We start from the raw sequence: 288,358 nt of genomic DNA on the forward strand, positions 1-288,358 counted from the left end.
CACCTTACACTCACACACACCAAACCCCATCAGCATTCAACATATCATTGCTCTGCGTCACTAAAGGTCAATATGTTCCTCTCAAAGTGGTGACTAAGTCAAGCCTCATCACTTACTTCTTTCACACATACATTCTCTCATCCCTTCCATTCCCTCCCCTGCTCTCTTTCTCTCCAACACTCTCTCCATCATCACAAGCACCCCCCTTCTCCTCTCTGACTCTCTCTGCTGCAGTGTGGAAATTTCCAAGCAGAGCGCTGCAGTGTCTGGGCAGGGAACGAGGGAGGGAGGGAGAGGAGGAGAGTGAGAGAGAGAGAGTGGGTGAAGGATGAGGCTGCTACCTGACACAGAGCATGGCTAACCTATGCTTCTCTAGTGAAGGACGTAGTCACGCAGCCAATGTCTCAGCTTCTCTAGCACAACTATATACAAATACAGACACAGAGAGAAAGAGAAAGGGTACAGAAAGTCACCCTGTAGTAAACACACACACACACACACACACACACACACGCCAGACATGTCCTCAGAACTCGATAACCACCATTTCTATAAACAGACCTAAACAGATATAACATGCGCACACAGTGAAATGATACAATCTGAATTTACAACCAGAAATTAAAATGGTAGCCTGAACTGAGCCACTAGAACAGGGGGTTCTCAATCGTGTAAATACCAAGGTCAAGTATTCTAGGCTATCGTTCCCATTCACGTCCTTTACATTCTCTGACCCCTTATAATGCTTTGATAAGCCTGTGTAATAAAAACTTTTCCCTATACAGATGTAGGATCTTAATTTGAGCCAATTTGCTACAGCAGGGAAATAATCCTGCAAGAACAGTAAATGTGAATTATTATGTGGATTATATATAATTAGACATTTTTGAAGGGGTTGATAGAGTTTTTGTTAAGGCAAATCAAGTCTGCCTTTTCAAAGTGAAAATTACAAACTTTAGAAGCCTTTTTACAACTAAAATATACTACAAGTTTGCTGTGCATGAAAATTCTCAGCAACAAAAGAATGATTAAATGAAGATCCTACATCTGTATTGACACACTGAGTGAGGGACTTGTCTCTAGAAATTCCTGGGAGCCAGAATAGAATGGAGAATAATTTCTGCCCACATAACAGGGCTCTCCTCCCAACCCACAGCCCCAGCCTCAGTCCCAAGCTCAGCCCCATGCCTAGCCTTACCCTCAGCCCCATGCCTAGCCTTACCCTCAGCCCCAGGCTCAGACCCAGCCTTCAGATCAATAACATTACAACATAGGAGGGTGACTGGCTGGTTTTGCTGCACCCCGTAAGGACAGAGCAGTAGTTGTATAAGGACATATAAGGAAGTGTGTGTGAGGGAGAGAGCTGTGGTTCGATGGCCTGAGTCAGTAGTGGAGTAGGACACTGCAGAGGCTCCTGTGGCGCAGGACGAGTCTGACACACACTCCCTCCGCTGGAAACGTCACACGCTCATCATGCACACTCACGCACGCACACACGCATGCGCACACACAAGCCGTTTGATGACACTCAAACTCTCATACAGTTGCCCACACACAGTGTGACATTAGAATATAATCTACAGAGTTAGGATCTTAATACGATCACTCTTTTGCTGCTGAGAGTTTTCCTGCACAGCAGGAAATGCAAACTTGTAGTGTATTCATTGTTAAAAAAAGGCTTCTAAAATTTGTAATATCCACTTAAAAAATATCAACTCCTACAGAATGTCCATTCATTATAGTCCACATAGCAAACAGACTTATATTAAGATCATACAGTACAATCCCATATGCATTCCCTGGTCTCTTGTTAGGGTCTTGTACAAAAACGGTTGAGCAACACGTGCAAACACCATTGTGTGTGTGTGTGTGTGTGTGTGTGTGTGTGTGTGTGTGTGTGTGTGTGGCGAGGGAGAAGGAGCGAGGGAGAGAGAGAAGTAGCAAGGGAGAGAGAATGAGTGTTAGAGAGAAGGAGTGAGACAGAGATAGGGTAAGACAGGGGTAAACACTCGTCCTTGACCACACCTGATCGATATTGTGTACCTGTCACTATCAACACATTTCTATTTCCTGCAACAGTCTGGGTGTGTTTGTATGTGTGTGTATCTGGGCTCTCTTTCTCCTTGACCTGGGCTAACGCACTCACGTTCCTCTCTCTCTCTCTGTGTATTTTTGTGTGTGTGTGACTGTCTGTCTTCCTCTGCCCACCAATGTCTGTTATGTAAGGGTGACCATTGAGTCCCCACCAGACCATATAGGCTGAGAACTAGTCAAACACAAGGCCTATTTGAATAAACTACTCCGTCTCTGCATACCCTCTATAGCTTTAGCCTGTCTGACTCTAAATGGCTGTTGGATTATGGCCAGGTTACATAACTGTGACCTCTTAGGCTTTGCCCGCCACCACCACTACCATCACAGCTTAATCCCTCAGATTAAGAGAGGGAGCGAACAAAAGGAGGACAGAGAGAAAAATAGAGATAGATGTGTAGGGAGAGGTTGTTTGGCTGCCAAGGAGTAGCAGGCATTTGGCCCAGTCACTCTCTCAGAGAACGCAGACTGGCTGAGAACAAAAGAGGACAGCAGATTGGGGGCATGCCAACCACAGAGGAGAGAGAAGGGTTTAGCTTCTTAACACATGCACATCTTTCTCAATGAGTGTTAAACTACAGAGTTTGGCTCAGACAGTGCAACTGTGCAATGCCATAACGGTGGTGATGAGTCAAGTATTCAACTAACAAGTAGCTTTTGCAACAAAGTGAGATAAAACGCTCTGCCATCCTCCACACTGGGCCTCTCCACATCCCCATACGTACACTCTGGAGGGACCTAGACAGCACAAGAACTGGAACAGCCCTCTACAGACACAGGGGAAAGGAACTGAGGAACTATTAATGAGAATAGAAAGGAGCAACCCTGAAACTTTGAGAGTCTTGAGAGCCGGAGGGAAGGAGGGAGGGAAGGAAGGAAGGAGGGAGGGGGGGGACTGTAACCTTCAGTTGGAGTGCTAAAAGCAGCTTGAGTGTTTAATAGGAGAGAAAGAGAGGTAAATTAGAGGCAGTGCTAGATAATGAGAGGACATGCTGACTTGGAGAGGGTGGCTGAAATATAGCAGAGGGAGAGAGAGAGGGAGTGGGAAAGGAGAGCACAGACTTACTGCTGAAAGAGTAAATATCATTATTTTAGTGTCTGTATGTCATCCTCTGAACATCATCAGTGACAACCTCTCCTCCTTTCCAGTTACCACTCTCCAACAACAACATCTTCTGGCCAGCCAACTTTCCCCTCCATCTCTCTCTGTATAGATGTCAAATCAAATCAAATGTATTTATTTAAAGAGGACATCAGCTGATATATCAAAGTGCTGTACAGAAACCCAGCCTAAAACCCCAAACAGCAAGCAATGCAGGTGTAGAAGCACGGTGGCTAGGAAAAAAACCCTAGAAAGGCAATAACCTAAGAAGAAACCTAGAGAGGAACCAGGCTATGAGGGGTGGCCAGTCCTCTTCTGGCTGTGCCGGGTGGAGATTATAACAGAACATGGCCAAGATGTTCAAATGTTCATAAATGACCAGCATGGTCAAATAATAGTAATCACAGTGAACAGGTCAGGGTTCCTTAGCCGCTGGCAGAACAGTTGAAACTGGAGCAGCAGCACGGCCAGGTGGACTGGGGACAACAAGGAGTCATCATGCCAGGTAGTCCTGAGGCATGGTCCTAGGACTCAGGTCCTCTGAGAGAGAGAAAGAAAGAGAGAATTAGAGAGAGCATGCATATATTTACATAGGACACCGGATAAGACAGGATAAATACTCCAGATATAACAGACTGATCCTAGGAGGCTGAGACAGGAGGGGTCGGGAGACACTGTGGCCCCATCCGACAATACCCCCGGACAGGGCCAAACAGGCAGGATATAACCCCACCCACTTTGCCAAAGTACAGCCCCAACACCACTAGAGGGATATCTTCAACCACCAACTTACCATCTTGAGACAAGGCCTAGTATAGCCCACAAAGATCTCTGCCACGGCACAACCCAAGGGGGAAGGGCGCCAACCCAGACAGGAAGACCACGTCAGTGACTCAACCCACTCAAGTGACACACCCCTCCTAGGGATGGCATGGAAGAGCACCAGTAAGCCAGTGACTCAGAGGCAAAGAATCCCAGTGGAGAGAGGGGAACCGGCCAGGCAGACACAGCAATGGTGGTCTGTTGCTCGAGTGCCTTTCCGTTCACCTTCACACTCCTGGGCCAGACTACACTCAATCATAGGACCTACTGAAGAGATGAGTCTTCAATAAAGACTTAAAGGTTGAGACCGAGTCTACATCTCTCACATGGGTAGGCAGACCATTCCATAAAAATGGAGCTCTATAGGAGAAAGCCCTGCCTCCAGCTGTTTGCTTAGAAAATCTAGGGACAATTAGGAGGCCTGCATCTTGTGACCGTGGCGTATGTGTAGGTATGTGTGGCAGGACCAAATCGGAAAAGATAGGTAGGAGAAAGCCCATGTAATGCTTTGTAGGTTAGCAGTAAAACCTTAATCAGCACTTGCCTTAACAGAAAGCCAGTGTAGGGAGGCTAACACTGGAGTAATATGATCAAATGTTTTGGTTCTAGTCAGGATTCTAGCAGCCGTATTTAGCACTAACTGAAGTTTATTTAGTGCTTTATCCGGGTAGCCGGAAAGTAGAGCATTGCAGTAGTCTAACCTAGAAGTAACAAAAGCATGGATTCATTTCTCTGCATCATTTTTGGACAGAAAATGTCAGATTTTTGCAATGTTACTTAAATGGAAAAATGCTGTCCTTGAAACAGACTTGATATGTTCGTCAAAAGAGAGATCAAGGTCCAGAGTAACGCAGAGGTCCTTCACAGTTTTATTTGAGACAACTGTACAGCCATCAATATTAATTGTCAGATTCAACAGAAGATCTCTTTGTTTCTTGGGACCTAGAACAAGCATCCCTGTTTTGTCTGAGTTTAAAAGTAGAAAGTTTGCAGCCATCCACTTCCTTATGTCTGAAACACAGGCTTCCAGCGAGGGCAATTTTGGGGCTTCACCCTGTTTCATTGAAATGTACAGCTGTGTGTCATCCGCATAGCAGTGAAAGTTAACATTATGTTTTTTCGAATTACATCCCCCAAGAGGTAAAATATTTTGTGAAAACAATAGTGGTCCTAAAGCGGAACCTTGAGGAACACCGAAATTTACAGTTGATTTGTCAGACAAAACAGACAAAACATTTACAGGGACAAACTGATATCTTTCCGACAGATAAGATCTAAACCAGGCCATAACTTGTCCATGTAGACCAATTTGGGTTTCCAATCTCTCCAAAAGAATGTGGTGATCGATGGTATCAAAAGCAACGCTAAGGTCTAGGAGCACGAGGACAGATGCAGAGCCTCGGTCAAGACAGGCTTTATTACTGCCAATTTTTGTGAGTTTGGTATCCGGTGGATAGAGAGACGTTTATTATGTTCAACATAGGAGGGCGAAGCACAGGAAGCAGCTCTTTCAGTAGTTTAGTTGGAATAGGGTCCAGTATGCAGCTTGAAGGTTTAGAGGCCATGATTATTTTCATAATTGTGTCAAGAGATATAGTACTAAAACACTTGCGTGTCACCCTTGATCCTACGTCCTGGCAGAGTTGTGCAGACTCCGGACAACTGAGCTTTGGAGGAATACTCCGATTTAAAGAGGAGCCATCCTCTCTTGGGGAATGTTGCTTTTTAGTTAGCTTTGCGACAGTATCAAAAAGACATTTCAGATTGTTCTTATTTTCCTCAATTAAGTTGGAAAAATAGGATGATCGAGCAGCAGTGAGAGCTCTTCGATACTGCACGGTACTGTCTTTCCAAGATAGTCGGAAGACTTCCAGTTTGGTGTGGCGCCATTTCCGTTCCAATTTTCTGGAAGCTTGCTTCAGAGCTCAGGTATTTTCTGTATACCAGGAAGCTAGTTTCTTATGACAAATGTTTTTAGTTTTTAGGGGTGCAACTGCATCTAGGGTATTGCGCAAGGTTAAATTGAGTTCCTTAGTTAGGTGGTTAAGAATTTGTCTGAGAATTTATAGCACCTTGGTTGGGGTCTGAGCAGATTATTTGTTGCGATTGCAAACGTAATAAAATGGTGGTCCGATAGTCCAGGATTATGAGGAAAAACATTAAGATCCACAACATTTATTCCATGAGACAAAACTATGTCCAGAGTATGACTGTGGCAGTGAGTAGGTCCGGAGTCATGTTGGACAAAACCCACTGAGTCGATGATGGCTCCGAAAGCCTTTTGGAGTGGGTCTGTGGACTTTTCCATGTGAATATTAAAGTCACCAAAAATGTGAATATTATCTGCTATGACTACAAGGTCCGATAGGAATTCAGGGAACTCAGTGAGGAACGCTGTATATGGCCCAGGAGGTCTGTAAACAGTAGCTATAAAAGTGATTGAGTAGGCTGCATAGATTTCATGACTAGAAGCTCAAAAGATGAAAACGTTTTTTGTTTTTTTTGTAAATTGAAATTTGCTATCGTAAATGTTAGCAAGACCTCCGCCTTTGCGGGATGTGCGGGGGATATGGTCACTAGTGTATCCATGTGGTGAGGCCTCAACACAGTAAATTCATCAGGCTTAACCTCTAGCGTCGAGCAATCCCATATCCGGGAGCGTAATCACAGCCTCAAGCTCATTACCATAACGCAACGTTAACCATTCATGAAAAACGCAAATGAAATGAAAGAAATATATTCACTCACAAGCTTAGCCTTTTGTTAACAACACTGTAATCTCAGATTTTCAAAATATGCTTTTCAACCATAGCTACACAAGCATTGTGTAAGAGTATTGATAGCCTAGCATAGCATTAAGCCTAGCATTCAGCAGGCAACATTTTCACAAAAACAAGAAAAGCATTCAAATAAATTCATTCACCTTTGAAGAACTTCGGATGTTTTCAATGAGGAGACTCTCAGTTAGATAGCAAATGTTCATTTTTTCCAAAATATTATTTGTGTAGGAGAAATCGCTCCGTTTTGTTCATCACGTTTGGCTAAGAAAAAACCCAGAAAATTCAGTCACTACAACGCCAAACTTTTTTCCAAATTAACTCCATAATATCGACAGAAACATGGCAAACGTTGTTTAGAATCAATCCTCAAGGTGTTTTTCACATATCTATTCAATGAAAAATCATTCGTGGCAGTTGGGTTTCTCCTCAGTAGCAAACTGAAAAGTACTGCAGCTGGAGATTACGCAATAATTGCGACGGAGGACACCAAGCGACCACCTGGTAAATGTAGTGTCTTTATGGTCAATCTTCCAATGATATGCCTACAAATACGTCACAATGCTGCAGACACCTTGGGGAAACGACAGAAAGTCTAAGCTCATTCGTGGCCCATTCACAGCCATATTAGGAGTCATTGGAACACAGCGCCTTCAAAATCTGGGGCACTTCCTGTTTGAAATTTCATCTTGGTTTCGCCTGTAGCATCAGTTCTGTGGCACTCACAGACAATGTTTTTGCAGTTTTGGAAACGTCAGAGTGTTTTCTTTCCAAAGCTGTCAATTATATGCATAGTCGAGCATCTTTTCGTGACAAAATATCTTGTTTAAAACGGGAACGTTTTTCATCCAAAAATTAAAATAGCGCCCCCTATATCCAAGAAGCGGTAGCCCTGCCCCCTGGTAAACAGTGTATGATCGCTGGATGTTTCGTTGTAAGTCTAATACCGCAGGTAATGGAGTGGCCAATGACTAGGGTTTTCAATTTGTCATAGCTAATGGTCGGAGGCTTCGGCGTCTCAGACCCCGTAACGTGAGGAGTAGAGACCAGAGAAGGCTCGGCCTCTGACTCTGACTCGCTGCTTAATGGGGAGAACCAGTTAAAAGTTTGTCGGCTGAATGAGCGACACCGATTGAACATTCCTACAGCATTTCCCTCCAGAAGCCATGAGAAAGTTGTCCGGCTGCGGGGACCGTGCGAGGGGATTTACACTAACGTTACTATCTGTACTTATTGGTGGCACAGACGCTGTTTCATCCTTTCCTACACTGAAATGACCCTTGCCTAACGATTGCGTCTGAAACTGGGCTTGCAGCACAGCTATCCTCGCCGTAAGGTGATCGTTCTACTGTATATTATGAGTACAGCGACTGCAATTCGAAGGCATCATGTTAATGTTACTACTTAGCTTCGGTTGTTGGAGGTCCTGACGAACCATGTCTGGAGTGAAAAAGTTGAATGAAAAAAAGTTGAGTGAGGAAAAAACTAAAATATAAACGTAATTAAAAATTTAAAAAGTAAATTTGTCAGGTAGCAAAGTAAGGTTAGCAACAAAACGCACAGCAGCACGTAAACACGTCTGCAAGTTCTCCCCCTCTTCTCTCAACTAATAATAGTCTGGACAGCATAAATGAGTCATGGCAGTGAGATTTCTCTAATCCTCTCTTTTTTCCCCTATGCTGCTCATCTAGTTCCCTCTCAGTTCCCGCTCCCTCTATCACCCTCCACCTACAGCCTATGTACAGTTGTGGTGGCACCACTAGGAATGTGTGTGTTTGTGTGTGTTTGTGTGTGTCTATGTCTGTTTACAGGACGAAGGTAAAGATAGGAGTGACAGACAAGTCTAAGTAAGGTCTCCTGACACAGTATCGAATAGAGATGAAGAGGGATCAACAAGCCATGGGCTGGCTCACTGAAAAGCTCAGATCTGATGTAACTGGCTGGACACATGACTCTCTCCCCTTCTCCTCCCTCTTTCCCTCGTTCTCGTGCTCTCTAATGGCCATGCTTGGAGCTCCTGAGGCTCTGGTTGCTAGATTCCCTTAACCCTCTCTTGCATAAAATGGAAGCGAGACTCAAGTGAGACATCTCACGTTCTGTCATCACCCCCGAGATTCGTTAACACACATCGATGAACACATCACACTCAGGAATTGATACATTAACTACACACAAACAATGATATAAACAGCTGTAGGTAAACATGCACACATTGGATGGGTGTGGGTGTAGAGTGAATGTGTGCAGTATGTGTCTCTGTGTCTGTAGTGTGTGTATCAGAGTGTTTGTGTGATGGACATTAGTCTCCCTCTCTGGGCCGGTGTGTCAGCGGATCAGGTGGGTGACCCGGGACCCTGTGGAGTCTTGGGCAGGGCCCCAAATGACACCTTATTCCCTATGTAGTGCACTATTTTTGATCAGGGCCCAAAGGCCTCTGGTCAGCCCTGGTCAAAATGAGAGCACTATAAAGTGTGACATTTGGGACACAGCCTCATCACGGTGAGGAGCAAACATCAGCACAACTCCTCTCACTCAGGGTCACAGTACTATGGTTCCCTCTTCCCATTTATAGTAATAGTAGATAGTGGCCTGACTGGCCCAGCCTATCATAAGAGCCAGGGGAAAGATATCTGTTTGAGCTATACTGAGCAAAAATATAAACGGAACATGTTGGTCCCATGTTTCATGAGCTGAAATAAAAGATCACAGAAATGTTCCATATGCACAAAAAGCTTCTTTCTCTCAAACTGTGAGCACAAATTTGTTTACATCCCTATTAGTGAACATTTCTCCTTTACCATTATAATCCATCCACCTGACATTTGTAGTATATCAAGAAGCTGATTAAGCAGCATGATTCAACAGGTGCACCTTGTGCCAGAAACAATAAAACACCACTCTAAAATGTGCAATTTTGTCACACAACACAATGTCACTGATGTCTCAAGTTTTGAGGGAGCGTGCAATTGGCATGCTGCCTGCAGGAATGTCCACCAGAGCTGTTGCCAGAGGATTTAATGTACACTTCTCTACCCTAAGCCACCTCCAATGTCGTTTTAGCGAATTTGGCAGTATGTCTAACCGGCCTCACAACCTCAGACCACATGTAACCACGCCAGCCCAGGACCTCCACATCTGGATTCTTAACCTGCGGGATGGTCTGAGATGAGCCACCCGGACAGCAGATGAAACTGTGGGTGTCTGCACACCCGAAAAAGGGTCTTTACCTGACTGAAGTTTGGCATCATAACCGACTTCACTGGGAAAATGCTCACCTTCAATGGCCACTGGCATGCTGGAGAAGTGTGCTCTTCACTGTTTCAACTGTACTGGGGAGATGGCAGACAGCATGTATTCCGTCATGTGGATCAGCTGTTTGCTGATGTCAACGTTGTGAAAAGAGTGCCCCATGGTGGTGGTGGGGTTATTGTATGGGCAGGCATAAGCTACGGAAAACAAACACAATTGCACTTTAAGGATGGTAATTTGAATGTACAGAGATACAGTGGCGAGATTGCCATTCACCTGCTGCCATCACCTCATTTTTCAGCATGATAATGCACGGCCCCATGTCGCAAGGGTCTGTACACAATTCCTGGAAGCTGAAAATGTTCTTCCATGGCCTGCATACTCACCAGACATGTCACCCATTGAGCATGTTTGGAATGCTCTGGATCGACATGTACGGCAGGGTGTTCCAGTTCCAGCCAATATCCAGCAACTTCCCACAGCCATTGAAGAGGAATGGAACAACATTCCACAGGCCACAATCAACAGCCTGATCAACTATATGTGAAGGAGATGTGTCATGCTGCAAGAGGCAAATGATGATCACACCAGATACTGACTGGTTTTCTGATCCACTCCTCTACTTTTTTTTAGATCCATTCCTCCATACCATGCATGGTTATTATGGATAGGGCCAGGAAGTGTTCCTGACCAGTGAGCTCTAGCTATATACTAGCCTACACCTCACATAGACTAGGCGATACCTCCTATAGACTAGCCGATACCTCCCATATCCAACCTAAACTCTTAGAAAAAAAGTCCCAAATGGGTTCTTCAGCTGTCCACATAGGAGAACCCCATTTGGTTACAGGTAGAACCCTTTTGAGTTCCATGTAGAACCCTCTGTGGAAGGTTATTCAAAGGGTTCTCCTATGGTGACAGCCAAAGAACCCTTTAATGTTCTAGATAGCACCTTTTTTTCTGAGCGTTTGTGAGGGATGCCATGGAATGGTATAAGCGATTGTGTGTGCTCTATTCATTCTATCTTCTACATGCAGTTACAGATACAGCCCTACCATTAGTTGATACAGTAGCAGCCAATCCAATGGAAAAAACAGTTACTTTCCACATAGCATAGTTAAAACTATATTTATCCCAGGTCTGCAACACAGACTAGCAATAACTGATAGCAGAAAACTGAGAGGGTCGACCCAACCTTAACATGAGGCACAGAGAGGGGGGTCTGAATCCCTCCGTCCTCTCTCAGGGTGACACTGTCTGTCTACGCCACAGCTGAGTGTGTCAGAGCTCTCCCTATCCCCTTCCTCAGCCCTATCCAACACACCATCCAATGGCATGGGTCATTGGTATCATGATACTGCCTTATGGTCACTCTATACCTACTGGTGAATCTAGACCCACAGCAGAGTGAATGTCCATTAGTGTCATATATATATATATATATATATACAGTGGGGCAAAAAAGTATTTAGTCAGCCACCAATTGTGCAAGTTCTCCCACTTAAAAAGATGAGAAAGGCCTGTAATTTTCATCATAGGTACACTTCAACTATGACAGACAAAATGAGAAAAAAAATCCAGAAAATCACATTGTAGGATTTTAATGAATTTATTTGCAAATTATGGTGGAAAATAAGTATTTGGTCACCTACAAACAAGCAAGATCTCTGGCTCTCACAGACTTGTAACTTCTTCTTTAAGAGGCTCCTCTGTCCTCCACTCGTTACCTGTATTAATGGCACCTGTTTGAACTTGTTATCAGTAAAAAAGACACCTGTCCACAACCTCAAACAGTCACACTCCAAACTCCACTATGGCCAAGACCAAAGAGCTGTCAAAAGACACCAGAAACAAAATTGTAGACCTGCACCAGGCTGGGAAGACTGAATCTGCAATAGGTAAGCAGCTTGGTTTGAAGAAATCAAATGTGGGAGCAATTATTAGGAAATGGAAGACATACAAGACCACTGATAATCTCCCTCGATCTGGGGCTCCACGCAAGATCGGGGGGACCTAGTGAATGACCTGCAGAGAGCTGGGACCAAAGTAACAAAGCCTACCATCAGTAACACACTACGCCGCCAGGGACTCAAATCCTGCAGTGCCAGACGTGTCCCCCTGCTTAAGCCAGTACATGTCCAGGCCCGTCTGAAGTTTGCTAGAGAGCATTTGGATGATCCAGAAGAAGATTGGGAGAATGTCATATGGTCAGATGAAACCAAAATCTAACTTTTTGGTAAAAACTCAACTCGTCGTGTTTGGAGGACAAAGAATGCTGAGTTGCATCCAAAGAACACCATACCCACTGTGAAGCATGGGGGGGGTGGAAACATCATGCTTTGGGGCTGTTTTTCTGTAAAGGGACCAGGACGACTGATCTGTGTAACGGAAAGAATGAATGGGGCCATGTATCGTGAGATTTTGAGTGAAAACCTCCTTCCATCAGCAAGGGCATTGAAGATGAAACATGGCTGGGTCTTTCAGCATGACAATGATCCCAAACACACCGCCGGGCAATGAAGGAGTGGCTTCGTAAGAAGCATTTCAAGGTCCTGGAGTGGCCTAGCCAGTCTCCAGATCTCAACCCCATAGAAAATCTTTGGAGGGAGTTGAAAGTCCGTGTTGCCCAGCAACAACTCCAAAACATCACTGCTCTAGAGGAGATCTGCATGGAGGAATGGGCCAAAATACCAGCAACAGTGTGTGAAAACCTTGTGAAGACTTACAGAAAACGTTTGACCTCTGTCATTGCCAACAAAGGGTATATAACAAAGTATTGAGATAAACTTTTGTTATTGACCAAATACTTATTTTCCACCATAATTTGCAAATAAATTCATTAAAAATCCTACAATGTGATTTTCTGGATTTTCTTTTCTCATTTTGTCTGTCATAGTTGAAGTGTACCTATGATGAACATTACAGGCCTCTCTCATCTTTTTAAGTGGGAGAACTTTCACAATTGGTGACTGACTAAATACTTTTTCCCCCACTGTATGTGAGTATTATTAGCTACAGTTGAACTTCAAATGTGAACTTTTTCTAGACTCCATCTACAGAGGAAAGTCCAAAACTATCCAAAACTATCTAGTGTGTTGAGTTGGCTAATTTGGGCAAGACAGCAGCACGAGCTTTGGCCTTTGTATGGGAAATGCTGTGGTTAAATTGTAACAGTAATTTGTTTACAAATATTACATTAGACAGCTTGCTACATTTGATACAGATAATGTTATGATTCACATACCGCTTTTTATGCCGAACATCTCCCATGTATGTGTCATGGGGAGAAACCAATTTATATATCAGTGGCGGTTTTTCATAAGCATGGCCTTGTTTCTATTACAGCATATTGAATCACTGTCATTCATATTCCATTCATCCAGTTCAATGTAACAGCGATACGTTTAGGCCACTACATGATAGTCAGATTTTCCATATACCCGTAATGAGGTTGCTACAACCTAGCCTATTAATTACATTTTCCAATGTAGGTGCACACAGTTCGAGAGACACATTTGAGGTGACAGACAGTGACACATGGACAGACTGTGACATTCAATACTGCCTTGCACACTCTTGCCTGCATCTAGCTGATATAGGTTGTAAAATTAGTTGCAAACGAAAGTTTCTATTGGACAAATTCAAGTATGTTTATCCCTGTTTTGTTCCGTTTGCTTCCGTTAAGAAATGTTTTTCAACAGAATCAGGGAATGAATACTCCCCTGATCACGCGTAAACACAGTTCACTTTCATAGCAGCCACGTTGTATTCCTTCTCGCATCTATGCACTCTCCTCTTTTCACCTCTTGGGTGCACAACACGTCAGCTGTATGTGACCAGGTGAAAAAATCTTTCCAAGTGAAACCACTACACACAGCCTACATCGTTATCACCATATTAGCTAAAGTAACATAGCTAAAATAACTAATGCATTAGTAAACCTGCTACAATCATGCAGTAACGTTACAGTGTACAGTCAGTAAGCAGTTACACCCACAGGGCCCGGGGGCAATAAATGAGTAAAACCAAAAGCTTACCTTGACTTGGAAGACTTCCAGTGTTCTGTTGGATAGTCATAGCCAGCTTGCTAACCTAGCATCCCTCTGTTTGAGCAGGGTATTTCAGTAGGCTAAACTAGGTAGCCTCATGTGCTATTTAAATCAGTGAAGCTGAAAGTAAAACAAAAATGACACTCCCTCTCTATTTCTCTCTTGCTTTTCCTTCATTTTGGAAGAAATTGATTTGTTCAAAATTGTAAACTAGTCAACTACTCACTACATTTCATGCACTGCAGTGCTAGTAAGCTGTAGATTATGCTTTCAGTACTAGATTAATTATCTGATCCTTTGATTGGGTGTACAACATGTCAGTTCATGCTGATAGGTTGGAGGACATCCTCCGGAATTTGTCATAATTACTGTGTAAGTCTATGGAAGGGAGTGAGAACCATGAGCCTCAGGTTTTGTATTGAAGTCAATGTACCCCGAGGAAGACGGAAGCTAGCTGTCCTCCGGTTATACCATGGTGCTACCCTACAGAGTGCTGTTGAGGCTACTGTTGGCCTTCTTTGCAAAATAGTGTGTTTTAATCAGTTATTTGGTGACATGTGATTATATTTATTATAGTGTTATGTAAAAAGGATAACTTTTTAAATGTAAACAAAAAAAATCTAATGAAATTCTGAGGAGCCTGCACTGTTATATATGCATATATGGGAGTAACCAATGGCCTTCCCAGTCGAAACAGTTTGCGCATATGTTAAGACATTTTTTTTACATTTTTGTTTGTTATGGTGTTCGTGCACAAAAAATGTTTTCTTTAGGCAGGTCGAAGTTCGGTAGCAGAAGCCTATGCCCCTTCGTTGGTGATTGGTCAAAAGTACTACTCCTAGTAGGACTGGAAACTATGGGTGAGATTCTTCAATTAAGTGTTTGTTGTCATTCAACGAGAGCCGATTCGTTTTCATGTACATTTTTCCACTTGAGAAAAACTGCACCAAACATACTAGTTAATTGTGAAATTGCAATACTAAGACACCCTTGGCAAATCAGTTGTGTTTTGACAAGGCAGGGGTGGTATGCAGAAGCTAGGCCTATTTGGTAAAAGACCAAGTCCAAATTATGGCAAGAACAGCTAAAATAAGCAAAGAGAAACGACAGTCCATTACTTTAAGACAAGAAGGTCAGACAATACGGAAAATTTCAAGAACTTCGAAAGTTTCTTCAAGTGCAGTTGCAAAAACCATCAGGCGCTATGATGAAACTGGCTCTCATGAGGACCGCCACAGGAAAGGAAGACCCTGCTGCAGAGCATAAGTTTATTAGTGTTACCAGCCTCAGAAATCGAGAATGTAACAATGGATCCTGATAATTAGGACAGCAGCACTGGTAATTAGTGCCTTTAGCAGAGGACTCATCTGTCCGAGGGCTATCATCGTGGTCCAATGCCACCAGCACGACACACATGGATCCACAAACCACCCACACAGCACACAGTCTCACACGCCCTCTCTCCCTCTCCCTTTCTTTTTCCCTGTTCATATTTCTGTTTCTCCTTCCCTGTCTCCTGTGTGTTCCTGGCGGAAGGAGTTGCTGTCTCTGTGTAAACACAGCCCTGAGCCACTGAGTACACAGCATTAGGCCTACATAAACACCCCATGGGACCAGGACAATGAGCAGGTCTCACCAGTCCTGGTTGCCTAGCTCACCTCAACTGCTATTTACCAAACCTCTCATCTGTAGCCGATAGACGCACTATCACACACGCACTAAATGTCACCTCACAAAGTCACTGTGACACATTCACACACTCTAATCCTTCCGGCCTTCTCAAAAATGGCACCTCATCCTTGTGTCTGTGAGGTGTGGTGTGGTTGACGGTGGGATAGTTGTTTAAAAATGGTCTAGCTGCCGTATTCTCTATATTCTCTACCTCATTTACTGTCTGGCCTTGACATACCAGTTATTATCTGTCATCAGAGGGCTTACTGGAGTGGTCACTATGGTCATATGTCCTCCTCACAGACCTTTAGGGGGAGGGGGGTAATAAGAGTTAGGGTTTCTGCTGATGTACACATACATACACACACACACACACACACATGCGCACGCACGCACACACACAAACACATACACACACACTCATGTATGAATGAACATACTTCACACACTTCCCTCTCCACGCCCTGTTCTGTGCCGTCTTCATTTCCCTGCCGACCAGGACACAGCTGCAGGAGGAATGATATAAACCAGAGGTCACAGCAACACTAACAACAGACAACATCCAGGAATAGCCTCTTGTGCCTGTGCACACTGAAGATTCCTTCTGGCCATGTTGGAAAAACATGCAGGTTCCAACACAAGAGCCAATGGACAGACATACCACATTCTTGGCCTGACCATTGGTATTGGAAGTCCCTCTGAAGGAAAATTACAACCACCAAGTCATGCCACATAGCATCTCACATTACATCTCCCTACATCAACATCGCAAAGCCCTTATAACATTAAAAGGAAGGTGATAAAGCAATCAGTGTCAGATTTATGTGAGAAAAAAAGGCCAATCAAAATAACCCTGCTTGGGTAGCTAAAACAGATGTGTGATAGGGGTTTTGGCATTTTCCTAAATATCTCTAAAACCATATAAATTGCCACATCAAAATATTATCAAATCAGACTATGCTGTGGTGATGGGGGTCATTTAGGAATTCTTTGAACCTTTCAATATGTATACCCTCTCCCCTGTTTTGGAACAAAACAATGATAACAGCGACTTTCTCTGAACATTGCACTAACTTCCAGCCATTGCAATGAGCAGGTCCTCCTATAGCTCCTCCCAGCAGCCTCCTCTGGTCCATGTTTCAAATGTGTGCCAGACAGGTTTGGGCACTTCAATGCTGATTTAATGCAGAATACAAAACTGTATGGAAAACAGGATTGAAATGAGTTGCACATCACTGATACGCCACTGATGATGAGTGGATGGATTACAAAATGAAACAATGCACCTCTGTTGCCCGCTGGGAGTGTGTGGGAGTGTGTGTGGGTCAGATATGTTTCTCACGGAGCAGATCCATTACACAATGGGATGATTTTTCTCAGTTGAAGATAAATAAGACATAACTCACATTCTGTTCTTTCTGCTGGTGGAAGGTTGTCTTGGTGCAGGGTGTGGAGGGACAAAGCACATGGATCTCCATGGCACTGTCTAAAGGTACAGATTAACACACTGATTAACTGAAGAAAGGTTGACTCCAAGTTCAATGCACTGACTGATACACAGCAAACAGCACAAAACAGAATATGCCGTCACTCTACGTTGGGCTAGTAACCGAAAGGTTTCTGGTTCGAATCCCAAAAATCTGTCAATGTGCCCTTGAGCGAGAAACTTAACCTTAATAACTCCTGCATGTTGCTATGGATAAAGTGTCTGCTAAAAATGTAAGTGAAATGATGATGATGGAGGTGATCTCAGATTTACATGTACTGGTGAACTGAATTAACACTCCTTGTGCCACAGGCTTGCCCAGAGACACTGAATTAATGAAACCAACAGGCAACAATTCTCTACTTCTCTTTAAGATCATACTGTTTCAGTGCTAAAGCTAAATTCACTATTGAATACACATTTGATCTATAGATGTAGGATCTTAATTTGTTCACCCATTTTTTGCTGAAAATGTTCCTGGACAGCAGGAAATGCTAACTTGTTGTGTATTCAAGGTTTAAATAGGCTTCAAAAGTAAATAATTTACACTTTAAAATGTCAGACTTGATTTGCCCTAACAAAAAATGTATCAACCCCATTTTTTTCCAAATAATTATAATAATTGACATTTCCTGTTGCTGCAGGAGTATTTTCCTGCTGTAGTAAACTGGCTCAAATTAAGATGTTACATCTGTATGTTGCATTACAAAGTCAATTTCCATTGAGCGTGAAGTCTCAAAGATGTCAGTGTTGGAATATTTGGCTTGGTACCATTTTACCCTCCAACCCCCCCTCTCTTTATCTCTCTCCCTCAACCCACCCCTGCCAAAACAACATATCGAGAGAACTTCCAGGAATCTATTATTTTGGTCGCTCTGTAAAAGAACATGTTGTACATCTGGCGTGTGATTGGCTAGGGACAGTTCAACTTTCACAGAGTTCACAGTCAGTGCACATACCTGTGTTTGGGTGAGGGGAATTTATGTTGTGGCTAGAAAACTTAACCCAATCATTGCTTGATGTAAACTAAGTTAATTGTTTACTGACTAGCTCTGCAGCATGTTGACATAAACCTCCATTAGATTTGGTTGTTGTGTATGTTTGTGTATTATGTGTTTTGTTATGGTACCAGAAAATGTCACCTCTGTAGTTCCTGGAAGCAAAGTCAGTCTGTTGTGGTGTGGGTGTCTAGACCTGGTTCTGAGCAGCAGTCCTGGTGTCACCAGGGAGCCTTTGTGTGTTTGTCATCAGGGAGTCAGTGAACAAATGATGTTTATACGCTGCTGAGTGCTCTTGCTGCCAGCTCAGGGAAAAAAACATTTGTGGTGTATGTGCATGTTAGCATGCACTTTTGCATGTCTGTGCATGTGAGTGGGTGTGTGCGCATATGTGGGTGTGTTTTTATGTGTGGGCTGTTGTATGAGAGTATTACCCCCTGGGCACGCCACGTAATTTCAACATGGACAATTGGGTAAAATTTGGTTGAGACATTGAGCAATGAGATTACAACCTATATTCACCCACTTAAAATGACAGCCAAAAGTTTGTAGAATTCCCAACATGTTATCACCATGCTTTCAACCATCTAAAAACCCCACAACATTTAATTGGAAAAACATTGCTTGATTTTTGGTTTAGTTCTTACCTAAATGTGTTATCATGGCTAAATGTGCTTATTTATACAACTTTATTATTTTAATTTTTATTGAATATCCAAAACATACAGTATACTTGAAGTGAAGCCGCTCAACAACTACATCATACCAGTCATCCAACAGATTCCCATTCAGAGTGACACATAGAAGCATCCAGGGTCAATGCCCTGCTCAAGGGCACATTGACAGATCTACCACCAGGCTAAAAATGTGAACCCGAACCCTTCGATATCCCCCCCACAGTTCCCCAATAGCTGTCTCTCAACCATTCGAGACCCCTCCCACAGTCCCCCCCAAGAAGAAAAATGAAAATAAAAAGTACAATTAATTCCATTCCCCACCCCCCAAGAACCTCCCCAATGCACCAACAACCAAGAGAATGAACTAAAGAGAAAAAAGAGAAAGACAGAAGAAAACAGCAAACAATGCTAAAAAATATATATTAAAAAATAATTCTAAAAAAATTTATAGAATGTATTTATAAATAAAAAAACGAAGGACATTAAGGACAATTAAAATCATAACAGCAATGCCAGCTGTATGTTTGTGTGCATGTCTGGCACTATTACATGTATGTGTGTGTTCTTGTATGCGTTTACTTGAATGAGAGTGTGTGTATATGCATGTGTACAAACACCTGCACGGCATCAGCCTCAGGCAAACCGGCATTAGTTGTAAAAACACTGCCCCTCAGTGTCATTCAAACATATTTTTTCTAATGTTTATGTAGCCTTTAAAAAAAAACGTTTACCTTTGACCATCATTCTATCTACCGCACAACAACTCCACAATTCCACATGCTGTGATGTTTAACACACATTTTTAATCTATCTAATCAAATAGTTTCCACAGATTGCGAGTTGAAGATAAATACTTTTACTAAGAGTATATTAGTAATTGACTGACCCGGTCTCTCCAGATATCCTAACAGTACTATTTCTAGGGTCAATTTTAGATCAATGCTCGGCATTTTCAGACATTGCTAAACCTGAGTCCAGAAACAGGCTACCTGAGGGCAATACCAAAATAAATGGTTTATTGATTCTGTATCACCACAACAAAATCTGCAGAGCTTCGATGATTTTTTATGCCCCCAAATATTCAACATTTTGTTGGTGGCAAGAATTCTATATAATAATTTTAGCTGAAAAGCACGAAGTCTTGAATCTTGCGTTGTTTTATATATCAACTCAGACACCCTGTACCATGGAATCGGTACATCAAAAATCTCTTCCCAACTATTTTGCAATCTGTATGGCACAGTTGTCAACATCCTGGTCCTCAAATTAAACTGGTATACTTTCCTATTTTTATTTCATAGCCAGTTTTAATCCTTTATATTGGGCAGACAGACCAGTTTCCTACCTCCTCCCACTGTCACCTGCCTCCTCCATTTTTGGGGTAATGCTGTAATCAATTGGTTGAACTCTTGGATTGAGCAGACCTTCCCGTACAATTCTGATGACTCCATGAAGGACATAACTCTACCATTCCAATATAATTTAAGAAGAAAACACCCTTTTTAAACATGTTTACCTCTCCATGGTTGCATGAAAGGTTAAGGTAAAAAACCTGTCTGATCAGGATGAACAACACCTGGTAAAACTCTTGTAATTCTGAGTGCTATGCATTTCGCTAACACATTTGCATCACAACATTGAAGTGTAAGGGGCCTTTTTTTATATAGACTGGGACTTTATCTTTGCCATCTGGGTCTTGTTTTAAAAATTGAGAAATCAGACCTCCCAGCTGAGTACCTGACAGACTACCAATTCTATAGGAGTAGTTAAAATAATCTAACAATGGAGCTTTTAGAATGCAAAAAAAGCCTTGATATACAGTTGAAGTCGGAAGTTGACATACACTTAGGTTGGAGTCATTAAAACTCATTTTTCAACCACTTCACAAATTTCTTGTTAACAAACTATAGTTTTGGCAAGTCAGTTAAGACATCTACTTTGTGCATGACACAATACATTTTTCCAACAATTGTTTACAGACAGATTATTTCACTGTATCACAATTCCAGTGGGTCAGAAGTGTACATACACTAAGTTGACTGTGCCTTTAACTTCTTTGGGGTAGGGGGCAGTATTTTCACGTCCGGATGAAAAGCGTGCCCAGAGTAAACTGCCGGCTACTCAGGCCCAGATCCTAGGATATGCATATTATTAGTAGATTTGGATAGAAAACAAGTTTCTAACTCTGAAGTTTCTAAAACTGTTTGAATGATGTCTGTGAGTAGAACAGAACTCATATGGCAGGCAAAAACCTGAGAAAAAATCAGTAAATCTGAGGTTTGTAGGTTTTCAAATCTTATCCTTGCTTATCCAAGATACTGTGGAAATGGGGTCATGTTGCACTTCCTAAGGCTTCCACTAGATGTCAACAGTCTTTAGAACCTTGTTTCAGAAGTCTGCCAGCAGCCACGAGTCTCGCACGTTCACGTGAAAGTTACCTCGCGTTCCATTGCTTTTCTACAGACAAAAGAATTCTCCGGTTAGAACATTATTGAAGATTTATGTTAAAAACATCCTAAAGATTGATTCTATACATCGTTTGACATGTTTCTACTGACTGTAACGGAACTTTTTGGACTTTTCGTCCGTACTTTCCGCTGGACTTGCGCGCCCCGTGAGTTTAGATTGTGTACTGAACATGCGAACAACAAGGAGGAATTTTGACATAAATGATGGACGTTATCGAACAAAACAAACATTTATTGTGGAACTGGGATTCCTGGTAGTGCATTCTGATGAAGATCATCAAAGGTAAGTGAATATTTATAATGCTTTTTCTGACTTCTGTTGACTCAAACATGGCGGATATCTCTTTGGGTTGATTTGTCGTCTGAGCGCCGTACTCAGATTATTGCATGGTTTGCTTTTTCCGTAAAGTTATTTTGAAATCTGACACAGGGGTTGCAGTAAGGAGAAGTGGATCTAAAATCCCATGTATAACACTTGTATTTTCATCAACATTTATGATGAGTATTTTTGGAAATTGATATGGCTCTCTGCAAAATCACCGGATGTTTTGGAACTACTGAACATAACACACCAATGTAATCTCAGATTTTTGGATTTAAATATGAACTTTACCGAACAAAACATAGATACTGTATTGTGTAACATGAAGTCCTATGACTGTCATCTGATGAAGATCATCAACGGTTAGTGATTAATTTTATCTCTATTTCTGCTTTTTGTGACTCCTCTATTTGGCTGGATAAATGGCTGTGTTTTTCTGTGACTTGGCTCTGACCTAACATAATCGTTTGGTTTGCTTTCGTCATAAAGCCTTTTTGAAATCGGACACTGTGGCTCGATTTACAACAAGTGTATCTTTAAAATGGTGTAAAATACATGTATGTTTGAGGAATTTTAATTATGGGATTTCTGTTGTTTTGAATTTGGCGCCCTGCAGTTTCACTGGCTGTTGTCGAGGTGTGACGCTACCGTCCCACATACCCTAGAGAGGTTAAACAGCTTGGAAAATTCCAGAAAATGATGTCATGGCTTTAGAAGCTTCTGATAGGCTAATTGACATAATTTGAGTCAATTGGAGTTGTACCTGTGGATGTATTTCAAGGCCTACCTTCAAACTCAGTGCCTCTTTGCGTGACATCATGGGAAAATCAAAGGAAATCAGCCAAGACCTTGTAGACCTCCACAAGTCCTGTTCCTTCTTGGGAACAATTTCCAAACGTCTGAAGGTACCACATTCATCTCTACAAGCAATAGTACGCAAGTATAAACACCATTGGACAACGCAGCCGTCATACAAGTCAGGAAGGAGACGCGTTCTGTCTCCTAGAGATGAACGTACTTTGGTGCGAAAAGTGCAAATCAATCCCAGAACAACAACAAAGGGCCTTGTGAAGATGCTGGAGGAAACAGGTACAAAATTATCTATAACCACAGTAAAACGAGTCCTATATCGACATAACCTGAAAAGCTGCTCAGCAAGGATGAAGACAATGCTCCAAAACCGCCATAAAAAAGCCAGACTACGGTTTGCAACTGCACATGGGGACAAAGATTGTACTTTTTGGAGAAATGTCCTCTGGTCTGATGAAACAAAAATATAACTGTTTGGCCATAATCACTGTCGTTATGTTTGGAGGAAAAAAAGGGAGGCTTGCAAGCCGAAGAACACCATCCCAACCGTGAAGCACAGGGGTGGCAGCACCATGTTGTGGGGCTGCTTTGCTGCAGGAGGGACGGGTGCACTTCACAAAATAGATGGCATCATAAGGAAAGAAAAGTATGTGGATATAATGAAGCAACATCTAAAGACATCAGTTAAAGCTTGGTCGCAAATGAGTCTTCCACATGGACAATGACCCCAAGCATACTTTCAAAGTTGTTACAAAAAGGCTTAAGGACAACAAAGTCACGGTATTGGAGTGGCCATCACAAAGCCCTGACCTCAATCCTACAGAAAATTTGTGGGCAGAACTGAAAAAGCGTGTGTGAGCAAGGAGGCCTACAAACCTGACTCAGTTACGCCAGCTCTGTCAGGAGGAATGGGCCAAAATGTACGCAACAACTGTGGGAAGCTTGTGGAAGGCTACCAGAAACATTTGACCAAAGTTAAACAATTTAAGGCAATGCTACCAAATACTAATTCAGTTCAAATTCTGATCCACTGGGAATGTGATGAAAGAAATAAAAGCTGAAATAAATCATTCTCTCTACTATTATTCGGACATTTCACATTCATAAAATAAAGTGGTGATCTTAACTGACCTAAGACAGGGAGTTTTTACTAGGATTAAATGTCAGGAATAGTGAAAAACTGAGTTTAAATGTATTTGGCTAAGGTGTATGTAAACTTCCGACTTCAACTCTACCTCTACCGGTATGCCATCAAGCCCTGGGTTTTTTCCAGACGGGAAGGATGTAATAGCCTCAAAGTTCTTCTTCTGTAATTTGGCCCTCGCAATGATCTTTCTGTACACTTGTTAATTTTCCATTTTTTATATTATTTGGAAAGAATTCCTCACCGTAATCTTCATTCGGGAGAGGATGAGACGGAAAAGAAAACATCTGCCTAAAATAATTAGCTTCCTCTTTTAAAATATCATTCGGAGAATCATAGATGACACCGTCTTCAGTAACGAGTTTCTGCAAATTATTTTAGTTAGTGTTCCTGTATTGGAGATTCAGGAAGGATTGTGCATTTTTCTCCACATTCCATCCAGTTTGCTTTATTTTTTGTAATATATTACATTAGTTTGTTCTTGAATAATTTCCTCGTTATTTTTGTTTTTCCTCCAACTTATTTTGTATCTCTGTAGTATTGTTTTTATTGCTATCTACCTGTACTATTAGTTCATGAATTTCCCTTGTTAGTCTTGTCTCTTTAGCCAGAAACTGCTTTTTTTTTTATTATTGATGAATATTGAATTGAAGGACCTCTGAAGGTATATTTTAAAAGGTATCCCAAACAATAATGGGATTTGCTGAACCTATATTATACTGGAAAAATTCAGTTATAAATTATTTTGTACTAGTTAAATTTCCAATATCCCCGTCCACGTGAAAAATGTATAAGAGTTATGTGATTGCCAGTTAGATTGTTATGGTGAGTGAATGAGGACCCAAAAGCGAACTAACTTAAACAGAGCTTCTTTAATAACCAAACATAGGTAGGCTCAGATAGACCGGCAGATTCCGACAGGACAGGACAAGGTTACAGCAAACATGACGATAGTCTGGCTCAGGCATGGAACACAACAAACAAGAATCCGACAAGGACAGGAACAGAAACAGAGAGAGATATAGGGACCTAATCAGAGGGAAAAAGGGAACAGGTGGGAAACGGGGTGAATGGGTAGTTAGAGGAGACAAGGAACAGCTGGGGGAAAGCGGGGGAGAAAAGGTAACCTAACAACGACCAGCAGAGGGAGACAGGGTGAAGGGAAAGGACAGAGACAAGACACAACATGACAGTACATGACAGTACCCCCCCACTCACCGAGCGCCTCCTGGCGCACTCGAGGAGGAAACCTGGCGGCAACGGAGGAAATCCTCGATCAGCGCACGGTCCAGCACGTCCCGAGAGGGAACCCAACTCCTCTCCTCAGGACCGTACCCCTCCCAATCTACGAGGTACTGGTGACCACGGCCCCGAGGACGCATGTCCAAAATTCTACGGACCCTGTAGATGGGTGCGCCCTCGACAAGGATGGGGGGGGGGGGGGGGGAAGACGAGCGGGGGCGCGAAGGACGGGCTTGATGCAGGAGACATGGAAGACCGGGTGGACGCGACGAAGGTATCGCGGAAGAAGAAGTCGAACTGCGACAGGATTAATGACCCGAGAAATACGGAACGGACCAATGAACCGCGGGGTCAACTTGCGAGAAGCCGTCTTAAGGGGAAGGTTCTGAGTGGAGAGCCAAACTCTCTGACCGCGACAATATCTAGGACTCTTAGTTCTACGCTTATTAGCAGCCCTCACAGTCTGCGTCCTATAACGGCAAAGTGCAGACCTGACCCTCTTCCAGGTGCGCTCGCAACGTTGGACAAAAGCCTGAGCGGAGGGGACGCTGGACTCGGCGAACTGAGATGAGAACAGCGGAGGCTGGTACCCGAGGCTACTCTGAAAAGGAGATAGCCCGGTCGCAGACGAAGGAAGCGAGTTGTGGGCGTATTCTGCCCAGGGGAGCTGTTCTGACCAAGACGCAGGGTTACGAAAAGAAAGACTGCGTAAGATGCGACCAATAGTCTGATTGGCCCGTTCTGCTTGACCGTTAGACTGGGGGTGAAAGCCGGAAGAGAGACTGACGGAAGCCCCAATCAAACGGCAAAACTCCCTCCAAAATTGAGACGTGAATTGCGGACCTCTGTCCGAAACGACGTCTGACGGAAGGCCATGAATTCTGAAAACATTCTCGATGATGATTTGTGCCGTCTCTTTAGCAGAAGGAAGCTTAGCAAGGGGAATGAAATGAGCCGCCTTAGAGAACCTATCGACAACCGTAAGAATAACAGTCTTCCCCGCTGACGAAGGCAGTCCGGTGACAAAATCTAAGGCGATGTGAGACCACGGTCGAGAGGGAATAGGAAGCGGCCTGAGACGGCCGGCAGGAGGAGAGTTACCGGACTTAGTCTGCGCGCAGACCGAACAAGCAGCCACGAAACGACGCGTGTCATGCTCCCGGGTGGGCCACCAAAAACGCTGGCGAATGGAAGCAAGCGTACCCCGAACGCCAGGGTGGCCGGCTAACTTGGCAGAGTGAGCCCACTGAAGAACGGCCAGACGAGTAGGAACGGGAACGAAAAGAAGGTTCCTAGGACAAGCGCGCGGCGACGGAGTGTGAGTGAGCGCTTGTTTTACCTGCCTCTCAATTCCCCAGACAGTCAACCCGACAACACGCCCCTCAGGGAGAATCCCCTCGGGGTCAGTGGAGGCTACTGAAGAACTGAAGAGACGAGACAAAGCATCAGGCTTGGTGTTCTTAGAGGCCGGACGATAAGAAATCACGAACTCGAAACGAGCGAAAAACAGCGCCCAACGCGCCTGACGCGCATTAAGTCGTTTGGCAGAACGGATGTACTCAAGGTTCCTATGGTCAGTCCAAACGACAAAAGGAACGGTCGCCCCCTCCAACCACTGTCGCCATTCGCCTAGGGCTAACCGGATGGCGAGCAGTTCGCGGTTACCCACATCATAGTTACGTTCCGACGGCGACAGGCGATGAGAAAAATACGCGCATGGGTGGACCTTGTCGTCAGAGAGGGAGCGCTGAGAAAGGATGGCTCCCACGCCCACCTCTGACGCGTCAACCTCGACAACGAACTGTCTAGAGACGTCAGGTGTAACAAGGATAGGAGCGGATGTAAAACGATTCTTGAGGAGATCAAAAGCTCCCTGGGCGGAAACGGACCACTTAAAGCACGTCTTGACAGAAGTAAGGGCTGTGAGAGGAGCTGCCACCTGACCGAAATTACGGATGAAACGACGATAGAAGTTCGCGAAGCCGAGAAAGCGCTGCAGCTCGACGCGTGACTTAGGGACGGGCCAATCAATGACAGCTTGGACCTTAGCGGGATCCATCTTAATGCCTTCAGCGGAAATAACAGAACCGAGAAATGTGACAGAGGAGGCATGAAAAGTGCACTTCTCAGCCTTCACAAAAAGACAATTCTCTAAAAGGCGCTGGAGGACACGTCGAACGTGCTGAACATGAATCTGGAGTGACGGTGAAAAAATCAGGATATCGTCAAGGTAAACGAAAACAAAGATGTTCAGCATGTCTCTCAGGACATCATTGACTAATGCCTGAAAGACAGCTGGAGCGTTAGCGAGGCCGAAAGGAAGAACCCGGTATTCAAAGTGCCCTAACGGAGTGTTAAACGCCGTCTTCCACTCGTCCCCCTCCCTGATGCGCACGAGATGGTAAGCGTTACGAAGGTCCAACTTAGTGAAAAACCTGGCTCCCTGCAGGATCTCGAAGGCTGAAGACATAAGAGGAAGCGGATAACGATTCTTCACTGTTATGTCATTCAGCCCTCGATAATCTATGCAGGGGCGCAGAGACCCGTCCTTCTTCTTGACAAAAAAAAACCCCGCTCCGGCGGGAGAGGAGGAGGGGACTATGGTACCGGCGTCAAGAGCTACAGACAAATAATCTTCGAGAGCCTTACGTTCGGGAGCCGACAGAGAGTATAGTCTACCCCGGGGGGGGGTGGTTCCCGGAAGGAGATCAATACTACAATCATACGACCGGTGTGGAGGAAGAGAGGTGGCCCTGGACCGACTGAACACCGTGCGCAGATCGTGATATTCCTCCGGCACCCCTGTCAAATCACCAGGCTCCTCCTGTGAAGAAGAGACAGAGGAAACAGGAGGGATAGCAGACATTAAACATTTCACATGACAAGAGACGTTCCAGGAGAGGATAGAATTACTAGACCAATTAATGGAAGGATTATGACAAACTAGCCAGGGATGGCCCAAAACAACAGGTGTAAAAGGTGAACGAAAAATTAAAAAAGAAATGGTTTCACTATGATTACCAGAAACAGTGAGGGTTAAAGGTAGCGTCTCACGCTGAATCCTGGGGAGAGGACTACCATCCAGAGCGAACAAGGCCGTGGGCTCCTTTAACTGTCTGAGAGGAATGTCATGTTCCCGAGCCCAGGTCTCGTCCATAAAACAGCCCTCCGCCCCAGAGTCTATTAAGGCACTGCAGGAAGCTGACGAACCGGTCCAGCGTAGATGGACCGACAAGGTAGTGCAGGATCTTGAAGGAGAGACAGGAGTAGTAGCGCTCACCAGTAGCCCTCCGCTTACTGACGAGCTCTGGCCTTTTACTGGACATGAAGTGACAAAATGACCAGCGGAACCGCAATAGAGACAGAGGCGGTTGGTGATTCTCCGTTCCCTCTCCTTAGTCGAGATGCGGATACCTCCCAGCTGCATGGGCTCAGCACCCGAGCCGGCAGAGGAAGATGGTAGTGATGCGGAGAGGGAGGCGACGGAGAGCGCGAGCTCCTTTCCACGAGCTCGGTGACGAAGATCAACCCGTCGCTCAATGCGAATAGCGAGTTCAATCAAGGAATCCACGCTGGAAGGAACCTCCCGGGAGAGAATCTCATCCTTTACCTCTGCGCGGAAACCCTCCAGAAGACGAGCGAGCAAGGCCGGCTCGTTCCAGCCACTGGAGACAGCAAGAGTGCGAAACTCAATAGAGTAGTCTGTTATGGATCGATTGCCTTGACATAGGGAAGACAGGGCCCTGGAAGCCTCCTCCCCAAAAACAGATCGATCAAAAACCCGTATCATCTCCTCCTTAAAGTCTTGATACTGGTTAGTACACTCAGCCCTTGCCTCCCAGATTGCCGTGCCCCACTCACGAGCCCGTCCAATAAGGAGAGATATGACGTAGGCGACACGAGCAGTGCTCCTGGAGTAAGTGTTGGGCTGGAGAGAAAACACAATATCACACTGGGTGAGGAACGAGCGGCATTCAGTGGGCTCCCCAGAGTAACACGGCGGGTTATTGATTCTGGGCTCCGGAGATTCGAAAGCCCTGGAAGTGGCCGGTGGATCGAGGCGGAGATGGTGAACCTGTTCTGTGAGGTTGGAGACTTGGGTGGCCAGGGTCTCAACGGCATGTCGAGCAGCAGACACTTCCTGCTCGTGTCTGCCTAGCATCGCTCCCTGGATCCCGACGGCTGAGTGGAGAGGATCCGAAGTCGCTGGGTCCATTCTTGGTCGGATTCTTCTGTTATGGTGAGTGAATGAGGACCCAAAAGCGAACTAACTTAAACAGAGCTTCTTTAATAACCAAACATAGGTAGGCTCAGATAGACCGGCAGATTCCGACAGGACAGGACAAGGTTACAGCAAACATGACGATAGTCTGGCTCAGGCATGGAACACAACAAACAAGAATCCGACAAGGACAGGAACAGAAACAGAGAGAGATATAGGGACCTAATCAGAGGGAAAAAGGGAACAGGTGGGAAACGGGGTGAATGGGTAGTTAGAGGAGACAAGGAACAGCTGGGGGAAAGCGGGGGAGAAAAGGTAACCTAACAACGACCAGCAGAGGGAGACAGGGTGAAGGGAAAGGACAGAGACAAGACACAACATGACAGTACATGACATAGATTATGATCCGATCGCATTCTGCAACTTTTTTAACCTTTGATGCAAGAGAGAAAGAGACAAGTAGTCAAGACGACTAGCTTGATTAAGTCTCCTCCATGTATATCTCACTAGGTTGTTTTTTTTAGTGTCCAAATATCCACTATTTCTAATGTGTCCATAATATTTGTGATTTCCTTAAGGGCACGGTGATGATAGTTTGTAGAGTGATTACCTTTACGGTCCATTGAGGGACTTAACACTGTGTTATAGTCTCCTACCACAATGATTTGATCATTTGTTGACTGTAAGTTCAATAAATTGGTATAAATGTTTTCAAAGAAGTATGGATCACCCTGATTTGGACCATATAGATTAACGAGACAAATCTTTTTTTCGTCCACTTTCATATTCAAAAAGATCCACCTTCCTTGCGATTCATTCCTGACCATTTGCACATTCAGATCGACATTTTTATTAATTAATATCATCACACATTTTGAGTTACTTTGTCCATGACATAAAATTATTTCACCACCCCATTCCTTTATCCACACAACTTATAATTTTTTTATTTCAACTTTTTTTATTTCAACTTTATTTAACAAGGTAGGCCTGTTGAAAACAAGTTCTCATTTACAACTGCGACTTGGCCAAGATAAAGCAAAGCAGTGCAACAGAAACAACACAGAGTTACACATGGAATAAACAAACGTACGGTCAATAACACAATAGAAAAAAGTCTATATACAGTGTGTGCAAATGGCGTGAGGAGGTAAGGCAATAAATAGGCCATAGTAGCGAAGTAATTACAATTTAGCAAATTAACACTGGAGTGATAGATGTGCAGATGATGATGCGCAAGTAGAAATACTGGTGTGCAAAATAGCAAAAAAGTAAATTAAAACAATATGGGGATGAGGTCGGTAGATGGGCTATTTACAGATGGGCTGTGTACAGCTGCAGAGATTTGTAAGCTGCTCAGATAGTTGATGTTTAAAGTTATTGAGGGAGGGAGATATAAAGTCTCCAACTTCGGCGATTTTTGCAATTCGTTCCAGTCATAGGCAGGTCTGTATGTGTAGGCCCATATTGCTTCATGATTGCAAGGTGTCCCAAAATCTTCCCAACTGTCCCGATATCTGTTCTATCTGTCCCGTTATCTGGTTTTATACCATGGAATTGTTGATGACTTTTTGCAAATCCAGTGTATTTTACACATAGATTCCACATTACAATACCTTGGCAAATTGCATTGAAAACGTTAATTCAACCAGTTTGTGCCCTTTGGGTAGGCTCTAGTTTGAAAGTAAAGAGGTGGAATGTCTAGAGTACGGGATAGGAGACACATCACAGAGGTTTTGTGTGCATGGCTGTGTGTGCCTATCTCTTCTTCTCTCTCCTGTCTAGGAACCATTTGACCTCCAGAAACCACTCCAACAGCGAACCATTTGTTGCCTCAAACCCTTTTAGGCGACAGCCATCCTGTTTTCTCTCCTACTCAAGTACAAGGGTGATTTACAGCACGTGGCTTGTTTAGCCTCGCTAGTAGAATAGGGTCTACGCAAGTTCATTCTACCAGATCTATGGTAGAGTAAGTGTATTAAGATATAGAGGGGGTTTATGAGGAAGTGGGCCTATTTGGGGCTTCTGCTGAAGGAAATGAGAGGTTCATCCGGTCCCCCAACCCGCTTCGCTGGCTCAGCCACTCAGACCATTGTGTGACATTTAAATCTACTAGACTAGACATCTCTAGACTGACATTTAACAAATGGGTCTGTGGGCATACAAATACAGGGAGATTCTGAGAGTACATGATTCAACAGAAGACAGTATCTCTGATCAATCCTCCACGTAGCAATACAAAGTGTATACAGTAAGGGCAGGTCAGGCCAGCTGTGTGTGAGCTATTATCCTTGCTTATCAGGCTTATTTTAAGACCCACAGGACAGACTAGAAAAGCCATTTCTACTGTTAGTGCTGAGTGACTGTGGATAAGTGTAAATGTACGCACTGCTTCAGTGACACCAAATTTACATCTGTGCTGATGAGGCCTCATCTACCCCTTCTATCTCAGACATTTCACATTCAAAGCATCATAGCATTAGTGTATCCCCTCCCCCTGCCCACAGCAGGCTGCTGGCATTACTAGTTGTTCTGATGATGGTGGTAGGAGTTAACTTCTTGGCGCACCCATCCCGTTAGCGGGATCATTTTCGTCAACATCATCTGAATTGCAGAGCGCCAAATTCAAATTAAATTACTAGAAATATTTAATTTTCATGAAATCACAAGTGCAATATAGCAAAACACAGCTTAGCTTGTTAAAATCCACCTGGTATGTCAGATTTCAAAAAATCTTTACAGCAAAAGCAAACCAAGCGTTTGTGAGGACATCTGTCTCAGTAGACAAAACATTACAAACAGCTGGCAGCAAAGTAGATTGGTCACGAAAGTCAGAAAAGCAATAAAAGGAATCGCTTACCTTTGATGATCTTCAGATGTTTGCACTCACGAGACTCCCAGTTACACATTAAATGTCCCTTTTGTTCGATAAAGATTATTTTTATATCCAAAAACCTCCATTTGGTTGGCGCGTTTTGTTCAGAAATCCACAGGCTCGTGCAGGTCATGACGGGCAGATGAAAATTCCAAATAATATCCATAAAGTTCGTAGAAACATGTCAAACGTTTTTTATAATCAATTCTCAGGTTGTTTTTACAATAAAAAAATTATAATATTTCAACCGGACCGTAGCTTTTTCAATAGGAGAGAGAGAGAAAATGTCTGCTCCAAGCTGTTGCGCATGCAAAACTCAGGGGGGACACAGCCATCCACTGACGTGATGTGATCGTTCTCGCTAATTTTTCAGAATAAAAGGCTGAAACTATATCTAAAGACTGTTCACACCATGTGGAAGCCATATGGAAAGGAATCTGGTTGATATCCCTTTAAATGAAGGGAAGGCATGCAATGGAACAGGGAGCTTTCAAAATAAGAGGCAGTTCCTGGTTGGATTTTCCTCAGGTTTTCGCCTGCAATATCAGTTTTGTTATACTCACAGACAATATTTTGACCGTTTTGGAAACTCTAGAGTGTTTTCTATCCTAATCTGACAATTTATGCATATTCTAGCTTCTGGGCCTGAGATATAGACCGTTTCATTTGGGTACGTTTTTCATCCAAACATCAAAATACTGCCCCCTACACTCAACAGGTGTAGGGGGCACTGGAGTTGTACAGTACAGTCTAGCTATTCTAAACACCACCTCTATAGGAGGAGTTATTGGCCAAACAAATGTTACATGAAGTGCTTTGGGAATTAAAAAACCTGTAGATAAAGGACCCCCAGCTGAGTTATCATGCTACTGTACCTCTCCTAGAACTGAATGCTAACAGGTCTCCACATCATCAACTGGGCCCTTCAATAGTACAGTATAATACATAGGGCATGTACACTAACAATCGATTCAAGAGAAAGTCTGTGCGTGAGAAACAGAAGACCAATACTTTATCCTTCCAGCACAAACAAACCCTACCCAAATCAAATTGTATTAGTCACATACACATGGTTATGTGTAAGTGACCAAACCCTACCCTGCAATAAAGATTAAACGGACAGATATTTGTGTTTGTGCCTTGGGAAATCACTCAATAACCAGGAGGGATGCAGGATCTGGTCTTAAATGCCCAGTGCAGTCAACATTATGTTTTACCTGTGTTTTATTTCATATTGTTGTTTCTATGTCAAACAGTTTTATTATATTTCAGTCTTCTGTGATGTATATAAAGTGTAATATTAGGATGAAATATAAAAATGTAATATATCTGACATGGTACAGGTGTCTTCTTTTTTTAAAGCCCATAGCCATGTGTGTGAGATGTATACTTTTGTTTCAAAGTAGATTTGTTTAAGACTACCAATAATCACTCTGTGTGACCCTGATTTAGCCCACTGCAGTAAAAGGTTCAAAAATGTGATCAGTGTTATTTCCTGATAGTGTTTGCATGCGCTATGAGAAACCGCCAACCTACAATCGTAAATTATTCATAAGTTAACCTGTTGTAAGTAGACGTAATGTGAGTGTCTTTAAACGTGTGCATAATATAAAGTCAGTTTGCTGTATTTGATGGGGTGCATATGGTACACGGTACACTCAAGAGTTGAATCTCAGGGGAGAGGTCTGTGGAAGATATTGCAACTGGGCTGGGTTGTCCATTCATAAACTATTATAAATATTTTTTTGTCACTGGAATGTTCCTGCCCATGTTACAATGGTGCTTCAAATGGCCATGCAAATAAAACCCATATTAAATTGTCATCATCTGGGTTTAGTAATAAGAACCCAAGAGAAAAGGGGTCAAGCTACTTTACTTTGTTCTGCTTTTTCCAAGCTGCTGTAATCTGTTTAACTTCAACCTCCTTGGATCTATTTTATAGTAAAAAAACAATATTTTACTGTATTTGTGAGTACCGTCCGCTCTGTTGTATTGTAAAGCATGAATATAAGACAGCTGAACCCTCGTGTGAGTAAGGAGATGGAATAGTCTGGTATTGCACAGGCCAAAGAGCAGCCATGAGCGGAAACTAAGAGTACAGTAAATTAATAGGTCAACATCGCCCCCTGCTGAAATTATTTAACATCATTATTGAGGCTGCTTTATTTGACAGTAGCCTACAGAAATTACAAGCGTATTTTTGCTGGATTCAATACATGATAGAACGGCAACGTTATTACATCATGGATTCAGGTACTAGGGTTGATCGAAAGTCCTACTGTCGCGGTTTCCGAGTAATAAAAAAATGTAAGAAAGCAAGGCAAAAAAGGAAACTCCCACCTGCTGCCGAAACCCGGGATCGAACCAGGGACATTTAGATCTTCAGTCTAACGCTCTCCCAACTGAGCTATTTCGGCGCTTAGAGTTTGAAGTCCATTGTACATATTTGACTATACAATATGTTTAACGGAGGATGTCGTGGTATAGACGTTGGGTGTTGCTCAAACTCCAACAAAAACATGGTTGTTCAGGGCAAGGAAGGACACTAGTATATAATACAACTGCTATCGGCTTGGCAACGGTGAATCTAGGACATTTCTGCCGTGCGCTAAAAAGACGCTAACAAGATTTGCCATTCCCAGCCAACCAGAGACGGCACCGGTAGCAAGCAACGACCACCAAGAAGTGTCCAATGACAGCAGAGCTGTGGAATTGGCCAATGGAGATAGAGCGAAGGCGGGACCGGTAGCAAGCAACGACCACCAAGAAGTGTCCAATGACAGCAGAGCTGTGGAATTGGCCAATGGAGATAGAGCGAAGGCGGGACCTAGAAGAGGTCTCTCTTAGGTAATTCGTCACTCATCTCTCTCACCCATGAAAAATAATTAATCAGGAAAGTTTTAAAACGAAAGTATTTTTAGCACACTGTTGTAGGTGTCTTGCAGGTCGTTGCACTCATGTTTGTAGTGTAAAGAAGAGAGAAACAAATCAACACGGTAAAATCCTGCAGAATGATCAACATTTACATTTTAGTCATTTAGCAGACACTTATCCAGAACACCTTACAGTTAGTGCATTCATCTTAAGACCATCATAAGATAGCTAGGTGGGATAACCACATATCACAGTACATTGTAAGTACATTGTTTCCTCATGAAAGTTGCTATCCGCAAAGTCAGAGCTAGTAAGGGAGTAAAAATCTAGTCTTTTATAATGGAAGAAATAATCTGCAGATGCTCACAGCTCCACACATCCATGTGTGCGTGATGTCAGTCAAGATGAAGTGAAGGCCCAACCAGCGCCATGTATTTAGAGAGTTGGGCCAACACGGTTTCTGCATTATGATGCAGTTAAATGACATTTTAAAATTCTATGGCTGCACTGTTACCTCCCCATTAACATTACATGGGGAATATAAAAACAATATTATAAAACTGAATTTTTACAGTGAGCATGATGATGCATTTACATGACACTACGTAAGGGATAATCAATGAGGTGCTATGCATTCTATGGAAAATAATGAACAACATGGAGGGTTCCATGACACGCTAGAGGAGTGGAACAGACCTTCCATGGAGTTGCATTATTTTCCAGAGAACACGCAGAGCCACTAGAAACGTGTTCATTTTTGGGTAGAAATGTGTTCAACATCCACTGAAGTAGCTAGCAAGTTTACTAGATAGTAGTTGCCTTGGTAATCAAACAAACAGACTTGCTAGTTTAGCTAACCAAATCTTCAGTCCTAGCTTGCTATTATGTAAATCGAATTCAACAATACCAATACTGTTTTCAATTTGACTTTTGCGTTCAAAAGTAGCTCAAACAAAACATGCAAAAATTCTACCATGCAAATATTCCATGCATTATAGGCTAATAATGCACGCTCTAGAATGTATTATTTGTATTATAAAATGAATTATAAACTGGGTGATTCGAGCCCTGAATGCTGACTGGCTGACAGCCATGGTATATCAGACTGTATACCATGGGTATGACAAAACATGTATTTTCACTGCTCTAATTAAGTTGGTAACCAGTTTATAATACCAATAAGACACTTCAGGGGTTTGTGATGTATGGTCACATACACGTGTTTAGCAGATGTTATTGCGGTTGTAGCGAAATGCTTGTGCTTCTACCTCCGACAGTACAGTAATATCTAACAAGTAATATCTAGCAATTTCACAACGTATACCCAATACACACAAATCTAAGTAGGAATGGAATTAAGAATATATACATACTATATATGGACGTGCGATGTCAGAGCGGCATGGACTAAGATACAGTAGAATAATATAGAATCAAGTATATATATATGAGATGAGTAACGCAAGATGTGTAAACATGATTAAAGTGACTAAGATACAGTAGAATAGTATAGAATACAGTATATACATACAGTTGAAGTTGGAAGTTTACATACACCTTAGCCAAATACATTTAAACTAAGTTTTTCACAATTCCTGACATTTAGTCCTAGTAAAAATTCCCTGTCAAATCAAATCAAATCAAATCAAATGTATTTATATAGCCCTTCGTACATCAGCTGATATCTCAAAGTGCTGTACAGAAACCCAGCCTAAAACCCCAAACAGCAAGCAATGCAGGTGTAGAAGCACGGTGGCTAGGAAAAACTCCCTAGAAAGGCCAAAACCTAGGAAGAAACCTAGAGAGGAACCAGGCTATGTGGGGTGGCCAGTCCTCTTCTGGCTGTGCCGGGTGGAGATTATAACAGAACATGGCCAAGATGTTCCAATGTTCATAAATGACCAGCATGGTCGAATAATAATAAGGCAGAACAGTTTAAACTGGAGCAGCAGCACGGTCTTCCTGGGGCATGGTCCTAGGGCTCAGGTCCTCCGAGAGAGAGAAAGAAAGAGAGAATTAGAGAGAGCATATGTGGGGTGGCCAGTCCTCTTCTGGCTGTGCCGGGTGGAGACTTTATTTTAAGAAAGTGAAATGTCAGAATAATAGTAGAGAGAATGATTTATTTCAGCTTTTATTTCTTTCATCACATTCCCAGTGGGTCAGAAGTTTACCTACACTCAATTAATATTTGGTAACATTGCCTTTCAATTGTTTAACTTTGGTCAAATGTTTCGGGTAGCCTTCCACAAGCTTCCCACAATAAGTTGGGTGAATTTTGGCTCATTCCTCCTGACAGAGCTGGTGTAACTGAGTCAGGTTTGTAGGCCTCCTTGCTCGCACACACTTTTTCAGTTCTGCCCACACATTTTCTATTGTTTTGAGGTCAGGGCTTTGTGATGGCCACTCCAATACCTTGACTTTGTTGGCCTTTTTGTAACAACTTTGGAAGTATGCTTGGTGTCATTGTCCATTTGGAAGACCCATTTGCGACCAAGCTTTAACTTTCTGACTGATGTCTTGAGATGTTGCTTCAATATATCCACATACTTTTCTTTCATTATGATATCATCTATTTTGTGAAGTGCACCAGTCCCTCCTGCAGCAAAGCAGCCCTGCAACATGATGCTGCCACCCCTCGTGCTTCACGGTTGGGATGGTGTTCTTCGGCTTGCAAACCTCCCCCTTTTCCCTCCAAACCTAACGATGGTCAGTATGGCCAAACAGTTCTATTTTTGTTTCATCAGACCAGAGGACATTTCTCCAAAAAGTACGATCTTTGTCCCCATGTGCAGTTGCAAACCGTTGTCTTGCTTTTTTTATGTGTCACGCCCTGGTTAGGTCAGGGTGTGATTTGGGGTGGGCATTCCATGTTGTCTATTTCTTTGTTTTGGCCGAGTTTGGTTCCCAATCAGAGGCAGCTGTCTATCGTTGTCTCTGATTGGGAATCATACTTAGGCAGCCTTTTTCCCACCTGTGTTTTGTTGGGTAGTTATTTTCTGTTTTGATATTTGTTTACTGACAGAACTGTTCGCTTTCGTTTTGTTACTTTGTTTGAGTGTTTTTTGATAATAAAATAATCATGAACACTTTTCATGCTGCGCTTTGGTCCACTCCTGACGACAGGCGTTACATTACGGCAGTTTTGGAGCAGTGGCTTCTTTCTTGCTGAGCGGCCTTTCAGGTTATGTCGATATAGGACTCGTTTTACTGTGGATATTGGTACTTCTGTACCTTTTTCCTCCAGCATCTTCACAAGGTCCTTTGCTGTTGTTCTGGGATTGATTTTCACTTTTCGCACGAAAGTATGTTCATCTCTAGTAGACAGAACGCGTCTCCTTCCTGAGCGGTATGACGGCTGCGTGGTCCCATGGTGTTAATACTTGCGTACTACTGTTTGTACAGATGAACGTGGTACCTTCAGGTGTTTTGAAATTTCTACCAAGGATGAACCAGACTTGTGGAGGTCTACAATTATTTTGTTCTGAGGTCTTGGCTGATTTCGTTTGATTTTCCCATGATGTCAAGCAAAGAGGCACTGCGTTTGAAGGTAGGCCTTGAAATACATCCACAGGTACACCTCCAATTGACTCAAATTATGTCAATTAGCCTATCAGAAGCTTCTAAAGTCATAACATAATTTTCTGGAATTTTCCAAGCTGGTTAAAGGCACAGTCAGCTTAGTGTATGTAAACTTCTGACCCACTGGAATTGTGATACAGTGAATTATAAGTGCAATAATCTGTCTGTAAACAATTGTTGGAAAAATTACTTGTCAATTACATGCAGTTTCTGCATTATGCTGTATTTACTTAACACTTCAACATTCTATGACAGCCATGCTACTGTAGCTCTCCATTAACATTACATGGGGATTATTTAAAAAATACGGTAAAACTGAATGTCTATGAGCATTGTGATGCATTTACATAACACTGCAACATTTTATGGTAGCCATGTTATGTCCCTATTAACATTAAATGGGGATTATTTCAACAATGCTATGTAAATGTAAAAAAAAATGTTACGTAACTGAACGTCTATACGTTCAAAAAGTTGTCCTAACTCTCTATGGCTTTGATGTTGTTCAGTGCTGTGTCATAATCAGTGTAATTATCAGATACATTCTATTCCATAAAAGGAAAATCCTGTAACCTGGTGATGTCATAAGTGCTCTACAAAACAATTTGAACTATGCACTAATGTATTTATTTTTTCTTTAAAGGTAAGACTCATATTTTCCCAAAATCAACCGGATACTTCATTCGTTAAAATTAGCACTGAACGGAGGGGAAATCTATGAATTGATAGTACAGATTTTTGTTTATATAATTATGGTTAGAATCAATGCACTGTACATCATGATTTCTTAGAAGTAGTTTATGCACTGTTAAAATGGTATCTATACACATCGTTGAAGGCAGTTAGGTCAGGAGCCCACTGTATATGAGCCATGCTGAAGATCTGAGACTGGGGGCTGGAGGTTGGGCGAGGAAAAAATCACCACATCTGTCATTGTGATGGGTTTTTTGCTTTAAAAATATATTTTACTGTCTGATGCAGCCCTCGCATAAATTATGCTCACTCCACTCTCTTTACCTGCACTCTATCACACCTGCCTCCCCACCGCTGGCCCTTTTAGCTGGATTAGAGCAAGGGGACAATGTTGGGCCTGCCCCCCTCAGCCAGCCATGGCGCCTCTGACGCCTCTCACATCAGCATAGATGGGGCATGGGCTGTGGCAGAGGTGGGAGCTGTGGCAAGAGGACCTGAAGAGTCATTGGTTGTCGAGGCCCAACGGACACACACTGCTCTGGAGCAGCTGCAGCAGAAGATCTTGAAGATCACTGAGCAGATTCGCATAGAACAGGAGGCACGAGATGACAACGTGGCTGAGTACTTCAAGCTGGCCCACAATGCCAATAGGCATCAGGCTTTCCGTATCAGACAGGTGTTTGAAAAGAAGAACCAGAAGTCTGCACAGACCATCACCCACCTGCACAAGAAGCTAGAGCATTATCACAAGAAGTTGAAGGAGCTACAGCAGGTGTGTGTGTGTGTGGGTGTGGGTGTGGGTGTGGGTGTGAGAGATGGGTCCTCCATGTCTCAGTGGTCTTCTTTTGAGTTGACACCGTTTCCCCCTTTCACATGACCTCCTTCTCCTTATAGCATGGTCTAGGCCAGCAGCATAAGGATGTGCTGGTGGACATGCAGCAGGGGCTGAAGGATGTAGGGGCCAACATACGAGCAGGGATCAGTGGCTTTGGTGGAGGTGTGGTGGAAGGGGTGTCAGAACTCACCCATACTGCTGTGGTATCTAAGTCAACAGAGTTTGCCAGCTTGATCTGCAACAAATTTGACAGCACAGACACCATAGAGGACGCTGTAGAGGGGCATTCAGACGACGCACCCCTGAGTGGCAGCTTCACCTTGGCCTCCAGCCCCAAGTACGGCAGTGATGACGAGTGCTCCAGTGACGGTAGTGATGACGAGTGCTCCGGGGCTGGGGGACAAGAGGGGATGTTAGGGCTGGGGCCAGCCAGGCTGGATGGGCACCACCGTCACAGTTCCTGGGACGCCCAACTGGTAGACCTGCAGGAGATCAAAGCCAGCCAGGCCCACATGGAGGACGCCATCGAGGACATGAAGAGTCAGCTGCAGAGTGACTACTCCTACATGAACCAGTGCCTGCAGGAGGAGAGATACAGGTATGAGCGACTGGAAGAGCAGCTGAATGACCTGACAGAGCTGCACCAGAAGGAGATGTCCAACCTGAAACATGAGCTGGCCAGCATGGAGGAGAAAGTGGCCTACCAGTCTGATGAGATAACCCGAGACTCTCAGGTAAAGAGGCAGACACGGTGTATAAGCAGCTGTGTAGTGGAGGGGAAACACATGTAAATGCATTTTATTCACCTTTTTTATTTTGAATATTTACCCATCTTTTACATAAAAATGCAATGAAAGTTTAGGGAGCATTACTTTACTCACTGCGAACTACGACCAACCAATTTCTTTTTAACACTACAGCACTGTGTATAAGATGTACTGAAACACACTGACGTACCCACACCCCCGCAGCTCCCGCAAGGAAATATTTTGGAGATTGGGTCCCTCCTGTCCAGATAGCAAATGAACACGTCATCCATTTTTAGAATGACAGGAAATTAGATATAAAACTGCAAAATGTTCTCTCAGCCTCGTGGCAAAATATGTAGAATAGCAGGAAATTAGCTTTAAAATTCAAAATTCTCAGCCTTATTGCAAAATATGTAGAATAGCGTGAGATTAGCTATAAAACTGCTCATCTTTCTCACAGCCTCATGGCAAAATGGGCTCCTCAGCAGAAACATAGCCTATACTGTAGTACCCCTGAAGCTGTTGGAACTTTATGTTTGCTGTGTTTGTATTTGTACATAATGTACATATGTTATATGTGTGTGTTTGTACAGGAAGCGGTGGAGTCGTGCCTGACCCGCATCACTAAGTTGGAGCTCCAGCAGCAGCAGCAGCAGGTGGTGCAGTTGGAGGGCGTGGAGAACGCCAACGCCCGCGCCCTGCTGGGCAAACTCATCAATATCATCCTGGCACTCATGGCCGTAGTGCTGGTGTTCATCTCCACCCCAGCCAACTTCATCACTCCGCTCATAAAGACCCAAGATCGGGGGGCCGCCACCATCCTACTGGCCCTTTCTCTGTTCGTCCTTTGGAAGCACTGGGACTTCCTAGTGCTCTGGCTACTGCCAGGCTGAGCCCTCCACAGGCCAACACCTACACACATTGTTTAAACTTGACCTACCACCTATAAGATATAAATAAATCTTGATACACATGTGGCTGAGAAGATAAGCTTTAAAAAAATACATATTTTTCAACACAAATTGTACCTGAAATTAATCCAAATATTTTTAAACAATATACAGAATATAAAATGTTTTTTTCATCTCATTAAATTGGGAAAATTACTTCCCCAGTAACAAATGTAGGCCAAGGAAAGCCTACACTGCTGCCTGCAACATTGAATCATTCCAGAATGCCTGACTCATTATTCTGATTTTGAAGCCAGCTAATAATTTTTTTGTAATCAATTTAATTCAGCACTTAATCAGATCCACGAGGAGCCTAATGAATAATTCAGTGTCGTCCTCTGAGAACCTCCTGGGGTCAAAGACGAACGCTTTTCTGACAGGCAGCTAGCTAGCTGCGTCACACAACCGCCACACTGCTGCACACCTCAGCAAGAATAGAATCTGAACTTAATAGTTGCCTGCCCTACAATAGCTTGCTTGAATCTGGAGACTGAGCAATTAGACTATAGGCTGCCGCAGTGCAATATACTGTATATGATATCTAGAGGTGGTTGTGGTTTCAACACTATGGTCTAGTGTGGAACACAGTTGTGTAAATATGTTCTTTGATTGTGGGTGTAAGTTGAGTTTAAATAAAAAATCAATAGGCCTACAGAGCAAGCCTAGGTGGAATTGGCCTGTCTGACCTACTTTTCTAGGCTACATGCTCTCCACAGGCAAATTCTGTTGAAAATGGCCTTTTCTGACAGTCTACCTTTCTAGTTTTTCCCACAGCCTGTGATTGGTGCATGCGTAGGAGCATTGCCATGGCTAGGCTATATGCTGTTACAGGCGAGAGCTGCGGTAGCTGTGGGGGTGGTGGTTTAGCTCACAGATGCATCACTATGCATCTACATTCTCATCCAGTGTTGACTCTAACCATAAGTGTTTATTCTATCTCTAAATTCATTAAAGGCCCAGTGCACTCAAAAACGTGATTTTTCTGTGTTTTATATACACCGATGTTGAGTTGCACTCTACAAGGTGTGGAAAGTGTTCCACAGGAATGCTGGCCTATGTTGACTCCAATGCTTCCCACAGTTGTGTCAAATTGCCTGGACGTCCTTTGAGTGGCGGAACATTCTTAATACACACAGGAAACTGTTGAGCGTGAAAACCCCAGCAGCGGTGCACTTCTTAACACAAACCGCCTGGCACCTACTACCATACCCCGTTCAAAGGCACTTACATTTTTTGTCTGGCTCATTCACACTCTGAATGGCGCACATATGCAATCCATATCTCAATTGTCTCAAGGCTTAAAAATCCTTTAACCTGTCTCCCCCTCTTCATCTACACTGATTGAAATGGAATTAACAAGTGACATCAATAAGGGATCATTGCTTCCGCCTGGATTCACCTGGTCAGTCTATGTCATGGAAAGAGTGTTCTTAATGTTTTGTATACTTAGTGTGTTTCCACAGTATGAGTTTGGAATAATACTGTGAAATTGTGAACATTATGATAATGCCCTTTTGGTATAAGAGCGGTCTGAAAATAAATTTCAATCTGTTTAGGTTGGATGGAGTTTTGGCCTGCCTGCTGACATAATCAAGTAGTAAATTAGTTAATAGACCAATAAGAAAGATAGTTCCAGACCTCTGCCAATAACAGCTAGTTTTTCACTTTTACACTCCCCACTCAGACCACTCCCAGACAGTGCCAGCAAAATTATTGGTTGAGAAATTTCTCTTTGCTAAGAAGCTATTTTTGTATATTTTTGACTATTTTAATTGAAAACATTCACAGTAAGGTACTTCATTGTTACCCAGAAATTATTTGATATTGAGATGAAAATGTCTGCATTAGACCTTTAAAGCAGAGACTTGCTTTTCTAATGGAGGGGGCTATGCAGTGCTTTCTCTCTGTTACTCACTGTGTCCTGTTCCTCTCTCTCCCTCTATCCTCCTCTCTTCCTGCCTTTCCCACTAATCCCACTTTCCCCTCCTATTTTCTCTTTCTTCGCATCCGTGCTCCCCACTCCTCCTTCCTTCCTTCCTTCCTTCCTTCCTTCCTTCCTTCCTTCCTTCCTTCCTTCCTTCCTTCCTTCCCTCTCTCTCTCTCTCTCTCTCTCTCTCTCTCTCTCTCTCTCATACTCTCTCCTGCTTCTATTCTTGCCAGTCTTTCTCTATTTTTCTTTCTTTCTCTCTCTCACACTAACACACACACTCTGCTGTTTTTCTCCCTCTCTTTCTACCTCTCGTGTTTCTCTCTCCCCCAAGGTGACTTTCATTCCTATACAGGCACTGCAGAGGTTTTCCCTTTGTTCTGGAAGGCATAAGAGATGAGAGAGATGAGGAACAAAGACTAGGGGGGGAAAGAGAAGGAAAGGGATGAGATGAAGGACAGAGTTAGGTGTAGAGAAGGGAACTAATAGGATCAACAGAGGGGTAAAAATCTGTATTGTTATTTGTCGCGTAACCCTATCAGTATGGTGCACACACATGCACACCCACACACATACAAAACAACAACATACTGGACGTTAACAATCTGGCTTAATAAGGTAAGGAGAGTGTTAAAGAGGTGAGGTGAGTTAGTGTATAGTAGTGGAAGGTGTCAGTAAAGGACAAGTTTACCTGAACACACCAGCATTCATTTTCATTAGCTTCCTATTGTCACAGCATTGTAGAGAGGGAGGAAGGGATAACATATTTTTATTAAAGAAGAGCAGAGTGGCTGCAGTCAGCAGTAAATACTGTAAGAATCTGGGACAGAGATGCTAAATTTAGGGATCAGAGAAAGAAGAGGGAGTGGTGTAGCCGGGGGTGAAGAATGGAGTAGGGCTATTGTAGGATAACCTTTATGCCATCTATATGGATGTATGATCTCTGTGGTAACTTGTTTAGGCACAGGGTGAACTTTAAATTACTCTATGGAAAGGAATTGTATTGTCCTTTCAGGAATTCTGTCTTATTTACATTGGTCTCATCCCCCACACCAGCCATTAGATGCTGTGACACCCTGTGGAGATTGGGCCTGGGTGGTCAGGTTACTGTAAACTTGGTATTGTTTGATTGGTTAATGGTGGTTGGTTTTGGTTTGAAAAAGTTACATTTTCAAGTGTTATAAATATAATGAAATTACACCCTTTGTTCAGTCTCTTAACCTGTAGCCTGTCCATGGATGAAGGTTGTATAATCAATTCTCATTTCCTAGGTTTCTAGGCCTTCTCTTTGTTCAGTCTCTTAACCTGTAGCCTGTCCATGGATGAAGGTTGTATAATCAATTCTCATTTCCTAGGCTTCTAGGTATTCTCTTTGTTCAGTCTCTTAACCTGTAGCCTGTCCATGGATGAAGGTTGTATAATCAATTCTCATTTCCTAGGCTTCTAGGTATTCTCTTTGTTCAGTCTCTTAACCTGTAGCCTGTCCATGGATGAAGTTTGTATAATCAATTCTCATTTCCTAGGCTTCTAGGCCTTCTCTTTGTTCAAGCTTTGTCTTGAAAGTAAACTTTAGGATCTATATGCCTAGAATTATGCTTAGTTAATGTGTCACGAACCGGCTCAAAGCCCGTAACAAAGGGAGACAACGTGGAGATAAGGAGTAACAAAATATATATTTATTAACTAAAGCAACTAAAGAAAATATACAATGGTGTGTGTAATCAGTAATCAGTAGTGTAAGTGAGTGTTTTGCATGCATGAATGTGATAATGCAGGGTGTTGAAAGGTGCCAAAGCAAACAAACAAACAAACAAACAAACAAACAAACAAACAAACAAACAAACAAACAAACAAACAAACGGCCACCAAGAACCACACCACAATCTACAAAGGTGTCTGCATGGAGAGAGTCTCCCCCATGAATGTGGAAGAGGTCTATTTATCCTGGGACACACCTGGCCCAGGTGTTTCCCATGTAGCTGACGACCCTCCCAACTCCGCCCACCGGCCTCCTAATAAGGAAACAAGAACAAAGAGAGAATACGGCAGACAGAGTGGGAGGGTCGTCACAATGTCAGTATTGCGTTGTAACTTAAGTTTTATGTCTTGTATGTATATCCTTTCATTTTACAAAGTTATTAAATAATACTTGCTTTGATATTCACTTCCTTGATATTAATCAGCCATACCCATAATACTTGATTGAACATGGTTTTACTAAGTCAAACTCTCCACAAGGAGGGGATAAACCAACATGTCGACCATTTTACAAGGTTGATTTTGAAGTTAGACAGCAGGACTCCCTCATCACGAGACTGTGAACCTGACTCACGTCCGCTACGTTAGCCTGCACAAAACATTGGTGAAAAACCGAGCAAAACTTGGGGCCTTAATCAGACACATCATTTATACTTTCACAGCACAATCTGATTTGACTACATGTTATGCTGTTTGTTCTCAAATGAAACAAAATAACTTGCTCTTGTTAAAGCTTTTAGAATGGATTTGTTTGTTTGAGCATGTAGAGTGGTGTTACATTGGTAATCAATTAAGTTGTTCTTTGTGTGTCAAACTCATTGCAATATTAATAGAAATTGCATGTCAATAACTTGTTCATGATTACTATTTTTTTGCCCCATGTCGTCAAATTGGAAGAACCACTTTTCACAGAGTGCTGTCATAAATTTGAATCAACTAGATGAAAATTGTAACTGAGATTGGTCTTAAAGGAAATGACATCAACCATCAATTAAATATTTTCAAACTGACTGCCTTTAGGTCCTATAAGAGCTCTTCACACTAACCATCAAACAACACCAATCCTGAATGCTCAGAGCCCCAGTCGACGCTAACTGGGATTCATTTAAGATACTCTTTGAAGAGGTAAGATTTCAGACATTTTCAGAAGATGGGCAGGGACTCTGCTGTCCTAGCTTCAGGGGAAGCTGGTTCCACAATTGGGGTGCCAGGACACAGAAGAGCTTTGACTGGGCTGAGCGGGTTGACACCCCGTAGGGGTGAGATGGCCAAGAGACCAGAAGTGGTCTCGGGTTGAAATGTAGGGTTTGAGCATAGCTTGAAGGTAGGGAGGGGCAGTTCCTCTTGCTGTTCCGTAGATAACCTCCATGGTCTTGTAGTGGGTGCGAGCCTTGACTGGAAGCCAGTGGTGTGCGTATGAGTGGGGTGACATGGGAGGACTTGGGAAGGTTGAACACCAGGTGGGCTGTGGCATTCTGGATAGGTTGCAGGGGTTTGATGGTAGTCTAGACAGGAGATTACAATAGCTGTGCAGAGTTGATTGACAGGAAGACAGGTGCATGATTGGACTGGATGTACTCTCTCTCACACACACACTCAAGCTCCTCCCTCTATCTCTCTGTAAGCTACTCACTATGTAAATGAGAAAGCATGCATGCATGTTGGCATGTGCACGTGGCAGCTCAGGAGCAGTGATGAGTGAGATTGTGTGCTACAGGGACAACCTAATAACTCTTTATCAACCCTTTTTTCTAATAGTGTGCGGTTAAAAATATCAACTGTTCTATCGGATAGGAGACAGTTGTTGAGAGTGTGTGAATATAGTCCAATGTGTATATTTGTAAGGAATATATTCAGGGAATTTAAGTTAGAAAAATTGACTCTTAAACACTTACAAACAAATGATTGGCACAAAAGCATACAGTAAATAGTCAATTTCTTTAATACAGACTTTGTTCTTTTCTAATAAGAAATACAATACAATAACACAATTTAAATTACATACAATACTATCATATTTCTATATACATGACCATGTACAGTACACATATACAGAAACACAATACATTTAGATGTTTGATCTCTTCCACGTGTCTTCTCGCCCTCTCACTTACCACGGCTGATATTATGGCCAACAGATGACTGCTGCAACCCAAAACACTCCAACCACTCAAACCCCTAAGAGCTAGATATTCGAGTATTTACATCCCTGATCATGTACATATATATAAATACACAGGAATCCATTCCTTCCGTCTGGCTCCAAAGTGAAGAAAGAGGGAACAACGGGAGAGAAAAATGACCTATATTATACTACCCAACAAACAAGCCTGAAAAAATTCCTTCACACTTGAGAGCCATACATAGTCTACCCAAACTGTTGATCATATGTAGCCTACCCGCATGGCAATAACTAAGCTAATACCTATCAGAATAAGTTAATGAGGGCTGGTGCAAGGGTGTAACATGATGTTCAACATGCTTCAGAGGGAGATTGATATAAATCCCTGAGGAGGAGGGAGACACAGAGAGAAAACAACCCTCAAGAGCTGCTCCAGGACCTGTTTATCTTTGGGGCCTGGGGTGGTTCACAGCGGTGTTCCACTCTGTTGACTTGTCCCATTGATAAACAGTTGTGAGGGTTACCAAATATTGCCCTTTGATTCCTAAAAGTCCTCTATAAAATTGATGTTTCACTAGTAAATGCACACCATGTTCTAATCACATGGTTACAGTTCTACATGGTTTGGAGGTTATCTTCGCAGGTATCATGTCAGGTGCTCCACCAATATCGCCATGGCAACAGGGTATTGCAGTCAATCAACAGATGAAGTCCTTCCCTCTTCTGTAGTCTAGCCCATGAGAACAAGCATGAGAACAATCTCACAATGCTTTGTTCACATCCTCAGGGAGGTCGAAGATGATCTATTATATTGATAAGATAGTCGAGTAACTGCTCTCACGTGCCAAGATGCCACGTGCATCCACTTATTTCAGTGAATTCTTAACAACCTAACCACTACGAAACTTTAATACGATCAAATAAGCCTCATGTAGCAAATTAGCAATAACATTTTTTGTTGACCAAATTTGACACTCATTGCCCTCAATACAAAAATTCCTCACTTCGTAGTCTTATTTTCGTGAACAGATTTTTCTCGCTTTGCCTTTTCCTCTCTGGGGAGGCTCAGCCACTGTTGAAGCTTTATTGCACATGATCACATGATCACACACACACACCATTCTTGTAAACACAATACACATACAGAAAACATTCAGAACCATGGGAATCAATTAGGAACTGAATTAAGGCATGACTAATCAAATTATAAAATGTCACTGGATATTGACTCTCACTGAGTTCTGTGTGCAGGCAGATATTGTGTGCTTACTTGCTCCGTGAACGACTACAGGTTGATCAATGTGCCTGCATGTATGGATTGTGTGGATTGTTGCTGTTTACCTGTACTGGAATGTATCTAAAGTAACTAAGGTTGTGGCGGAGCAGGTGATGTCACATATTGCTTGGTAGCTTGGTGTTGCCATGGAGACGGAGCAGGCATCTTGCCTGGGGGACTAATGAGGAGCTGCGTATATCAGGTCTGACATTAATTAGAGCTCTGGGCTCACCTGCCATCATCACACCTGGATGGAGGGAGGAGCTAATGATGTCTCCTGACCTTTGTCAACTATCACATGTACGCATACACACAGACACACACACACACACACAAACAGACACACATATAAACACAGACAAACACACACACATACACACAGACACACACCCTATCATTCTCTCACAGCCACTGTCAGACAGTTACTGGTGGCATCACTGCCCTCCAGTCGAGGCTTGCGTCCCTTCCTCTGTCCTCCCCCCTCCACCCAGGAGTTGTGAATAACAGTTCCCCCGCTGGGTGCTGGGTCCACCTGCAGCAGGGACACCACCCTCTTCTTGACACGGGTCTTCAGCGCTTTACGCAGCTTCTGTCTGGTGAAGGCATAGAGCAGCGGGTGGAAGATGGTGGTGCCATATGCCATGGCCAGGAAGCAGAGCCTCACACGTACCAGGCTGTCACTGGGGCCCATGCACAGGATCAACACGTTGACCATGGACAGAGGAGCCCAGCAGCCTAGGAAGGTGGAGATTATGATAAGGGACATCTTGAAGACTCTCCGCTGGCGTTCCCGCCGGTCTCGGTGACGCCTCACGGCCCGCCTCAAGGCGATGATGGCTGACACAGAGGCCTGGACACCTGGGCGGTCTGCCGTCACCGGAGGGGGGGAGGTGGCGTCAGTGGAGGTTGGGGCCTGGGGGGCAGGGGTCGCTGGTGTGGTGGTAATGGGGGTGGTGGCGGCGGTGTTGGTGACCCCCGTGGCCCCGCTGTCAGAGATGACCAGGGGCATAGAGGAGAAGGGTGGGGGGGAGGTGGGGGTGGGGGTGGGAGATGGAATGAGGGGCGGGTGGGTGAGGTGCTGGTTCTGGCTGGAGGAACCTCCCCCCTCTGTGGCCAGACTCAGCCCCTTCCTCCTTCGTCTCCGCCTGCGGATCCTGCAGCCTGAGTCCTTATTGGAGGCCCGTGGGCCCCTCTTGATGTGGGTGCCGATGCGGATGTTGAGGGCCTGCAGGATACGGTAGTATGTGAACAGCATGACAATGACTGCGATGAAGAAGCAGGGCACTTGCAGCAGAAGGTGGTAGTACATGGCCAGCCCCGTGTGGTAGCCCTGCCCCCCTACACACAGCAGTGTCCGGTTCTGCCACACTGGCGGCAGGTGGTGAGTATAGTAGGGAGTAGAGGGGGAGGAGGGGGTGAGGGTCAGCCCAGTAGGGTTTAGCCGAGTGGGGGTCAGCCCAGTAGGGGTCTCAGGGTCAGATTCTGGGCCAGAGGTTAGATCCCCCATGTCCATCTCCCCCCCTCCTTTTCCTCCCTCGCTGTCTTCCACCTCCAATCCCGAGAAGAAGAAATCCCCCTCCAGGAAGGGCAGGAAGAAGACGGCCAATGACATGGCCCAGACAGCAGCCAGGAGGAGTGCAGCTCGCCGCGGGGTCAACAGCCGTGTGGCTGGCCGGACGGAGATGTCGTAGCGGTCCAGGCTGATGACCAGCACATTAATGGCCGTGGCCACACTGGTGAAGGTGACGCAGGCCTCATGGAAGCAGCACAGTGTAGCCAGGCTGCCCCCGCCACTACCGTCTGCTGGGAGCAGGATGACCGCCACAGTCAGCGGCAGACACAGCAAACACACCAGGATGTCCAGCACGTGCAGGCTGACCGTGACCATGTTGCTGACCGAGTCGACCAGGTTGGACTGGGCGCAGTAGAGCACCAGCACGGTCAAGTTGCTGCTGAATCCCAGCACCAACTCCAGCATCAGCACACTGGTGAGGGACACCTGAAAGCCCAGGGGTAAGGGGGGGCTCCAACCCTCCTCAGCCCCCGGCGAGTCTCCACCCTCCAGAAGCCCCGTCCTCTGCCCATCGCCAGTCTCCAGAAGGTTGCTGTAGCCCTTGGTCTCCATGGACACCGCGGCACTCGCTCACGCATAGCAATGGCCACGCCAGCCCATTTCCCGCCCTCTCCCTTTCTCTTGGCTGTGACGGGACCCCGGTGAGGGTGATTGAGTGGTGTGCAGTTCACGGAAATTCTGTGGCGAGAGAGAGAGAGGGAATAGCTCAGTTTAGCTAGTATCACCACATTCAAATATAGCACATCCTAAGTCTCCAACAACAAATGTGTGACAAACGTTATTTTTCATGAAATAGGGTGCAGCTATGAGAAGAAACAGTAACAGTGTGATCAGTTTTCTTGGCAGCTGACTGTATAGACAAGGCTAAAGGTATGATGTGTGTTCAGAGCTGAGACAACAACATGTGTCATTAAGGCAGTGGAAATAGTTCTGGGGGTGGGAGTACTTTCCTCTCTCCGAGGGTGGCACGGAGTTAATAGGTGTGTGTGTGTGTGTGTGTGAGTGTGTGCTGTGCAATGAGAGGTGAACAGATGGAGGTAACACAAACAGCCCACAGCTTTTAAACAAGCCATCAGGGAGATATTGGCCTAAAGAACTCCCTACCTTCTGTATTGTTCTGCCTGGCTGTATCCCTGCACCAGTAAGGAGGCATATCTCACTGCTCACACTCTGAGTGAGTGGGTGGGTGGTTCATCCTTACACAACATACATCCTCCATTAACTAGGTCAGATAACATACATACATTATGAAAAAGCCTGCTTTTAGCAAAGAAATACTCACAAATATATGTCCAGAAACAAGACAAGCACTTTTCCAATGATATCGGTGATGATTAATCTACATATGAGTACAGTCTTTCTCTGTCCACAGATGATTGTGATGCACACCCATGAGAAGGTGAAACACAATTTAAAACTGTGGATAGCTAACGAGAGGAGAGGTTTGCCATGACAATGAGCAGGTTTCAGTGTTCCTCGTTGCTTGGGATAGCTTGTCGACCTAGCCCAGGCCCAACCGAGTGTGGCAGTCAATAGTTTTCAGAGAGACACGTAATGAAGATGAATGATCCACAGACAGTGGCACATAAACAAGGCTAACAGGGATGGAGGACCCAACAGTAGCACTCGCCCATCTCTTCCCTCCATCTCCTTTCGCTCTTCTGTCTGTTTCTTCGGGAGCCTTGCCCTGCCTGCCTCCATCTTATGTTGTCCTAGTTGGCACATATTGACTTTCAAGTTGGATTCACTCACAGACATACAGTTCTGCATTATGCTCAGAACCTTATGCAACCCAGTTGAATTGGTTAAACTAACTCCTTAGCTTGAAATATCCCCACCCACACACACCATCCAATTGCTAGCTTTTAAGTGGCTGCTGTAGCTGGCTAAAGGTGTTTCAAAAAGGCTGTCACATGTTTACGAGACAAAGGACCAGAGATCTAGGGCTCTATTTTCGACTGGCGCTAAGGAGTCGCAAGAATCAAAGCAGGTTAGTTTGCAATTTCGGCATGTAAAAACTGGCACACTGGGATTTCCCACCCCTTACGCCAGGTTCTGCAATTTATCTGTCTAACATCAGCTCGCTTGAGCTGAGGTGGGAGGGGTTGAAATACACTATATATACAAAAGTTTGTGGACACCCCTTCAAATTAGTGGATTCGGCCATTTCAGCCACACCCGTTGCTGACAGCTGTAAAATATCAAGAACACAGCCATGCAATCCCAATAGACAAATATTGGCAGTAGAATGGCCTTACTGAAGAGCTCAGTGACTTTCAACGCGGCACCATCATAGGATGCCGTCTTTCCAACAAGTCAGTTCGTAAAATGTCTGCCCTACTAGAGCTGCCCCGGTCAACTGTAAGTGCTGTTAATGTGAAGTGGAAACGTCTAGGAGCAACAACGGATCAACCACGAAATGGAAGGCCACATAATCTCGTCTGTCCTCGATTGCAACACTCACTACCGACCTCCAAACTGCCTCTGGAAGCACGAAGCGAGGTCAATACAGAAATGGTTTGTCGAGATTGGTGTGGAAGAACTTGCCTGCACAGTGCGCTGACCTCAACCCCATTGAACAGCTTTGGGATGAATTGGAACGGCGACTGCAAGCCAAGCCTAATCGCCCAACATCGGCACCTGCCCTCTCTAATGCTCTTGTGGATAAATGGAAGCAAGTCTCCGCAGCAATGTTCCTAGAAGAGTGGAGGCTGTTACAGCAGCAGTGGAGGCTGTTATAGGACCAACTCTATATTAATGCCCATGATTTTGGAATGAGACGTTCGACGTGTAGTGTATTTGAGGTGTGTCCTTAAAAACATGCACCCATATGACAATTTCAATCAGCTGTCCGGATGGCTGGTCTCAGACGATCTCGCAGGTGAAGAACCAGATGTGGAGGTCCAAGGTGCACCTGGGTAATGATAATGCTGTTTAATCAGCTTCTTGATATGCCACACCAGTTAGGTTGATGGATTATCTTGACAAAGGAGAAATGCTCACTAACAGGGATGTAAACAAATGTATTAATTAAAAACATTTGAGAGAAATACGTTTTTTTTGTGCGTACAGTATGGAACATTTGTGGGATCTTTTATTTCAGCTCATGAAACATGGGACCAACACTTTACATGTTGCATTTACATTTTTGTTTAGTGTACTTAGAACAATGTGGACTGCAAACATGTTCAACATATTTAGAAAATATGGGATAGTCCTAGCTACAATTTGTTATTTTGTTTCTGTAGGCTATTTAACAAACTAGGCTATAACGGACTAGTGCTGCATTCGTAACCAAACCTGTGCCCTCCTCTCCGCTCTCCTCTCCGCTCTCCTCTACTCTCCTCTCCGCTCTCTTCTGCTATCCTCTACTTGCCTCTCCTCTCCTCTCCTCTCTCCTCTCCTCTCCTCTCCGCTCTCTTCTGCTATCCTCTACTTGCCTCTCCTCTCTCCTCTCCTCTCCTCTCTCCTCTCCGCTCTCTTCTGCTATCCTCTACTTGCCTCTCCTCTGCTCTCTTCTCCCATCATGTCTCCAGTTTAAAGCCGCAGCCAGACAAAGTACAAAAAGTCATTATGTTGAACCTTGTTCCTCGTAATCCAGTAATGGGATTCGTGGTGTTTGAGGTGTGGCTGGAACATCAATGTAAGGCATCATCGATCTGCCAATTTAACGGGCCTGAGACAAGAGAGAACACACACACTCACTCCCCAGAACACCTGGAATGAAGTCGCTCTGTTGTGATACATCCTGTCACTGTGTAAGCTCTTTGGGAGGTGATTTGTTGTAACCTTTAAAAGTTGCCTGCAACTTGGGCTTAGTATTTATGTAGACACATTCTCTTTGAAAAGTTGTGACCATGGAACAAGGGAAGGGAGATGTAATAAAAAAGAAGATACGTTTTGTATGGATGGTAAGATGATGAAAATGTATGATGTTTGAAAAGGACTTTGACATTCATAATAGACACATACTGTATATTCTGAGTCCTAAATGGCACCCTATTCCCAATATGCACTACACTCTTCCAAAAGGGTTCTTTGTTTGTCCCCTTTTTGGTTCCAAGTTGAACTCTTTTTGGTTTCAGGTAGAACCCTTTTGGGTTCCATCTCCCTTTGTTCTAGATAGCAAAAGAATGTCTAAGAGTGTATGTAGGTAATATGGTGCCATTTGGGACACACACAGAGGCTGTAACAGTATAGTATGCTAACGATGATGACACATATTGCTTTAACGTTTTTAAAGGTTGGCCTATAGTACAGTGCTGAATGGATGGCCAGTGTTTCCCAACTCCAGTTCTTGATTATCCCCAACAGCACACATTTCTGTTGGAGCCCTGACAAACTCACCTGATTCAACTCATTGAGGGCTTGATGATTAGTTGACCATTTGAATCAGGTGTGCTTGTTGGGGCACTCGAGGACTAGAGTTGGGAAACACTGGGTTAGACCACTATGTGAGCGGATGAGATATTGATTTGGTCGCAGAGGGACAATAAAAACATGACAAGAACAATTGTTTTCACACCCTATCACAGAGACAAAGATATCTCAACGGTGGTTAAACACAACAACATTTACCATGAAGTCCTTCAAACTTCAATATCAATACTCTGTCTCACCTCAAAGAATAACCGAAAACTACATTGGTCAATTATCTCAGAAACTATTTTCTTCAGAGATAGTTAAGGTGATATGGAAAAATACATTTTGTTGATAAACAAAATCCAATGACAAAAATAGATGTCAGTTGTGATACTAAAAAATAGCCTAAAATATATTTTAATCCTTATCCTTTCAAGTGACATTTAAATTACTTTTAACAATCCTCACATTAAGCTAATCAATACACAAATCTGTCTGACGCATAACGTTACGGACAAAGGTCAAGAATGAAATGTTCCATGATCCAAGGGGAGGTATAAAGGGTCAAGGGTCATGTGTGAAATATCATAAAGGTTGTAGATATATAATATGGCCTCCATTGGAAACTTAGATACGATATAGATGCATTGAAGGCAATCAACAAATCATGTTAAATTAGGCTGGGGATGGACATAAGCATGTTGATCAATAATTGAAAGATTGATAACACAGAAATGGATTATACATACAAGAAGCACACTTTTTACTATGCCATTTATTGAACAGGCTTCTTGCGAAAGCTCTGTAGTGAGAGACACACTAAGTATTAAAGTTTTTTCCAATGTTCTTCAATCCTGGTCCTTGGGAACCACAGTGTGTGCAGGCTTTTGTTCTAGCCATGTACTAACACACCTGATTCAACTATTCAAGGGCTTGATGATTAGTAAATTCGTTGAATCATGTGTTAGTAGTAGTAGTACTGGGCTAGAACAAAATGTCCCCAGGACCAGGAATGAACAATGCTGTTTTTGACTATCTAATGTAAACAATGAAGGCAGAAAGACACTGAATGTTTAGGAATAGAATGAGTGTGTCATGCTGACATGTATTAACTGCAGTTACTACACTACAACAAAGCTAATAGCCTGAGGGGAGCATACACGAGTGAACTGACAGCAAGGTCAAACATTCTAATTGAAACAATTGAGTGCATCGACAGGCTAATGTTCAGACAAAGTGATGAGTCAATGATTGTTGATCAGAATCACCTTTATTCACCGAGTACATTTACGCATAGTCAGAATTTTACTTGGTGATATGGTGCTGCTTGTGACAGACAACATTTAGAGACAGAATACAGACAAAGTTTAAACAAAGTTTACATACATTATTTACAACTAGGTAGAGTTAGCATAAAGTTATAAGGGAATGAGCAGATATACAAATATACAGTGGGTTTACGGTTTATATACAGTGGATGTACACATTTACAGTATCAGTATGAATATATCTAAATGCAGAGAGACAAACAGAGTGTAAATGCTGTATAGTGCAGTTATTTTGTGTGTAGTTCAGAGATGGCTTGATACAGTGTGCAGCATAGAGTGCATAATTTTTTTGTCTCTATGGGCCAGATGGCTGGTTGATGAGGGCCACAGCATAATTCTTTAGTCTCTATGGGCCAGATGGCTGGTTGATGAGGGCCACAGCATAATTATTTAGTCTCTATGGGCCAGATGGCTGGTTGATGAGGGCCACAGCATAATTCTTTAGTCTCTATGGGCCAGATGGCTGGTTGATGAGGGCCACAGCATAATTATTTAGTCTCTATGGGCCAGATGGCTGGTTGATGAGGGCCACAGCATAATTATTTAGTCTCTATGGGCCAGATGGCTGGTTGATGAGGGCCACAGCATATTTTTTTAGTCTCTATGAGCCAGATGGCTGGTTGATGAGGGCCACAGCATAATTCTTTAGTCTCTATGGGCCAGATGGCTGGTTGATGAGGGCCACAGCATAATTCTTTAGTCTCTATGGGCCAGATGGCTGGTTGATGAGGGCCACAGCATAATTCTTTAGTCTCTATGGGCCAGATGGCTGGTTGATGAGGGCCACAGCCCGGGGGAAGAAACTTTTCAGGTGGTGGGAGGTTTTGGTCATAAGTGACCTGAACCGCCTGGCAGAAGGGAATTTTTGTAGGTGGTGGTGACCGGGGTGGGTGATGACCTTTCCTGCAGGCGCAGACCCAAACCAGGTGGTGATGGACTCAAAAATTGATGCATAAAACTGAACCAGGATTGACTGGGAGATTTGAGTTTTTTCAGCTGCAGGAATTAGTACATGCACTGGTGTACTTTCTTGGTGACCACTGTGATGTTGTCCTCCCACTTGAGGTTGTGGGCGATGATGGTCCCAAGGAATTTGAAAGAGTTTTCTGAAGTCAACCAACATCTCCTTGTTTTTTTCTGTGTTGAATTCCAGGTTTATTGTGACTGCACCAGGCCACCTGCCGGTCGACCTCTCCATGGTACATGGACTTGCTGTCGGTGATGAGACCAACCAGTCTGACTCAAGAGACTCGAGTCTGACTCAAGTCACAAATTTGATGACTTGAGACTCGGTTTGGTAGATAATAAAATAACTTGAGACTTGACTTGGACTTGGATCCTCAAGACTCGGGACTCAACTTTGACTTGAGACTGATGACCTGAAATTATCTGGCCAGGTTTTGTAATGTTTTGTCGCTCATTTTGAGACACTGTCTCCATGGATTACTCTCCACGCAGTCAGTAGCCGTAGCATCGACCTTGCAACAACAAAAACTGCAACAGATTAGCTAGTGAAATGCACACTCAACTCTTTAATTGGATCAGCAAACTGTCAATCAACACTGGTCAGCAGTTTGCTGATTTACTGTACAGTTATAGGATCAGGTGCAGCGCAAACGTCAAATTGTAGGGAGAGATAATTGACATAATAAATAAATATGCAGCTCCAAAAAATGTTTGGCAAATCAAGAATATTAAGTGTTTACTTTGCAAGCTTACAAGCAATTGGGCATCAATCAACAATTGCTAGCATAGGCCTACTAGCATGTCATCATTCCTTCCCAGTACTGTTTATTGCAACACTTGTTTAATGTGTGATAAGATACATTTTAATTTAGCCTACTATTTCTTACCCTCTGAGTGGGCGCAATGTTTATTGTGCACTTCGATGCTTGCAAGACTCATGAGGTAGAAGTTCTGTTTATTAAATTCAATGTATGGTATCCTTTGTTCATATTTTCAGGGCTATGTCAGAGTTCTTTGTGTTTGTGTCCTATGTCTCAGTCACTCTGTTTGTACAGTGGTTTGTGAAAGTATTCACCTCCCTTGGCATTTTTCCTATTTTGTTACCTTACAACCTGGAATTAAAATAGATTTTGGTGGGGTTTGTATCATTTGATTTACACAACATGCCTACTACTTTGAAGATACAAAATATTTTTTATTGTGAAACAGACAAGAAATAACACAAAAAAACAGAAAATTTAGCATGCATAACTATTCACTCCCCAAAGTCAATACTTTGTAGAGCCACCTTTTGCAAGGCTCTTGGGGTATGTCTCTATAAGCTTGGCACATCTAGCCACTGGGATTTTTAGCCATTCTTCAACTGCTCCAGCTCCTTCAAGTCGGATGTGTTCCGGTGGTGTACAGCAATCCTTAAGTCATACCACAGATTCTCAATTGGATTGAGGTCTGGGCTTTGACTAGGCCAATTCCAAGACATTCAAATGTTTCCCCTGAAACCACTCGGGTGTTGCTTTAGCAGTATGCTTAGGATCATTGTCCTGCTGGAAGGTGAACCTCCGTCCCAGTCTCCATTCTCTGAAAGACAAACAGGTTTCCCTCAAGAATTTCCCTGTATTTAGCACCATCCATCATTGCTTCAATTCTGACCAGTTTCCCAGTCCCTGCCAATGAAAAACATCCCCAGGGTGACGAGAGGTGTTGGGTTTGTGCCACACATAGCGTTTTCCTCGATGTCCAAAAAACTCAATTTTAGTCTCATCTGACCAGAGTACCTTCTTCCATATGTTTGGGGAGTCTCCCACATGCCTTTTGGCAAACATCAAATGTGTTTGCTTATTTGTTTCTTTAAGCAATGGCCTTTAACTGGCCACTCTTCCGTAAAGCCCAGCTCTGTGGAGTGTATGGGTTAAAGTGGTCCTGTGGACAGATACTCCAATCTCCGCTGTGGATTTGCAGCTCCTTCAGGGTTATCTTTGGTCTCTTTGTTGCCTCTCTGATTAATGCCCTCCTTGCCTGGTCCGTGAGTATTGGTGGGCGGCCATCTCTTGGCAGGTTTGTTCTTGTGCCATATTGTTTCCATTTTTTAATAATGGATTTAATGCTGCTCAGTGGGATGTTCAAAGTTTCTGATATTTTTTTATAACCCAACCCTGATCTGTATTTCTCCACAAATGTGTCCCTGACCTGTTTGGAGAGCTCCTTGGTCTTCATGGTTCCACTTGCTTGGTGGTGCTACTTGCTTAGTGGTGTTGCAGACTCTGGGGACTTTCAGAACAGGTGTATATATACTGAGATCATGTGACACGTAAATAAAGTCCACCTGTGTGCAATCTAAATAATTATGTGACTTCTGAAGATAATTGGTTGCACCAGATCTTATTTAGGAGCTTCATAGCAAAGGGGGTAGATACATATGCACGCACCACTTTTCCGCATTTATTTTTTTCAGAATTTTTGAAACAAGTTATTTTTTTCCATTTCACATCACCAATTTGGACTATTTTGTGTATGTCCATCACATGAAATACAAATAAAAATCTATTTAAATTACAGATTGTAATGCAAAAAAAATAGGAAAAACGCCAAGGGGGGTGAATACTTTTGCAAGGCACTGTATGTAATAGGAGGGCGCAAGCTACGTAGCCTGCGCGCCACGCAGGAGTCAGTACGTTGAATAAGAGAAATGTATTGCCTAAATATTATTAAGTCTGATTAAGACGTATATACCAATGTAACAATGGTTGTGAAAATTGCCTTTTTTCATTGTAGAACCAGTTTATTGTTTAATTGCCAATTGGGTAATTGTATGGTCCTGGGAGGGGCCAAGTACTAGTATATTTTGGCTAATACATTATGATTATGTATTTGTAAAATATGGACTTTATAGCAGTCAGGGTATGACATCAGCAGAAGGCGAGGCAGATTGAAGTGCTCATTTATTTACAGGTCTTGGTGATCCAATTTTGAATGCGCCATATATTACAAATTATTGTTGGAAAAATTACTTGTCATGCACAAAGTAGATGTCCTAACCGACTTGCCAAAACTATAGTTTGTTAACAAGGAATTTGTGGAGTGGTTGAAAAACGAGTTTTAATGACTCCAACCTAAGTGTATGTAAACTTCCGACTTCAACTGTATATACAGTGGGGAGAACAAGTATTTGATACGCTGCCGATTTTGCAGGTTCTCCTACTTACAAAGCATGTAAGTCTGTAATTTTTTATCATATGTACACTTCAACAAAAATCCAGAAAAATCCAGAAAATCACATTGTATGATTTTTAAGTAATTAATTTTATTGCATGACATACAGTAAGTATTTGATCACCTACCAACCAGTAAGAATTACGGCTCTCACAGACCTGTTAGTTTTTCTTTAAGAAGCCCTCCTGTTCTCCACTCATTACCTGTATTAACTGCACCCGTTTGAACTCGTTACCTGTATAAAAAGACACCTGTTGTCACGTTCTGACCTCTATTTCCTTTGTTTTGTATGTAGTTAGTATGGTCAGGGCGTGAGTTGGGTGGGCAGTCTATGTTTGTTTTTCTATGATTTGGGTATTTCGGCCTAGTATGGTTCTCAATCAGAGGCAGGTGTCATTAGTTGTCTCTGATTGAGAATCATACTTAGGTAGCCTGGGTTTCACTGTGTGTTTGTGGGTGATTGTTCCTGTCACTGTGTTTGTTGTCACAGGATAGGACTGTTTTGCGTTTTCACATTTCTTGTTTTTGTTAGTTTGTTCATGTGAAGTTATTTATTAAAACATGAATCAAAACAACCACGCTGCGCTTTGGTCCGCCTCTCGTACAGACGAACGTCATTACAGAATCACCCACCCCAACAGGACCAAGCGGCGTGGTAACGGGCAACGGCAAGAGGAGCAGCAGGAGAAGCAACAGAGGCAGCAGCAACAGGAGCAGCAGCAGCAGTGGGAGAGGCGGCACTATTTGGAGAAATGGACATGGGAGGTGGATTTGGATGGTAAAGGACCTTGGGCTCAGCCAGGAGAATATCACCGCCCCAAGGAAGAACGGGAGGCGGCGAAAGCGGAGAGGCGCTGGTATGAGGAGGCAGCGCGGCGTCGTGGATGGAAGCCTGAGAGTCAACCCCAAAAATGTCTTGGGGGGGGGGCTAACAGGGAGTATGGCTACGCCAGGTAGGAGACCTGAGCCAACTTCCTGTGGTTACCGGGGGGCTAGAGAGACCGGGCAGGCACCGTGTTGTGCTGTGGAGCGCACGGTGTCCCCAGTGCGGGTGCACAGCCCGGTGCGGTACATTCCAGCTCCGCGTATCGGCCGGGCTAGAGTGGGCATCGAGCCAAGTGCCATGAAGCCGGCTCTACGCATCTGGTCTCCAGTGCGTCTCCTTGGGCCGGCTTACATGGCACCAGCCTTGCGCACGGTGTCCCCGGTTCGCCTGCATAGCCCAGTGCGGGCTATTCCACCTCGCCGCACTGGCAGGGCGACCGGGACCATTCAACCGGGTAAGGTTGGGCAGGCTCGGTGCTCAAGAGCTCCAGTGCGCCTGCACGGCCCGGTCTATCCGTCACCACCTCCACGCACCAGCCCTCCGGTGGCAGCCCCCTGTACCAGGCTGTCTCTCCGGCCCATCCTTACAGGGGCTCCCTCCTCTCCAGCGCTGCCGGAGTCTCCCGCCTCTCCGGCGCTACCAGAGCCTTCCTCCTGTCCAGCTCTGCCGGAGCCTCCCGCCTGTCCAGGGGGCCTCTGCCGGAGCCTCCCGCCTGTCCGGCGCCTCTGCCGGAGCCTCCCGCCTGTCCGGCGCCGCTGCCGGAGCCTCCCGCCTGTCCGGCGCCGCTGCCGGAGCCTCCCGCCTGTCCGGCGCCGCTGCCGGAGCCTCCCGCCTGTCCGGCGCCGCTGCCGGAGCCTCCCGCCTGTCCGGCGCCGCTGCCGGAGCCCCTCTGCCCCGAGCAGCTGCCCCTCTGTTCCGAGCAGCTGCCCCTCTGTTCCGAGCAGCTGCCCCTCTGCCCCGAGCAGCTGCCCCTCTGCCCCGAGCAGCTGCCTCTCTGTTCCGAGCAGCTGCCCCTCTGTTTCGAGCAGCTGCCCCTCTGTCCCGAGCAGCTGCCCCTCTGTCCCGAGCAGCTGCCCCTCTGTCCCGAGCAGCTGTCCCTCTGTCCCGAGCAGCTGCCCCACCTCTGTCCCGAGCTGCCCCTCTGTCCCAGACAGCCCCTCTGTCCAGTGGGGTCATTGAGAAGGGTGGCCATGGTGAGAAAGCCACGGAGGCGGACAATAAGGCGGACTAAGACAATGGTGAAGTGGGGTCCGCGTCCCGCGCCAGAGCCGCCACCGCGGACAGACGCCCACCCAGACCCTTCCCTATAGGTCAAGGTTTTGCGGCCGGAGTCCGCACCTTTGGGGGGGGGTACTGTCACGTTCTGACCTCTATTTCCTTTGTTTTGTATGTAGTTAGTATGGTCAGGGCGTGAGTTGGGTGGGCAGTCTGTTTGTTTTTCTATGATTTGGGTATTTCTATGTTTCGGCCTAGTATGGTTCTCAATCAGAGGCAGGTGTCATTAGTTGTCTCTGATTGAGAATCATACTTAGGTAGCCTGGGTTTCACTGTGTGTTTGTGGGTGATTGTTCCTGTCACTGTGTTTGTTGTCACAGGATAGGACTGTTTTGCGTTTTCACATTTCTTGTTTTTGTTAGTTTGTTCATGTGAAGTTATTTATTAAAACATGAATCAAAACAACCACGCTGCGCTTTGGTCCGCCTCTCGTACAGACGAACGTCATTACACCTGTCCACACACTCAATCAAACAGACTCCAACCTTTCCGCAATGGCCAATACCAGAGAGCTGTGTAAGGACATCAGGGATAAAATTGTAGACCTGCACAAGGCTGGGATGGGCTACAGGACAATAGGCAAGTGGCTTGGTGAGAAGGCAACAACTGTTGGTGCAATTATTAGAAAATGGAAGAAGTTCAAGATGACGGTCAATCACCCTCGGTCTGGGGCTCCATGCAAGATCTCTCCTCGTGGGGCATCAATGACCATGAGGAAGGTGAGGGATCAGCCCAGAACTACATGGCAGGACCTGGTCAATGACCTGAAGAGAGCTGGGACCACAGTCTCGAAGAAAACCATTAGTAACACACTACGCCGTCATGAATTAAAATCCTGCAGCGCACGCAAGGTCCCCCTGCTCAAGCCAGCGCACGCCCAGGCCCGTCTGAAGTTTGCCAATGACCATCTGGATGATCCAGAGGAGGAATGGGAGAAGGTCATGTGGTCTGATGAGACAAAAATAGAGCTTTATGGTCTAAACTCCACTTGCCGTGTTTGGAGGAAGAAGAAGGATGAGTACAACCCCAAGAACACCATCCCAACCGTGAAGCATGGAGGTGGAAAAATCATTCTTTGGGGATGCTTTTCTGCAAAGGGGACAGGACGACTGCACAGTATTGAGGGGAGGATGGGTGAGGCCATGTATCGCGAGATCTTGGCCAACAACCTCCTTCCCTCAGTAAGAGCATTGAAGATGGGTCGTGGCTGGGTCTTCCAGCACGACAACGACCCGGAACACACAGCCAGGGCAACTAAGGAGTGGCTCCGTAAGAAGCATCTCAAGGTCCTGGAGTGGCCTATCCAGTCTCCAGACCTGAACCCAATAGAAAATCTTTGGAGGGAGCTGAAAGTCCGTATTGCCCAGCGACAGCCCCGAAACCTGAAGGATCTGGAGAAGGTCTGTATGGAGGAGTGGGCCACAATCCCTGCCCCAGTGTGTGTAAACCTGGTCAAGAACTACAGGAAACATATGATCTCTGTAATTGCAAACAAAGGTTTCTGTACCAAATATTAAGTTCTGCTTTTCTGATGTATCAAATACTTATGTCATGCAATAAAATGCAAATTAATTACTTAAAATGTTTTGTTTTAGATTCCATATCTCACAGTTGAAGTGTACCTATGATAAAAAATTACAGACGTCTACATGCTTTGTAAGTAGGAAAACCTGCAAAGTGTATCAAATACTTGTTCTCCCCACTGTATATGTATTTTTTACTTGACTTGACAAAAACCTGACTTGACTTGTTCTTAGAATGCATGACATGGACGTGACTGGAGACTCGACCTGTTCTGCTTGTGACTCGACTTGAGACTTATCCTTGTGACTTGAGACTTGGTCCTTGTGACTTGAGACTTGGAATATGTGACTTGAGACTTGTTTGAGACTCGAAAAAAGTGTTATTTGGTCCCACCTCTGATGGTGTCATCTGCAAACTTGGGTAGTTTGACTGATGTATTATTGGAGGTGCAATCATTAGTGTAGTCTAGAGTAGAGGTGAGAGCAAGTACCCTTGCGGCGCTCTGTGCTGAGGGATAAAGAGTTCGAAAGGTGATTTCCCAGCTTCAGGTGTTGCGTCCTGTTGGTCCGGAAGTCAGTGATCCACTGACAGGTGGAGCTGGACACATTCAGCTGGGAGAGTTTGTCTTGTAGAAATTCTGGGATGATGGTATTGAATGCAGAGCTAAAGTCCACACACATTATCCTTGCATATGTCTTTGGGTTATCGAGGTGTTTGAGGATGTCTTGTAGGCCCATGTTGACAGCGTCGTCCACAGACCTGTTAGCTCTGTAGGCAAACTGCAGTGGGTCGAGGGAGGCGTCAGTGATGGTTTTTAGATTGGACAGTACCAGGCACGCAAAGGTTTTCATGATGACTGACTGAGGTGAGCACTACAGGTCTGTAGTCGTGAATATATCATTGAAAACAGGGGAGAGCTGGTCAGCGCAGTGCTTAAAGCTGCAATATGTAACTTTTTGGGCAACCTGACCAAATTCACATAGAAATGTGAGTTATAGATCTGTCAATCTTCATTGAAAGCACGTCTAAGAAGTGGAAGATCTGTTCTATGTGAACTATTTCTATGCTTGCTGTTCTTAAGTTTTGTAATTGGGCTCCTGAGTGGCGCAGCGGTCTAAGGCACTGCTTCTCAGTGCTTGAGGCGTCACTACAGAGACCCTGGTTTGATTATAGGCTGTGATTGGGAGTCCCATAGGGTGGCGCACAAATGGCCCAGTGTCGTCCAGGTTTGGCCGTTGTAGGCTGTCATTGTAAATAAGAATTGGCTGGCAGCGTTCCTGCTGTTCTGTTTCCTAAAGGGGTGGGGGAAGGGGAGGGCAGCCTGGGACAGGATGGCGGGGACCTGGGATGGCAGAGGGGTGGAGTAGAGAGGAGCCTGAAGAGGTATGGGGAAGGGAGGGGTGGGATTGAGTAGATGGGTAGATGGGTGAGAGGCGGAAGTAGCAAGGAGAGGGAGGTGGGGGGGGGTATTGTCCTGGTGATTGAGGAGACATTGTGAGTCAAATCTGCAGTAAAACTGGTTTAGTTTATTCAGTAGTGAGGGGTCATCTTCCGTCAGAGCTTTTGGTTTGTAGTTGGTCATTTGTTTTAGTCCTTTCCAGACAAACAAGCAGTCGTTGCTGGAGAACTATTGCTGTAGCCTGACTTTGTACTGCTGTTTGGCTGCCTTAATTCCTGAGAGTAGCTTTTTCTTGGCCTCTCTGTAGAGGTCCCCGGTCTTTCTCCTGTGGTCTTCCTCTCTGGCAGAGTAGAGAGCCCTGCGGGCTTCCACTTTGGCACTGGAGAGCCCTGAGCTCACCAGTGAACCATGGCTTGTCGCTGCTGTTTGATACAAAAGTGTTTGATGGGATGCAGTTCTCCCCACATACACTGATGTAAGTAAGATGTGACCCTGTCTCTGTAGTCAAGTATGTTGGCATTGTTGTTCTTGAATATGTTCCAATCCGTGAACACGACAAGAATGAGAGATTGGTGTTAACCCTCTATTGATATGGACAACATGATGGACATCAAAGCAGTGACCCGCTCCTGCAGGTTCATGCTCTACAACACCCGGAGAGTAAGATCCTACCTCACGAAAGAAGCGGCGCAGGTCTTAATCCATGCACTTGTCATCTCTTTTCTGTACTACTGCAACTCTCTGTTGGCTTTTGCCATCAAACACCAGCAACTTATCCAGAATTCTGCAGCTCACCTGGTGTTCAACCTTCCCAAGTTTTACCAAGTACCCCCGCTCATACGCACACTCCACTGGCTTCCAGTTGAAGCTCGAATCCACTACAAGATCATGGTACTTGCCTACGGAGCAGCAAGAGGAACTGCCCCTCCATTCCTATGCTCAAACCCTACACCCCAACCGAGCACTCAAAGCACTCCCTCCCCTCCAAAAAAACACTTTTGTAAACGAACACTCGTACTTGACTCTTTTCCCGCTTACTAGCTCTGACTTTGCTGATAGCTACTTTATTGAGGAAAAATGTACTTACTATGACTGTGATATGTGGTTGTTCCACCTAGCTATTTTAAGATTAATGCACTAACTGTAAGAGTGTAACAATGTAAAAATGTAAGGAGAGGTAAACTCAAGTTATTCCTTTTGACAAGAGGCGAGAGGGTGAAGAGAGTACCAAGAGGCAGAGCCAGAGAGAGAGAGAGAGATAGATGGTGTTGAGAAATGGCAGGGAGAAAAAAATGGAAGTAAAAGAGGTTGACAGAGAACAATGGATTAACCTTTTCACTAGTTGCAAAGAAAAAGCCATATCTCAGACCGGCCAATAAAAATAAAATATTAAGATGGGCAAAAGAACACAGACACTGGACAGAAGAACTAGAAGGCCAGCATCCCGGAGTCGCCTCTTCACTGTTGACGTTGAGACTGGTGTTTTGCGGGTACGATTTAATGAAGCTGCCAGTTGAGGACTAATGAAGCGCCTGTTTCTCAAACTAGACACTAATGTACTTGTCCTCTTGCTCAGTTGCGCACCGGGGCCTCCCACTCCTCTTTCTATTCTGGTTAGAGCCAGTTTGCGCTGTTCTGTGAAGGGAGTTGTACACAGCGTTGTACGAGATCTTCAGTTTCTTTGCAATTTCTCGCATGGAATAGCTTTAATTTCTCAGAACAAGAATAGACTGACGAGTTTGAGAAGAACGTTATTTGTTTCTGGCCATTTTGAGCCTGTAATCGAATCCACAAATGTTGATGCTCCAGATACTCAACTAGTCTAAAGGCCAGTTTTATTGCCTCTTTAATCAGAACACTAGTTTTCAGCTGTGCTAACATAATTGCAACAGGGTTTTCTATTTATAAATTAGCCTTTTAAATGATCAACTTGGATTATTGGAATTGGAACACAGGACTGATGGTTGCTGATAATGGGCCTCTCTGTACACCTATGTAGATATTCCATTAAAATCAGCCGTTTCCAGCTACAATTGTCATTTACAACATTAACAACATCTACACTGTATTTCTGATCAATTTGATGTTATTTTAATGAACAAAAAAAATTGGCTTTTCTTTCAAAAACAAGGACATTTCTAAGTGACCCCAAACTTTTGAGTGTATGTAGCCTGAGAAACAAGGTTCATGAAATTGACATCTTACTAACATCAGAAAACATTCATATTCTGACCATCTCTGAAACACACATAAATAATTCCTTTGATGATGCAGTAGCAGCTATACATGGTTATAGCATATACAGAAAAGATAGGAATGCAAATGGAGGAGGTGTATATGCTATACATGTCCAGAGTAATATTCCTGTTAGGCTGAGAGACAATCTCATGCCAGATGATGTGGAAGTAATATAGCTACAGGTTCATCTGCCTTACCTAAAGCCTATTCTCATAGGAAGTTATTATAGACCACCGAGTGCTAAAAGTGTCACACACTGATCTGTTTCACATGTAATTGTGATTGTCTCCACCCCTATCCAGGTGTCACCAATCTTGCCCATTATTCCCAGTGTATTTATTCCTGTGTTCTCTGTTTGTCTGTTGCCAGTTCGTCTTGTCTTGTCAAGCGTACCAGTGTGTTTTTCCGAGCTCCTGGTTTTTCCTAGTCTCCGTTTTTCTAGTCCTCCCGTTTCTGACCTCTTGCCTGCCCTAACACTAAGCCCGCCTGCCTGACCACTCAGCCTGCCCTGATCTCGAGCCTGCCTGCCGCCTTGTACGGTTTGAACTCTGGTTTATGAACTTTTGCCTGTCCTCGACCTGCCTCTTGCCTGCCCCTTGTTGTTTAATACATTTCAGAGACTCAAACCATCTGCGTCCTGTGTCTGCATTTGGGTCTCACCCTGTGCCGTTATAAAAGTCATAATTTGAACTATACAGTATGTGTTAAATGCTCGATAATGTATGTGATATCACCAGAGCGATGTATTATATTTGTTGTGTTTTGTTTCCTTTTTGGACCACAGGAAGAGTAGCCGCTGCCTTGGCAGCAGCTGATTGGGAATCCTAATAAAATACTAATGCACTCGCCTGTGTGTGTTATTTGGCCAGCCAAGTATGCAGTAAACAGTGAACAGTACAGCTGGAAGCAAGGTGACACACCACAGACACAATGCCCAGCAGGCATGTGATTGACAGGCCAGACAGAGATGGAGGGGATAGGGGAAGAGATGAAGACAACCAGCCTCATGTTCTATTTAACAACAACCCAAATAGAGGAGAAACGAGGGGAAAATGCTAGTCCCTGAGGTCATTAAAGTTTGATGGCAGATCCAGCACATCTCCCCAACCAGGAGCAAAAACTCCTAACAAAAAACAAGCAATCAATCAACTGATTTGGCCAAAGTCAAAGGAACCAATAAGATCCCAGGCCTCTCATTACCCATTCAGAAGCTTAATTTGGACTCAGGGGGTGACATGAGAGCCTTGTGTGTTCCTCTGTGCCCTCTTCATTAGTTTGACTCTGTTCAGATTGATTTGTGACTGGAACAAACTTTGCACCAGTCACACATCATTGTTCTCAGAAAGACAGCAAGTTCTACCACCTCACCTAGCAGGCAACCAATAGACCTTGCTTATGGCTATCGAGCTCATGACGTTCAATTTGATCGAACTACTAGCCTCAACCAGCAGATAGAAACATTGTTTTAGAACTTATAATATAATTAAGTGCACACTGTCTTGTTGACAGATTTAACAAATAAACACAAAACACAGTATTTATTGGTCCTAAGTAGAGGTGTGTCACTAACCAGAGCGAGAACTCTGCTCCATCTACTACAGTTATGGGGCTCTGTTGCTATGGTATAGGTGAGAGTTGACTGACAGCTAGTCAAGCTCCTATAGTTCCACTGTCACAGGAGGCAAATCTATAAACAGATCCGGCTGTCAATGTGACAGGTTCTCATTAAGACACACACACACAGAGAAATGGCCTTGGGAGACAAAATGGTGTGACATCTGCAAAAGGACAGAGACCACCACTAAATCGAGAGTGAAAATATAGTGATAAAGTGTATTGATAGATGGGTACTGACAGACAGAGGGAGCAAGGGGGAGGGACAGAGAAAGAGAGAGGGGGGTTGGAGAAAGAGAGAGAGTGATAGCGAGAGAGAGAGAAAGAGAATAAGAGGGCTAGAGAGAGAGAGATGGGAAGAGAGTGAAGAGACTGCTGACTCATGGCTGTCTTAGGCGTTTCTAATGTCCGCAGTGAGACAATCGATCAAAGGCTTAATTTTCCCACTCAATTCATCCCGCAGTGCTAACCGCTAGCAGCCACCAGCTGGGCCAGCAGCCTCCCTGGAAGCCAACCAACACCTAGCAGAAAAAGCAGCCTGTCCAAGCCCAACACAGAGCATGCTACTGCCAGCTCAATGCAAAGAAGCCAAATGAGAAAAGAAATGTAGCTGCCTAGTTCACTCTATTTTCTCTGGACAGTCATCAATAGTAAATAGAAATATTCATACTACGGCTAGCGCTACTGGGATATGCTATTTAAATCTGACAGTAAAATAATAGAATACGCTCCACCTGTCATTTTCACTTCTGCTCAGTTCGCTTAATGCACACCCCCACCACCCAACCATACACTGATATACACACTCACATGTACACACACTGCCTACTGCGTCCCGCCTCAGAGATGGCTACGTCACACACGAGCACACACACGCCATATTGTGCCACCAATACACACAGCCTATCCCACCATCCACTGCTCCAAACCCCCCACACAGGAACATATCCTCTATCCCACATCACCACCAACAAACCACACAAACCTACTCCCCTTTGAAGATTGATAACCATTTGTGGTAACTTACATCTTGTGTGTTTAAAAGACTGCTGGATCCCATCCACCTGTTTGAGAGTGAGAGTGAGACAGAAAGAGAGAAAAAGAAAGGGGGGTTGTAGGGAAGGAGTGATGAATGGGAGGGAGGTATAGAGTTGCAGATGGATGTTTAGTCGTGTAATCACTTGAGGGGAATGTTTGAGCCCTATTCACTCCCTCTATCCAGCTCTCATTTGACCACTCCCAAACCCTCCTCCTCTTCTCTCCTCTTTCCCATCCATCATGCCTCCACCTTCTCTTGCTCGTTTTCTCTCTCCATATTGTCAGTATCTCCTCAATGTATTGAGATCTTTAAAGATCTTTCTGTATCAGCTATAATATCAATTAAAAACAGATTTCCAATGGAAATCTCTGTAATCACAATTCTACTAATTTCTATCACCAACATTTTGTATTTCCTTATAAATACTAATACTTGCTTTTTAAAAGAGCCTTTGATTCCCACTATCTCTCTCTGCCTTACTCACACAAACGGACACAGATGGCCTAACACCTACACAAAACAGCCCACAACTCACCCACCCAGCAACACATCCACATGCCTGAGGTGAACCCAAATCCTGTCCAAAATGGCCCTGGTACAGTAAGGCAGAGGAACCCCTAAGGATAGCTATAGATGAAGAGGACCTTGATCTCTAGGTAACCCTTGGGTCCTGGGGAAGTGTCATCATTATCATGTGTCGGCTTATCAGATTGTTGTCAATGGAAGTTGCTTTAGCATCCGTTATAAAACCTTCTCACATAACTATCCCCAGCCCGAGAGACCAAGTCTGTCATTTTGCCATTACAAGTACCAGCCCATCAATAAGGCCAATCAAGACCGCAATGCAATCAAGCCTCTTTAAAAAAGAGAATGAATCCAAATCAGGCGCCACTGAGTCACTGTATAATCAAGCTATGACGGAGAGGGTTTAAGCATAGCAGGCCGCATGGAGAGAAATTATGATGCTGGTAGGTTGTGTATTCTAGCACAATGTGATATGTAGTGCTGTTGAACAATAACTTAGTGGATTATAATTACATTCATTAGGATACATTTTTTTCCCCATAATTACTCCCACATTACTTGAGGGGTTTTAAGTGCTAAGCGGTGCTAAGCAACGGTGGCGTCACAAACCTTTCTGTCATGAGGCGTGAATGAGTTCCGTCTGGGGCACAAACGGCCATTTTAGGTGAAAAAAACATGACAATCTCATAAATTGTGAGGACCAGCTTCACAGAAATTGCACTGTTTTACAAGAAAAGCATTCAAATCCTGTGTATTTTTCTGACCTGGCCCGGGTTTCAAATACTTAAAAAATGTATTCAAATACTTTGAGCTTTGCTTGAGTCTACCTGGCGTGCCAGATGGGCAGGTTTGCAATTTTAGTAGGCAACTTTTCTGTTGGTTTATTAAACCAGACAGGCTCAAACAAGTATTTGAATCAAATTCACAAGTATTTGAAACTCAGGTGTGGTATTTTCCCCATTGTCATTCCATTCCCCCCCCCCCCCCCCACACACACACACACAGACAGTTTGCCACTTTTAGGAAGTGTTTATGTATGAATTCGTCCCAGATAAGCAGGCTGCTGGTGTTGGGAAGGAGGTGTAGTTTTGTTTTTGTTTCACCATACGCCAGAGTCCCATTGTAACATTACAGTTCAACATCTGCCTGAACAAGCCAAGGGAGAGAGAGAGGGGGGAGAGGGAGAGGGAGAAGGAGAGAAAAACAGGAACAGAGAGATGGGTAGATCAAGAGAGGTTACATTTTTAGAGCAAAGGGAAAGAAAGAGAAAAGGACAGAGGATAGACACAGACATGACAGATATGAGAGGCCTAAGTAGGGTTAAAGTGATGAAGTTAAATCTCTCCAGAAGGCAATTAGAGCTCAATGAATCCCATCTATCTCCTGCAGACAGGGCGTCATTTGGGCAGGAGGGGAGGGCCACTACTGTCATCTCCCTCACTCCCCCCGCTAGGCTATCACACTGCAGTGACAGACCTCAACAACAGAAGGAAAGGGAAACCAGCACCATACCGTCCTGCACGTGGCCTTGTCATACTACACATTTACACACGCATACAGGCACACATACTCTCACACCCATGAACGGATGCACACGGGCACACATAACATGGACACACCCACGTGCACACGTTCACACACATGTGGACACACACAGCAAGCGCACACACGTATGCACTCACACAGACACATGAACGGATAAAAAAAGCACACACATTTGTGTTTTATCTCCCCACTTTCACAGCGATCTCCCCCTCCTTGATGGCATATCTCTCCTTAGTGTCTCCCTCAACCTCACTGGCGATTTATCTTTCCATCTATCCATTTTGTCTGCTTTTCATGTGTCCCTCCTGTGTCCCTCCCTCCCACCCCCTCTCCTTACTTTTATCCTATCTAGCTTTGGATCACACACATCTCTCTCACTTTCTCGATGTATTTATTGTGCGGTGGAGAAATCTCTTCTCGTCACTCATTATCTTGGATCAGTGAATTAATTGCAATGTGCTTCTAATTTCACATAGCCACCTCACTGCTTTACACAGGGGAAAAGTCTGCACAGTAGAACTGTGTAAAACTGAACCCTCTTCATATTAATTTGTATTCATCCAACCCTGTTCAAACCTTCTGAGTCAGAGAGAGAAAAGATTAGAGATGGTTTTGGATGACTTTAAATATCCGGCCATGAAGAATAAGCCGAGGCCGCGGATCCGTACGTAACCGTCCCGCCCCCCTGGATTTTTTTTCCCCAGAGCTGAAGGTCCGATTCAAGTTCTGCACGTGTTATTTTATGCACTATTTTGTTTTTACGTTTCTGCTGCTCTACCTCCCCTTCACGTTTCTCTCTTTATTCACCTTCTTCTGAAACCTCAACCAATTTGATCGACATGATGATGTAGCCTATGTCTCGGCCTTATATTACTAAGGGTAATTTAGGACGAAGGCTGCCACTTTCTCCGTCTGTTGTAACCAAGGATATTGCAGCAGCATAAGCAGGGCGCAGTCTACACATTGCATTGGGGAAAAACAATCTGCTTTTTAAACACACACATACATTTGCGATGATGTAATCTTTATAGTTATGCTGCCGTATTGTATCCTGAAAAAGAACACTATTACTTTGACTGCTTTTCTGCTCCCTACCATGCCAATGTTGCAATGATGATGAAAAAATGTAATTAAATCATTATTTAGACTGCATGTCTGTGTCTTGCTTGTGTTTGATATGCTGCCTAAATAGCTGCATGTACTCCCTTCTGAAAAAAGAACATGACATTGCTAATTAGACTGCCTGTTTGTGTCATGCTTATGTTTGCAATAGCCTAGCCTACTGTTCCAACAGACAAAGAAGTTTGTTAAACAACATATCGATCATGTGCAACATGTCGAAGTTGGTAGACTACAACAGGACAAGACGTCCGATCATTGAAGCGACAGCAGAGTGAGCAGCAGCTATGCAAAAATATATATATACGTACTGTAGAGACCTCTCGGACCTTTAGTTGGCAGGAAGAAAGGTCCAGGAAAAGTTGGATCTGCAACCTCTCTGTTAAGAATAATAGTCTCCAGCAGTCTTAGGAAATAGCTGGAACCAGTGAGTCTGTGTACTGTAGGCCCTCAGATTCACAACACAAAAGCCCATCAGATATACCAACACAGATGAAAACATACTCAATGAACACATTCAAAACCACAAATGACTTAACCGTAGACAACTGCCTTAAACAACAACCTTTCTTAGCCTTCCTTATTTCTGATGTCCCTAGACTACCAGGCAAATTGTGACTCTCATGATGTTGTGAAATCTTAGGATAGTGAGTGTATTAACCTCTACATCAGAACATTCAGTGCATTACAGAACAACTGTAGGAGAGAGCAAATATTTGACTCATTGTACAGAAATCAAATATGACAGCTTCGCTCAATTACTGCAGCAGCTAGCTGTAGTGACACATTTGTAAAAATATATTCCCCCACCACATCCACCATCAAATCCTCCATGAATACACACACGTGCACCACATCATGCACAAAAAGACAAACACCAAACAAACACTCTAGTGTGCAAAATTGTAAATTGTATGCACACACACGTTCTTTCTCTCGCTCGCACTCTCTCTCACACGCACACACACAGGGCCGGCTCCAGGCATAAGAGTCATAAGTGTTTTTTAAATGTATTTTTATAAAGTCAGCGGGGGTCTCAACTTACTTTTGAGAGTTAGAATAGTAGAAGACTCAAGGTGCAAGTTCGAAATTTGGGTGTGCATCAGTAGTTCTCTTGTTTTGTCAGTAACTGACAGTCACTCAATTAGCCATGTCAGCTAACAATTTTTACATTGGTAAGTTAGTCTAGATAGTTATCTAAACTTTTAGTAATCATGGCTGAAAACCAACCAGGCACACAGGGCACGTGCCCAGGGGCCCTAACCTCCAGGGGGCCCCCATTGATTTTGCTAGTCACTCCCACTCAGATATCATTCCATGACATAAGTCATGACAAAATGTGTAGAATAGCGGGAAATTAGCTTTAAAACATTATCTCTGCCCCATGGAAAACTGTGTAGAACTGCAGAAAACCTGCAAAATATTATCTATGCCTGCCCCATGGCTAAACGTGTAGAATTGCAGAAAATTAACATTAAAACTCACGTTTTTCTCTCTGCCGTCAAGAGGGGGGAGCCACACAAAAAATGTGAGTGGAATGGGAATTGTTTTTTTGAGACAATCCCTTTGGGTTTCACAACAGGGACTCCCCAAGCAACAATAGGAATGAGGAGAAAAGCAGCTCCTATAACACACAACTGATTGCATACAAATACACAGGCAATGTAAAATACTGTGTGACTACACAGCCTCTTTGATAACAGTAGGCCTATCGGTTATAGAGATACTTTAATCTAGTAATCCATAGGCTAGTTCTGAAACAAAACACTCAGATGCTATAGAAGTTTATATAGTAGCTTAGGCCTATATAAACACATACATACAGTGCTAGTCCAAAGTTTGGACACACCTACTCCTTCAAGAGGTTTTCTTTATTTTGACTATTTTCTACATTGCAGCTTAATAGTGACGACATCAAAACTATGAAATAACACATATGGAATCATGTAGTAACCAAAAAAGTATTAAACAAATCAAAATATATTTTAGATTTTAAAAGTATGCACCCTTTGCTTTGAGGACAGCTTTGCACACTCCCAGCATTCTCTCAACCAGCTTCGCCTGGAATGCTTTTCCAACAGTTGAAATAGTTCCCACATATGCTGAACACTTGTTGGCTGCTTGTCCTTCACTCTGCCGGCCAATTTATCCCAAACAATCTCAATTGGGTTGATGTTGGGTGATTGTGGAAGCCCAGTCATCTGATGCAGCACTCCATCACCCTCCTTGGTCAAATAGCCCTTACACAGCCTGGAGGTTTGTTGAGTAATTTTTCTGTTGAAAAACAAATGATAGTCCCACTAAGCGCAAACCAGATGGGATGGCTAGCCATGCTGGTTAATTGTGCCTTGAATTCTAAATAAATCACAGACAGTGTCACCAGCAAAGCACCCCCACACCATCACACCTCCTCCTCCTCCATGCTTCACAGTGGGAACCACACATGCTGAGATCATCCGTTCACCTACTCTGCGTCTCACAAAGACATGGCAGTTGGAACCAAAAATCTCATATTTGGACTCACCAGATTAAAGTACATATTTCCACGGTCCAGTCCATTGCTCGTGTTTTTTGGCCCAAGCAAGTCTCTTCTTCTTATTGGTGTATTTAATAGCGGTTTCTTTGCAGCAATTAGACCATGAAGGACTGATTCACGCAGTCCCCTCTGATCAGTTGATGTTGAGATATGTCTGTTACTTGAACTCTGTGAAGCATTTATTTGGGCTGCATTCTGAGGTGCAGTTAATTAACTTATCCTCTGCAACAGAGGTAACTCTGGGTCTTCCTTTCCTGTGGAGGTCCTCATGAGAGCCAGTTTCATCATAGCGCTTGATGGCTTTTGCGACTGCACTTGAAGAAACTTTCAAGTTCTTGACATTTTCCAGATTGACTGACCTTCATGTCTTAAAGTAACGATGGACTTTTATTTCTCTTTGCTTATTTGAGCTGTTCTTGCCATAATATGGACTTGGTCTTTTACCAAATAGGGCTATCTTCTGTATAACACCCTTAATTTGTCACAACACAACTGATTGGCTCAAACGCATTAAGAAGGAAAGAAATTCCACAAATTAACTTTGAACAAGGCACACCTGTTAACTTCTTGGCGCACCCATCCCGTTAGCGGGATCATTTTCGTCAACATCCTCTGAATTGCAGAGCGCCAAATTAAAATTAAATTACTAAAAATATTTAATTTTCATGAAATCAGAAGTGCAATATAGCAAAACACAGCTTAGCTTGTTGTTAATCCACCTTGTGTGTCAGATTTAAAAAAAAGCTTTACAGCAAAAGCTATCCAAGCATTTATGTTAGGACATCGCTCTCAGCAGACAAAACATCACAAACAGCTAGCAGCAAAGTAGATTGGTCACGAAAGTCAGAAAGGCAATAAAATGAATCGCTTACCTTTGATGATCTTTGGATGTTTGCACTCATGAGACTCCCAGTTACACAATAAATGTTCCTTTTGTTCCATAAAGATTATTTTTATATCCAAAATACCTCCATTTGGTTGGCGCATTTTGTTCAGAAATCCACAGGCTCGAGCGGTCACGACGGGGCAGACGAAAATTCCAAATAGTATCCGTAAACTTCGTAGAAACATGTCAAACGTTTTTTATAATCAATCCTCAGGTTGTTTTCACAATAAATTATCAATAATATTTCAACCGGACCGTAGCTTTTTCATTAGGAGAGAGAGAGAAATTGTCTGCTCCAAACTGTTGCGCATGCAAAACTCTGCTGGCACCCAGCAATCCACTGACGTGATGTGACCGTTCTCGCTCATTTTTCAGAATAAAAGCCTGAAACTATGTCTAAAGACTGTTCATACCATATGGAAGCCATAGAGAAAGGAATCTGGTTGATATCCCTTTAAATGGAGGGAAGGCATGCAATGGAACAGGGATATTTGTTTCTCTTAGGCACTTCCTGGTTGGATTACCCTCAGGTTTTCGCCTGCAATATCAGTTCTGTTATACTCACAGACAATATTTTGACAGTTTTGGAAAGTTGAGTGTTTTTTATCCTAATCTGACAATTTATGCATATTCTAGATTCTGGGCCTGAGAAATAGGCAGTTTCATCTGGGTACGTTTTTCATCCAGACATCAAAATACTGCCCCCTACACTCAACAGGTTAATTTAAATGCATTCCAGGTGACTATCTCATGAAGCTGGTTGAGAGAATGCCAAGAGTGTGCAAAGCTGTCATCATGCAAAGGGTGGCTACTTTGAAGACTTGAAGATATATTTTGATTTGTTTAACACTTTCTGTTTTCCACATGATTCCATGTGTTATGTGTTATGTATTCACTATTATTCAAGAATTTTGAAAAAATAAAAATACCCCCCCCCCCCCCCCCCTGGAATGTGTAGGTGTGTCTAAACTTTTGATTAGGGCTGTATAGTAGGCAGCCTATAGGGCAGGGATATAATATGGACGTGTGATTGTCTGATAGTACTCTATACATTTAGGTGATAAATGGATGCAGACCTAAAGGACTCTTTAGACTGAGTGCTACTAGTCCATCTAGTCTATGCTGTAACATAGACTGTTCTGTAACTGTTCTCTCATCTTCCTTAATTTTGCCTTTCTGGGACAAACTTAAACAAAATGCATTCATGGAATGAATTACAATTATTATTTTTTTAATACCCCTGCTATGTGACAGTCGGTGGTGTTTGCAATGACAATATGCCTCAATAGTAGTCTAACATTTAGCCTACTTGCCACAATGAAGCATACAAAAAAACTAGACCATGTACTATTACAGCATACACTGTAACAACTATGCACTTGGCGACTTATGTTTATTTGTGTTCCAAAGCATCCATAAAAACAACCATTCGACAGAGACACTCCTCGGCAGGACAGGCTTTGGTAAGCATCCCATTACTGCCATGGCTACGTTAGGTTACTGAGCTGGTAATGACGCTCTATGGACGTCTCTTCCCGACCCTCTGGGCTGATCGCACACTTCTAACGACTCTGCGTCCTTGCCATGTGGCCTGAACTGCAACATGTGTGTTAATGTTGCATAATTCAACATTTTTCAATTCAACAATTTCTTCCAACTTCTCTTGTATCAATGTCTAAAACAAACAAATTATCCTTCAATAGATAAATGAACTCTCAAGATGCAGTATATACATATATGTAGAGGATAACATGGCGGAAGGCTAACGGAAGTCTATAACCTATATAGAATTATAAACATAATGTAAATGGTTTAGTACTTTTTTTAACTTACCTCCTTGCGCCGGTTTAGGAGGGGAATTCCCGCTACATTCTACTGCAGGTGTCCGCGCGCTGCGCTATCTCTCGCGTGCACAGAGCACCAAAGCTCCAGGACAGCCCGCTTTCAGCGCGCGACGTGACCGGAATAATTTCGCGCCTTTAGCGCGGGATTGGTACGAAATCCTCCATGGGACAAGAAAGAGAGGTTAGTACCGACCTTTTTCTGTTCATAAATCAATTAATTCCTCAACCTTTTAGCGTTTTCCCTCTCTAGACGAAATCAGCTCATTGTCTCTACACAGAATGAAGCATCCCACACATGGATCAATCAAACGAAACGCATAGATTACACATGCACTGCAGCTGGTTGACGCTCATAGAAGCGCAGCCAATCCAACCCTTCTCCAATATGGTCACTATCTGCAGGCATAAAGGAAGGCATGTAGGAAAAGGAGGCGGGTGGAGAAGGGGGGATTGAGCGCTATAGTTGGAGGGGGAATGGAATATGAGGGAGGGGGTGTGATGGGTATTGTTACAAGGACAACCTGAGATTCCTCAAGGGTGAATGCTCCCTAATAGTGATTCCTGAAACATTTCTGCTCCCTCTCACACACAGTACAACACTATATCACACCACCTCCACCTTCTCTATCTCTCAGGGTGGGTTTGTGAGGACAAGATGAAAGAATGGCAGGTCCGCTTGAGAAAAAATGGCCACTGTTTGCCTCTCTATTCACCAGATATTGTATTCAGACAATGTTCCGTTTCATTTGGTTATTTTCCTCTATTTCCCCCTGTATTTTCTAGAGGTGAGAGCTCCCCACAAGCAATCACACTGCCTTGAATATGAACGGGTGTCAGTGACGAGTGCAAAACTGAATTTCTTTACACATTGTCTGATGTCAGACCCTGGCACAAAAACGTCAGTCATTGTCCATCCATATCAGACGTTTCAATCTCAATCTGTGAGAGGGTGAGAAGTTAAACCAAATAAATGATAAGATGACTCTGTCAACATGTCAGAGGGATGAATAGGATGAAGAATAAAATAGGTGGCATATAAAATGGAGAAAGCTGGAGGTTAGGTTTTTATGTGAACCTGTCAAAAATATGAATTTACGTCCAGTAAATTGTCACACTGACTTCATGATGAGATGCCATATAAGTGAAGCTCAATGTTTATAATTCAAACACTTCTTCCCTGTAAAACAAGGTAGTGTTTAGTGGATAATATCCAGTGGCGACCCATCATTCAGAGCAGAGCCCACATTTTTTCAATTTTTTTGGGGGGGGGGGCTTGCCTGTTTTGCATGTTATTTTGGCATTAATATGTGTCACATATAAGTTTTGCAAACAATGTAAAAAAATATATAGATATGTCATTGAGTTAAAAAAGTTGCATACAAACATGGTCTCGTCTTGGTTTTCTCGGGTAAGGCAGCTCCAAAATGCAGGTGTTTCAGCCTAGCTCAGTACTTTCCGTGGTGGTGGGGCAAGCCAGTAGAAAATACGGAGCATTGAGCAGTGTTCTGTCATTCATGGGGACACTACTTCACCACCAAGTCCAAGGATAGAGCTCTAAAATTTCTGCCCCTTGTGTGCTGCTATAGAGTTACATTAGTAGTGCCCATCCAAGAAGGCTCAAGGTGATTGGCCACAGATAAAATTACGTCAAATCACGTTATATCTACAGTAGCTTTGATTGGACGTGTCAACATCATACTTTCATACTTTCTTAGCTAGCAGTCATCATCATGAATCAAGCTGACAATCTACTGGCAAATCCTTTTTAATCCTTGTCATATGAAGAGAATTAATGAAGAGAAATTATAGATCAAACGTATCGGTGCACATCGGCCATTGGACATAAACATTACACAGCAAGTTGGAAATCGCAAATTCAACAATGAGTGGTTTGGAAGGAATCAGTGGCTAACTGCAAACATTACAAAGCAATCATTGGCCTGCTATTCAGTGGAGTGGCTGTGTGGTCCCAAGTCTAAGATTAAGGGTCTCTTTTCCTAGTTTAAAATTATAAATATTCAACATTGTCCATGTTGTCAATGAAGCATGATTTGTGCCGCGCTCAAAACAACTGTTAATTCAGAACGGCAAAATATGACTTTAGTGAGTTCAAGACAACTGGCAACTCTGGAAAAACGAGCTACGACTGAGAAAATACACTTTAAACTTTCATCCAACTCGTAATTGTAAATTTGGAACTCGGGCATCTTTCTAAAGCTACGACCTGAAGATCGCTGACGTCATCATGATTCAACCCTTTTTTTCCAGAGTTCCCAGTTGTCTTGAAAGCACCATAAATTCAGAGAATGCCAGACTTTGATGACAAAGTCTGATGACAAAATTTGCCCATGAAAGGACCACCGTGCCTCCTTCCTGTTCAAGTCAGCACAGCACAACAAGGTGAGAGTAAAAATGTATTGTAATCTGCTGCATAAATGATGTAATATGCCAGGGAGATATGTATACTGCAGCTAAGAAAGTAATAGTAAGTGTATGTTGTGTTAGTTGCCTATGTGCCTCACCCTAATCATTTGGTCTATTTTCACCTCTTAATTTTGCCTACTGTTCTGACTTGGTGGTGCACATGTAGCCTATAACCTGTTTTTGAGAAATGTAATCATTGAATATTGTAAGAGATGTCATTGTCTGCTTAAATGTGTCACGCATCCTCCTGCTCTCTCTCTCTCTCTCTCTCTCTCTCTCTCTCTCTGGCGCTCGAGGGCGCCAGGCTGCTCATCATTACACACACCTGTCACCATCATTGGGCGCAGCTGCGCAATATTGTACTCACCTGGACTCCATTATTTTGTTGATTACCCCCCTATATCTGTCTGCTCCCTGTGTCAGCATTGATGTGGTTATTTTTCCCCTGTCCCGACGCTGTTCCTGTTCTATTTCATGTCTGTTGTTTATTAAATGTTCATTCCATATACTTGCTTCTCGTCTCCAACGTCGATCCAACTTTGATCCTCACAGAATGCTGACACCACGAAAGGAAGCATCAGAGACTTTTTGTTTTTTGTTTTGGTTGGTGACGTTGGGTCCGGGTGCCGTCGCCGATGGAAACGGGGGTGCCTCAGGTAGCTCATCGGTCTTCCACGCCTTAGCTGGCTCAAGAGGTCTTCTTGCCTCGGGTGGCTCGGCAGGCGCCCACCCCACATCATGTTTCAGCCGGCCCGTCAGGCTCCCATGCCTCAGCGGGATCGTCAGGCTCTCACGCCTCAGCTGGATCGTCAGGCTCCCACGTCTCAGCTGGCTCGTCAGGTGTCTACGCCTCAGCCAGCTTGTCCAGTGCCCATGCCTCAGCAGTCCCACTCCCCCTCTCTGGCGCTCGAAGGTGCCAGGCTGCCCTTCATTACGCACACCTGTCACCATCATTACGTGTTACCTGTCACTATCATTTCCCCCTTTATTTTTCCCTACGGTTCTGACTTGAACACTGTAAAAATGGCCCATGTTCTGAATTCTGTTGCTGTACATTTCAAAAGAACTGATCAAATAGTTATATTGAGTACGTCTGTCCTAGCTCGCTCATTAATGTCTTAATAGAAATTACGGATTGCCTCTTATCCGCTTGTCGTCCCCATATGCCATATTTTGTACATCTCAATTGTCAGTAGAAACCACATTTGTTTAAGCAAGTCAGCAATATCAGCTATGTTTTTTTAAAAGGCAGAAAATGAGGCTGAATGATCTGTTTCGCTGCCAGACAAGGCTCTGCTGATAGCCATTTGTAGTATAGTGCAAATAATGTATTGTTTAGTGTTGTGTAGTGTCTTTGCTGGCATGCATCCCACATTTAATTTTTTTGCCCCACCAAGATTTACATGCTAAAACTGATAATATCACAGGGAGAAATTAAATATCTATGTGGATAGGGGGCCATATCTACCAGAGATAGTAGTCTGTGTCCTATGGGGTACTTTCACTCTCTCTCTCTCTCTCATGGACACACACGTGTTTATGTTTTAGTATTCAAAGACGTTCTCTACCTGTCTGACGATCAAACCCTTGCCATCGCCAAACGTGCACTAAACTTCACACAGCAAGGGAAAACGCAGCAGTGTATTCAGGGAACAGCGGGAAATACAGACCAAGGGAAATGAGGGCAGATAAACAGAGGCCGGAGGGTGCTGCTGGGGAAAATTATGGAGTGAGTTCGGAGGCTCATGTTAGATTAGAAAACAGCGATTTGACTGACATCTCTCTCTCTCTCTTTCTTTCTGCCTCTTTCTAAAACCCACAATCTGGCCTTGTTACCCATCAGTATTGCTGATGACCTCAGTTGTATTAAAATGCAGAATGAGCCAGCGATCATGAGGGCCAGCCAAACGCCCATATACCAGACGCTACACTTGTGTCCTTGAGCCAGGGTGCAAAGACACACATGTATACATGCATACACACACGCGGGTGCGCGCACACACACACTTGTATAATTGTATCAACCACTTACCTGACCAGGTAAAACTCTGAGCCCTTGCTCTGGGCTAGGGACATCTTTTAGAGGGCATCTTTTTTTCCTGGTCATATTACACTGTCAGGAAAACTCTTGACCCTGTATATAGTGTCACATCATTAAGACCTACTAGTGTCCTGTCTGACAGCAGGCCTGACTGCGCCCACATACTAGGTTCAGTTTGCTTGTAGCAGAACTCGGCTAAGCGAAGCAAACATCTGTGCCTTGCATACTCCCTTAAAATATATTTAGTTGAAAAACGAGAAAAAAGCATCAATATTACTGTTTGTCCCTTTTGAGACACCATAGCAACAAGATATACATGATATACACTTCCTCAAAATAGTCCCAATTAATCAAAGATAAATCAAGATATTTTGTAATACATTTTGACGTTTTTGCAGATGAGGTTAGTTGCAAAAGTTGAAAAAATCTAACTTAGATGTTTGCAAAAAATTTGGCATCTAACAAAAAATTTGCATGAAAACTACGTAATGTTCCAAAATGCATACTTGTGTTCTATCTAGAGCATATTATAGCGAGTATGTACCGGAAGTTCTATAAGCATACTTGGGAGGTCTGGAAAACAAAGCGTGCATGGGTGCATACTTTTTCATCCTCTTCACCGGGGAGGCTATCCCATAACAAATTGCGACACAGAGAAAATTCCCACTTCAGAGAAAATGTTCCAGAGGATTAAGAAATAACTTTGTAAAATGTAAGTATTATGTTTATTTATTCACCAAATTATGTTAAAATGTTCAACTCATTTCTTTCATATGAATTCAAATGTTGAGTCATTGCTCTTTACCCGGACAGTTCCTTAATCTTGAATTGGTAAACTTGTTCGCCAGCTAATGATGATTGTAGCAAATCTTTTTTTTCTATTTGTTTTCAGGGGCAGATGGCAACTGATGCCTTCATTTCACTCTATGGCATTGGCTTGGCAGGACAAAATAGTAATTCCTAACTGGTTTAGAGGTAAGTCATTTTAACAACATCTGATAAAAAATGTAGAAAAGGCAGCTAGCTGTGTTCTGTTTAATCTAGGTGTGCTAGCAAGCCAAGTTACTTGTGTATTCTTACATGATCAGTCAATAAATGCATGCATTGTCTATTTACCTAACGTTAGCTAACATCTGTCACTTCCCCTCCCCTCGTGTTTCACCATCACATATAAAGAAAACATTTTGAATAATGAAATGATCAATTCAATGTAAATCGGTGACAACTTGATCAAGCCTATGAATATGCAAAGCTGTTTGCACATTAACAAAAACATTTTTGTTGTTGCAGTGAAGTAAATGTCTCCTCCCTTGGCGTTAGGTTTCTTCTCTGTTCTCCTCAGGTTTAAGCACATCCTACCCCATCACCCAGACAAAATGTTGGATCCTCCCGCCCACAAGGTAAATCACCCTATCCCAGGAGTTTATTCAGCAGTGTGCAACATCACTGTGTTAGAAGTAGATCCACACATTATTCTCTATCATGCAGAATTGTCAGCTCATTGTAACATATGAAGCTCATTCTAAAATACAGACGTGGGCATTTTCTGCCCCAGGGAACTGCACTGTGCATGTTTTTATTCCTGCTCAGCAAAGACCACAATTAGTTGAATGAGGCGTTAGTGAAAGACTGGAAAAAAACCTGCAAACTCCTGTGTATAAACAACCCATGGCTGTCGTGACAAAATTTGCCCTCATATACTGAACAAGATATTGAATGTTAATGTCCTCGATGTCGCTCACTTGGGGATGCTAAAAGGTGTATTCTACAGAGCCATTTACTTTATGCTCGTATTCTTATCTTTTATTATTTCTTATTTTTGTTGCATTGTCGAGAAGGAACCTGCAAGTAAGCATTTCGTTGGACCATGGGTATCCGGTACATACAACTAATAAAACTTGAAACTTCTAAGGATTCATCCATAGATACAGGAAAGCTTACATTAGGATGAAGTAGTCTAGGCCTTCTAATCTAATTGTATTGCATCATATCACTTATCAATTATCTATCAATGCGTAACGTGAATATAAAACCAAACTATCTTGAACATCAGTGTAATTTAATAATATGCATGGATGTAATACACTATATATCCAAAAGTATGTGGACACCCCTTCAAATTAGTGGATTCGGCTATTTCAGCCACACCCGTTGCTGACTGGTGTGTAAAATCGAGCACACAGCAATCTCCAGTGAAGAGCTCACACAAGCTCACAGAATGGGACTGCCGAGTGCTGAAGCACATAGCTTTTTTGATGCTGGCTACGTGATGATGCAGGCTACGTGATGATGCAGTTTCCTGTTAATGTTAGAGGTCATGTCAAAGTATTTAGGTGCTCTGCGGTCTCCCATACTAGACGGTTTTCTCTCTCAGGAGTTCTTGGAAGATCGCCCTTGAAGAACGGGAGAACACAAGTGCGCATTTTGGAACACAGCTTTCTCAAATCAAATCAAAGTTTATTTGTCACGTGCGCCGAATACAACAGGTGTAGACCTTACAGTAAAATTCTTACTTACAGGCCCCTACCAATAGTGCAAAAAAGGTATTAGGTGAACAATAGGTATGTAAAGAAATAAAACAACAGTAAAAAGACTGGCGATATACAGTAGCGAGGTTCTCTAATTGAATGACAACACTTCATTGAAGAATCCCATCCATAGTTCCCAGTCCTACTAGGAGTAGTACTGTTGACCAATCACAGATGAAGGGGCGTAGACTTTGGCTACTGAACTTCGACTTGCCTCAAGAAAAAAATGTGTATGCACGAACAGCCAGAAAAAAACCTGCCGAACACCAAGACGAACGAAAGCGTAAACAAATGTCATCATAATATGTGTGGCAACCTTTTCAACTGGGAAGCATGCAAAAGGCTTTAGGAGATGTGGGCCTCCACCTGCCCAAGCAGCGGAGCATCAAAGAGCCCCAGCACCCCCACTTGTGACCCTGGCACAGTATCAACACAGGAACCCTCACATGGCTCGAGCTCTGGCAACACCTCAGTCAAGAGGACAAGCCAGCACCACAGTCACTAGTGGGCGCGCACACACACACACACACACACACACACACACACACACAGAAACACATAGGCCTATATAAACAGGGATGTACAGACAAGCACGTACATATCCACGCACACACTTACTCACTCAAACACACAAACATACGCAAGCATGCACAAAAACACACTTGTGTAACACCCCCATGCACGTTCTAGACAGGCTCTTGATCTTTGAAACAGCTGTGACCAAAGACCTCAGCAGCTGAGCATCTGTTAGGGACGTGCTGGAATGCACACACACACACTTGACTTGACAAATAAAAGGAGCTAAATGAGTTATCCCACAAAGACAATAGCAAATCATTATTGTCATGATACTTTTAAAACAATCTACTCAAATGAATTACATTCAGGAGGAGTAGTAGTGTTTTTGAAGACAACTGATCTTTCTTTACTTTATTGACTTTTTCACAAAGAACTTAAAGATGAATCCCAGGCACCTGGTCAATAACGGAATTGAGAATTAAATTAGGATGTGCTTTAAGCTGATTTACATTCAGACACAGCTTGCATCGCCTTTGAAGGCCGAGACGCAGTGACAGGAACCTCACGGCTGACCTTATTAGAGCCTCTGAGTGAAGACCAGCTGGAGTGGATAACGAAACTGAGACTGTGCAGTTTAAAATGTCACAACGCTGCTACAGGTGTCAGATCTTAACTTGATGATTATTTCTTCACAAATAATTTTCCTGCTGCATTAGGAAACTGAAATGAGCCTCGAGATTCTTAGAAAATGAGCAGTTCTCTTTCTCTCCATGAGGGTGCAGTCGAGTCATTGAGATCAGGCCTGCTATCAAAATAATATTCTCTCTCGCTCGCTCATAACGCTAGGCCAAGGTCCTATTACTGCAACATTCAAATGTGCGAAAATGTATCTGAAATGCAGGCATACACATCAACAACCGCCGTTTTATATACACTGATCAAAAATATAAATGTAAAGTGTTGGTCACATATTTCATGAGCGTGTATGGCGAGTGGTTTGCTGATGTCAGCGTTGTGAACAGAGTGCCCCATGGTGGAGTTGGGTTATGGTATGGGAAGGCATAAGCTACAGACATTGAACACAATTGCATTTTTATCGATGGCAATTTGAATGCACAGACATACCGTGACGAGATATTGAGGCACATTGTCGTGCCATTCATCCACCGCTATCACCTCATGGTTCAGCATGACAATTCACAGCCCCATGTCGCAAGGATCTGTACACAATTCCTGGAAGATGAAAATGTCCCAGTTCTTCCATGGCCTGAATACTCAGCAGACATGTCACCCATTGAGCATGTATGGGATGCTCTGGATCGAATTGTACGACAGCATCAGTGGTGGTCAGTGCTTTTTAAGAGCATGGCCTAATTTCTATTACAGCATATTGGATGACTCTCATTCATATTCCATTAACCCAGGACAATGTAACAGCATTAGGTTTAGGCTACTACATGTTGCTAAAGTTTTTTTTTATCCTAAAAAACTCTCCAGTCCCTAATGATTACAAGCATAACCACTATGCTTGAAAATATAAAAAGTGGTACTCAGTAATGTGTTGTATTGGATTTTCCCAATACATAACAGTTTTTATTCAGGGGAAAAGTTCATTGCTTGCCACATTTAATTGCAGTATTATTTTAGTGTCTTGTTGCATTCAGGATGCATGTTTTGGAATAATTGTATTCTGTACAGGCTTCCTTCTTTTCACTCTGTCAATTAAGTTAGTATTTTGGAGTAACTACAATGTTGTTGATCCATCCTCAGTTTTGTCCTATCACAGGCATTAAAATGCAATGCTCAACTGAGGGATCTTACAAATAACTGTATGTGTGGCATACAGAGATGAGCTAGTCATTCAAAAAAATCATGTTAAACACTACTATTGCACACAGAGTGAATCCATGCAACTTATTATGTGACTTGTTAAGCACATTTTTACTCCTGAACTTATTTAGGCTTGCCATGGTAAAGGGGTTGAATATTTATTGACTCAAGACATTTCAACTTTAATGTTGTATTAATTTGTAAACAATTTCGAAAATCACAATTACATTTGGCATACAGAGATGAGCTAGTCATTCAAAAAAATCATGTTAAACACTACTATTGCACACAGAGTGAATCCATGCAACTTATTATGTGACTTGTTAAGCACATTTTTACTCCTGAACTTATTTAGGCTTGCCATGGTAAAGGGGTTGAATATTTATTGACTCAAGACATTTCAACTTTAATGTTGTATTAATTTGTAAACAATTTCGAAAATCACAATTACATTTGACATTATGGGGTATTGTGTGAAAGCCAGTGACAAAACATCTCAGTTTAACCTGGTGTCCTAGTTTCAGGCTGTAACACAACAAAATATGGAACAAGTCAAGGGGTGTGAATACTGTAATTTTCTCTTGTCACTCTCCCTTCCCCTATTGTGTTTCACCATTGGGTTTGGTGTTACTAGTTCAAATTAGTGGCTAAATTATTCTACTCTTACTGTAAACAACTGGACCAATACAAAAAATATGCAAAACAGTTAAAAAAATGATTGCACATTAATAAAGGTAGCTAGCTTATTCTAAAATACAGATGTGATTTCTGTACCAGGGGATTGTACTGTGTGCAAGCCTTCAATGTAGACCACAATTTGTTGAATGAGGTGTTAGTGAATGGCTGGAACAAAAACCTTAAAACAGGTCTATAAAAAAAAACTATGGCTGTCATGACTAAATTTGCCCTCATGTACTGAACAAGCTTATGAATGTTGGAGGTTAATCTCCTTGATGTGCCTCACTTCGGAGTTACTTTTTTTGTACAATGGGCTGTGTTTTAAGGACCCATGCACAGACACAAGAAAATCAATAAATGTTAACATTTATTCAAAATGACAACTGTTGATGTCTCCACATGTTTCTGGTTTTGAGGCTTGGGCATCTGGTGACCCCTGCAAGGAGAGAGAAAGGCATCAATAATATTACAATGTTGTATTAAGGCTCCCGAGTGGCGCAGTGGTCTAAGGCAATTCATCTCAGTGCAAGAGACGTCACTGCAGTCCCTGGTTTGAATCCAGGCTGCATCACATCTGGCTGTGATTGGGAGTCCTATAGGGCGGCGCACAATTGGCCCAGTTAAAAAAGAACATGAGTGAAAAAACACAGGAATCGCCCCATCAACATTTGTGGCCCTGAAGAGAGATAGAGATTAAGATAAAAGAGAGAGACATTTGAGTGAACAGAAGAGGAGAATGAAACGTGTGTCATTGAGCCTATGATCCCTTTGAGGCTCTGACCTTGAGTTACTGTCTGGGGTTAGTCAACAAAAGGACCACGACAGACAGCGAGGATTATGCAACAGGTCGATTGGTGGAGTGGATAAGACGGACATTAAAAGAGAGGAAGAGTTAGAGAGCAAGACAGAGAGAGAGGAATGTGTGATGGAAGGGAAGAAGTGAAGCAGCTGTTTGATCAGAGCTAATTAGGACATTGAATCATTGATGAGACCTACATTTACCTTACGAACATTAAAAGGATAGAAAATTAGGGACAGAGAGGAAGCTCTTTAAATACCACCCCTGAAGTGTGTTTATAACATACTTTTTCATCATCTTATTACCAAACCCAACTAGCACATTTGGTTCCTTAGAAGTTGTGGGAACTAATGTTTTTGGTTTCACATTGGTTGTGGGAATGAAGCTTCCTAAGTTTCCTGACCGATAAAACAGAAATACAAATGTCACCTGTTCTGGGAATTTTAGGTTGCAGGGAGGTTCTGAGAACATTTTACTCTGGTTCATTTAAACTTTTCCTGGTAGGTTTTATTTACGCTCTGAGGAAGTAAATTCTAGATTATTTAGAGTTTTTTTTTTATAACTTCCTTAAAACTTTCACTGAATGTTTCAATAAGACCTTTAATAAGACTGCTAGCTTATTTTGGGTAAACTTTTTTTTTACTCCAAGCACAGATAGGACAAATGACAAATCATTTCCTTAGCCATTAATCATGCATACTCATGTATTTTTTCTTGTGACACGGCATCAGTGCAATTCAAACCTATTATTTTGTGTTCTCTATCCATGGAATTAGTCCATTGTGCCACCATGACTGAGGTAGAATGCCATGTTTTTTACACATACAAAGCTGTTCATTTTAGTTTATTGAAACAGACCTAATTTCAAAGGAAACAAGCATTCATTAAGATGAGGTGTGACCAATTAGCGAGCACGGCCAACACACATGAACAGGTAGAGGATAGAGAGAGTTTCTGTAACGACGTTCGTCTGTAGGAGGAGAAGCGGACCAAAAAGCAGCGTGGTGGTTATTCATGTTCTTTAATGGAAAACTGAACGATACATGAAATAACTCAAATCTACAAAACAACAAACGGAACGTGAAAACCTATACAGCCTATCCTGTGACAACAAACACAGTGACAGGAACAATCACCCACAAACACACAGTGAAACCCAGGCTACCTAAGTATGATTCTCAATCAGAGACAACTAATGACACCTGCCTCTGATTGAGAACCATACTAGGCCGAAAACATAGAAATGCCCCAAAACATAGAAAAACAAACATAGACTGCCCACCCAACTCACGCCCTGACCATACTAAATAAATACAAAACAACGGAAATAGAGGTCAGAACGTGACAGTTTCGTTGATACTGAGAACAGAATGTGTTGGTCCCATGTTTTCTGAGCTGAAATAAAAGATCCCAGAAATGTTCCATACACACAAAAAGCTTAATTCTCTCAATTATTGTGCACAAATTTGTTTACATCCTTGTTAGTGAAAATTTCTCCTTTACCAAGATAATCTATCCACCTGTGTGGCATATCAAGAAGCTGGTTAAAAAGCATGGTCATTACACAGGTGCACTTTGTGCTGGGGAAAAAAAGGCCACTAAAATGTACAGTTTTGTCACACAACACACTGCCACAGATGTCTCAAGTTTTGAGGGAGCGTGCAATTGGCATGCTGACTGCAGGAATGTCCACCAGAGCGGTTGCCAGATAATTTAATGTTTATTTCTCTAGCATAAGCCACCTCCTATGTCATTTTAGAGAATTTTTCAGTAGTTCCAACCATTCTCACAACCACAGACCATGTGTATGGCGTTATGTGAGCATGCAGTTTGGGCAAATGTTGTGAACAGTGTCCCATGGTAGTGGTGGGGTTATGGTGTATGGGCAGGCATAAGCTATGGACAATGAACACAATTGCATTTTATCGATGGCAATTTGAATGCATAGAGATACCGTGACGAGATCCTGAGGCCCATTGTCGTGCCATTCATCCGCTGCCATCCCCTCATGTTTCAGCATGATAATGTACAACCCCATGTTGGAAGGATCTGTACACAATTCCTGGAAGTATCATGGCTCGGAATAAGACCCAGATGTAGACACAGGAGGAGGACAGTTCGAATCTCATATATTTATTATAAAACAGGGGGCAGGCAAACGGCAGGTCAAGGGCAGGCAGAGGTCAGTAATCCAAGGCAGAGTCAATTAGGGACCGAACAGCAGGCAGAGTCAGGGCAGGCAGAATGGTCAGACCCGGGAAGACTAGAAAACAAAACTTGAGAAACAGGAAACGCTGGAACAACCTGACAAGACAAGACGAACTGGCACAAAACGCAGGTATAAATATAGAGGAGATAATGGTGACAAATTGGAGACACCTGGTGGGGGTTGGAGACATGCACAAGACAGGTGAATCATATCAGGGTGTAACAGTCCCCCCCCTTCCCCCCACTAGGGGCACCACCTGGCGTCCTACACGGCACATGCCCGGCGGCAGAACTTAGCACTGAGGGCTGGGTCCAGGATGTTTCTAGCAGGGACCCAGCACCTCTCTTCCGGGCCATAACCCTCCCAGTCAACCAGGTACTAGAATCCTCTGCCCTGAGGTTGAACATTCAGGATTCAGGAGATGTCTCACCGTGTACGCCAGATGGCCGTCGATAAGATGGGAGAGAGGAGTGGACCTTAAAACAGAAGACAAAGGGCTATGAGACAGAGGTTTAATCCTAGACACATGAAAAGTGGGTTGTATACGGAGGGTGCGGGGCAACAGAAGATGAACAGCAGAGGGGCTAAGGATTTTAGAGATGGGGAAAGGGCTGATAAAATGGGGGGAAAGTTTATGGGACTCCACCCAGAGGGGCAGATCCCGAGTAGAAAGCCATACACTCTGTCCAAGACGTAGCGTGGACCAGGGGTCCGGTGGCGGTTCACCTGCCGCCGATATCTGGAGGTGGTCTTGAGAAGAGCGGACCAGGCTCTCTTCCAGTCACGACAACAGCAGGGGACGAACATCTGGGCAGAGGGTATGCTGACTTCTTCCTCTTGCTCAGGGAAGAGCGGGAGATGATATGCCAAGGAACACTCAAAGGGCGAGAGACCAGTGGCCGAGCAGGGAAGGGTGTTGCAGGCGTATTCCACCCACACAAGTTGCTGGCTCCAGGTGGTGGGATTGGCAGAGACGAGGCAACGAAGAGCCGTCTCCAGGTCCTGATTGGCTCGCTCCGACTGTCCATTAGACTGGGGATGAAACCCAGAGGACAGGCTGGCCGACGACCCAATTAGGGTGCAGAACGCCTTCCAGAACCGGGATGAAAACTGAGGACCGCGATCGGAGACCATGTCGACTGGAAGTCCATGGATCAGGAAGACGTGCTGCACCATGAGCTGGGCTGTCTCCTTGGCTGAGGGCAACTTAGGAAGGGGGATAAAATGGGCAGCTTTGGAAAACCTATCCACCACCATTAGACATCTGGTGGGGGGTGGAGACAAGCATCAGACAGGTGAAACAGATCAGGGTGTGACAGGAGGAGTGGGACAACATTCCACATGCTACAATCAATAGCCTGATCAACTCTATGCAAATGAGATGAATCGCGCTTCATGAGGCAAATGGTGGTCACACCAGATACGGACTGGTTTTCTGATCCACTCCCCTACCTTTTTTTTAAGGTATCTGTGACCAACAGATGCATATTTGTATTCCCAGTCGTGTGAAATCCATAGATTAGGGCCTGATTAATGTATTTCCTTATATGAACTCAGTAAAATCTTTTAAATTGTTACATGTTGCGTTTATATTTTTGTTCATTATACAGTACCAGTCAAAAGTTGGAACACACCTACTCATTCATTAGTTTTTCTTAATTTTTTAATTTTCTACATTGTAGAATAATAGTGAAGACATCAAAGCTATGAAATAACACACATGGAATCATGTAGTCACCAAAAAAGTGTTAAACAAATCTAAATATGTTTTATATTTGAGATTCTTCAAAGTAGCCACCCTTTGTCTTGACGACAGCTTTGCACACTCTGAACAATTTGAGAACATGCATTTAAATAGAACCACGAAACGCTTTGATGAAGTACTGCATTTCTGACAGAAGAACAATGTTTCTTAATGTTCTCAGAACTATTGAGAACATTCCCAATGTCAAACAATTTGCAGAACGTTCCTAGAAAACTACCAAAGATGTCATTAAATGTACCTATGTTTTGAACTTTTAGGAAACTTTATGCTAAAGTAATGAAATACCAAGAAAAGAACATATTTGTGTCAAGTTCCTTAAGTGTGTTGAGCAATGTTACTGTCACGTTATCCCGATTATCCCGCACACCTGTCACCATCATCTCGCGCACCTGCGCCTCATGACACTCACCTTGACTCCATCACCTCCTTGATTATCTTCCCTATATCTGTCACTTCTTTCCTCAGGTGTTATTGACTCTGTTTTCATGTCGGTGCATTGTTTGTGTTTTGTTGTCATTGTTTATTTTATTTATTAAAACACTCACTCCCTGAACTTGCTTCCTGACTCTCAGCGTACTCATTACAGTTCCAAAGCCAAGCAACTCTTCTGCACCATTCCCAGAATGCTGAGAGAAGGTTGTATGCAACATAACCATAGGACAACCATACTCTTAGAAACATAAGATTGTCAGAACGGTATGTGTTAGCTGGGCACTGTACTGTACACCAGTAATACATGAAGATTTAGGATGGAATTGAATCAAACATACTATAGCATGTTTACACAGTGTCTTTGTTTGAGCCCTTACTAATGCCCAAAGTGGACGCATCTACAGGCACCTGTGCAGGAAGTATATCTGGTAATAGGTTTTTAGTAGACCTAAAAAACATTCTATACTTTTATTTGACCATAAGAAAAGGGGCTACTGTGTAGTAAATTCTGCCCAAATAGAGCGTTTAATCTATACATCATTTTCACAATGTTTGAGCATATGGGTTTATAGTGTTTGTTGGTTATCATGCACCAGGCAGCTATTATGTCTCTGTGTGTTTGTTTACATTGTTGGTCCCTTTCAGTCAGCCAACTTCGGTACAACATATTAGGTGGAAAAAGTAGTACATTCTCATAGTTGAGTAAAAGTAAAGATACCTTAATAGAAAATGACTTAAATTAAGTAAAAGTGAAAGTCATCCAGTAAAATACTAGAGTAAAAGTACTTAAGTATCAAAAGTAAGAATCATTTAAAATTCCTTATATTAAGCAAACAAGATGGCGCAATTTTATTTTTATTTGTGGATCGTCATGGTCACACTCCAGCACTCAGATTTAATTGAAAAACAAAGCGTTTGTCTTTAGTGAGTCTGCCAGATCAGAGGCAATAGGAATGACCAGAGATGTTTTCTTAATAAGTGTGTGAATTGGACCATTTTCTGTCCTGCTAAGCATTCAAAATATACTTTTGGGTGTCTGGGAAAATGTATGGAGTAAAAAGTACATCATTTTATTAAAGAATGTAGTTAAGTAAATTTAAAAGTTGCCAAAAATATAAATAGTAAAGTACAGATACCCCCCAAAAACGACTTAAGTATTTTTACTTTAGTACTTTACACCACTGATGGGGAGTCACACTCTGAAGACTTCGGTTGAAGGATCTACAATCAAGCCTGACAGGCAAATGAAATTCTAGGCTCAGATTCATTCCTTCAATTATTCCGCTCTTCAACTTGGTGTGAACAGGAACGATTCATACTACTAAAACAAATCATTGGAACACGAGAACATGTCTTACCGTGCCGCATGCGGTCAGAGGCTAGCTAGCATAGTTTAGGCTAAAGAGCCTCCTGGCTAAGGTCGGCTAGCATGCATATCTTCCGGTGAATGAAGCTTACTAGCATTCCCCCGGCACTATGGCAACCCCATTCCTATTTTAAATTCCTGGAGATTGGATGGAGTAAGCAGAGTGGGCTTTCACTCTCCTCCAATGAGGAAGTAGTCCTGAGCAGCTGCGCCACTCCGCAAAAAAATTGCTGTGATGCCAGTGCTCCTACATTTTGTTACGGCAAACGGGGACCTACGTCAGCCATTGCTGGAGCCATCTGTGACCATAAGGGGGCCGGGCTTTATGCAGGCTATACAATCTCACGGAAGCACAACGTGTGTTGAAAGCTTGTCCAAGTTTAATCCCCTCTGGTACCTTGCGTTACATGGTGTTAACAGGGTTCAAGGGGTATATTAATCTCCCCAGGGCAGGGAGTAATAAATTGGGAGATTCACTCTCTGTCCGCAAATTTCTGCCTGTAGCTCACTAGTCCCTATGAGGTGTCATGTGATACAGGTTATGGGCCCTGTAGGTGATTGGTGGTTGGTAGCGGAGTCGAGGGAACAAGCAAGGTTGGACACGACCATGCTATTATCCCACACAGTCTCTGTGGTTCATATGCATGCCGGAATGAACTGTCTTACTCCAGCTCAGCACTTTTCATTCCTGGGAATTAGATTTGATTACCAATCGCCCCTGTCTGTTACCACAGAAGGCGCCAGTTTTTCTGTCTGTCTGTCCCAGCTGGGTTACAAGGCGCTTTGTCGCCAGTAACTATAGCTGGTTGGGAGGTTAACCTCCATGATAAAGTGTTTTATGTGTGCGGTGCAGATATATGTTTTATTGTCACATACACCAGATTGGTGCAGTAAAATGTGTTGTTTTACAGGGTCAGCCATGGTAGTACGGTGCCCTTGGAGAAAATTAGGGTTAAGTGCCTTGTTCAAGGACACCTGTCGCCAGATGGCACTGCCAATCGTGGTACGTCACGGATTGCAGGAGACTTTTATGCAAAACTTGGGACATGCCACAGTGTTCACAGGTGCCAAAAGTGTTGTCTCCCGCATGTTAGTTAGATGAAAAGCGTCCCTTCTCCAGTGGTGGAAAAAGGACCCAACCGTCATACTTGAGTAAAAGTCAAGATACCTTAATAGAAAATGGCTCAAGTAAAAATGTAAGTAGGTATAAAAAGTAAATGTAATTGCTAAAATATACTTAAGGATCTTAAGGATCAATCAGGGGTCTGGCAGCGTTTTAGGCGTTGTTTAAACTGTTGACTGTAGGAAATATTTGTGCTGCAGCGATTTGGCCATCACCACACACTTTTGTGAGGTTTTATCACTTGGATGTCACTGCTCCCAGTGTAGCCCACAGGGTGCTTATGGCTGGGACAGGGGAAATCACTAGGCAGCACGCCGTGTGCACAATACCTAGACTGACACATCTGGCAGGTTCAGGTCTGGGTGGTTTGCCATGGGCCGTTTTCATTTAGTATCCGTTGGAGTCGGCTTGGGGCGTGATTATATTTCCCCATATTATGTTGTACCAAAGTTGACTGACTGAAATGTAACGTAACATTATGACTATAACTAATATTCCCAGAAGGAGGGAAAAGAGGTCCAACATGAGGTACAGCCTGTTACTGGGCTGGGTGAAGAGCAGTATTAAATTTAAGGAATTAATCCGAGCCTCACGCTTATCATCTGTGGAAGGTGGGGCTTCCAGCGCGGCGCGGATTTCATTGGTCTTGTCAGGTGTGATTGTAGATCCTTCAACCAAAGTTGCGAGAGTGCAACTCCCCAAAGTACCTTGTATCTTGTATCGCTCCTTCAGGGAACAGTCGTTAATAGGCATAGCGTTACATTTTCACATTTCACAGATGAGACATTTGAAATTAGTCTCATCTGTGAAGACAGTGATGCTTAGAAACCAACTCTGGGTCTAAGGCAACCCAGACCAAATGATGGAAGCATCAACTGAAAGATATAACCACTGGCCAAACCATTTCACAGAGGTATGATCATCTATTCCATTATTGTTGGCCTAACTACAGAATCGGTTCAAATGTGTGTGTCAGTGTATATAATATAAGCGTCTATACAATGGTGCCTAAATGTACACATTGTGTACATGTGCCTGTGTGTGTGTACGTGTCTGTGTGTGTGTGTGTATAAGGGAGGCTTCCTGTCCAGTCTAGAAATCTTTCAATCCACAGCATCCAGTGACAGATAGAGGATGAGAAGCGCATTGACCTGTCACTGCAACCCCGAACACCCTTTCTCCTCATCCCCCTTTTCCTCCACCTCCACTCTCTCCAGTCTGTTCTCCCAGGATGCCAGTGACCCATGTACCTATTCGTCAGCTCACCCCCTCTCCCCCTCACCACCTTCTGTCAACCCCTCCTACCCTCTCCTCTCCCTCATTCCCTGCCATCTGTTCTCTAAATAACCTCAGCATCCCATCTTTAATAAATCTTCACCATATTCCACCTGTATGGCTGATGGCGTCACAACGGTTCACAATGGCATAAGCCTCCACTCTAGAGAGCCTCCTTCACCTTCACAAGATGACCAGTGAAGACTGGCTCCAATTGGGACCCCAGCTAAAGCTGCCTGAGACGAGAGCAGAGGAGAGCTGCGTCCAATGAAAGAGAAGCAAGTCTGGAGTCCAGTAATCTAAGATGACACATCATTATAGAGTGCAGCTCTACTCGTGATGCAGAACGCCAATAACAATACACACAAATCTGTCTGCATTGAATGACCCCAGTCAATGGCAGATCTAATACCTAACCTGCTAATATATCCATCTCTTCCTCTGGAGAGCTGACAGCTGTGTGTGTGTGTGTGTACTCAAGGTAAACCTTGTTAAGTGTTTTCAAAATAAAACTTTGAACGCACTGAATCAATAATTAATTACCTAAAGGAGTCATTTGACTGGCCCAGATGTAGTTAACAATTGCACAGGAAAACAGAGGAGCTAATCCCAGTAATGATCCCATGGTTCTGGAGTCTAGACAGAGTGTGGTTCATGGAGATCATTGTGGAATTGACTGTTGGTTGACTGGTGCAACTGGGTGGTCCACGCAGGCCATTTTGTGCCAAAAAACTCTAACTCTAGCTAGACTATCAGTTATCACTGAGAAATTAAGAATCATTTAAGCCACATTTGTCAAACCAGAGAGGAAATGGAAGAGATAGGCCCAACTCAGCTAGAAATCTGTCTCCATCCAGCAGGTGGTGTTTTTTTTGTCGTTTCCCTACCAAGCAAGGATTCTTTGTATGGAGGTCAATGAGAGTGTCGAATTATGTAAAAACAGGTTTTATTTGCTACGTGAGATTTATTTTATCTAATAAAAGTTTTGTAGTGCTTAAGTTGTTAGAAGTTTACTGATATAAGTAGGACGTGACATCCTGGCAACCTTGAGAAAAAAACACTTTAAATCAGAGTTCTCTCGAGATGGCTGTATATATTAATGGAATAGCATCTCTCTCCATTAAATACAGGCGGTTGACATCAACAACCCTCATTGAATATTCAAAAAAGGATTAGAATAATGAGATGTATCCACCAATCCAAAGAAAGGATAGTCTTCAGTTAGACAACCCGCTGTGCAGCTTTGTGTACAAGGACTCCCATTGTTAGTGCGGAGAGAGACATGTATCGTGTCAGTATACCCATAATCATTGGTCAAACTCATTCCACAGAGGGCCGAGTGTCTGCGGGTTGTTAGCGCCTCTGTCACGACTTCTACCGAAGTCGAAGCCTCTCCTTGTTCGGGCGGTGCTCGGCGGTCGACATCACCGGTCTTCTCGCCATCATTGATCCATTTTTAATTTTCCATTGGTTTTGTCTTGTCTTCCTACACACCTTGTTTCAATCCCATTCATTACCTGTTGTGTATTTAACCCTCTGTTCCCCTCATGTCTTTGTCAGAGATTGTTAATTGTTTTGTTTTGTTTGTATTGGGTCCTCGTACCCATTTTGTTGTGTTATTATTCATAGTTTTGGAGTTATGTTTTATTTACAATCATTAAACAACTCCATTTCATTAAGTTTGATTCTCCTGCGCCTGACTTCCCTGCCACCTATACACACGACTCTGACAGCCTCCCTTGTACTTGATTGATTAATTAAGGTAACTGATTAGTAAGGAACACCCCTCACCTGATTGTCTAGGTCTTACTTGAAAGGAAAAAACTAAAACCAGTAGACAATAGGCCATCCATGGAATGAGTTTGACACCACTGGTTTAGGTGATTAAAATGAGCATCACCTGATTCAACTACTCAAGGGCTTGATGATTTGATGAATCAAGTGTGTTAGTGTAGGCATGGAAGAAGAATGGAAGAAGAAAAAAAATGTGTCAGCTGAGGAGGACCCAGGACTGGAATAGAACCTCCCCTGGATTAAATCCCCAAAAGATCAAGAGGGTCAATTAACTTGATAGAAAAGGCAGGGTGACATTGTCCAGGGGTGGGGGTGGGGGTGGAGGTAAAAGCAGGGCAGGGGGAACTCATCTGGCCTCAAGTGGCCAGATAGTTCGTTCTCTCTCTCAATGACGGCTCATTTCCACCACTTTCCACTTCCTGCTCAGCTGCACAATTATCCTAATTTCAGCCGAGAGATAAAGATAGGAGGAGAGAGGGAGGAGGAAGAGATGCTCTTCCAGATTCTCTCATGTTGGTAAAGCCAAAGTATACTTGAGAACAGTCCAGCACTGCACTGGCCAGGGGAGAAGGTAAGTTGAGCCACCTCTCAAAGTCAATGGCAGTTCTCTGTCCTGATAGAGTTGAGAGGGAGCCAGACGTGTAGAGCGAGAGAGAGAGAGTGTGTATGTGCATTGTGTAAGTGTGCATTGTTTTATGTGCACACGTGTGTGTGTGTGTGTATGTGTGTGTGTGTGTGAGGAGTGGGGGAGAGCAATGCAACAAAAACAACCTAATAAAGACTGGGGGCATCAATAGTTTTAGCATAAATTGGAATGGGGAATGAAATAGTGAATGACAGCTGGCGGGAATGAGGAATGGCATATGTTAATGTGGGTTTATGAGCCTGAGACGGCCCCAGAGACTTTTAATAACGCTCAGCTACTCTGGCACAGCCATTCAGGTGGCCCATAATCTGCACTGTCATAATGAAGAAAATATGCTAATGTGAAACCCATCAAACGAAACAACTTGTTTGTGCGTGTTCATGTGTGTGAGAGAGAGAGAGAGAGAGTGAGGGAAAAGGGGATAGAAAAGGAGAAAGGTTATTGCTTTTCATACTGTGACTCTGCACACACTGTCACTCCAGAACTTCTCAACTATGTCATAAATATTGCAAGTATGATGTTCTCAATTTTGCACTTTTCTCTTCAATTTGTGCTTTTTAAATACCTTCATAAGCATTTAATCATATCCCTGAATATACAGTACCAGTCAGTTTTGACACACCTACTCATTCAAGGGTTTTTCTTTATTTGTACTATTTTCTACATGGTAGAATAATAGGTAAGACATCAAAACTATGAAATAACACATGGAATCATGTAGTAACCAAAACAAATGTTATATTTTAGATTCTTCAAAGTAACCACCCTTTGCACAATCTCTCAACCAGCTTCACCTGGAATGCTTTTCCAACAGTCTTGAAGGAGTTCTCACATATGCTGAGCACTTGTTGGTTGCTTGTCCTTCACTCTGCGGTCCAACTCATCCCAAACCATCTCAATATGGTTGAGGTCGGGTGATTGTGGAGGCCATGTCATCTGATGCAGCACCCAATCACTCTCCTATCCCAAATGGCCCTTACATAGCCTGGAAGTGTGTTTTGGGTCATTGTCCTGTTGAAAAACAGATGATAGTCCCACTAAGCGCAGACCAGATGGGATAGCGTATCACTGAAGATGCTGTGGTAGCCATGCTGGTTAAGTGTGCCTTGAATTCTATATAAATCACAGACAGTATCAGCAGCAAAGCATCTCCTCCTCCTTGCTTCACGGTGGGAACCACACATGCGGAGATCATCCATTCATTCACCAAATCTGCGTATCATAAAGACACGTTGGTTGGAACTAAAAATCTCAAATTTGGACTCATCAGATCGAAGGACAGATTTCCACCGGTCTAATGTCCATTGCTCGTGTTTCTTGACCCAAGCAAGTCTCTTCTTATTGGTGTCCTTTAGTAGTGGTTTCTTTGCAGCAATTAGATTATGAAGGTCTGATTCACGCAGTCTCCTCTGAACAGCTGATGTTTAGATGTGTCTGTTACTTGAACTCTGTGAAGCATTTATTTGGGCTGCAACTTCTGAGGCTGGTAACTCTAATGAACTTATCCTCTGCAGCAGAGGTGACTCTGGGTCTTCCTTTCCTGTGGCGGAGCCAGTTTCATCATAGTGCTTGATGGTTTTTGCGACTGCATTTGAAGAAACTTTTAAAGTTCTTAATGTTCCAGATTGACTGACCTTCATGTCTTAAAGTATTGGACTGTCATTTCTCTTTGCCTATTTGAGCTGTTCTTGCCATAATATGGACTTGGTCTTTTACCAAATAGGGCTATCTTCTGTATACCACCCCTACCTTGTCACAACACAACTGATTGTCTCAAACAAATTAAGAAGGAAAGAAATTCCACAAATTAACTTTAAGGCAGACTTGTTTACTAAAATGCTTTCCAGGTGACTACCTCATGAAGCTGGTTGAGAGAATGCCAAGAGTGTGCAAAGCTGTCATCAAGGCAAAGGTGGCTACTTTGAAAAATCTCAAATATATTTTGATTTGTTTAACACTTTTTTTTTGGTTACTACATGATTCCATATGTGTTATTTCTTACTGTTGATGTCTTCACTATTATTCTACAACGTAGAAAATAGTAAAAATAAAGAAAAACCCTGGAATGAGTAGGTGTGTCCAAACTTTTGACTGGTACTGTATATCTGCCATGCATTATAGTCCTTCCGCTAATAGTTATTGAGAGGGGTAGATAGGGAATGTATAAAGAGGCAGATAATATGTATAATATCAATTTGTAATTCTAATTCGTTTCCAGTAAAACTGCTTACTGGCAAAAGAGAGAGCAGCCAAAAGTCCTGCAGGGCGCAACCAAGGTTCGGATCAATAGGCCAAATAAATGCTTACAGTGGCACTACTCTGATTTAAAGTCTTACAGAACAGGGAACTTTGAGTGCCCTCACTAACACGCTCCTTGGATGAAAGATAAGACCTGAGGTCAAAGCCTGAATGAAGCTGATGGGTAAAATTGGACACAGATAAGGGGACACACACACACACACACACAGATGCAAACACACACACAGCGCATGGTTGGTCATCACCACACAGATGTACTGTATGTGCTTAAGATAAGATATACTATTGTTACCTGAGGATTGCACAATAGTGTCAAAGTTATAAGGTAAACGGCAATGGAAGCAAAACATACATGGCAGTAGATTTTTATTTCTGTGACAACAGCCCTCAGAGTACTTGGATAGGGAATATGTCAGGAGACAGTGATAGGGAGTGAGGGGAGGAGAGAATGAGAGAGGGAGAAAGGGTGACTTCTTGGCATGCGCCATCCATCCTCTTAGCTTATTCCTACTACTCTAGCACTGCCAACCACAGACCCTGCAGACAAGGTCACTCGAGGACTTCAGAACGTGCCTCTGCATCCTTCTAACTGAAAGGTGTTAGATGGATGATAACTACTTCATTGAGGTAAAGTGTACTTGCTATGACTGTGATGTTTTTTTCCACCTTGGATATCTTAAGGTGAATGCACAAATTGTGAGTCGCTCTGGATAAGAACGTCTGCTAAATGACAAACGTAAAATAAAAAAGTTAGGGTGCAGTACTCACACAGACAGACGGAGCCCCCTCTGCACTGATACACAGGACTGTGATTCAAGATTCACTGGGGAATTGAAGTGACCTTGAAGGGATCACTCACCACAATCACCCATTAAAAGCTTCAGGTATATATCATCTTATATGTGTATGCCATAAACAAAGATCAGCAGGTTAGAGTGGTAAGCAGGTTAGAGTGGCACTCAATTTAAATAATGTAATTACAATGCAAACATTGTACATGTGCACAAACAATCCTTGGCCCATGAAGGGCAAACCACATGCAACATAATTACTAACATTCATGGAAAATGGGAAAAACACAGAGTACAAATGTGCTCCAACACGCACGCGCACACACACACACACACAGGGGTCTGGCATGAACCACCTGGGGTGTCTGAATCTCAATTAAGTTAGTGGATTAAATCAGAAATGTGATCAAACTCAGAGGTACCACAGCCCCCCTCTCATCTCTCAGAGGTACCACAGCTCCCCTCTCCTCTGAGGTACCACAGCCCCCCTCTCCCCTCTGAGGTGTCACAGCCCCCCTCTCCGAGGTACCATAGCCCCCCTCTGAGGTGTCACAGCCCCCCTCTGAGGTACCACAGCCCCCCACTCCTCTGTCAGTAGGTACAGTACCAAAGAGGAAAGCAGGAAAGAAGTCTCCCAGGCAGAGGCTCATGGGAAGGATAACTCCCCCTCCTCTCGTGTCCCTCTCTAGAGCTACGGTTTTGATCGGTGACATGTTGCTTTATGTACCACTGACTGGTAAAAGCTGTATGACTCAATGACAGATGTTCTTGATCAGATATAAGGAGGGGAAAATATATTACTCTAACATGCATTCCAGATGACTACCTCATGAAGCTGGTTGAGAGAATGCTAAGAGTGTGCAAAGCTGTCATCAAGGCAAAGGGTGGCTACTTTGAAGAATCTCAAATATATAGTGCCTTGCGAAAGTATTCGGCCCCCTTGAACTTTGCGACATTTTGCCACATTTCAGGCTTCAAACATAAAGATATAAAGCTATATTTTTTTGTGAAGAATCAACAACAAGTGGGACACAATCATGAAGTGGAACGACATTTATTGGATATTTCAAACTTTTTTAACAAATCAAAAACTGAAAAATTGGGCGTGCAAAATTATTCAGCCCCCTTAAGTTAATACTTTGTAGCGGCACCTTTTGCTGCGATTACAGCTGTAAGTCGCTTGGGGTATGTCTCTATCAGTTTTGCACATCGAGAGACTGACATTTTTTCCCATTCCTCCTTGCAAAACAGCTCGAGCTCAGTGAGGTTGGATGGAGAGCATTTGTGAACAGCAGTTTTCAGTTCTTTCCACAGATTCTCGATTGGATTCAGGTCTGGACTTTGACTTGGCCATTCTAACACCTGGATATGTTTATTTTTGAACCATTCCATTGTAGATTTTGCTTTATGTTTTGGATCATTGTCTTGTTGGAAGACAAATCTCCGTTCCAGTCTCAGGTCTTTTGCAGACTCCATCAGGTTTTCTTCCAGAATGGTCCTGTATTTGGCTCCATCCATCTTCCCATCAATTTTAACCATCTTCCCTGTCCATGCTGAAGAAAAGCAGGCCCAAACCATGATGCTGCCACCAACATGTTTGACAGTGGGGATGGTGTGTTCAGGGTGATGAGCTGTGTTGCTTTTACGCCAAACATAACATTTTGCATTGTTGCCAAAAAGTTCAATTTTGGTTTCATCTGAGCAGAGCACCTTCTTCCACATGTTTGGTGTGTCTCCCAGGTGGCTTGTGGCAAACTTTAAACAACACTTTTTATGGATATCTTTAAGAAATGGCTTTCTTCTTGCCACTCTTCCATAAAGGCCAGATTTGTGCAATATACGACTGATTTTTGTCCTATGGACAGAGTCTCCCACCTCAGCTGTAGATCTCTGCAGTTCATCCAGAGTGATCATGGGCCTCTTGGCTGCATCTCTGATCAGTCTTCTCCTTGTATGAGCTGAAAGTTTAGAGGGACGGCCAGGTCTTGGTAGATTTGCAGTGGTCTGATACTCCTTCCATTTCAATATTATCGCTTGCACAGTGCTCCTTGGGATGTTTAAAGCTTGGGAAATCTTTTTGTATCCAAATCCGGCTTTAAACTTCTTCACAACAGTATCTCGGACCTGCTTGGTGTGTTCCTTGTTCTTCATGATGCTCTCTGCGCTTTTAACAGACCTCTGAGACTATCACAGTGCAGGTGCATTTATACGGCGACTTGATTACACACAGGTGGATTGTATTTATCATCATTAGTCATTTAGGTCAACATTGGATCATTCAGAGATCCTCACTGAACTTCTGGAGAGAGTTTGCTGAGCTGAAAGTAAAGGGGCTGAATAATTTTGCACGCCCAATTTTTCAGTTTTTGATTTGTTAAAAAAGTTTGAAATATCCAATAAATGTCGTTCCACTTCATGATTGTGTCCCACTTGTTGTTGATTCTTCACAAAAAAATACAGTTTTATATCTTTATGTTTGAAGCCTGAAATGTGGCAAAATGTCGCAAAGTTCAAGGGGGCCGAATACTTTCGCAAGGCACTGTAACTTGCATTTTTATTTGTTTAACACTTTTTTGGTTACTACATTATTCCATGTGTTTTCTTCATAGTTTTGATGTCTTCACTATTATTCTACAATGTTGAAAATAGTAAAAATAAATAAAAACCCTGGAATGAGTAGGTGTCCAAACATTTGACTGGTACTACAGTACATACATACATAACAAAAATATAAAACACCATTATTTTTTTTTTTTTACTGAGATACAGTTCATAAAAGGAAATCCATCAATTGAAATAAATTAATTAGGCCCGAATCTATGAATTTCACAAAGTAGGGATGTGGATCAGAAAACCAGTCAGTATCTGATGTGACCACCATTTGCCTCATGCTGCTATGACACATCTCCTTCGCATAGAGTTGATCAGGCTGTTAATAGTGGCCTGTGGAATGTTGTCCCACTCCTATTCAATAGCTGTGTGAAGTTGCTGGATATGAACGGGAACTGAAACACGCTGTCGTACATGTCGATCCAGAGCTTCTCAAACATGCTCAATTGTTGACATGTCTGATGAGAATGCTGGCCATGGAAGAACTGTGACATTTTCAGTTTCCAGGAATTTGTACAGATACTTGTGACATGGAGCCATGCATTAACATGCTGAAACATGAGGTGATGGCGGCGGATGAATGGCACGACAATTGGCCACAGGATCTTGTCATGGTATCTCTGTGCATTCATATTGCCATCGATAAAATGCAATTGTGTACGTTGGCTGTAGCTTATGCCTGCCCATACACCATAACCCCACCGCTACCATGGGACACTCTGTTCACAACGTTGACATCAGCAAACCGCTCTCCCACACAACGCTATACACGTGGCCTGCAGTTGTGAGGCTGGTTGGACATACTGCAAAATTGTCAAAAACGTTAGAGGCGGCTTATGGTAGAGAAATTAAAATTAAATTATCTGGCAACAGCTCTGGTGGACATTCCCTGCAGTCAGCATGTCAATTGCACGGTCTCTCAAAACTTGAGACATCTGTGGCATTGTGTTGGGTGACAAAACTGCACATTTTAGAGTGGCCTTTTATTGTCTCCAGCACAAGGTGCACCTTTGTAATGATCATGCTGTTTAATAAGCTTCTTGATATGCCACACCTGTCAGGTGGATGGATTTTCTTGACAATGGAGATATGCTCACTAACAGGGATGTTAACAAATTTGTGCGCAAAATTTGAGCGAAATAAGCTTTATGTGCCTATAGAGCATTTCTGGGATCATTTATTTCAGCTCATGAAACCAGCAGTTGACATGTTGCATTTATATTTTTTGTTCAGTGTATATATATATATATATATATATGAAAGAGGGGGGTGGGGGGGACCAGGGGAGGATGAGTCATACCCAACAGGCAGAGCATCCTCTCATTAATAAAACATTGTACAGCTGAATTAGAACATTCACCAATATGAACACACACACGCAGGAGTCGTGTGAAGCAAGGGAGTGTAAACAGATCAAAGTATCACCCTCAACCATGTGACTTGACCAGTAAACACCCATGGCCCTACTACAGTGGCTTGCGAAAGTATTCATATCCTTGGCATTTTTCCTATTTTGTTGCCTTACAACCTGGAATTAAAATATATTTTTGGGGGAGGTTGTATCATTTGATTTACACAACATACCTACCACTTTGATGTTGCAAAATATTTTATTGTGAAACAAACAAGACAAAAAAACGGAACTTGAGTGTGCATAACTATTCCCCTCCCCAAAGTCAATACTTTGTAGAGACACCTTTTGCAGCAACTACAGCTGCAAGTCTCTTGGGGTATGTCTCTATAAGCTTGGCACATCTAGCCACTGGGATTTTTGCCATTCTTCAAGGAAAAACTGCTCGAGCTCCTTCAAGTTGGATGGTGTTCTCAGGGTGATGAGAGGTGTTGTGTTTGTGCCAGACATTGCGTATTCCTTGATGACCAAACATTTCAATTTCAGTCTCATCTGACCAGAGTACCTTCTTGCATATGTTTGGGGAGTCTCCCACATGTCTTTTGGGGAACACCAAACATGTTTGCTTATTTTTTTCTGGCCACTCTTCTGTAAAGCCCAGCTCTGTGGAGTGCACGGCTTAAAGTGGTCCTGTGGACAGATACTCCAATCTCTGCTGTGGCGCTTTGCAGCTCCTTCAGGGTTATCTTTGGTCTCTTTGTTGCCTCTCTGATTAATGCCTTCTTTGCCTGGTCCGTGAGTTTTGGTGGGCGGCCCTCTCTTGTCAGGTTTGTTGTGGTGCCCTATTCTTTCCATTTTTTAATAATGGATTTAATGGTGCTCCATGGGATGTTCAAAGTTTCTGATATTTTTTTATAGCCCAACCCTGATCTGTACTTCTACACAACTGTGTCCCTGACCTGTTTGGAGAGCTCCTTGGTCTTCATAGTGCTGCTTGCTTAGTGGTGTTGCAGACTCTGGCCTTGCAGAACAGGTGTATATATACACAGATCATGTGACACTTAGATTACACAGAGGTGGACTTTATTTGACTTATTATGTGACTTCTGAAGGTAATTGGTTGCACCAGATCTTATTTATGGGCTTCACCACTTTTCCGTTTGAATTTTTATTTAGAAGTTTTTGAAACAAGTTATTTTTTTCATTTCACTTCAGCAATTTGGACTATTTTGTGTATGTCCATTACATGAAATCCAAATAAAAATCCATTTAAATTACAGGTTGTAATGCAACAAAATCCGAAAAATGCCAAGGTGGTTGAATACTTTCGCACGGCACTGTATACACCTCTAAAATTGTTTTATATATAAAAAAACATTAGTAGAAAGTAGAAATACTATTATTCATTCTCTGGTTTATTCACATATTTCATAAAACAATGAGTAGTGTTTCCGAGCCATCATGAATGAGTGTGCTTTTTGCAATTTGAACATCAAACATGGCGAAAATACAAACAAATGAAATGTGCAATTTATATGTGCAATATAAAAATATATTTTAAAATAGCACCTTTTCTCTGTCAGGTTAAAACATGCAGAGTTTAACATGAATCATTAGGACACACAAAACACTATTTCCCAGGTAATACAAATATACATTTATATGTACATTACATTGGCAAAATATGATAACATGTATTGTGAGTGCCTCTTTATACATACAGAACAACTATTTAGTGGACAGATTTGGAACTTATTACCTGTACATCCAACAAAGACAGATTCTGCATTCTGTGGTATGGTTGCATCAATGTTTGGACAACATTGTCTTCCTGTAATACGGTGCTGCTGTAATCACTAGACGAAATTCTGAGGGGGATTTAAAAGTTTGGCTGCAGAGTTAACGTAATATAAATGTACTTGAAATAAATAATAAAATAATCAACCATGAGAAAAGATCCATCAATGGTGTATGTACTGTATACTCAAAACCTTGCCAATGTTTTATAGCTTTAAATATTAATTAAACAACCATTTGTTGCCATTCTTTAGGGTGGAGAGGAGGTAGTCATGACATGCCCTTCATCATCGCCCCTTTTTCAAAGGAACAGCATCTGCAACAAAACAAGAATCTGTTTTGGGGATACATTTTCTTGTGTGTACATGTGTGAATGTGCAGCATGAATGTGTGTGTATTCAGCATGATATACACTACCGTTCCAAAGTTTGGGGTCACTTAGAAATGTCATTTTTAAAGGAACACATTTTTTGTCCATTAAAACATCAAATTGATCAGAAATACAGTGTAGACATTGTTAATGTTGTAAATTACTATTGTAACTGGAAATGGCTGATTTTAATGGAATATCTACATTGGCGTACAGAGGCCCATTATCAGCAACTATCACTCCTGTGTTCCAATGGCACATTGTGTTAGCTAATCCAAATTTATCATTTTAAAAGGCTAATTGATCATTAGAAAACCCTTTTGTAATTATGTTAGCACTACTGAAAACTGTTGCTCTGATTAAAGCAATAAAACTGACCATCTTTAGACTGGTTGAGTATCTGGAACGTCAGCATTTGTGGGTTTGATTACAGGCTCAAAGTATCCGGAAACAAATACCTTTCTTCTGAAACTCGTCAGGCTATTCTTGTTCTGAGAAATGAAGGCTATTCCATGCGAGAAATTGCCAAGAAACTGAAGATCTCGTACAACGCTGTGTACAACTCCCTTCACAGAGCAGAACAATCTGGCTCTGAGCAGAACAATCTGGCTCTAACCAGAATAGAAAGAGGAGTGGGAGGCCCCGGTGCACAACTGAGCAAGAAGACAAGTACATTAGACTGTCTAGTTTGAGAAACAGACGCATCACAAGTCCTCAACTGGCAGCTTCATTAAATTGTACCCGCAAACCACCAGTCTCAGCATCAACAGTGAAGAGGCGACTCTGGGATGCTGACCTTCTAGGCAGAGTTCCTCTGTCTAATGTGTGTTCTTTTGCCCATCTTAATCTTTTCTTTTTATTGGCCCATCTGAGATATGGCTTTTACTTTGCAACTCAGCCTAGAAGGCCAGCATCCTGGAGTCGCCTCTTCACTGTTGACGTTGAGACTGGTGTTTTGTGGGTACTATTTAATGAAACTGCAAGTTGAGGACTTGTGATGCGTCTGTTTCTCAAACTAGTCACTCTAATGTACTTGTCCTCTTGCTCAGTTGTGCACCGGGGCCTCCCACTTCTCTTTTTATTTTGGTAAGAACCAGTTTGCGCTGTGAAACACAGGAGTGATGGTTGCTGATAATGGGCCTCTGTACGCCTAGATATTAGATATTCCATAAAAAATCTGCCGTTTCCAGCTACAATAGTCATTTACAACATTAACAATGTCTACACTGTATTTCTCATCAATTTGATTATATTTTACTGGACAAAAAATATGCTTTTCTTTCAAAAACAAGGACATTTCTAAGTGACCCCAAACCTTTGAAGGGTAGTGTATGTCCAAGTTTTAAGCCTCCTATTGTGGGTCTCAGCCAACACCCACACACCTCCGCACATGGACACACACAGAGAACTTTAATAAACATGATTAAACCTGTAATAACCACGTAATGAGACACGAGGTGTCTCCCCAGGGGAAATCAAGATTAGACTACTGCAATACTCTGCTCTCGGGCTACCCGGATAAAGCACTAAGTACATTTCAGCTAGTGTTAAATACAGCCGCTAGAATCTTGACTAGATCCAAAAAATGTGATCATATTACACCAGTGCTAGCCAGTGCTATACCGGCGTCCTGTTAAGGCTAAGGTGGATGTCAAGGTTTTACTGCCAACCTACAAAACCTATCTCGCTGATTTGAGCCTGCCGTACATACCTACACGTATGCTACGGTCACTAGACACAGGCCTCCTTATTGTTCCTAGAATGTCTAAACAAACAGCTGGAGGCTTCCTCCTATAGAGCTTCATTTTTATGGAATGATCTGGTGATCCATGTGAAACACACAGACTCGGTCTCAACCTTTAAGTCCTTACTGAATACTCATCTCTTCAGTAGGTCTTATGATTGAGTGTAGTCTGGCCCAGGGGTGTGAAGGTGAACGGCAAGGCACTGGAGTGACAAACCACCCTTGCAGTCTTTGTCTGGCCAGCTATCCTCTCTCCACTGGGATTCTCTGACGCTGACCTTATTACGGGGGCTGAGTCACCGGTTTGCTCGCACTCTCCCATGCCATCTCTAAGAGGGGTGCATCACATCTTGCCAGGCTTTTTTCGCTATACTTGACTTGAGTGGGTTGAGTCACTGGCATGATCTTCCTGTCCGGTTTTGTGCCCCCTCGGAGCTTGGTTCTTCTCTAAGTTTATTCATTGGTTCCTGCCTTTCTTTTCCTAGCCACCACGCTTCTACATCTGCATTGCTTGCTCTTTGGGGTTTTAGGCTGGGTTTTATAAATATATTTGATTGATTGATATGTATGTGTGCACAGTAAGCTACTATGTGTGCTTGCTTGTGTGTGTATGTGTATGTGTGTGTGTGTACCTGTGTCCTCCGGGAGGCAGCGCTCCTCACAGGTCTCCTGATGGAGGAAGCGGTTGGCGTTGCCCTCACAGCCGCTGTAGATGAAGGGTCTACAGGCCTGCACCTGGCTGTTAAAGTACCAGCGCAGAGTAAACCTCCCACAGCTGCCCTCCTCCAGGGGCAACACACAAAGGTCCACTGGAGCTTGAATACATCACACATACACACAGTGAGGAAAATCACAGTGAGAGAGACAGAGAGCTCCAACAGTAAGCTAGATGAATGTGATGTTAGTATTAATGTTAATGAACAGTAACTTAAAATTCTGTGATGAACATTAAATAAGTGACCATACAATTAACACAGTCTTTAAGGGATAGAAAATCTAAATTATGTCTGGGATAAAAGCTGAAGATGGCTTGTAAGGTCAAATCCATTCAGGTTTTATAAAAAAAAAAATGTTTCAGTACAATTCTTCGTATATTATCTATAGTAACTTTTGTCAATTTGCCACACAAAAACAATTCAGTGCCCAAATTCAGATATGCTTGGGTGTTTTGATTAGTTATCAACAGCAATCAAAGAAAATAAAACCATCATGCTAGAGAGGCCAGAGGCATGCAGAGATGGAGGCGGAGTTAACCCTTAACACCCCAGCAGTGGAGGAGAAAGTGGGCGGGGTTTACCTTCCCCTTTGACCTCTCTCCTGGACCTTTTTGCTTTCAGAGGGTCAACAGTGACTGTCTCACCTGTCGACATGCAATCATTCAACAAACATCAACATCTATCAACAGACACCCTGTAATAAGCAAACTAACACAAAACAAACACACTGAATCGACAACACAATAAAACGCACAAATACAGTCCTAACTTGATAAACATGCACATAATTTAACGTTTCACGTATTGTTGGAAATTAGAGATTTGCAAGACTGCTATATATATACCCATATATCTTAAGTTAAGAACAGACCACTGTAAAACAACACATACAAAAACACTATCAACACAATAAAGACACACAGGAAGCTGTTGATGTTGATGGCAGTGTGTGAAGGGGATCCAGGGTTGGTTTGTGTGTTAGACTGGGTTCAGTGTGTGAGGATGGATTAAGGGTTAAATGGATACTTCAGGATTTTGGCAATGAAACCCTTTATCTACTTCCTCAGAGTCAGATGAACTCGTGGATGCCATTTTTAAGTTTCTAACTAGTGTTAGCGCAATTGCTTACTACCGTAAGCACAATGACTGGAAGTCTATGGGAGCCGTTCCTGTAGACTTCCATTCATTGGGCTAATGCTGATTTGCGTTGGCTCGAAAACTACCTCTAACCTCCTACATACTGGATGCAGAAACAAACAAATGGTATCCACTAGTTTATCTGACTCTGGGGAAGTGTATTGCTATCCCTTTAAGGGTGTGCGTTTGTGTGTGAGAAGTACCGTCGTTATGATTCGTAGCGGGGGTTAGGTGGATGCTCTGCTCCATAGCCATGGAATCATCGTAACTCTCCATAGAGTAGATATCTTCGTAGTCAGGGTCATTGGTGTTCACCACCACACGCAGCTCACGCCCTGCAACACAGCACAGGGCAGGGGGCGCCACAGCGGTCACAACCCTAACCCCAACCACCCCACGGCCAGAGGGGAGACACCCCCCAACTCCTACAGCACAACACTGGACTTTCACCAAGGGCTCAGTCCACCCGTGAATGGGCCTTAATTCAGCTGGAATACCCCACTTACAAACCCTCTAACTTTAAAAAGCAGACAAAACAGAGTTAGAGAGTGAGTAAAACTGATGGACAGACAGAGATATCCTTTATAATGTTCAGAGAATACTGATGAGAAAACGGGGCCCATTGTTTAGAACCAGACACAGCATCACTCTGGGCTGTTTGTTAAGACATACTGATGGACAGACAGACAGGTAGTGATGAAGGACAGTTGGACAGACACACTCACCATCCTTACCATCCTTGCCCTGCCGGGCCAGCTGTTGCTCTGGAACAGGACGCGCCCTGGGGCGGGACAGGGTTTCTGTCACAACAACACCTGAGAGCAGGCCAGGATGGGGGACAGGGGGGAAGGAAGAGGGGCCAGGAACATAAAAACAACAACAGGACATCCACACTGGTCAGTAACACACATAGACGTAGCCACCAGACACCACCGAAACCCAACATATACACCCATGAGAACATACAGTAGAACCAGTGGTTGAAGTGGACTGAAATAGATACCAGTACTCATTTTGGGTGCCAGTACTCATCATATTTTAGAGCCAATATTCTAAGCAGGTCAGCACTGGCCCTCTTTAAGCACTGAGTAGAACAGATAACCAACTACATGGACCACACCACATAACAGAACCAAAACTACATAGTACAGACACACGTCAGAACCAAAAACACAGTGACTACATAAACTAATAATAAAGCTAAAAAGTTCATGCCAAAGCTAGCTACTGGCCTCATCCCATCGGGTCCAGGTGTCAGACTGATACCCACTCACCTCCACAAGCTGAAAGACAAAGAGAAAAGGGAGGAGAGGAAAAGAGAATGTTACTTTCTCTTTCATTACAGGGAAAGTCAATAGCAGTGAGAAGTTCTACATGGACAGAGGGTCTGAATCAGACTCTGTGGAGCATTACGTTCAATACAGATGTGTTAGCACCATTACTTGTTTCACTTGACGATGAGGAAGTGCAGTTTAACTGAGGACACCCGCATGTTGGATTGGGACATTGGGGTTTTGGCAGGTGACTAAGACTTACCACAGTGTTGGCTCATTTCTGTGCGGACGAATGTCCGAATCTCATCCTCCTTCACAGAGAGCCAGAGGGGAAGAGGAGGAGTGTAAGAGACAGGCAGAGAGACGTGACAGCATTATAATATGTGTGTGTGTGTGGTTGCATGTGTGTGTATGTGTAGGCAGGTTGGTGGTAGAGTCAGCAGATTTGGGCCCTGAGGCCCAGGTGAAGCACTGACCGTCAAGCCTGGTTCTCCTCTGTCTCCCTTGGCTCCATCTGGACCCAACTCCCCCTGCAGCAGAGACAGGTATTAGAACACACAGCTGACAAATAAACTGTTCTCAGAGTAGTTGAACAAACTAATAGCTCTATGATCCCAAGGTCAGATGTACTAAGTACATATCCACCACGAAGAATCAGAAATATAAACTGGAAAGGAACAACACCTGTGTTTTCAGTAATTAAATGTATTATGTCTGTTCAAAACCCTTTTCTACATTTTCTGTTTAAGTCTCCAAACTTTCCATACAGTGCATACGGTTTAGAAAAAGGTCCCCAGCTTCACTGCTGTGTCTGTGCTGTGGCCAGTTTGAGGGAGTTATTGGGGGACAGTTGCAGTTAGATACTTTATGAGCAGACATACTGCACAGTAGAGAGGAGACACTCACCTCCTTGCCCCGGTCTCCTGGTTTACCTGGGATACCGCGTGGACCTATCATGGCAGGACCAAGAGGCCCCCGCTCCCCCTGACAATGACAACAACCATGTTGAACCATGTTTAATTTACCCCACAACTACATGGCATAAACAACCAAAGCAAGTGAATACCTTCTGTCCTTGGAGGCCTTCGGGGCCCTTAGCTCCAGTTGGTCCCTGAGACCCTGTCAGTCCAGAGGACCCGTCTACTCCTCTGGGGCCTGGGGGGCCGGGGATACCTGAGGGGCCCTGTAGAGAGGAAGAGGGAGATGCCACAGACAGATACCCTTTACAAAAAACTCCTTCCTCTCCTTCCCTGCCTATTAAAGTTGTGTCAGGCACTGGCATCATTGAGAAGAATTAGATAAGTGATGATTTTAATCAGCATTTTATCTCGGCAGGCTTTTTATTTTAAATAAATGGTAGATGAATTGATCCTGGTCTGTCATTCGACTGCTCTTCCCTCTCCCAGCCTCCAGTTGGCTCGATGGAAGATCAGTCGACTTCTAGTGAATATCTTTTTCATTTCAACAACTTTCTACTTGTGATGTGCTAGACACCTTGATTAAGATGAATGTAAAAATCAACTGGGGCTGATTAACATGATCCTTTCTTGCTGCAGCTTTCTGCTACCAATATGTTTTATCAGACGATTATCTTGGGTGCTATCCCCAGTGTTTGGAAGGTGGCCTATGTGCTCCCTCTCCACAAAGGTGGTGACCCCTCCAACCTAAATAATGATCGCAATCTCGAAATTGTCTTGCCTAGATTAAAAATAAATAGAACCAAAAATAAACAGTCATCTTCGATCCTTCCTAGCTACAAGTGTTCACTGGTCTGGTTTCAGGCCAGGTTATAGCACCATCTCTGCTGCAACCTTGGTGTTAAATGATGTTGTAAAGGGTATGGATCGGAGGAAGCACTGTGCTGCTCTCTTTATTGAATTATTGACAGCTTTCGATAGTGTGGACCACTCTTTATTGATTCAAAGATTGTCTGAAATCGATATGGATCAGGAGTCATGTAATTGGTTCAGGACACAATGTGTTTTTTTTCTGATGGTGTTAAATCAGATTTCCTTGATATTACAAAAGGTGTCCCATAGGGATCGGTTTTAGGTCCTGTACTTTTTACTGTCTATATAAATAATGTTGGTCTATCTGCAAAAAATTGTAACAAACACCTGTATGCACTATTGCCTAGAGTTGTGGACTCGAGTCACATGACTCATGTTTCGTTTCTAAATGTCTGCGTAAGAGTGAAGGTTAATGTGATTAGATATTAATTATTTGACTAGGCTACCTGTATTTGATATTTTGTTATTATTACGCTGAACACTAGATGGTTTAATTTTATTTTGGGCAGTGAAACGAGGCTACTCAGGCGAGAAAAAAAACTCACCCAAATGTATAGCCCAGTTGGAAAATATAAATGTACTTTTTGAAAATGTGAATCACATTTTTATTTGGTATACCCCCGACAGAGTTGCCGTACCCCAGTTTGGGAATACCTGTAATAGCCAATTGGGTAATTGTATGGTCCTGGGAGAGGCAAAGTGCTAATGTACAATGCACTTGGAATGTATTCAGACCTCTTGACTGTTTCCACATTTGATTACATTAAAACCAAATTGAATCTGTCTAACAAGGCGCTCAAACAAAATGGGTTAAATTGTTTTGAATACTTTTAGAATGCACAGTATCTGTTTGAGCTCCTGTTAGATTAAATTTGGTTTCTCAATGGGAGGCTCCAACTATGGGTAACTGCATACTTGGAAATGGGCATTGCAAAATAAGTTAGTGAATCAACATCAACATGAGATGAGTGCAACATCAGCGCGTGGATCAACAGCAATTGGTGTAACATCAGTGGGTAGCTCAACAGCGATGGGTGTAACATCAGCTGGTGGATCAACAGCAATGGGTGTAACATCAGCTCGTGGATCAACAGCAATGGGCTTAACATCAGCTGGTGGATCAACAGCGATGGGTGTAACATCAGCGGGTAGATCAACAGCGATGGGGGTAACATCAGCGGGTACTTTTGGTAAATGTATGTGAATATTGATGTGTATATTGATGTGTATAGTGTGTATCGATGTGTATACAGGGCTCATCTGAGCACAGCGGAGGCTGCTAAGGGGAGGACAGCTCATAATAGCTGAAAAGGAGCTAATGGAATGGCATGGAACCCATGCGTTTGATGTATTTGATACCATTCCACTGATTCCACTCCAGCCATTACCACGAGCCTGTCCTCCCAAATTAAGGTGCCACCAACCTCCTGTGTCTCAGCATGACTCCCTGTCAAAATGAAGTTAAATAAAACAAAATCAGTTTTCATCAGACCTTATATACAGTACAGCTACAGTCAGTGGTCAGCTTGCGGTTTTGCTGTGGTCACATTCAGAGTATTAGTGGTGCACTTTATGAGTGGATTCAGTTGTGGTTAAAGACTCACCCTTTCACCCTTCTCTCCCTGAGTTCCTTTGGGCCCCAAGACTCCATCCAAGCCTCGGTCACCCTACAAAACACACAGGCATGTAGTTACACACCGACATACAGTACCCCTGATACATTTTGAAAGATATATATCACACATAATGAAGTGCGCACACACACAAACCATACATAGACTAATACCTTGGGTCCGATCAATCCCTCCTTGCCTGCGGTTCCAGTGGCCCCTGGAGAACCCAATTCTCCCTGAAACACAGATACAACAACACCTGGTAACATGTCCACACTTGGCTGATACAGATTTAATACTAAATTCCAGATATTAGTCTCAATGGTGCACTGTTCAGAGCCCTCTAAACTTGTACTTCATGGGATGATTCTTACCTGCTCACCTTTCCTTCCAGGCAACCCTGACCGCCCATGGATCCCTGAATCTCCCTGATTACAGAAAGAGAAAGAAAGGGTAAAAACATTCAACACCATCAAAAAGTCCAATAGTATTCTGTTCTGTATGTAGTCCACGTCCACTATAGCCAGGTCATTAGAAAGACACACTATGGTGCATCCACACCGTTTTCCCCCTACTGTTAATCTTATACAATTTCCTTATTAACACGTAAAGGGAAAGAGGTCATAGTTACAGTGGCTATGAAACACTTTCATCACAAAACTCACCATGCAACTCCCATAAAGACCCCTCAGGGATAAATCAAGTGAATTAAATTGAACTTCCTGTCATACATTTATTCCCCTCATCCCTCTTCCTCTCTCTCTCTCTCCCTCCCATTGTACCTTTTCTCCTTTTGGTCCGTCCGATCCACACGCCCCCTTTGATCCTCGGTCGCCCTGGAAATGATCAGTTAGTTAGTCAGTTAGAGAGGCAGATGAGGGGCCCTGTCAGTCACAGTGGGACAAACTACTCCAAACTGCCAATTCAGACAGAGAGCTTATACTGTACATACACTGACAGTCCTTTCAGCTGCCAGTCAAACCAAGCCTAACGAAAACAACCCCTCATTTACAAGGTGACTCATCAACAACTGTCACTTACTTCAACGGTTGCCAATACCAACCAGCTAGTCAAAACCGGTTTGTGTTGTGTGAAGGTCAGATTTTTTTTTTTAGGGGGTAGATCAGCTTTAATATTGAGGATAGATTGTAGCTTCCATCAAGGTAATTGTATGCATAATTTCCAATCCCCCAGATATTTTTGGGGTTAATTTGTATTTTATTTTTTAAATTAAATATATACACACACACACACACACAACCGTTCCAAAGTTTGGGGTCATTTAGAAATGTCCTTGTTGTTGAAAGAAAATACAATTTTTTTGTCCATTAAAATAACATCAGATTAAAAATGTCTACACTGTATTTCTGATCAATGTTGTAAATGACTATTGTAATGGAAACGGCTGATTTTTTTTAATGGAATATCTACATAGGCATACAGAGGCCCATTATCAGCAACCATCACTCCTGTGTTCCTATGGCACGTTGTGTTAGCTAATCCAAGTTTATCGTTTTAAAAGGCTAATTGATCATTAGAAAACCCCTTTGCAATTATATTAGCACAGCTGAAAACTGTTGTTCTGATTAAAGAAGAAATAAAACTGGAGCATCAACATTTGTGGGTTCGATTACAGGCTCAAAATGGCCAGAAACAAAGACCTTTCTTCTGAAACTCGTCAGTCTATTCTTGTTCTGAGAAATGAAGGCTATTCCATGTGAGAAATTGCCAAGAAACTGAAGATCTCATACAACGCGGTGTACTACTCCCTTCCCAGAGCAGCGCAAACTGGCTCTAACCAGAATAGAAAGAGAAGTGGGAGGCCTAGAAGGCCAGCATCCTGGAGTCGCATCTTGGGGTCACTTAGAAATGTCTTCATTTTTTAAAGAATAGCACAAAGAAAGAAAAATCACACACAGACCGAGCTGTTTCTCAAACTGGGGCCTCCCACTAGAGCTGTGAGATGTTACCACTCTTCCACCAAGGCACCTGCAAGTTCCCAGACATTTCTGGGGGAATGGCCCTAGCCCTCACCCTCCGATCCAACAGGTCCCAGATGTGCTCAATGTTATTGAGATCCGGACTCTTCGCTGGCCATGGCAGAACACTGACATTCCTGTCTTGCAGGAAATCACGCACAGAACGAGCAGTATGTCTGGTGGCATTGTCATGCTGGAGGGTCATGTCAGGATGAGCCTGCAGGAAGGGTACCACATGAGGGAGGAGGATGTCTTCCCTGTAACGCATAGCGTTCAGATTGCCTGCAATGACAACAAGCTCAGTCCGATGATGCTGTGACACACCGCCCCAGACAATGACGGACCATCCACCTCCGAATCCATCCCGCTCCAGAGTACAGGCCTCGGTGTGATGCTCATTCCTTCGACGATAAACGCAAATCCGACCATCACCCCATGGTCGGACAAAACCGCAACTCGTCAGTGAAGAGCACTTTTTGCCAGTCCCGTCTGGTCCAGCGACGGTGGGTTTGTGCCCATAGCCAACGTTGTTGCCGGTGACATCTGGTGAGGACCTGCCTTACAACAGGCCTACAAGTTCTCAGTCCAGCCCCTCTCAGCCTATTGCGGACACTCTGAGCACTGATGGAGGGATTGGTGCGTTCCTGGTGTAACTCGGACAGTTGTTGTTGCCATCCTATACCTGTCCCGCAGGTGTGATGTTCGGATGTATCGATCCTGTGCAGGTGTTGTTACACGTCTCGTCTCCCTGTAGCGCTGTCTTAGGTGTCTCACAGTACAGACATTGCAATTTATTGCCCTGGCCACATCTGCAGTCCTCATGCCTCCTTGCAGCATGCCCATGTTTGTGCAGATGAGCAGGGACCATGGGCATCTTTCTTTTGGTGTTTTTCAGAGTCAGTAGAACGGCCTCTTTAGTGTCCTAGGTTTTCATAACTGTGACCTACCGTCTGTAGGCTGTTAGTGTCTTAACGACAGTTCCACAGGTGGATGTTCATTAATTGTTTATGGTTCATTGAACAAGCATGGGAAACAGTGCTTAAACTCTTTACAATGAAGATCTGTGAATTGGAGGTAATCCATTCACCTACTCTGTCTCACAAAGACACGGCGGTTGGAACCAGAAATATCAAATTTGAACTCATCAGACCAATGGGCAGATTTCCACCGGTCTAATGTCCATTGCTGGTGTTTCTTGGCCCAAGCAAGTCTCTTCTTATTGGTGTCCTTTAGTAGTGGTTTCTTTGCAGCAATTTGACCATGAAGGCCTGATTCACGCAGTCTCCTCTGAACAGTTGATGTTGAGATGTGTCTGTTACTTGAACTCTGTGAAGCATTTATTTGGGCTGAAATTTCTGAGGCTGGTAACTCTAATGAACTTATGCTATGCAGCAGAAGTAACTCTGGGTCTTCCTTTCATGTGGTGGTCCTCATGAGAGCCAGTTTCATCATAGCGCTTGATGGTTTATATGACTACACTTTCAAAATGTTCCAGATTGACTGACCTTCATGTTTTAAAGAAATGATGGACTGTCATTTCTCTTTGCTTATTTGAGCTGTTCTTGCCATAATATGGGCTTGGTCTTTTACCAAATAGACCTATCTTCTGTATACCTTCCCTACCTTGCCATAACACAACTGATTGGCTCAAATTTATTTTGAAGGAAAGAAATTCCACAAATTCACTTTTAACAATGCACACCTGTTACTTGAAACGCATTCCAGGTGACTACATCATGAAGCTGGTTGAGATAATGCCAAGAGTGTGCAAAGCTATCATCAAGGCAAAGGGTGGCTACTTTGAAGGATGACAAATATGAAATATATTTTGATTTGTTTAACACTGTTTAGGTTACTACATGATTCAATATGTGTTATTTCATAGTGTTGATGTAGTCACTATTATTCTACAATGTAGAAACTAGTAAAAAGTAAAGAAAAAGCCTTGAATGAGTAGGTGTGTCCAAACGTTTGACTGGTACTGTACATATGTATACAAATACACACATCATACATATCTTTTTAAAATATTTTTTCCTTTATTATTTCCCACAAACCCTACCAATTGGAGTAAACAAATTAACAACACTTAGGCTTCTACATACATTTTACAGACACAATCTATTTTACAATAGTTATATTTGGTTTGTTTTTAGTCCTGGCCTTCCTATAACCTCTCCCATCTATTTCTGATGTCCATCCAGTTTGATTTCTATTCGCCATACATTTTTAACTGTGCTATTTCACAATGTTTGAACCTATATACATTTTGGAGATACAAATGTAAAATATAGTATCTTGTTGTTATTAGTCCCACCCTTCAGCTCCATTCAACCCCTGCCATCGATCTTTTTATTTTCCATATATTTTACAATTGTGCTGTGATCGGTACATCGAAAATCTCTACCCAACTATTTTGCAATCTATGGCACAACTTTTTGGTCCTTAAATTAAACTGGTATATATTTATCACAATTTTCTTAAAAACAATGTTGGTATTTAATGCATGGCTGACAGACGAGGTCAGCATGGGCTTGAACAAAAAATGGCTCCTACAGTCACAGTGACCAGCAGAACTGATTTTGACCATGTTTGGCCATGAACAGACCACAGTTCCAGTCTTAGACTTACAGTGCATTCGGAATGTATTCAGACTCCTTGACTTTTTCCACATTTTGTTACATTACAGTCTTATTCTAAAATGGATTAAATACATGTTTATCCTCATCAATATACACAATACCCCATAACAACAAAGCGAAAACAGGTTTTTAGAATGTCTGCAAATTTATGAAAAATAAAAACAGAAAAACCTTATGTAAATAAGTATTCAGACCCTTTGCTATGAGAATCGAAATTGAGCTCAGGTGCATCCTGTTTCCATTGATCATCCTTGAGATGTTTCTATAACTTGATTGGAGTCTACCTGTGGTAAATTCAATTGATTGGATATGATTTGGAAAGGCACACATCTGTCTATATAAGGTCCCACAGTTGACAGTGCATGTCAAAGCAAAAACCAAGCCATGAGGCCGAAGGAATTGTCTGTAGAGCTCAGAGACAGGATTGTGTTGAGGCACAGATCTGGGGAAGAGTACCAAAAATGTATGCAACATTGAAGGTCCCCAAGAACACAGTGGCCTCCATCATTCTTAAATGTAGGAAGTTTGTAAACACCAAGACTCTTCCTAGAGCTGGCCGCCCTGTCACGCTCGTCGTTAGAATCATCGGATAAGGTTTCCACATATTTATTTAGTGAAATGCACAAAAACAATAAAGAAAGAAGGAAACGTGAAGTCAATGAAGTGCTAACAGGCAACTAAACATAAACATAGAAATACTAGACCACTAGGGGGTGGTTAGTGTCGGTGGCAGCTCCGGTGCGGGGCGAAGTGCCCACTCAGCTCGCGGATCCGCCAGCATCGGTGGCCGCTCTGGTACGGGACAAAGAACCCGCTCATCCCGAAGATCCAGCCATGGACCCTGACTGAACACTGTGCCTGGACCTCGGTGCCGAGGAAGGCTCCTGCCATGGAACCGGACTGGACACCGGCCCTGGCTTGGACATTGATGCAAAGGAAGGCTCCTGTCATGGAGCGGGACTGGACACCGGCCCTGGCTTGGACATTGGTGCAGAGGAAGGCTCCTGCCATGGAGCGGGACTGGACACCGGCCCTGGCTTGGACATTGGTGCAGAGGAAGGCTCCTGCCATGGAGCGGGACTGGACGCCGTGTTTGGAAGCTCCGGACCATTGACCCTCGCTGAAGGTTCCGGACCGTGGACCGTCTCAGGATGTTCCGGACTGGGGAGGCGCACTGGAGGCCTGATGTGTGGGGCCGGTACAGGTGGCACCGGACTGGTGACACGTACTTCAGGGCGAGTGTGAGGAGGAGACACAGGACGTACCGGACTGGGGAGGCACACTGAAAGCCAGAAGCGTAGAGCCGGTACAGGTTGCACCAGCCTGCTAACCGGATCCTCTGGTCGGATGTTGAGCAGAACACACTTGCACAACATCTCTCTCATCTCTTTCTCTCCCAACTTCTCCATTGCCTCCTTAACAGTCTTCTGTGGCTGTCCTCCATCCTTAACTTCCATCTGCCGCCAAGGAAGGGTTTCGCATCCTCCCATGACTTCTTCCCATGTCCAAAACTCCTTCACCTGGTGAACACGCTGCTTGGTCCTGGTTAGGTGGGATCTTCTGTCACGCTCGTCGTTAGAATCATCGGACCAAGGAGCCGCGTGATAAGGTTTCCACATATTTATTTAGTGAAACGCACAAAAACAATAAAGGAAGAAGTAAACGTGAAGTCAATGAAGTGCTAACAGGCAACTAAACAAATATATAAAAGAAACTAGAACACAACATAGAAATACTAGATCACCACCTATTCACGCCCTGACCTACTATACCATAGAGAAACAATGGCTCTCTATGGTCAGGGCGTGACACGCCCAGCCAAACTGAGCAATCGGGAGAGAAAGGCCTTGATCAGGGAGGTGACCAAGAACCCAATGGTCATTCTGATAGAGCTCTAGAGTTCCTCTGTGAAGATGGAAGACCCTTCCAGAAGGACAATCATCTCTGCAGCACTGCAGTCTGATGAAACCAAGACTGAACTCTTTGGCCTGAATGTCAAGCCTCACGTCTGGAGGAAACCTAGCACCATCCTTACGGTGAAGCATGGTGGTGGCAGCATCATGCTGTGCGGATGTTTTTCAGCGGCAAGGAATGGGAGACTAGTCAGGATCAAGGGAAAGATGAACAGAGCAAAGTACAGAGAGATCCTTGATGAAGACCTGCTCCAGAGTGCGCAGGACCTCAGACTGGGGGCGAAGGTTCACCTTCCAACAGGACAATGACTCTAAGCACACAGCCAATACAATGCAGGAGTGGCTTTGGGACAAGTCTCTGACTGTCCTTGACTGGCCCAGCCAGAGCCCGGACTTGAACTCGATCGAACATCTCTGGAGAGACCTGAAAGTAGCTGTGCAGCAACATCCAGCCGTGATTGGGAGTCCCATAGGGCACCGCACAATTGGCCCAGCGTCATCCGGGTTTGGCCGGGGTAGGCAGTCATTGTAAATAAGAATTTGTTCTTAACTGACTTGCCTAGTTAAATAAAGGTTTTAAAAAATCAGTTAAAACACTCCCCATCCAACCTGACAGAGCTTGAGAGGATCTGCAGAGAAGAATGGGAGAAACGCCCCAAATACAGGTATGCCAAGCTTGTAGCGTCGTACCTAAGAAGACTCGAGGCTGTAATCGCTGCCAAAGGTTCTTTAACAAAGCACTGAGTAAAGGGTCTGAATATTTATGTAAATGTGTTACTTCAGTATTTAACTTTTTTATAAATGTGCAAAATGTCCCCAATTTTTTTTTTGCTTTGTCATAATGAGGTATTGTGAGTAGATTTATGAGGGGATTTGAAAAAAAAATCTATTTTAGAATAAGGTTGTAAAACAACATGTGGAAAAAGTCAAGGGGTCAGAATACTTTCACGAATGCAATGTAAAGGATGAGTAACTGGGTGATTTGTTGAGCATAATTGCTAGTGACAGATAAGGGGAAGTTGAAGGGGTTCTGATAGCATTGTGAGACTGAATGAGCTGGCTGATATTGTGCCGTCTGGATTAGTCATTTCTAAACCCAGATTATCATGCTGTGATTGTACTGCCGTTAGAGTGGCAAGGTCATGTGAAGGAAACACTGAACACATCTCAAAGTGTCCCTCAGACACATTTTGTCGTCGTTACTTTAGAAGAGGACAGCGATTCACACAGTATACAGTAAGAAGGTTAGGGGGTTCTGATAGCCTATTAGTCTGGCAGAATGCCACAAACACACAAATTATACTTTTAACCGTCATTAAAGGTATTTATAGACCATATGAGAATGAACGCATACTCTATCCTGGGCTATATCCAGCTGAATTTATACTAATCCTCCATTACGTAATGTCAATTTGGAGCCATTGAAGAGTTATGGCTGGCGGCATGATCTGGGAGGCTGGCACTGGAGCTTAGAGGACGTATCAAGTTTGGCACCAAACTTCTTCAAGTGGGGATGAACTCAAAGACTGTTAAAATACAATGACAGACACAAGCACAAGACACGTACACAAACAGATGCTGCACACACACAAGACGTACAAACCTTAATTCCACGCATTCCAGTTATTCCCATGTCTCCCTTCTCTCCTCTAAAGCCTGACATTCCATCTTTTCCTGGTGTACCCTGGGAGAAAAACACAATCAACCAGTCTTTTATCGATCAATAGGAGAGTGAATGGGGAGTTAGTCATAGGACCTGGAGTTTTTCCTGACCATGTGACCTGACCAGGAAGAACTTTAGATCCTAGTGATAGGCTATAATTAGGGCCCAGAGTTTTTCACATGTCAGTTCATGTGGTCAAGAAAAAGTATATATTGTTTTCATAACTGAGGGTGACATGGGAGACTCACAGATTCTCCAGGTACACCAGGCAGGCCCGCCTCTCCCTACAGACACAAAGACAAACCCATTAGAACACTGCATCTGTACAACAGTCCCCTACAGCATCCAGTCTGAGCAATACAGTGTTCCTTTTCACAGAACATATTGTTGGGTGATGATCCATTCTCACATGACGGGTGGGAGAATTGTGCAATGCAACCATTATACACACAAGGACATTCTGATAGTGATTTTGATATTGACTGACTATCGATGATATTGGTTCTGACATATGACACAGTGATGATGAAAGCTTTGATAAAGATCAGGTGATGTCGTCACCTTCTGTCCTCCTGGACCTCTGGCCCCCTGGAACCCTGTAGAGCCCCTGTCTCCTGGCTCACCTCTCAGACCCTGTGGAGACACACAGTTATACTCCTGATATTAATAGTCTGCTCCCAGAGCTGTTAGTGTTTTTGCCAACTCCATGAATTGTTCATTGTCAAGCCCAACCTCACCTGCTCCCCAGCTGGGCCGTCACTGCCTTTCAAGCCTTTCTCCCCCTGCCCCCCTTTTGGCCCTCGGTCACCCTGATAAAGAAGAGAACAACAGTTGTAAATTACCACTACCCACACACACACAGATTAGCAGTGTCATAGTCAATACTTGGTGCTCTGAAGTATTTTTGTGATCAATTGTTTTATTAGATCAATAAATCGGTGCTGTGAGGTTGAGGGTTGAGAGGGTCACACACCGTCTCTCCTTTGTTCCCCTTCTCTCCTGTAGGTCCTCCCACCAGGAGAGTATCGCCCTGCAAGGGAACAACATCATGGTCAGATAACTAGGTTTAAAAAAATTGTTTTAGAACTTTTATAATTTCACATTTTTATTTTCGTTGTCTCCCCTTTGCTCTTTTTCTGCACTTCTCTGTAATATTATACCACGTACACACACAATATTACTACTCATTCATTACAATTCATACCTTTTCTCCTTTGTCACCTTGAGGCCCCAATTCACCCTGAAATATATTGAGAGTAGGACTCACTACGTAGGCATGTTAATTTGATTGACTATTTTACATGAGCAGAATGCTCAGGGGACAGAGAATGTTGGAAAATAAAGCTGTGGGGAATAATAGTCACAATATTCACCTTCTCTCCACTGCCTCCTTTGCCTCCCGGAGAGCCCTGGTGAACACACACACACACACACATTTAATCAAAGAGAACACACAAAGGAAGAAAAACAATTATACTCCCACATGCACATACTCACCAGCAATCGTCACCATTATGGTGTAAATCATCCAAAACTACAACCAATAGCTCTCTATACCCACCACAACTAGCACTCTCCTCTTGTATGATAAACGAGTGTACTGTAATAGGTGAGTTCCTGTCTGTGTGTATGTCTCATCTGAGTTTAAAGTGGAATACCATGGGCACTCTACAGTACCAGGCCCCCTTCTGGAAGTTACCAGGCAACTAATGTGAGTCTGTCAGTATGGCCTTGATGAGAGCTAAGGTGAACAGGTTTAGTGGCCCTTGCCTTGGAAAACAGCCCTACTCTCAGTAGCACTAATGCACAGGTAGCGACAGAGGACCAGGGGCTGGCTGGCAACTTTTAAAGGAGCTATGGTTGTACAGAGGCCTATCATTAGATCAAAGTGGAGGGTAGAACACACTTTAGGGAGCAATCTACTGCACTACTGTGCTCAGAGAAACAGGATATGTATACTCTATGTATGGTGGGATAATGAGCTTGACAGTAATGGATAAAGGTAAAGTCGTGATGGAAACGATTTAAAGGTTTATGCATCATGTTGATGAAGATGATGAAGTCTTTTGCTTTCAGAACTTTTCCTTTCATTTGGGCCCTTTCTATTTACTGAAGTACACTGCTCAAGCCACACAAACGTTTGAGCTCTATCTATGTTCACTTCAGCCTTCCCCCTTCTGTCATTTTCTCTCTCACTCTATTAAGTTGCATCAATATTGAGGGTTGGGGCAATCAATGAAATCTAGTAATAAACAGACAGAAACAAACACCATAGAACTCTGAGGCAATTATCAAGCACAAGACAGAGGCGGTAGAGTCAAAATTGCTAGACAGTGATGTTGAGAGTAGATAAGATGAATAGGCGTAGAGATCACAGGAGGCTGCTGAGGGGAGGACGGCTCATAATAATGTATGGAACGGAGTTAATGGAATGGTATCAAATACATGAAAACCATGTGTTTAATTTATTTGAAACCAGTCCAGCAATTCTGCTCCAACCATTACCACGAGCCATTCTCCCCAATTAAGGTGCCACCAGCCTCCTGTGGTAGAGATACATGAGAGACAGACAGTGATGAAAGAAGAGAAGACAGACGTACCACTAGTCCTCTCTCCCCGTCCAAACCAGCTCGACCCTCCTCCCCCTGCAAACATCAGGCACACAAATCTGTAAATCCCCCAACACACACAACTCTACAATACAACACTGTCAAATATAGATACAATTCAAACTCAAATGGTGATGTGGTTTTACCCGGGGTCCTGGGTCTCCTCTCTCGCCTCTCAATCCAGGTACTCCTGCTCCAATCGCTCCCTAAAGAGGAAGATTAATGACCCTATTATCTCACCCTATTTGATAAGATATTGATAAGATATTATACAGTATGATGATAATAATAATAATAATAATAATGTTAACTCACCTTGTCCCCTTTGCCTCCAGCAGTTCCCGGTGTACCCTGGTAAGGAAAAACAGGTATCTGTTAGTGTTCATGTTCAGTATAACACAAACACACAAGTCTTGCTCTCTCCTTGGTCCTCTGTAGCTCAGTTGGAAGAGCATGGCTCTTGCAACACCAGGATAGTGGGTTTGATTCCCTGGGCCACCTATACATAAAAAGTATATGCATGCATGACTATAAGTCACTTTGGATAACAGCATCTGCTAAATCAAATGTCAAACATGGGGGCTTACATTTGTCCTGCTTCAAACATGTACTGTACACGTGTGTAACCTGTACTGGTGTGAAAAGGAAATGTGTTTTTGACCCTGGAGCAATTAGGGTTAAGTGCCTTGCTAAGGGGCAGATCGACAGATTTCACCTAGCGGGCTCAGAGATTCAAACTAGCAACCTTGCGGTTACTGGCACAATGCTCTAACCGCTAGGCTATCTATAAGAAACTATCAGACCGTATACCACGGGTATGACAGAACATTTATTTTTACTGCTCTAATTATGTTGGTTACCAGTTTATAATAGCAATAAGGAACCTCGGGGGTTTGTGGTATATGGCCAATATACCACAGCTAAGGGCTGTATCCAGGAACTCTGCGTTGCGTCATGCTTAAGAACAGCCCTATATACCACACCCCATCGGGCCTTATTGCTTAAATATATTATATATTTATTTGTCTCTCTCGCTCACACACACTCAATTAAGTCATCATGATGCAATGTAAAGGATACTTACAACTAGGCCGGTGGGTCCAGGGGGCCCAGGACCTCCAGGGGTCCCTGCCTGACCAGCAAAGCCTTGGAGACCCTGGAGATGAGACAACATAATCATACAACACAGAGTAGGGCTAACAAGACAAGACCACACCAGTCACCCAACTACCGTGGCGATATAGGCCCTCTCACCCTGGGTCCTAGAGGTCCTGGGGGTCCTGGGGTTCCGTTCTCTCCTCTCAGGCCGGCCAGACCAGGGGTCCCTGCTATGCCACGGGCTCCTGGAGGACCTGCTGGGCCCGGGAGTCCTGTGTCTCCCTAAAACACAAACACACAGGGGTTCACATTCACTGTAGAAGAGCAGAAACTGATAAGTTTGCATTTGTCCTCGACTAACCGGTGCCCCCGCACATCGACTCTGTACCGGTACCCCCTGTATATAGCCTCCACATCGACTCTGTACCGGTACCCCCTGTATATAGCCTCCACATCGACTCTGTACCGGTACCCCCTGTATATAGCCTCCACATTGACTCTGTACCGGTACCCCCTGTATATAGCCTCCACATTGACTCTGTACCGGTACCCCCTGTATATAGCCTCCACATTGACTCTGTACCGGTACCCCCTGTATACAGCCTCCACATTGACTCTGTACCGGTACCCCCTGTATACAGCCTCCACATTGACTCTGTACCGGTACCCCCTGTATATAGCCTCCACATTGACTCTGTACCGGTACCCCCTGTATACAGCCTCCACATTGACTCTGTACCGGTACCCCCTGTATATAGCCTCACTACTGTTATTTTACCGCTGCTCTTTAATTATTTGTTATTCATCCATTTTTTACTTAACACTTATTTCTTCTCTTAAAACTGCATTGTTGGTAAAGGGCTTATAAGTAAGTGTTTCACTGTAAGGTGTTGTATTCAGCTCGTGATAAATAACATTTGATTTGATGTTAATATGAACATAGCTACATATGTGATTTGTGTTTATGAGAACATTCAGTATGATAGTAACCTTTAACCCTTGAGGTCCCAGCTGACCAGGAGGCCCTGCCAGTCCGATGCCTCTCTCTCCCTGCAACACAAATCCTGTTAGTACTGTCACATGGTTAGCAGCCAGGGAAACACAGACACGAGGAATCAGCTGGTGATTTGCATTACCTTGTCTCCTTTAGGCCCTGCATGTCCTCTGCCCCCCTAAATGAGACAAAGTGGATGGAGAAGTAAGTAAGACTGACATCTGTTAGACATTAAATATTTGATATTACAAAATGTCAAAAGGTGACTCACATCTTCTCCAGGCTCACCATTTTCACCAGCAGGGCCCTATTTCAACAAGACACAGAAACAGACAGACACACAATAATTTCCCTTATCACTGTCATAATGTAGTGTCTGTGAATGTCGACTAATGTTGTATTATGTGACATTACTCACCCTGTCCCCTTTGATGCCTGCAGGACCCTTGTCCCCCCTCTCACCCTAAAGGACAAACATTTTAGAAAAATACAACTTTAGAAACACGTGGTAACCCAGAAATCCCTAAACATTCTTGTTCATGTTTGGTAATCTGTATAGCAAATGCCTGAATAATAGCTGATGTAAATAACTGGTTCAACCAAGCAGACCTACCCGTAGCCCTGGCAGCCCTCTCTCTCCCATTGTCCCAGGTAAGGTCACACCAGCAGGTCCCTGAACCAATCACAACCAACAGACAGTCCATTACATTAAACTCTGTTCCATCCTAATCCATTGCACCTAGTTCCTCACGAATCACAGCCTACTTAGAGGGAGACAGGAAAGATGAGAGACAGTGGGCCGGATTTGAACCCACGCCAACATGGCATATGTGATTGTGCTCAGCGGCCCTAACCGCTAAACCACCCCATACCATTCTGCTCAAGTCAAAGCCGTCTACAATACGTCTGTTTGTTGGCCTATGATTCAGTATGGTGATTCACTGGTTCTGAGTTGTGTCTATTGTGCCTTCATACACTGGTTCAACAGGGCGAGGTTGTAGTCAACACTAACCGGATGTTACCACAACCGAATAGTAACCATGACAACCACTCACCTGTGCTCCTTTCACACCAGGGGGTCCTGCTACAGCCTGTAAAGGGGATGGATGGAGGGAGAAGTTGACGTGAAACTCAAACATCTGGATTAGGTTGTTTGAAAATTCACTGAAGATGGACAGCAATAGTAAAAAATTGAGAACTCCCACCCCACTATGTTTTCAAAATATCATTTTTTATTATGCTACTGTTTTGGCCTTTTGACCTTCATTAGAGCATCCCATGAACGGGAGTGTCATTTGGTTAGTACAGTACATCTCGTCTGTTCAAAAGCTTTTCTCCTGAACCGTATTACATCCTGCTAAAGCATCCGGCGAATAATGTGAGTGCGTGTGTGTGGGTTTGTATTACTATCCTCATGGGTACCGGAAACCCCCAAAAGTCCCTGCAAGGATTGTAAAACAAAGAACAGTCCCCTTGTGAGGACATTTCCCAGGTCCCCATAAGGCTATTTTAGGCTTAGGGGTTATGTTTGGGTTTATGGGTCAGGTTTAGGAGTTGGGGTTAGAGTTAGGGTTAGGTAAACAGGATTTTGATTGGAAATAAATGTTTGGTTTCAACAAGGATACTAAACATATGCTGTGTGTGTGCATGCATGCATGCATGTGTAGCACATGGGGATGTGTGAAACTTACTCCCTCAGCCTGAAATGTCGCCACTTTCGCCGCAGAATTGCTAGCTTTTCGCATGGCACTGACTGATAAGACACTTGAGGGGGAGGTCACTTGTGCTAGCAAGGTAGAGGTCCTGGATTTGAGCCTTGGTAAGAGCAGCGTGACATCCTTTACAAGTGCACATACAGTATATGCTTGAGCATTGGTGTGTCATTGTATGCGTATGTTTACATGTGTCTCCGCCCTCCTATTCATGCCAGTAATTACCTCTTCTTTGATTTGGAGAGATGTTGTAAAAAGAGGATATGAGTCATGGCCATTTACAGTAAAGAAAAGAGGGATAAATGTGCAGCTGGAGCTTCTGAATGAATTACTTATCAGAGTCCACAATATGTACAGTCCACACAGCAGTGTTGTAGAATATTGGACCATTGGCTTTCATACTTTTAGATTTCTCAGCACAGCTCAAACAATTTCTCCAACCATCACCATATTCAAATGAATAGGGCTCCCCAGTGGCACAGCGGTCTAAGGTAGAGGTCGACCAATTAAACGCCATGGTTGATTAATTAGGGCCGATTTCAAGATTTCATAACAAATCGGTAATCGGCCTTTTTGGATGCCGATTATGGCCGATTACATTGCAATTCGCGAGGAAACTGCGTGGCAGGCTGACTACCTGTTACGCGAGGGCAGCGTCAAAAGGATCTTGTGGCTGCAAGGAGTCAAGGTAAGTTGCTAGCTAGCATTAAACTTATCTTGTAAAAAATAATCAATCTTCACATAATCACTAGTTAACTACACATGGTTGATGATATTACTAGGTTAATTAGCTTGTCCTGCGTTGCATATAATCAATGCGGTGCCTGCTAGTTTATCATCAAATCACAGCCTAATTAAACTTTGCCAAACGGATGATGATTTAACAAAAGTGCATTCCCTGCACAAATGTACCTAACCATAAACATCAATGCCTTTCTTAAAATCATTTTTTTAAAACCTGCATATTTATTTTATATAAATCAATGTTAGCAGGCAATATTAACTAAGGAAATTGTGTCACTTCTCTTGCGCTCAGTGCAAGCAGAGTCAGGGTATATACAACAGTTTGGGCCGCCTGGCTCGTTGCGAACTGTGTGACCATAATTAATTTGCCAGATTTGTACATAATTATGACATAACATTGAAGGTTGTGCAATGTAACAGCAATATTTAGACATAGGGTTGCCACCCATTTGATAAAATACGGAACGGTTCTGTATTTCAATGAAAGAATAAACATTTTGTTTTCGAAATTATAGTTTACGGATTTGACCATATTAAATGACCAAAGGCTCGTATTTCTGTGTTGATTATATTATAATTAAGTCCATGATTTGATATTTGATAGAGCAGTCTGACTGAGCGGTGGTAGGCAGCAGCAGGCTCGTAAGCATTCATTCAAACATCACTTTACTGCGTTTGCCAGCAGCGCTTAGCAATGCTTCAAGCATTGAGCTGTTTATGACTTCAAGCCTATCAACTCCCGAGATTAGGCTGGCAATACTAAAGTGCCTATAAGAACATCCAATAGTCAAAGGTATATGGTATAGAGAGAAATAGTCGACGTGTCATAATTCCTTTAATAATATCTACAACCTAAAACTACTTAACTGGGAATATTGAAGAACTGGGAATATTGAACCACTAGCTTTCATATGTTCTCATGTTCTGAGCAAGGAACTTAAACGTTAGCTTTTTTACATGGCACATATTGCACTTTTACTTTCTTCTCCAACACTGTGTTTTTTGCATTATTTAAACCAAATTGAACATGTTTCATTATTTATTTGAGACTAAATAGATGTTATTTATGTATTATATTAAGTTAAAATAAAGGTTTTCATTATTCATTCAGTATTATTGTAATTGTCATTATTACAAATATATATATAAATATCGGACGATTAATCGGTATTTGCTTTTTTTTGGTTCTCCAATAATCGGTATCGGCGTTGAAAAATCATTATAGGTCGACCTCTAGTCTAAGGCACTGCATCTCAGTGCTAGAGGCATCACTACAGACCCTGGTTCGAGTCCAGGCTGTATCACAACCGGCCGTGATTGGGATTCCCATAGGGTGGCGCACAATTGGCCCAGCGTCGTCCGGGTTAGGCCGTCATTGTAAATAAGAATTTGTTTTGAACTGACTTGCCTAATTAAATAAAGGGTCAAAAATAAAATGAAAATAGGAACTGGAGCTGCGTTGGTTGGGCATTTTGGGGGAGGTGCGCGGTCGGGCTGTGCGGTCTCACAATGGACAATTGCGGCTCTGCGGCTGTGGACTCTGAATTAGCCTGAAGGAGAACTCAATCCAAACTCACATCACCTACCTGATCCTCTCACTCACCTTTCCTGGGGGGCCACTGTCCCCCTGCTCCCCTTTCAACCCTGTGGAGCCCATTGGTCCAGCGATACCCTGAAGGCGGGAAGAGGGCAGGACGTTTGATAAAGAACAAAATCAGCAGCCTGAAAATCATTATCAAAGACATATCCACACTGCATGTCATAAGACATGCTATAAACATGAAGAGTCAGATACCATACAGTAGATACCTGTTTGCCTGGCAACCCTGGTGTTCCCTCTTTTCCAGGTATTCCATCTCTTCCTGGGACCCCTGGCTTGCCCCCCTCGCCCTATGGAGAGACACACACTGCATGTCACCACCAGAACTGATGTGTGTAAATTGATTGGTGTGTGTTAATTATGGTGGTGATGGAGGTGTGTGTGTGTTTGCTCTACAGTATGTGAGCTGTGAATCCCATGGAGCTGCTGTACTCACCGTCTGTCCCGGCAGACCTGGAGGTCCTGACGGACCCTGGGAAGAGTATCATTACAATACATCATAAAATATTAAACACACATTACTGTGTCAATGGCCTGTTGAATTACTGTAGGCCTAAATGGTAAGTGTGAGCATACAAGGGATCCCCAGTCCAATGGGAATATACTAGAGCAGCAGTTTAGCCTGCAACAATCTCCAGTATGAGAGTTGGTTTATAGATGACTGATGTTTTGACGTACCACAGCTCCGGGAGGCCCTGCAGGTCCCGGCAATCCCATGCTGCCTTGGGGACCAGACAGTCCCTGTGGAACAGGAGATTCAATTCAAGTAGATTATTATAAAGCTCTGTGTCTTTGACTGTGAATGGGTGAGTAGTTGCCTAAACACTGAGGCAATAAACAACAGGAATATATACAACTCATAAAACGTAGTAGAAGACAAAATATATAATATAACACATAAAACAAGTGTCACCTGAACGCCAACCCCAGGCACTCCTTGATTACCCTGTCAGAGATAAAAACACACTCTCAGAAGAGAAGGGTACCGTATACACTTAAAATTATCATATCATTCCAGTGGCGTAATACTAAGCTACAATAGCCTAAGCCATATATACACTAATCAATGCATCAGAGCTGGCACAGAGAATAAATAGGTAGGTATTTATTATGGAAGACAGGATACAACATACTTTATTGTCCATTTACATGGAAATGACATGGAAGATGATCTCACCTTGACCCCTGGTGGACCTGGAGGCCCGTTGGTACCGATCGGACCCTACAATTACAAACCGATAGTATCAGTATACTTACAGCGCTGTGTGTGTGTGTGTGTGTGTGTGTATGTGTGTGTGTCAGAGAGGAGATTATCATACTTACAGTTGATCCTCTAATTCCAGGTTCTCCAGGGTTCCCCTGCAAACAAGAGACAAGAGCATGCTGGATTCACATGACCAAGACATAGCACACACACAGAATGACACAAGCATGATGCAAGTTACAATACACAAAGACACATACACACATAAACAAGTGCATACACAGTACATACAACAACCCCCCAAAAATGTTTACACACACACACAACTCACAACTGCATAGACACAATACACAACTCCAAACTACATAGACACAATACACAACTCCAAACTACATAGACACAATACACAACTCCAAACTACATAGACACAATACACAACTGCATACACATTCACAATACAAAGAAACACACATGTTATATAATGTGCAAACAGTGCTTTGGGAGAGCTGAGAAGCAGACAACAGAGCAGGTGAAGCCACATGCACAAAAAGCCAGCAGACTTAAGCCTCTCAAATGCAAAATACATCTGTTAAATATCTGACGAGCATGTATTCTTTTTCAGTATTCACTATATACCCAATTATGTCCATTTGATCTTTGCTATGGTATGCTAGTGTTTGTCATCTATTCTCTTATCTCAGGTAAAGATGTGTGGTGTTTAATACATAAACAGTGGCGACGCGCAGAGCCCCACCTGTTTTGAGCCACACATTTTTTTTAAAAAAAGGGGGGTTTGCCTGTTTTCAACAAAGAATTATATTATTTCTAATACACTTGAATAAATTATAATAGTTTCATAACAAAGAATTACATAACTGTAAATGCTTTCTCCTTTCTTACTTTTGAAGAAAGGGGGTTTAAATGGTTGTTTCTATTCATCATTAATACGTGTCATATATCAGTTTGCAGAATAAAAAATATGAGCTGGCGCTGACTAACGGCAAATAAACTATTAACTATCAAAATAAAGTTGCACACATATATAAACTCCCAGAAATGTATTGAGTATTTATCAACGTTTTGGCATCACTGTGCCTTCTTCAGGGTGATATCAGTTTGAAAACAATGTAAAAAATATATACAAATATTACAAACATGGCTTCTTTTTTGCCTTCTTGAGTAAGGCAGCTCCAAAATGCAGGTGTTTCAGCCTAGCTCAGTGTCACACCCTGATCTGTTTCACCTGTCTTTGTGCTTGTCTCCACCCCCCTCCAGGTGCCACCAATCTTCCCCGGTGCATTTATACATGCGTTTGTCTGTTGCCAGTTCGTCTTGTCAGGTCTTACCAGCGTGCATTCCAGTCTTCCCGTTTCTCAAGTTCTGTTTCCTAGTTTTCCCGGTTCTGACTATTCTGCATGCCCTGACCCTGAGCCTGCCTGCCGTCCTGTACCTGCCTGACTCTGACCTGATTACGAACCTCTGCCTGCCCTGACTCTAAGCATGCCTGCCATCCTGTACCTGCCTGACTCTGACCCGATCACAACCCCATGCCTGTCCTCGACCTGCCCTTTGCCTGCCCCATGTTTACAATAAATAATCTGAGAACTGTACTATCCGCCTCCTGTGTCTCCATGGGGGTCATATCCTGAGTCGTGATAGTGTTTTCTGTGGTGGAAAATCGAGAGTGTAGGGGTTGGTAATGTTCTCTAGTTGCGCTGTTATTGGCTCAGTGTTCTGTCACTCATGGGGACACTCCGTCACTGCCAAATCTAAGGGTAGAGCTCGAAAATTCAGGCCCTTGAGTGCTGCCATAGAGTTAAAAGTGCCCATCCAATAAGGCTCAAGGTCATTGGCCACAGATAAAATTACATCAAATGACTTTATATCTACAGTTGCTTTGATTAGAATTGATCATGTCAACATCATACTTTCAAAATCTTAGCTAGCAGTCATCATCATGAATCAAATTGACAATCTACTGGGATAATCTTTTTTAATCCTTGTCATATGAAAATAAATAATGAAGCGAAATTATAGATAAAAAAGTATCGGTGCTAATTGGCCATTGGACATCAACATTACACAACAAGTTGGAAATCGCAAATTCAACAATGAGTGGTTTGGAAGCAATTCGTGGCTAACTGCAAGCATTGGTCTCAGTTCTAGGTGTACGGGTCTCTTTTCCAAGCTTAAAATTGTAAACATTCAACATTGGCCATGCTGTCGGTCCAGCATGATTTCTGCCGCGCTCAAAACATCTATTAACTCGGAACTGGAATATCTGACTTTAGTGAGTTCAAGACAACTGGGAACTCTGGAAAAAAACTAGCTCCGACTGGGAAAATACGTTTTGAACAGTCATCCAACTCGGAATTGTAAGTCGGGAACTCGGGCCTCCTTGTAGAGCTACTACCTGAAGATCATTGATGTCATCATGATTTTACCTAGTTTTTTCCCCCAAGTTCCCAGTTGTCTTGAAAGCACCATAAATCCAGGGAATGCCAGACTTTGATGACAAAATTTGACCACGAAGGACCGCCGCACCACCTTCCTGTTCAAGTGAGCACAGCACAACAACGTGAGTCCAAAAATGTATTGTATGCTACTGCATAAACGATGGAATATGCCAGAGAGATATGTATACCGTAGCTCAGAAAGTAATACTAAGTATATGTTGTGTCGTAAGCTGTTAGTAGCCCATGTGCTTCACCTGAATAATTTAATCTATTTCCCCCTATTAATTTTGAATACTGTTCTGACTTGGTGGTGCACATGTAGCCTATAACCTGTTTTAGAGAAATTTAATCATTGAATATTGTATGAGCTTTCATTGTCTGCTTATATGCCCCCTTTGTTTGTCCTACGGTTCTGACTTGGTGTACAGGGAGAACACTGTAAGAACAGACTATGTTCTGAATTCTGTCGCTGTACATTTCAAAAGTGCTGAACAAATAGTTATATTGACCATGTCCGTCCTAGCTCGCTCATTAATATCTTAATCAAAATTATGGATTGCTGCTTGTCGTCCCCTTATGCCATAGTTTGTACATCTCAATTGTCACCGTTATAGTGCAATTAATGTATTGTTTAGTGTTGTGTTGTGGCTTTGCTGGTATGCATCCCCAAGTGTTTATTTTTTGCCCCATCAAAGATTTACATGTTGAAATCGCCACTGTACATAAAACATTCCAGACATCTTGGGTATGACAGGGGTGCTCTGGGAACAAGTGGTCCAGATTAATATGTCACAAGTCTCCTATCAAGGCCCAACTCTAGTTTCAGTCCCCTGGGAGATGGGCCCTAAAACCAATGAATGAGAATTAAAGTGGAGAAATGAATGCAGATGATGGTGAGGTGGAGGACTGTGTGACCGTGTATGTATGTTGATGGTGATTCTGTTGATACTAGCGTCCCTTGACATGATGTTGCAATGCCATTTCCCAGGGCTACCCCCCCCCCCCCCTTCCAAACGCATCTGCTTCAGTGCGTTGTCCCTGTACACTTTCTTCCCGAAATATGTACCCCACCCCCCAGCCCCTCCTACGGGTCACAAACATGCCAGCCAGCAGCACAGAAAAAACCTACCGGTCTGCCCAGCACTCCAGGGAACCCAGGCAGGCCCTAGAGTCAGAGAGGGAGGAGAGGAAGAAGGATGGGGAGAGGAAGAAGGGAAAGAGTAGGTAGTTTGAAGTGTTGAAAAGAGAGGGAGGTACAGAAAGGGAGTAGCATAGATCAAAAGGAGACATATTGAAAGGGGGAGGTAAAAAGAAAGAGGGAGGGGTAGTTAGAAGCCGAGCTGCAAAAGGTTACTGTCTAAAGGTTATATGTAGCCTCAGCCCAAAGAAAACAGATACAGTAGCTCCATCAGCTCCATCGGCAGCCTAGCGCTCACAGCCTTTCATATGCAGGACCAGCCCAAAAGGAGGATGCCTGGCTGGGTTATTGTTACTCACTGAGCGGCCTTGAGGACCAGCTGGCCCTTGTGGACCCTGCTCCGAAACATTGTGGGATGAAATAAGAAGTGTGAGTTATCTTCTCTCTCCCTCTCCACACCTTCAGTTCTCTTTCTCCTTCAACCCATCTTTCTCCTCTTCCTGCACATGTTATGACTACTAGGGCCCTGAGTTCCTCCAGACCAGGGACACTCTGGGCCCTAGTTAGTCATGGCTGATTACATATCATCATTGATTGTCATACTCACCTACTGTATGGTTGGACATTTTATGATCACTGTGTCTGAAACACAACATTATCGGCTTAACTACAGTACAACCAAGCTATTGAAGAACTAAAAACGGTGTTTTCTTTTGAAGTCTGGGATCTGTCTCCTGGAAGCTGTCTCTTAAAAAACAGATGAGTCTACAGTATGCACCCCCCCCCCCCCCTCTCTCACCGGCTTCCCATCCTGTCCCGGTTTTCCAGGTTCTCCTGCTGTCCCCTGAAATGACCAAAAAACAACCTGGTTACTACTAGCTACCACTACAACAATGTCTTGACAACCTCTGCAGAACCATAATCACACAATGAAGAGGGTAATACAACCTGGCATCAGGGAGTGCCAACACTTTGGTCAGGGCAGCACACACTCACCTGAAAGCCATTGCGTCCCTGCTCTCCAGATGGACCTCGGTCGCCTTTATCTCCACGGGGACCTGCAATACCCTGTTACACACACACAACCACAGACACAGCAGGTTAAACACAGCAACACTATGAAGCCTGCCTAATGAAGTACTGTAATATATTGGGTTAGGTGTTCTCACCCCGTCTCCTTTGGATCCCTGTGGTCCTAAAGCACCAGGCTCTCCTTTCGGTCCTGTGACCCCAGGGGGCCCCCTTGCTCCGGGGAGTCCAGCCTGACCCTCTTCTGCAGAAGCACCCTAAAACACACACACGTACACCCCTCACTAAACACACTCCAAACAGTAGCCTCTGGATAAACAATGATATGTCTACTGTAATGACGACTCATTAGAAATTAGTAGTGTGTTCAGGCCAGGGACATACCTTAAGTCCAGGTGGGCCCACTAATCCAGCTAGCCCATTTTTCCCCTGATGAGAACAGTCAAGCGCATGTCAACATCCATATATACAGTACATTGAATGATGATTATCGTGGTGACGAATATACTCACATCCTCTCCTTTGTCACCTTTCTCTCCTCTATCCCCCTGAATTCAAAGTGGAATCACATGAAACATCTCTCATTCACATGCTCTTCCTCTTCTTTTTTTATTTTCATATTCCTCCTCTCTTCTCCCTCTCCTTGAACCCCTCCTTCCTCCCTTCCTTCTCTTTCTCACCTTATCTCCAGGTCGTCCAGCCTCTCCCAGTTCTCCGGCTCTCCCTGGTACTCCAGGTATTCCAGGTTTTCCTGGCTCTCCAGCCTGTCCCGGGGGCCCCACTGGGCCCTTCTCTCCGATGGCCCTCCCTATGGGTCCTGTGGCCCCTACAGGCCCCTGTTCCCCCTGCTCTCCCTTCACACCTCTCTCCCCAGCCAGCCCGCGAGCACCCTGAGATGCAAACGAGTAAAGACATTAATTACACATACTCTCCTAGAAATGATAATTGTTTTCAAAATCTATGCAATCATACAGAGAATCAATTTTAGAGTAAACAGAGAGATATACATTACATCATGGGTCAAATAAGCACACTAACAGAATGTCTGAGTTCACTCTACTACACCATTTGTGTGGGGGTCTTGATATAAGCTCTATTCAACACAACGGCCCCAAATTGCCCCCGCACACTCACATCTATCCCTGCTGGTCCTCTCTGTCCGGCCTCTCCCTTGTCTCCTCTCTGGCCCTTCTCAGCTTGCTCCACCACAGGCTTGACCAGAACATTCCTCCTCTCCACAACCAACTTCAAGTCCTGCACCTACAGACAGGCAGTACAGGGACAGAGATGTCAAGGTTTTATTCAACAGGCATCAAACTGAAGAAAACGGATTGAAACAGAGGGGGCCTACCTGGACGTGTCCAATGAGAACTGATTGTTTTCATTTCCAGTTGTAACCATTTTTAAAACACTTTGCTACGGCTAATGAATACGACCCAGGCTTGGTCAAGATGAGGGGAACTCATCTACACAACACAGCTATGACTTAATGTCACAGCACATTACAAAGATTTAGTATTCACTTACCTCAATCCCAAGGTTAGAGAGGGCCTTCTGCACATCCTGATAGGAGAGAAGCACAAACAGCGTCAAGGAGGAGAGACTATAGCACACAGTCATACTTGTTGGGCTTATACCTATTACTGAACATGATTTGGCTAACACTTGTGTAACGGAAGCTAATCTGCATGCCAAAACAGCTGTAAATCGTAGCATCCTTAGCATAATGTAAAAGCTCCGGAACACACGTGGTGTGTCTGTGGCTCTTCTTGTACAGTATGTCAGTCAGACAGGCCTCTGGGTTGTGCAGGTCAGGTTGTCTTACCACTGCTGTTCCAGGCCTGCCCGGTTTCCCGTCCTCTCCAGGGTCACCCTGTCAATAACATCTCAGTATTATCGCCCACATCCCACCTAAACCTTTATCGAAGATTCACAAACCCATACACACAGATAATCAGAAAAGAGCATGTATGCTCATTAATATGCAAGATGTAATCATACACACGCACACACAAAAACTTACACTTTCACCTTTACCACCCACTGCTCCTTTCTCCCCCTGAAATACAAGAGTGAGAGGGTGAGTGTGAGGTCAGAGATCAGACTAAAGGACAGATGGATGGATGGATGGAGAGACCTGGACCATGTATATGAATAAAGATTTAGACGATGACAAACTTACTCTGGCTCCTACAGCCCCTGGGATTCCAGGCTCACCCTGAGAGACACAGATATATGGGAATCACTATCAGTGATTCAGAGTGCAAGAGTAACATACTAGAGACAAGTACTGCTACACCGGGCTATGCTATGATGCACAGCTCATATTCAACATAGTAACTCACTGGGGTTCCTGTATGCCCCTGAGGGCCAGGGATAGATGGTGCTGGCGCTCCCTTCACATAGACCACCTGAGAGGGAGAAGAGAGGGGAGAGAGATTACTGTATAACCATAGCACCATAGACAAGTGACACAAACACATATTTGAAGAAGCAGAACCATATGGCTGTACTGTACCTGTCCTGGAGGTCCGATGGTGCCAGGAACCCCTGGGGGCCCAGATAGACCAGTTGGCCCTGTAGGCCCTGCAAGGCCCCGGTCTCCCTTCAGCCCATCACGGCCCTGGAACAAATGCACAAGCACACAAATGCATACACACACACTTCAGACCAGCACAGACATTACTCCATTCTTAAGGGGCATGAACTAGAAAGGAGGAAATCAAGGTGAGCCATATCCCCCTATCCACCTCATCATCTTCTCTGATTTCCTAGAGATGATTAATATCAATTTGCGCGTGAAACTACAGCCGTGGCAGTTCGTGCCCCTGTGGATCCCCTCTCAGAAGTTGCTGGTGCTCAAAGGCAGGGCTTGATCATCAGACAATGTTGCATTTATAAGGCTGACGCTTAGAGTGCTACTGATTCCACCGAGAAGGCAGGTTGTGATGGTAATATCAATGTCAGAGTAAAGTACGCTAAATAGACACAAACTCTGACTGGAATTGAAGACGAGAAAAAAATAGAAGAGGGATAATGAGAGACACTAAGGAGCCGAGGAGAGTAGGATTGATGAAGACGGAGGGAAATAAGGAGAGAGAGGAAGAGAGAGACAGCAGGGGAGGAATTAAGGACATTTTTCAGACAGAGAGAGCGAGAGAACGAGAGTGGAGAGATTAAGATACAAGGTAACAAGTTACTAACGTCTCTTCCAGCAGCCCCAGCCTCTCCTTTGTCACCCTGTAAGGTAGAGAAACATCATTAATATCACAGTCACATTAACTACAACTATGAACTATTTATTTCACCTTTATTTAACCAGGTAGGCTAGTTGAGAACACCTTTATTTAACCAGGTAGGCTAGTTGAGAACACCTTTATTTAACCAGGTAGGCTAGTTGAGAACAAGTTCTCATTTGCAACTGTGACCTGGCCAAGATAAAGCATAGCAGTTTGACACATACAACAACACAGAGTTACACATGGAATGAACAAAACATACAGTCAATAATACTGTAGGGAATAAAAAGAGTTTACAGAATAGTCCTGAGTGCCGTGACCAACACTGACCTTCCTGCCATCTTCCCCCGGTTCGCCATCCTCGCCCTGCAAAACACAACACAATAACAAACTTACCATACTAACAACGCTGAAATGCGCATTTATCAAAGCTCAGCATGCTGTTGTATCAAGCAGAGCCTCTCAGTCAGATAGATAATGTATTGCCGGTGCTTTGTCTGGTCATCCCATTACCTCTTCGCTTAACACTAAAAAGCAGACAGGCTACATCCCAAATGGCTCCCTATTCCCTACATAGTGCACTACTTTTGACCAGAGCCCTATGGGACACAATCATAATCATTATGCAGCACAGCCACTCAGGTGGAATAAAAGCCTCACATTCCCATCTGATCAGTGCACTTTCACCAGAGGATGTGATAAACATGTCTAATGGTAATTACACACAGATAGACAGAGACACATAGGACTCACTGGTGATAAAGCTCATAATGAATAGCACTGAATAGCATCCAATTCCATTTGTTATCAAACAAACAGAGGTATGATTGCCTGTAGTGTGTGTGTGTAGTATAAAAATGCCCTGCTATGTTAGAGGTCTGACTGATCCCTTACCATTTTCCCAGCAGTCCCTGGTTTTCCATCTTCTCCTGCTTTGCCCTAAAACACACCAATTAGGGTGATGAGAAAAGTGCTTAGCTGTTTGTGTGTGTGTGTGTGTGTGTGTGTGTGTGTGTGTGTGTGTGTGTGTGTGTGTGTGTGTGTGTGTGTGTGTGTGTGTGTGTGTGTGTGTGTGTGTGTGTGTGTGTGTGTGTGCATATGTGTGAGTGTGCGGTTGAGAGTGTTTGCAAACTCACAGGTGTGCCTGGATTTCCTGCAGGCCCAATAGGGCCTGGGAGGCCCTGTGCACCTCTCAGTCCTGGCAGCCCCTGGTGACAGACAGACAGACAGACAGACAGACAGACAGACAGACAGACAGACAGACAGAGTGGAGGGGTGAGGGCTGAAACCACACAGCATCCTCTAGTCTTCAAACACACTAAGTGCACAGAGATAGATAGATATCAAATCTAAATCATAGAAAATCAAATGTTATTTGTCACATGCTAAGTAAACAACAGGTGTAGACTAACAGTGGAATGCTTACTTACGGCCCTTCCCAACAATGCAGAGAGAAAGAAAAGAAAATAAATAATAGAAAACACGTAATAATAAAAGTAATAATAGATACAGAATGAGTAACAATAACTTGGCTATATACAAAGGGTACCAGTACCGAGTCCATGTGCAGGGGTGAAGGTAATTGAGGCTCCAGTGATGTACTAGGCTGTCCACACTACCCGCTGTAGCACCTTGCGGTCGGATGCCAAGCAGTTGCCATACCAAACAGTGATGCAGCCAGTCAAGATGCTCTCAAGGGTGCAGCTGTAGAACTTTGAGGATCTGAGGGCCTATGCCAAATCTTTTCAGCCTCCTAAGGGGGAAAAGGCATTGTCGTGCCCTCTTCATGACTGTGTTGGTATGTTTGGACTATGATAGATCCTAAGTGATGTGGACACTGAGGAACTTGAAGCTCTCGACCCGCTCCACTAAAGCATGTGAATGGGGGCATGTTTGACCCTCTTTTTCCTGTTGTCCACAATCAGCTCCTTTGTCTTGCCGACAGGTTGATGTCCTGGCACCACACTGTCAGGTCTCTGACCTCCTCCTTATAGGATGCCTCATCGTTGTCGGTGATCAGGCCACTGTTGTGTCGTCTGCAAACTTAATGATGGTGTTGAAGTCTTGTGAGGCCACGCAGTCGTGAGTGAACAGGGAGTACAGGAGGGGACTAAGCATGCACCTATGAGGGGCCCTGTGTCAGGGGTCAACGTGGTGGATGTTGTTGCTTACCCTCACCACCTGGGGCGTCCAGTCAGGATGTCCAGGATCCAGTTGCAGAGGAAGGTGTTCAGTCCCAGGGTTGAACGCTGAGCTGTTGTCAATGAACAGCATTCTCATGAAGGGGTTCCTTTTGTCCAAGTGGGAGATGGCAGTGTGGAGAGTTATAGAGATTGTGTCATCTGTGGATCTGTTGGGGCTGTGGGTCCAGAGTGTCTGGGATGATGGTGCTGATGTGAGGCATGACAAGCCTTTCAAAGCATGGCTACAGATGTGAGTGCTACAGGGCAATAGTCATTTAGACAGGTTACCTTGGCGTTCTTGGGCACAGGGACTATGTTGGTCTGCTTGAAACATGTAGGTATTACAGACTGGATCAGGGAGAGGTTGAAAATGCCAGTGAAGACACTGTCCAGCTGGTCAGTGCATGCTCTGAGTATGCATCCTGGTAATGAATCTGTCTGGCCCTGTGACCTGGTGAATGTTAACCTGTTTAAAGGTCTTACTCACATTGGCTACAGAAAGTGTGATCACGCAGTCATCCGGAACAGCTGGTGCTCTCACGCATGGTTCAGTGTTGCCTTGTCCATGTTCAGTCAAGTTTGCGAGAAACATAGGATACTACAGCTCTTCAGGTTTTGTTGATAGGATAGTCTCAAACCGAGCCCGTCCAGTTTGTTCTCCAGTGATTGTACATTCGCCAGCCGTAGTTTCATCAGGATGCCTGTACGTCGGCCTCTATATCGCCGTCTCTTTCTCTTCTGAGTGTCGGGGATTAGGGCCTGGCCCGGGGTGAGCAGTATGTCCTGTGTCGCCGACTCGTTGAAGTAGAAATCTTCATCCAAATCGAGGTTAGTGATCGCTGTTCTGATGTCCAGAAGCTATTTTCGGTCATAGGAAATGATGGCGGAAACATTATGTACAAAAAAAGTTAAGATCAGGGCAAAAATAGCAGAATTGGTCAGGAGCCCGTAAAACAGCCGCTATACATTCCAGCGCCATTCTCCAGACAGACAGAGAATCCTCCACTAGCCTGAAGTCCTTTCTCACTTCTTAATGGGACCTCTCCAAGGATCAGATTCGGCAAATGGTAACATTCTCAATTTGCTCCACTCATTGACTTTAACAGACTAATGAAAGCGCCAGAGAAACACACAAACCATCAAGAGTGCAGCCCTCTGGGACTGGGGTTGTGCACCCCGAGGGATGAATGGTACTCACATCTCTTCCTGGATCCCCTAGTTTCCCTGCTTCTCCCTGTAACATCAAAGGGAAATTATTGAGAGACATCTAGACACAGTAATGCTTATGTAATGCTCAGAGTATTTTACAGCTGAAGTAATGACAGAGACAGAGGTACTGACCCTCAGGCCGGCTGGTCCTGGTGCACCTGGTTTGCCATCCAAACCGTTGCGTCCATCCAGTCCAGACGCACCTCTCTCACCCTACAGAGAGGAACACACATGATGTATACAGTATGATCAGAATAAGAGCAGCACTGGGTTTGTATTGGACCTGAATACTATTTACAAAGGATACTACTCTACTGTACTGTGTCAGACGTTCAGTGCTCCAGCATCATTACTCAGAGTTAGTTCATTGTTTGGAAATTCTGATGGTAAGGTATTCTTTAGGATGTACAGTATGTGTGTATACAGCAGTATGTTGTGTCTTTCATTCAGTGCTTCTGTAGGCTGTGATGATGCTGTGAGCTGGCCCCACTGCGCTTCATCCCACTGGGAATCTGCAGACTGGGAAACAGGATCCGGTGGAATGAAGGACAGTGTAACCTGCCAATCACCAGCCAGTTTTGAGTCCCATATCCTATCATGATGGGTCCAATTGAAAATCAGCCTGTGTGAGAAGTCACTGTAGTGTGTTGTTCAAACCTTCTCTCCTGGGCCTCCTCTCTCTCCTGTGTCACCCTGGAGAAATAGAAAGAAAGTGCAATGAGTGAGATAGAGGGAGAGAGAGAGGGAAAGAGTGATTAGACAGAAACAGGCAGACAGACTCTGACTTACTCTTGCCCCTGAAGGTCCACGTTGTCCCTCAAGACCCTACACACACAAACAACAGATAAGGTGAGACAGAGAGAAGACACAAGGTAAGAATTATACACACAAACAGACAGACAGACAGACATCACAGGTCAGTATACTAGCCAGGAAGCTCAAGCTTCTCAACGATACTAGATTTGTAAGCATGGTCTTACTCACACGCAGCCCAGTGGCCCCTGAGGGCCCTGTCTCGCCCTTCTGACCTTTGCCCCCGTGCTCTCCCGGATCGCCAGCATCCCCCTAGACACAGGAAGTGACGTCAGACACTGGGCCGTTAGGTGGACTGGGAGAGAGAGCTGTGCTGTATATACAGTGGGGCCAAAAAGTATTTAGTCAGCCACCAATTGTGCAAGTTCTCCCACATAAAAAGATGAGAGAGGCCTGTAATTTTCATCATAGGTACACTTCAACTATGACAGACAAAATGAGAAAAAAAAATCCAGATAATCACATTGTAGGATTTTTAATGAATTTATTTGCAAATTATGGTGGAAAATAAGTATTTGGTCAACAAAAGTTTATCTCAATACTTTGTTATATACTCTTTGTTGGCAATGACAGAGGTCAAACGTTTTCTGTAAGTCTTCACAAGGTTTTCACACACTGTTGCTGGTAATTTGGCCTATTCCTCCATGCAGATCTCCTCTAGAGCAGTGATGTTTTGGGGCTGTTGCTGGGCAACACGGACTTTCAACTCCCTCCAAAGATTTTCTATGGGGTTGAGATCTGGAGACTGGCTAGGCCATTCCAGGACCTTGAAATGCTTCTTACGAAGCCACTCCTTCGTTGCCCGGGCGGTGTGTTTGGGATCATTGTCATGCTGAAAGACCCAGCCACGTTTCATCTTCAATGCCCTTGCTGATGGAAGGAGGTTTTCACTCAAAATCTCACGATACATGGCCCCATTCATTCTTTCCTTTACACGGATCAGTCGTTCTGGTCCCTTTGCAGAGAAACAGCCCCAAAGCATGATGTTTCCACCCCCATGCTTCACAGTAGGTATGGTGTTCTTTGGATGCAACTCAGCATTCTTTGTCCTCCAAACACGACAAGTTGAGTTTTTACCAAAAAGTTATATTTTGGTTTCATTTGACCATATGACATTCTCCCAATCTCCTTCTGGATCATCCAAATGCTCTCTAGCAAACTTCAGACAGGCCTGGATATGTACTGGCTTAAGCAGGGGGACACGTCTGGCACTGCAGGATTTGAGTCCCTGGCAGCGTAGTGTGTTACTGATGGTAGGCTTTGTTACTTTGGTCCCAGCTCTCTGCAGGTCATTCACTAGGTCCCCCCGTGTGGTTCTGGGATTTTTGCTCACCGTTCTTGTGATCATTTTGACCCCACGGGGTGAGATCTTGCATGGAGCCCCAGATCGAGGGAGATTATCAGTGGTCTTGTATGTCTTCCATTTCCTAATAATTGCTCCCACAGTTGATTTCTTCAAACCAAGCTGCTTACCTATTACAGATTCAGTCTTCCCAGCCTGGTGCAGGTCTACAATTTTGTTTCTGGTGTCCTTTGACAGCTCTTTGGTCTTGGCCATAGTGGAGTTTGGAGTGTGACTGTTTGAGGTTGTAAGGTATCTTTTATACTGATAACAAGTTCAAACAGGTGCCATTAATACAGGTAACGAGTGGAGGACAGAGGAGTCTCTTAAAGAAGAAGTTACAGGTCTGTGAGCAAGAAATCTTGCTTGTTTGTAGGTGACCAAATATTTATGTTCCACCATAATTTGCAAATAAATTCATAAAAAATCCTACAATGTGATTTTCTGGATTTTTTTTCTTCTCATTTTGTCTGTCATAGTTGAAGTGTACCTATGATGAAAATTACAGGCCTCTCTCATATTTTTAAATGGGAGAACTTGCACAATTGGTGGCTGACTAAATACTTTTTTTGCCCCACTGCATACAAAAATGTGTTTTTACAGTGTTACATACCTTTTCTCCTCTTTCTCCTTTAAGCTTTTGCTCTATATCGCGCTGTAGAAGTTAGAGATAGACAAACAGAGAGATAGAGTGGGTGTTAGATAACCAACTAGCTACGGTATGTGGTTCTGATGGCTTATTCAGTTGGAGTTTGGTGCTCGTAACACCATTTGTTTGGTATGATTCCCATAAAGGCTATATGTGTTGACTGAGTGTCGCATTTAGCCTCTGATAAATTACCATATTATTATTTTAAAAAGAGTTAGAATCTTATCAGGACTCACCATGTTCCCTGGAGGTCCTGGGAGGCCTTGAGCTCCCTATTGTGTCAACAAACAAGTGTTGTTAATCGGTGTAGATTGGAACTATTATGTCAGATGAGATAAGACAACAAACAGATTAACCTCTGACCTCAACTCCTTTCTCTCCTCTTGGTCCAATAGATCCTGGGCTGCCCTGTGGAAGACACACATCACACACACACACAGGATCACACAGACACCAACTGACTCACTGCTACTGTATTACACACAGAAACCAGCACAAATACTGACACAGACAGTATCAGATCAATCTGGCAGAAGAGTGTCATGTGAATGACTGACAAACAGGTGTCACAAACATGCATCCCACATGTCATCCTCTCTCTCGATAACTATTACACAGAAGACACAGACAGTATATCAGATACAACTGTCAGAGGGGTGTCACGTTGTCACATAAACATGTGTCTCACGTTGCGTCCGTGCGCTCCAGAGTCTCCCAGGTCTCCCTTCTCCCCTGCTCGCCCAGGCTGACCCGACAGACCCTAAGGACGGGGGGAAAAAACACACAGATTATGTGCTTAGTTACTATGGCAGTCCTCAAAACATCTTAGAAAAAATAATAAAAAAAGCTGCACACCCATGCAAATGGGTTTAACTAAGCTGTCTTCGCCAGGGTTTCATCTGTCCTCAAAACATTCACTTCAGATCACGTAAGAAAGGTTTCCTGTGGTTCATCATGACCTACATTAGTGACCAATCACCATATACAGTACAGCGAGACCATTCTGAAAAGAGGGCATAAAAGGCAATATTTTTACGTTTCATAGTTGTATGTGACACATTCGTGACTACTCACCCGTACTCCTCTCTCCCCTGCCTTCCCTGGTAGACCAGACTCCCCCTGGTGGAAGGAGAGAGAACAGAGAAGATGAGAGAGACCAATTGGGGAGAGGAAGAGGGAGAAGGAGGAGGAGAGGAAAACATAGAAACAGACAAATGCGATGCATCTGCTCTTGTCTCTAGTCTCCATCAATCCCCTGTCAGATGAAAAGAGGGTCTGAAGCGTGACTAAATCATATGACGATACACATCTCTCATTCACCAATTAAGTTAATGCATGCTTCATCTAATACAGAGAATGGGAGCCAGAGAGGGAGAAGTGGCATTCAAACATGAAAAACTTTGAATGGAACTAGATAAGAGTGAGAGAGAGATAGAGAGAGAGAGAGAGAGAAAGAGAGAGAGATGTAGAGAGATGGATGGAGAGATTGTGACTTACGGGAGTGCCTTCGTCGCCCTTGTCTCCTTTGGCTCCCTGTAAAACACAGTCATCCATAATTCAGGCCCATGACAGGGGGAGAAGACAACGCTGACCACAATGACAGTCAAAACACAAACTTTTAAACAAGAACCCCACAACATCACATAGGGCAATGGTAAAAGTAGTGCTATATATACAGACTTGAAGTAGACTTAGTTGATAGTAGTAGTAGTAATGTTTTAGTATTAGTGCAAAAAGTAGTTGTAGTAAGTCATTAGTGATGTACCTCTAGTGGCATCAGGGTATGAGGGGCAGGGGTGAGAGATAGAAAGGACTGGTTAGGTCATCATAACAACACTTACACAACAAAGAGGTCAGAATAGACCAACTGTATTAGTACAGTAATTAGTTGCACTGGAATGGCAATATTACATTCATTCCTTCAGTGGTACAGTATTGTATAACATACTGAACGTTGACTGAACTGTAGAAATAACACGGTAATGGCCCAGTAGTGAAGAGAAAATCCAATAGCTATAAGATAATAGTTGCAGAGTTCTAACAGAGTAGCAGTGATAGAGTGATAACAGGACGTTAGCGCAGTGAGTGACCAGTAACAGGTCACAGCGGTTATTGTAGTGGGTGAGTGATTGTATAACATGCAAGGGTTTGGCAGAGGTGAAAAGCTCAAGGATCAGAGGGGTAGTGTCTCAGACCTCTTTCCCTGGGAGGCCATTCTTTCCTGCGGGTCCAGCTCGTCCTGTCTCCCCTCTCTCTCCTGGGTCACCTGGGTCTCCCTACAACACCAAGAGGAACGCATTGAGATCAGCTAGACTCACATGACACAAGAGCTTTACTGTTACAAGTAAAGTACTTACAATATACTTCATGAAACAACAACACTGTTGTAACATAAACACTAAATAGAAGTTAAAATAAAGGAACAAAAGCCAATCAAGGCACGTGTCTCACCTTGGTCCCCAGTCTTCCAGCTAAGCCAGGGACTCCCTAGAGGGAAAAGGACATGTCAGTGTGTAGGACATGGCCTACATGCTGAGCATCTGTAATCAGCTACACAGAGAAGCTCATTGAATAAAACATATATACTTTACAATATATACTGTACCTCTGAGGCTTTCTGCACATCTATCAAAGAGATTTGGTTTGTAGCTTAGATAAAGATTGATACATGATCACAGCTTCATCTGAACTCACCCGATCCCCCTGCTCTCCTTTAGGTCCAGCCTGGCCAGGAGTGCCAGCACCTGGGGGACCCTGGAAGAAAGAGAAAGAGAGAAATAAGAGAATGAGAAACAGTGAGGAGCATAAAGAGAGATGAACAGCAGAAAACATCTATACCCACTTGCATAGAGAGAATCATGAAATTACCTGTACACACACACACACACCACCCAAGGGCAAGCAGTGCCAGTTTCATGCAGCGCTCTATCATGTACCCTGTGGGTACCTACTCACTTTTTCTCCTTTCTGGGCTGGCTCGCCTTTCTGGCCCCTAGGCCCCTCCAGACCTGGCAGACCCGGTTCACCCTGAGGGAGGAGAGGAGGAAGAGAGAATGAGTCTATGGAGAAAGCATTGTTACTGTGTACAGTACATCAACATATCAATCATTGCAGTATGAGGAAGTCAAAGTGGGCAACTTGCCTGTTCACCTTTCTTCCCACCTAAGCCTGGCCCCTGGATGTGTAGAATGATACAGAGGATGAGATATCATTACATTAACCAATACTGACCAATCTTGATCTCTTCCTTCCAAAATGTATAGTGAATTGCTTCTATCAAAATCCATGTAATATAAATCATATCGGTCTATCTAACCATGAGGCATCAAAATAAATAATGTAGCTATGAGGTGACTCACACTCCGGCCAGGTTCTCCCTTAGCGCCCTCGCTGCCCTGGAAACAGAGAAGTTAGGATGTTTTTATCTAATGTTCATCTATGTTAAGTTGATGTCGTTGTTGTGATTACATTACACTGTTCAGTCATGTTAATTTTGTGGAGATTCACTTCGATTGATCAAAGAGTCAGTCAGACTACGTTAGCCTCACCTTCTCCCCTGGCAATCCACTGGTGCCAGGCAAACCCTGAAAGCAAATCAACACAGACTCACATGTAAACACATGACTCACACATGACTCACACATGCTGATAAAATATCACAATTCTCTAAAGCTGTAGCTTGTATAATCAAATCCTATAACTAAATGACATGAATCAATAGTGTGAAGATGACCCAAATATGTCATGAAGAGAGAGACCAATAGAAGTACAGTAAGATATAGTTACTCACCCTCAGGCCTGGAGCCCCTGTAGAGCCTGGCTGTCCACTTTCCCCCTGAAACACACAGCGCCAGTGTGGTCAGGACAACACACTTCATGACACGGATCTCAGCAGGCTTTTCCAATACCTGTGACCTTCATGCTAATACTAATGGATTCGGTTCAGTGTAGGAGTAGAAGTGAGTGAGTGAGGATGAATACTAGGGAACACATGAACATGTAAAACACATGTGATATTCCTACAATGTAGCTGTACAATATCAAGCTTAATGGTCATGAACAAGGTCACAGTGAAAAGAGGCATAACCAAATGCATGGAACTGTACTCACCCTCTCCCCTAGCAAGCCAGCAAGTCCTCTCTCCCCCTGGAAAGACAACACAGTCAGTTACAACCCACAGCAGACACACCAGTTTAACAGCAGGAGTCAAAATGGGTTAAAGGGTCTCTATCCTTACTCACCCTGTCACCTTGTGATCCAGGCTCACCTGGCTGGCCACGGTCCCCCTGAGAAGACAGAGAGAGCAGGGTCATCCATCCACCCAAATATCAATTGTTTCATCAATTCTAGACCCAAATATGGAGATTGTATCTAATGTTTTGTATTGTCTTACCTTGACTCCAAGGCCTCCAGCAGGCCCACGAAGACCCTAAATCACAAAAATACTACACTGTTGGAATATACTGTACATGATATGTAACAGATATGTATGCATGTGAATGTGTGTCCTACCCGATCACCAGGCTCTCCTGTCTTCCCAGACGGTCCTGGCAACCCCTCTGCACTCTCTCCCTGAAACATCAAAAACACTCAGTACACACATTCTCTCTTTCACACACACACACACACACACACACACACACACACACACACACACACACACACACACACACACACACACACACACACACACACACACACACACACACACACACACACACACACACACACACACACACACACAACCTTGTCTCCTTTGGCTCCCTGTTGTCCTGTAAGTCCTCTGGGACCTTGAGCTCCTGGGTTTCCATCAGAACCCTGAAACCAACAAAATACATAAATTATGGTAACACACATATCAAACCATAGACATGAACAGGGCTGTGGCGGTCATGGAATGTCAGCGGGTAATGCAAATACCTGCCGTTCTCACAGTAATTGACCGTTAATTAACATCAACGTTTAGCATCTCGGGGCCTCCATGCAGAGACTACAAGCTGCTGATGCGGACCTTTGGAATTTGAAAAAGTCTAATACATGGATTTAATATAGCCTACACCATCACAATAAATCCATCATTTACTTTAGGCAGGTCTTAAGAAACATGTAGCCTATTTCAGAAGAACAGATTAGTGTGAGTTGTCCTTATGTTAGGCCCTGATCTGGCTATGCCATTTGGCTGTGAGCTACACTAGTTCATTTAGCCGGACAAGATTTTATAGTAAGAGGAAGACAATTGAACATAGCTGAATAAAATAGAAAAGCCTCAATTTGTCGGGGCATGGACTGTACAAGGTGTCGAAAGCATTCCACAGGGATGCTGGCCCATGTTGAAAACAGTGCTTAGTTGTGTCAAGTTGGCTGGAAGTCGTTTGGGTGGTGGACCATTCTTGATACACACAGGAAACTGTTGAACGTGAAAAACCCAGCAGCATTGCAGTTCTTGACACAAACCGGAGTGCCTGGCACCTACTACCATACCCAGTTCAAAGGCACTTAAATCTTTTGTCTTGCCCATTCACTCTGAATGGCACACATACACAATCCATGTCTCAATTGTCTTAAGGCTTAAAATCCGTCTTTAACCTGTCTCCTCCCCTTCATCTACACTGATTGAAGTGGATTTAACAAGTGACATCAATAAGGGATCATAGCTTTCACCTGGATTCACCTGGTCAGTCAATCTCATGGAAAGAGCAGGTGTTCCTAATGTTTGGTACACTCAGTGTGTGTGGAATTATTTTTTATTTAGAATGGCCCACCAAAAAACAAACATGTCATCTGTAGCCTGCACTCAAATAGCGAATGGAGGAAGTGCAGCACATTTCAATATGCCAGGTGGGCTACACCGATTTTAAAGTGGAATAATGTGCTTAAATTTAAGCAAGAAATATAGCAGCACGAAAAAGCTGGGATCCTCTTTGAAATAGTGACCAGTGATGACTGGGCTTATAAGAACACGTTTCACTAGGCTCTGTAGGCTATGGGCTCTCCAACCTGGTTCCAGGGGCCCTAGGCCTATAGCAGGGTTCCCCAACTGGCGACCTGCAGGCCAAATTTGCAAAAGCTGTCATCAAGGCAAAGGGTGGCTACTTTGAAGAATCTGAAATATAAAATATATTTTGACTTGTTTAACACTTTTTTGGTTACTACATGATTCCGTATGTGTTATTTCATAGATTTGATGTCTTCACTATTATTCTACAATGTAGAAAATAGTAAAATAAAGGAAAATCCTGTAATGAGTAGGTGTGTCCAAACGTTTGACTGGTTCTGTATTGTGAAATGAGTTTAGAACGGGTCATTATCATGCACCTGTTGGAACAGGGCCAGGGAGAAATAAGACATGTCATCCGTATGCACTTGAATAGCAAATGGAGGACGCTTTTCCCACAGTTCACTTTCCAGCCAGCCAGGTAGGCTACTACGGTTGTGTTGCAAAGTAAAGCAATGTGCTTAATATTAGAAAAGTTGAAGAATAAATATAGTAGGCCTAGCCTATAGAAAGCTGATGAGATCCTCCTTTTTTTAAAGAAAACTATTTTCTCTTGCAATTTCATTGTCTATATAAATTTTGCACAACATGGGCTTCTAGGAACAATTATTTCATTCCATGCATCAACCAGCTATGAGGAGTTGGCTCTCGCTGTGCAACAGGTGAAGTGTTCGATGTGATTTTCAATTGCATTTGCATTGATGTCAGAGTGGTTAGACTAGAGGGACAAGAGAGCGCTGAGTTCCAGGCCATTAGCGACTGGCCGTCAGCAAGTTTGGTAGGCTTCTAACGACCATCAGTGGCATCAGAGCACAGTTTTGGAGAAGCCTAGTTAATATGACAACTGTCATGTCACATGGAATTTGACTACGATCATGACTCGTGACTGCCGGTGTTGCGGTAATACGGTCACCGTAGCAGCCCTAGACAGTATAATTATCACCTCAGAGATCTGCACGATGCAAATGCAGACACATACACAAAGACACATGTCCAGTGATTGACAAATCTTACCGGTGATCCCTTCTCCCCCTTTACAGCCGAGCCACTGCCCACTCCTGGAGGTCCCTGTAAGCAAGACAAACACACAGACAGACACAGAAAGAGAGAAATAAAATAGATGTGACAATCATTATCCTCTTGTCATTCCAACAGAGATATGTGCAATGAATCTACAAGACAAGCTGGGGACAGCACTGGATGACTCACCCTCTCTCCTGTGCTGCCCTTATCTCCCTAAAAGGAGAGAGAGGGTGGGGGGTGGAGAGAGAGAGAGAGAGAGAGAAAGAATGGAATGATTAGTGATTGAGTTTTGTTGTTCCGCAGACGCTATATCATACATCCCAGTATAGGAATACATTGGACTCCCAGACATGCACACAATCACACTGCCCGTCTACTGCACTATGACGAAACATCAAGGCCTTTAAGTCTGAAGAGTATCTTGTTGTCAAGGAAACTGATGGAAGGGTACGATCAGGTGGAAAATTACAAGATACAGAGGAGGACGACAGAGATATTAAAAGAGAGAGAAAGGTTCCTAAGGTCACTCTTATACATCTCAACAGAACCAATCATTTTTAAATGACACATGAAAAGAAACTAGAAATCTAATCATGTTTTCGTTTTCCATATTATCATATCACAGCCAGACTGTTGGGGGTTATTGTCAAGGTTAGGATACATTTTACATGAAGAAGTAAAATATGTATGAACATCCCTCACAGCACTTCCATAACCTGAAGTTTGAACCAGCAACTTCAATTGAACCTGAACTGATGAGGTGCCTGCGAAATGAGTAGCAACTCTCTTCCAGCCCTGTGTGTCCACTCTTGACGTTCACAGTATACATACACTCACGCCTGTTCCCGCTCTTCCTCCCCCTGGCGCTCGAGGTCGCCAGGCTCCCCAGGATTACGCAATCAAGCCACCATCAGTACTCACACCTGCCTTTCCCCATCACGCGCATCTGCCCTCATTAGACTCCGCCAAATTCTATTACTTGTGTTATTGCCTTCCCTATATCTGTCTGTTCCCTAGCTCTGTTTCCTGCTTCGGGATTGATGTTTGTCATATGTCCTTGTTTACCCATGTGCTGACGCTGTTTCTGTCGTGTTCCATGTACGTTCCCTATTAAATGTTTGACTCCCTGCACCTGCTTCTCCTGTCCAGCGTCGGGCCTTACACATACAGGTTACAGGCTACTTGAATGAGTGTCTTTCTTCCCCATGTGGCCACTTGATAGCCACAGTATACATACACCTGCATTGCTTGCTGTTTGGGGTTTTAGGCTGGGTTTCTGTACAGAACTTTGTGACAGAAGCTGACGTAAGAAGGGCTTTATAAATACATTTGATTGATTGCTTGACACACAGGTTACAGGCTACGTGAATTAGTGTCTTTCTCCCACATGTGGTCACTCGTGATATTCACAGTATACATACAGGTTACATGCTACTTGAATTAGTGTCTTTCTTCCCATGTGGTCTGTTCAAGGACCAGACCAGGGTAACTGACCTTGATGGAGAGGCCAAGGGCGCCTGGTATCCCGGGGCGACCGTCCTGTCCTGGGATCCCTGCAGGTCCCACAAAGCCCTTGGCCCCTTCAGTTCCTGGACGCCCTGTGGTACCCTAGGTAACAGAGAAATATCATTAATCATCACAAAGAATTTGACCTACAATCACACGTGCATGTGTGTGTCTGACTGTGTGGGTGTGTGTGTCTCACTGGTAATCCTGGAATCCCTGGTTCTCCTTTCCTGCCAGGCAGACCTCCTCCTGAAACAGCCGACCCTGGTTCACCCTGAAACACCAGTAGTGAACCAGCTTAGTGAACATCGAATATACAAATAACAGATGGGATGACATACTGTCACAGATTCCCCCGGTACTGCTGCTAATTCTGTGCACCAGTTCTGGAGGTCTACGTCACCAGAGTCTAGGCGTCACTGAACTGTCTCATTACGCACACCTGATTCCAATTCCCCTGATTAGTAATTGTATATATGTGCCCTCTGTTCACCATTGTCTTGTCAGTTATTGTTCCCATGTCCGTTGGTCTGTGAGTACCTGTTCTTTCGGCTTTTGTGCTGCGTGTATTGTGCACTTGTTATTATGGGTCTCGTCCCGTGTATTGTTGTGCACTTGTTATTACGGGTCTCGTGTAGTGTATTTATTAGAGGGTTAACCCTGCTCTTTTCTTTGGGTTACATCCCTGTGTCTTTGTATACGTGTTTGTTTTGGGCTTCATCCCCGTGCCTTTTCATGGCATGTTGTATATTTTGGGTGGAGTATTAAATCCCCCCTATTACGAATTCCTGCACCTGTCTCCAATCACTTACAACATATAGTTTACTGAGGGAAAAGAGGTGTGCTGTACTCACCCTGTCGCCCCGGTCACCCTTTGTCCCTGATGCTCCTTTAACCCCAGGATCACCCTGCCACAGAGAAAACATCAAAAATCTGACTCCATAATACAACACACATAATTGCTAGATACAGTATAAACAGATCAAATAGGTATTGTTGAGGGATACTCACAGGATCTCCTCTGATACCTGATCTCCCCTGTGAACCCTGAAAAAGACAAAATAGCAAAACATCTATTAAACAACGTCTAGAGCAGGTTGGACCAACTCCAGCGTCATTGTGGTTAGATTGTCTGCCCTGAGATTGAAAGGTAAGGGGTTCGATCCCTGGTCGAGTCATACCAAAAATGCTGAGCGCTTGGCATCAGTGGCGACCCATCATTCAGAGCAGGTGGGGCATAGCCTGTTTTGAGACCCACATTATTTGGCCTTTCCTGATTTGCATGTTATTTTGGCATTAACACGTGTCAAAAATAAGTTTTCAAACAATGTAAAAAAATATATATATCATTGAGATAATAAAGCTGCATACAAACATGGTCTCATTTTTGTTTTCTTGAGTAAGGCAGCTCCAAAATGCAGGTGATTCAGCCTAGCTAAGTGCTTTCTGTGGTGGTGGGGAAAGCCAACAGAAAATACGGAGCATTGCGCCGTGATTGGCTCAATGTTCTGTCACTCCTGAGGAAACTAAGTCACAGTCAAGTCTAAGGGAAGAGCTAGAAAATTCAAGCCCCTTGGGTGCTGCCATAGAATTACATTAGAAGTGCCCATCCAAGAAGGCTCAAGGTCATTGGCCACAGATAAAATGATGTCAAATCACATATCTACAGTAGCTTTGATTGGACTGATACTTTCAAAATCTTAGCTAGCAGTCATCATCATGAATCAAGTCGACAATCTACTGGCAAATAATTTTTAATCCTTGTCATATGAAGATAAATAATTAAGAGAAATTATAGATAAAACGTATCGGTGCTCATTGGCCATTGGACATAAACATTACACAACAAGTTGGAAATCGCAAATTCAACAATGTTTGGTTTGGAAGGAATCAGTGGCTAACTGCAAGCATTACAAAGCAATCATTAGCCTGTTATTCAGTGGAGTGGCTGTGTGGTCTAAGATTAAGGGTCTCTTATCCTAGTTTAAAATGATAAACATTCAACATTGGCCATGCTGTCAATGAAGCATGACTTGTGCCACGCTCAAAACAACGTAACTCGGAACTGCAAAATCTGAATTTAATTTCGCCTACTGTTCTGACTTGGTGATGCACATGTAGCCTACAACCTGTTTTTGAGAAATGTAATCATTGAATATTGTAAGAGCTTTCATTGTCTGCTTATACGGCCCTTTATTTGGGTGTACAGTGAAAACACTGCAAGAATGGCCCATGTTCTGAATTCTGTTGCAGTACATTTCAAAAGTGCTGAACAATTGCTGCCCTATCCCATCTGGACAAAAATAATACCTATGTAATAATGCTGTTCATTGACTACAGCTCAGCATTCAACACTATAGTACCCTCCAAGCTCATCATCAAGCTGGAGGCCCTGGGTCTCAACCCCTCCCTGTGCAACTGGGTCCTGGACTTTCTGATGGGCCGCCCCAAGGTGGTGAAGGTAGGAAACAACATCTCCACCTCACTGACCCTCAACACTGGAGCCCCACAAGAGTGCGTGCTCAGTCCTCTCCTGTACTCCCTGTTCACCTACGACTGCGTGGCCATGCATGCTTCCAACTCAATCATCAAGTTTGCAGACAACACAACAGTAGTGGGCTTGATCACCAACAACGACGAGACAGCCTACAGGGAGGAGGAGAGGGCACTAGGAGTATGGTGTCAGGAAAACAACCTCTCACTCAACGTCAACAAAACAAAGGAGATGATCGTGGACTTCAGGAAACAGCAGAGGGAGTAGCCCCCTATCCACAAGGGTCAGCAGTGGAGGTCTCCAAATGTGGAGAAGCAGTGGTGAAATGGTCCACCCACACAGACAGCGTGGTGAAGAAGGTGCAACAGCGCCTCTTCAACATCAGGAGGCTGAAGAAATTTGGCTTGTCACACAAACCCTGATAAACTTTCACAGATGCACAATCGAGAGCATCCTGTCAGGCTTTATCACAGCCTGGTACGGCAACTGCACCGCCATCAACCACACGGCTCTCTAGAGGGTGGTGAAGGGGGAGAGGGAAAGTACATGACATCTACAGCACCCGATGTCACAGGAAGGCCAAAAAGATCATCAAGGACAACCAAAAGGACAACCAACCGAGCCACTGCCTGTTCACACCGCTATCATCCAGAAGGCAAGGTCAGTACAGGTGCATCAAAGCTGGGACCGAGAGACTGAAAAACAGCTTCTACCTATCTAAGGCCATCAGACTACTAAACAGCAATCACTAACTCAGAGAGGCTGCTTCCCACATTGAGATCCAATCCCTGGACACTTTAATAAATTGATCACTAGTCACTTTAAACAATGTCACTTTAAATAATGCCACTTTAATAATGTCTACATATCTTACATTACTCATATCACATGTATATACTGTATTGAGACCCAATCATTGGACACTTTAATAAATGGATCACTAGTCACTTTAAACAATGCCACTTTAAATAATGCCACTTTAATAATGTTTATATACCTTACATTAGTCATATCACATGTATATACTGTATTTTATACCATCTATTGCACCTTGCTTATGCCGACCATCGCTTATCCATATATTTATATGTACATATTCTCATTCACCCCTTTAGATTTATGTGTAGGTAGGTAGTTGTTGGGGAATTGTTAGATTATTTGTTAGATATTACTGCACTGTTGGAAATAGAAGCACATGCATTTTGCTACACAACATCTGCTAACCATGTGTATGTGGTTGATTTAATTTAAATTTGAATAGTTATATTGACTACGTCTGTCCTAGCTCGCTCATTAATGTCTTAATCACATTTATGGATTGCCTCTTATCTGCTTGTCGTCCCCTTATGCCATAGTTTGTACATCTCAATTGTCAGTAGAAACCACACTTGTTTAAACAAATCAGCCATACCAGCTATGTTTTTTCAAAAGGTAGTAAATGAGGCTGAATTAACTGTTTCACTGCCAGATAGGCTCTGCTGATAGCCAGGTGTAGCAGTGGTAAGGTGTTGGGACTCTGCTGTTGGGACAGCTTTATGTAGGCCCTAACAGGTGATAGGCACTGTTTGTCACCGTTATAGTGCAATTAATGTATTGTTTAGTGTTGTTTAGTGTCTTTGCTGGCATGCATCCCACTCTTTTTTTTTTTTTTTCCCCCCAACAAGATTTACATGCTAAAATCGCCACTGCTCAGCATTAAGGAGATGGATTGGGGCTTAGGCCCTGCGATAGACTAGTGTCCTGTCCAGGGGATGTACATCAAGCTGCCTCACCCTACATAAACAGGAGATAGGCTCCTGCTCCTATGAACCGTTGGCCATTTACTACTTATAAGAACATCAGGATAACAACATGTGTTATTGGGTTTTAGATTAACACACTGGGACTGGCCCTGACTGTGATTGCGGTCCCTGACTACTCACCGGTACTCCTCCAGGGCCCGGGGTCCCTGGTCGCCCTGGCAATCCTGGACCCCCATCCAGACCAGGAAAACCCTGAAGAGGGAACAGCAGTAAATACAGCAGAACAGTACAACAGTACTAGTGTTGAGTATACGTGTTTATGTGTATGTACTTACCCTCTCCCCCTTCTCCCCTCTAACACCAACTGAGGGGGCCTCACTCCCGCCAGGCAGGCCCTGTCGCCCTTCAGGCCCCCTGGGGCCGTCCCTGCCAGGCAAACCATCACGACCCTAGAACACACACACACAATTAAATATCTCAGTGAATGATAAGTAGACGCTAATGTTTGAGCTACCAGTAACAGATCAATATTCAGTGGTGAATGACTCACAGGCTCTCCTTTGCGTCCGTCAGTACCTTCTCGTCCTATCTCTCCCTGTAGCAGAGAGTCAGTAACTTTTCAGGACAACTGATACAACTACTGACCATAGAGCTTCCAAGACAACATTACAGAGCATGGTATTAAAACAATTAAATTGTTACCTTTTCTCCTCGCTCCCCTCGATCACCCTACAGAGAGTAAAATGAACAGATAAGAGCGAGAGCAGGGCAAATAGGGAAAGAGGGATGAAAAAGAGAGCACACACAAATTGAAAGTTATGGTGATAGTGTAATGATGGCTACTGTATTTGGATGGATGAGGGACAGTAAAGTAACTCACCCGAGGACACTGTATGGTACACGGCTCTGCCACTGGGCCCTGATAGGAAACAACATACACACTGAGACCCAGAGCACTGCACCATATTGTTGTCACTGAGTCCCTGGCAATGATTCACTGACTGACTGGGAGAGCATACATTGACAGCAATATCATGGGATCTACAGGATCTCTCTCTCACCTCCCCAACACCTTTTCCTCTCTTAACTCACCCCTCCCTCTGGTATCCTGGCGACGCCACACAGCAGGTCAGCCAGGTCGGCGTGCAGGGTGCCAAGCTGGGTGGTATCACGAGCATATAGGAGGTTCTGGGTGCTGCCATCTGTCACTGCCTGGCGCAGTTCCTCAGAGTCCGCCCGACCTATACCCACCGCCAGCACTGTGACACCTGATAGACACACACACATGGTCATGTAAATGTTGGAATTGTATTTATTTACTGTACAACCTTTTTGTTTTAAAACAGTCAGTGACAAGGGACTGTGGGGATAAAAACTATTGTAGCAGATTCTATTAGTAGAGATGTGCAGGTGCTGTATAACTGCTTGTGTGTTAGTGCTTTCTATACAGTCTGTGTGAGGCTACCTGAGGCTTTGACAGCACTGGCTGGGACAGTGATGTTGTCGGATGATTTTTTGTCTGCAATGATCACCACTACGCCAGGAACTCTTGCTCTACGACCAGCTGTCGGGCTGAGAAGGAACTGTCTAGTGAACGTCACCGCCTGGCCTGCAGGGAAAGATACACAGTTACATATCATCGCATACACGTATGCACACACGCACACCAGGTTATCCATTAGCCGGTAATTGGCGGATTTTGGACAATAAAATAAATGAAAAGCCGATAAATAAAATTATAGCGACAGAGGAGCCTTGGCAAAGGCTACTGTTGATTGCGAAGATGGAACGAAGTTAGACCGTATGCCTATAGTGAAAAGCCTACAAGGCAGGGCTCCATTTAGTTGCATTATGCAACCCGTTGATTTGGCTGTGCGAGTAAAAAACATTATTGGTCGTATCGGTGCGGGCTGCATATTCATTCACCTCAATCAAAACATCCTATTTTTTAGGAGGCTAAAAACATGATTTGAAAGTGTCTTCCTGCATGTACCCGTTTCCTGCTGTTGTGTCGACCAAGCCACTCTATCTCTCTTCTTTCCCGGGGGAAAAAATGCTCCAGGAGAAAGAAAAGTGTTCTGATTGGATAACATTTTAAAATCCAATTGCTGGGAAAAACAGCTATCTTGTTGTCACAGACGGAGAGAGGATGTTCTCAGCTTTCTGTAGGTATACTTCAGTGGAGGCTGTTGAGGGGAGGACGACTTATAATAATGTCCGGAACGGAGTAAATGGAATGGCATCAAACACATGGAAACCATGTGTTTGGTACCATTCCATTGATTCCGATCCAGTCATTAAAACAAGCCTGTCCTGCCCAATTAAGGTGCCGCCAACCTCCTGTGGTATACATTTTATTGTTCAACCCCCATTTTGAGCTCAATAGCAACTATTTTACAAACAAGATATTTGATATGGCTTTGAGATACAAAGTGCGAAATGCACATTGGCCATTGCTAGTGCATAGGCCTCATTCGGCGGTATGTTACAACTGCAACGTTTTGGGGGAAATTAAATGCACTGTTAGGTTAATACATGGCTACTATGAGTAGCTATTATCTATAGTTAGTGATGTGTTTTGAGTTTTCACTTACTTAAATAAATTAGCCTATGGTATTAGAGCATATAAAGATGCAGGCAAATTCAGCTCTATAATTGTCTACCCAAAATGCATGACAATCACTGGATTAGGTTGCACATTTTGTACATTAAAATATTTAGAATCACAACATGAAAAGATGATGAAACAACTAATTTCTTCAATACCATCTCAGTAGTCTATTACACTTTTAAATAAAGCACTGTGAATGACTGTGCGACCAAAGCATGGGCTGGTGTCACCAACTGAAAGACTTAGTGGCACCAGTGCACCAGGGAAAATGTAAGTCTAGAGACCTGTTACAATGGGAAAGTCCTCTGTATGGACAAGTGTTAATATTGTAGTGGACAAAGATAAGAAGAATGTTGGTGCAGCCAAATGCAGTCAACTGTGCAACTTATTAAGTAGGATGCAATTTTGGAACATTAAAATGTTTTTATTTATAATACTTTTTGTTTTATCATTATTATTATTGTATATCATTATTATTATTGTAGACCTATTTATTCATCTAAACCAGTTCTTTAATCAAATCAAATCAAATCAAATCAAATTTTATTTGTCACATACACATGGTTAGCAGATGTTAATGCGAGTGTAGCGAAATGCTTGTGCTTCTAGTTCCGACAATGCAGTAATAACAAGTAATCTAACTAACAATTCCAAAACTACTGTCTTGTACACAGTGTAAGGGGATAAAGAATATGTACATAAGGATATATGAATGAGTGATGGTACAGAGCAGCATAGGCAAGATACAGTAGATGGTATCGGGTACAGTATGTACAAATGAGATGAGTATGTAAACAAAGTGGCATAGTATAGTATAAAGTGGCTAGTGATACATGTATTACATAAGGATACCGTCGATGATATAGAGTACAGTATATACGTATGCGTATGAGATGAATAATGTAGGGTAAGTAACATTTATATAAGGTAGCATTGTTTAAAGTGGCTAGTGATATATTTACATCATTTCCCATCAATTCCCATTATTAAAGTGGCTGGAGTTGAGTCAGTGTCAGTGTGTTGGCAGCAGCCACTCAGTGTTAGTGGTGGCTGTTTAACAGTCTGATGGCCTTGAGATAGAAGCTGTTTTTCAGTCTCTCGGTCCCAGCTTTGATGCACCTGTACTGACCTCGCCTTCTGGATGATAGCGGGGTGAACAGGCAGTGGCTCGGGTGGTTGATGTCCTTGATGATCTTTATGGCCTTCCTGTGACATCGGGTGGTGTAGGTGTCCTGGAGGGCAGGTAGTTTGCCCCCGGTGATGCGTTGTGCAGACCTCACTACCCTCTGGAGAGCCTTACGGTTGAGGGCGGTGCAGTTGCCATACCAGGCGGTGATACAGCCCGCCAGGATGCTCTCGATTGTGCATCTGTAGAAGTTTGTGAGTGCTTTTGGTGACAAGCCGAATTTCTTCAGCCTCCTGAGGTTGAAGAGGCGCTGCTGCGCCTTCTTCACGATGCTGTCTGTGTGAGTGGACCAATTCAGTTTGTCTGTGATGTGTATGCCGAGGAACTTAAAACTTGCTACCCTCTCCACTACTGTTCCATCGATGTGGATAGGGGGGTGTTCCCTCTGCTGTTTCCTGAAGTCCACAATCATCTCCTTAGTTTTGTTGACGTTGAGTGTGAGGTTGTTTTCCTGACACCACACTCCGAGGGCCCTCACCTCCTCCCTGTAGGCCGTCTCATCGTTGTTGGTAATCAAGCCTACCACTGTTGTGTCGTCCGCAAACTTGATGATTGAGTTGGAGGCGTGCGTGGCCACGCAGTCGTGGGTGAACAGGGAGTACAGGAGAGGGCTCAGAACGCAACCTTGTGGGGCCCCAGTGTTGAGGATCAGCGGGGAGGAGATGTTGTTGCCTACCCTCACCACCTGGGGGCGGCCCGTCAGGAAGTCCAGTACCCAGTTGCACAGGGCGGGGTCGAGACCCAGGGTCTCGAGCTTGATGACGAGCTTGGAGGGTACTATGGTGTTGAATGCCGAGCTGTAGTCGATGAACAGCATTCTCACATAGGTATTCCTCTTGTCCAGATGGGTTAGGGCAGTGTGCAGTGTGGTTGAGATTGCATCGTCTGTGGACCTATTTGGGCGGTAAGCAAATTGGAGTGGGTCTAGGGTGTCAGGTAGGGTGGAGGTGATATGGTCCTTGACTAGTCTCTCAAAGCACTTCATGATGACGGATGTGAGTGCTACGGGGCGGTAGTCGTTTAGCTCAGTTACCTTAGCTTTCTTGGGAACAGGAACAATGGTGGCCCTCTTGAAGCATGTGGGAACAGCAGACTGGTATAGGGATTGGTTGAATATGTCCGTAAACACACCGGCCAGCTGGTCTGCGCATGCTCTGAGGGTGCGGCTGGGGATGCCGTCTGGGCCTGCAGCCTTGCGAGGGTTAACACGTTTAAATGTCTTACTCACCTCGGCTGCAGTGAAGGAGAGACCGCATGTTTTCGTTGCAGGCCGTGTCAGTGGCATTGTATTGTCCTCAAAGCGGGCAAAAAAGTTATTTAGTCTGCCTGGGAGCAGGACATCCTGGTCCGTGACTGGGCTGGATTTCTTCCTGTAGTCCGTGATTGACTGTAGACCCTGCCACATGCCTCTTGTGTCTGAGCCGTTGAATTGAGATTCTACTTTGTCTCTGTACTGGCGCTTAGCTTGTTTGATAGCCTTGCGGAGGGAATAGCTGCACTGTTTGTATTCGGTCATGTTACCAGACACCTTGCCCTGATTAAAAGCAGTGGTTCGCGCTTTCAGTTTCACACGAATGCTGCCATCAATCCACGGTTTCTGGTTAGGGAATGTTTTAATCGTTGCTATGGGAACGACATCTTCAACGCACGTTCTAATGAACTCGCACACCGAATCAGCGTATTCGTCAATGTTGTTATCTGACGCAATACGAAACATCTCCCAGTCCACGTGATGGAAGCAGTCTTGGAGTGTGGAGTCAGCTTGGTCGGACCAGCGTTGGACAGACCTCAGCGTGGGAGCCTCTTGTTTTAGTTTCTGTCTGTAGGCAGGGATCAACAAAATGGAGTCGTGGTCAGCTTTTCCGAAAGGGGGGCGGGGCAGGGCCTTATATGCGTCGCGGAAGTTAGAGTAACAATGGTCCAAGGTCTTTCCTCCCCTGGTTGCGCAATCGATATGCTGATAAAATTTGGGGAGTCTTGTTTTCAGATTAGCCTTGTTAAAATCCCCAGCTACAATGAATGCAGCCTCCGGATAAATTGTTTCCAGTTTGCAGAGAGTTAAATAAAGTTCGTTCAGAGCCATCGATGTGTCTGCTTGGGGGGGGATATATACAGCTGTGATTATAATCGAAGAGAATTCTCTTGGTAGATAATGCGGTCTACATTTGATTGTGAGGAATTCTAAATCAGGTGAACAGAAGGATTTGAGTTCCTGTATGTTTCTTTCATCGCACCATGTCACGTTAGTCATAAGGCATACGCCCCCGCCCCTCTTTTTACCAGAAATATGTTTTTTCCTGTCTGCGCGATGCGTGGAGAAACCTGTTGGCTGCACCGCTTCGGATTGCGTCTCTCCAGTAAGCCACGTTTCCGTGAAGCAAAGAACGTTTAAACATTTAAACGTTTAAACGTTTAAACATGCAAAACATGTTTTGTTTCATTCTGTTGAGACATTTTCGTTGGCTAAATGTATTTAAATTAAGTATTTTTAATTGTGTGCTCCGTACTAGCTGTAAAATCAGTTATAAGTAATCCTGTTGTAAAATAAATATAATCAGCCTATTGCTGTAATTTGTTGGGTAACTGCTGCAATATAGCCTGTGCAAAACTTTTGTGAAGGTTAAAACCAGTTCGCAAGTGTTTTGCTTGATTCTGTTGAGCCATTTTCTTTTTCCGAATGAAGTTGCAACTGTAATGTTGTGTTTGCGGCAATATAATATCCTGCTCGTGTTTTCCCTAATGGCTTGACTTACTTTTGATATTACCTTAATAAAATGTATACATTTTTGTGAAGGTTTGCTGTGGTGTGGCTATTAGCCTATTATACTGCAGGCCTATGATAAGCACACCGCTGCTCCAACTGACTCCGACAGTTAAGAAGAACGTTTTAGGCATACCAGAGTTACTACTATAATCTAACAATATAACGCTTATCTATATAAAAAAATTGTCTTATAGAAAATGAACGAATTAGCCTCCTTCTGTACACCTATAGTATAGCCTATCTGACAAGTATAAAGAAATTCATGTCGGTATCGCATGCTGCCGACATATCTTTGGGGCTCTGCCTAGGCTTCTTCTCCTTAATATATATATTTTTAATATTACTATAATACAGTGGACACCTAAGCCTATAGGCCTATGCATGCAATTCCCTGCTGCATTTAGTGCTCAAATCTGGGACAGCTTGAATCTTGAGGTGAACAGTTATTCTTTACAAGCATTTCACTAAATATGTGTGTGCGACCAATTACATTTTATTTGATTTATTGTTTTAGGAAAGACAAAAAACTATAAAACAATAGGATATAAAGTTGTGTATACGCTACTCATCAGAACACAGGGAATAGTATTTTTGTAATTAGTAAGGCCTATAGGTTGTTTTGAAGGACACATAAATGTGGCTCATTTAGCCAATATGGGTGGACGGCCTAATGGGTTATGCACCCATGTCCGATAAATTAAAATCTTTCCAAATTTTCCTAATGCAAAACCCTCACACACACACACACACACACACACACACACACACACACACACACACAGGTATGTATAAAACACACACCTATAGCATTCCCTGGGCCGTCTTCAAAAGGCGTGGACAGGATCTCCTGAAGCAGCGTCTCACTGTTGCTATGGCGACTGAGCAGGAACCAGACCTTGGGCCGGGCGCTGTACACTACAATCCCCATCTGGAGGAGGCAGGAACCACAGAATATAACACCACACCACAGAATCACATCACAAAAGTACACCAGAAGCCAATATACAGATGTCTGGGCCTTCACTAAGCGTCTCAGAGTAGATGCCCTCATCTAGGATCAGGTTCCTAACTGTCTTATTCATTATGATCTAAAAGGCTAAACTGATCGTAGACCACTCCAGTACCTGTGAGTCCCGGGCTCCGATGCTGGTGAGGGAGCCGGCAGCGCTGGTCAGGAGAGAGAGCAGGGGCTCAACCAGGCTGGTCCGATCCCTGGAAGCTGGAACCAGGAACACCACGTCCAGACGACCACCTACACACACTGAAGACAGAGACACAGAGACAGAGAGAGGAATATTGAGTTGGGCTGGTTCCTCTTAGACTGGCAAAGAAACATTTGGGGAAGAAATGTCACAGTGCAGAAATGTTTAGAAAGTAGTAGTTTAAGGGATTCAGGGGCCGGTATGATAATTGTCAGTCTTACCAGTACGTTCGTCCAGTGAGGTCTCAGGGCCAACCTCCCTCTGGAAGCTAGGCTGCAGGGTGAAGCGGTATCCCAGTCCCAGACGCAGCCCAGTCACCCTGTAGGAGCTGGATGTCCCAGGCAGAGGGATGGACTGACCCGGACCAGTATCTGTTTAGAGAACACACACACGGATGCAAGCAAGCAAGCACACACACACAAACCCACACGCACACACAGACAAAGATTAGAGATCAACCTTTCAATGTGTAACTTTGTCAATAAAATACTAAATTGAACCACATTATCCAGTGTCTGTCTCACCCCTTTCCTCTCTCCAGCGCAGGACGTATCCTGTAGCACCCGTTAATGGAACCCAGTCCAACAACACAGAATTCTGGGTAACCTCCATAGCACGCAGACCCCTTATAGGCTGTAAGGGAGCTGAGGGGAGGAGGAGAGAAGCAAGGGATCAGTAATGGAGAGAGATACTGTGACTACAGTGAGTGACTAGTTATAGCCTATTACTAGGGCCAAGAGTTTTTCTTGGTCAGGTCACATGGTCAGGAAACTCCTGTCCCTAACTATAGTGAATGAAAGGAGAGGAGATGGTGTTGACAGAGAAGTATACCTGTGGAGGCAGTGATAGTGACAGCTTGACTCTCTCTGTCCCTGAAGATGGCAGCCAACCTCACAGTGTAGCTCACCCCAGGCCGCAGACCATCCAGGTCAAACGAGGTTGCATCTCTACCTATCAGACGGCTCAATTCAGCCTCACCTACATGGAACCAATAGAGAATATAATGAAACAGTAAACAAAACATTCACAAAAATACATTTGGATGCACATTTTATGTATGCATATATATCTGTGTATAAATCTGTGTGTGTATTTGTATATTTATCTTTGTGTGTATCTGTGTATGTTTCTTTGTGTGCATCTGAGTGTGTATCTGTGCGTTTACCCAGGGCTGATCTCCAGTAGATGCGGTACCCTGTAACCCCGGCCATCCCTCTCCAGACCAGACGCAGCACCCCTGGGGTAGCCTCCAGCACCCTGACCCCTTCCACCCGGGCTACAGCAGCAGGTTCCCCTGCTACACACACACACACACACACACACACACACACACACACACACACACACACACACACATGAGAATACTGGGAGAGGAAATACAGTACTAAGCAGTAGCCATCAAAACACCACATACAGTATAATACTACAGGAAAGTTACAGTATTATGGGACATAACACTAGATAGCAGGGTTGGGTTCAAATCCATTTAAAGTACACTGAAATTCAAATTCAACAATTTGGAATTGGAATTTAGATGACTTTCTGAATTGACATAGTACTACAGGAAAGTTACACCTTCCAATGTTTTCATATCCATTCTAATCAAACAGAGGAACATGCACACTCTCTATTCTTTAAGGCTGTGATGTAGTGGTGACTCACGTGTGGTGACTCTGACAGAGACCGGGGTTCCCTGTCTGTTCTGGACCAGGGCCATGACCTGCACCTCATACTGAGCCCCTGGGTCCAGCTGCTCCAGATCCACCGCTGTCAGGTCACCACCCACCAGCTGGCTCCTCTCCTCCCCACCTACACCAAGACAGAAGGGGCAGTGGTGAGTGGTCTTGCACAAAATAGCTGCCATGTTTCATTAATATTATGTTAAAGCCCTTGGGGGTTTGTGGTATATTTCCAATATACCACGGCTAAGGGCTGTATCCAGAAACTCAATTTTTCATCATGCATAAGAACAGTCCTTAGCCGTGGTATATTGGCCATACCACACCCTCTCATGCCTTATTGCTTAAATAGACCAGAGATGGGCAACTGGAGGGCTGCAGGCGGGGCCCCCTTTTGTAGTCCCGTGGACCAATTTCGTAGGCCTATGGCCCCCATCCCCATCAAAGTTGCCCAACCCTATAACTGACCAATAAGAAAGAGAGTTCCAAACCTCTCTGCCAATAACAGCAAATGTTCAGTTTTCCCCTCCCCACAGACCACTCCCAAGTTGTCCTATCAAAATTCTTGCTTGAGAATTTGGCCATTGCTAAGAAGCTATTTCTGTTCATTTTTAACTATTTTAATTCAAAACAATCACAGTAGGGTACTTAATTGTTAGCCAGAAATTATTTGATATTGAGATAAAAACATCTGCATTGGACCTTTCAGTGTGAAAGGTGTAAATAGAGGTTCATATGTTAAAGATAAGCTATGGATACTATGCTATTGAATCATGAACTATCAGGGAATATCATTCAGATTTCAAAAATTTTCAAAGCAGAAAAACTGATCAAATCTCTTACCATCAATTCGCTTCCATGACACACGATAGGCTGTTGCTCCCTGCACGCCCACCCATGTTACCCTGACGACCTCACCGCGGGACTCCTGGACTTGGAGTGAGGTCACTGTTCCCACAACACCCTGGTCTGATGCTGAGGACAGAGAGGTGGAAGAGTTCAGTCACCAATTTACAAGCACTGTTTATATGATAGTGTAGCACTCATTTAATTCAATCAATCCTTAAAATTAACTAAGTGAGGGCAAAGAAAAGCTGTTATCATATTGTTGACAGCTAACCAGCTAACCAAGGCTATCAAGAAGAGAATGGATAGAGGTTAGTGGTCAATTTGGAAATTGAGCGATTGAGTACCTGTTCTGGTGTTCAGGGAGGCGGGGCGTCCTTCTCGAGAGCCAATCAGTGAGGAGACTGACACCCGGTAGGAGGAATCTTCCTGAAGGCTGTCAATGGTGAAGGAAGTGACATCAGCGGCCACTGTGCGGGAGGACTCCACTCCTGTAGAGAGATAGGATCAGGCAGAGAGGAGAATGCTACTGGGGATTGCTACTACTGTACTATTAGACTACAGAAACCACAAGACAATCCCTATAAAATGTGTTATTTGAGCCTTAATGTGCTTTGAGACCTAAGGTCCATAAGAATGTAATTTATTCATCAAATGACATCCAAATAATTTATTGTAACCGCGCCTACCATCTTCACTGCGCCAGGTAATCTTGTAGTCAGTTGCCCTGGAAACAGGTGACCATGTGATGCGTATCCTCTGAGAGGTGACATCAACGATTCGCAGGCCGCTAACCGTGCTTGAGCTTGAGCCGGTGTTCCCATTGGTCCTGGCTGAGAGAGTGACCACTTCCCCGATGCGTTGACCAATCACAGCCGCCAAACCCAGGACCACAGCCTCGTCTGGCTGTAACCCCTCCAACGTGTAGGTTGAGGCCTCTGGTCCCAGATCACGGGACTGCTCAGCATCTAGGAGTGAAACATACTGTTATAGACACAAACACTGGGACTGCTCAGCATCTAAATAGAGGGTGAGAAAGACAGTAACACATACATACATAAATAGGGATTGCTGCTTTAACTATGTTTATCATAACATGTAAAATAATTGTATTTCGGAGGACTAGTTTAGCACAAAATCATTCCAATTAGAAATCATCTGACACTTACTGTTGCCTTGTCTCCACGTGACCCTGTACCCTGTCGCCCCCAAAACACCTGCCCAGGCGATTCGGAGTCGCCGACCATTGATATTTGTCACACGTAGGTTGGTCACTTTCTCCAATGCTTGTTCTGCAATCATACATCAATAAGAACACTGTAGTTCAGTGGACAACCAAACATTTCCAATGTTCAATATCAAACTTTTATTTCCCATTTTAAAAACATTTTTCCGTTTCATGCCAACTAAACACGGCCCAGGTGCCCTGTCCTGTACCTCCACACTAGCCCACAGGCCCTCTTCTGTCATCTCTGCCTGGGCTTGCTTCAGCTCACCTCTCCTCAGTATCTCTATTCACCACCCATTGACATGGATATTCAGCTGGCAGCCATTCATCACACAGCAGAACATTGTTGACCAGACTGGTAAACACACTGCAGCCCTGAGCCAAGATCTGCACCCATTCAATCTGTTCACATCCTCTCTCAAGACAAGCTGGAGCAAGCAGTAGCATACAATGTGTGTGTCACCTGCTTTGATGTAAACAGTGACCGGGTCCCCCTCGTTGTCTCCCACCACAGCGGTCACGCTGACCCCATAAGACACGCCCTCCGTCAGATCCCTAAGGTCAAGGGTCGTCTGGCTTCCAGGGACACTGCGTATTTCCTCTGTTTGCGCTATAAATACACAGTGTTAACACCTATGTGGCCTCTGATCTAAAAATAGTGCACATAAGGAGGGAAAAGGGTGTCATTTGAGACATGCCCTTACCTTCCGTATTGACCATGAGGATACGGTACTGTGTTGCCCCGGCAACCCCTGTCCATCCCAGTCGCACAGTGCTGCCCAGGGACTCTACCACTCGCAGGTTGGACACACTCCCCACCTGCTGTTCCACTATACAGGGACGGGGGACAGGAGGGGGTCAGTAAAATAGTAGGGAAACTGGTAAAATATACAAATAATTTATTGGGGGGGGGGGGGGGTGCCTGCCACTATCCCTGACCTGTTGGAGAGGTGGAGACGGGGGTGGCCTCCTCTCGTCCATCATACAGGGTGAACAGGGTGATGACATACTCAGTGCTAGGCTGCAGCCCTGTCAGATCAAAACTAGTGGTGCTCCGGGAAAACGACTGGCTTTGCACTCTGCCACCTGAGGAATACAGTAAGTCAGTTAGATGTTGACAGTCAGTCAGTGAGGGTACATCAATATTTGTATGAGTGGATCAGTGTACTGTATGTAATTCATGCTGAGCGGTTTGAAAGTACATTCATATTTTGTATGTGTGTGTGCTTGTGTGCACACTTGTGTGGCGCACAAGTGTGTGTGTGCATACACATGTACAGTCCCAGTCAAAAGTTTGGACACCGACTCATTCAAGGTTTTTTTTGTTGTTGTTTTTCTTTACCATTTTCTACATTGTAGAATAATAGTGAAGACATCAAAACTATGAAATAATACATACAGAATCATGTAGTAACCAAAAAAGTGGTAAATAAATCAAAATATATTTTATATTTCAGATTCTTCAAAGTAGCCACCCTTTGCCTTCATGACAGCTTTGCACACTCTTGGCATTCTCTCAACCAGCTTCACCTAGAATGCTTTTCCAACAGTCTTGAAGGAGTTCCTACATATGCTGAGCACTTGTTGGCTGCTTTTCCTTCACTCTGCGGTCTAACTCATCCCAAACCATCTCAATTGGGTTGAGGTCGGGTGACTGTGGAGGCCAGGTTATCTGATGCAGCACTCCATCACTCTCCTTCTTGGTCAAATAGCCCTTACACAGCCTGGAGGTGTGTTGGGTCATTGTCCTGTTGAAAAACAAATGATAGTCCCACTAAATGCAAACCAGATGGGATGGCGTTTCACTGCAGAATGCTGTGGTAGTCATGCTGGTTAAGTGTGCCTTGAATTCTAAATAAATCACTGACAGTGTCACAAGCAAAGACCCCCGCACCATCACACCTCCTCCTCCATGATTCACGGTGGAAACTACACATGCGGAGATCATCCATGCACCTACTCTGCGTCTCACAAAGACACCGCGTGATGTTGAGATGTGTCTGTTACTTGAACTCTGAAGCATTTATTTGGGCTGCAATCTGAGGTGCAGTTTGCTCTAATGAACTTATCCTCTGCAGCAGAAGTAACTCTGGGTCTTCCTTTCCTGTGGCGGTCCTCATGAGAGCCAGTTTAATCATAGCGCTTGATGGTGTTTGCGACTGCACTTAAAGAACATTTTAAAGTTCACGACACAACTGATTGGCTCAAACGCATTAAGGAAAGAAATTCTACAAATTAACTTTTAACAAGGCACACCTGTTACTTGAAATGCATGCCAGATGACTACCTCATGAAGCTGGTTGAGAGAATGCCAAGAATGTGCAAAGCTGTCATCATGCAAAGGGTGGCTACCCTAAGAATTTTAAATATAAAATATATTTGGATTTGTTTAACACTTTTTTGTTTTCCACATGATTCCATATGTGTTATTTCATAGTTGTGATGTCTTCACTATTAATCTACAATGTAGAAAAATAGTAAAAATAAAGAAAAACCCTGGATTGAGTAGGTGTGTCCAAACTTTTGACTGGTACTGTATTGTGAGGATGAGTGTTTGTGTCTGACCTTCCCCCTGCCTCCACTCCAGGCGGTATCCCCTGGCAGACTGGATTAGGTTCCAGGTGAGGCGGATGGAGGAGGGCCCGGTGGTGGCTGCCTTCAGCACCTGCTGCTCCAGACGCTCTGCATGGGGGGAACACACAGACACAACACAACCACTGATACATCATGCTATGTCAGAACCTCTTACAAATCCTTCAGGTGATATTCAGCTATTTTAGGAGATTTCAATTCATGATGCATTTTCATTGGACTGCCAGTATAGTTGTTTTTAACAAATCTTACACTCTCAAAAATGCTGGGTTAAAAACAACCCATTTTGGGTTCTTTGGTAACCCAGAGCTGGGTAAATATTGCACGGAAAACACGCTGGGTTATTTTGACCCAGCCAGTTGGGTTGCTTGAATACCCTAACATGTTGGGATTACCCAAACATGGGTTAATTTAATCATCAGTTGGGTATTTCTTACTTTCATGCTGGATTGACCCAACAGCTGGGTCTTCTTAATATGACACTTACTCTCACAGGTGGCTAAAAATACATTTCCTGCGTGTCATGTCACTACTAAAACTACGCCTCCAGTTTTCTGATCTGACCGCTGCGTCACATCTCAATATCCCAGCACCAATAACCCAGCACCAATAATCCAGCACCAATAACCCAGCACCAATATCCCAGCACCAATAACCCAGCACCAATAATCCAGCACCAATAACCCAGCATCAACAACCGAACATTGCTCTTTTTTAAGAAAACAACCCAACTAAGTGACCCAACGCATCCAACTCAGCACTTGCGTCAACCAAACAACCCAGCATTTTTTAGAGTGTAGCTAGCTACACAAACATAGTTGTGTTTCCCTTCCCATTTGAGATCTAAGATCCCAGAGAGGAACATTAGGGGGTATTCTGTCCTAATTAGCTACAGCACCCACCTCCCTTATCTCAATTGAGACCAATGATGACTCGGCTTTAACTCAAACACAATCCCCTGCAATATTTTTTGGGGCGAACCGACCAAATTCATATAGAAATGTGTGTTCTAGATCTGTCATATAAGAAGTGTCAGATCTGTTCTATGTGCACTATTTCTAATGCTTCCCGTTCTTAAGTACATTTTTTGGCGTATTTTACTTTCGGTTTGCACTCCAGCGTCAAACAGCTGAAAATACTATATTTTTATTATGGAAAATATATTTTACAGCGGAATGTACAATGATTGTCTACACTATACTTGCTTGTTTTGTCACATAAACTGAAGTTAGGCTAACTATTAGAATTTTAGCAACCAGGAAATGGCAGAGCAATTTGTGCACAGTGCACCTTTAAGTAAAGACATCCCTCTAAAATTAGTCATACACAGGGGGTGATTGTATTTGTGTGTGTGTGTGTGTGTGTGTGTGTGTGTGTGTGTGTGTGTGTGTGTGTGTGTGTGTGTGTGTGTGTGTGTGTGTGTGTGTGTGTGTGTGTGTGTGTGTGTGTGTGTGTGTGCTTGTTCTTCTATCCTCGTGGGGGACCTGAAATCCCCAAATGTCCCCTCGTGGGGACATTTCCCACATCCCCATGAGGAAAAAGGCTATTTTAAGCTTAGGGGTTCGGTTTAGGGTTAGGGGTTAAGGTTAGACGTTAAGGTTTAGGATTATGGTTAGAGGTGAAGGTTAGGGTTAAGGTTAGGATTTGGTTTAGTTTTAGAGTTAGGGAAAATAGGATTTTGAATGGATATACATTTTAGGTCCCCACGAGGATAGGAATCAAATCAAATCACATTTTATTTGTCACATGCTTCGTAAACAACAGGTGTAGACGAACAGTGAAATGCTTACTTAAGGGCCCTTCCCAACAATGCAGAAAGAAAAAATATAAATAATAGAAAAACAATAATACGAGGAATAAAGAAATTCATAAAACTAATCGGTTGTTGTTCTCTCCATAGACATATACCATATATACAGTGTTCTATATCTATGGCTCTCTAAGGCTCTATTATTCTATTTATCCTTCTCTTTCTGCCTCTCCACCCCCTATAGTCCCTTACACTAAGGTCTGTTGAATGCAGCAGAAAGTATTTTATAAATGCATTCTTTCACTGGCTAAAATTAACCACAAGTAGAAGTTACTGGGACAGAGACAGAGGAAAATAGACAGAGGGACAGAAGGAGAGGGAAATGTATGTCTGCAGTGCATACATGCATTTGTGTGTAGCTCTGTACCTATCTTGAACCTGGCGGTAGCAGCAGGTCCCTCTGTGTTGTCTTCGTAGAGGGCGATGACAGTGACAATGTACTCGGTGTCTGGCTGCAGGTTCAACAGGGTGTGAGTCTCAGTGTCGCCAGCCACCTCGACAGACTTCACATCACGTCCTGGGAGAGACACAGGTACAGGGGAAGAGGAGATAGGGGTGAGGGAGAGAAGAGAGGGGCAGGAAAGAAGAGAGCAGAGAGTAGACAGAGGAAAAATGGAAGGGTGAAATGGACAACGACAGTTGTTGTGTACACATTGTGTCACCGACTGCTCACTATATAAAGTATTAACAGCATTGCTGATTCTCTCATAAATTCCATTCTGCATTTCTGCAGAACAACCCTTTTGTGTAAATACAAAAGTCAATACTGATTGGTGCATCTCTCCGCTCCTTACCTGTGAATGGTCCCCAGACCAGTCTGTAGGCCCTGGCTCCACCCACTCCCCTCCACAGCACCCGGACACTACGCTCTGACACGGTCTCTACTGACAGCTGCTGGGCCGCCTCCAGACGCACTGCAACACACACACACACACACACACACACACACACACACACACACACACACACACACACACACACACACACACACACACACACACACACACACACACACACACACACACACACACACACACACACACACACACAAAGAATCCGCAAGGCTGTTAATCCTTTATATAGTGAGCAGTCAGTTACATTATGTGTGCACAACAACTGTCCTTGTGTTGTGTGCTTAGTGCGTCTGGGCGCTTAGTGCGCCCTCCTGTACTTCTTGTTCACCCATGACTACGTGGCCACGCACGACTCCAACACCATCATCAAGTTTGCCGACAACACAACGGTGGTAGGCCTGATCACCGGTGACGATGAGCCTACAGGGAGGAAGTCAGTGACCTGTGTTGCCAGGACAACAACCTCTTCGTCAATGTCAGTAAGACCAAGGAGCTGATCGTGGACTACAGGAAACGAGGGGGCGAGGACGCCCCCATCCACATCGTCAGGGCTACAGTGGAGCGGGTCGAGAGCTTCAAGTTCCTCGTTGTCCAAACCACTAAGGATTTAAAATGGTCCACACACACAAACAGACGTGAAGAAGGCACGACAGGGCTTCTTCCCCCTCAGGACGTTGAAAAGACTTGGTATGGCCCCTCAAATCCTCAAAAAGCTAAACAACAGCACAATTGAGAGCATTTTGACTGGCTGCATCCCTGCTTGGTATGGTTTATGCACCGCCCTCGGTCACATGGCGCTACAGAGGGCGGTGCGGACAGCCCAGTACATCACTGGGGTTGAGCTCCCTGCCATCCAGGACCTCTACATCAGGCAGTGTGAAAGGATGGTCCGTAAAATTGTTAAAGGCTCCAGCCATCAAAGCCATAAACTGTTCTCTCTGACACCAACAGGCTCCTGAACAGCTTCTATCCCCAAGCCATAAGACTTCTAAATAGCCAACAAAATGGCCGCAGGGACTATCTGCATATACACTTTTTATTTGTACTTTTGCACTGATTCTACGCACACACACACTCACTTAACACACACCCACATTCATACTGACTCTACACACTCATATACAATCATCATATATGGAGCTGCTACTTTGTTTATCAGATAACCTGATGCCTAGTCACCTTACCCCTATACATACTGTATCTACCCCTACCACTCCAGTATCCCTGCACATTGTAAATATGGTATTGGCACCAACTCTGGAATTATTACAATTGTTTAATTCTACTGATATTGATTATACTGCATTGTTGAGAAAGAGGAAGCAAGAAAGGCATTTCACTGTACTTGTGCACGTGACAATAACACACACACACACACACACACACACACACACACACACACACACACACACACACACACACACACACACAGTATGCATCCTGAAATAGGGAAAATATGAACAACAGAGAAGAGCTTCAGACTTTTATTGATTAATGCAGGCAACAGTCACCACCAGGCGGCAGTATGATCATCTAACCATTTAAAAGTTGTCTGAGATAAACGCGCAAACCCACTGGGCACACACTTGTTGAATCAACGTTGTCCCACGTCTGAATTGATGTGGAACCAACGTGGAATAGATGTTTAATTGACATCTGTGCCCAGTGGGAAGCTACCTATCTGGCGATGAAAACCTTTCTGATTACTGTTACCTTACCACCTATCGTTCACATAAAGTCGCAAATGCATGAGGCCAATCTGTATAGTTTAGGGTTGAATATTTTCAGTGAGCTGACTTGCCTAGTTAAATAAAGGTTAAATTGGTCAATAACAAAAAATAATCTTCAGCAATCTACACACAATACCCCATAAAGAGAAAGCGAAAACAGGTTTTTGAAATTGTAACAGATTTATAAAACATTTAAAACAGAAATACCTTATTTACATAATTATTCAAACCCTTTGCTATGAGACTCGAAATTGAGCTCAGGTGCATCCTGTTTCCCTTGATCATCCTTAACATGTTTCTACAACTTGATTGGAGTCCACCTGTGCTAAATTCTATTGATTGGACATAATTTGGAAAGGCACAAACCTGTCTATATAAGGTCCCACAGTTGACAATGCATGTCAAAGCAAAAACTAAGCCATTGAAGGAATTGTCCGTAGAGGTTCGAGACAGGATTGTGTCGAGGCACAGATCTGGGGAAGGGTACACAGTGGCCCCCATCATTTTAAATGGAAGAAGTTTGGAACCACCAAGACTGGCCGCCCGACCAAACTGAGTAATCAGAGGAAAACGGCTTTGGTCAGGGAGGTGACCAAGAACCCGAAGGTCACTCTGACAGAGCTCTAAAGTTAATCTGTGGAGATGGGAGAACCTTCCAGAAGGACAACCATCTCTGCAGCACTCCACCAATCAGGCCTTTATGGTAGAGTGGCCAGACGGAAGCCACTCCTCAGTAAAACGCAGATGACAGCCCGCTTGGAGTTTTCCAAAAGGCACCTAATGACTCTCAGACCATGAGAAACAAGATTCTCTGGTCTGATGAAGCCAAGATTGAACTCTTCGGCCTAAATGCCAAGCATCGCGTCTGAAGGAAATCTGGCACCATACCTACGTTGAAGCATGGTGGTGAAAGCATCATGCTGTCGGAATGTTTTTCAGCGGCAGGGACTGGGAGACTAGTCAGGATCGAGGGAAAGATGAATGGAGCAAAGTACAGAGAGATACTAGATGAAAACCTGCTCCAGAGTGCTCAAGTCCTCAGACTGGGGCGAAAGTTCACCTTCTAACAGGACAACAAACCTAAGCACACAGCATGAAATCTCCCTCATCCATACAAAAGAAGTTCCACATGATTTCCTCTTAAAGTAATTTTTTTGAGTCATTTCTGAATTATTTAATGTAACATACCTTCCCAAGTTCTCTCATGTCACCCCCCTCGTCTGCACACTCCACTGGCTTCCAGTTGAAACTCGCATCCACTACAAGACCATGGTGCTTACCTACAGAACAGCAAGAGGAACTGCCCTTCCCTACCTTCAGGCTATGCTCATACCCTACACCCCAGCCCGAACACTCCGTTCTGCCAACTCAGGTCTCTTGGCCCTCCCACCCCTACGCGAGGGCAGCTACCGCTCAGCCTAGTCAAGCTCTTCTCTGTCAGGGGGAGAGCCCCATCTTCTGAAAACATCTCAAACCCTACCTCTTCAAACAGTATATTAAATAATCCCCCCCCCCCCATAAAAAAGAATAAATAAAAATTACCACCACTTGCACTTGACTCTCTGACTCTACTGATAGCTACGTTATTGAGGAAAAATGTACTTACTATAACTGTGATATGTGGTGGTCCCACCTAGCTATCTTAAGATGAATGCACTAACTGTAAGGTGTTCTGAATAAGAGCGTCTGCTAAAGGACTAAAATGTAAATGTAAAACTGTTTAACAAATCAAACATTAAACCTCGTAAACAATTAATGGTAATTCCTGGTAACCTCATAAACAATTAATTTAGACCCAGTGTTAATTTGAAATTCTATTTGCTGAAATGTGTGCCATTGCGCGGCTATTCGAGACTGCGTTTCATTTAAGTTTTACGGTACTTAATCTACTTTTTTTGGAATGAAAACTCTCTCATCATTTTATTGTAATTAATTATAGCTCATATTTCATAGACATCTGGAAACACTAGATAGTTACTTTAATGTAGCTTTCACATTACTGGCACAAGGCACTGTGCTTGCTGTAACGGCAGGCTCAGGAGCATGGAAAGTTCAAGCACAGGAGCTTTGTAGCACACATCTCTTTTGCTTTATGCCAACTGTAGAACTTCTGAGCTTTTCCATTGAAAAGCAATGATTCACACCAATAATGTTAAGTGCACTTAAAACTGAAGATGATATAATGATGCATCATACAGTACTGACTGAGGGTAATGAGAGAGAGTGGGTGAGATGTACTTACATGTGCGTGAGGTGAGGGTGGCAGGGGAGACAGAGTTTCGGGGGAACAGGGGGTATAGGGTAAGGACGTACTCTGTGTCTGGCAGTAGCCTCTCCAGGGTGACAGAGGTGGAGTCTGCAGCCAGAGACTGCTCCAATAGCTGGGCTGCAGGCTGACCTGTCAATCAATCATAGCCAGCCAATCACACAAGGGTTACAGGAGGCAACAGACAAGTAAATAGACAGCTCACTATTCACATCTTTAAATGCACTTGCTTATACTCGTAGTACATGTGTATGATATAAGAAAGAGCAAAAACAGTCTGTGCGTGAGTGTATGTGTGTCAGTATTGGGCTGTGGCGGTCACAAAATTTTGTAAGCTGGTGATTGTCAAGCAAATAACTGTTGGTCTCATGGTAATTGATAGTTAATTAACATAAACACATTTAGCATCTCCTGGCTTCCACACATAGCCTACAAGCCATTTTAAAAAATCTAATAAATCCATGTAATATAGCCTACACCTTCACAATAAATCCATTATTTATTTTAGACAGGTCTAAAGAAGCATGATATGAAGAAAATGTAGTCTATTTCAGAAGAAAAGAATAGCATACTTTGAGTTGTCCTTATGTTAGGTCCTGATGTGGCTATGCCAAATGGCTGTGGGCTACACTAGTTCATTTAACAGACAAGATTTACTTATAATACCGTAGCATTATTTTTATATTATTTTAAAGTATGAAGAATACAATTGAACAAAGCTAAATGAAGTAGAAAGGATATTTTCTACAAACGATTTCAGGGAGTGCGCACATGCGACTATTCTGTGTTGAGCGGTTAACTAAGAAATACCTACTCCTATACGCTTAATTTAGAGTTATTAATGTAACTTTGGTTGTTCTACAAATGTTGGACTGATGAGACTCTGATGATTTGAAAAAAGTCGCTTGAAAGGCATGAGCTCTGCTTAGTTTTTTGCGCAGGCTGTACTCCAATAGTCTCTCATTCACAATTTGACAAGCACTTGATAATGCCTAGAATTTTACTGCGATATCCCCTTTGTGTCCATTATGCACGCCAACAAAATCCATGCCTTTTGCAGCCCAGAGTGCTGCGTAATCTGAAACGTTTCTCACTCACTCGGCTCTCCTTCATCAGATCGGGTCTTTCTCACAAGCTTCACATACAAGTGAAGACAGACAAAGGCTACGGTTCAAACTCATAAAAGACACACCCTCGCCTTATGCCCTTGGGGGAATCCCAAGTAAAAACGAATGTAAATAAGTTAGACATTGTGCTAGTAATGCACGTGACAGAACAAACACGTCTCGTAAAAGTAATTATGTTGTTGTTTGGTTAGCTTCTGGAAATTGTAGAAATAAAAAAATGTTCCTTCTTCAGAAGTTCCAGCTAGGCAGGCTAACATTATTTAGCTAATTAATTTGCTAGCTATCATACAGCAGGCATATACACTGCTCAAAAAAAATAAAGGGAACACTTAAACAACACAATGTAACTCCAAGTCAACCACACTTCTGTGAAATCAAACTATCCACTTAGGAAGTATCACCGATTGACAATACACTTCACATGAAGTTGTGCAAATGGAATAGACAACAGGTGGAAATTATAGGCAATTTGCAAGACACCCCCAATAAAGGAGTGGTTCTGCAGGTGGTGACCACAGACCACTTCTCAGTTCCTATGCTTCCTGGCTGATGTTTAAGTCACTTTTGAATGCTGGCGGTGCTTTCACTCTAGTGGTAGCATGAGACGGAGTCTACAACCCACACAAGTGGCTCAGGTAGTGCAGCTCATCCAGGATGGCACATCAATGCGAGCTGTGGCAAGAAGGTTTGCTGTGTCTGTCAGCGTAGTGTCCAGAGCATGGAGGCGCTACCAGGAGACAGGCAGGTACATCAGGAGACGTGGAGGAGGCCGTAGGAGGGCAACAACCCAGCAGCAGGACCACTACCTCCGCCTTTGTGCAAGGAGGAGCAGGAGGAACACTGCCAGAGCCCTGCAAAATAACCTCCAGCAGGCCACAAATGTGCATGTGTCTGCTCAAACGGTCAGAAACAGACTCCATGAGGGTGGTATGAGGGCCCGACGTCCACAGGTGGGGGTTGTGCTTACAGCCCAACACCGTGCAGGATGTTTGTCATTTGCCAGATTGGCAAATTCGCCACTGGCACCCTATGCTCTTCACAGATGAAAGCAGGTTCACACTGAGCACATGTGACAGACGTGACAGGGTCTGGAGTCACCGTGGAGAACGTTCTGCTGCCTGCAACATCCTCCAGCATGACCGGTTTGGCGGTGGGTCAGTCATGGTGTGGGGTGGCATTTCTTTGGGGGGCGGCTCAGCCCTCCATGTGCTCGCCAGAGGTAGCCTGACTGCCATTAGGTACAGAGATGAGATCCTCAGACCCCTTGTGAGACCATATGCTGGTGCGGTTGGCCCTGGGTTCCTCCTAATGCAAGACAATGCTAGACCTCATGTGGCTGGAGTGTGTCAGCAGTTCCTGCAAGAGGAAGGCATTGATGGCATGGACTGGTCCGTCCGTTCCCCAGACCTGAATCCAATTGAGCACATCTGGGACATCATGTCTCGCTCCATCCACCAACGCCACGTTGTACCACAGACTGTCATCAGGAGCATGCCCAGGCATTGTAGGGAGGTCATACAGGCCCGTGGAGGCCACACACACTACTGAGCCTCATTTTGACTTGTTTTAAGGACATTACATCAAAGTTGGATCAGCCTGTAGTGTGGTTTTCCACTTTAATTTGGAGTGTGACTCCAAATCCAGCCCTCCATGGGTTGATACATTTGATTTCCATTGATAATTTCTGTGTGATTTTGTTGTCAGCACATTCAACTATCTAAAGAAAAAAGTATTTAATAAGAATATTTCATTCATTCAGATCTAGGATGTGTTATTTTAGTCTTCCCTTTATTTTTTTGAGCAGTGTAGTAATAATGATATATTAATGTTAGTAGACATGCAATCATAATTGACTGTCGTGCATATAAAGCACCCTCCAGTGGCTGAACACCAGCTACCAGTAGCTGACAACACAATTATCGCGGGATGAACGAGTGATGAATTTCCGGGCAAGGGAGGTCCATTTAAAAATAATTCCTTCCTCCCTCACCCCGCGCCCTGCAAGTGTATACTTGTCAGACGTCATGAAACGTCATCAGAAGTGTCAACTTAATTTGAGGGCTGAGGGATAGAGTTTGTCTTTTGCATATTGAAGATATTGAAAGAACTGTCCACATTTACTTTTCGTCAGCCAACAAGATGAGTAGGCCTAACAAACAGCAAAAGCACTTATTTTATTTTTAATTGTATTTATGTAATTCTACTATCCCCCATAGTACAAATGTCAACCTATTCTAGTCTGTGCGATAAATAAATATTCCAAACATAGTCTGGGACAATTGTGGGATGCGATGGATCCCAAATTAATACAACCACTAGCATCAAAAAACCTGTTTTATGTAATGTGGCTGACACAACAGATCAGAACGTTTAGCTTAAAATGTTGATAAACTACTAGGCTATTTCTTCACATTATAAGTGCAGCAATGCGCACACGGCAGTAGGCTATAAGCACGCATGTTTCATTAGCAGAAAGCACCACTATCAAAAGTGACCGCAAATGTGATTATGCATGTAGTGCTTTTATTATAAAGGTGCATTTTTATGGTGAAAATGATCTTCCCAAAAATTGAAACTCACACGCTGCTTATGTATACCAGTTAGGCTCTACACCCCTTGTAAAGCGGATTAATGTGCTTAATTTTAAGAAGTTATTTGGTCACTTTAGTTGTGATACAAACCTTATCAAAACATATAGGCCTATGGGCTAGGCTACGTGAGGTGTGCAACTATGATTCTAAAAAGTTTTTAAAAAAAGGCTTTGTTTCTTTTGCTGGGCATCATTCACAAGTGATAATATATAATAATATAAGTGATAGGCTAATATTGTCACCCATCAGACTATTCTATGCACTTAAATAGCAAATGGAGGGCGCTTTTCAACATGGTTTATTTTCATGCCAGCCAGATAGGCTATAAATATAAGCAATGTGCTTAATATTAGGAAAGTTGAGAAATAAATATAGCAGGCCTAGCCTACAGAAAGCTGATGGGATCCTCTTATTTTTATTAGTGGCCATCACTCCCGCAATGACATAGCCTATAGAAATGTTGCGCAACATGAGCTCATGGGCTCTCATGAAGTGTTTGATTAGATTTTCGAAAACATTTGCATTGATGTCAGCGTGATTAGAGGGACAATACAGTGCTGAGTACCAGGCAGTTAGAAAGTTTGGTAGGCTGCTATTGACCAGCAGCAGCATCATAGCTTGGATAAGCTAATTACTGTTACTAAATGGTCATGTGGAATTTCACTGCCTTCATGACTTGTCACCGCCGGTGTGGTGGTAATACGGTCACTGCAACAGCCCAAGTCAGTACCATGACCTGCAGACTGAAGCAACACTTGCCCCACCCAGCCTGTCAGGCTGTCACCAAGACAACGGGCCAGCCTTAAAGGAATGTGTTGCCTGGAGACATAGGCACAGATCTTCATCCTACCACAGACAAGGTAAACAGAGGGTGTGTGGTAGTGTGGGTGTACTGGTTGCATGAATTAGGACTTGCAGTTGTTTGCAGTGGGATGCACAGAGACAGGTAGAAACATCCCACATCTCCTTACAGAATACACACTGGCCTAATTTAAAACTAACACAAACAAGCGTGCCAGTCTCTCCTCCTATTCAGTGGGGCAAAAAAGTATTTAGTCAGCCACCAATTGTGCAAGTTCTCCCACTTAAAAAGACGAGAGAGGCCTGTAATTTTCATCATAGGTACACTTCAACTATGACAGACAAAATGAGAAAAAAATCCAGAAAATCACATTGTAGGATTTTTTTATGAATTTATTTGCAAGTTATAGTGGAAAATAAGTATTTGGTCACCTACCAACAAGCAAGATTTCTGGCTCTCACAGACCTGTAACTTCTTCTTTAAGAGGCTCCTCTGTCCTCCACTCGTTACCTGTATTAATGGCACCTGTTTGAACTTGTTATCAGTATAAAAGACACCTGTCCACAACCTCAAACAGTCACACTCCAAACTCCACTATGGCCAAGACCAAAGAGCTGTCAAAGGACACCAGAAACAAAATTGTAGAGCTGCAACAGGCTGGGAAGACTGAATCTGCAATAGGTAAGCAGCTTGGTTTGAAGAAATCAACTGTGGGAGCAATTATTAGGAAATGGAAGACATACAAGACCACTGATAATCTCCCTCGATCTGGGGCTCCACGCAAGATCTCACACCGTGGGGTCAAAATGATCACAAGAACGGTGAGCAAAAATCACAGAACCACACAGGGGGACCTAGTGAATGACCTGCAGAGAGCTGGGACCAAAGTAACAAAGCCTACCATCAGTAACACACTACGCCGCCAGAGACTCAAATCCTGCAGTACCAGATGTGTCCCCCTGCTTAAGCCAGTACATGTCCAGGCCCGTCTGAAGTTTGCTAGAGAGCGTTTGGATGATCCAGAAGAAGATTGGGAGAATGTCATATGGTCAGATGAAACCAAAATATAACTTTTTGGTAAAAACTCACCTCGTCGTGTTTGGAGGACAAAGAATGCTGAGTTGCATCCAAAGAACACCATACCTACTGTGAAGTATGGGGGTGGAAACATCATGCTTTGGGGCTGTTTTTCTGCAAAGGGACCAGGACGACTGATCCGTGTAAAGGAAATAATGAATGGGGCCATGTATCGTGAGATTTTAAGTGAAAACCTCCTTCCATCAGCAAGGGCATTGAAGATGAAACGTGGCTGGGTCTTTCAGCATGACAATGATCCCAAACACACCACCAGGGCAACGAAGGAGTGGCTTCGTAAGAAGCATTTCAAGGTCCTGGAGTGGCCTAGCCAGTCTCCAGATCTCAACCCCATAGAAAATCTTTGGAGGGAGTTGAAAGTCCGTGTTGCCCAGCAACAGCTCCAAAACATCACTGCTCTAGAGGAGATCTGCATGGAGGAATGGGCCAAATTACCAGCAACAGTGTGTGAAAACCTTGTGAAGACTTACAGAAAACGTTTGACCTCTGTCATTGCCAACAAAGGGTATATAAGTATTGAGATAAACTTTTGTTATTGACCAAATACTTATTTTCCACCATAATTTGCAAATAAATTCATAAAAAATCCTACAATGTGATTTTCTGGATTTTTTCCCCTTATTTTGTCTGTCATAGTTGAAGTGTACCTATGATGAAAATTACAGGCCTCTCATCTTTCTAAGTGGGAGAACTTGCACAATTGGTGGCTGACTAAATACTTTTTTGCCCCACTGAACTTTAGGCTCTCCATGTGAGACTGGTACTCCTGCCATGCCCTGACTCAGGGATGGAGCTGTCGCGCTTAGTTAATGTGTCTGTGTGTGTGTGTATTGGACTTTTTTCTCACATGTCGTGCCACTCACCTCACACTATTTAACATAACACATCCCTTTTTTTGTTCTTCTTAACGTATCTCAAATTTACAGACCTATATCCATCCTGCCCTGCCTATCTAAAGTCTTTGAAAGCCAAGTTAATAAACAGATCCCTGACCATTTCGAATACCACCATACCTTCTCTGCTGTGCAATCCGGCTTCCGAGCCGGTCACGGGTGCACCTCAGCCACGCTCAAGGTACTAAACGATATCTTAACCGCCATCGATAAAAGACAGTACTGTGTCTTCATCGACCTGGCCAAGGCTTTCGACTCTGTCAATCACCGTATTCTTATTGGCAGACTCAATAGCCTTGGTTTTTCTAATGACTACCTCTCCTGGTTCCCCAACTACTTTGCAGACAGAGTTCAGTGTGTCAAATCGGAGGGCATGTTGTCCGGACCTCTGGCAGTCTCTATGGGGGTACCACAGGGTTCAATTCTCGGGCCGACTCTTTTCTCTGTATATATCAATGATGTCGCTCTTGCTGCGGGCGATTCCCTGATCCACCTCTATGCAGACAGCACCATTCTGTATACTTCTGGCCCTTCCTTGGACACTGTGCTAACTAACCTCTAAACGAGATTCAATGCCATACAACACTCCTTCCGTGGCCTCCAAATGCTCTTAAACGCTAGTAAAACCAAATGCATGCTTTTCAACAGTTCGCTGCCCGCACCCGCCCGCCCGACTAGCATCACCACCCTGGACGGTTCCGACCTAGAATATGTGGACAACTATAAATACCTAGTTGTCTGGCTAGACTGTAAACTCTCCTTCCAGACTCATATTAAACATCTCCAATCCAAAATCAAATCCAGAATCGGCTTTCTATTTTGCAACAAAGACTCATTCACTCACGCTGCCAAACTTACCCTAGTAAAACTGACTATCCTACCAATCCTCGACTTTGGCGATGTCATCTACAAAATAGCTTCCAACACTCTACTCAGCAAACTGGATGCAGTCTATCACAGTGCCAGCCGTTTTGTTATCAAATCACCTTATACCACCCACCACTGTGAACTGTATGCTCTAGTCGGCTGGCCCTCGCTACATATTCGTCGCCAGACCCACTGGCTATAGGTCATCTATAAGTCTATGCTAGGTAAAGCTCCGCCTTATCTCAGTTCACGATAACAACACCCACCCGTAGCACACATTACAGAAGGTATATCTCACTGATCAACCCCAAAGCCAACACCTCATTTGGCCGCCTTTCCTTCCAGTTCTCTGCTGCCAGTGACTGGAACGAATTGCAAAAATTGCTGAAATTGGAGACTTTTATTTCCCTCATCAACTTTAAACATCAACTATCTGAGCAGCTAACCGATCACTGCAGCTGTACATAGTCCACATAGTCCATCTGTAAATAGCCCACCCAATCTACTTACCTCAATCTACTACTCATCCCCATACTGTTTTTATTTTATTTACTTTTCTGCTCTTTTGCACACCAGTATCTCTACTTGTACATCATCATCATCTGCTCATTTATCACTCCAGTGTTAATCTGCTAAAATTGTAATTATTCGCTCCTATTCGCTCCTATGGCCTACTTATTGCTTAGTCATGCCTTTTACACACACTTCTAGACTTTCTTTTTTCTACTGTGTCATTGACATGTGTAACTCTGTGTTGTTGTCTGTGTCACACTGCTTTGCTTTATATTGGCCAGGTCGCAGTTGCAAATGAGAACCTGTTCTCAACTAGCCTACCTGGTTAAATAAAGGTGAAATTTAAAAATTTAAAAATTGCAGCCACATTATCTCCTCTTCAGATTGAGCCTCTACATTCAATCATTAATTCACACACCTGAAGTCTCCCTTAGTCTCTACTGCCCAGTTTTTAAAGTCTCTGTAAAGCTTTCTGTAAAAGTGTATGTGGTATTTATTTGTGGTAATGACTGGGTAATAAAACTCTTCTGATAGACAGGGAGAGCCGGGGGGCGGTATAATGTGAGACAACATCTCATCTCTACCATAGTACTGCATACTACCCTGATGTCCATAAATCTTCACACAGATTTACTTGTCTCAATTTGCCAACTGCAGGTTCTCTATTATCTATTATCCTTATCCATTCTCTCCCTCTTGCTCTCTGTTACACTCTTACCAGCCAAAAAGAGATGTGTGAGGAGTTAAGTATTTCATAATGACAGTTAACAAGATGGCTTGGCATGGCCCACAGAATGTTGTGTGGTATTTGTCCTTCATGCGTAAAGAATTTGAGTATGATCAGAGTAAGCAGTAGTCATATTGTGGATGTTCATGAGTTTGTGTGTGTGTGTGTGTGTGTGTGTGTGTGTGTGTGTGTGTGTGTCTGTGTGTCTGTGTGTGTGCATGCGTTTGTGTGTGTGCGTACGTGCGTGTGTGCGTGTGTCTGACCTCGGGGTCCGTAGGTGAGTCTATAGCCCTGGATCTGTGATGTGGGGGCATCCCAGCCCAGAGAGAGAGAGAAGAAACCAGCCTGGATTAGACGAAGACCAGACACCCCTGGTAGAGACTCTGTGAAACAAGGGATGGAGAACGGAGGGAGAGAGATAAAGGGAAGATGGAGGATAAGGATGATGAGAGGCGTATCCTATGAGGATGATGGTATAGCTTCACATGGAAGAATCACACATTGGGAAGAAACAGGGGAGTATTTGAAGTGAGTGACTTAGGAAAGACATGTGGAGAGAGAGGATGATATGGCAAAGAAAGACTGTTGATATGGTTCTTCACTTCATTAGATTAATCCGCTAGATGTAGTTTACCATAGCGCACCTCGTTTTATTACAGGCGACAGGTTCAGTAAACATCACTGCATTCTTTACCAGAAAGTTTGCTGGCCCTCTGAAGTCTTGTAGGTCAATTCATTGCTCTCTTTTATCTATAAATCTATCTTACAACCATTCCTAACATAATTAACAACCTTCTGATGTACAACTAACCATACCCGGTCTCAGGGTTGGCTAACTCTGGAAATCTCTTTTGTCTCTTCAGAGTTAGGTAAATCTGCTTTTAGCTTCTTTGCACCATGGAACAGAGTTCCATACAACTGGATGTACTGGTGCCTCTCAGGCAGTTCCACATGCTGATTGGCAGATGATGGAGGACCTCTTTGCTGAGAAATTTTGCATATTTGTATTTTGTAAATTGTGTATATCAAAATCAAATCCAATACAACAGGTGTAGGTAGACCTTACCGTGAAATGCTTACTTACCAACCATGCTGAATATTTAAAAAAAAGTGTTTTAAATAAGCTAAAGCAAGAAAATAAGTTAAAATAAAATAACAATAACGAGGCTATATACAGGGGGTACCAGTACCAAGTCAAGGTGCGGGGGTACAGGTTAGTTGAGGTATATGCACATGTAGATAGGGGTAAAGTGACTATGCGTAGATAATAAACAGTGAGTAGCAGCAGCGTTAAAAAAGGCTGGGTCAATGCAAATCATCCGGTTAGCCATTTGATTAACTGTTCAGCAGTCTTATGGCTCGGGGGTAGAAGCTGTTAAGGAGCCTTTTGGACTTGACGCTCCGGTACCGCTTGCCGTGTGGTAGCAGAGAAAACAGCCCATGACTAGGGTGACACCGCCTAGTATAGAGGTCCTGGATGGCCGGAAGCTTGGCCCCAGTGATGTACTGGATGGTACTCACTACCCTCTAGCGCCTTGCGGTTGGATGCTGAGCAGTTGCCATACCAAGTGGTGATGCAACCAGTCAGGAGGCTCTCGATGGTGCAGCTGTATAACTTTTTGATGATCTGAGGACCCATGCCAAATTGTTTCAGTCTCCTGTAGGGGAATAGGCATTGTCATGACCTCTTCACAACTGTCTTGGTGTGTTTGGACCATCATAGTTTGTTAGAGATGTGGACGCCAAGGAATTTGAAGCTCTCAACCCGCTATGTGAATGGAGGCGTGCTCGGCCCTCCTTTTCCTGTAGTCCACGATCAGCTTTTTTGTCTTGCTCACGTTGAGGGAGAGGTTGATGTCCTGGCAGCACACTGTCTGGTCTCTGACCTCCTCCCTATAGGCCCCGTGTTGAGGATCAGCGTTGCAGATGTGCTGTTGCCTACACTTACCACCTGGGGGCATCCCATCAGAAAGTACAGGATCCAGTTGCAGAGGTAGGTGTTTAGTCCCATGGTCCTTAGCTTATTGATGAGCTTTGAGGGCAGTATGGTGTTGAACACTGAGCTGTAGTCAACGAACAGCATTCTCACATAGGTGTTACTTTTGTCCAGGTGGGAAAGGCCAGTGTGGAGTGCAATAGAGATTGTGTCCTCTGTGGATCTGTTGGGGTGGTATGCAAATTGTAGTGGGTCTAGAGTTTCCGGGATGATGGTGTTGATGTGAGCCATGACCAGGCTTTTAAAGCACTTCCTGGCTACAGACATGAGTGCTATGGGGCGGTAGTCATTTAGGCAGGTTACCTTGGCGTTCTTGGGCACAAGGACTAGGTCGGTCTGCTTGAAACATGTAGGTATTACAGACTCCTTCAAGGAAAGGTTGAAAATGTCAGTGAAGACACTTGGCAGTTGGTCAGCGCATGCTCTGAGTATGTGTCCTGGTAATCAGTTTGGCCGTGCGGCCTTGTGAATGTTCAGCGTGATCACACAGTCGTCCGGAACAGCTGGTGCTCTCATGCATGGTTCAGTGTTGCTTGCCTCGAAGCGAGCATAGAAGGCATTTAGCTCGCCTGGTAGGCTTGCGTCACTGGAGAGGGCGCGGCTGGGTTTCCCTTTTTAATCCGTAATAGTTTGGAAGCCTTGCAACATCCGACGAGCGTCAGAGCCGGAGTAGTAGGATTTTATCTTAGTCCTGTATTGACTCTTCCTGTTTGATTGTTCGTCGGAGGGCATAGCGACAGCTCTAGTCACTGGTACTTCCTGCTTGAGTTTTCCTTGTAAGCAGGAATCAGGAGGATAGCAGATTTGCCAAATGGAGGGTGAGGAGGAGCGTTGTACTGTTGGATTCTGGGTTAAACTTGCTATCCTTTGATATCATAGAGACTGGTTTTTACATCAGAAGTTAATGGTTATCTGTAGGAGCCAGCTTTGGAATGTGCTGGGTGGACGGGAGGAAGTCACAGAATTGCTATAGGGGATACGGATGGACATCTGTGGATTAGGCAAATGAGGGGTTGAGGTCAGGTCAGATCCCCTTACAAGAGAAATTATGGTTTATTACCCTATTACTTCGTCTTCCTGTCGAACCATAATAGATGTAATTGGAGAGAAGGAGGAGTGCCTAAATTGGAGTGTTTATACTTTTGGTGGTGGAAACATGTTTTGTCTCATGCACCTGTATTGATCCTCTGGGAATAATTAAACTTGGTTAAGTTTTCATAGTGTCCGTTGAGATATTTACTCTGAGAATTAGAGCCTAACAGTACGTGTGTGTGGAGTAAAGGTGGTCTATAGTTTTTTTCCCCTCTGGTTGCACATGTGACATGCTGGTAGAAATGAGGTAAAACTGAACAATAATGAACCAACAACAAACGGTGAGCCATCGTATTCATACATAAAAAACTAATAATGAAAGAAAAGTTTTGCCACTTTGAATTTTGTAAAGTTAGTTTGGGAGAGGTGGAAACATTATTGTTATCGATCAATTATCACAAACCTCCTGGCATTAACAACTTAGATGGAAAGCTACTGAAGATGGTAGCTGACTCTATAGCCACTACTATCTGCCATATCTTTAATCTGAGCCTAGAGGAAAGTCTTTGTCCTCCGGCCTGGAGGGAAGCCAAAGTAATTCCACTACCCAAGAGTGGTAATGCGGCCTTTACTGGTTCTAACAGCATACCTATAAGCTTTCTGCCAGCTCTTAGCAAACTGTTGGAAAAAAATGGTGTTTGACCGAATACAATGCTATTTTTCTTTAAACCAATTAACAACAGACTTTCAGCATGCTTATTGAGAAGGGCACTCAACATGTACTGCACTGACACAAATGACTGATGATTGTTTGAAAGAAATTGATAATAAGTAGATTGTGCGAACTGTACTGTTAGATTTCAATGCAGCCTTTGATATTATTGACCTTAACCTGTTGTTGAAAAAATGTATGTGTTATGGCTTTTCAACCTCTGCCATATCGAGGATTAAGAGCTATCTATCTAATAGAATTCAAAGGGTTTTCTTTAATGGAAGCCTCTCTAATGTCAAACATGTCAAGTGTGGTGTACCACAGGGCAGCTCTCTAGGCCCTCTAGTCTTTCTATTTTTACCAATGACCTGCCACTGAAATTAAACAAAGCATGTGTGTCCATGTATGATGATGATTTAACCATATCAGCAACCACAGCTAATGAAGTCACTGAAACCCTTAACCTTAACAAAGAGTTGCAGTCTATTTTGGAATGGGTGGCCAGTAATAAACTGGTCCTGAATATCTCTAAAACTAAGAGCATTGTAGTTGGTTCAAACGATTCCCTAAGTTCTAGACCTCAGATAAATCTGGTAATGAATTGTGTGGCTGTTAAACAAGTCGAGGAGGCTAAATTACTTGGCGTTACCTTAGATTGTAAACAGTCATGGTCAAAACACATAGACAGATGTTAAACAGATGGGGAGAGGTCTGTTCATAATAAAGAGATGCTCTGCTTTTTTGACACCACACTCCAAAAAGCAAGTTCTGCAGGCTCTAGTTTTTGTAATCAGAGGGCTGGTATAAATACTATGCATGCCAGTCTCTCCGGGCTAACAGCTGAGGAGAGACTGACGGCATCACATCTTATGTTTATTAGAAACATTGTGTTGAAAATCCCAAATTGTTTGCATAGTCAACTTACACAAAGCTTACACACAGCATTGTCGACACACACACATACCGCACCAGACATGCCATCAGGGGTCTTTTCACAGTCCTCAAATTCTTAATATATTCAAGAAAGCGTACAGTATTATATAGAGCCATTATTGCATGGAACTCCGTTCCATCTCATATTGCTCAAATAAACAGCAAACCTGGTTTTAAAAAACAGATAAAGCAACACCTCACGGCACAATGCCTCTTCCCTACTTGACATACAGTTGAAGTTGGAAGTTTACATACACCTTAGTCAAACACATTTAAACTCAGTTTTTCACAATTCCTGACATTAAATGCTAGTAAAAATTCCCTGTCACAGTTCAGTTAGGATCACCACTTTATTTTAAGAATGTGAAATGTCAGAATAATAGTAGAGAGAATGTTTTACTTCAGATTTAATTTCTTTCATCACATTCCCAGTGGGTCAGAAGTTTACATATACTCAATTAGTATTTGGTAGCATTGACTTTAAAAAATTGTTTAACTTGGGTCAAACGTTTCGGGTGGCCTTCCACAAGCTTCCCACAATAAGTTGGGTGAATTTTGGCCCATTCCTCCTGACAGAGCTGGTGTAACTGAGTTAGGTTTGTAGGCCTCCTTGCTCGCACACGCTTTTTCAGTTCTGCCCACAAATGTTCTATTAGATTGAGGTCAGGGCTTTGTGATGGCCACTCCAATACCTTGACTTTGTTGTCCTTAAGCCATTTTGCAACCTCTTTGGAAGTATGCTTGCGGTCATTGTTCATTTGGAAGACCCATTTGTGACCAAGCTTTAACTTCCTGACTGACCTCTTGAGATGTTACTTTAATATATCCACATCATTTTCTTTCCTCATGATGCCATTTATTTTGTGAAGTGCACCAGTATCTCCTGCAGCAAAGTACCCACACAACATGATGCTGCCACCCCTGTGCTTCACGGTTGGGATGTTGTTCTTCGGCTTGGTCATTATGCCCAAACAGTTCTATTTTTGTTGCATCAGACCAGAGGACATTTCTCCAAAAAGTACGATCTTTGTCCCCATGTGCAGTTGCAAAGCATAGTCTGGCTTTTTTATGGCGGTTTTGGAGCAGTGGCTCCTTCCTTGCTGAGCGGCCTTCCAGCTTATGTCGCCATAGGCCTCGTTTTACTGTGGATATAGATGCTTTTGTACCCGTTTCCTCTAGTACTTCACATGGTCCTTTGCTGTTGTTCTGGGATTGATTTACACTTTTCGAACACCAAAATACGTTCATCTCTAGGAGACAGAATGCGTCTGTCGGCTGCGTGGTCCCATGGTGTTTATACTTCCGTACTATTGTTTGTACAGATGAACTTGGTACCTTTAGGCATTTGGAAAATGCCCCAAGGATGAACCAGACTTGTGGAGGTCTACAATTCTTTTCTAAGGTCTTGGCTGATTTCTTTTGATTTTCCCATGATGTCAAGCAAAGAGGCACTGAATTTGAATTTGAAGGTAGGCTTTGAAATACATTCACAGGCATACCTCCAATAGGCTAATTGACATAATTTGAGTGTATGTATTGATATGTAGAATACGTGTGACTTAATAAAACATATGTAGTTCTGTCCTTGAGCTGTTCTTGTCTATTAATGTTCTGTATTATATCATGTTTCATGGTTTGTGTGGACCCCAAGAAGAGTAGTTGCTGCTTTTGCAACAGGTAATGTTACTCTCTCCTCTCTTCCCCACTTTCATCCCCCCTCTTCCTCCATCTCTCTCTGTGTACTCACTTATTCGTGCTTTGGTTTCTAATTATCTCATCTCATCTCTCCTACCCCTCCCTCCCCTTTTCCCTCTGTCCCACCCTGTCTGTGTACTCACTGGTTCGTGCCTTGGCAGAGACAGGCTCTCCCACACTGTTGGGGTATTGGGGGATGATCGTCACCAGGTAGTCTGTCTCTGACTTCAGCTCTCTGGCCACAAAGCTCCTCTGACCTGCAGACACTGTCTCCTGCAGGGGTAGACAGGGTGGGAGAGAGGGGTAAGTACAGAAGACAGGGGTGCATAGTTCTGGTTCACAAGAGGGCTGCAGTGTCAGCTGGTTTTGACCAGATACTGGTTTATACCTGAGAAACTAGGTGTGTGCACTCTCTAGACAAACCTTATCATAAAGACATAAAAACTAGCATGATTGTGGAACTCTAGTATTGCACTTGTGCACCTCTGACAAATGTAAGCCAACATTCAAAGCTCCTGCTGTAAATAGGTATTCAATGTCAAAACATAGCAACAAGTTTTGTCAAATCCTTTGACTCAGGTGAATGTTCACAGACTAATCTACAGTGGGGCAAAAAAGTATTTAGTCAGCTACCAATTGTGCAAGTTCTCCCACTTTGAGAGAGGCCTGTTTTCATCATAGGTACACTTCAACTATGACAGACAAAATGAGAAGAAAAAAAATCCAGAAAATCACATTGTAGAATTTTTTATGAATTTATTTGCAAATTATGGTGGAAAATAAGTATTTGGTCACCTACAAACAAGCAAGATTTCTGGCTCTCACAGACCTGTAACTTCGTCTTTAAGAGGCTCCTCTGTCCTCCACTCGTTACCTGTATTAATGCAATTGTTTGAACTTGTTATCTGTATAAAAGACACCTGTCCACAACCTCAAACAGTCACACTCCAAACTCCACTATGGCCAAGACCAAAGAGCTGTCAAAGGACACCAGAAACAAAATTGTAGACCTGCACCAGGCTGGGAAGACTGAATCTGCAATAGGTAAGCAGCTTGGTTTGAAGAAATCAACTGTGGGAGCAATTATTAGGAAATGGAAGGCATACAAGACCACTGATAATCTCCCTCGATCTGGGGTTCCACGCAAGATCTCACCCCGTGGGGTCAAAATGATCACAAGAACGGTGAGCAAAAATCCCAGAACCACACGGGGGGACCTAGTGAATGACCTGTAGAGAGCTGGGACCAAAGTAACAAAGCCTACCATCAGTAACACACTACGCCGCCAGGGACTCAAATCCTGCAGTGCCAGACGTGTCCCCCTGCTTAAGCTAGTACATGTCCAGGCTCGTCTGAAGTTTGCTAGAGAGCATTTGGATGATCCAGAAGAAGATTGGGAGAATGTCATATGGTCAGATGAAACCAAAATATAACTTTTTGGTAAAAACTCAACTCGTCGTGTTTGGAGGACAAAGAATGCTGAGTTGCATCCAAAGAACACCATACCTACTGTGAAGCATGGGGGTGGAAACATCATGCTTTGGGGCTGTTTTTCTGCAAAGGGACCAGGACGACTGATCCGTGTAAAGGAAAGAATGAATGGGGCCATGTATCGTGAGATTTTGAGTGAAAACCTCCTTCCATCAGCAAGGGCATTGAAGATGAAACGTGGCTGGGTCTTTCAGCATGACAATGATCCCAAACACACTGCCCGGGCAACGAAGGAGTGGCTTCGTAAGAAGCATTTCAAGGTCCTAGAGTGGCCTAGCCAGTCTCCAGATCTCAACCCCATAGAAAATCTTTGGAGAGAGTTGAAAGTCCGTGTTGCCAAGCAACAGCCCCAAAACATCACTGCTCTAGAGGAGATCTGCATGGAGGAATGGGCCAAAATACCAGCAACAGTGTGTGAAAACCTCGTGAAGACTTACAGAAAACGTTTGACCTCTGTCATTGCCAACAAAGGGTATATAACAAAGTATTGAGATAAACTTTTGTTATTGACCAAATACTTAATTTTACACCATAATTTGCAAATAAATTAATAAAAAATCCTACAATGTGATTTTCTGGATTTTCTTTTCTCATTTTGTCTGTCATGAAGTGTACCTATGATGAAAATTACAGGCCTCTCTCATCTTTTTAAGTGGAAAAACTTGCACAATTGGTGGCTGACTAAATACTTTTTTGCCCCACTGTATGCCATTCATTATTATGGTGATGAATCATGATTACACACAAGCGCACACACACACACACACAGTCACAGAAGGGGAATTTCACTGTTTTCCAGCCGACGTTTAATCTGCACAGACACAGAAACTCAATCAAACTCTAGATCCACCCATTAAAACATGTTCCTACTCAACCTAATCCCTCTCTGTCTGTCTGCCATGTAGCAGGCTCCCAAAACTACAATGAGCTACTAGAATCTGGGTCACATTTATAGTATGAGCTGCTGCCTGCTGCCCATCCCCTGAGTCAGGAATGAGCACCACACCCCCCCACCCAACCAGCAGTGCTCACCTGACGCAGCTCCGCTGTAATTGGCTGGCCCAGGCCAGAAAGGGGTGTGTACTGCACCACATAGCCACTCACAGGCCCCCCTGCGGGAGTCCACCGGAACCTGAGCGAATCAGAGGTCTGGCTTGAGAACTGGAGGTTAGAGGGACCGGAGAAAGCCTCTGCCAGAAAAAGAGAGAAAGAGATGGAGAGTGAAGACAATGAGGGAAATAAATATAGAGGTGATTTTAATTGTGTAATAGACAGTAATGTATTGTACTAAGCTGAATATGTTCCAGTGTAATGTATGGCAGTGTGTCTTTACCATCGCTAGCATAGACTCCCCCTGAGCTGGAACACACACGTGGGCCCACCAGGGACAGCAGTGTGTTGAGCAGCTTAAAGTCCCCCACAAAGAATGTGTAGTCCCTCTGAGGAGGAGTGGCTATCAGAGCCAACTCAGTCTGGTCTGCACTCTTTATACCTGACAGACATAAACAACCAGTCAAATACTGTACACACACTATCAAGATATACCGCCTGAGGCTTGTGGTCGGGATTAATGAGTCAATGTGACAAGTCAGACGGTATCCGTCTCGACCAACAGGTTCTGAGACAGCTTCTACCTCCAAGCCATAAAACTGCTGAATAGCTAACCCTAGCTGGCTACCTGCACAGACCTGCTTGCTATTCACCTGCACCTTAAGAGACTACTTGCACTGACTCTCAACACACCCAACCCATACACTCACACACACACAAACACACATGCACACTTATGGTCATCATTGCTGTTACTATTTATTTAAGCTGCTCAATCAAGTCACTATTCACTTTACTACTTGTAAATAACTGTCATAATTTACATAGCACATTCCATATTTGTACAACTTTGTGACTTACTTGTTAATATTTAGATTTTGTTATCTGACTGATATTCGACTTTGATTATTGTGATATTGATATTTATACCTCACTGTTGAGGAGTGCTTGCAAGTAAGCATTTATTCTGTGCATGTGGGGATGCAGGTAGCCTAGTGGCTAGAGCGTTGGGCCAGTAACCGAAAGGCTGCTGGATTGAATCCCGAGCTGACAAGATAAAAATCTGTTGTTCTGCCGCTGAACAAGGCAGTTAACCCACTGTTCCCCGGTAGGCCGTCATTGTAAATAAGAATTTGTTATTAACTGACTTGCCTAGTTAAATAAAGGTTCAATTTATTTTTTTACTTTCATTTGATTTGTCCTCCCAAACCTACCCACTGCAAACATCTCCACTCCCAGACTCCGCAGCTTCTGAGCTGGGTCCCTTACATTGTCTTGAGACTTTCCATCTGTGATCAGTATACAGACCTACATCAGAGAGAGAGAGGAATATGTCATGGTCTGTCACAGGACAAAATATAGTCAGTCTTTCACTCCATTTTATCCCTCTGTCAGACCTTTGAGACGTTCCGGATGGAGGTGGGGTTGAAAAAGTTGTCAGCGACAAATTTGAGGCCGGCACCTGTGCGAGTGTTGCCACCCTTGTAGTTGAGGTTCTCCACAGCGCTGACCAGCTCAGTGCCATTCAGGTAGGTTGTGAAGGTGAACTCCACCCTGAATGGGACAAAACACACAACAATAAACTACTGCATCGCCTGGGGAAAAACATTCACCATTTTTAAGGGGGTAAAAAACTATTGGTAACAGACAAGAAAGAAGAGTCAAGTGTTAATGTGAAAGTATTGTACAAACAGATCATTTTTAGAAGAAACAAACATTACAGACAAGACTCTCAGTGTCTGACCTAGAGGTGTCGCTGTACTGCACGGCCCCGAAGCGGATCCCTGATTGGCCCACAGAGCTGGTAAAGGGCTTGACGATGCCAGCCATGAAGCCCTTGACCTGCAGGAAGTTGGCCCTGCCGATACTTGATGAGCCATCTATCAGGAAGACTATGTCTGCTGCTCCAACATTATTACACCTGCCTAAAGAGAGGTGCATTAGTGAGTCTCTGTATCTTAGCTCTGAGAGTTTAAAATGTGGGCTACAGTATGGCAGGCTACCATGATGAAGCAAGTAGAGAGTTAGTGCAGACATACGTGCAGACATACATGCCAATTTATTCGGTACACCCATTTAGTACCGGGTCAGACCCCCCTTTGCCTTCAGAACAGCCTGAATTCTTCAGGGCATGGAAACTTTGCTCAATTGGTACCAAGGGACCTAACCTGTGCCAGGAAAACATTCCCCACACCATTACACCATTACATGAGGGCATGGACTCATGCTGCCTACACCAAATCCTGACACTGCCATCAGTATGGCGCAACAGGAACCGGGATTCGTCAGACAAGGCAATGTTTTTCCACTCCTCAATTGTCCAGTCTTGGTGAGCACGTGTCCACTGGAGACGCTTCTTGTTTTTAGCTGACAGAAGTGGAACCCGGTGTGGTTGTCTGCTGCAATAGCCCATCCGTGATAAGGACGAACGAGTTGTGCGACCTGCCACTTTGTAGTGACTGGATGTATTGATACACCATCCAAAGCATAATTAATACATTCACCATGTTCAAAGGGATATGTCTGTTTTTTTTTACCCATCTACCTTTGTGAGACTTTGGAAAACCTCCCTGGTCTTTGTGGTTGAATCTGTGTTTAGAATTCACTGCTCGACTGAGGGAACTTATAGATAATTGTATGTGTGGGTTACAGAAATTAGGTAGTCATTCAAAAATCATTCTAAACACTATTATTGCACACAGAGTGAGTCCATGCAACTTATTATGTGACTTGTTAAGCACATTTTTACTCCTGAACTTATTTGGAAAAAGTATGTGGAACAAGTCAAAGGGTGTGAATACTTTCTGAAGGCACTGTAGTTGTTCTACTGTAGGCAGAGGGTTAATTGTTTACCTTGGGCTTCAGCCTGGTGCACCGAGGACAGCAGGACAGCCACAGGGAAAACCCAGCTCCACATCTTCACAACCTGCACACAGACACACACAACTGTTACACTATATACATATCCACATACAAATGTACACTGTAGACACACACACACTGAGTTGCGAAATACACACATATACACACACTGAGTGTGGTCAGACGCTGAGCTGGCCCACAGACCTTTAGTCAGTGAGGCCTCTGAGGGTCACAGAGTGTGGAGGGACACATTAGTCTACTGCCTGCCTTATTTCCCCTCACTTCACTACAAGGACCTCATCATGTCACTGATCAATGGGGCTAACTAAATAACATGCTCAGTGAAGAAAGGTCGTTTTCAACTACTCTTGTTAACATCATTGCTCTAAAGCAAGATGGCCCAATGTTCTTTATGGCCTTCTTTCCTTCTCTCCTCTCCTTCATGACCACCATGAAGGGGCTGCTTCTTTCCACCACAAGGTTGCTCAAAAAGAGGCAAGGTGCTGCACAACAGAAGAGCTACTTCGAAAAACCTAACAGATGCTGACCACTAGGGAATAACTCAAACCTGCTAACAAACATAGACATTCTTTCATAACTACTGTAGGCTACCAAAATTCCAAACCATTAAATGACATGTGTTTACATGTATATATAGGCAGTACAGAGTAACAGAGGAAGAGAGGGCAGAGTATATGTATTGGTCTGTATAGTGATTCACCATCCAGCATCTGTAGGTGTTTACAGTAGCATAGTGTGCCACACTACAGAACTAGCTCAACCCATAGAGCAGACTGTACGTCAAGCTCTTCTGAGTCCTGCTACATCAAAGAGGTCATGATGGGGATCCCACTTAACACACTCCTAAATACATTGTGCAGAATAACAAATAACTAAGTCCTTACAAACACACACACACAGGGTTGGGAGTAACTGTTACATGTAATCAGTCACATGTAATCTGATTACAAAAACACTGTAGCTGTAATCAGTTATGTAACAAGCAAAAATATTACAGATTACAGATACATATGAAAAACTAGATAATTACTTATTATTTATTTTGAAATTCAGAAACGATGTTGCGAAAAAATACATTTATGACACTTTTCTGTTTTCGCGTTGACATTTAAAACAGTTGAGCTGACAGCCGTTTTGCACTGTTTCGCTATGGTTATAGTCAACAATCTAGCAAGAGGGCAATATTTTATTAATGTAGTGGCATACCCCCTAGAAAGCTATGACCTTTGGCTTTCACCTGGAATTGTTAATTTATGTCTGTGAAAAAGTACACAATAAAAGTATAATAAGACATATACAAATATGATTCATACTTTATAATACGTCCATATATAGTTACAATCTGTTTTAGGAACATCTGCCCACATTATTTCAGCATCTTTACCAAATAAATCATGACATTACTGATAGTCACTAATGATCATCAATTAAATGTTTAAATCAACATTTGGAAGGGCCGCGGCTTTCGTGGAGCGATGGGTAACGCTGCTTCGAGGGTGGTTGTGGTCGATGTGTTCCTGGTTCGAGCCCAGGTAGGAGGGACGGAAGCTATACTGTTACACTGGCAATACTAAATTGCCTATAAGAACATCCAATAGTTAAAGGTATATGAAATACAAAGGGTATAGAGAGAAATAGTCCTATAATTCCTATAATAACTACAACCTAAAACTTCTTACCTGGGAATATTGAAGACTCATGTTAAAAGGAACCACCAGCGTATGTTCTCATGTTCTGAGCAAGGAACTTAAACATTAGCTTCCTTACATGGCACATATTTCACTTTCACTTTCTTCTCCAACACTTTGTTTTTGCATTATTTAAACCAAATTGAATGTTTCATTATTTATTTAAGGCTAAATTGATTAAGTTAAAATAAGTGTTAATTCAGTATTGTTATAATTGTCATTATTACACATTTTTAAAAATTCAAAAATCTACCGATTTTTTCCCTCCAATAATCAGTATGGGTGTTGAAAAATCATAATCGGTCGACTTCTACTCTGTACGCATATGTAGATATTCCACTTTTTTTTTTTTTATCTGCCGTTTCCAGCTACTATAGTCATTTACAACATTAACAATGTCTACACTGTATTGCTGATCAATGTGGTGTTATTTTAATGGACACATTTTTTTTTTCTTTAAAAAACAAGGACATTTCTAAGTGACCCCAAACTTTTGAATGGTAGTGTACATATGAAATGAGTAAAGCAGTATGTAAACATGATTAAAAAGTGACTAGTGTTCCATGTCTATGTACATAGGGCAGCAGCCTCTAAGATGTGGGATTGAGTAACCGGGTGGAAGCCAGCTAGTGATGGCTATTTAACAGTCTGATGGCCTTGAGGCCTGTACTGACCTCGCCTTCTGGATGATAGCGGGGTGAACAGGCCGTGGCTCGGGTGGTTGATGTCTTTTTGGCCTTCCTGTGACATCGGGTGCTGTAGATGTCCTGAAGAGCAGGCAGTGTGCCCCTGGTGATGCATTGGGCAGACCGCACCACCACCCTGAGAGCCCTGCGGTTGTGGGCCGTGCAGTTGCCGTACAAGGCGGTGATACAGCCCGACATGATGCTCACTATTGTGCATCTGTAAAAGTTTGTGAGGGCCGTAGGGGCCAGGCCAAATTTTTTCAGCCTTCTTCACCACACTGTCTGTGTGGGTGGACCATTTCAGATTGTCAGTGATGTGTACTGTGAAACTTGAAGCTTTTCACCTTCTCCACTGTGGTCCAGTCAATGTGGATAGGGGCACACTCCCTCTACTGTTTCCTGAAGTCCACGACCAGCTCCTTCGTTTTGTTGACGTTGAGGGAGAGGTTATTTACCTGGCACCACTTCACCAGGGCCCTCACCTCCTCCATGTAGGCTGTCTCGTCATTGTTGTTAATCAGGCCTACTACTGTCTGCAAACTTGATGATTGAGTTAGAGGCTTACGTGTCCACGCAGTCACGGGTGAACAGGGAGTACAGGAGGGGGCTAAGCACGCACACTTGTGGGGCCCCTGTGTTGAGTATCAGCGAAGTGGAAGTGTTGTTTCCTACCTGAGAGCGGCCCGTCAGGAAGTCCAGGACCCAGTTGCACAGGGCAGGGTTCAGACCCAGGGGCCTGAGCTTAATGATGACCTTGGAGTGTACTATGGTGTTGAATGCTGAGCTATAGTCAATGAACAGCCTTCTTACATAGGTATTCCTCTTGTCCAGTTGGGATAGGGCAGTGTGCAGTGCGATGGCGATTGCATCGTCTGTAGATTTATTGGGAAGGTATGCAAATTGAAGTGGGTCTAGGAAGTCAGGTAAGGTAGAGGTGATATGATCCTTAACTATCCTCTCAAAGCACTTCATGATGACAGAAGTGAGTGCTACGGGGCAATAGTAATTTAGTTCAGTTACATTTGCTTTCCTGGGTAAAGGAACAATGGGGGACATTTTGAAGCAAGTGGGGACAGCAGACTGTGATAGAGGGAGATTAAATATGTCAGTAAACACTCCAGCCAACTGGTCTGCGCATGCTCTGAGGACGCGGCTAGGAATGTGGTTTGGGCCGGCAGCCTTGCGAGGGTTAACGCGCTTAAATGTCTTACTCACGTTGGCCACAGAGAGTGAGAGCCCACAGTCCTTGGGAGCGGGCAGCAAGTCGGTGGCAGTGTTATCCTCAAAGCGGGCTAAGAAGGTGTTTACTTTGTCCGGGAGCAAGATGTCGGTGTCCACGACGTGGCTGGTTTTCCCTTTGTAATCCAAGATTGTCTGCAACATATGTCTCATGTCTGAGCTGTTGAATTGCGACTCCACTCTGAATAACTACACAGTTTGTATTAAACCATATTCAAAGTCACCTTTCCATGGTTAAATGCGGTGGTTGGCGCTTTCAGTTTTGCGTGAAAGCTGCCATCTATCCACGGTTTTTGGTTTGGGTAGGTTTTAATAGTCACAGTGGAAACAACATCCACTATACACTTCCTGATGAACTCAGTCACCATGTCCGTGTATATGTCAATGTTATTCTCAGAGGCTACACGGAGCATATCCCAGTCCGAGTGAATTAAACAATCTTGAAGCATTGATTCCGATTGGTCAGACCAGGGCTGAAAATACCTTAGCACATGTACTTCCTGTTTGAGTTTCTGCCTTTAGGAAGGGAGGAGCAAAATGGAGTCGTGATCTGATTTACCGAAGGGAGGTCGGGGGAGGGCCTTGAAGGCCATCCCGGAAGGGGGAGTAACAATGGTTTAGCGTTTTTAGAGCGTGAGTACTACAGTCAATGTGTTGATAAAACTTTGGTAGCGTTTTCCTCAAATTTTCTTTGTTAAAATCCCCAGCTACAATAAATGCGTCCTCAGGATATGTGGTTTCCAGCTTGCACAAAGTCCAGTGTAGTTCCTTGAGGGTCGTTGTGTTATCGGCTTTAGGGGGAATATACAAGGCTGTGACTATAACCAAAGATAATTATTTTGTTTGGAAATACAGTCTGCATTTGATTGTGAGGTATTCTAGGTCAGGTGAACAAAAGTACTTGAGTTTCTGTAGGTTATCACAATCACACCATGAGTAGTTCATGAGTAGTCATGAAACATACACCACCACCTTTCTTCTTCCCGGAGAGTTCTTAATTCCTGTCTGCGCTATGTTCTGAGAACCCAGCTGGCTGTATGGACTGGGACAGTATATCCGGAGAGAGCCTTGATTGCATGAAACAGAGTATGTTACAGTCCCTGATGTCCCTCTGGAAGGAGATCCTTGCCCTGAGCTTGTCTACTTTGTTGTCCAGAGACTGAACATTAGCGAGTACTCGGAAGCGGAGGATGGTGTGCACGCTTCCTGAGTTGGACTAGAAGTCCACTCCGAATACCTCTTCCGAATCAACATGCGTGCAATGGCGCACACGGGCGGACGCACGTGCATGCCCGGTCTAGTCAGCATGTTAATGAGATTTAATTCAGCGTTGAATAGGCAAAACCTTTACATTTGTTCTACCTGAGTGAGTCTGACCATAAGTCAGAGACCACTATGATGACACACCAAATGCATTTTATGGATCATTTTTGTCTTAATGGGAGAGTAATTCAAAAGTAACAGAAAATAATCTGATTATGTTACTGATAATGGGTAACGCATAAATTGCGTTACTGATTATGATTTTGGACTGTAACTAATAACTGTAATGGATTACATTTACAATAGAAAGTAACCTATCCAACCCTGCGCGCACACATGCATGTGCACACACACATACACACAGTATCAAGATATACAGCCTGTGGCTTGTGGTTGGGAAGAATGAGTCAATGTCTTACTCATCCTATCGTTCACTAAAAATAGACAAGCACACCTGCCCCCGGCAAGGGTGGAATTTACATATTTGATTAAGTTCAGTTTTCTACATAGAAAACTAGGAAAGGGGAGAAGGAATCTCTCAGTATCTAACACAAAGTCACCCTGTTTCTGTTTGTGAAAGTGTAAATGTTTGTTCTGGTCTGTATATACACTGAAGAAGTCGGGCTGCTCTTCTTGTATCTCAACAATCGACAGCTGGACAAATTTTGAAACATACAAGATATTACAGCGCATTCAGACCACTTGACTTTTTCCACATTTTGTAACGTTACAGCCTTATTCTAAAATGTATTAATTAAATTGTTTTCATCATCAAAAAACAAGTTTTTACAAATGTATTAAAAATAAAAAAACAGAAATACCTTATTTACATAAGCATTCAGAAACTTTGCTAGGAGACTCGAAACTGAGCTCAAGTGCATCCTGTTCGCATTGATCATCATTGAGATGTCTCTACAACTTCATTGTAATCCACCTGTGTTATATTCAATTGATTGGACATGATTTGGAAAGCCACACACCTGTCTATAAGGTCCCACACTTGACAGTGTGTGTCAGAGCAAAAACCAAGCCATGAGGTCGAAGGAATTGTCCGTAGAGCTCAGACACAGGATTGTGTCGAGGCACAGAAGGCAACGCCCGGCCAAACTGAGCAATGGGGGGGTCAGGGAGCTCCAGAGTTCCTGTTAGGGAAAACATTCCAGAAGGAAAACCATCTCTGCAGTAATCCACCAATCAGGCCTTTATGGTAGAGTGGTCAGACAGAAGCCACTCCTCAGTAAAAGGCACATGTCAGCCCGCTTGGAGTTTGCCAAAAGTCACCTACAGGACTCTCTGGTCAATTAAACCAAGATTGAACTCTTTGGCCTGAATGCCAAGCGTCTGGAGGAAATCTGGCACCATCCCCACGGTGAAGCATGGTGGTAGCAGCATCATGCTGTGGGGATGTTTTTCAGTGGAATGGACAGGAAGACTAGTCAGGATTGAGAGGAAGATGAACGGAGAAAAGTACAGAGAGATCCTTGATGAAAACTTGCTTCCGAGGGCTCAGGACCTCAGACTGGGGCGAAGGTTCACCTTCCAATAGGACAACGACACTAAGCACACAGCCAAGACAACACCGGAGTGGCTTCGGGGCAAGTCTCTGAATGTCCTTAAGTGGCCGAGCCAGAGCCCGGACTTGAACCCGATCAAACATCTCTGGAGACCTGAAAATAGCTGTGCAGCGACACTCCCCATCCAACCTGACAGAGCATGACAGGATCTGCAGAGAAGAATGGGAGAAACTCCCCAAATACAGGTGTGTAAAGCTTGTAGCGTCATAACCAAGAAGACTCAAGGCTGTAATCGCTGCCAAAGGTTCTTGAACAAAGTACTGAGTAAAGGGTCTAAATACTTATGTAAATGTGATATCAATTTTCATTTGTTTATTTATACCTCTTTTTGCTTTGTCATTATGGGCTATTGTGTGTATATTGATGAGGGGAAAAACTATTTAATTCACTGTGGAATAAGGCTGTAACGTAACAGAATGTTGAAAAAGTCAAGGGGTCTGAATACTTTCCGAATGCACTATAGCTTTAGAGCTAAACCCAAATTGCTACTTATCACTGTTCAGTTCAAAAGTCCATAGCAGATGGAATAATACGAAAATGTGAATACATCAATTAGTCTGATTGTGTTTTTATTTTTCAGATAGGGGAGCAGGGAAAAAACAACCACTTTAGAGAATTGTCTGAGGGCAGAAACGCATAATGCGTGTTAAATGTTAGTTCCCCTTGTATGATTTAAAAATGACAGAAACAACATTCCTTTAACTTTTTGCCTAAAAAAAACAGCATCCAACATATTTAATGAATTCCAAATGCAGTTCCCATTTTCCATCTGAAACCCCAGACAGATTGAGTTCATCTATATAGGTTCCTCACCCATTAAATTAAATTGCTCACAATTGCTCAAATACAAACCAAATCCACCCTCATACTATTCATGCTATTTTTTATATTTCCTGCGGAATCTGTAAAGTTACAGTCCTTTTATGTTCAAAGTAATGGAACTGTCTGACCACGGCCTATTTACAGAAACCGTTATGATAAGACCATTATCATTAACGATGAAGATAAGACATGTCTTTTAGATCTTAATTTACAACTGAAACACTATACGTCAATGGCAGTTAGGTAAAATCAAACACCAGCTGGAAAGTACACAGTTGTGCACAAACTGGTTGAATCAATGTTGTTTCATGTGGAATCTACATTGGGTTTAAAATGTCGTCAACTATTTTTTGAGGGTGAAATTTCATCCTTGTAACCAATTTTCAGCTTAGATAAACCTTGTATAAAATAGTTGAATTTGTACCTTTGAAACAATGTCAGATCTTCAATGTTATATCCACTATCAGAAAAACTCTATAGGATGGGCAGCACCTCCTACTGTAGTTGATTGATCTACAGCTACTCATTTGGTCTCCCAATGTGGGTTTTAACCAAGCCCGGCTTTGCTTTGATATTTGTCACTGACTACTACCATTGTGTTACCATGAGAATGACTATTGACAGATCAGTTAATAACTATATATACTCACTGTTGCCAGTGAAGTCATTCCAAAGGGTAGGTTTAACAATAATAATACTATTTAGGCCTATATAACTGGCAATGTCATCAACAGCTATTGTTTAAACTCAACCTAGGTTAACTAAAAGTATACAAAACATACAGTGCCTTCAGAAAGTATTCACACACCTTGACTTATTACACATTTTGTTGTGTTACAGCCTGAATTTAAAATGGATTCAATTGAGAGCTTGTGTCACTGTACTACACACAATACCCCAAAATGTCAAAGTACAATTACGTTTTTCGAAATGTTGACAAATTAATAAAAAATGAAAAGCTTAACTTAGTGCTTTGGCAAAGTGGGTGGGGTTATATCCTGCCTGGTTGGCCCTGTCCGGGGGTATCGTCATACGGGACCACAGTGTCTCCCGACCCCTCCTGTCTCAGCCTCCAGTAATCATGCTGCAATAGTTTGTGTCGGTGGGCTAGGGTTAGTCTGTTATATCTGGAATATGTATCCTGTCTTATCCAGTGTCCTGTGTGAATTTAAGTATGCTCCTCTAATTTGCTCTCTCCCTCTCTTCTCTCGGAGAACCTGAGCCCTAGGACCATGCCTCATGCCTCGCTGTTTTCAACTCTTTCTCTACCGCACCTGCTGTCCCTAACTCTGAATGATCGGCTATGAAAAGCCAACTGACAATTACTCCTGAGGTGCTGACCTGTTGCACCCTCTATAACCACTGTGATTATTATTATTTGACCCTGCTGGTCATCTATGAAAGTTTGAATATCTTGGCCATGTACTGTTATAATCTCCACCCGGCACAGCCAGAAGAGGACTGGCCACCCCTCAGAGCCTGGTTCCTTCCTAGGTTTCTTCCTAGGTTCCTGCCTTTCTAGCGAGTTTTTCCTAGCCACCGTGCTTCTACATCTGCATTGCTTGCTGTTTGGGGTTTTAGGCTGGGTTTCTGTATAGCACTTTGTGACATCGGCTGATGTAAAAAGGGCTTCATAAATATATTTGATTGAATTTGATTGATTATGGCATGCCTAAATAAGTTCAGGAGTAAAAATGTGCTTAGGAAGTCACAAAATAAGTGGCATGGACTCACTCTGTTTGCAATAATAGTGTTTAAAATGATTTTTTAATGACTACCTCATCTATCACCTCACACATACAATTATCTGTAAGGTCCTTCGGTCGACCAGTGAATTTCAAACACAGATTCAACCACAAAGACCAGGGAGGCTTTCCAATGCCTCGCAAAGAAGGGCACATATTAGTAGATGTGTAAAACTTGGGGAAAAAGTCGACATTGAATATCCCTTTCACTTTCAGCATGGTGAAATTGTTAATTACACTTTGGATGGTGTATCAATACACCCAGTCACTACAAAGATACAGGGGTTCTTAACTCAGTTACCGGAGAGGAAGGAAACTGCTCAGAGATTTCACCATGAGTCCAATGGCAAAAACAGGTATAGAGTTTAATGGCTGTGATAAGAGAAAACTGAGGATGGATCAACAACATTGTAATTACTCCACAATACTAACCTAAATGGCAGAGTGAAAAGAAGAAAGCCTGTACACAATAGCAAACATTCCAAAACATGCATCCTGTTTAGGATAAAACACTAAAGTAAAACTGCAAAAAGTGTGGCAAAGAATATTTGAGCTGTTCTTGACATAATATGGAATTCGGTCTTTTACCAAATAAGGCTATCTACTGTATACTACCCCTACCTACCTTGTCACAACACAACTGATTGGCTCAAACACATTAAGAAGGAAAGAAATTCCACAAATTAACTTCTAACAAGGCACAACTGTTAATTGAAATGCATTCCAGGTGACTACCTCATGAAGCTGGTTGAGAGAATGCCAGGAGTGTGCAAAGCTCTAATCAAGGCAAAGGGTGGCTACTTTGAAGAATGTCAAATATAAAGTATATTTTGATTTGTTTTTTGGTTACTGCATGATTACATATATGTTAGTTCGTAGTTTTGATGTCTTTACTATTATTCTACAATGTAGAAAATAGTACAAATAAAGAAAAACCCTGGAATGAGTAAGTGTGTCCAAACTTTTGACTGGTACTGCATAATCCACATTTCCACATTAAAATGTTGCAGTGTGGTAAATATCCTATAAAGTGCCTTTAAGTGGTCTGTCTCGTGCTTTCTCTCCCCTCTCAGTTGATATTCCAGCTTCTCTCCTTCTTTGGCTCGCCACCCTTTCTCTCTCTCTCTGTCTGCCTCTCATTCTCTCATGGTTTCATCTTCTGTGACAGCACCTGTCCTTCTGTGACAGCATCTGTCCTTCTAATGTACATCACATTATTATCATTACCTACAAGCAAAATGAGTCAAACCTCTAATTTGGGACATACAGTGCATTTGGAAAGTATTCAGTATTTTTCCACATTTTGTTACGTTACAGCCTTATTCTAAAATTAAATACTTTTTTTCACCTCATCAATCTACACACAATTCCCCATAATGACAAAGCGAAAACAGGTTTAGAAATTTTAGCAAATATAGCGAAAAAAAATGTAATATCACATTTACATAAGTATTCATACCCTTTACTCAGTACTTTGTTGAAGCACTTTGGCAGCGATTACATTCTTGAGTCTTCTTGGGTATGACGTTACAAGCTTGGCACACCCTGTATTTGGGGAGTTTCTCCAATTCTTCTCCACAAATCTTCTCAAGCTCTATCAGGTTGGATAGGTAACATCGCTGCACAGCTATTTTCAGGTCTCTCCAGAGGTGTTCGATCGGGTACAAACCGAGCTCGGACTGGGCCACAAGGACATTCAAAGACTTGTCCCGAAGCCACTCTTGTGTTCTCTTGGCTGTGTGCTTAGGGTCGATGTCCTGTTGGAAGGTAAACCTTCGCCCCAATCTGAGGTCCTGAGCCCTCTGGAGCAGGTTTAGCAAGGATCTCTCGGTACTTTGCGCAGTTCATCTTTCCCTCGATCCTAAGTAGTCTCCCAGTCCATGCTGCTGAAAAACATCCCCACAGTATGATGCAGCCACCACCATTCTTCACTGTAGGGATGGTGCCTAGTTTCCTCCAGACGTGACACTTTGCATTCAGGCCAAAGAGTTCAATCTTAGCTTCATCAGACCAGATAATCTTGTTTCTCATGGTGTGAGCGTCCTTTATGCCCCTTTTGGCTAACTCCAAGTGGGCTGTCATGTGCCTTTTACTGAGGAGTGGCTTCTGTCTAGCCACTGTACGATACAAGCCTGATTGGTGGAGTGCTGCAGAGATGGTTTTCCTTCTGGAAGGTTCTCCCATCTCCAAAGATTAACTCTGGAGCTCTGTCGGAGTGACCATCGCGTGCTTCGTCACCTCCCTGACCAAGGCCCTTCTCCCCCGATTGCTCAGTTTTGCAGGGCGGCCAGCTCTAGGAAGAATATTGGTGGTTACAAACTTGTTCCATTTAAGAATGATGGAGGCCACTGTGGTTTGGGGACCTTCAATGCTGTAGACATTTTTTGGTACTCTTCCCGAGATCTGTGCCTCGACACAATCCTGTCTTGGCGCTCTAAGAACAATTCCTTCGACCTCATGGCTTGGTTTTTGCTCTGTGCACTGTCAAGTGTGGGATCTTATATAGACAGGTGTGTGCCATTCCAAATCATGTCCAATCAATTGAATTTCAAGATTGATCAATGGAAAAAGGATGCACCTGAGCTCAATTTTCTAGTATTTTCTAGTCTCATAGCAAAGGGTCTGGATACTTATGTAAACATTTGCAAAAATGACAAACCTGTTTTCACTTTGTCATTATGGGGTATTGTGTGTAGATTGGTGAGGATGTTTTATTTATTTAATCAATTTCAGAATAAGGCTGTAACGTAACAAAATGTGGAAAAAGTAAAGTGGTCTGAATACATTCCGAATACATTCCGATTGCACTGTATGCTGTTTAATAGACAAATTAAACAACTTCTAGACAAATTAAACAACTTCTTTGCTTGCTTTGAGAACAATATAGTGCCACTGACACGGCCCACTACCAAAACCTGCGGGCTCTCCTTCACCGCGGCCAACATGAGTAAAACGTTTAAACATGTTAACCCTCGCAAGGCTGCCGGCCCAGACGGCATCCCTAGCCGTGTCCTCAGAGCATGCGCAGACCATTTGTCTGGAGTGTTTATGGACATATTCAATCAATCCCTATCCCAGTCTGCTGTTCCCACATGCTTCAAGAGGGACACCATTGTTCCTGTACCTAAGAAAGTGAAGGTAACTGAGCTAAACGACTATCGCCCCGCCCCGTAGCACTCACTTCCGTCATCATGAAGTGCTTTGAGAGACTAGTCAAGGATCATATCACCTCCACCCTACCTGACACCCTTGACCAACTCCAATTTGCTTACCTCCCCAATAGATCCACAGACGATGCAATCGCAATCCCACTGCCCTAACCCATTAGGACAAGAGGCATACCTACAGTGCCTTGCGAAAGTATTCGGCCCCCTTGAACTTTGCGACATTTTGCCACATTTCAGGCTTCAAACATAAAGATATAAAACTGAGAGCATCATGAAGAACAAGGAACACACCAGGCAGGTTCGAGATACTGTTGTGATACTGTTGTGAAGAAGTTTAAAGCCGGATTTGGATACAAAAAGATTTCCCAAGCTTTAAACATCCCAAGGAGCACTGTGCAAGCGATAATATTGAAATGGAAGGAGTATCAGACCACTGCAAATCTACCAAGACCTGGCCGTCCCTCTAAACTTTCAGCTCATACAAGGAGAAGACTGATCAGAGATGCAGCCAAGAGGCCCATGATCACTCTGGATGAACTGCAGAGATCTACAGCTGAGGTGGGAGACTCTGTCCATAGGACAACAATCAGTCGTATATTGCACAAATCTGGCCTTTATGGAAGAGTGGCAAGAAGAAAGCCATTTCTTAAAGATATCCATAAAAAGTGTTGTTTAAAGTTTGCCACATGTCACCTGGGAGACACACCAAACATGTGGAAGAAGGTGCTCTGGTCAGATGAAACCAAAATTGAACTTTTTGGCAACAATGCAAGACGTTATGTTTGGCGTAAAAGCAACACAGCTGAACACACCATCCCCACTGTCAAACATGGTGGTGGCAGCATCATGGTTTGGGCCTGCTTTTCTTCAGCAGGGACAGGGAAGATGGTTAAAATTGATGGGAAGATGGATGGAGCCAAATACAGGACCATTCTGGAAGAAAACCTGATGGAGTCTGCAAAAGACCTGAGACTGGGACGGAGATTTGTCTTCCAACAAGACAATGATCCAAAACATAAAGCAAAATCTACAATGGAATGGTTCAAAAATAAACATATCCAGGTGTTAGAATGGCCAAGTCAAAGTCCAGACCTGAATCCAATCGAGAATCTGTGGAAAGAACTGAAAACTGCTGTTCACAAATGCTCTCCATCCAACCTCACTGAGCTCGAGCTGTTTTGCAAGGAGGAATGGGAAAAAATGTCAGTCTCTCGATGTGCAAAACTGATAGAGACATACCCCAAGCGACTTACAGCTGTAATCGCAGCAAAAGGTGGCGCTACAAAGTATTAACTTAAGGGGGCTGAATAATTTTGCACGCCCAATTTTTCAGTTTTTTTTAAGTAGTTAAAAAAGTTTGAAATATCCAATAAATGTCGTTCCACTTCATGATTGTGTCCCACTTGTTGTTGATTCTTCACAAAAAAAATACAGTTTTATATTTTTATGTTTGAAGCCTGAAATGTGGCAAAAGGTTGCAAAGTTCAAGGGGGCCGAATACTTTCGCAAGGCACTGTATGTAAGAATGCTGTTCATCGATTACAGCTCAGCATTTTAACACCATAGTACCCTCCAAACTAGTCATTAAGCTTGAGACCCTCGGTCTCGACCCCGCCCTGTGCAACTGGGTACTGGACATTCTGACGGGCCGCCCCCAGGTGGTGAGGGTAGGAAACAACATCTCCTCCCCGCTGATCCTCAACACAGGGGCCCTACAAGGGTGCGTTCCCAGCCCTCTACTGTACTCCCTGTTCACCCATGGCTGCGTGGCCATGCACGCCTCCAAATCAATCATCAAGTTTGCAGTGGTAGGCTTGATTACCAACAACAACGAGATGGCCTACAGGGAGGAGGTGAGGGCCCTCGGAGTGTGGTGTCAGGAAAATAACCTCACACTCAACGTTATCAAAACAAAGGAGATGATCGTGGACTTCAGGAAACAGCAGGGGGAGCAGACCCCTATCCACATCGTTTATTAAAATACTTGTATTTAAATCATATAGTTTGGTTTCTATACTTCAAAACAAAATGGTAGGTCCAGGTAGTCACAAAAATAGATAAATTGTGATTTTAATGAATGGAGCAAATTTGGAGTGGAAGTCTTATTCCTGTGAGCGAGGAAGAGCGTTTTTTAGCGGAGCAGTTGGAAAGTATGTGGAGCTTCGGAGCACCTCTCATGGAGCAGGATTTCTGACCGCTCAACTCCGCTCACATACTGTAGTCTGCTATGGGCTGACTTAATAGACCACTGACTGACTGAACTGTGCTGCTTGGAGGCAGGGGGTGAGAGAGCCCGAGGCAGGGGGTGAGAGAGCCCGAGGCAGGGGGTGAGAGAGCCCGAGGCAGGGGGTGAGAGAGCCCGAGGCAGGGGGTGAGAGAGCCCGAGGCAGGGGGTGAGAGAGCCCGAGGCAGGGGGTGAGAGAGCCCGAGGCAGGGGGTGAGAGAGCCCGAGGCAGGGGGTGAGAGAGCCCGAGGCAGGGGGTGAGAGAGCCCGAGGCAGGGGGTGAGAGAGCCTGAGGCAGGGGGTGAGAGAGCCCGAGGCAGGGGGTGAGAGAGCCCGAGGCAGGGGGTGAGAGAGCCCGAGGCAGGGGGTGAGAGAGCCCGAGGCAGGGGTGAGAGAGCCCGAGGCAGGGGTGAGAGAGCCCGAGGCAGGGGTGAGAGAGTCCGAGGCAGGGGGTGAGAGAGTCCGAGGCAGGGGGTGAGAGAGCCCGAGGCAGGGGGTGAGAGAGCCCGAGGCTGGGTGAGAGAGAATGAGAGCAACAGAGAGAGACAGAGGCAGGGGGGTATTAGAGTAGTGCTGGGACTATACCAATATCATGATACTCATTAGTAGAGTGGCAAGGAAATAAAACAAAAAAGAAGATTTAACTTCTTAAGAAAACAGCCCTAATGTTGGAAACAAACATCATTATGTTGTCATCCAGAGTCACATTTATTTATTTTCCAAGCTATAGCGCACAATATTTTACATAAAGCAGGTTTTTAAAGGACAAAAGTTCGGTCTGTTTCGTATTTTCATTTATGCCCTTCGAAAAAAATATTGTGATACCGTTATCGTCCCGGTCCTAGAATAAAGTGAGTGTGTCTGAGTAAAAGATGGAAAGAAATGAACGAGAAAGGGAAAGAGATCGTGGAGAAAAGAAGAGAGTGAGACAAAGTAAGGAGGCAGTGAACACACACTGTACTTTCTCATAAGAGAGCAGCTGAGGCATGGAGGTAGTACAGACAGTGAGAGATGCCATTCTCCTGGGGGGGTCGCAAGCCGTCTCATAGTGACAGAGAGGACTGTTGTGTAACTGCAAGATTCCCTTGGCGTGACATAAGCACAGGGACAGAGTAGGACAGAGAGGGGGGGGTGGGTGTCATAGTCAATTATACAACTATTTCTCTCACTGGTGAGTTTTTGTGTAGGCCTAAGTGTACAGTGGGTGACACAGCATTTGCCCCTATCTGTGACGGGAGCAATGTTATAAAGAGCAGCTCTACTGTCGGCCTATCTGTCTGAGTTCAAGAACTTGACAGGACGACCCAGTCAATGATCTTTAACCTCTAACCCCCAGGGCAAGTTGTGCACCTATCACCTTGGTCTGGAAGGCACTAGCCTCAAGCTTGATCATGTCCACATTCTCTTATTAGCCAAGCAAAACAAAGAGACTCCATTTTGATCAATTGTCTTAGAGAAGTTCATAACCCTGCTTGCACAAGCTCCCAACATGCCCCTGGGGAGGAAGATGTAGCAAATTAACAGTGTCAGTGACTTTATGAACCTCAAGCTTGAAGACTTTGTACTTGTAAGACATTTTTAAGTTTCTGCATTTCTTTAAACTTTTTTAAGTTTCCCTGTCTCTAGTGCATCTTTACCTGTCTCACTGCAAGAACATCTGCTCTAATGAGTCACTTTCCCCAAATAGACACAGAGAAAGGACCGAGACAAACATACAAAGAGACTCTTTCCTCTACAGATTATGGCCTTTGTCTTGTTCATATTCCATGAGACATTAACAACCACTTAAGATCCAGCCTTTCGATATCAAACCCTAAACCCACATAAAAACATGAGTCACATCAGTTCCATACCACTGTCTAGACATCCCCAACCTCCATACAGACCTTTTAATAACCTCTGCTTTACCTAATTTTTCTTCTGAAGCTCCCTGAAGACAATAGATTCAGCTCCCTGACAAAACCAAGATGGACTCACACATGAAAGACAGTAACCAACAGCAGCCTTCCCTTCCACAGATGGAACACTTGGTAACAGTCCAGATCTCAACACAATGCAGCCCAGAAGAGCACCATGCCAGAAGCAGCAAATAAACCATGAATGAGGAGGAGAACAAAAAAAACAAGGATAGAGGAAAGAGGGGTGAAGGTGAAGGCTGAGAGGATGAGAGAGAGAGGAAAGAGGGGTGAAGGTGAAGGCTGAGAGGATGAGAGCGAGAGGAAAGCGACTATTGAGAGAAGGTAAGGAGGAAAACCAGACACTTCAGAGAAGGAGGAGAACTGGGTGTCAATCACTGTGGCGATGGGGGAGGTAGAAAAAACTGCAAAAAGCAAAACCCACAGTAAATTCACAACAGCTCATAGAGGGATGGAATGAGGGAAAGAGAGAGCGAGAGAAAGAAAGAAAGCCCATGGGAGAGAGGAATATATAGAAAGTGAGATGGAGAGAGAGTGGGAGAAAAAATTGAAAGATGAGGGAACAAACAGAGGGAGAGGAAGGGCTTTGCACTGCCAATTAAAGTTCTCATTGGATCTGGCAGACATATAACTACAGGATGTAGTGCTAGTCTCTTTGATGTGCTGGTATTGGAAAGTTCATTCAGCAGCTTAACAAATAATAGCCCAGCACAACAAAGAGACTAGCACGGTATAAATGGTATGAGTCAGAAAGCACCACCCTGCCCTTAGCAAGAGTTTTATTATGTCAGAGGAAGCTTCAGCCACCCACATCCCAGCCATCCCACACCTGCCTAGCTGGCTGGGCTGAGTCACACTGGCCCACCTGAGAACAAAACTACTAACTAACATATAGCCCTAGGTCTGGCTGTAGTTCCTGCTACTATTACTTAGACAGGGTGGATTGAGCCTGCTGCCTAGCTCCATTACCCCCAGCCTGATATATATCGGCTACAATTGATTTACCTTTGTAAATAAACGTCTTGAAATAAACGCCATTGACACCAGTTCCCAATATGAAGGCCATCAATCAGTGTGAAATCTCTTATTTTGAAGACTTTTACAGAGTGTGAAATATGTAATGTTGCCAAGCAGACAAGGTCATTGCTTACGTAATCACCTGAGGCAAAACACTGCAACTATACTATACAATAATTGTCACAGAATACCATACCAATGTGGAGAGAACAAAGGCTGAAAATTGACTACAGACATCCTGTTCTTTTAAATTAACAGGCATGAATGCCTGTTTAGAAGATACACTTCATCCTGCATATTACTTCTTTGGATTATGAAGTCTAATGAACCAGGTGAATTCTGCCATCTGATGATGGATACTGAGGTAATGAGATGTGCTACAATTTGAGTTGGTCTGAGACTGTGAGGCAAGTCTATAGAAGTAGCCTAGTCTGAATCAGAACAGGCATTGAACCTTAGTTCGCAATATCAAAAACCTGATTTAAAAACAATTATGGCATAATTTGACAAGTAAGATGCTGATCAGTTGTCTGGTCTCATTCAAGTGCTTTGTCTCAGGGAGAATATTTTTTGGTTGATTGATAAACACAGAAAGCTATGCCTATGTCTAAGCACCTCTATAGAGGCTAGAGCAAACATGAATAAAACAAAGAAGCATACTCCATATAAAACGATGTAGATAGTATACCGTGCACTTTCACTAAGTGAGTAGCCTAAACAGGGGCGGACTGGCTGGCTCAGTGGGCCTGTCTATCATGTTTCTTTTGGCCAAAATGATCATTATTTGGCTAAAACAATAAATTGAACCTTTATTTAACTAGGCAAGTCAGTTAAAAACAAATTCTTATTTACAATGACGGCCTACCCCGGCCAAACCCTCCCCTAACCCAGACGACGCTGGGAAAATTGTGCGCCGCCCTATTGGACTCCCGATCACAGTCGGTCTGTAGTGATGCCTCTAGCACTGCAATGCAGCACTTTACACTGCTGCGCCACTTGGAAGACTAATAATGGGGCCATGAGGAAAGAAATGGTCCGGTGTGGGATCCTTGAGAAAAACAATTGGGCCAGTGTGGTCCCAGTCCGCCCCTGAGCCTAAGAAACATGCTTAATGGCCCCCTGCCATGACGGTTTCGGGGTTTCCACTAGTTACCACAGGCAGAAAGTAAAAATGGTCTATATTGTAAAAATGTATGAAAGCAAACGTTTGCTTTTTGGTCTTAATTTAAGGTTAGCGTTAGGCATAAGATTAGCAGTGTGGTTAAGGTTAGGGTTAAAATCAGATTTTATGAAGAGACATTTTTTAAATAGGGTTTATGACGTTGTGGCTGTGGTCATGCCAGGCCCCCAGTGTCCGGTCTGGAGCGTGAAGACACAGGCTTTGCTGGGCGGTTACTGAGTAGCAACCGATGATTGTTGATGGCGCCAGTGGGCAGGGCTGCCATCTTATCGGCTCTCAACCAATCATGCTATTTTTTTAACTTGTTTTGTACAATGTTTCTGCTACCATTTCTTTTGATTATGACCGAAAAGAGCTTCTGGACATCAGAACTGAGATTATTCACCTCAAATGGGACAAACTGCAAGCACATATATCATACCAACGGGACATTAAAAACTGTAACATCTTATGTTTCACCGAGTCGTGACTGAACAACGACATTAAGAACATACAGCTGGCGGGTAATACACTCGATTGGCAAAACAAAACAGCAGCCTCTGGTAAGACACGGGACGAGGGCCTATGCTTTTATGTAAACAACAGCTAATGCACGATATCTAAGGAAGTCTCAAGGTTTTGCTTGCCTGAGGTATCTCATGTATCTCATGAGACCACACCATTTACCTAGAGAGTATTATCTATATTTTTCGTAACTGTCTACATTCCACCACAAAGCGAGGTTGGCACTAAAACCACACTAAATGAGCTGTATTCTGCCATAAGCAAACATGAAAACGTTCATCCAGAGGCAGCGCTCCTAGTGGCCGGTGACTTTAATGCAGGGAAACTTAAATCAGTTTTACCAAATTTCTGTCAGCGTGTTAGATGTGCGGCCAGAGGGGAAAGAAATTCTGGACCACCTTTGCTCCACACACAGAAACACATACAGAGCTCTCCCTCACCCCCAATTAGGCATATCTGACCATGACTCTATCCTCCTGGTTCCTGCTTACAGGCAAAGATTAGAGCAGGAAGCACCAGTGACTCGGTCTATAAAAAAGTGGTCAGATGAAGCAGATGCTAAACTACAGGACTGTTTTGCTAGCACAGACAGGAATATGTTCCGGGATTCTTCCGATGGAATTGACGAGTACACCACATCAGTCACTGGCTTTATCAGATGGTGCATTGAGGACGTCGTCCCCACTCTGACTGTACGTACATACCCCAACAAGAAGCAATGGATTACAGGCAACATCCACACTGAGCTAAAGGGTAGAGCTGCCACTTTCAAGGAGCGGGATTCGAACACGGAAGCTTATAAGAAATCCTGCTACTCTCTCCGATGAACCATCAAACAGGCAAAGTGTCAATACAGGACTAAGATCGAATCGCACTACACCGGCTCCGACACTCGTCCGATATGGCAGGGCTTTCAAACTATTGCAGACTACAAAGGGAAACATAGTCGAGAGCTGCCCAGCGACACGAGCCTACCAGACAAGATAAATAACTTCTATGCTCGCTTCGAGGCAAGTAACACTGAAACATGCATGAGAGCATCAGTTGTTCCAGATGACAATGTGATCACGCTCTCCGCAGCCGATGTGAGTAAGATCTTTAAACAGGTCAACATTCACAAGGCCGCAGGGCCAGACGGATTACCAGGACGTGTACTCCGAGCATGTGCTGCCCAACTGGCAAGTGTCTTCCCTGACATTTTCAACCTCTCCCTGTCTGAGTCTATAATACCAACATGTTTCAAGCAGACCACCATAGACCCTGTACCCAAGAACACTAAGGTAACCTGCTTAAATGACTACCGACCCGTAGCACTCACGTCTGTAGCCATGAAATACTTTGAAAGGCTGGTCATGGCTCACATCAACACCATTATCCCAGGAACCCTAGACCCACTCCAGGAACCCTAGACCCACTCCAATTTGCATACACCAACAGATCCACAGATTATGCAATCTCTATTGCACTCCACACTGCCCTTTCCCACCTGGAAAAAAGGAACACCTATGTGAGAATGCTCTTCATTGACTACAGGCTCAGCGTTCAACTCCATAGTTCCCTCAAAGCTCATCACTAAGCTAAGGACCATGGGACTAAACACCTCCCTCTGCAACTAGATCCTGGACTTGCTGACGGGCCGCACCCAGGTGGTAAGGGTAGATAACAACACATACGCTATGCTGATCCTCAACACGGGGGCCCCACAGGGGTGTGTGCTCAGTCCCCTCCTGTACTCCCTGTTCATTCATGACTCCAACATCATCATTAAATTTGCTGATGAAACAACAGTGGTAGGCCTGATCACCGACAACAATGAGCCTATAGGGAGGAGGTCAGAGACCTGACAGTGTGGTGCAAGGACAACAACCTTTCCCTCAGTGTGATCGAGACTAACAGAGCCTGACAGAGCCTGGGCGCGAACCCAGGGACTCTGATGGAGGAGATGATTGTGGACTACAGTGGAGCAGGTTGAGAGCTTCAAGCTTCCTGCCATCCAGGACCTCTATACCAGGCGGTGTCAGAGATGGGCCCTAAACATTGTCAAAGACTCCAGCCACCCTAGTCATAGACTGTTCTCTCTGTTACCGCACGGCAACTAAACAGCTTCTAAACAGCTTCTTTTTTTTGTGCCATTCAGCCCACTGAGGTATTATAAGTATAATAGTATAATTCTGACACAAATTTACATTCAAAGAACAAGTGAGACAGATTCCCACCTTCTTTTTCACAGAAAACACAGATATCATCAATAGCCACACATTTGGATATCATATAATTACATGGATATATCTTATGTAAAATTGTAACTTTGTTTGGTATACAATATTTGTAAGGCCTTAACCATGCATTTTTCCTGACAATGTCAGGAATAAGCGTGTTCCAGAAAAACGTTCCTCTCGGTGTAAGTTGGTTTTGTGAATGAAGAATTTGTCTTATATATTTTTACGACAAGATTTCTCAAGTAAGCCCACGCCTTCCAATCTGAGTTCTGGATAAACTTTGTGATCATTACCAAAGCTAAGATGAGTTTTCATTAGTGTAGTTAGACCACTGGGAACTGCTTTGATCACAGAAATAAACTCTCTGAAAGGTATTGGAAACTATTTAAATGTTATAAATTGTTCATATGTGAGAATATTACCCTTGTTGATGAAAACATCAAGAACAAAGTCAATATTCCTCTCATGCCAGCTGGGGTAGAACAATGACTTATTCCTTACAGTTATGTCTTAATTATTCCACAAAAGAGCTTTATGTGGAGACAAATTGTGCAGGAAACATATTTTCTAGGCCATTAAAGCTTGTTGGTGAAACCTAGCCAATTTAGCAGGTAATCTTTCAGGAATATAATTACATTTCAGTCAAATTTGAAGACCTCCCTCCCGACTGTATTGAATCAGTAATGATCAAACATCTTATCTTAAAAGTGTTATTTATATCAACAAAATCCAACACTTCTAGACTGCCTTCAGCTCTTTTGTTAGAAAGTACTGACTTTTTTAGTTTGTGAGACTTATTTTTCCAGATGAAGTCAAGAAAGGTCTTATTGATCTCTTTACAAGTGGAAGGATTTACACATAACGATAATGAAGGGTACACAAAACAAGACAGTCCCTCTACCTTGGACAGAAGTACTCTCCCAAGTATAGAAAGATCTCTTTGTAGCCAATTATTGAATATATTTTTGGTTTTCTTAATTTTAGGAGAGAAATTCAAATGTTGTCTGACTAGGTGGTTTTTTTTACAGATGTATTCCTAAATATTTAACACAGTACTTCACATGAATATTTTCTATTTATTTATCATCAGAGTCAAATAAACATAAGATTTCACATTTAGAAACATTACGTTTTAATCCTGATGCAATAGAAAATGCAGTTATAGCATTAAGGGCATGGGCGACCTGGTCTTTGTCTCTTAAGAAAAGAGTAGTATCATTAGCCAGTTGAGAAATGTTGATTTCTTTGTTAAAAATGGTTAAGCCATACAAATTAACATTTTTCAGAATATCGAAAGATAGAAGTTCCACAACCAAAATGAATAAAAATGGCAAATTGGGCATCCCTGTCGTACACTTCTGTTGATACTGAATATTTTGGAAGTATTAAGGTTTAGTAACACAGAACTATTTATATCTTTGTAAAACATCCAAATTACTTTGATAAAATTTTCACCAAATCCCAAAAGTTTAAGAGACCTAAAGAGAAATTAATGTTCAATTGTGTCAAAGGCTTTACAGTAGTCCAAAAATGATACAACCGCATCTGAGTCAATTGCATCTGAATAATCTATAAGGTCCAAGACTAAACGAATGTTAGAGTTTATGTGACGGCCCTTCATAAATCCTGTTTGAGTCTCATTTATAATGGTATCTATCCCTTTCTTTAATATTTTGGTGTAAACCAGAGCAATCAATTTGTAATCAATATTTAATAAAGTAATTGTCAATGAGACAAGGGTCTTTATCGAGCTTCGGAATCAATTAAATAAGGCCCTGTTTCATAGTAGAGACCATTTCCCCACTTTTAATGCAATCTTGAAACATATTAAAAATCAGGTATTCTATTAACTCCCAAAACTGTCTATAGAATACAACTGAGAGGCCATCAGGGCCAGGATATTTCTCTTTTTTCATTGAATTCAGAACATCTCTAATTTCTTCAATTGACACAGGTGAATCGCAAAATGAGTGGAAATCATCCTAAATTACAGTTATCTTCCTGAAATTGAGAGCTGTAAAAGTTTTCATAAAAGGAATTGACAAATGATGATATTTGTTTTCATAAAAGGAATTGACAAATGATGATATAAAACATTTGAGTCAGTTATAGATTTTCTTTAATAGTTTCTGAATGGCTGAATGTCATGCGTCCTCCGATACACAACCCAACCAGCCGTACTGCTTCTTAACACAGCGCGCATCCAACCCGGAAGCCAGCTGCACCAATGCTACACCGTGCACCTGGCAACCTTGGCTAGCACGCACTGCGCCCGGCCCGCCACAGGAGTCACTGGTGCGCGATGAGACAAGGAGATCCCTACTGACCAATCCCTCCCTAGGTCGCAGCCGGTTACGACAGAGCCTGGGCGCGAACCCAGGGACTCTGATGGCAGCTGCAGTACAGCGCCCTTAACCACTGCGCCACCCGGGAGGCCCCCATAGTTTCTCTTTTCAAGTGCAAAAAAGTAAATAGTGTTTCTTTCCCCCTCTTCAATCCATTTTGCTGTTGACCTTACAAAGGCATCCTTGCCAGATCTGTGTAAAGCTGTTCCAATTCTAGTTGTAAAGACTTGAATACAGACTCCTCTTCTTCAGACAGATTATCTTTCTTTAGAAAACTGTCAAGCTTGCTCATCATCTCTTTTTCTCTAAGGTTCTTTAATCGCATCAGCTCTTTGGCGCGTTTAATGGCTACCACTCTGATTTTATATTTGAAAAATTCCCATCTACTTCCATGACCCAAGTCTTTTCTTGCAAAAATATAATTAGCTAACGATTTGATGTTTTCAATGAGAGTAGAATCTTTAAGAAGTGTGTTGTTTCATTTCCAATATCCTCGAGAACCTTTTGATTTTTTAGTAGCTTGTACATTCAGGGAAATCAAGTGTTGATCAGAAAAGGGAGCCAATTGATGATCTACATCTATAACAAATTAGGAATAAATCTATTCTAGATTTACGTGACAAAGTTTTGTTGGTCCAGGTATAACCCTTTGCATCTGGATTGAAATAACGCCAGGCATCCTCAACACAGAGATCCTTGCATAATGTAGTGATAATATTGCTATTTTGTGGGCTTTGACTCGTTCGAGGAGGAAAACGATCAGCAGATGCATCAGGTGTTTCATTAAAATCCCCTGAAATAAATTGGAAAGGCCTGAGTATTTGCGCTAGCACTCCGTGCACACAGGGAGCAGTGCGAGCAGTGACGTCGTCAGCACGTCTTCCAAAAACATGACATACATTGGATGACTGTAAAATGTTAATATCTGGAGTGCTGGAAAACAAAATCGGCCTCAGCGACAATTATTTGAACAATTTAATGGATGTTTTGTGCATAAAGGTGATGACTAAAGTGTCTTATTAGCCATTTTTAAATCTGACATATCTATGTGGCCATTTATGGAAATTGTCTTTCTGGGCCGGCATCCGTTAAACTGCAGTACCGAAACAAAACTGTAGGAGAAGTCAGAACCGTGTTTCTAGATCGGAACCTTGGCCCCTTGATTCAGCCACATTCAGCAATATGGCTCGCTTGATGTGCAATCGAGACAGAGTTCCGATTGAGAAACAGACCAAGCAGACCTGGCCATGGTTTGGGGTTAGAGAAGTGAAACATTCTTCCTTAGTTGTTAATTTTCTCAAAATCTAAAAGGCACGACCTAGATAGTAGTTGAATATGTTATTACTCCAACCTTGTGAAAGTGACAAACTGACAAGTTATAATTTTAGTCAAAATCAACTTTATAATGAAGGCTTGCCTTTGATTTGACGGCCTAAACATGCGCAGTTCGGTGCAAAAAGACTATTAGAGGTGTTTCTGCGCATGACCTTAGTTAGACAACATCGCCTACAAGCATGGGATTTCTATAATCAGTTTCTGCCTTCATACTGTACGGTCATTGATTGGAAGTTTTCTATAGGAATATCAACGACATCAACGCTATCACTATCTACTAGTTTTAATATCTATGGGTAACTAGTGACGACAACATTTTAGCGGCTATTAAGGATGCGCTGATGGTCATGTGTGACCAGCTTTAATGTGGTCCTAGGCCGCTAGCTGTCTGGACTCCACACTGACAACCCATTTAGCCCAGTTACGATTAAATTAAATCGTCAGCAATCACACTTTATAATCAAATTGATTAATACAAACTATTTGAGCAACTTTTAAAACAAAAATGGATGGTCAAGACTCCACAACTTTGCGCCTGAGAGGCACCTTTTGGCAACTACACTAACATTTCGGCAATTCCTCCTTAATTGGACCAATAAATCATCGTTTCCTTTATCAGTGACATGGAGCAAATCCCCCGTGAAGCTGGACGCGTAGACCTAACCGCCTGCACTCTGCAGAGCATCCCAGCTCACAACGGACGGCCACGACCTCACCTGACAACGGTTCAAGTCCTAACTCACCTTTCCACTTGTAGCATAATAATCCACCAGTGGCTCCCTGTTCTGTCTCCAAAATACTGAGAGTTATTCAATTAATAAGCAAACTGTATATTTACTCTATCACTCCAGTCCCTTGTCAGATAGCCGCCTCTGCTGCATAACGTTTATGAAGAGTATCGTGGTCCCGCGAAGCGATGATCAAAGTCGTGTATAATTTAACTGTAACACAGGCAGACTCGTTGGCTCAGGTTGGGCAGAAGCTGCAGTACTGTAAGTCCAGACTTGTTCGGTTGCCTGAAGGAGAGTTCCCTCGTTTTCCTTTTATTTTTTTCAGTCTCATTTTCTCTCTCTCCCTCCAAGTCCCGACCTGGGATTGCAAGCTCTACCCGCCCATGTCAGCAGCAGCCAATGGCGCGAAGACCTCGTGCGTTCATGAAATATTTGCAGCTATACCTTTATCAGGTAAGAACCTGATAAGCCTAAATATAAGCCTCTTATTATAGCTCAACGGTATAGGCTAACCCAGACTCAGAGATTGTTTTCCTATTGATATTTATGTCTTAGAGTCAGAGTTTTGCACTAGGCATATGGGATGACACTATGCTGAAGGAAGTGAAGATACATTTAAACCAGAAAAGAAGAGATAAGGCCCAGCATAGCTTGTTTGGAAGGGAAGAAAAAAGTTCATATAGATTGGAGGATGGGAGGAAGAATATGATAAAACATGAGATCACTACCTGCCTGTCTTATCTGTCAGACACACAGATAATTGTTTTGATTTGGATTGTTTTTATGACCATGCAGTAAGGATGTGGAAGGTGTACTCTTACAAGTGCTAAGTATGTTTGAGATGGGTTGACATGGGTCAGAGTAGTGCTTGACAGACATGTGCATATTTATGCACATCAGTCAGGGGAGGGGTGTTTGTGAGCATGCATGTGTGTGGGTGCATGTGTGCCAGCAAGAAGGGGGAAACTGTGCTGTGCAGATGTACATGTCTGACTTTCTTGAAGCAGTCAAATGAATTAAAACCATAACCATACCACAGTCATAAAAACACATTCCAGTTCAGGACTGGACTCTGCATGTTCTACTAAGGCTGCTGCTTTAGGTTGTGGTTGGAGGCAGGAGCATAGGCACAGGTGGGTGGTGCGGGTGGGTGGCCCCACCGCACCCACTGGGGAGCCAGGCCCACCAATCAGATTTGTAATGTTCGTTACTTGTCAGTGTTCCAAACTAGACATTATTTGTCTTTTTATATCATTTGTCTTTTTATATAAATATGCAAACACCATCAGATAGAATGCATAGCGAGCAGTGCACTGGGTTAGTCAGATTTGATTAAATATAACAGAACAGATTAAATAGAATGACATTTTCTCTCATGGGATGGGTTGCCAAAAATAACTGAAAGCCCACCTGCATTAAGCCACAAATATGATTGAATTGAGGCATATGTCACTGTGCTTCTATGGGTATATGCACCATGCCACTGCCTACTTCCTTTGTTCATTTAGCAAACAAGACAGCTCATAATCCAGTGCCTTTATCACAGACAACTAGGGCTGGGCGATATGTACTAAAAATCATATCTAGATTTTTTTCTAATTTATGGGCAATTCACGATCTATAAGTTTTCTCTAAATAAGCTTTGTTGCACAATTAAAGTTCAATTCACTGCATTTAAAACAGTCAGGAATACATATAATTAATTCAGGGCTTGTGAAATTATATCCTGGCAAAATGTAAGCTTTCCGCAACCATAAAACGCATTCATATTTTAGTTATTTTATCAAAATAGTTTAACCTGTTTTTTTGTTGTTGCAATAATCATTGATCTGGCTTTCAATTCTGTCTATGAAATTCCCTTTTTGTAAAAAAAAAAAAAAAGATCAGAACCATGCACATCCACTAATAATGACCAACTTCTGGTAGTGGGCATTGTAGAAAATGAACACTCTCTCAAGCACAAGCCTACATGCTAATGAGTAGCCAGCTAATCTTTATACACTGAGTATACCAAACATTAGGAACACATTCTGAATATTGAGTTGCATTTTTCTTTGTATTATCTTTTACCAGATCTATTGTGTTATATTCTCCTACATTCCTTCCACATTTCCACAAACTTCAAAGTGTTTCCTTTCAAATGGTACCAAGAATATGAATATCCTTGCTTCAGGGCCTGAATTACAGGCAGTTAGAGTTGGTTATGGCATTTTACGCGAACATTTGAAAATATGCCGCAAATCCTTAAGAGGTTAAATCTTTTGTCTTGCCTATTCACCCTCTGAATGGCACACATACACAATCCATGTCTCAATAGTCTCAAGGCTTAAAAATCCTTCTTTAGCCTGTCTCCTCCCCTTCATCTGTTCTACACTGATTGAAGTGTATTTAACAAGTGACATCAATAAGGAAAAAGCAGGTGTTCTTAATGTTTTGTATACTCAGTGTATATTTGAGCTTTAATTAACTTTAAAAATGCTAACTTTTCTCTCAGCCTCATGACAAACTGTAGAAAAGTATGAGATGAGCTATGAAACTGCACATGTTTCTCTCTGCTCCATGGCAAAATGTGTAGAAAAGTATGAGATGAGCTATGAAACTGCACATGTTTCTCTCTGCTCCATGGCAAAATGTGTAGAATACAGTGGTGGTCGGTGCCATTTAAGATGAGTGAGGATTTTTTTTTTTTTTTTATGAGCATGGCCTTATTTCTATTACAGCACATTGGATGACTGTCATTCATATTCAGTTCATCCAACTCAATGTAACATCAATAGGTTTAGGCTACTACATGATAGTCACATTTTCCCTGTACCCATCATGAGGTTGCTATGAAAGTTTATAACGTTGGCGCACAGGTCGAGAGAATTTTGAGTAATCAAGGTGACAGACAGTGACACATTCAATACACATTATTGCCTGCATCTAGCTTATCTAGGATGTAATCATTAGTTCAACAGTTGCAAATTAGAGTTTCTATTGGTAAAATGCAGGTATAATTATCCCTGTTTGTTTTAGAAACGTTTTAGAAACGTTTTTCAACAGAATCAGCGGAATGAGTCATACGCAAACACAGTTCACTTTCATAGCAGCCACATAAAAACAGCATGATCACATGCTCATTGTATATATAATTATTTCTCGCAAATATCTACGCAATCTCCTTCTCTCACTCTTGTGGACAACACGTCAGCTGTCTGTGACCAAGTGAATAAACTTTTCAAGCTTTAGCTTCAAATCATGGCTGCTAACCGCCACACACAGCATACATCTTTGTCACGTCATAGTCAGCATAGCTACTAGAACTAACGCGTTAGTAAACCCGCTACAATCATGCGGTAAAGTGTGCCGTCAGAAAGCAGTTTAGCAGATACACCGGCTTGCCCTGATGGCAATAAATTAACAAAACCAAAAGCTTAACTTGGAAGAGTTCCAGTATTGGATAGCCATAGCTAGCTAGCTAATGTAACATCCCTCTCTGCACTGCTTCTTGACACAATGCTCGCTTAACCCGGTAGCCAGTCGCACCAATGTGTCAGAGGAAACACTGTACACCTGGCAACCATGTCCGCGTGCATTGCGCCCAGCCCGCCACAGGAGTTGCTAGAGCGCAATGGGACAAGTATAACCCGGCCGGACAAACCATCCCCTAACCCAGACGACCCTGGGCCAATTGTGCGTCGCCTCATTGGTCTCCAGGTCGCGGCTAGCACGATGCAGTGCCTTAGACCGCTGTGCCACTCGTTAGGCTCATAACATCCCTCTCTGTTTGAGCCGGTAAGCTATACTAGCTAGCTGCATTCGCTACCTAAATGAACGTAAACAAATCTCTCTCTCTGTCTCTCTCTCTCGCTTATCTTTAATTTTGGATTAAATTGATTTGTTCAAAATGGTTCAACTATTGTTTTTCTCTCTCTATGTCAACTACTCACCACTTTGTATGCACTGCAGTGCTAGCTGTAGCTAATGCTTTCAGTACTAGATTCATTCTATGATCCTTTGATTGGGTGGACAACATGTCAATTCATGCCACAAGAGCAACGATAGGTTGGAGGACGTCCTCCCAAAGTTGTCATAATTACTGTGTAAGTCTATGGAAGGGGGTGGGAGTCATGAGCCTCCTAGGTTTTCTGTTGAAGTCTATCTACCCAGATGAGGACAGATGCTAGCTGTCCTCCAGCTACACCATTGTGCTACCCTACAGAGTGCTGCTGAGGCTACTGTAGATCTTCATTGCAAAACAGTGTGTTTTAATCAATAATTTGGTGACGTGAATATATTTAGTATAGTTTTATCTAACAAGGATGTCCTTTTTAATGTTTGACTATTTAAATGTATAAGAAATTCGCTGAGGAGGATGGTCCTCCCCTTCCTCCTCTGAGGAGCCTCCACTGGTAGAATTGCAGGAAATTAGCTATAAAACAGCAACATTTTCTCTTAGCCTCATGGAAAAATGTGTAGAATAGCATGAGATTATCTATAAAACTGCACAGTGTTCTCTTTGCCCCTTGGCAAAATGTGTAAAATTGCAGGAAGTTAGTCTGGTTGGAGGAGACAGAAACAAGGGGACTGACTGGGTATGCTGTGGTTGTTATGCCCCTCTGCCTTCCTAAATGCTAGTACTCCCTATACCAGTCATACAGTCACTTTCTCATGACCCAAGTCAGGCTTTTAATTGCATAGTTACTCCCTCCAGTGAATTACAATCAATAAAAGAGATGAATCCATAGTAAAAAGCTAGGATTACAAAGAATGACCAACACACACACACTACACTGTATTATTATTACACGTGTGATAAACAAAGAGGAACCATTTCAACCATTCTGCATTTACACAACCAGGACAAGATGGGATGCATAAACATTCTATTATTTTACTTTGACCAGACAATTATTAAGTAATTACCCAAGAGCCAGGCTGTCTCCCACTGCCTGATTAGCATAACTGTTGTTGTTATTGTCTGCATGTTCCTCTTCCTCTTTCTTCTTAAATGCCACAGGAAAAGGGCCAGACTGGGGGGGAATGAAGAGAGAACCGAGTGTAAAAAATGTTATGGAAGATGGGGAAAATGTGTCATAGACCTGTGTATAATACATGGCCTGGCTTAGTGGTTTAGCATTCCTGACCATTTAGTCAATTAAATGTTCTTATCCGATGGTCAACTTGATGTGCCAGTACATTGTGTACTACTAGGACAAGAATAGAGCAATGCAAGGGGACATATTTTTACCAACATCCTCTCACCTTGGATGTATGAAGACAGGAGGATAGATCAGGCAGGACAAGAAAGAGAATGTTAGAAGGAATGAAAGAGAGGCAACAGAATACAGAAACTGTGTGTATAAAGGCCACATCACGCTGCTTGCTTAATGAGTACCATTTCCTCCCGATTTGGCCAATATCTGACGCAAACTCGGGATCTCTGCCGTGCTAGCACACAAGACCGCCCTCCTGAAGCGTCTTACCAGTCTGTGCCATGCCAAAAGCTAGTTATTTGTGTGTGTGTGTGTGTGTGTGTGTGTATGTGTGTGTGTGTATGTGTGCGTGTGTATGTGTGCATTTTGATTCGTTTTACAACCTGCGGCCAACTTTTTTATTTTATTTTTTATTTCACCGTTATTTAACCAGGTAGGCTAGTTGAGAACAAGTTCTCATTTGCAACTGCGACCTGGCCAAGATAAAGCGTAGCAATTCGACACATATAACAACACAGAGTTACACATGGAATAAACAAAACATACAGTCAATAATACAGTAGAACAAAAGGAAACAAAAAGTCTATATACAGTGAGTGTAAATTAGGTAAGTTAAGGAAATAAATAGGCCATGGTGGCGAAGTAATTACAATATAGCAATTAAACACTGGAATGGTAGATCGGCAGAAGATGAATGTGCAGGTTGAGATACTGGGGTGCATAGGAGCAAAATAAATAAATACATAAATACCAGTATGGGGATGAGGTAGGTAGATAGATGGGCTGTTTACAGATGGGCTATGTACAGGTGCAGTGATCTGTGAGCTGCTCTGACAGCTGGTGCTTAAAGCTAGTGAGGGAGATGTGAGTCTCCAGCTTCAGAGATTTTTGCAATTTGTTCCAGTCATGGGCAGCATAGAACTGGAAGGAAAGATGACCAAAGGAGGAATTGGCTTTGGGGGTGACCAGTGAGATATACCTGCTGGAGTGCATGCTACGAGTGGGTGCTGCTATGGTGACCAGTGAGCTGAGATAAGGTGGGGCTTTACCTAGCAGAGACTTGTAGATAACCTGTAGCCAGTGGGTTTGGCGACGTGTATGAAGCGAGGGCCAACCAACGAGATCATACAGGTCGCAATGGTGGGTAGTGTATGGGGCTTTGGTGACAAAACGGATGGCACTGTGATAGACTGCATCCAGTTTGTAGTAGAGTGTTGGAGGCTATTTTATAGATGACATCACCAAAGTCATGGATCGGTAGGATGGTCAGTTTTACGAGGGTATGTTTGGCAGCGTGAGTGAAGGATGCTTTGTTGCGATATAGGAAGCCGATCCTAGATTTCATTTTGGATTGGAGATGCTTAATGTGAGTCTAGGAGAGTTTACAGTCTAACCAGACACTCAGGTATTTGTAGTTGTCCACGTAATCTAAGTCAGTGCCGTCCAGAGTAGTGATGATGGACGGGCGAGTAGGTGCGGGCAGTGATCGATTGAATAGCATGCATTTAGTTTTACTTGCGTTTAAGAGCAGTTGGAGGCCACGGAAGGAGAGTTGTATGGCATTGAAGCTCGTCTGGAGGTTAGTTAACACAGTGTCCAAGGAGGGGCCAGAAGTATACAGAATGGTGTCGTCTGCGTAGAGGTGGATCAGAGAATCACCAGCAGCAAGAGCAACATCATTGATGTACACAGAAAAGAGAGTCGGCCCGAGAATTGAACCTTGTGGCACACACATAGAGACTGTCAGAGATCCGGACAACAGGCCCTCCGATTTGACACACTGAACTCTATCAGAGAAGTAGTTGGTAAACCAGGCGAGGCAATCATTTGAGAAACCAAGGCTGTCGAGAATGTTGTGATTGACAGAGTCGAAAGCCTTGGCCAGGTCGATGAATACGGCTGCACAGTAATGTCTCTTATCGATGGCGGTTATGATGTTGTGTAGAACCTTGATCGTGGCTGAGGTACAACCATGACCAACTCTGAAACCAGATTGCATAGCGGAGAAGGTATGGTGGGATTCGAAATGGTCAGTGATCTGTTTGTTAACTTGGCTTTCGAAGACCTTAGAAAGACAGGGTAGGATAGATATAGGTCTGTAGCAGTTTGGGTCTAGAGTGTCACCCCCTTTGAAGAGGGGGATGACCGCGGCAGCTTTCCAATCTTTGGGAATCTCAGAAAGAGAGGTTGAACAGGCTAGTAATAGGGGTTGCAACAATTTCGGCAGATAATTTTAGAAAGACTCCTTACTCCATGGTGGATAGGGGGAAGAGAGGGCGTGTGGTGCTCCCAGTTGCATTGCAGATGTTCTGAGCAAGGTGTGTCTTGCTGTAAATCATCCTTCACCAAAGCCATAATCTGGAGGCATGATGTCATCCTCCTCTGTTATTACTTATGGGTCCAGGAGGTTTAAGGGCCTGATACCTGTTCCCCATCCGGAGGGCATTGGGGAGGGAGTAGGGCAGGGCTGGAAGAGGGTACTTAGGACAGGGCTTGGAGAGGGTGCTTAGAGAGAATATAATATATAGAATACAAATGTATTCTGAATGGAAATGTGCCTTTAGCATTAACATACAAAAAATGATCACATAGAGGAGGATGCCGACTCCCAGGTAATATGGATCTGAAGCACTTCCCAGAACAGAGTACAATGGGAAACAGTCAATGGCCTTTACTCCTTGATCAAAGGCCCAAGAAAGGATGTGATGTAATGTGGAGTTTGAAGAAGAGTTTGATGTTCCCAGAAAAAGTATTCTAGTGGTTTTGTCACATATAGTCTACATGCCTACCTGCAATTAATTATTTTCATTCTCTGTACTGTAGAGGCAGCATTGGAATCAGGTACCTACAAAAACCATAAACAGCTAGTATTGGTACATTTTACTGCTTAATAAAATAGCAACCTTTCTCTCTCTCCATGTCACAAACAAGTAGAATAAGGACATTCTGGATGATCCCTCTGTGCTATTCCAGATGGAGAGAGGAATGCAGAGATGATGTCTCTTTAATTTGTGCTGTCTTTGTACTTTCACCTTTCATGTCCTCCCTCTCCTTGATGGATGTCTCTCTTCTCAGTTGTGAGTACAGCTACGAAAGGAAGTTGCTTTCGTAGCAGGTTAGGAGAGCATTTTAGCTAACCCTTTTCCTAATCTTAACCTAAATCTCCTAACCTGCCACGTTAATAATCCTAACCTGCTGCGTAAATGTTCCTAACCTGCTACAAAAAAGTCCCTTCCGGTCGTAGCTGTACTCCCTCTAGTCAGAACCTCTCTTCTCCCTCGTTCTCTTTTACAGGTTACACATGTGTTATGCTACATACCCACCTAAGGTGGATATTAGATGTAAGAATGTGTATGTACGCATGGGGGGAGAGTGAAGAAAGATTGACAAAACAGGTAGACGTTTTTCCTATGAAAACTTTATTACAGACCATTTTGACTTTCCTCTGTTCGCGATCGTGTGTGTTGTGTGTCAATGTCAACATGTCAGAGTGCATACTGTTGACAGGGAGAAAATACTACTGACACAAGCTGTGTTCAAACTAGAGGTTGACCGATTAATCGGAATGGCCGATTAATTAGGGCCGATTTCAAGTTTTCATAACAATCGGTAATCTGTATTTTTGGACACCGATTTGCCAATTACATTTTTTTTATTATTATTTTTTAACACCTTTATTTAACTAGGCAAGTCAGTTAAGAACACATTCTTATTTTCAATGACGGCCTAGGAACGGTGGGTTAACTGCCTTGTTCAGGGGTAGAACGACAGATTTTTACCTTACTAGTCCATCGCTCTAACCACCTGCCTTACATTGCACTCCACGAGAAGCCTGCGTGGCAGGCTGACTACCTGTTACGCAAGGGCAGCAAGAAGCCAAGGTAAGTTGCTAGCTAGCATTAAACTTATCCTATAAAAAAAACAATCAATCTTAACATAATCACTAGTTAACTACACATGGTTGATGATATTACTAGTTTATCTAGCGTGTCCTGCGTTGCATATAATCGATGCAGTGCCTGTTAATTTCTCATTGAATCACAGCCTACTTCGACAAACGGGTGATGATTTAACAAGCTCATTTGTGAAAAAAGCACGGTCATTGCACCAATGTACCTAACCATAAACATCAATGCCTTTCTTTAAAATCAATACACAAGTATATATTTTTAAACCTGCATATTTAGTTAATATTGCCTGTAACATTAATTTCTTATAACTATGGAAATTGTGTAATTTCTCTTGCGTTCCGTGCAAACAGTCAGGGTATATGCAGCAGTTTGGGCCGACTGGCTCATTGCGAACTGTGTGAAGTCCATTTATTCCTAACAAAGGCTGTAATTAATTTGCCAGAATTGTACATAATTATGACATAACTTTGAAGGTTGTAAAATGTAACAGCAATATTTAGACTTAAGGATGCCATCCGTTAGATAAAATACGGAACGATTCCGTATTTCACTGAAAGAATAAACGTTTTGTTTTCTAAATGATAGTTTCCGTATTCTACCATTTTAATGACCAAAGGCTCGTATTTATGTGTGTTATTATGTTATAATTAAGTCTATGATTTGATAGAGCAGTCTGACTGAGCGATGGTAGGCACCAGCAGGCTCGTTAGCATTCATTCAAACAGCACTTTTGTGCATTTGCCAGCAGCTCTTCGCAATGCTTCAAGCATTGAGCTGTTTATGACTTCAAGCCTATCAACTCTCGAGATTAGGCTGGTGTAACCGATGTGAAATGGCTAGTTAGTTAGCGGGGTGCGCGCTAATAGCGTTTCAAACATCACTCGCTCTGAGACTTGGAGTAGTTGTTCCCCTTGCTCTGCATGGGTAATGCTGCCCTCGAGGGTGGCTGTTGTCGATGTGTTCCTGGTTCGAGCCCAGGTAGGGGCGAGGAGAGGGACGGAAGCTATACTGTTTCATTGGCAATACTAAAGTGCCTATAAGAACATCCAATAGTCAAAGGTATATGAAATACAAATGGTATAGAGAGAAATAGCTCTATAATTCCTATAATAACTACAACCTAAAACGTCTTACCTGGGAATATTGAAGACTCATGTTAAAAGGAACCAATAGCTTTCATATGTTCTCATGTTCTGAGCAAGGAACTTAAACGTTAGCTTTTTTACATGGCACATATTGCACTTTTACTTTCTTTTCCAACACTTTGCATTATTTAAAGCAATAATTTATTTGAGGATTTATTTGAGGCTAAATTGATTTTATTGATGTATTATATTAAGTTAAAATAAGTGTTAATTCAGTATTGTTGTAATTGTCATTATTACAAATAAATGTTAAAAAATTGTCCGATTAATCGGTATCAGTTTTTTTTGGTCCTCCAATAATCGGCGTTGAAAAACCATAATCGGTCGACCTCTAGTTCAAATACCCATACTAACATACTGTATACTACATACTTAATGAGTATATACTACATAGTTAAATTTAGTATACTGTAAACGAACGGTATCATTTCAGTTGAGTGTACTAGCGCTTCGCCTGTCTAACAGAAGTTGATGCTGTTGCTATGCAACCTCTTGCTAGCTTGTTAGCATAACAAATGACCAGCTAGACATTTAACGATTTCGGGTGTGTTCGTAAATTCAATCTGGATTGCCAGAGTGCACTCTGGGCATTTGTAAATCCAGAGCGTTGCCAGATTGAGTTTACTAACGGACAATCTGACAACGCTCTCTAGCACTCTAGATTGAGATATGAATAATATTACCTTAGTAATATTATCTCTTAGGGCTCAGGTCCTAAGGCAGAAAAGAGAGAGAGAGAGAGAGTTAGAGGAAGCATACTTCCATTCTCAGGACACTGGATAAGACAGGAAAAATACTCCAGATATAACAGACTGACCCTAGACACCCGACACAAACTATTGCAGCATAAATACTGGAGGTTGAGACAGGAAGGGTCTGGAGACACTGTTGCCCTGTCTGAAGATACCCCTGGACAGGGCCAACCAGGCAGGATATAACCCCACCCACTTTGCCAAAGCACAGCCCCAACACCACAAGAGAGACATCTTCAAACTACCAACTTACTACCCTGAGACAAGGCTGAGTATAGCCCACGGATATCTCCCCCACGGCACGAACCCGAGAGGGTGAAAACCCGAACAAGTCCAATACCACGTCAGTGACTCAACCCACTCAAGTGATGCACCCCTCCTAGGGACGGCATGGAAGAGCACCAGTAAGCCAGTGACTCAGCCCCTGTAATAGGGTTAGAGGCAGAGAATCCCAGTGGAGAGAGGGGAACCGGCCAGGCAGAGACAGCAAGGGCAGTTTGTCGCTCCAGTGCCTTTCCATTCACCTTCACACACCTTGGCCAGACTACACTCAATCATATGACCCACTGAAGAGATGAGTCTTCAATAAAGACAAAGGTCGAGACCGAGTCTGCGTCTCTCACATGGGTAGGCAGACCATTCCATAAAAATGGAGCTCTATAGGAGAAAGCCCAGCTGTTTGCTTAGAAATTCTAGGGACAATAAGGAGCCCTGCGTCTTGTGACCGTAGCGTAGCGTACATGTAGGTATGTACGGCAAGACCAAATCGGAAAGATAGGTAGGAGCAAGCCCATGTAATGCTTTGTAGGTTAGTAGTAAAACCTTGAAATCAGCCCTTGCCTTAACAGGAAGCCAGTGTAGAGGCTAGCACTGGTGTATGATACATTTTTTTGGTTCTAGTCTAGATTCTAGCAGTCTTGTTTAGCACTAACTAAATTGTATTTCGTGCTTTATCTGGGTAGCCGGAAAGTAGAGCATTGCAGTAGTATAACCTAGAAGTGACAAAAGCATGGATACATTTTTATGCATAATTTTTGGCCAGAAAATGTCTGATTTTTGCAATGTTACGTAGATGAAAAAAGCTATCCTTGAAACAGTCTTGATATGTTCGTCAAAAGAGAGATCGGGGTCCAGAGTAATGCCGAGGTCCTTCACAGTTTTATTTGAGACGACTGTACAACCATCAAGATTAATTGTCAGATTCAACAGAAGATCTCTTTGTATCTTGGGACCTAGAACAAGCATCTCTGTTTTGTACAAGTTTAAAAGTAGAACATTTTCAGCCATTCACTTCCTTATGTCTGAAACACTGGCTTCCAACGAGGGCAATTTTGGGGCTTCACTATGTTTCATTGAAATGTACAGCTGTGTATCATTGCCAGCGGGAAGGTTGCTCAACTTTGTCCTTGGCTAAACCAACTAGGCTCGTAATTTAACTATTTTATTTGTATTTACAGATGGCATACAAATTTGTTATTAATAAGGCACACGAAGGTTCACATGTTCCAGAAGCCATTTCTCCCAAAAAATGCATTTTGTAAAAAAAATATGTTTATGTTCAAATGGCGCTCCTGTGAAGTAGTGATGCGCGACATATGCCTAGTTTCCTGAAACCAGTCACATATTTAGATGGCTTTCTTTCATTGATCCCAATATTCTGAACCAATTCTCTCTATGTATTTGTGTGAGTCTGTTGACAAAATTCAAATGAAAGGTACACTGTATTTAAAGGGATGACTTAAGATAACTGTACTGCAAATCCTGTTGAAGGAAAACTCCATGAGAAAATCGATTAGCCATCAAGTGGGAGTGTTTTCAGCGCAAGCAACGGAACCACGCTTGCAAAGCCTGTTGCACACCTGCATAAGGTAAATCCATTCTAAGCCCACAATGTAGGGGGATCTAAGAGTTGCCCGGTAGAATTGAAAATTCCAAAAACAATGAATTTAGCTGTATTGATTTTGTTATTATGTTTGAGCAAAGGAACACAGCATTAGCCATGGCAAAATGCATAGAATTGCAGGAAATTAGCTTTAAAACTGCAACATTTTCTCTCAGCTCCATTGCAAAATGTGTAGAATTGCAAGAAATGTGCTTTAAAACCAGCCGTGCAGATGGGGCCGACTGCTGCTCTTGCCACGCCCCCTGCCATATCCCTGCTACACCAGAAAAACCCTGATAGGGGAGTAGGTAGAGGGGGAGAGAGATCCAATATCTAATGGTAGAAAAAAAAACTTTGTGCCACACTAAAAATGTTTCCACCCACAGTTGTTATGCGAGTAAAGTAATGCCATATATTTAAAAAATCATGACAGCTGTGATGAAATAGGAAGTTTCGGTAAAATTGTATAAATGCAGACAGATAATTTTTTTGGTTCGACATGGTGGGATCTTTTTGTGTCGGTAAAATTAGTAATGCAAGAAATGGCGATGGGAACGCCTTTATGTGCAATTATTGATTTAATAACCACCATATCGAAGTAAACTTGAAGTCATATCATTGAAGTCGATGATATGGTGTGTGGTCCTCCCACTACGACTTCGCAAACCATGAAGTTTATTAGGCTACTGATTAAGTAAGTTCCAATGAACTTCACAGGGTGGGGAAAGTGTGCAGTGGTGAGCTCGATGCTCCTTTCCAATACATATCGACGGTCTTATTCTGGTGAAATGATCATTTATGCTTGACTGCCATTTGACAAATACAAATATTGTCAAACGGGTGGTGCAACTCAATATTAGGAAGGTGATCCTAATGTTTGGTAAACTCAGTGTATATATAAAACACAGGAGAATCAAGTTTTTTGACTGCACTGGGCCCTTAAAACTGCAAAATGTTCTCTATTCCCCATGGCAAAATATGTAGACTTTTAACTCTCCACTGTCAGGAGGGCGGCAACTAAATGTTTTTGCCGCGAGGTGGGGCCCCCAACCAAAATTGGCTTTAGGTCCCCAAAAGGCTAGAGCCGGCCCTGGCCTACCCCCACTATATCTGTGAGCTGTTGGCTAGGATGCATCTGCCAAGACCAAAGTATGCACATTTGCTCTTTAACACAACAGTGTTTTTGAAAAACCTATCGGTAGAATTGAACATGTGATGGAAACACATTGATTGAAAAAGTATATTTTTGCAACGATTTTTATCCACAACTAGTCAGTTAGGTGGAAACACACCACTGGTGGGAAATGTGTGTATTTTCTTTATGCAGATTGTAGAATAGTTGCATGAAAATCTGTTGCCAATTGGATGGAAACCTATTGGCAGCTTCCTGCCACACCCGTAGGGACAACCAGTAGAACAACTAACCAGAGCAATAACATTGCTACCTGTGTCTTTATCATTATTTTATTATTGTCCTCATTCATTATTACTGTATTGTCCTGTCAATCGATATGTCATTGAGTATTGTTTTTCTTATTAATATCTGCCTCATCATTCATTGTTTGTGTTTCTATATGTTTGCTTTGTCAATATATGGGATTGGGAAGATCTCAATTGCATACTCCTAGCGTCCTCTCTCCTGTCTCCTCAACTTCTTCTCAAAACTGGAGAAGGTCACAGGAGAGGGACCTTTGGCTTTCTCATCCAACGGGTTTTGAGAAGGAGATCAGGAGAGGAGAGAGGAAGCGAATTGAGATCTTGCCCCTGTGTTTAACACTTCCCATGCCAATAAATTGAATTTAAATTTGAGAGATAGCGAGAGAGATGGGGAAAAGAGAAGATGGGAAGGAAAGGGAATGCGTGGGCACAGTCACATGTTGCAATGGATCCCTGTACCCACATGTCTCTCTGGTTTTAAAAGAGAAAAGCTGTGGGTTTGATCCATGTTCTTTACATACAGCATTGCTGACATAGTGGACATCACAGGCAGAATTTATAGGAATTCCTGAAGAGAGCTGTATCAACATGGGAGAGTATACGTGGAAAACCATACTGACAAAACCTACTGTACTGTATCAACCAGTATTAGCTCTTAGGTTTCTCTAAGGCACTTTCTTCTCTCTGCGGTGTTCCTCCTTCCCATTGCATCAATGAGAGTGTAGGCAGGGCATACGGCCTAAGCTCTGTCAAAGAAGGGGCACAAGGTGAAAATGTTGATGTGGTGTTCAGGTGCTACCATGGATTGTATAAATGAAGCAATTACCTAAGCTTTTATGTTTCTGCCTGTGATCTCTACTCTTTACCTCACATATTGTAGGCCTACATATAAGATGCATATGGTAGGCTACAACCATACAGATGCTAGGCCTACAACAACATGTGTCATTGAGCTGATCATGCCTTATAATTCTAACAAAGGAAAACAATTCTCTGATTAAAAGTCTGGATTGAAAAGATGTTGGTTCTACACCTTATTGTGATTATTGTAACTGTTAATCACCTGTGAAAATATATGCCATTTAGCAGATGCTTTTATCCAAAGCGACTTACAGTCAGTTTGGGATGGCACACGCAGAGTCATTTGTGGCGCCAAAATGCTGTTTGCAGCTCTACACTAGGGTAACTACTCTTCCAGTTTCAATCATGCTTTTGTTTGATAAAAGTACAAAGTGATCATGTTTAAGAATTAGCCTAATGCTAAAGTTCAGCTAAAGAAATGTAAATGCATAGACTTACTTTATTTGTCTTCATAATTGCAGACAGGTTGGACGTGTTTCCTGGTCAAAGATTGTGAGAGACAAAAAGAGGTGAGTTCGAGGCTCCACATTTAAACCATATTGTGGTTCATGCCAAAACTGTTTGATTCTCCAGGGTAGGATAGGCTAATTGGGAAATATTTAGATGTGTAACTTCAGGCATGGTTTAGCACCTTTATTGAAGTGTGTGCACTGCATACGGCAGAATTTGAAGACTGGAGACTCGACTTATAAAATAAGTTAAGAGTTGATTTGTAGCCTCAAGACTCTGGACTTGACTTTGACTTGAGCCTGTCCATCTTTTGTCTCTCATTTTGTGGCACAGAGTCTGTGGATTACTCTCCAGACAGCCAGAGACAGAAACATTGCCCTTGCAAAGAAAAAACATGCAACAGATTGGCTATTGATACACACACTCTGCCCTCTGATTGGACCAGCAAAATGTCAATCAACAGAGGTCGAGTGAGCTGAACAGATTGCTGATATTCTGTACAGCTTTAGGATTGTGGGCAGGGCAAACGTCAAACTGTAAGGATAAATAATTGCCTTAATAAATAAATATGCTCCTCCAAAAATTGGTTGTTGATTATTAACTGTTTACTTTGCAAGCTCACCAGCAATGGGGCACCATGCAACAATTACTAGCATAGGCTTACTGGTCTTTTGGTATGTAAAAAGTGCATGAACTTCATAATTAACTTATAAAGTTTGCATTTGGAATTTGTTGTGAAAATAAATTATTATTGTGGTGGAAACGCACCATAGAAATGTCTCTCTTCTTGAGGGAAACCTGTTTGTCTTCCAGAGATTTGAGACTGGGACGGAGGTTCACCTTCCAGCAGAACAATTTTAATTACAGGTTGTAAGGCAACAAAATAGGAAAATGGGGGGTGAATACTTTCACAAGCCACTGTACATATTTTGAAGCATACATTGATGGAAGCTTCAACGGAAAGTATACAAAGAAATATGACGCAACCTTGTAAAAATTCAGCAAATTTTCTTGAAATCAATGGCGTCCATTATTTCAGCTGAAGCAAGAGAAAATACACTGACTTCAGATTTAAATGTTGCCTATTCACATCTCATATGTTGTCTGACTACAATATTTTATCTTGATGCGTTAATAAATACATGCTGTGTTCATTTTGGCATGGTTACTTGCCTACAATACCCACTGTAGGTCATAAGCCCATAGTACGTAAATAGAGCTAACTGGCTAGCTTCTACTCTTAGCTAGCAAGATGGTCACGTAGAATTTACATCTACCTTGGATAACATTAGTTTTAGGTCATTTTTGCCTGTTACACTATCTGGTTAACTACATTATTAAGATTCAAATATAGCTAGCTGATAGTTATGAAGTAAATGTTCTGCTTTGTGTATATCTTGTTTCATCACAATTGTTGCCATTGTCCTGGCTGGAAGAAGGTTCAGTGAATGGGGAGATGCAGCGTGAGGTAATACAAATGAAATGTTTTATGCGCTCTCCACACTCTTGTCCTCACAAGAATGTACTCGAGATAGCGTCCTCGGAGAATGTACTCGAGATAGCGTCCTCGGAGAATGTACTCGAGATAGCGTCCTCGGAGAATGTACTCGAGATAGCGTCCTCGGAGAATGTACTCGAGATAGCGTCCTCGGAGAATGTACTCGAGATAGCGTCCTCGGAGAATGTACTCGAGATAGCGTCCTCGGAGAATGTACTTGAGATAGCGTCCTCGGAGAATGTACTCGAGATAGCGTCCTCGGAGAATGTACACGAGATAGCGTCCTCGGAGAATGCACTCGAGATAGCGTCCTCGGAGAATGTACTCGAGATAGCGTCCTCGGAGAATGTACTCGAGATAGCGTCCTCGGAGAATGTACTCGAGATAGCGTCCTCGGAGAATGTACTCGAGATAGCGTCCTCGGAGAATGCACTTGGAGCATAAGGGTTGTATAGCACGGCAGTATGCATATTGAGAAACACCCAGTGAGTATCCATTACCAGCTGATCTGGAAACAGTGACTATCTGATTCCGTTACCAACTAATTTAGAAACAAAGTATCCAGTACCAGCTGATGTTAAATTAGTTGGATTTGGTCATATGTCTGCAGATACTGACCCAGACAATGGGTACAATTTTTTGCTTGACTTTAGCTTGACTTTCGTGCTTTTCATTTTCCCAGTAATATTGTAGCTGTGGTGGACAGCATGATTCTTAGCCCAGCTACACTTTCTTCAAAGCTACTCATGCTCTGTTGTTTCCAACTCCCACTCCTAACTACACAATCTCAGCTCAAATATGTATTTAGATTAAAATCCCTATTATAGACCTGTCCAGATCCAACTGAGATATGAAGTGTTTAGTTGTCTAACAGGAAAGCACGCACGCACACACACACTGATACATGCTGTGGATAAGTATCACTGTCTTTCCAATCCAGTCAGTTTCCTTGTTGCATATCCCCGGATTTGCATATTGACTCTGATACATAACTTTGTCCAAACCAAATGGATCAGATACCATTGCTGTCTTATAAATGTCGTCCCTATAATTGTACAGTATCTAGGCATGTTGAGTGAGTCTAACAAACTGGCATTTGCTGAAATTGAGATAGCTGAATTTATATTGCAGAGAGCATTCAAATTCTTGACCTTGAAGTACTTTACAAATAATGCCTGAATGGATATACATTATGTCATGTACCAGTATTTAACATGAGTATCTGCATAAATGTTTGGGCAAAGTGTGTGTGTGTGTGTGTGTGTGTTTGATCCACTTAAGGGTTTCAAAGTCCATTTAAAATGTTCTGATGAGAGAATGATGCCAGCTATAATAACGGTGTTTAAACCACTAGACAGGCAGACGTGCACTGGATAAGGAGAACGGATTAAACAAGAAACAAAGGTTCATTCTGATTTTTTAAACATGCATGTTCAAGGCATAGTTACATTTGGTGATCCAGATATCATACGTTGTAAGATGTCTATATCCCTAAAATGCAACAATGGAGCAAGAGACATGTAGGAAGTAGCTTTTAACACTAAACAACAGTTCTGATCTAGCTGTCGATCACTGAGCTAACCTACCTGACAATCAACTTTCACTAGTAATCAGTAGAACCTCTCAATATGCTGAGTTGGGGAAGACGGTGGCGGCAAAGGGGGTTGTGGACAAACTCCAACACCTGGGCAAAGCACGGCGACATCCCAAATGAGTGTTGGTAATTGTTGGTGTGCATGTGCGTCTGTGTGTGTAATGTTCGGTATGTGTCAGTGGGTAGCCACGTCTCTATCTGTTTGCATTAGAATTATTTATACATTATTTTTTTTTCGATATGTGTGTATTGTTAGATATTACTGCACTGTTGGAGCTAGGATCACAAGCATTTCGCTACAACAGCAGTAACATCTGCTAAATGTGTGTATGCAACCAATAACATTTGATTTTGATTTGATACTTTATTGTAAACACTGCTTACAAAGCCTCTGTGTACTGTACCTTATGTGCATGCAGTGAATGCATGTACACTGTACAACATGTACGACAGCGTGTTCCAGCATGTTCCAGTTCCCACTAATATCCAGCAACTTTGCACAGCCATTGAAGAGGAGTGGGAAAACATTCCACAATCAACAGCCTGATCAACTCTATGCGAAGCAAATGTGTTGCGCTGCATGAGGCAAATGGTGGTCACACCAGATACTGACTGATTTCTGATCCCCTCCCCTACCTTTTTTTATAGTATCTGTGTCCAACAGATGCATATCTGTATTCCCAGTCATGTGAAATCCATAGATTAGGGCCTACTTCAATTGGCTGATTTCCTTTATATGAACTGTAACTCAGTATAATCTTTGAAATTGTTCCGTGTTGCATTTATATTTTTGTTCAGTGTAAATACATGCAGGTGTACGTGTGTGTGCGCAGATGTTTAATCCAAACAGCCTTCTATAGACTCCTTGCATTAGAGTTGCAAAAAAGGCAACAAAAAAAAACCCAGACAGATCCACACTCAGTCTTAGACATAGACACTGTGTTTATTTACATATAATTCAACTGTCCATCAACTCTGAATAAGGGTGAATATGTTGGTGAGCTCCTGTGGACATGTTTGACTCCGTGGTATTTTGTATGCTGTGCTAAACATCAGAAGCCATTGATAGGGTGTGAAATCAGTCTTTGAGGGTACATTGAGAAAATCTAAGGGTAGGACCAGCACATACAGTTGACTCAGAAGTTTACACCTTAGCCAAATACATTTAAACTCAGTTCTTCACAATTCCTGACATTTAATCCTTGTAAAAAATTCCCTGTCTTGGGTCAGTTATTTTAAGAATGTGAAATGTTAGAATAATAGTAGAGAGAATACAGATTTTATTTCATTCATCACATTCCCAGTGGGTCAGAAGTTTACATACACTCAATTAGTATTTGGTAGCATTACCTTTACATTGTTTAACTTGGGTCAAATGTTTTGGGTATCTTTCCACAAGCTTCCCACAATAAGTTGGGTGAATTTTGGCCCATTCCTCCTGACAGAGCTGGTGTAACTGAGTCAGGTTTGTAGGCCTCCTTGCTCGCACACGTTTTTTCAGTTCTACCCACACATTTTCAATAGGATTGAGGTCAGGGCTTTGTGATGGCCACTCCAATACCATGACTTTGTTGTCCTTAAGCCATTTTGCCACAACCTTTGAAGTATGCTTGGGGTCGTTGTCCATTTGGAAGACCCATTTACGACCAAGCTTTAACTTCCTGACTTGAGATGTTGCTTCAATATATCAACATAATTTTCCAACCTCATGATGCCATCTATTTTGTGAAGTGCACCACTCTCTCCTGCAGCAAAGCACCCCCACAACATGATGCTGCCACCCCTGTGCTTCACGGTTGGGTTGGTGTTCTTCGGCTTGCAAGCCTCCCCCTTTTCCTCCAGACATAACGATGGTCATTATGGCCAAACAGTTCCATTTTTGTTTCATCAGACCAGAGGACATTTCTCCAAAAGTACAATCTTTGTCCCCATGTGCAGTTGCAAACCGTAGTCTGGCTTTTTTATGGCGGGTTTGGAGCAGTGACCTTTTAGGTTATGTCGCCATAGGACTCGTTTTACTGTGGATATAGATACATTTGTACCCGTTTCCTCCAGTACTTCACAAGGTCCTTTGCTGTTGTTCTGGGCTTGATTTTCGCACCAAAGTACGTTCATCTCTAGGAGACAGAACGCGTCTCCTTCCTGAAAGGTATGACGACTGCGTAGTCACATGGTGTTTATAGTTGCGTACTATTGTTTGTACAGATGAACGTGGTACCTTCAGGCGTTTGGAAATTGCTCCCAATGATGAACCAGACGTGTGGAGGTCTACAATTTTTGGGCTGATTTCTTTTGATTTTCCCATGAGGTCAAGCAAAGAGTAGGAGATGTCCTAACCGACTTTCCAAAACTATAGTTTGTTAACAAGAAATTTGCGGAGTGGTAGAAAAACCCATTTTAAATGATCCAACCTAACTGTATGTAAACTTCCGACTTCAACTGTATGTTCACTTTTCAGGAGGAAAGAGCAAAGTATGTATGTGTCCGTGTAAGGGTTGTTCTCTGGTAATGTATGAGTATCACTTTAGGAGCATATTGAGGAGCTTGGCACGCTCTTCATCTGCCATCCATCTCCTCCCTGTCTGCTTCCATGGTGACCCAGCATAGCCAAGACCCAGCAACACCCAGGCAGTGACGTCCTTCTCTGTGGGAGAGGAGTATTGGTGCTTAATCACAACTGGACATCTCTGCTGAAATACCCAGCTCTTGCCAGGCCACTCAAACTACCTGGCTGCTGGAGTAAACAAAGTGCTCGTCTTGCCAACCACACTTAAAAGGGGTTGTAAGAAGATAACTCTGAGTCCCTCTTGGGGTTATGAGATGGCAATACTACTTGACTGGACTCTCAACTATTTTTTATTTATTTAACTAGGCAAGTCAATTAAGAACAAATTCTTATTTTCAATGACAGCCTAGGAACAGTGGGTTAACTGCCTTTTTCAGGGGCAGAACAACAGATTTTTACCTTGTCAGCTCGGCGATTCAGTCTTGCAACCTTCCGGTTACTAGTCCAACACTTTATCCACTAGGCTACCTGAGTTGGGGCAACTCATGTCAATACATGCTTGGCTTTGATGATGTAAAACAGAGACTATAGAAGAAAATATTTGGACACTGTTCCCATTCTTCTAAAAGTATTAGCTTGTCCCTTGATATGGCATTGTTGTGTTGAGAATTAAATGTTCTGATTTGAGCCAGCAGAGAGCATAGAATCTGTGTGTGCTTATCCTATGTCACACTGAGGAGGCAATTGTGTGATGATGCTTACACAGCCTATATCTATTGACGTTGCACATAATCATTACTTGCAAGTGGGAAATATTGTGCATAATGTGGGTTTAAAAAATCTCTCATGTTTAACAAAAAAATCGCACTCATAGAATAGTTTACCAATGACAGGGTGATTCTGGAGCAGTTTATGCTCTGAGGCCTATGGACATACCCCGGTCTTTCAGATAAAAATCCCTCCCCTCACTCGAGCCCCACTCATTTTATCTTCAGTAAACCTTTAGTAATTCATTTCTATGTGTTTTGTCTTTCATTGAACTCATAGTACATTTTAGAGAAGGGTCACTTACATATTCACAAACACAAGTATATATCTATCTATCATCAGGTATAGAACAATAGAATAACCACTAATGCAGTGGTGTGTATATAGTTCAACTACTTGTAATCAATCACTGATTGACTGTCAACTCAGAAGTGAGACAACTGAGTCAAAGATTGAAGGCAACTGTGACCTGAAACATGTAACAATGTGAACAGTCAAACAATACAACATTGTCAGTTTGCTAAAATATCCTTACAATGTGCAGTTGTCTCCACATTTCCTGGTGAATTATGTGGTTTCATTTAAGGACCAAAAAATTGACACCTGTGCCATACAGATTGCAAAATATTTGGGAAGAGATTTTCAATGTGCCAATTCCATGGCATGTGGTTTATGAAGTGATAAACAAAACAACACCGGATTCAAAAAGCTTTTCAATTTTAAATTATTCAAAATAATTATTGCAACCAGTAGACTGTTATGTATATGGGGAATACAACCATCCCAGCTCTGTAGATTTTGCTGTGAAGAGACAGAATCATTAGATCACTTGTTTTGGTACTGCCCATAAGTAGCTTGTTTTTGGTCGCAGGTTCAGGAATGGCTGAAAGATTGCAACATTTTCTTGGAGCTTAATAGCACTACTAGCTGACTTGAAAAGCCATGGTCTATCGATCAATAATATAATAATACTCTTAGTAAAAATGTTAATCTTTAATTTACAATCTGTAGAAATTTAGAATAGCTTAGAATACTTCAGAACTTTTGTGAAGAATTACAGCACAGTTGAAAAATATATGGCAATTAGAAATCAAAACAGAATGGTTTTCAGAGATACTGTAGATGGGAGGGGTTTAGGGTAGATGAAGGGTGGGACTAAAAACAAGAAGGAAAAAAAGATAAATGCTTTCTAGTATTCTGTGTCTGTAAAATGTACATAGTTTGTATAAGCAGGAAGTAGAAGACTGAATATTGTGGTCCATTGGTTTACTCCAAGTAGGGGAGGGGTGGTAGAGTTAGTTAGGGGAAAATAACAAAGGAAAAAATGCAGACAATTACATTGATAGAGTGGTTCTATCTGCAATATTAAAGCTGATCTACCTCCCCAATCCCCCAAATAACAGTTAAGAGGGTTTCTGTCTGATGTCAAGTCCATTATAGGCTGTGCTATGAACACAGCAGGTAAGCCTCATTTAGTGGTCTGTGAGGCCCCTCTACTGTACATGCGGGATCACAAACAGACAAAGGAAAATGTGTTTCTGATGAGGTGGTGAGTCATCTCTAAGATTTCCTATAGAAGCCCTGGTTAATACATTCAGAAGGCTTAACAGTGATTATTCTATCCCCTGGTCCTTTTTGTATCGCCTAATCTTCCACTTCAGCCTTTTCTAGTCATCTTTATCAAGGAAGTATGCATAATAAAACCTCATTGCAGATTAGCTGCCTTTGTTGTAACAGTTGTCGTTGGTGGAAGAAGGTGAAGTGGACCAAAGTGCAGCGTGGTACGTATCCATAATACTTTTAATAAAAAATGAATACACGAACAAAAACACCAAAACGATAAATGAACCGTTCTGACAGGTGCAACAAACACTAACCAGAAAATAATCACCCACAACTCAAAATGGGAAAACAGGCTACCTAAGTATGGCTCTCAATCAGAGACAACGATAGACACCTGCCTCTGATTGAGAACCATACTAGGCCAAACACATAGAAAAAGAAAACCTAGACCTACAACATAGAATACCCACCCACATCACACCCTGAATAAACTAAAAATAGAAACATACAAAGCAACCTACGGTCAGGGCGTGACATTTGTGCCCTATTTTTTACAACCTTGTCTTTACCTGTGTCTGCCACAGATTAGTGTACCATATTTGAGCTGCCACTTGGGGTGTGATAGAAAACATCAAGAGGTTGGGAGATCCTATATCTCATATTTGTTTTTCTTCTCTATTTTGCACAGGGCAGGGCCAAATACAGAATTTGATCAGGGACAGAGACAACAAGATATGAACAACAGAAACTTGGCCCCACATCACAACAATATATGTGACCCTTACAGCCTAAAAACACCTCATATCATCATTATAGCGTTCCACCTGTATTCCTTCTCACCCTACAGCCCTCTCAGAGACATTCCCTGATACCATCTTTCCCTAAAATGTGGGGCCCTGGTCTCTTGCCCCTGATTGTTTTTATTGTCCCTCTGACATGCAGACACGCCATCCTATTGGGTAAAAGTACAACAAGGGCCCATCCCCTCACTCCGCTAGTACCAGAGTCCTCACAGCAGATTTCCAAGTACAGGGGCAGGGAAACCCATGATGCAACTGGACCATTACTAAAGATTTGAGTCCCTCTAAAGATGCCAGTCCCATGTCCCTCTATACCATAAATTACAAATGTTCTGCTCTCCTACAGTGCCTTCAGAAAGTATTCACACCCCTTGACTTTTCCACATTTTGTTGTGTTACAAAGTGGGATTAAAATTGATTTACTTGTAATTGTTTGTCCAAGGTCTACACAAAATACTATGTCAAAGTGGAAAACAAATTATAAAATATTTTTTAGATGTATGGAATATAAAACACTAATATAGAGCATCTTGATTAGAGACGTATTCAATGCATGTTAGAATCCCCTTTGGCAACGATTACAGCTGTGAGTCTTTCTGGGTAATTCTCTAAGAGCTTTGCACACCTGGATTGTACAATATTCACCAATTTGTTGGTTGTTGATCACTGCTAGACAGCCATAGATTTTCAAGCCAATTTTTAAGTCAAAACTGTAACTTGGCCACTCAGGAACATTCAATGTAATCTTATTAAGCAACTCCAGTCTATATTTGGCCTTGTGTTTTAGGTAATTGTCCTGCTGAAAGGTGAATTTGCCTCCCAGTGTCTGTTGGAAAGCAGACTGAACCTGTGCTTAGCTCTATTCCGTTTCTTTTTATCCTAAAAAAACGTCCTAGTCCTTGCCGATGACAAGCATACCCATAACATGATGCAGCCACCACCATGCTTGGAAATATGAAGAATGGTACTCAGTGATGTGTTGTGTTGGATTCACCCCAAACATAACATTTTGATTTCAGGGGGAAAAATGTATTTCTTTACCACATTTTTTGCATTATTCATTTAGTGCCTTATTGCAAATAGGATGCATGTTTTGGAAAAAAATTATTCTGTACAGGCTTCCTTCATTTCACTCTGTTATTCATGTTTGTATTTTGTAGTAACTACAATGTTGTTGATCCATCCTCAGTTATCTCCTATCACAGCCATTAAACTCTGTAACTGTTTTAAAATCACCATCCTTCCTTTCTGGCAACTGAGTTAAGGAGGTATCATTGTAGTGACTGGGTGTATCACAACTTGCAGACTTGTTTACGTGCTGCTGTGCATTTTGTTGCTAACCTTACTTTGCTACCTGACAACTTTACGTTTTTAAATGTTTAATTACGTTTATATTTGTAGTTTTTCCCTCACTCAACTTTTTTTTCAACCTTTTCACTCTGGACGCTTTATCTGGACGTGGTTCGAAGCTAAGTAGTAACATTAACATGATGCCTTCTAATTGCAGTCGCTGTACTCATAATATACAGGAGAACGATCGCCTTACGGCGAGGATAGCTGTGCTGCAAAACCCGGTTTCAGACACAATCAATAGGCAAGGGTAATTTAAGTGTAGGAAAGGATGAAACAGCATCTGTGCCACCAGATAGTACAGATAGTAGTATAAATCCCCTCGCACGGTCCCCGCAGCCGGACAACTTTCTCATGGCTTCTGGAGGGAAATGCTGTAAGAATGCTCAAACGGTGTGGCTCAGACAGAAACTTTCAACCGGTTCTCCCCATTAAGCAGCGAGTCAGAGTCAGAGTCAGAGGCCGAGCCTTCTCTGGTCTCTACTCCTCCCGTTACGGGGTATGAGACGCCGAAGCCTCCCACCATTAGCTCTGACAAATTGAAAACCCTAGTCATTGACGACTCCATTACCTGCAGTATTAGACTTACAACAAATCATCCAGCGATCATACACTGTTTACCAGGGGGCAGGGCTACCGACGTTAAGGCTAATCTGAAGATGGTGCTGGCTAAAGCTAAAACTGGCGATAGTAGAGAGTATAGGGATATTGTTATCCACGTCGGCACCAACAATGTTAGGATGAAACAGTCAGAGGTCACCAAGCTCAACATAGCTTCAGCATGTAAATCAGCTAGAAAGATGTGTCGGCATCGAGTAATTGTCTCTGTCCCCCTCCCAGTTAGGGGGAGTGATGAGCTCTACAGCAGAGTCTCACAACTCAATCGCTGGTTGAAAACTGTTTTCTGCCCCTCCCAAAAGATAGAATTTGTAGATAATTTGCCCTCTTTCTGGGACTCACCCACAAACAGGACCAAGCCTGGCCTGTTTAGGAGTGACGGACTCCATCCTAGCTGGAGGGGTGCTCTAATCTTATCTACGAACATAGACACGGCTCTAACTCCCCTAGCTCCACAATGAAATAGGGTGCAGGCCAGGCAGCAGGCTGTTAGCCAGCCTGCCAGTTTAGTGGAGTCTGCCACTAGCACAGTCAGTGTAGTCAGCTCAGCTATCCCCATTGAGACCTTGTCTGTGCCTCGACCTAGGTTGGGCAAAACTAAACATGGCAGTGTTTGCCTTAGCAATCTCAATAGAATAAAGACTTCCTCCATTCCTGCCAATATTGAAAGAGATCGTGATGTCTCACATCTCAAAATAGGGCTACTTAATGTTAGATCCCTCACTTCCAAGGCAGTTATAGTCAATGAACTAATCACTGATCATAATCTTGATGTGATTGACCTGACTGAAACATGGCTTAAGCCTGATGAATTTACTGTGTTAAATGAGGCCTCACCTCATGATTACACTAGTGACCATATCCCCCCGCGCATGCCGCAAAGGCGGAGATGTTGCTAACATTTACGATAACAAATTTCAATTTACAAAAAAACAAATAAACGTTTTTGTCTTTTGAGCTTCTAGTCATGAAATCTATACAGCCTACTCAATCACTTTTATAGCTACTGTTTAAAGACCTCCTGGGCCACATACAGCGTTCCTCACTGAGTTCCTTGAATTCCTATCGGACCTTGTAGTCATAGCAGATAATATTCACATTTTTGGTGACTTTAATATTCACATGGAAAAGTCCACAGACCCACTACAAAAGGCTTTCGGAGCCATCATCGAGTCAGTGGGTTTTGTCCAAACATGTCTCTGGACCTACTCACTGCCACAGTCATACTCTGGACCTAGTTTTGTACCATGGAATAAATGTTGTGGATCTTAATGTTTTTCCTCATAATCCTGGACTATCGGACCACCATTTTATTACGTTTGCAATCGCAACAAATGATCTGCTCAGACCCCAAGCAAGGAGCATCAAAAGTCATGCTATAAATTCTCAGACAACCCAAAGATTCCTTGATGCCCTTCCAGACTCCCTCTGCCTACCCAAGAACGTCAGAGGACAAAAATCTTTAACCACCTAACTGAGGAACTCAATTTAACCTTGCGCAATACCCTAGATGCAGTTGCACCCCTAAAAAGTAAAAACATTTGTCATAAGAAACTAGCTCCCTGGTAAACAGAAAATACCCGAGCTCGGAAGCAAGCTTCCAGAAAATTGGAACGGAAATGGCGCCACACCAAACAGGAAGTCTTCCGACTAGCTTGGAAAGACAGTACCGTGCAGTATCGAAGAGCTCTCACTGCTGCTCGATCATCCTATTTTTCCAATTTAATTGAGCAAAATAAGAACAATCCTAAATGTCTTTTTGATACTGTCGCAATGCTAACTAAAAATCCCCAAGAGAGGATGGCTTTCACTTCAGCAGTAATAAATTCATGAACTTATTTGAGGAAAAGATCATGATCATTAGAAAGCGAATTACGGACTCCTCTTTAAATTTGCATATTCCTCCAAAGCTCAGTTGTCCTGAGTCTGCACAACTCTGCCAGGACCTAGGATCAAGGGAGACACTCAAGTGTTTTAGTACTATGTCTCTTGACACAATGATGAAAATAATCATGGCCTCTAAACCTTCAAGCTGCATACTGGACCCTATTCCAACCAAACTACTGAAAAAGCTGCTTCCTGTGCTTGGCCCTCCTATGTTGAACATAATAAACGTCTCTCTATCCACCGGATGTGTACCAAACTCACAAAAATTTGCAGTAATAAAGCCTCTCATTTGAAAAAGACAAACCTTGACCCAGAAATGATTTTAAAAACTATCCGTCTATAGAATCTCACATTCCTCTCAAAAATGTTAGAAAAAACTGTTGCGCAGCTACTCACTGCCTTCCTGAAGACAAACAATGTATACGAAATGCTTAAATCTTTTTTTAGACCCCATCATAGCACTGAGACTGCACTTGTGAAGGTGGTAAATGACCTTTTAATGGTGTCAGACCGAGGCTCTGCATCTGTCCTCGTGCTCCTAGACCTTAGTGCTGCTTTTGATACCATCGATCACCACATTATTTTGGAGAGATTGGAAACCCAAATTGATCTACACGGACAAGTTCTGGCCTGGTTTGGTTTAGATCTTATCTGATGGAAAGATATCAGTTTGTCTCTGTTTGTCCCCTGACAAATCAACTGTACATTTTGGTGTTCCTCAAGGTTCCGCGTTAGGACCAATATTGTTTTCACTATATATTTTACATCTTGGGGGATGTCATTCGAAAACACAATGTTAACTTTCACTGCTATACGGATGACACACAGCTGTACATTTCGATGAAACATTTTGAAGCCCCAAAATTGCCCTTGCTGGAAGCCTGTGTGTCAGACATAAGGAAGTGGATGGCTGCAAATGTTCTACTTTTAAACTCGGACAAAACAAAGCTGCTTGTTCTAGGTCCCAAGAAACAAAGAGATCTTCTGTTGAATCTGACAATTAATCTTGATGGTTGTACAGTCGTCTCAAATAAAACTGTGAAGGACCTTGGCGTTACTCTGGACCCTGATCTCTCTTTTGATGAACATATCAATACTTTTTTCCATCTACGTAACATTGCAAAAATCAGAAATGTTCTGCCCAAAAATGATGCAGAAAAATGTATCCATGCTTTTGTCACTTCTAGGTTAGACTACTGCAATGCTCTACTTTCCGGCTACCCGGATAAAGCACAAAATACATTTCAGTTAGTGCTAAATACGGCTGCTAGAATCCTGACTAGAACCAAAACATTTGATCATATTACTCCAGTGCTAGCCTCCCTACACTGGCTTCCTGTTAATGCAAGGGCTGATTCCAATGTTTTACTGCTAACCTACAAAGCATTACATGGGCTTGCTCCTACCTATCTTTCTGATTTGGTCCTGCCGTACATACCTACACGTACGCTATGGTCACAAGATGCAGGCCTTATAATTGTCCCTAGAATTTCTAAGCAAACAGCTTTAGGCAGGGCTTTCTCCTATAGAGCTCCATTTGTATGGAAGGGTCTGCCTACCCATGTGAGAGACTCAGACTCGTTCTCAACCTTTAAGTCTGTATTGAAGAATAATATCTTCAGTAGGTCCTATGATTGAGTGTAGTCTGGCTCAGGAGTGTGAAGGTGAACGCAAAGGCACTGGAGCAACGGACCACTCTTGCTGTCTCTGCCTGGCCGGTTCACCTCTCTCCACTGGGATTCTCTGCCTCTAACACTATTACAGGGGCTGAGTCACTGGCTTACTGGTGCTCTTCCATGCCGTCCCTAGGAGGGGTGCGTCACTTGAGTGTGTTGAGTCACTGGCATGGTCTTCCTGTCTGAGTTGGAACCCCCCCTTGGGTTGTGCCGTGGCAGAGATCTTTGTGGGCTATACTAGGCCTTGTCTCAGGATGGTTAGTTGGTGGTTGAAGATATCCCTCTAGTGGTGTGGGGGCTGTGCTTTGTCAAAGTGGGTGGGGTTATATCCTGCCTGTTTGGCCCTGTCCGGAGGTATCATCGGATGGGGCCACAATGTCTCCTGACCCCTCCTGTCTCATCCTCCAGTATTTATGCTGCAGTAGTTTATGTATCTTGGGGCTAGGGTCAGTCTGTTATATCTGGAGTATTTCTCCTGTCTTATCCAGTGTCCTGTGTGAATTGAAGTACGCTCTCTCTAATTCTCTCTTTCTCTCTCTCAGAATACCTGAGCCCTAAGACCATGCCCCAGGACTACCTGGCATGATGACTCATTGCTGTCCCCAGTCCACCTGGCCATGCTGCTGCTCCAGTTTCAACTGTTCTGCCTGCGGCTATGGAACCCTGACCTGTTTTCAACTCTCTAGACACAGCCGGAGCGGTAGAAATACTCTCAATGATCGGCTACGAAAAGCCAACTGACATTTACTCCTGAGGTGCTGACCTGTTGCACCCTTGACAACTACTGTGATTATTGTTATTTGACCATGCTGGTCATTCATGAACATTTGAACATCTTGGCCATGTTCTGTCATAATCTCCACCCGACACAGCCACAAGAGGACTGGCCGCCCCTCATAGCCTGGTTCCTCTCTAGGTTTCTTCCTAGGTTTTGGCCTTTCTATGGAGTTTTTCCTAGCCACCATGCTTCTACACCTGCATTGCTTGCTGTTTGGGGTTTTAGGCTAGGTTTCTGTACAGCACTTTGAGATATCAGCTGATGTAAGAAGGGCTATATAAATACATTTGATTTGATACTGATACATCATTCAAAGTGTACTTAATAACTGCACCATGCTCAAAGGGACATTCATTTTTTTAACCTATCTACCAATAGTTGCCCTTCTTTGGGAATCATTGGAAAACCTCCCTGGTCATTGTGGTTGAATCTTTGCTTTAAATTCACTGCTTGACTGAGCGACCTTACAAATAATTGTATGCGTTGGGTACAAAGATGTGGTAGTCATTTAAAAATCATGTTTATCACTATTGTTGCACACAAAGTGAGTACTTACAACTTATTATGTGACTTATTAAGCACATTTTTGCTCCTGAACTTATTTAGACTTACCATAACAAAGGGGTTGAATACTTATTGACATTTCAATTTTTCATTTTTTATTATTTGTAAACATTTCAAAAACATCATTCCGCTTTGACATTATGGAGTATAATACTAGTAGGCCAGTGACACAAAATCTCAATTGAATCCGTTTTAAATTCAGGCTGTAACACAACAAAATGAGGAAAAAGTCAAGGTGTGTGAATACTTTCTGAAGGCTCTGTATATCCACCCCTTGTGGGGATTGTGTTCCAACAAAATGCCCTTTTATTTTTCAATGAGCCCGACTAAAGTGACTTTCTGCCTGAAATGTGCAGTATAGCCTCCAGGTGGCAGTAGAAACTTACTTTGTCACTTTCAGACAAGCATCTTTCCATACTATCCTGAAAGTGTAGATAAAATAACAGAAACATTTCTTGATTGAAAACTATACCAACTTTGCCAGTGGAAAAGAAAGATTGTGGTACAATGTAAGTGTAGCTGATGGTGTAGATCAGGGATGGGCAACTTTGATGGGGTGGGGGCCACAAAAATGTTTAACTCATCATGGGGGGCCGCAGTAGCTTGTGGGTCTGCGTACCTCTATGAAGGGTTCAACCAAGAACCATTTTATAATCTAAAAGTTCTTTCTAGAACCGTCTATGAAGGGTTCTACTCAGAACCCTTTTATCTTTGGAGGGTTCTTCTCCTATAAAACTGCCTTATTAGCCTTAAAAATGTAATTATTTTTGACAATACATTGCGTGTATCATAAGGCCTTTCTCTGAGGGCCTAGTTATACCATAGCACATTGGTGTTAGGAATCTCCTGGTTTACATGCCACATCAGGCATGCAAGTCGAATTGTGCTTGGCTTGCAAAGTGATGTGTAATTCCTATTGGAATCCAGCCAGAGTTAGGATATCCAACAAGTAGAATTGTTAATCACCCACAACCTGCATTCAGAATGACTGCAGGGTAGGGAAGATTGAATACTGAGACTACCTCAATCATCTAAACTGGAACAACCATCTCAGTAACATGTGTAATAAATCCAAATACTAAGAGATTGGATTAGTTTAGATGTTATTTATCTTTGTGTAGCATACAATTAATCAACCAATCAATGTACATGCATAAACACAGATATTACAGTAAAACAAACAATTCTGAAAATCGTCCTGCAATAGAGCATGCTGGGAAATATTATAAATGGTTTTATATAGAACCTTTCTTGCCTTCCAACGAATCCTTCCTGTCTACCAAATAATCATCAAATAACCCTTTCTTTTAAAAAAACGGTTCTTAGGATGTTAAAGGTTCTAGGTAGAACCCTTTGCCTTACAAAGAACCCTTTTCTTCCAAAAATGGTTCTTCTGATCAAAATGGTTCTTGGTAGAATCCTATCCCTCCGCAAGGAGTGTAGATGTATTTTTTTGATATAAATCTTTCCTCCTCTAGTCATACCTTATCTGAGAGGTCAGTAGCAAGGAGGTGGTCAGTTGTCCACATCCTGTATCTAACTTTAGTTTTAACCAGGGATTGGTTTTGGAGTTTTTTCAGCAGGATGTATAAATATTTTTGGGCTAAATGCCTAATAAATCTGAGAAAACAAATGTAAACAAGAAGAGTCTATAAAACGGTGAGCCTCACATTACAGTATTTTACTGATACTAAGTTCAGAGCAGACTCGATGTCTATCTGTTGTTTGAAAGGTCAAAGTTGTAGCTTGTGAGGGTTGGGGTTATGATGTGTTGTAAAAGTTCACAGTAAAGTACTTAAAATTACTTACTGAGTCATACGGTAAGAAGTTTTTGTCCTCCAGCGCAGCTCTGGCCGGGCTAAAGTCCTCTACACTCTACCTACTAACCCCTCTTATCTGCCTTCATACTGAAAGGTCAATGTGTTTTTCTCTCATTGTTTAGCCTCAGCCCTGTTTGACATTGGCCTTGTTTGTCATCCAGGATGATCCTGGGCTTATCAAAATGACCACAGTGCTCAATTCAATCAAACCTGCATTATAGTGTAGACAAACGTACCCTTTTTCCTGTAGTCAAATTAAATCACAGAATAGTTTTTTGTTCCTGTGGAAAATACCATGTAGACTCCCCTCACAGGTAAATGTGTCCAGTTTTCATAATAAGACGTGTGGACAGTTCACACACTCACACACTACCTGCTTACCAGTGTGGGAAAAGTACCCAATTGCCATACTTGAGTAAAAGTAAAGATACCTTAGAAAACCTTAGAAAATGAAAGTCTCCCAGTAAAATACTGCTTGAGTAAAAGTCTAAAAGTATTTTGTTTTAAATGTACTTAAGTATCAAAAGTAAAAGTATAAATCAGGTCTCCCGAGTGGCACAGTGGTCTAAGACACTGCTTCTTAATGCAAGAGGCGTCACTGTAGTACCTGGTTTGAATCCAGGCTACATCACATCTGGCCGTGATTGGGAGTCCCATAGGGTGGTGCATGTTTGGCCAGGGTAGGCCGTCATTGTAAATAAGAATTTGTTCTTAACTGACTTTCCTAGTTAAATTATAAAACATAAAATTCCTTCTATTAAGCAAAGCATACTGCACAATATTTATGTTTTTTATTTATTTACAGATAACCAGGGGCACGCTACAACATGCAGACATAATTTACAAACAAAGCATTTGTGTTTAGTGAGTCTGCCAGATCAGAGGAAGTAGGGATGACCAGTGATGTTCTCTTGATACTGTAAGCTTGTGAATTGGACCATTTTTCTGTCCTGCTAAGCATTCAAAATGTAACGAGTACTTTTGGGTGTCAGGGAAAATGTATAGAGTAAAAAGTACATTATTTTCTTTAGGAATGTAGTGAAGTAAAAGTTGTCAAATAAATAAATAGTAAAGTGAAGTACAGATAACCCCCAAAAACGACTTAAGTAGTACTTTTAAATATTTTTACTTATGTACTTTTCACCACTACTGCTTACCTGCTCAGGCATCTGAGTGATGGATTGGGATGTGGAGAGATGGAGAGGGGTCGTATTACCTGTGTGTCAGGGACAGCGAAGCAACTCTCTGGTTGTGTGGTAGTAGTTGTTACTGCTTCAGTCCTTTGTTACTGCTCATGGCTGGAGTGTGACCTCATACTTCCAGCTCCTTACAACAACAATAGAGATCAGTCTGTTTGTCACGAACCCACTGAATGTAATATGGTCCATAGTTTTGCAAATGTCATACATTACTTTTGCTTAGAGTATAAATCCTCCAAAGTATTTGAACATTTTGGGAAACCTTTCCATATGACTGTGGAGTCCTATCCAACATATATTTGGGAAGGAGGGAATCTAGGAGATCAAATTTCATAGCCCTCACCTCTGGGTTTCCAGTGTATAACAGGCTTACCCTACCTCACTGTGTGTTTTATTCACATACTAATCCACTGGCAGGTGATGACATAGTACTGGTGCTCTTTCTGTGGAAATATCCCTTCTCTCCTCCTCCTCTGTCTGCCTTGTCTGTCGGCCTGTCTGTGTCTGACTTACTGACATCCTTGGCTCTTATCTCTGGCTGCCCTCCTCTGGTGTGTGGTTGCAATACAATACAGTATTTGCATATATTTGTGTGGGAAAATTAGCCAAAATAATAAAAATGAAATAATAACACAATAAAATAACAATAACGAGACTATATACAAGGAGTACTGGTACTGAGTCAATGTGCAGGGGTACGAGACAGTTGAGGTAATTTAGGTAATACAGTGGGGCAAAAAAGTATTTAGTCAGCCACCAATTGTGCAAGTTCTCCCACTTAAAAATATGAGAGAGGCCTGTAATTTTCATCATAGGTACACTTCATCTATGACAGACAAAATTAGAAAAAAAAATCCAGATAATCACATTGTAGGATTTTTAATTAATTAATTAGCAAATTATGGTGGAAAATAAGCATTTGGTCAATAACAAAAGTTTATCTCAATACTTTGTTATATACCCTTTGTTGGCAATGACAGAGGTCAAACGTTTTCTGTAAGTCTTCACAAGGTTTTCACACACTGTTGCTGGTATTTTGTCCCATTCCTCCATGCAGATCTCCTCTAGAGCAGTGATGTTTTGGGGCTGTTGCTGGGCAACACGGACTTTCAACTCCCTCCAAAGATTTTCTATGGGGTTGAGATCTGGAGACTGGCTAGGCCACTCCAGGACCTTGAAATGCTTCTTATGAAGCCACTCCTTCGTTGCCCGGGCGGTGTGTTTGGGATCATTGTCATGCTGAAAGACCCAGCCACGTTTCATCTTCAATGCCCTTGCTGATGGAAGGAGGTTTTCACTCAAAATCTCACGATACATGGCCCCATTCATTCTTTCCTTTACACGGATCAGTCGTCCTGGTCCCTTTGCAGAAAAACAGCCCCAAAGCATGATGTTTCCACCCCCATGCTTCACAGTAGGTATGGTGTTCTTTGGATGCAACTCAGCATTCTTTGTCCTCCAAACACGACAAGTTGAGTTTTTACCCAAAAAGTTATATTTTGGTTTCATCTGACCATATGACATTCTCCCAATCTTCTTCTGGATCATCCAAATGCTCTCTAGCAAACTTCAGACGAGCGTGGACATATACTGGCTTAAGCAGGGGGACACGTCTGGCACTGCAGGATTTGAGTCCCTGGCAGCGTAGTGTGTTACTGATGGTAGGCTTTGTTACTTTGGTCCCAGCTCTCTGCAGGTCATTCACTAAGTCCCCCTGTGTGGTTCTGGGATTTTTGCTCACCGTTCTTGTGATCATTTTGACCCCACGGGGTGAGATCTTGCGTGGAGCCCCAGATCGAGAGAGATTATCAGTGGTCTTGTATGTCTTCCATTTCCTAATAATTGCTCCCACAGTTGATTTCTTCAAACCAAGCTGCTTACCTATTGCAGATTCAGTCTTCCCAGCCTGTTGCAGCTCTACAATTTTGTTTCTGGTGTCCTTTGACAGCTCTTTGGTCTTGGCCATAGTGGAGTTTGGAGTGTGACTGTTTGAGGTTGTGGACAGGTGTCTTTTATACTGATAACAAGTTCAAACAGGTGCCATTAATACAGGTGGAGGACAGATGAGCCTCTTAAAGAAGAAGTTACAGGTCTGTGAGAGCCAGAAATCTTGCTTGTTTGTAGGTGACCAAATACTTATTTTCCCCCATAATTTGCAAATAAATTCATTAAAAGTCCTACAACGTGTTTTTCTGGATTTTTTTTCTCAATTTGTCTGTCATAGTGTACCTATGATGACAATTACAGGCCTCTCTCATCTTTTTAAGTGGGAGAACTTGCCCAATTGGTGGCTGACTAAATACTTTTTTGCCCCACTGTATGTACATGCAGGTAGGGGTAAATGTGACTAGGCAATCAGGATAGATAATCAACAGAGTAGCAGCAGTGTATGTGAAGAGTGTGAAAGTGAGTGTGTATGTGTGTGTCACCTGCATAGCCTCACTTCCCACCCACTTTTTTCACGTAATTTGTCTTCTGAGACTCCTACTCCTTCTGTTTGCTTGTATTTTCACCAGAACCCCAGGCCTGACCCTGATATACACAGTGAAACACTCCCACCCACAAACCCAAAACACAGTCCAACACTCCCACCCACACACCCAAAACACACAATCAAAAGCTCCCACCCACCCATCCAAAAATCACAGTTAAACATACTGTTTGTCAGATGGCATGTTGGCAGTGGCTGCACAGGAGTCTCAAACACAATCTTAGAACAACTGAACCAGTCACTGTTTTAAGCAATGCTCATCTTTTCACCTCACATCCCACCAAAACAAATTATTTGTATCTGGATGCAAAGAAATTGTCCCATCACTAAAATAATATTTTGTACACTGAATGTACAAAACATTAAGGACACCTGCTTTTTCCATGACAGACTGACCAGGTGAATCCAGGTGAAAGCTATGATCCCTTATGGATGTTACTTGTTAAATCCACTTTAATCCCTGTATATGAAGGGGAGGACACAGGTAAAATAAAGATTTTTAAGCGATTGAGACATGGATTGTGTATGTATGGAGGGTGAATGGGCAAGACAAAATATTTAAGTGCCTTTGAACGGGGTATGGTAGTAGGTGCCAGGCGCACTGGTTTGTGTCAAGAACTGCAACGCAGCTGGAGTTTTCATGCCCATCAGTTTCCCGTGTGTATCAGGAATGGTCCACCTCCGAAAGGACATCCAGCCAACTTGACACAACTGTGGGTAGCATTGGAGGCAACCTGGGCCAGCATCCCTGTGGAACGCTTTCGACACCATGCCCCAACAAATTGAGGCTGTTCTGAGGGCAAAAAGGGGGGTTGCAACTTAATATTAGGAAGGTGTTTCTACACTCAGTGTATAATAGCAGCATATATATTTTGCTCAGTGTCTTTATGTAATGTCTGGCTGAGCACCTGGTGGTGAGCACTGCAGCCAGATGTTTGAAGGTTGTGTAAGTATTGGATCTCTGCCCAGTGTTAGCAGTGGGGTCAGGGGAGTGAGTGCTAGTGAGGGAGAAATCAAGAGAGAAATATCATAACTTCCCTCTCACTGACTCTGCACTCCTGGCTCTCCAGTGCTGTAAACCTTTAAACCTGGTGTGTGTGTGTGTGTGTGTGTGTGTGTGTGTGTGTGTGTGTGTGTGTGTGTGTGTGTGTGTGTGTGTGTGTGTGTGTGTGTGTGTGTGTGTGTGTGTGTGTGTGTGTTCGGGCTGGCTGAGTCAGTGTGTATGGTGGTGGGCCCCAGTGCTGGGGGCCAACTGTGTGTCTGAGCCCTGGGCCTGGCACCCATCACACACAGGAAACAGGCACTGGGCCCTAGAGATGAGCTGCACATTAAAACACACAGGAAACACACATAGGAAACTGAGGCTGAACCGACTGCCCGCTCGCCTCACTCCCCCATCCTCCACTTCTCTCCTCCTCCAGACAGCCAGGGCCAAGCTGACACAGCTGACAGCCCATCTAACCTCTCTGCAGAGCCGCACGCTCTCTCAGGCAAGATCCCACCCATCCTCCCACAGACACCCAGACACTCGGGAGGCTGGGAGCCAACTCTGGCTGTGGCAGATTGTATGAACTGATTTATAACAACGCATAACTCTGCAATGCTTTAGGCTAGAAACTATTCTAGTAAAAAAATACATTAATGAACAAAACAATCGGTAAAATGCCAGAGGAAGATGCAATGCCAATGCACATGGGATATCTTTGGTTTGTCTCTGTGACATTCAGAAGCTAAGCTGCGACCTTCTAAAGTCGAGGAGTCCAAAAAATTGGCTTTGCTTGGGAAGTAATCTTAATCTCTGTCGCTATCAATTGTTCTATTCACTTTCTGTAAAAGAGAATATGTATTATTCAATTGAGGGTTTATATAAATTATAATAATAAACCATATTTGGTAGCTGAATAACATTTGTGGAAATCGGGTCTAGACTTTATTTTCCTTATCCATTATTATTTCGTTTATTTATTTATTTATTTATTATTCTTATTCTTATTAGATAGCCTGCCTAAAATATGTCATCAGTCTTGTCAAACTATGTAGAATAGCAGGATATGAGTTTCAAACCCCCAGAAATGTCCTAGGTCCTTCAAATGAAACAAAATCAAGCTTTTGGTGGTGTATTTAATTTAGGCTCTCTCAATAAAATAAAAAACATTTCAACAGTAAACATGTCATCCCCCACTAACAGTGGTGTAAAATTCCTTTAAGTACTACTCCATACATTTTCCCTGACACCCAAAAGTACTCGTTACATTTTGAATGCTTAGAGGGACAGGAAAATGGTCAAATTCTCACACTTATAAAGAGAACAGAAACTGACTGTTAGAACTGTTAAAGCTCCATGGATTGATGAGGAATTGAATAACTGTATGGTTGAAAGAGATGGGGCAAATGGAGTGGCTAATAACTCTGGCTGCACATCTGACTGGCTGACTTACTGCAAATTGAGAAATTATGTGACTGAACTTAACAAAAAGAAGATAAAACTGTATTATGAAGCCAAGATCAATGGTCCATGATCAATGGAGAAAAAAAACTTTGGCGTACTTTTAATTGAAATTATGAGCAGAAAGACTAATTCAACTCTCTTTGATCGAATCAGATGGCTTATTCATCACAAAACCATTTGATGTTGCCAATTATTTTAATGATTACTTAATTGACAAAGTGTGCTAACTTAAGCAGGAAATGCCAACAACGAACACTGAGCCATCGTATTCATGCATAAAACAAATAATGAAAGAAAAGCATTGTAAGTTTGGATTTTGTAACGTTATTGGACAGGTGGAAAAATTGTTATCCTGCCACTGACAATTTAGATGGAAGGCTACTGAGGATGGAAGCTGAATCTATGGCCACTTCTATCTGTAATATCTTTAATCTGACTCTAGAGGAAGGTGTTTGTCCTCAAGCCTAGAGGGAAGTCAAAGTCCTTCCTCAACCCAAGAGCGGTAAAGCAGCCTTTATTGGTTCTAACAGCAGACCAAACAGTTTGCTGACAGCTCTTAGCAAACTGTTGGAAATAAATACTATGCTATTTCTCTGTACACTTTCAGCATACTTATAGAGGACACTCAACATGTACCGCATTGACACAAATTACTGATGATTAGTTGAAAGAAATTGATAAGAAGATTGTGGGAGCTGTACTGTTAGATTTCTGTGCAGCCTTTGATATTATTGACCATAACCTGTTGTTGAGAACTAATGTTTTATGGCTTTTCAATCTCTGCCATATCGTGGATTCAGAGCTATATATCTAATAGAACTGATGGTTTTCTTTAATGGAAGCTTCTCTAATGTCAAACAGATAGGGTGTGGTGTACCACAGGGCAGTTCTCTAGGCCCTCTTTTAAAAATATTTTTACCAATGACATGCCACTGGCATTAAACAGAGCCTGTGTGTCCATGTATGCTGATGATTCAACCATATACATGTCAGCAACCACAGCTAATGAAGTCACTGAAACCCGTAACAAGAAGTTGCAGTCAGTTTTGGAATGGGTGGCCAGTAATAAACTGTTCCTGAACATCTTTAAAACTAAGAGCATTGAATATGGTACATATCATTCCCTAAGCTCTAGACCTCAAATGAATCTTGTAATGAATGTTGTGGCTGTTGAACAAGTTGAAGAAACTAAATTACTTGGTGTTACCTTAGATTGTTACCTGTCATGGTCAAAACGTAGATTCAATTGTTGTAAAGATGGAGAAAAGTCTGTAATGAAGAGATGTTCTGCTTTTTTGACACCAAACTCCACAAAGCAAGTCCTGCAGGCTCTATTTTTGTCTTATCTGTATTATTGTCTATCCATGTGGTCAAGTGCTGCGAAGAAAGACCTTGTTAAGCTGCAGCTGGTGCAGAGCAAAGCAGCACATCTTGCTCTTCTGTCACGGCCGTCGTCGGAATGAGACCAAGGTGCAGCTTGATGAGCGTACATTTTCCTTTTTATTAGAATGTCGCCAACAAAACAATAAACAATACAAAAGCGACTGTGACGCTAAACAGGGCTATGATGCCTCTAACAAAGTTACTACCCACACTGAAAGGAGGGAAAAAGGGCGACCTAAGTATGATTCCCAATCAGAGACAATGATAGACAGCTGTCCCTGATGGAGAACCATACCCGGCCAAAACATACACTGCTCAAAAAAATAAAGGGAACACTACAATAACACATCCTAGATCTTTTTTCTTTACATAGTTGAATGTGCTGACAACAAAATCACACAGGAATTATCAATGAAAATCAGATTTATCAACCCATGGAGGTCTGGATTTGGAGTGACACTCAAAATTAAAGTGTAAAAACACACTACAGGCTGATCCAACTTTGATGTAATGTCCTTAAAACAAGTCAAAATGAGGCTCAGTAGTGTGTGTGGCCTCCACGTGCCTGTATGACCTCCCTACAATGCCTGGGCATGCTCCTGATGAGGTGGCGGATGGTCTCCTGAGGGATCTCCTCCCACACCTGGACTAAAGCATCCGCCAACTCCTGGAGAGTCTGTGGTGCAACGTGGCGTTGGTGGATAGAGCGAGACATGATGTCCCAGATGTGCTCAATTGGATTCAGGTCTGGAGAACGGGCGTGCCAGTCCATAGCATCAATGCCTTCCTCTTGCAGGAACTGCTGACACACTCCAGCCACATGAGGTCTAGAATTATCTTGCATTAAGAGGAACCCAGGGCCAACCGCACCAGCATATGGTCTCACAAGGGGTCTGAGGATCTCATCTCGGTACCTAATGGCAGTCAGGTTACCTCTGGCGAGCACATGGAGGGCTGTACGGCCCCCCAAAGAAATGCCACCCCACACCATGACTGACCCACCGCCAAACCGGTCATGCTGGAGGATGTTGCAGGCAGCAGAACGTTCTCCACGGCATCTCCAGACTCTGTCACGTCTGTCACGTGCTCACGTGAACCTGCTTTCATCTGTGAAGAGCACAGGGCGCCAGTGGCGAATTTGCCAATCTTGGTGTTCTCTGGCAAATGCCAAACGTCCTGCACGGTGTTGGGCTGTAAGCACAACCCCCACCTGTGGACGTCGGGCCCTCATACCACCCTCATGGAGTCTGTTTCTGACCGTTTGAGCAGACACATGCACATTTGTGGCCTGCTGGAGGTCATTTTGCAGGGCTCTGGCAGTGCTCCTCCTGCTCCTCCTTGCACAAAGGCGGAGGTAGCGGTCCTGCTGCTGGGTTGTTGCCCTCCTACGGCCTCCTCCACATCTCCTGATATACTGGCCTGTCTCCTGGTAGTGCCTCCATGCTCTGGACACCAATCCGTGTTGCTTCCTAAGTGGACAGTTTGATTTCACAGAAGTGTGATTGACTTGGAGTTACATTGTGTTGTTTAAGTGTTCCCTTTATTTTTTTGAGCAGTGTAGATACACAAATCATAGAAATAAAGGACATAGAATGCCCACCCAAATCAAACCCTGACCTAACCAAAATAGAGACATAAAAAGGCTCTCTCAGGTCAGGGCGTGACATCTTCATTGTAATCAGAGGGCTGATATGAATACCATGCATGCCAGTCTCTCTTGGCTAAGAGTTGAGGAGAGACTGACTTCATCTCTTCTTCTTTTTATAAGAATCATTGTGTTGAAAATTTGAAATTGTTTGCATAGTCAACTTATGCACAGCTCTGACAGACACACTTACCCCACCAGACATGCCACCAGGGGTCCTTTTCATAGTCCCCAAAACCAGAACAAATTCAAGAAAGCGTACAGTATTTTATAGAGCCATTATTGCATGGAACTCCCTTCCATCTCATGTTGCTCAAATTAACTGCAAACCTGGTTTAAAAAAACAGATAAAGCAACGCCTCACAGCACAACACCTCTCCCCAATTTGACCTAGATATTTAGTATGTATATATTGATATGTACGTAGGTTATGTTTCTGTTTTGAAATTTCTGCAGTTCTGTTCTTGTCTATGAATGTCCTGTATTATTTCATGTTCTGTGTGGATCCCAGGAAGAGTAGCTGCGGCTTTCGCAACAACTAATGGGGATCCTAATAAAATACCAAATACATCCCTGGTCACCCTTACTACTGATCTGGCGGTCTCACCAAAACCCAAATGCTTTGTTTACAAATTATGTCTGAATGTTGGAGTGTGCCCCTGGCTATCCGTATATTTTTTTTAAATAGATACAATCTATTTGGTTTGTTTAATATCAGGAATTAAAATGATTTATACTTTTTCTTTTAGTTTTTGATACTTAAGCGTATTTTAGCAAATACATTTACATGCTTACTTAAATATATTTGAAACCAAGTGCTTTTAGAGTTTTCCTCAAAGGGTATTTTACTGGGTGACTTTCACTTTTACTCAACTATTTCCCCCACTGCGCCTATTAGTGTAATTTTGTAAATGCCGGATCTCTATAGCAAGCCACATCATTCATTCAGCCAGTGTCATCATAGTGCTTGATGGTTTTTGCGACTGCGCTTGAAGAAACTTTCAAAGTTAAAAGGTACATTTATAACAATACTTTCCATTGCTGCCAGGCAATGACAGGATTGCCTGGGTGAGGCTGAAACGGGTCCGGAGGAGGCAAAGAGATGGTGGGGATGATGGGGGCAGGATCAGACATCCTCGTCACCAATGTTGTGTTGGAAGAACGACATTTTGTTCCTTATAAACAGCTCCGGTTTATCCGCTGTCACTCTAAAATGCTCACGTTCCCCATCTAGCATAACAACAATGTTTAGCCAAAATACGGTAGCCCTTCAGGATAGCAATCCGGTGAGCAAAAAAGGAGACAATATAACGAACATAACTAAAGGACTTTTTTCAAATGTGGAAAGGGGGCACTTGGGAAAAAATATTGAGAATCCCTGCTTAGTATTCCCAGACTTGAGCAGGAAACTCTCCACAGCACCAACCATGCTTGCACCATGCATACTTTAGTTACAGAAAACTGTGCCACATAAAAATATGGTATACACTCAATAGTACACACTCTTTAAGACATGTACCCTATATGAGGCCCACCCATTAGTCTCTCGCTCTCTCTCTCTTGCTCTCTCTCATGCAGCTCATCCCAGAGCCCTGATTAAGCTCCCAGAGACGAGATAATGAAGGCTTTGCCTGTTTGTTGGATTAATCACTGTCATTATGCAGCAGTGCTGTTTTTTAGCTGACTCTGACACTAGGGGATATCACTTTTACCCTTGTGCTGAAAATGACCTTTTAGTCCCATGTATTCACTCTCCATGAAACAGAATCCATGTTGTGAGAACTTTGACTATATTATTAATAGTGGGTTCATATAATTGTGCTGTAGCACTCTGGGCCTACAATGAGCATTGCCCCAGTGAACACATACCTGTGAGGATTGAACTACTGTTATCTTAAATGCTTCCTCTTCTTGATTATAGTATTGCGCTCAAACTCCCATGAAAAAGTTGCCAGGACAGGAAGAAGTAAAGCACTGTGACAGTGAGAATACACAGAGCTCTGTTTAGTGTCCGTGTTTTAGATATTCGAGTACAATCATCTGACATATTCTAAATTTACACAAGTTGATGTAGAGTGCATGCCGAGAAATGGAATGAAAGACTGGATGAAGCCAGACCGAAGTTAGAGGACACCATGACAAGCATTGTGATGGAGGGGAACACTTTGGCACCATGTTCATTATGTCATCATCATCTCTGTCCTCTTCATGGGACAAGATGCCCCCATGCAGCATCTGGTTCCCACATGTTACCTGGCCCAGGGCTCATCCATCAGTCTAGAGGGCTTCTGGGCTCCAGCTCCTAGTCAGCACCATCACACACACACACACGGGTGCACACTCAGCAGAGAGATTGAGGGGTTTACCTCAGTTTAGTAGAATCAGTACATCACTAACATCGTTTATTATTTAAGTCTTGAGAAGGGAGGATGTGAGAGATGAGAGACTGGGGATTTAAGGGACAAGTATGAAAGTTGAAAGATCCGTGGAGCTTTCATGAACCATATGAGAGAAGGCGTGAGTGCACATTGATCACGCTGGTGAAAAACTGAGTGCTGTGATAAAAGATGGAAGAAAAAATAAAGAGTGAACACGTGTCTGGGATAGAGAGTGTGATAGATGGGGGAGATAGAGAGGGTTACGGGTATATCAGAGGCTGATAAAGATATGAGACTCTTTGATGCCTTAAAGATCCAAACTGAAAGACTGATTGGACTTCTGGTCACATGGGATGTCAGTGAGTTCTGTGACACGTAGAGCTGTGATCCAATTGAAATGTGACCCCCAGTGTTTCAGCCCCACTCTGGCCTCTATTAACCCCCTGGGGGAGACTGACCCGTCTCTGTGACCCCTGACATGACCCCGCACTAGGGGGCTAGGGATGCTGGCTAACACTCACCTGGTTCTCATTACAGATCAATCATAAAGCAGACAGAGTCAGAGGCTCCCACGCTTATTTATACACAGAGGGGAGGAAGGGTTGGTTTTAACTGTGTGTGCTGTTAGTTAGTTTGTCCACAGTAGCTAACTTGTACTAAGTGTCACATAGGTTAAAATAAATACATTTGATGACTTCTTCATAGTCATAATTATCTATAAGTAAACTAAGGCCAGAATGTAACATTCAGCTCTTTGAGCCCTCTATCCTGCAACCAGGCCATGCATATAGATGGGCTGTGTCGTTTCCCATTACTCTGACCTGGTGTGAGTCAGGTAGATGTCAGGTTAGTCCAATCTGGGCCTGTATTTAGTCACTTACCCTGGCTTTCTTTGTGTGTACCTGACATGTGCTCAGAGAGTAGGCTCCAGATGGAGAGGTGACATATGAATGTAAATGGGTATGGGTATACACTCTGATGTATGCTTGAGGCATAGACACTGTGTACTCCTGTATTTGATCTGTCCATCTGCACTGCGGAAGACCATCTGTGAGGTAAAGTCTGAAGGAATATCAGGTGACTCTGATACAGGAGCACATTTTGTCCTCTCAGAGTTGTTATTCCAAAGTAGGCATACGACTGCAACATGTAAAGTGTTGGTCCCATGTTTCATGAGCTGATATACAATATCCCAGAAATGTTCCATAAGCACAATCTCTGAAATTGGGTGCACAAATTTGTATACATCCCTGTTAGTGAGCATTTCTCCTTTGCCAATATAATCTATCCACCTGACAGGTGTGGCATATCAAGAAGCTGATTAAACAGCATGATCATTATACAGGTGCACCTTGTGCTGGGGACAATAAAAGGCCTCTGTAAAATGTGCAGTTTTGTCACACAACACAATGCCACAGATGTCTCAAGTCTTAAGAGTGTGCAATTGGCATGCTGACTGCAGGAATGTCCACCAGAGCTGTTGCCAGAGAATTGAATGTTAATTTTTCTTTCGCCTCCAACATAATTTTAGAGAATTTGGCAGTATGTACAATCGGCCTCAAACGTAAACCACGTGAAACCACGCCAGCCCAGGATCTCTACATCCAGCTTCTTTACCAGCGAGATGGTCTGAGACGAGCCACCCAGACAGCTGATGAAACTGTGGGTTTGCACAACAGAAGAATGTCTGCACAAAAGCTCATCTGCGTGCTCATCGTCCTCAACTTCAGTGGGCAAATACTCATCTTCGATGGCCACTGGCACGCTGGAGAAGTGTATTTTTCACGGATGAATCCCGGTTTCAGCTGTACCAGGCACATAGCAGTATGTATGGCGTCGTGTGGGCGAACGGTTTGCTGATGTGCTCCATGGTGGCGGTGGGGTTATGGTAGGGGCAGGCATAAGCTACGGACAACTAACACAATTGCATTATATCGATGGAAATTTGAATGCACAAGATCTTGAGGCCCATTGTTGTGCCATTCATCCGCCATCACCTCATGTTTCAGCATGTAAATGCACAGCCCCATATCGCAAGAATCTGTACACAATTACTGAAATCTGAAAATGTGCCAGTTCTTCCAGACATGTCACCCATTGAGCAAGTTTGCGATGCTCTGCATTAGGGCAGTGGCAATCATGAAATTACTTCAGCCGGTGATTGTCAAGCGAATTGTCACGCCTTCTCCCGCTCCCACTCCCTGGCGCTCAAAGGCGCCAGGCTCCCCAGCATTACGCACTCCTCCCACCATCATTACGCACACCTACTTTCCCCTGTCACGCGCTTCAACAATTATTGCACTCACATGGACTCAATCACCTGTGTGATTACTTCCCCTATACAGGAAGTTCACATACACCTCAGCCAAATACATTTAAACTCAGTTTTCCACAATTCCTGACATTTAATCCTAGTAAAAATATCCCTGTTATAGGTCAGTTAGGATCACTACTTTATTTAAAGAATGTGAATGATTTATTTGGTAGCATTGCCTTTAAATTGTTTAACTTGGGTCAAACGTTTCGGGTAACCTCCAACAAGTTTCCCACAATAAGTTAGTTGAATTTTGTAGAGTCAAGTTGTAGGCCTCCTTGCTCGAACACGCTTTTTCAGTTCTGCCCACAGATTTTCTATGGGAATGAGGTCAGGGCTTTGTGATGGCCACTCCAATACCATGACTTTGTTGTCCTTAAGCCATTTTGCCACAACTTTTGAAGTATGCTTGGGGTCATTGTCCATTTTGGAAGAACCATTTGCGACCAACTTTCTGACTGATGTCTTGAGATGTTGCTCCAATATATCAACATAATTGTTTTTCCTCATGATGCCATCTATTTTGTGAAGTACACCAGCCCATGCAGAGCAAGGGGAACAACTACTAGAAGGCTCAGAGCGAGTGAAGTTTGAAACGCTATTAGTGAGCGCTAACTAGCTAGCCATTTCACTTCGGTTACACCAGCCTCATCTCGGGAGTTGATAGGCTTGAAGTCATAAACAGCGCAATGCTTGATGCACAACGAAGAGCTGCTGGCAAAATGCACGAAAGTGCTGTTTGAATGAATGTTTACACGCCTGCTTCTGCCTACCACCGCTCAGTCAGATACTTGTATGCTCAGTCAGATTATATGCAACGCAGGACACGCTAGATAATTTCTAGTAATATCATCAACCATGTGTAGTTAACTAGTGATTATGATTGATTGTTTTTTATAAGATAAGTTTAATACTAGCTAGCAACTTACCTTGGCTTACTGCATTCGCGTAACAGGCAGTCTTCTTGTGGAGTGCAACGAGAGAGAGGCAGGTGGTTATTGCGTTGGACTAGTTAACTGTAAGGTTGCAAGAATGGATCCCCCGAGCTGACAAGGTGAAAATCTGTCGTTCTGCCCCTGAACAAAGCAGTTAACCCACCATTCCTAGGCCGTCATTGAAAATAGGAATGTGTTCTTAACTGAATTGCCTAGTTAAATAAAGTTATAAAAATATATATATATTTAAATCGGCAAATCGGCGTCCAAAAATACCGATTTCCTGTTGTTATGAAAACTTGAAATCGGCCCTAATTAATCAGCCATTCCGATTAATTGGTCGACCTCTAGTACGAACACAGGATTCGATTCGGGAATGCCGTATTCCTGGTCGTAATGCTGGTAGTGCTGGTGAGTTGCTGCCGCTCTGATATTGTAATAACATAGCAAAAATGTCTGCCCTAATAATGTAAGAAATAATACATAAAAAAACGAAATACTGCAAAGTTGCCTAGGGGCTAGAAGCACGGCTTCCCTCTCTATCGGCACCATTTTCATAGGCTATCGGCGCCATTTTCATAGCTTGGAGAAGCCTAATTACCATGACTAAACGGTCATGTGGAATTTGACTGCCATCATGACTCGCAACCTCCGGTTTGGCTGTAATATGGTCACCGTACAGCCCTATTCTTAATTGACATGTATGACAGCATGTTTCAGTCCCACCAATATCCAGCAATTTTGCACAGACATTGAAAAGGAGTGGGACAACATTCCATAGGCCACAATCAACAGCCTGTTCAACTCTATGTGAAGGAGATGTGTCGCGCTGCCTGAGGGAAATGGTGGTCACACCAGATACTGACTGGGTTTCTGATCCACACCGCTACCATTTTTTTACGGTATCTGTGACCAAGAGATGTATATGTATTCCCAATCATGTGGAATCCATAGATTAGGGCCTAATGTATTTATTTAAATTGACTGATTTCCATATATGAAGTGTAACAAGCCCACCCAAAAAACAAAACTAAAATGATTGTACTGTTTACAATACATAGCCTACCGCATATTACGCATGGCAGAAAACAACATGGATTTAAGATGTCTTTGTTATATAATTATAGACTATCCCCCAAATGAAATACATTCTAGTAATCACCTTTGAGTGTGGCCTATATTATTATGCATACTAGATGGACTGTTATCATATTCTACACTCCAAGAGTTCTATACATGAGTATGGGAGAGAAAGTATAGGCATATGAGATGCTGTTGGTTCATTGATTGTGCAAGGCAGCTTACAGAGTTAGCCTACAATTATAGTGAATTTGTATTTGATTTTGAATAGTATCGTAATAGGGCACTTCTTATATTTTCAGAATTAATAGGCTGACACTTTACCTTTAACTACAGAATATCTCACCACCGTGTGTTTCAATCTCCTCCTCTCTCTCCTTCATTCCTTTCTGGAGTGTGCATAGAGAGGTTGTCAACAATTGAATGAAATACAGTATGTTTTGTTGTGAAAACATGCTACTATTGATGTTCCCGAACAGATTTCACTTTGTTTCCCAAAGCACTGGGTAGCTGCAGGAACAGGATTGCAGAGCCCATGGCATACAGAGCTTGGGCAGAATATCACCTGCCATGAAGCGAGATGCTGCATGCTCTTCAAAACTGCAGGAAAGCGGCCTCCATTCACTTTTCGAGTGCATACATATGACATGTCCATTTTCCCCTGCCCCTGTTCCTGCCCATTTGATAATGGGCTGTTCTAAATCAAAACTAATTTGACATATAAGTAAAGACAAGATTACATTTAGAATAGTCTGATGGGTGAAAATATGATCCGTTGATGAGAGAACAGCATATAATAGAGAAATTGCGCAAAAGTCGTAAAAAATATCTGGCATTTGCCAGAATTGCCAGATGGCCAATCTGCCCCTGGTGATGAGGGAGGAGTGCCCTTCTCAAATGGAACAAGGCTGCTTGGTGCATCGTCCAGAAACATACATCTATTTTCCATGAAGGCAGATGAAGCATTTTTATCAAAAGCAATAACTTTTGCATGTGAAAACACTGACTCCTACTTATTACTCCAGGTGCTTAATAACATCACTTTTGTTTTGGGCCAACTTCTCCTTGGGCTTTGAGTAGGGCACCTGGCTCACGCCTGGGAGGCATTCCAAATCCAAAACAAATGCAATCAACTTTAATCCGATGCAAAATGCCTATCCGGGTGCCCGGGCCATGTTAATCGAATCCCCTCATTGAGGGAATGAGTATTAATTAGGAATCTGATCCACACTCCCCACACCTGAGGAGCATTGGGCAGCTCAAAGGCAGTTCCCAAACAATGTTCTGGAGATTCAAGCCAGCAAAGACTCTACGCAGACGACACCATTCTGTATACATCTGGCCCTTCTTTGGACACTGTGTTAACTAACCTCCAAACGAGATTCAATGCCATACAACTCTCCTTCCGTGCCTCCAACTGCTCTTAAACGCAAGTAAAACTAAATGCATGCTATTCAATTGATTGCTGCCCGCACCCGCCCGCTCGACTAGCATCACTACTCTGGACGGTTCTGACTTAGAACATGTGGACAACTACAAATACCTAGGTGTCTGGTTAGACTGTAAACTCTCCTTCTAGACTCACATTAAGCATCTCCAATCCAATTAAATCTAGAATCGGCTTCCTATTTCACAACAAAGCCTCATTCACTCATGCTGCCAAACATACCCTCGTAAAACGGACTATCCTACCGATCCTTGACTTCAGCGATGTCATTTACAAAATAGCCTCCAAAACTCTACTCAGCAAATTGGATGTAGTCTATCACAGTGCCATCTGTTTTGTCACCAAAGCCCCATATACTACCCACCACTGCGACCTGTATGCTCTCGTTAGCTGGCCCTCGTTACATATTCGCCGCCAAACCCACTGGCTCCAGGTCATGTATAAGTCTTTGCTAGGTAAAGCCCCGCCTTATCTCAGCTCACTGGTCACCATAGCAACAACCACCGATCGCACGCGCTCCAGCAGGTATATTTCACTGGTCATCCCCAAAGCCATTGGCCGCCTTTTCTTCCAGTTCTCTGCTGCCAATGACTGGAACGAATTGCAAAAATCACTGAAGCTGGAGACTTATATTGCCCACTCTAACTTTAAGCATCAGCTGTCAGAGCAGCTTACCGATCACTGTACCTGTACACAGCCCATCTGTAAATAGCACACCCAACTACCTCATCCCCATATTGTTATTTAATTTGTTGCTCTTTTGCACCCCAGTATCATTACTTGCACATCATAATTTGCACATCTATCACTCCAGTGTTAATGCCAAATTGTAATTATTTCGCCACTATAGCATATTTATTGCCTTACTTCCTTAATCTTACTACATTTGCACACACTGTACATATATTTTTATTTTGTGTTATTGACTGTACGTTTGTTTATCCCATGTGTAACTCAGTGTTGTTGTTTTTGTCGCACTGCTTTGCTTTATCTTGGCCAGGTCACATTTGTAAACGAGAACCTGTTCTCAACTAGCCTACCTGGTTAAGTAAAGGTGAAATAAAAAATATAAATAAATATAAAAAGGGAGAGGACAGGTACCATAGGCCGTGCTCAGCCACACCACTACCACTACCGCTGTGTCTGGGAGAGGTAAACCGGATGAGTGTGACCCTGCTCGGGAACACCCGAACAGAACGTGCCTGCTCAGGAAGAAGAGCCGGATGACGTGAGTGTGTAACAATAGTTTCCAGTATGATGACGTTACTGGTGAAGCTTTCTCCACCATCTCCAGATGTGGCCTACTATGACAAGACTGCAGATGCCACAACTACCGCATAGGAACAACATGATGCCAACTCCTAGGCGACGAACGCTCCATGCGAAATGACTGGATTCTAGCATATATGGGGTGTGAGTGTGCCAGGGCCTGTGTGTGCTTGTGTTTTTGTTCTGTATCATTTTATTATTGTAAAAAATCCATTTAAAAAATCAATTGAAAGAGAAAGATATTAAAGAACTGTAAAGTGACTGACTGCCTTCTGCCTGTGTTTGTGGTTTCGGGATTCAAAAATATCTTTGTTGACAAATACACACTTTATATGATTACATAAGAGGAAATGTATAGTTACATTAACCTCAATGTGGCAATGGATGTTACTAATTTTAAGGTTGAATGTTACATTAGTTTGTAAGATGGCCTTAACTGTACAAAAGTGATATTGAATTGGTTGTTTTGGTTGTCAACGCAAGCAACCAAGTATCAACATTTGAAGGAGCTGTAACTTCTGCTTGCATAGTTCCATCCGTGCCACTGACTTAATCTGTCTTTAATTCAAGTTTAAATACAACGTAATAATTGATCAATTGGATTCACGTCTCCAACTCAACCAAAATCTAAGTTAAAGAATAGTCTCTAATCAAACTTTAAATAAAGTTTGATTTGATTTAGTCATCTATTCTTTAACTTAGATTTTAGTTTGAGATGGAGACGTGAATCAAACATATCAATTATACATTTTTTAGACTAACTGTAAATGAAAGCCAGATTAAGTCAGTCAAACGGCAGTGCAGCATTGATCATCATGTCACCAGAATAATTTATTGGAAAGGAGCATCAAGATCACCTTCCACTTTCACCACCAGGTGAAGTTCATCATAATTTATTTAATTTGTAGCCTAATAAACTGCATGGTTTCCCGAGTTGTGGTGGGAGGACCACACATCATATCATGCATGACTCCAAGTTTACGTCTTCAATGGTTATTATTACTGAACAAAAATAGAAATGCAACATGGACCAATTTCAAAGATGTTACTGAGTTACAGTTCATAGAAGGAAATCAGTCAATCGGGGAGCCAGGCCCAGCCAATCGGAATTAGGGCTTTATTACAGACAGAAAAAACTGCACATTTTAGTGTCCTTTCATTGTCCCCAGCACAAGGTGCACCTGTGGAAAGATCATTCTGTTTAATTAGCTTCTTGATATGCCACACCTGTCAGGTGGATGGATTATAGAGACCCAAAGTGGAAGTGTCATATGACCCATTAAACCTAGCTGTCAAACAGGGAAATGGTTTCAATCGTTTTTTTCCACCATTAATTTTTCCCATAGAGGATTTTAGAAACACTTAAAATAGAAACACTTAAAATAATATTTTGTGTAGGCTTACCCTGGTGTGACGTTTTGATTACCATGTAAATCTGTCTCGGACAAGGGGATATTTCGAAAATGCTAATTAGCATCAAACCTGAGGAGCACAAAACTACAAATCAAGGATGCATCGATGGTGCAGCTGTAAAACCTTTTGAGGATCTGAGGACTCATGCCAAAACTTTTCAGTCTCCTGAGAGGGAATAGGTTTTGTCGTTCCCTCTTCACGATTCTCTTGGTGTGCTTGGACCATGTTTGTTTGTTGGTGATGTGGATGCCAAGGCATGCTCGGTCGTCCTTTTCCTCTAGTCCACAATCATCTCCATTGTCTTGATCACGTTGAGGGAGAAGTTGTTGTCCTTGCACTACACGGTCAGGTCTCGGACCTCCTCCCTATAGACTGTCTCATCATTGTCGGTGATCAGGCCTACCACTGTCATCAGCAAACTTAATGATGGTGTTGGAGTCGTGTCTGGCCGTTCAGTCATGAATGAGAGATTCTTATATTTGCTTCGATTCGGCAGCCTCGTCTAGATCATCATGGCATTTGTAGTTCTTTATGATCGCCACATTAGCAGCTAATTATCGTTTAATTTTTGGGGCGTAAATACAGGCTAATATATTGATGCTTTGCCAACAGGTATTGTGTCAACTTAGAACTTGCACAAGACAGTTCACAGAATTGTCCATTTAAAGAAATGTAGCCAATGTATTCATTACTACATTTGGTTATGTAGTGAGGTCTGCACAACGCATCACCGGGGGCAAACTACCTACCCTCCAGGACACCTACACCACCCGATGTCACAGGAAGGCCATAAAGATCATCAAGGACAACAACCACCCGAGCCACTGCCTGTTCACCCCGCTATCATCCAGAACGCGAGGTCAGTACAGGTGCATCAAAGCAGGGACCGAGAGACTGAAAAACAGCTTCTATCTCAAGGCCATCAGACTGTTAAACAGCCACCACTAACATTGAGTGGCTGCTGCCAACATACTGACCCAACTCCAGCTCACTTTAATAATGGAAATTGATGTAAAAAATGTATCACTAGCCACTTCAAACAATGCCACTTAATTTAATATTTACAAACCCTACATTACTCATCTCATATGTATATGTATATACTGTACTCTATATCATCTACTGCATCTTTATGTAATACATGTATCACTAGCCACTTTAAACTACTTTACATACCCTACATTACTCATCTCATATGTATATACTGTACTCGATACCATCTACTGCATCTTGCCTATGCCGTTCTGTACCATCACTCATTCATATACCTTTATGTACATATTCTTTATCCCTTTACACTTGTGTGTATAAGGTAGTAGTTGTGGAATTGTTTGGTTAGATTACTCGTTGGTTATTACTGCATTGTCGGAACTAGAAGTACAAGCATTTCGCTACACTCGCATTAACATCTGCTAACCATGTGTATGTGACAAGTAAAATTGGATTTGATTTGATTTAGTTAACATTAGATAGCTAATCCAGAGATTCTTACCTTTGCTTTGATTCGGCATCCTCCTCTAGATCATCACGGCATTTGTAGTTCTCCTGCCACATTAGCAGTTAATTAACGTTTAATTTTTGGGGGCGTAAATACAGGCAAATATATTGATAAAAGTCACCTTGTCCTAGAGAGATTTACACAGTTATCAAAACGCCACGCCGGGGTATGCCTACACGAAACACAGTCCTTATTTTAAGTGTTTCTAAAACAAATGTGTCCACCTAATGTTTTAGAAATGAACTTTTTGTGCATATGAAACATTTCTGGGATGTTTTATTTCAGCTCATGAAACATGGGACCAACACTTTACATGTTGCGTTTGTATTTCTGTGCAGTAATATATCAATATTTGCGCATAAAGGCCTTCCATTATCATTCCTCGCACAATTCATCTTACTGACACAAGAAGATTCCACCATGTCCAAAGAACAAATGATCTATCGACATTTATACAATTTTACCGAAACTATTTGTTTCCATCATGTTTCTGTCATTTGTATTTATGTGGTATAACTTTACTCGCATAAAAACTGTGGATGGAAACCTGGTTAGAGATCATATATGAGTAAAGTATGGTCACATTTCACTGTTAAACCTACCCTTTGGAAAGACTTCGATAGCAACAGTGAATCTATTTATTTAAATAGATCTCTCAACAATTACTCTCACGACAGGACATTGTTACAGTTTTTTTCGATTGCTAAACGACAGTGGACACAACTGGAGTCACATGTGCAAAACTCTAACTACAGTCTGCACAGCAGCAGTTCATGTGGACCAAACTCTAGTTCGTTTTTCATTGCTTGAACACAGTTTTCAAAACTCTACACACTTATCCCATGACTTTAACCACAACCTGCACAACACTGTGGATTTACAGCACTTTGTTCAAATGCTAACACACTGCTGTCAAAACTGTGAACCACACATTCAAAACGGAATAGATTTCAGCCTTGTGCCTTTCAAACACTGCTGATTGCAATTTCAGCTGAAAGGCTAAGCAAGTGTCTTGTTTTAGACTTCACATATTACAGTATATATAGGTAGAGCTCAGAAAGACTCATTTTGGAAATGGAACAAGGAAGATGGGTTCGTGGAGGGAGAAGGGTGGTAGGGAGAGGGCGGATGCGTGGAGGAAGACAAAGAAGACAAAGAGCTGTTATTTCAGATGAAATAAGGGATACACTTATAGACCATGTCGTGAACCATGGTCTCTCATTGAGAGAGGCAGGGTTGAGGTTGCAACCCAATCTGCAAAGATCCACATTACAGGAATCTATTTTGTATTGCAATTATAGAATATTTACACAGATATATATTACAGTAAGTTTGATGTCAACAATGCAATAAAACTGCGGGAGATTCAAGATAGAGTGCTGGCTGATAACGATATATTTGAAAATGTTATTTCTGTCAGCACAACAACTATTGCTAAAGTCCTAAAGAAACACTAAGTTACAATGAAACAGTTATACACTGTACCGTTCGAGAGAAACAGTGAACGGGTAAAAGAGCAAAGATACCAATATGTCCAGGTAAGACGTCTGAGGTTACATACACAGCTATACAAAATATTTACAGTAAAAAAAAACACTAGCATTTCTACAGTAAAACTGTGCACTTACTGTTTTTCAGAGAGTAATGGAGGTGGAAGCACTGGAAAGACCACATTCATTTGTATTTATCGATGAAGCTGGATTTAACCTTGCCAAAACACGGCGCAGAGGAAGGAATGTTATAGGTCAAAGGGCCACTGTGGAGGTTCCAGGCCAAAGGGGGGGAAATATCACCATGTGTGCTGCAATGGCCAATGATGGTTTGCTTCTCAACACACCACTCATTGGCCCATACAACACAGAAAGGCTTATAGCTTTCCTAGAACAGCTTTATGCTCAGCTAGTGCCAGCAGAACAGGGGGAGCCAGTAAGAAACCCCCAAGTTTTTGTCATAGTTTGCGATAACGTTGCTTTTCACCACTCTGCAGCTGTCACAGATTGGTTTGCAGCACATCACAGATTTATGGTTTTGTACCTGCCTGCATATTCACCCTTCCTCAACCCAATAGAGGAGTTTTTCTCTGCCTGGAGGTGGAAAGTGTTTGGTCACCACCCACATGACCAAATGTCTCTTTTGGAAGCCATGCGTGCCGGATGTGAGGACACGAGTCCAGAGGACTGCCAGGGATGGATAAGGCACTCCAAAAGGTTCTTCCCCAGGTGCATGGCAAGAGAAAACATTAGATGTGATGTTGAAGAAAACCTGTGGCCTGATGCTAGAGAGAGGCAGGATTAGCCCCTCAATTATTTGTTCGAATTACAGTATGTACTTTTAGTTTCTACCTTTTTTTTCTCATTACTGTAATTCCATAAATTACTACAGACTATTGAAGCAAACTGCAAATTTTCATTTACCTTAAAGAATTGTTATGTTCTAAAAATTTTAATAAATCATGTGAAAGAATGTCACTCTTTTCTTTGAAGAAAATATTACTTTGTATGAAGTCACTGAAATTGTTCAAACTGTAAAGATGAAACGTTTGTATTTTCTGTATTGGTGTTTGATGCTAGTGTTTTTACTCTCAGTGTGTTCTGAGTGACAGTGTGTGTTATCTCAGTGAGGGTTGTGCATAGTGTTTGGCTGCACTGAGCGTGTTTTGAGCCATGCGTTAAGAGTTGTGTTGCTTGGAATGAGTTTTGCAGGTGATGTGAACTGTTTAGCTCAGGTGACTGTTGGTAGTGCAGACTGTAGTTAGAGTTTTGCACATGTGACTCCAGTTGTGCCCACTGTCGTTTAGCAATCGAAAAAAACTGTAATAGTCAGTGACAAATATCATAGCTAAGCAGGGCTTGGTTAAAACCCTGAATGAGAGACCAAATGTAGCTTATTCCATGTCACAATGTGTTGACAAATTACATTGAAACAATGTTGATTCAACCAGTTTGTACCCTGTGGGATGTGCATGTACAGTACGTTTGAACACAGGATTTTTACAGTACATCTCCTGCTGTGTCAGGAGCTGTCAGGAATGTGATAGATGGATGGATGGGTAGATAGATAGATAGATTGATTGATAGATAGATAGATAGATAGATAGATAGATAGATAGATAGATAGATAGATAGATAGATAGATAGATGGATAGATACTGTGGTGTTTTTCTCCATCACTCTGAGAGGTTCATAGACACTGTGTCAATGCCTTAGAGGAATGAGCAACACAAACACAACCACCGGCCAGTCTGCATGGAGACTGTGGACACAGCACATTGACGCTAAGTGTTTGAGTGTTCGTGCTGGTCCAGGCCTTTGTTAGCCCATGGGGGCTTGACCCCAGGTTCAACCGCTCATGAGAGTGCTAGAAGTCATAAAGTTAAACGTGAGAGAAAAGGATCATTAACGGACCAGGGCTATTGGTAATGAAAGACAGCAGGCGTTAGTTGTGTTGATGTGTGTCACCCAACACGCTCTCTGTAAATGAGAATAGCCCTTCCTTCCCCGCTGCATTGTCTTATGTTATGAACAGGATGGGCCCTATAGAGCCACAGACAGCCAGCTGTCATATAATAGGGCTCTGGGTCACAGTGTCACTGTGTGTCCACTGTCCAGGTGTGCTCTCATTATGTGTGGCATGGTGAGTTTCCCTTTGAATGGCTTTACATTGGTTTTACAAGCCTAATTCATTAATTCAATACGTTTTGATTGTGATTTGTTGGCATTCTATCATTCAATACAGGAGTAGCCTATTCTAAGAAAACATTACGATTGTTTCCACATTTACAAATAATTAGTTAGTTGAGAATGGCTATAGTGTGGTCTGCATGTGCAGACGTGTGGCATACCACTGAAAACATATCCACTGTCAATGATAGGGCTCTTCATTCATGACTCGTGCTATAGCTTCTATGTTGACTCTGCAGCCAGCATGATGAAGACATTCACTCTAACTGTGAAAACATTGAGGTCACTATTGTGTGTTCATCTCTAAAGCTAAAATGCAGGTTGACATAGCATGTTTGATAGTCCTGTTTTGTTTTTCTCCCTGAAGATAAGTTAGTGCTCTATGACTCATTGTAAACATACAGTGCATTTGGAAAGTATTCAGATCCCTTGACTTTTTCCACATTTTGTTACATTACAGCCTTATTCTAAAATTGATTAAATTGTTTTTTTCCCTCATCAATCTACACAAAATACCCCACAATGACAAAACAAAAACAGTTTTTATACATTTTTGCCAATAAAAAATAGAAAGTATTCAGGCCCTTTACTCAGTACTTTGTTCAACCACCTTTGGCAGTGATTACAGCCTTGAGTCTTCTGGGGTGTGACGCTACAAGCTTGGCACACCTGTATTTGGGGAGTTTGTCACATTTTTCTCTGCAGATCCTCTCAAGCTGTCAGATTGGATGGGGAGCGTCACTGCACATCTATTTTCAGGTATCTCCAGAGATGTTTGATCGGGTTCAAGTCCGGGCTCTGGCTGGGCCACTCAAGGACATTCAAAGATTTTTCCCGAAGCCACTCCTGTGTTGT

The 288,358-nt window shown here is 43.1% G+C and overlaps 3 protein-coding genes, 1 long non-coding RNA gene, 1 other non-coding gene and 1 pseudogene across 5 annotated transcripts; 1 reads left to right on the forward strand and 5 right to left on the reverse strand.

Annotated features, from left to right (window-relative positions):
* Positions 1-34,349: 34,349 nt before the first annotated feature.
* trnaf-gaa (transfer RNA phenylalanine (anticodon GAA)) lies at positions 34,350-34,422 on the reverse strand. The gene has a single exon. It is a non-coding gene; the product is annotated as a tRNA-Phe (tRNA).
* A 736-nt stretch (positions 34,423-35,158) lies between these two features.
* Positions 35,159-41,628, forward strand: LOC139412632 (transmembrane and coiled-coil domains protein 2-like; annotated as a pseudogene).
* A 7,534-nt stretch (positions 41,629-49,162) lies between these two features.
* LOC139414353 (G-protein coupled receptor 22-like) lies at positions 49,163-78,647 on the reverse strand. Its single transcript, XM_071162270.1, has 2 exons — positions 78,567-78,647; positions 49,163-51,019 (listed from the first exon to the last, which is right to left on the reverse strand). The coding sequence occupies exon 2, from the start codon at positions 50,891-50,893 to the stop codon at positions 49,163-49,165; it is 1,731 nt and encodes a 576-aa protein (XP_071018371.1). The 5' UTR covers positions 50,894-51,019; positions 78,567-78,647.
* A 29,786-nt stretch (positions 78,648-108,433) lies between these two features.
* On the reverse strand, positions 108,434-113,794 carry LOC139412633 (collagen alpha-1(XXVIII) chain). Its single transcript, XM_071159318.1, has 6 exons — positions 113,785-113,794; positions 113,507-113,596; positions 112,985-113,116; positions 112,226-112,288; positions 111,561-111,743; positions 108,434-109,130 (listed from the first exon to the last, which is right to left on the reverse strand). The coding sequence occupies exons 1-6, from the start codon at positions 113,792-113,794 to the stop codon at positions 109,102-109,104; spliced, it is 507 nt and encodes a 168-aa protein (XP_071015419.1). The 3' UTR covers positions 108,434-109,101.
* A 48-nt stretch (positions 113,795-113,842) lies between these two features.
* LOC139412634 (collagen alpha-1(VII) chain-like) lies at positions 113,843-229,437 on the reverse strand. The gene is made up of 111 exons (XM_071159319.1): positions 229,372-229,437; positions 203,580-203,652; positions 202,471-202,651; positions 202,124-202,280; positions 201,941-202,034; positions 201,010-201,168; positions 200,709-200,866; positions 198,329-198,458; positions 192,081-192,200; positions 183,179-183,334; positions 179,147-179,266; positions 178,720-178,869; positions 176,516-176,632; positions 174,890-175,036; positions 174,655-174,780; positions 174,414-174,560; positions 173,892-174,014; positions 173,412-173,690; positions 173,070-173,213; positions 172,720-172,851; positions 171,860-172,006; positions 171,363-171,494; positions 171,029-171,175; positions 170,722-170,841; positions 170,419-170,568; positions 170,120-170,256; positions 169,797-169,923; positions 163,900-164,043; positions 163,527-163,702; positions 163,315-163,353; positions 163,137-163,163; positions 162,985-163,029; positions 162,770-162,883; positions 162,615-162,686; positions 159,210-159,245; positions 159,053-159,106; positions 158,398-158,472; positions 158,187-158,300; positions 156,879-156,905; positions 156,684-156,737; positions 154,421-154,492; positions 154,187-154,246; positions 153,916-153,960; positions 153,785-153,820; positions 153,465-153,509; positions 153,223-153,258; positions 153,034-153,069; positions 151,172-151,207; positions 150,749-150,793; positions 150,363-150,434; positions 150,038-150,082; positions 149,911-149,946; positions 149,639-149,680; positions 147,855-147,935; positions 147,660-147,695; positions 147,528-147,563; positions 147,003-147,083; positions 146,860-146,895; positions 144,615-144,686; positions 144,373-144,417; positions 143,809-143,844; positions 143,444-143,479; positions 142,758-142,862; positions 142,585-142,650; positions 142,422-142,457; positions 142,263-142,298; positions 142,065-142,112; positions 141,767-141,802; positions 141,374-141,499; positions 140,920-141,129; positions 140,752-140,787; positions 140,624-140,668; positions 140,380-140,496; positions 140,207-140,278; positions 140,010-140,054; positions 139,570-139,605; positions 135,736-135,771; positions 135,590-135,634; positions 135,326-135,358; positions 135,091-135,153; positions 134,849-134,884; positions 134,622-134,702; positions 134,416-134,484; positions 131,412-131,447; positions 130,970-131,029; positions 130,775-130,819; positions 130,628-130,663; positions 130,499-130,534; positions 130,353-130,412; positions 129,519-129,644; positions 129,349-129,420; positions 128,580-128,615; positions 128,411-128,470; positions 128,256-128,300; positions 127,029-127,064; positions 126,860-126,895; positions 126,629-126,685; positions 126,393-126,464; positions 126,217-126,288; positions 125,904-125,939; positions 125,596-125,676; positions 118,241-118,294; positions 117,833-117,886; positions 117,632-117,694; positions 117,450-117,512; positions 115,122-115,238; positions 114,962-115,039; positions 114,532-114,585; positions 114,318-114,366; positions 114,056-114,064; positions 113,843-113,886 (listed from the first exon to the last, which is right to left on the reverse strand). Exons 2-111 carry the CDS (start codon positions 203,641-203,643, stop codon positions 113,843-113,845), a joined length of 8,670 nt encoding a protein of 2,889 aa, XP_071015420.1. The 5' UTR covers positions 203,644-203,652; positions 229,372-229,437.
* LOC139413553 (uncharacterized) lies at positions 151,869-152,691 on the reverse strand. Its single transcript, XR_011634810.1, has 4 exons — positions 152,630-152,691; positions 152,369-152,428; positions 152,126-152,161; positions 151,869-151,950 (listed from the first exon to the last, which is right to left on the reverse strand). It is a non-coding gene; the product is annotated as an uncharacterized lncRNA (long non-coding RNA).
* Positions 229,438-288,358: the final 58,921 nt, after the last annotated feature.

This window comes from Oncorhynchus clarkii, chromosome 7, assembly GCF_045791955.1.
Source record: "Oncorhynchus clarkii lewisi isolate Uvic-CL-2024 chromosome 7, UVic_Ocla_1.0, whole genome shotgun sequence".
NCBI classification, from domain to species: Eukaryota; Metazoa; Chordata; class Actinopteri; order Salmoniformes; family Salmonidae; genus Oncorhynchus; species Oncorhynchus clarkii.

Coding starts and splice junctions, on each gene's coding strand:
- LOC139414353 (XM_071162270.1), bottom strand. CDS start 50,893: ATGGAGACCAAGGGCTACAGCAACCTTCTGGAGACTGGCGATGGGCAG.
- LOC139412633 (XM_071159318.1), bottom strand. Junction 112,289..112,984: donor CGCTACGAATCATAACGACG/GTACTTCTCACA, acceptor GCATGTCGACAG/GTGAGACAGTCACTGTTGAC. Junction 111,744..112,225: donor GAGAGAGGTCAAAGGGGAAG/GTAAACCCCGCC, acceptor GATGTATTCAAG/CTCCAGTGGACCTTTGTGTG.
- LOC139412634 (XM_071159319.1), bottom strand. CDS start 203,643: ATGTGGAGCTGGGTTTTCCCTGTGGCTGTCCTGCTGTCCTCGGTGCAC. Junction 147,564..147,659: donor GTGGACCTTCAGGGGCAAGA/GTAAGTCAGAGT, acceptor CTATTTCTCCAG/GGTGACACAGGAGAGAGAGG. Junction 140,669..140,751: donor AAGGTGACAAAGGAGAGGAT/GTGAGTATATTC, acceptor TGTTCTCATCAG/GGGAAAAATGGGCTAGCTGG.